This window comes from Schistocerca nitens, chromosome 6 (assembly GCF_023898315.1).
Source record: "Schistocerca nitens isolate TAMUIC-IGC-003100 chromosome 6, iqSchNite1.1, whole genome shotgun sequence".
NCBI lineage: Eukaryota > Metazoa > Arthropoda > Insecta > Orthoptera > Acrididae > Schistocerca > Schistocerca nitens.
The window spans coordinates 477,444,233-477,732,590 of NC_064619.1; the positions used below are offsets into that span (position 1 = coordinate 477,444,233).

At 41.9% G+C, this 288,358-nt stretch overlaps 2 protein-coding genes across 3 annotated transcripts; one reads left to right on the forward strand and one right to left on the reverse strand.

Moving 5' to 3' along the window:
- The first annotated feature begins 18,078 nt into the window (after nucleotides 1–18,078).
- LOC126262502 (cytoplasmic dynein 1 light intermediate chain 2) lies at nucleotides 18,079–140,924 on the forward strand. Of its 2 annotated transcripts, XM_049959173.1 has the most exons (11): nucleotides 18,079–18,233; nucleotides 18,477–18,550; nucleotides 56,737–56,853; nucleotides 61,075–61,305; nucleotides 72,387–72,556; nucleotides 72,642–72,871; nucleotides 98,163–98,274; nucleotides 98,514–98,708; nucleotides 103,643–103,757; nucleotides 136,378–136,420; nucleotides 138,548–140,924. In XM_049959173.1, exons 1-11 carry the CDS (start codon nucleotides 18,151–18,153, stop codon nucleotides 138,558–138,560), a joined length of 1,383 nt encoding a protein of 460 aa, XP_049815130.1. In that variant the 5' UTR covers nucleotides 18,079–18,150; the 3' UTR covers nucleotides 138,561–140,924. The 2 variants fall into 2 exon arrangements, with proteins under 2 accessions (XP_049815130.1, XP_049815129.1); XM_049959172.1 differs by lacking the exon at nucleotides 136,378–136,420 and having other exon boundaries at nucleotides 18,080–18,233.
- Nucleotides 140,925–168,115: 27,191 nt separating this feature from the next.
- On the reverse strand, nucleotides 168,116–236,736 carry LOC126262494 (39S ribosomal protein L15, mitochondrial). The gene is made up of 5 exons (XM_049959160.1): nucleotides 236,559–236,736; nucleotides 233,539–233,693; nucleotides 201,270–201,435; nucleotides 176,499–176,658; nucleotides 168,116–168,525 (listed from the first exon to the last, which is right to left on the reverse strand). The coding sequence occupies exons 1-5, from the start codon at nucleotides 236,658–236,660 to the stop codon at nucleotides 168,224–168,226; spliced, it is 885 nt and encodes a 294-aa protein (XP_049815117.1). The 5' UTR covers nucleotides 236,661–236,736; the 3' UTR covers nucleotides 168,116–168,223.
- Nucleotides 236,737–288,358: the final 51,622 nt, after the last annotated feature.

Below are 288,358 nucleotides of genomic sequence, written 5' to 3' on the forward strand. Positions count from 1 at the left end.
TGGGCGTGACCCACTGTGGCGCTGTTAAACTGCTGTCAAATGGTGTTATTATTAACGTCCGTGTTCATCAGGTACATTTTAGTGATGTGAGATAAAGTATGTGTTGTGGCTAACCTGTGATGGTTCAATATATATCGCTGGTGTGATTGTCGATTATTTCATGTTTATTTACTCTGTCGTTATCTCGAAAATATTCGTAATTAATTCTGTTTCTTGAGTCTCTGTTTTGTTGAAGTATAATAATGAGTAAAAGTAAAGTTATTAGAAATCCTCTGAAGGCTTTTAAGAAAAGGAGAAATGTTGGAAAGCCAAAGGTATGTGTTATTACTGTAAAAAAATAAAGACGATAACCAAGTGCGTGAACCTAACCTCTCAAGTACACCTGCCCATAGCAGTCAAAGTGGGAAAGAAAATACTTCACAGAAGAAGCTTGGTTCAATGAGTGAAAACTATGAATGTTTTATGGGCTAATCGGATGTGAATGAAATATTTGATATGTTGGTTCTCAAAAGAATTTTTTCAAACTGTGTAAGATGTATTCATTGTAGTGAAGTTGGTCTGGAACTCTCCATAATAAAGCACGTAGGACTTGCTAGTGAAATACAACTGAAATGTGATAAGTGCTCATACATGACCACCTTTTGGAACAGTGTTGCAGTAACTGCAACTGAAGAAAATGGTAGCAAAATCTACGAACACAACATTAGATTTGTTTATTCCTTGCGTTCAGTTGGTAAGGGTGCTACTGCAGGTGCAATTTTCTGTGGCATCATGAATCTTCCAAATCCCCCAACCAAGTTTACGACCTATAATAAATTAATAGGGTCTAAAGTAGAAGATGTCTGTATAGAATCTATGAAGAACTCTGTGGAAGAGGCAGTAATGGAAAATAATGGTAACAGAGATTTGACTGCAGCGTTCGATGGTACCTGGCATAAACGGGGACACACATCTCTTCATGGTGTAGTATCTGCCACCAGTATGTATACAGGGAAAGTTTTAGATGTAGCAGTAATATCAAAGTATTGTAGATGTCCACAAAAATATAAAGGTACACATGAAAATAATTGCAAAGCTAACTATAGTGGCAGTAGTGGAGGAATGGAAGTGGCTGGTGTTGCCAGTATATTCCAGCGTTCTGAGGCGTGTGATGAAGTGCGATATGTTAATTACCTTGCTGACGGTGATTCTAAAAGTTTCAAACATGTTAAAGGACTGAAGCCCTATGGTGATGATGTTGTAATGCAGAAATTTGAGTGTATTGGACACGTACAGAAGCGAATGGGAACAAGACTTCAGCGACTGAAAGCTTCGTACAAAAAACAAAAACTCAGTGATGGTAAAGGGTTGGATGGGAAGGGAAGGTTAACTGACAGTGTAATTGACAAAATACAGAACTATTATGGAATGGCTATTAGGCAAAATACACAAAGTGTCGACGAAATGAAGAAGGCTGTTTGGGCTCTTTATTTTCATACTTCTTCAACCGATGAAAATCCCCAACATAGCTTGTGTTCCAAAGAAGAAGACAGTTGGTGTAAATATAACAAAGGATTGCTAACTGGTGAAGTGTACACTCATAAGCATAGTCTGCCTCATGCAATAATGGAGGTGATAAAACCTATTTTCAGAGACTTACCAGCACCTGAACTGTTGAAAAAGTGTATTCACGGAAAAACTCAAAACCCCAATGAAAGTGTAAATAGTGTTATATGGTCGAGAATCCCCAAGACTGTATTTGTTGGAATTGAAACACTTCACTTTGGTGTGTATGATGCTGTTGCGACTTTCAATGATGGCAACATTGTAAGGTGCAAGATATTTAGAAATATGGGAATGAAGATAGGTTCTAACATGGTACGAGCGATGCTTGCTTTAGACAAGGAACGCCTTCGGGCTGCAGACAAGGCTGTAAAGAGTCTAGAAATACAAGCAAGAGTAAACAGGAGGAGGAACAAGAGGAAGCTGGAGGAGGAGTTTGCAGAGGATGAAGATAATCCATCCTATGGACCTGGAATGCACTAAAAAGTTAATCCAATCTTTGTTGCTCGATTCCCAAAACTTTTATTTTCTCATACTAATTACATGTTTTCTAAGGATCTTCCAAACATATTTGTTTCAAACTTTCAGTAAATGTTACACAGTACCTTCTGCATAATTTAACACAGCCTTTTTCCAAAAAACTGTATATTTTTGAATATATAAATAAAACATTGCAAAAAAATGTTGCGAATTTTCTTTACAATTGAAAAAAAATCATCTTAATAACTGAACTAAAATTTTGTAAAATCCCTGTGTTAAGTTGTAGCCCATATTCCAATAAATAATTTGTAAAAAGTTCAACTTCCAACCTCAAATACTTTGTTTGGAAAGATGTAATTTATAAGCGTTATTTTAACATTGCAAGTATAGGGCGTTCCGGAGCCCCTTAAGAGAGACACACAGGTAACCCAACATTAATTGCTGCTACATTAATGAGAACTCAGACAATGAACACCCAAGATAGAGCAAAGTTAGAAAAGACGAACAGGCGCGCTCTGCTGAGCTCTGATTATCGCCTAGCAAAAATGCCTGCTTTGCCGGTGCTGTGGATGTACATTACCAAGCTGTCTTCTTAGCTGCAAGGACAAGATCTGGCGTACTGGAAGCGATGGCTGGTTGCTTCGACGTCCCGTCGTGGTGATGATAATGTCGCGAATATAGCCCGAAACCAATTGTCCTGGTCTGGTTGTTCCAGACTAAAGACTTCCTATCAATACAAACGCGCCTCTGAGGGAGACGAAGAAGGCTCGCCACACAATCACTGACGGTAGAGTGATTGATTTTCACAAGCGAAGTCACACAGTAACTCCGATAGAGTCAACTTTAGCCAAAACTGCCCAAGACAGACAACATAGGCCACTTGTACGCAGAACGCTCAATTGCCAACTGTACTCGGAAAGTTACGTTGAAGTCGAAACTTCAGCAACTTCGTTAAACAGTTACAATCAAATAAAAGTATATTAGACAGCCAGCGGAAGGAAGGCTGTCCAGAGCAGCATTCCTGCCCCCACAACAGTGGCCGTGGTTAACCGTTCCAATCAGCAACTCGAAAACCGGCGGAAAATTCCACTCTATTGCCAGAGCACTACCATTCCACCAATGGAGATTCTTGGCGCCAATTTCTGCGCCGATTTTGCTACGTCACGTAGCTATGCCCTGAGCAAGTCAATCACAGTTACGATTTTGCAGAAAGCGCGGGAATTTGCCCGCCACAACTGCCTGGGTACACAAGTCATTCCCACGCCTCGCTGGTAGCCCGCCAGAAAGTGTTTTCGCTAAGTTTCTGCGAAGTAACGGAACCTCTAGCCCAGCCGCTACTTCAGGCCCCTCCGAGCGTGTCTGCCGCTATTCTACGTCTGGAAAGCATTCACTCGACTCCCTCACACCCGTCGGCTTAACCCTTTGAAGATCAGCAGTGCCTGCCTGTCACCAGACCACCCGGGTGATGAGAGACGCTGTGTGGGAAGTGCTCTACCAACTGAGCTACCGACGCACGACTCACGCCCAGCACTCACAGCTTAACTTCTGCCAGTATCTCGTCTCCTACCTTCCAAACTTTACAGAAGCTCTCCTGCGAACCATGCAGAACTGCAGAGCGAGCAGACAAGGAAACCAGCGTCTGACAGGTTCCAAACTGCATTGCCCAGTAGTGAGTATTTGGGAGTATGGCTTCACGTTATGCGGTAAATAGGGTATCGTCGATAGTCTCGGCTGTCATGACTTGAATAGGCTACGACACAATGCAGAAATCGATCAAACATGTGGTGTGATAATTGCTGGAGGCTAGATGCTACAGCGCTGGCACATAATGGTGATGTATTGGTCATTGAGCTTTCCTGATTTTTGTGTCCTTTGTGAATGGTATATTTCCCTCCAATAAGCCATGCCATTAATTTCTTGAACACAGAATAAAATATAAAAGCCAGGCTATAGGGCTGCATTGTTAGGTAGGGGAATGGGGTTGGCAGAGTTCAGGAGACCAACAATCCACCACCCTTGGCAGCATAGTAGTGGAGCAAGTAGTGGATGCCTGGTAGTCATCTGATGTAGCATTATGAAAACATCATTATACAATGTTCATTCATTGCTCAGCATACTGCAGTAGTCGAATGGCGCTCAAATGAGACACTGAGACAATTTCCCTCTAGAAGTAAACTGTAGGTGGTCTGCAAAGAGGTGTGGCCGTCAGCAGCATCACACAGATGGTGGAGTTATGATGGCAGCGACATGGCAAGGATGCTGACCACAGCAGTCAGTGGCGGCACACAGTCCAGATTAGAGGCAACTTGGTGCACAGGACAGGGCACACTGAAATGTATTGAATCACACCATGGACCATTGTGGCTGTGTTGTCTCGCAGTAGCAGCAGTGTCGGCAGCGAGGAGTTTACCAGCACAAGTGATGACGACTTAGCAGCTGCATGGTCCCGGGCTTAAACCATGGACCACTAGGGCATGAAGTCAGCAGTGGCTGAGGTTGTCCGACTGCTGGCACACCTGTTAAATCACGCGAAGTCCACCGTATTGGACTCAACATGAACAGCAGGACTGCAGCTGGCAGCGGCAGAGTCTGGAGGTGGTGCCATGTTGGTCCATATAGACTCATAGACATACCGACCATCATAGGTCTCCCTTGGTGCTGGTTATTGGTAAATTGCAATGTCTGTGTCTAGAAACGAGTTATGGTCCATCCTTGTGTTTTACTAATGCATCAGTTCCTATCCTGCAAGCTAAGGCTCAGATATGAAGCGGTAAGGTAACCCATGCCATGGCATCTCTGCCTTTCTGCTCTGTCAATGTTGTTATCTCTGGTACCTCCTCTTGGCCTTAGCATGTGGTAACCTCTTGACACCTCAGAGACAATAATTGCCATATTAAAAGATAGCCCCTGATGTTCGGGCTTCAAGCTGGTCATCGTCAACTACATGTCATGGTATTTCAACTGGACACCTGACAGTCGTCGTCAGCTGAGCCATCAATGACTGAAAAGACGTCCTCCATTCTGCAATATATAGCACACTGTAAGTATTTCACGCAAGCGTCAAAATCATGTTGACAGATGGACCATTCAACTCAACAGAGAGCCCTCACTGGTGGCAATGAGAAACTCAACTGTCCACTGTGTTGCCGCTCTCCTCTTTATCCACTTTCTGGTTCTTTGTTTTAACTGATAATGTCCTGTTTCCCTGAGCATTGTCTTTAAGTGGACGAGATCTTTATGCAAACTATCTGCATCTGAGACTGTGTGATCTCTCTGTACAGGTGATTTAAGCACACTCACAGTTCACGACACATTATAAATTCACTTTGATATGTGTGGGCTTACAACTAAATGAATGCCCGATCATTCTTTTGTCTAACCAAAACATCCAGGAAAGGCAGACAACCATCTTTCTCTAATTTCTTAGTAAACTGAATGTTCTTACGAATAGAGATGAACTGATGTAAAAGCTCCATTCATTTATCTCCTCCATGAGGCCACACTATGGACATACCGTCCACATACCTGCAAAATACTTTTGGTTTAAGGATTACTAGCTCAAGTGCTCCCTCCTCAAAGTCTTCCATTGAAAGGTTGGCTACCAGGGGATAGTGGTAGTTATCTATGGTGACACCGTCAGACTGCTCAAAATATTCATGATCGAACATAAAATAGGTTGAGGGAAGAGCATGCCATAATAAAGCGGTGATGTACACCTGAAACATTACCTATTAAAAAAAAGATACTATATCAGAGCTGACTAAACTGTCCAAACCATTTAGATGGAGATCCCCCAGTCTGTTAATAAAATCGGTCGAGTTTCGCATATGATGTGATCATTTGCCCACCAGTGGGCTCAGCAAAGAAGCGAGGTGTTTGCAAAACTCGTGTTTGGGGGCACCACTCTTGGCTTTAAAGGTTCATGAACTTTAGGAAGGCCATGGTTTTGTTACAGCAGTTTTCGCCTCGGGGTATAGCTGATTGACTTTTCACTGTCAACTTCATGGACAAAAATTAACACCACATTCAATATGTTTAATGAGTAGCGTTAAAGAAGCTGTAAAGCGCCTTATTTTGGGTGCTGCATGAGAAATAAGCAGGGAAACCTGCCGTGCTCCCTTAAAAGCTCATCCACAACGCAATAACTTAACCTCCAGCACTACCAAATCTTCGAAAAGATCGTGACATAGTAATAGTGAAGGCTGATAAAGGTAATTCAACAGTATTATTACCTCCTATCATTACCTCCACGTGTGTATGTTAAGAAAATGTGTGGTCTACTAAGCGATTCTACATATAGGAAGATTGATTATGATTCTACAGGATGTGTGCAACGGAAGTCTTCTGGACTCTCTAATTTCTCCTCAGTAACTCTAGGGACCATCAAGCCATTAAGAACACATGGTTACATACCACCAAGCCTGCATGGCCTTCCTAATCTTCATAAACAGGATCTACCTTTATGACCAACAGTAAGCAATATTGGTGCCCCCACATACGTTTTAGCCAAACTTGTTGTATCTTTGCTCAGACTACTGGTGTGCAAATGCTCACATCGCTTACAAAATGTGGCTGATTTTATCAACAGACTGGGGCTTCTCCATTTAAATAGTTTGGATAGTTTAGTCAACTGTGATGTAATATCTGTATCTAGAGCGGTCCCTCTTACAGTTTGTGTGTCACTAATTTGTAAAACATTTCAGATGGACATCGCTACTTTGTTTCAGCACACTCTTCCCTCAACCTATTTTATGTTTAACCATAAATATTTTGAGCAGACTTTGGCTCCCTGGTACCAGCTTTTCTATGGAAGACTGATGAAGGAGCACCTGAATCAGCAGCCCTTAAGCCAAATGTATTTTAGAGGTATGTGGACGATATATTTATAGTGTGGCCTCATGAGGAAGATAAATTAATGGAGCTTTAACATGTAACGTTACATTTATGTAGGCTAGTTTTTTGACCTCTTAGAATTGGTACGAGGTGAGGTGAATTGGTTGGTGCAGCTGAATGCTAGCAAGCAGCACCAGAACTCAGAGCATGCTGTGGTCAGGTTCATCTTGAATAATAACTTCTTGGCTGCTCTTGTAAGTAATTTATATTGCAAGCAGTTTCGTTACACCGAAGCCACATCATAAGGCTAGATCTGTTAAATTATAAAAAGCGTTCATTGCCATTGTGGTGCATCACAGTTAGAATCAACTGTCAGAAATAGAGCAAATTACTTACATGTTAAATCATGCTATTAAGCTTGTGACCTACATGGGACCACCTTGTACATGAATAAATGAAGCAATTAGTGATTCATCAGGAAAGCAGAAAGCGCGAATCCATGATTCCTCAAAAGTGCTTAAGAATTTTTTAAAAATTGTAAGAATCGTCAATAAATATCAATCCAACCTAATGTGACATAAAATCAATAATGGGCTGGAGCACCCGTCAGAAATTGAAATCGCCTACCATGAATCTGGAAAGGATGACAATAAGCCATATATAGCCAGTTAACCATTAGATCAATGGTCACAATCCATCCAGAGTGTCCAGAAATTAATAAAAAATGTAAGAAGTATCAACATAAACCTGGTTGGTAATAAAAACAATATAAAACCGATAACTGAAAGGGAAATTTGCATGCTGATGAAAATGACATACTAAGACACAGCAGACTGCAATGCATGGAGATGCAAGAGAGAGAGAGTACCCAGCTACGGACGGAGCGAGAAGTCATGTAAGTCGTGAAAACTGGAGCTGCAAATGTTCTGTGGGGCAATATGACCCAGTAGTATTCAGGTGGATTGAGTATATTCATAGACAAAAAGTATTAGAGTCTGTCCTGAACGACAAATTAAACATAATAGAACAACTGCAGTCGACAAAGAACATTGAGCAGAAATTAATACAATTTGTCATATGTTAATTAGGGGCCCAATGAAAATAATAGTGGCAAAAATCACATATAAATTATTATTTGAGGCATGTAGAGAACGCTTTTACTAATTTAACAGATCTAACATGATAATGTGGCTTCCAGTCTATGACACAGATCATTAAATAAATTAATTACAAGAGCAGACAAGTGGTTATTATTCAGGATTTCTACTTATGACTATAGTTGTCCCTCATACAAGATAGTGTGTGCATTATGATTGTTCCAGTAATGGTATGCATAAGATGGAATGTTGTACCTGCTCTGTCACAGGTCATGCCATTGACTATTATTTACTATTTTGTAATTTCAGCCTAACCCTTCTCTTCATCAGAATTATCATATTCACTCTAGATGTTCATGGTGGTAAAGCCACTTGGGGAAAAGCAATTCACAGCAGTCTCTCTCGCCCTCTCGAAAGGCTGATCGTTCATGGTTAACTACAACATCAAACGCTATGTTGTTGCAGTATAGTTTCACTTATAAACCATCTACCATAAAACTTAATAACAGTGCAACATAATCTCACAACAGTAAGACTACGACAAAACTTTCATATATTTTACCCTGAAACTGTTTCTATAGCCCACATAATTCGATATCTGCTGATGTGATCTGAGTGGGTAAGGCACTCCATATACATTCTGCTCGTCTGTTTCCATTTCTTACCCTCTCTTTTTAGTTTTGACTTTCCCTGTAAGTAATAAAACTGCGCTTGTGCTCAATTTCTAATGTACCCCAAAAGGACTTAATGTGTACTGCACGAAAATGGAAGTTCTCATCAGTAACTGTAATTTCACATTCACATTCACATTCATGGATGATATCATTTCTGTGACTTGATGTGGTCCTTGCTACTGTATAAGACTTTTTTTTCGTTTTGCCTTATGGTGTGTAGGGGCTCACCAACATAAGCCACTGACCAATTTTATACTTACGTAGCTTAACAACATATCATGTTGTTTGTTCATTCCGCTCAAACACGTCTGTATTTACTTTCTTTATTTGATTCCACATGTTCCACAATATCTCAGCAAACTTCTTCCTTGACTCCTCATTTTTCTCAACTTCAGGCTTAAGTACTTCGAAAGGTGATGACATCTTCCTACCATATACTATCTCACAAGGTGAGAGCCCAATACTGTTGTGCATTTCTACACAACTATAGCATATAGCAGATAAATGTCCCAGTCGTCATGATGAAGATTCCCACAATAACTTAACATTTTGCCAATCGTATAATGAATGTGTTCTGTTCTTCCATTCAATAGAGAGTGTAAGGGACTAGTTCTTCATTCCTGGATTCGCAAAAGATGCTGCAGCTACTTAAGCAGCTTAGACATTAAGTAGGTGCCCATAATTATAATGTTTGGAACACCATTCACTATTACCTGTACCACTGTACTTGCTTGTTGATTTGGAATTGCAACCACTACACTGTAACCTGAAAAATGGACCTGATGCTCAACATGTACTGGTTAGCCACTGGTGCTGTGTCGAATGGAGCGAGAATGTCCATATCCACAATTCAAATAGCTTGGATGCCTCTGATAGTCTTTGCAGCAGTATTCGTTGATGACTGAGAACGATTAGTTGTGTTCATGATATCCAGTTCTTTACATAATGGTCAATGTCTGTCCTCCTCACCCTCCATCACTATTGTTCAGCTATTCGATGATCAGTAGTCCTTCACCATCTATGACCTGCTAGTATGTGATCATGCACTTCCTTCAGCACTTTGTCGCTCATAGCTGCTAGTACCACTATGCAGAGCTTGAACTTTTACATCCTATACAGTAGCCATTCATGCATAGCAAACTGAAGCTGTGTCCTAAATAATTAGCTGTTTGTGTCAACAGTCTGTGTGTCTTGCCACTGTGTAGGGTTTCTACAAGTACTTGTATAACCCCAATCTTTCTGCTTAACCCATAGAATTGCTACTATGTTTCCTGCCAGGTTTGTATAATAACTTGTAATCAGTTTCACTTACTTTTAAAGTCCAACGACTTAATCTGCTCAAATGATCCTTCAGGCCTAATAACTATTTTAATGCCACATGCTCTATTATGACTTTCAATTTCCTACCATACAGGTAACAGAAAAAATAGGTAACACCATATATGACACTCAACATCTCTTTCGTTGTGGATGAGTTATTCCATTTGGCTTTATTTAACTGTCTACGATGTTCGTTGCCATTCAGATCCTAACTTAGACTACGTCCTATCGCCTGATTGCTTGCTTCACAGGATAGGATAAATTCTTTCTCATAATTTAGAAATATTGTTAGCATCTCATTCAGCTCTTCGAATACAGTTTGGCAGTTAGTTCTCCAATGGAATTTTCCAACTTTTTAAACAAATGAATTAATGGTCTAGCGACATAGCCCTAAAATGACTGCAGTTGCTTCGCAGTTTGTGGCAGTAAGAAATCATCGATAACAAATACCAACTTCGGGTCAGTTTTTCCGCCACCTTTGCCAATGACGCGACATAGACAGTTTACCCCTTTGGACGCAAAGTGACACTTTTCAATACTTGATGTTAAGTGTACTAAATGCAACCTCTAAAATGCTTCCTCCAACTGTTGGGTGTGCTCCTTCAGATCTTTAAAAATCACTGTAATATTGTCTAAATAGAGCATACACTGACGGAGTATAACTTCTCCTAGTAAGTTCTGGAACATGGGTGGCACATTCCTAATCCCATATGGAATCTGTCAATATGGGTGGTGTCCCCATGACATGATTAATGCAGCTTTTGGCCGGTCTTATGGAACCACTTCCAACTGGTGATACCCATCATGGAGAAGTAATTGCATTGACTCAGGTTGTCCAGCGTTTCATTATATTTGGTGTAGGACTTGCGACCATCACCATTCTTGCATTCAGATACTGGTAATCACAACAGAACATATACATCTTCATCCTGTCTAATTACTTTTTGAGTATGTTGACAATGGGTGCTCCCCATGGACTATCAGTCTCCCCAATATCGCCAATATTCAACTGTTGATTGATGAATTTCTCCATTACAGGTTGCAAGTGCTGAGGTATTCCGTATAGCTTCTTGTAGACAGGGGGTTATCTCCTTTTGGGATCTTATGTCATATTTCAGGTGTCCCTGGTAATTGTCCTCTTAGACTGACCAACTGCACAAATGGTATTAATAGAACTTCCATAGCTGACCTATCTTTCCCTTTTAAATGTTGTACTTTTTCTCATAACGCAGGTGCATTGAGGTTTGCTTGCAGCAAAGGTCTCCACTCGACCTACTTACTCCTTAACTGGTCAGGCTACAGTCGTTGTAGAACCTTGGCCTCCCTTGTCATCTGACTCTCTGTCCATTGCTTTTCTCCTCGAATTCTTGACTCCCACTGCTTTGAGATCCTCCTACATATCTTCAAACCACCTCTACATCATACTGATGTACACAGAATCACTCCATGGATCCAGTGTGGATGAGACATCTCACTGCAGCAGCAGCATCTGCCCTCTTGAGCAGCAGTGGGCAGCAAGGAGTTTACATGCACAAGTGATGGCAGCTAGGTAGCTCCCTGGTCCTGGGCTCAAACCATAGACCACCAGAGCAGGAGGCTGAGATTGGTTGAGGCTAGCCCCAGCTATCTGAGCAATTGGATGGTACTAAGTGCACAGCACTGGACTCAGCACTAATAGCAGGCTCGCAGCTACCAGCAGCAGAGTCCAGCAATGATGACTTGTTGATTCATTTAAACTGACAGACCATTAGAGGTTCCCCCTCAGAGCTGGTGGCTGGAGACTGTAATGCCACTCTCTAGAAATGAGAAGTATTTCTAGGGGCTGGGTTCATCCTTGGTCCGCCAAAGCATCGGCAGGGCCACTTTACGGCATAGGCGACGCAGGCCAAAGCTTTGAGCACGAAGCTGTCAGAAGCGCCAGAGGTGCACAACTGTACAGTTTCTACATAGGATGCATCACAATTAGTTACAGCCGCTTGGGGCTCTAAAGTGGGTGGTGTTCAAGAGGCGCCCAAATGCAAGATTTGTACACAGTGCATACCACAATTAATAGCGAAAACTGATATGGGCGAATGTGTATGACATAGATTATGGGGAGGGGGGGAGGAGGAAGGTGGGCACCAAATGATATTTCACTTGTGTGTGGAAATATGTCCTCAAACCAGCCATGAGAATCACTTCCTACCCTGTAAGTCACAATAGAGCCTTATCCTGGAAGTAAAACAATCGGGTCACCTTTGCCACACCAACTTTGCCTTTCTGCTGCCTGAATGCTATTACACCTCTGGTCTCTCCACCTGAGCAAAGCATATGGTAACCTCCTTGATGCCTTCAGGATTGTACTTACAACATCAGCAATTAGCTCCTGTTGTACCTTCGCCTGACCAGCCCAGGTTGACCCACTTCCACAGCTTCTTGCATTAGCTGTGGGCAGTGTCTCATTAATGTTACCCAGCCATCCCAAGTAAATTAATTTTGGCGTAACAAAGATTTAGCTTATTGTAGTATAGGAAACTGATGTCATCTGCTTCGACCAATTCAAAAAAAAAATATTTTAGTTGTTTGCACTGAAACGAAGCTGTCCCTGTCAAAGCTTGTTTTACTAGCTAAGTCTGTCGGCATCTAGAACCTATTATGGTTGCTGGAAACGTTGTAAATCTTTCTCACATAATAACAACAGCCTCTAACAACATTTTGTTAATTTGTGCATTACACATGTTATATCTACATAAGAATCGATCGACCTTAGAATTGTTTTGTAAGACATTTATTCTGTAGATGGTTTCAATTTTCTTAAATTTTCCAATGAACTGCAGCCTGGCACCTGCTTCTGTAAAATTCTTTTGTCTGATTGTTTCATGTTTGGTCCATCTGGACGGTTATTTACAGGCTTTTTATGGCTGTTTCCAGTGATTTTTCACCCGTAGTGTAACCGAACATTAACGGTTCTCTTTTTTGCTGGTTTAAATGCAATATGTTACATTTATTAAAGTTCAATGTTAATTTCCCGTCTCTACACCAGACATAGATCCTCTACAAGACTTCCTGCAATTCGCTATAGCCCTCCAACATTACAACTTCCCTATAGGCAACAGCGTCTTCTGCAAAAAGCCTCGTGAAGCTACCGAAATTATCTATTCTAGATCATTTACATGCTTTGTAAATGGTAATGGCTCTATAACAATCCCTTGGAGTACTCTCAGAGTTATAACACAGCATTGAGATATTCCTGCAGTCACTTTTAGAGCTGTCTATTTTCTTCTGTTAAGACGAATATGTTGAGTTCTGTCTTGTAGGAAGTTCTGAATCAAGTTACCAATCTATTTGAATACTCGATAAAGCCATATTTTGCTTACTAAGCTACAATGCAGCTGTATTGAGTGCCTTCCGGAAATCGAGGCCCAGGACATTGCCCTGACCGCCATTATTCATGTTGCTTTGGATTTCATGAACGAACAGCAAGATTTGTGTTTAAGGAAACCATGTTGATTTTTATAGAGAAGATTTTTATTCTCGAGAAACACTGTAACACATGAGCACAGAAATTGTTCCCTAACTCTACAACAAACTGACAGCAGCCCTACAGGCATGCAGTAATGCTCAACTGTCCAGCAAGCTTACTTGAAAAGGAAAATGACTTGCGATATCTGCCGACTGCTTCATATCCGTCATTGTTCCAGAAACCTATGATACAGGGCGGCTAGATGGGGAGCCAGTTCTTTCACATTGCCTCAGTAGACTCTCACAGGTATCTCGTCTAGTCCAGATGGATTCCCACTATTGAGCGATTTTAGTTAATTTTCTGTTGCATTATTACTTATTTAAATATCCACCATATCGGTATACTTGCGATGTTTAGAGGAAAGAACCACATTTCGATCTTCTACAGTGCAAGAAGTTCAGAATACCATATTAAGTATTTCAGCCTGTTCTCTGACATCTTTAGTTTCGGTGAAACTATTATCATTGAGTAGCTGAAGAAATGATTTCCATCGATTTCCTATCTTTACATGAAATCTTCTAAGGATTTTTAGTCACATCAGTTTGAAAAAATTTACTTTAGAATTTAGTGAATGCTTCTAACTTTGCTCTCTGTAAGCTCATTTTAACTTCCATTCAACTTTTGTTTGTCTACTAGACTTGAACTTAAAAATAGATTATGAAGCTCTCATTATGTACATAGTAGCATTCTAATATAGCAGTTGTACAGCAGTGCATGTTTACCATTTCACAGAACCTGACTTGGCTCATTGTAGTTTCAGCCACCTTTCTCTTTCTAATACTTTGTGGTTATTATTACTTTAAATAACTGATACTAATACTGTGACCTTTCCTTGAATGCTCCTGCGATCTAGTAACTCCACATTAATATTTAACGTTTGTATCTGCAAGAGTAAAAGTTCTCCTCTGATGGTTTCTGGCTTATCTATCTTTGTTTTTGTCAGGCAGTTCTTCTTTGACAATAAGGAGAGGTTCATGTAAGCTAAAGAAACCCTACGTACTCTCCTAACCAAATAACTACTTCCTGTGTGCTATGAACGTCTGATCTATTGAGGGCGCACTACAATTCCTCATCTAAGATCAGAGGTCGAGAAATTCGCATCTGAGGTCGATATAGAATCATCTGAGCCTCAAGTTTAGACTTTCCACTTGGTCGAAATCAAAGGACCATGATCGTTTCTGGGTACTGCAACCCATGTGTATTATGTGATACTACACTACTGGCCATTAAAATTGCTACACCAAGAAGAAATGCAGATGATAAACGGGTAATCATTGGACAGATATATTATACTAGAACTGACATGTGATTACATTTTCAAGCAATTTGGGTGCATAGGTCCTGAGAAATCAGTTTTCAGAATAACCACCTCTGGCCTTAATAACGGCCTTGATACGCCTGGGCATTAAGTCAAACAGAGCTTGGATGACGTGTACAGGTACAGCTGCCCATGCAGCTTCAACACGATACCACAATTCACCAAGAGTAGTGACTGGGGTATGGTGACGAGCCAGTTGCTCCGCCACCATTGACCAGTCGTTTTAAGTCGGTGAGATCTGGAGAATGTGCTGGCCAGGGCATCAGTCGAACATTTTCTGTATCCAGAAAGTCCGTACAGGACCTGCCACATGCGGTCGTGCATTATCCTGCTGAAATGTAGGGTTTCACAAGGATTGAATGAAGGGTAGAGCCACAGGTCATAACATATCTGAAATGTAACATCCACTGTTCGAAGTGCCGTCAGTGTGAACAAGAGGTGGCCGAGACGTGTGACCAATGGCACCCCATAGCATCACGCCAGGTGATACGCCAGTATGGAGATGACGAATACACATTTCCAATGTGCGTTCACGCGATGTCGCCAAACATGGATGCAACCATCGTGATGATGTAAACAGAACCTGGATTCATCCGAAAAAATGACGTTTTGCCATTCGTGCACCCAGGTTCGTCGTTGAGTACACCATCTCAGGCGCTCCTGTCTGTGATGCAGCGTCAAGGGTAACCGCAGCCATGGTCTCTGAGCCGATAGTCCATGCTGCTGAAAACGTCGAACTGTTCGTGCAGATGGTTGTTGTCTTGCAAACGTCCCCATCTGTTGTCTCAGGGATCGAGACGTGGCTGCATGATCCGTTACAGCCATGCGGATAAGATGCCTGTTATCTCGACTGCTAATGATACGAGGGCGTTGGGATCCAGCATGGCGTTCCGTAGTACCCTCCTGAACCCACCGATTCCATATTCCGCTAACAGTCATTGGATCTCGACCAACGCGAGCAGCAGTGTCGCGATAAGATAAACCGCAATCGCGATAGACTACAATCCGACCTTTATCAAAGTCGGAAACGTGATGGTACGCATTTCTCCTCCTTACACGAGGCATCACAACAGCGTTTCATCAGGAAACGCCGGTCAACTGCTGTTTGTGTATGAGAAATCGGTTGGAAACTTTCCTCATATCAGCACGTTTTAGGTGTCACCACCGGCGCCAACCTTGTGTGAATGCACTGAAACGCTATGCACATCACAGCATATTCTTCCTGTCAGTTAAATTTGCGTCTGTAGCACGTCATCTTCGTTTTGTAGCAATTTTAATGGTCAGTAGTGTAGTACTATCTAGAGACTTCAATATGCCATAGTTATTTGTGTGTGTGTGTATGTCGTTTTTTCGAATATCTGTTAGTTATTTATTTTCTGAACACTTTAGTTTGTGTCATCTCTCAGATTAATATCCAACATGTGCAGTAACGTATTTTTAAATGCAATTTTTTGATATATATGTTGGTTATATATTTCGTGAACCCCATAGTATGTATCTGCTCTCAGATTAAAAGCCGATTCACGCTACACATCAACGAAGTGGAATGGAACATCAGGTTTCATCATCGTTAAATGCTGGGAAATTCACACTAGACAGAACATCAGAATGACGTCAATTCGCTTAGCCCAGTACCTAACATTGAAAGTAAGCTATGAAATACAATCAGTGATACTAAAAGTCTGAGACCTGTATCAAAATCAAGAAACTAGCTAAGGTGACATACATTAATAGCCCAATCAAAATTAATAATGATTGTGCTTGGTTAGTTTTGTATGGTAAGTTGTTAAGAAGTGAAACATTTCAAAACATCGACATTTACATGCTACAAAAATATATGACTACAAAAACATGAAACAATTTTTGTAAGGCAATAGATAGACCCTGTTTACCTTATCAACTGTATTTTCCACCTACATAGCAGATAACGCCAGAAACAACTGTATTTTTTACATTAGATTTACCTTATCCATAGTGTTTTCCACCTACATAGCAGATAACGCCAGAAACAACTGTATTTTTTACATTAGAGCCGAATTTTTCAAAAATAAAGTTTATTCTATGAAAACTACTTCATCAGTATGTGTTGTTATTTATAATCAGGCTAGGCGTTGGCTCTGTTCATTTATTAAGAAACCTAAATCATTTTTCGGTTTCTGATATCTCACTTCTCTGTTGGAAGAACATTCAGATAGCCGAGTCATGAAACGTTTGCAAAGTGTCGTGAAAACAAAGCAAAATAATAAAATAAAAACTAACAAGACGAAAAAGCATGAAATCCGATATTTGTCTCCAATGTCAGCATCAGTACTTCCCTCGTGAGAAACACTGACCATGATGTCCGGTTCCCTTGTGTACATTTACACCCTGTGTGAATACTGCCATTTGAAATGCGTTATGGAATGTTTTGACATTTCGCACCATCTCCTCCCATTCAATCAAGTGTGAATCGACCTTTATTTGCATTATGTGATGCTATACAGTACCTCTTAAATGTTATCATTACAGCAGTCCCTATCATTAACCATCATACCACCCACTCTGATTCGTCTAAGAACATGATGTACTTTCTGTCTCAAGGACCAATAAAAATAGTATATTTAAAATAATATGTTATTCACAATGATTTGCAATACATAGCATTTTACAACACTTAATGTTACCTATTATATAATGATTTCCAATAGGAGAGTTTAAAAATTCAATTTGGTGACATACAATTACCATTGATTGTTCAGGTGTGAGGTAAGTTCGCTTTTTCTTGATATGCTTTATAAAATTTGTCATTAACAAGGGGAAAAAGTCTTTAGCTCACTGTTTACTCATGTATTCTGCCAGACTGTAGAATTCTTTTTTCTATTAAAACGTTTTTAGGGTTACAAGAAAAATCTTGTCATGTCCGTATTGTAAAACGACCTTTGCACAAAAAATTATTGATAATGACATTTTACGAAGTTCAGCTCTCAGCCAGTTACTTTCTTTGTTTAGAGGATCAACATCAACATTTGAAAATGAGAAATAGTACATTTTATCATCCTGCGATGTTTCCATTTCTGTTTTTGATATTTGGTCTCCCAAGACAGTAATTGCTGATGACATCATTAGCTTTTTTGTCATAATTACGTAGGCCACGAATTCGCGTTATCGCTTCCCATTTTTGTCCAATATTTTCTTTCTAGATTTCGTTCCGACACAGATTTATTTAATCAGTGATCCAAATATCGTACATTCAGTTCCAGTACTCAGCAGAAACTGTAGATCGGCAGTTATTCTCACCTTTTGTAGCATGTGACTCAGCTCCGCTTTTGTTGCTGGTCACGTAACAGGGAGTGGGAGAAGTGTCGTTGCTGCCAGTGTACTGTCAAAGTATCTTTGCTGTCAATCATGGCGCCGATTGGTGAGAGTGTTGAAGTGAATGGGTTTATCGTCAAAAAGAAGGAAGAAACTGACAGTGAAGAGAACTTATGGTATATAGGTTTCATTACGTATTTGTACATCCCTACGGTTCAGATTTTCGCATAAACTGTTGTTGTGTGTATCGCGTGGTGTTCTTCTGCTGCAAGCTGACAATTAACCTTGTTGATTAGTATAACATACACAAATCAATTCCAAATTTCTTCCCAGCAGCACGCAGACGGTTTATACGTGTATTTATTTGATGATACTTGAAAAGGAATGTTTGTTCTAAGTGTATATTACTGTGCTTGTAGGTCTGCGATACTAGCCGAAGTTCAAACGAGAGGAAACACCAAACTCCCCTCCTGTAAATCAGTTTTGGTACTTGGTAAGTTTCATGGCAACGTTTTGGCTTTGTTTATATACTGTGTTTGGCATATACCATTGAACACGTTTGTTAGTTACATAGTGAAGCATTGTGAACCACTTGTCAAGAACTACAGAGCCCAATAAGACACCTACATGTTTGACATGTTGGATTTATGGTTATTCACGTTAGGGATGAGAGTCGTGTACTGTAACTTCCTACTGTAGATAGTGTTTGAAAGAAGTAAACATGGTTGTCAGTGACATCGTTGTGCAGCTCTGAATTGCGTTGGTAAATTACGATGTGTGTTTATTGATGCAATCACATTTCGTTGTAGATGACAGTATTTGATGGGAGGTCTTGATTGATTCATGTGACATGATCTTGGAGTTTGATGGCATTATGCCATAATAGGGAAAATTGGATTTGAACAGTTATCCATAAAACTTTATATTTTGAAATACACATTGTATAAAGTAGGGGGATTTATATTGCCAGAAGTTAACAGGTAGTATCACTATAATATTTCCTGGAGCAGTGTTGCAGGTATTAACTATCAGCTCAAGTTCAGGTAAATAATCTATTAGCTTAAGTTCTTATCTAACTATAGCTTTCAGCATGACTACTTCCAGCACTTTTATTTGTGTATTTAGTGTGTTTCTTTGTTTCTATTATGAGGTTCTATCACGTTTTTTGAATGGATCAAACTTTTAGATTATCGGAGACAAAAACTGCAGAACTGCTTATGAAGTGTACATAAGTAATAGCACTAAATACACATGAAATTTGTAATTTGTCAAGGGGACTTGGGACACACACACACACCCACACACACACACACACCATATTAAAATAACAAAGTTGTATGGTATTTTATTAAACTTTTAGGGTATTTTGTGTGTGACTATGCTGTTCAGCTATTGTTAATGATCATAAACTTACATAACATATTCATGAGTTAGTCAGTAGTCAGAAATAAGTTATACATCATAGGAATGATTGTTTCTTATGTTGATAATCAAAACGTTAAGAAAATTTAAGTGTGAAATGGGTGGCAAACAGTGTTATAATTTACAACAACAATGGAAATTAACGGATGAAATAATATGTAAAATAAAGGAAAGGCAAACACTTGCCTGTAGCTGACCGATCTGTGATGCACAGAAACACTTGACGGAATACAATATTTACACTATCTTTTGAGCTGTTGCTCCTTCTTTAGCAAAAGTTTACACATACACCCAAATGCTCATACTGGTGGCCACAGTGAGAGCGACTGTTGATTATTGATAGCAGTTGCCAGGGTAGGTGGAGGTGGAGATGGGGTAGAGAAGGATATGTGAGGGGTAGGTGGTAATGGGATGGTGTGAAGCAGGTCTTTCAATAGACGAATCAGCGGCTGCACAACAAGATGAGGAGAGTTCACAGGGCAGAGCATGTAGATTGTGGGAAGGGGGGTGGGGTGGAAAGAGATGGGAGGATAGGAGAGAAGGATGGAGATAGGGAGGGAAGAGAGGAAGGGATAGGAGGACACAGTACACAATCTGAATGTGGAAGGAGGGTATGGGGACAGATTAGAGAAGGGAAAAGGAAAGGTGAAGAAACGGCAAACAGATCAGTTGAGGTTTAGGCTAGGAGGATTGAAAGAGTGCAAGGCATGCTGGAGCAACAATTCCAACCTGCTTAGTTGAGAGAGACTTTGCTTAAATGGAGTATCCAAAAGCAGCTGTTGAAGCCATTAGTGTTTGGTAAGCAACATGTTCAGCAAATAGTCAGGCTTGCATTTTTCCACAGTTTGGTGGTGACCATTCATGTGAATAGATAGTTACGTGTCATGCCCACATAGTGCTGCACAGTAATTGCAGCATAGCTTATATGTCACATGGCTGCTTTCACATGTGACCCTGCATTTTATAGGGTACAAAATGCATGTGACTATACTGCAGTTGGTGTTGGTCAGGGGGTGTATGAGACACGTCTTGCACCTGGATCAGTCATAATAGAATGATCCATGGAGTGCAGAATTGGGAGCAGGATTGGAATAGGGATGAACAAGGATATTCTATATGTTGGGTAAATGGTAGAACAGTACTTTGGGTTATGCGGGGGACTTTGGGTAGAATCTCTCTTACCTCACAGCATAAGACATAATCAAAGCCTAAGTGAAGGATATGGTTGAGCTTTTCAAGGCTAGGGTGCTAGTGTGTGATTAAAGTAGTGCTGTTTGATGGCTGCTTTACTGTTGTCAGAGGAGGAGATTGTATCGGAGACCTGTTTGGATGAGCTGGATAGGATAGTGTTTCCCAGTAAAGGCTCTGGTCAGGTTATCAGTGTATTTCTACAACTCTTGCTGTGAAGTGATTTTGAGATTAGATATTGAGGTTATGGAGGAAAGAGCAAAGGTTGGTCCTGCCATGAGCTGAAAATGTCATCAATGAATCTGAACCAGACAAGGGTTGTTTAGGTGTTGACTGGATAGGTAGGATTCCTCCTGATGGCCCATAACTAAATTGGTGTAGGATGATGCCACACAAGTATTTGTTTATTGATTTGGCATTTGAAAGTGAAATAATTGAGTCAGGATTGGTTGGCTAGGAGGAGCAGGAAAGAGGTGGTGGACTTCGTAGTAGAAGGACACTGGGAAAGGTATTATCTCATAGCCATGTTTGCATATAAGGACATCAGATCCACAGTGGACAACAAGGAATGTGGGAGTAATGGGACAGGAACTGTGGAAAGGCATTGAAGGAAGTTAGTGTTGTCTTGAATGCAGGGTGGGAGATTACGGGCAGTAGTTAGGAGCTGTTGGTCAACAAAGGCAGAGTTTCATTCTGTGAGAGCATTGTGTCCAGCTGCAACAGGGTGACTGGTAGGTAGACTTATGGGGTTGGGCCTGGGGAGTAGGTAAAAGGTAGGATTGGATGGGGGGAATTGTTAGTGGGATGAAAGAAATGGATTCAGATCTCTGTTTTGGAATGGAGCTGAGGCCTTGAGCTGCTGGAGGTCCTGTTGGCTTCTGAGATGGCATGACTGGCTGTAAGGTTTTTATGCAGATGTGTTGGAAAGTTCATGGAGACTCTCAGCCACATTGTCACTACAGCTTGTAGCCATTGTGATTGAGCTTTTATCTATGGGAACAGTAAAGTTGGGGTTGGTTTTTGGTTTGTGGATAGATCTGTGTTCCATAGGACTGATGTGGGACCCAGCAGAGAGAGATTTAGGGAAAGTAAGTGAGGCCAGGTTAGAAGGTAGGAATTCCTGAAAGGTTACCATGTCAAAAATTCTCTTCCTTACAGCCTCACCACCCATGGCTGCCTTATCAGCAGTGGAAAGCAGACACTGTCAAAATATACTGTAACCTTACCAAAACCTTTATTGGGAGACAGTAGCATATCCAGCTCATCCACAGACTTCCTGTGCCATCTCTTCCTCCTGATGCCAGTAAACCAGTTAATCAGCCACTACCATTGTTTCTCTGATCACACACTATCACCCTAGCCTTAAAGAGCCCAACCACTTCTTTCACCAGGGCTTTGGATACTCCCTTCCAGCACTAGTTTCTCTGAAAAGCACAGTCATGAATTCTGCCTCTAGCATAACCTGTGCTCTCACAACAAGTCTCCTGGTCAAACCCTCTGATAGGAGCTTTTCCACTTCCTGTTAATTTTTCCTGTTGTATTCTGTCCCCACCCTCCTTCATCCAGATTGTCTGCTTCCCCTCCCAGTCCCCTAACCTCCGCATGTGGGAATCTCTCTCTCTCTCTCTCTCTCTCTCTCTCTCTCTCTCTCTCTCTCTCTCTCTCTACTCTTCTTACCCCAGTTTTCACCCCACTCCCTTTGTCTTCCCACCCTTTCTTCTTCCCCATTTCTCCTTTCCTCCCATCCCTTCTTTTCCATCCGCAGTAGTCTGTCTGTCTATCTCTTATATGCTCTACTCTCTGAACTTCTTTTGTCTTGTTGTGCAGCCACTGATTCATCTGTCAAAAGACCTTGCTCTCCCCTTCCTGTTCCTCTCTCCTTGCCTCATGCATCCTTCCCTACCCCTCCACCCCCTTCCTCTATCTGCTCAGGCAACTGCTATTGATTATTGATGGTCAGTCTTGCCTCGGCCAGCATTTGGGTGTTTTATTGTGTGTACTTTTGGAATAGAAAGAGAGTGAGCTCGAATGCTAGTGAAAATACTGTATTCTGTTTAGTGTTTGTATGTGCCCCAAAGTTTTTAGTTTACTATTTCTGGTGCATTTGTTCACACTTTAACATTATTGCATCAATTTAAAGAGTGCCACATTCTAACCTAGAGATAGTTATACCCATGTCCACCACCTGCCTGTCTTAGGCTGCATCAAAATATATCCAGCTAATCTCAACTCTTCTGCCCACTACTTTGCCCCCACACCCTAAAGCAAGGGCTCAGAAAAATTATCCTTTTAAGAAGGGCGGGATGATCTGAAGAGGGGTCTGTTTATCCAACAATAATATCACTAAATAGTACCCATAGTGATCATTGTGGAGGTGCCACAGCCAAACTATCTTTACAGTTAGTGTCGGCTAGAGGTTGCTGTTAGCTAGACCTACTTACTGCCAAGCCCATTTCCCCAGCTTCTTACCTTATGTGGCGTTGAATGTAGTAGTAGACTCTCGTTCATGGGTACCTGACTAAACAGTGCCTTATTACTGGGTGACTAAACCTAAGTGTACGAGATGGCCGGATTCATCTCTCTGAAACTTGAGTCTTTGTGTCTGGTTTTCACGAGTTCAATCCTGCTAGGCCAAAGGATGTACATTAAGAGCTCGGGTGGCAAGCCAGTGGAAGATTGATTCGTGGAAGGAATGTATAAAAGGTCTATACAAGGGAAATAAACAAAAAGTCAAGGGAAGAGGAAATAGATGAAGATGAAATGGTTGATGTGATACTGTCAGAGAAGAATTTGAAAGATCCAAAGTAAAGATCCTTGCAATAAACGAAATTCACTTAGATTTATCGAGATTGTTGGGAGAGCCAGCCATGAGTAAATTATTCCACCTAATGTGTGAGATACTAGACTGGTGAAATACTCTTCGACTTTAAGAACAATGTAATAATCACAATTCCATGGTGGGCATGTAAATATTACTGAATCACAAGTGTAAGTAATTGTTGCAATATTCTCATTTGAATTATATACAGAACAGTGGCAAAAGTGGTAGATTACCTGGAGTAAAGTCAGTTTGGGTTCCAGAGAAATGTAGGTAAACTTAAGATCAATATTGACCCTATAACTTATCTTAGAAGGTAGGTGGAAGAAAGATAAAATTGTGTATATAAAGCATTTCCAGACTTAGCGAAAGCTTTTGGTGATGTTGACTAGAATATACCCTTCAAAATTCTGAATGTAGCAGGGATAAAATAAAAGTAATGAAAGGTTATCTAAAATTTCTCAGAAAGCGAATTGCTGTTACAAGAGGCAAAGGACATGAAAGGGAGCAGTAGGTTAGAAGGGAGTGAGACAAGATTTGTAGTATCCCCTCATGATATTCAAACTATACACTGAGCAACCAGTAAAGGAATCAAAGGAAAATTTGTAGAAGGAATTAAAATTCAGAGAGAAGCTAAAATATAAAACTTTGTTTGCCGATGGCACTGTAATTCTGAGAGATGGCAAAGGTGTTGAAAGATCAGTTGACTGGAATAGATAGTCTTCCCTTTGCAATAGTATCATCCTCCAATCCTTAAGTCAGGCCAAAATGCAATCTATGCTGGCAGCCATAAACCGATCAGCATGAACTGCTTGAAGGGATAGTTGCCTGCAGATTATGCTGGGCTCTCAAATATTGGGGACTTGTGTCGCTCTATGTGGTTTTTGGGAGCAACAAACCATAATTGACTGTGTGGTTAGATTGGAAACTGCAATCCAACAGGTTTTTTTTTCTAAGTACCAACACTCATTGCAGCCCTTTTTGACCTACATAAGAAGTATAACACTGCTAGGCACTATCACATTTTACTGATCCGCCAGTACTGATGGTTTCAATGCTCTCTACTGACTTATTCAGCAGTTTTCATCCTTCCAGTTTCCCAGGTTAGAGTTGGTACTTCATTCAGCTCCCCATGGGTCCAAGAGAACAGTGTACTACAGAGCTCTCCTTGCGGAGTGTCACACACTCCCTCATCGCCATCAATGGACTAATGACCTTTGTGGGGCGGCTGGTCACTGCTGTATATTGATGTTTTTTTACATATGATACAGTTCTCACTCAGAAGCCTTGACCAAATCCCAGGTACAAGTGGCAGTCCAAAGAGACATTGTTTGGACCATCTCCCGTGGTTTCCAGTTCTCTCCTGCCAAGATGCGGTTGTGCATTTCTGTCGTCTTGTCACACTCCATCCTGACTCAGAACTCTACTTGGCCACCTAGCACTTGGATGTTGCCACATTCCAATGTTTTTGACCTTCTCTTTCATAAAGAGCTTACTTTGCTGCCCCATATTCATAAGTAAAGGCTTCTTCGGGGTGTGGATCGTGCTACTCTTCTGTTTTTATGGCATCCTTATTTTGTCCTGACTGGACAGTGGTTGCCAAGTTTATGGCTCTGTGACCCAATCAATCATCATAGTGCTTAACCTATCTCTGGCACCTTCTGGACTAGTCCCATAGACAAGTCACCTTGCTGAAGTGGAAATCTTTCCTCTTCAGCTCCAACGGTGCCAGCTGTTGCTCATTTATGCAGTCACCATCCAACAGTTCCATCATCATGCAGCTTATTACGTTCTTTTTGCTTTCAAGGGACATTGTTCCCTGACTCCTGCTCTCGGATGGAATTACCATTTGGAAAGCACCTGTCAGCTCTCTGCCAGGACGTCCACCTAACCTTAGCATGTACTGCTCTTGTTTTCCTGCACCCCTTGCAGAGAATGAAATGGCTGATCATTTGGCTAAAGAATTGATTATTTGCACCAAATCCGCTTTGACAATTGCAGGTGCCGATTTGCGGGTGCAAATAAGGACTTTGTTCACTTGGAGATGGAGCAACATGTGACAGTCGAAGATTTGCTGCATGATGCTCCTCCTTCCTTTCCTCCTGGAAAGAATGTACCCTCCTAGCTGCTTTCACATCGCCCATTCTAGATTAACCCATAGTTTTATTTTATGTTACAAGACACCCCTGCATTGTGGTTGTCAAGCTGTACATGCATTAGCTCATATCTTAGTGGAATGCTACCTCCTCCTGGATTTCCATGCTAAGCATGGCCTTCTGAAGTCCTTGCCTAATATTGGCTGACAATTTATGTGCAATTGAACTGACTGTCTGGGTTTTTTTTCCCCCCGCTGTGAAAAGGGTGTTTATTCTCAGCTATAATGTTTTACTCTAGCTGTGGGGTTGTTTGGGTTGGGCATCTCCCACTACATGGTGGGAAGTGAGTCAGTTTCTTTCCTCAGTGCATATTTGTCCTGGTTTTGAAAAGATACTCACAGGGTACTGTCATAGCTGGGGTACATATTTCCAGAACCAGTTAGTATAGTTTTGGCTACAGCAATTTCCTGGTTTACCAGCAGGTTAAGGAATTGCTGTTTCTAGACAAATATGCCTCAGATAAATATTTGTCTATTTCAATAATCATTACATATGACTTCCTTGGAAAAGAGAACACTCTCCAGACAATTGTTAATATTTTATGCACAACCGCAAAGGAATATAACCTGTTTAAATCTTCAAGGAAAACAGAAGCTATGTCTTTCAGTGGCCAGAAGCCAATTCCCAGCAAAATAATACTAAATTCTCATAAAATTGAAAACATAAACTCATTCACCTCTGGAAAAGTATCACGTCATTCATGATGGACGTAAAAAAAAAAAAAAAAAAAAAAAAAAAAAAAAAAAAAAAAAAAAAAAAAAAAAAGGAGAAAGATTTAATTACATTGACAGGAAAACACATAGAACCTTCAGAAGTAAAGTAAGAAAGAAATGTACCCAAATTCTACAAAATGAAGTCAGAATCAGCTATGACATTTGGAAATAAGTCTGGACTGAAAAAAAGAAGAAATGAATAAAGAACACAAGCATCTGCTCATTTAAGTTTTTCACTCCCTGTTCTTTCCTGATGACAACATTCATCTTCCTGTTAGAGAGTATGGCAAAATGCAGACTTCATCATCCAATTGCTGAATGTGCTGCATGCCACAACCAGATACCTTCAGCAACTGTTACACTATGTGAGCCATTTGGATACTCCCTTCCAGCCCTAGCTTCTCTGAACTGCACAGCTGGGAATTCTCTCTAGCATAACCTGTGCTCTCGCAATTCTCCAGGCCGAACCCTCTGCTAACCTGTTTCTCACCTCCTGTTAATGTTTCTCCGCTGTCTTCTATCCTCACCACTCCTACACCCAGATTGTGTACCGCTTCTCCTGCCAGTCTTCCTCCCTCACCACCTCATGTGGGAGGATGTAACATGTAAATGCGTAATATACGCAGATAAAAGATGATGTACATATTGGTCCACTCCATTTACTTCTATGTAAATTATTTCGCATCTCTGACATCAGTATTAGGGTGTTGGGTGCATTTGAAAGTAACTGTTTTATGTTTTTCTTGATTAATGTGAAAAATGCGGTCTTCTGTGAAAAATTAAACTACATTAAATTAAACTACATTAAATTTCCTATAAAACGTTTCTATTCATTTTTTCTCTAGGACTAATAGTTTGCACAGACAGGGCAAGAGAATATTGAAAATCCTGCATGACATACGCTTGGTGTAGGTAAGGTAATTCTTGTATGCCATTTGAGATTGTTTTCTGACTTGACAGATCCCAAGTGTCCTACATCAAATTGCTTCTTCTTGACTTCTCTACTCCATTATCATTTACATCAGTAGAGGGTGCCAAGTGTTTTCTGCGTTAAAGCAATGTTCTGAAGAACTTACCTTTTTTTCATGACTGAGAAAAACTGCACACATTAGTAAGATATTCGAATCCGTATATGCAGGACCTATAGAACATTTTTTGCAGCTTTGGAGATGTTTCCTTGAGCGTTAGACTTGGGCATAGAACCTGCCATATAATCTTCACTCTAAAGCTCCATTTTTTCAAGTTATTGATTACTCAATATTGCTCTCTGAAGCAGTTTAGGAGCACATCACCTCTCTCTACTCTCAACCCTGCCTTCTTTGCCAGTTGCCTCTTTATTTCCCTCTTTTACTGTGTGTTAATTGCTTTTCAGTCTCCCTCACCTCTTCTGGCCACAAACAATTTTCCATTGTAGCAGTAATACTGCGTTAAGTAGTGGGTACCCTTTTATGCCACAACTACAACGGATTGGGAGTAGGGTAGCTGTGGGTGGGACAGCTTCCTTAACATTCAGAGGTTGGGGGTCACCTATGTGCTGCTTTATTTACCTCTCTCTCATACTGTTTTTATTATTTATAGTCCAATTGGTGTCCAATAAATTTTTGGCATTCTCACTTTTACAGATCTAGCAAGGTGACACAGTGGTTAGCACACTGGACTTGTATTCAGGAGGACAACAGTTCAAATGTGGGTCCGGCCATCCGGCTTTAGGTTACCCATGATATCCCTAAATCACTCCACGCAAATGCCGGGATGGTTCCTTTGAAATGGCATGGACAATTTCCTTCTAGTCAGCTCTGACCTACATAATGGTCTGCTCCATATACTTCTCCGTAAATTATTTCTCATCTGACATCAATCTTGCTCTCAATTGCTCTGAATTGCCTCAACTTTACTGCTCCTACACACTCATCATCATAACAGGTTCCTGGCAATCACCACGAACTCCACATGATCTACCCCTGGACTGAGGGACTGATAAAGCTCTTTAGTCCCCTAATTCAACCAACTGACAAGGGTATTGCCTTTTTGTGCATGCGAGGGAAGATCGGAAAATAGAACACAATAATTTTTTGCTGCCCTTGTGTTGCAGCTGGAATGTTGAAATTTCATGACGATATATTTTGTAGTATGCACTACAGAGGTTATTTTGTTTTCGTATGCATATCTAGTGAGAGAAGCGTGAACTATGAAACAAAAATGGTACATATGCTACTGTCGTCAACTTGTGAAGAGCAGCAAAGTGTAGTTAGATATTTGTGGGCCAAATGGCATAAAAAGAGTGAAATTCACAAGGACATACGTGGCATGTACGAGGGTGGCTGTATGGTCCATAGCAATGTTTCCAGGTGATGTGCATTCGTCAAAGAGGACCATGTGATCCTTAGTGATTTGCCACCCTCCAGGTGGCTGTAGCAGCTGCAAGCCCACAGAACGTTGGAGCCATTGTGGCAACAATTTTGAACAACCAGCATGTGCAACTGTGAATCTTGTCTCAGCAGTTCAGTATTTCCAATGGTGCAGTGTAAGATATTGTTCATGACATTCTGAAATTTTGTAAAGTTAATGCTCGTTGGGTGCCTAAGAACCTGACAGAGAACCACAAGGGCCAGCAAATGATGACAAGCTTGGCTCACTTAATGCATTACACATTAGAAGGGTGTGACTTTCTGAAAGGAATTGCCATCAGTGATGAGTCGTGGGTGTACCAATAAACGCCCGTAATGAGCAGACCTCTATGAATTGGAAAGATGCTGGTTCCCCAGTACGAAAAAAAAAGCAAAGTGACTCAGTCTGCTTTTGACAGTAGTCTGGACTTGCATGGTGCGTTATTAGTGACAAACACAGCAACAGTAATGCTTATGTGTCAAACTTTATTGTGACAACGCTCACCCTCATGTTGCTGCTCCTGTTAGTGAGAAAATGGACAAATTTGTCTGGGAGATGCCCAAGCATCCACCATACATACGGGCTTTGCACTTCAGAGTTTCATCAGTTTGGTCCCAAGAAGAAATTTGTGTCCTACCAATGCTTTGCAACAGATGTTGAAGTAAAATCAGCAGTATGCATATGGATGTACTCCAACCAAACGGACCTCTACAAACAGGGCATATCGAAACTGGTACCATGTTGGGAGAAATGTCTTGAGAATATTGATGACTATGTAGAAAAGTAGGTGAAAGATGTAAGTTCATTTGTTATTTTTTTGTATTGTCACCTATTAAACTTTATTGGGCGTTACTTACCAATATTCCCTTTTTCACTCCCTGTTGTCTTATGGAATTATCTCCTGGGGCAGTGCATCAAAAGTGTATAGCATTTGTTAAGCAGAAGCAAGCAGGAAAAATCTTTAATAAAGTCGATAAGTGTACCTATTTCACAGGCCTTTTTAAAGGCCTTGGAATTCTCATTCACTTCCCAGTATATACACTATTGGATCAAAAGTACTCAAACGACTCCCCTACGTAGTGAGGAACTGACCGCTGGATATTGTGAGTGCCGGACCTGCCAGTTTAAAAGGAGGGGGAGTATTGTGTTGTCCGTGGAGAAGCACTAACAGCTGGCTAGCTTGGTGAGGAGAACTGAGCGACTTCGAATGTGGACTAATCATTGGATGTCACCCGAGTAACGAGTCCATCGGGGACTTTTCAATCATTCAAGAACTGCCCACTCGACTGTCTGTGATACAGTTGTGAAGTGGAAACATTATGGATTAACCACAGCTAAACGAAGACCAGGCAGACCTCATGAACTTATGGACAGGCTCTGTCAAGCATTGTGGTTGTAAAAAAAATAGCATGAAAGCAGCACAAGGAATCACTCTTGAGTTCAAAAGTACTACCAGCAGTCCACCTAGCACAGTGGGTGAGCGTAAGGAGTTAAAAGGAATTGGATAATTGGATACAGTTGTCTAACAGATCCTCGGGGGGGGGGGGGGGTCACCAACTCTTTCGTGGATACGTGCGTGGTGAGCACGGGGCCCCGAGCTAGTGCAGTTCTCCTTCCTTTCCGGGCTGCCCTATCCCCCTTCCCCATCCCTCCTCGTCCCAAATCCTCCCCCCCCCCCACCTCCCCTTCCCCATCCCTCTTCTTGGGAGTAGTGTATTGAGCCTTCGTCTGCAGACGGACGTTTTAAAACTCCAGGATCCTGTTTCCTTTGTTTTTCTCCATCCTCATGCTTACTTCCTCTATTGGTCTTTCCCTACGTTCACTCTTCTTGCTTTCATGCCCTTACTTCTCTCTCTGCCTCATTCTCCTTGTCCTATTCTCCTTGTCTTCTTTTCCGTGTCTTATTCTGTGCTTCGGCGTTTGAGATTCTTTCTTCTATCCCTCTCTCTCTTTCCTCTCTTCTTTCCTCCCTGTACGTGTCTGAAGGCCGACCCACGTGTTAGCAAGCGTAGCCGGTGATGGGGTAACATGTAATTCCCCGCCCTGGGTAGACAAGTAAGGCACGCACGTACCCCCTGGTAAATGCCAGGCCCAGGGAGCCAGGGAGGGGTGATTGCCTGAGCTGTTACCTTCTGAACGTGCCAATTGGTCCCTCCGTCTGTTTCTCGGGAGGTGTGACCTGAGGTGTGAACAATCACCTAAGGCGGGAGTGCTCTCTGAGAGGGCCCCCACAAGGAAGACGCTGGCAATCATGGGGGATTGGTCCGCAATGGATTTCTCTTCTTCTTCCCTGTCTTCTGACCAAAAAAGAAAGCTAGATGACACTCCTGTTCCGAAAAGTCTACCACCTGCACCGAAGTTTCTTCTTGTCACAAGATCTGACGGTCACGATTTCTCAACAGTCAACCCTTTCGTCATTCAGAAGGGTGTAGATGTGGTTGCAGGACCTGTGAAATCTTGTACTCAGTTGTGCAACGGTACCTTGCTGTTGGAGACAGAGAGCGCCTTACAGGCCCAAAAATTACTTCGAGCCACACTCTTACACACATTTCCTGTATGGGTGGAGGCCCACTGCACCTTGAATTCATCACGTGGCTTGGTGTATACCAGGTCACTCGACGGACTAACTGATGAGGAGATTCTGTCTTTCCCCTCTGATCAGGGAGTGACGGCCGTCCATCGGCTTGTGAAAAGGGTCGACACGGACCTCATACCCACCCGAGCCATATTCCTGACATTCGACAATGTGCAATTGCCTTCACGAATTAAAGCAGGCTATGAGATCATTTCTGTTCGGCCGTATGTACCCAGCCCTACAAGGTGTTACCAATGTCAGCGGTTTAACCATACACGGTAGTCTTGTTCAAGTGCAGCTAAATGCGTTACCTGTGGCAGGGACGTCCATGAGAGTGACTGTCCACCTCCGTCCCCTCGTTGCAACTGTATGGGTGACCATGCTGCCTCCTCTCGTGACTGCCCGTCCACAAAGATGAGAAAAGTATACAGGAAATTAGAATGAAAGAGAAGGTGTGGACCTCGGCTGCTCGCAAGTTATTCAATAGCAGAAAGCTCACTGTGCTCCCGGCAGGTAAATACAGTACCGTTCTCGCCTCTCCTCAGCCTACCAGAGAGGTAGCTACACAAACATGCATACCCCTGCAGGTCAGGGTAAAAATAAGCTCGAGGTATTCCTACCTGTTGTAAGAGGCGACTAAAAGGAGTCCCTCCCCCTCAAGGGGGTAGTTTGCACCTGCACCCGGAGACGGTCGGTTCAACGACTTACATTTGTGGTCATTTTGGTTTTTCGCTTATTCTGGTTTCTTCCTTCCTTTGTTTGTTTCCTTTCTTTGTCCTTCTCCCTCTCTCACTGTCTTCCTTACTTCTTATGTTGCCTTCTTCTCCTTGCCTTCTTGTCCACCCTATGGTCTCCTCCTCGGCGTTTGAGACAGTCTGTCCTTTCTCTCCCTTTCTTTCCTATTCTTCTTTCCTCCCTGTGCGTGCCTGAAGGGCGACTCACGCGTTCGCACGCATAGCTGGTGACGGGGTAAAGCGTAATTCCCTGCCCTGGGTAGACAAGGAGGGCCCGTGCGTACCCCCTGGTAAAGGCCAGGCCCGGGGAGGGGTGATTGCCTGAGCTTAAACCTTCTGACCATGCCGATTGGTCCCTCCGTCCGTTTCTCGGGAGGTGTAAACAATCACCTAAGGCGGGAGCGCCCTCTGAGAGGGTCCCCACAAGGAAGGAGCGCGCCATCGGAGACACTGGCAATCATGGGGGATTCACCCGCAGTGGATTTTTCTTCTTCTTCTTCTTCTTCTTCTCTCTCAACTTCTGCCCAAAAACGGAGGCTTGACCAGCCATCAGTGACAAAAGTACTACCGCCTGCCCAAAGTTCCTCGTAGTTTCTAGATCTGAGGACGGAAAGGATTTTTCATCTGTCAACCCTTTCGTTATTCAGAAGGGCGTAGACCCCTAGCCGGACCTGTCAAGTCTTGTACCAGGATGCGTAACGGTACCTTGTTGTTGGAAACTGAGAGTGCCTTTCAGGCACAAAAACTCCTTCGGGCCACACTCCTGTACACATTCCCTGTCCGGGTGGAGGCTCACCACACTTCGAATTCGTCACATGATGTGGTATCTACTAGATCACTCGACAAATTGACTGACGAGGAGATTCAGTCTTTTGTTGCTGAATAGGGCATGACGGCTGTCCATAGGGTTATGAAAAAGGTCGACAATGACCTTGTACCGACCCGGACACTTTTCTTGACCTTTGATAGTGTTCAGCTGCCGTTGCACATCAAAGTGGGCTATGAGGTTATTTCTGTTCGCCCCTATGTCCCGACACCTACGCGCTGTTACCAGTGTCAGCATTTTAACCACACCCGCCAGTCTTGTTCTAATGCGGCTAAATGCGTCACTTGTGGCAAGGATGCCCATGAGGGTGACTGTCCACCTCCGTCTCTTCGTTGCGTGAACTGTCAGGTGACCATGCAGCGTCCTCTCGCGACTGTCCCATCTACAAGGATGAACGCTGTATACAGGAAATTCAGGTCAAAGAGAAAGTGTCCACCTCGGCAGCTCGCAAGGTTTTTGCTAGTAGGAAGCCCACGCTGCTTCCAGCGGGGAAATATAGTACCGTCCTCCCCTCTCCTCGGCCTACCAGGGAGGTATCGACGCAGACATGCGATCTGACCTTAAGCACTACGGTCGTCTGTTCAGCCGGTGCTAAGATCACCCGGTCAACGTCTCCTCTTCCTCCCGTCACCCCTAAGACACAAGCACCTTCATCAGCTTCTGCCAAGACTAAGACCCAGAAGTCAGATGCACGAGCCTTCAAGAAGGAACCGTCCCGTGAAGACATCTTACGTAGCCCAAACTCCCAGCCATTGACCAGTACTTCAACTAAAAGACCTTCCAAGAAGGCTCATAGGGAGAAAAGTTCTCTGCCACGGTGCGTTTCTTCTCCTGCGCCACACAGCGGTTGCCGTCCCAGGCCATCATCCGTTTCGCCTGGCCGGAGCGCTGGTAGCCGAATATTTGGCCGTCCACTGGTGGAGGAAGCTCCCCCTCCCGACCATCTTAACATGGTGGCCGACGAACCTATTGAAAAAATGGACGATTACTCTCCGCTTATTGATAGCGGCAGCAGTGCTGGCTCGAAGCCAGGCCCTCAGCGGCCTTCAAGGTGACCCCTTCTTGCTTCTCCTTTTCTTTTTCTTCTCACGATGGCACTTCTTCCTTGGAATATTCGTGGCATTTGCTCCAACCCAGAGGACTTAAAGTTGCTGCTACGCTTGCACTGTCCACTTGTAGTAGCTCTCCAGGAAATGAAGCTACGCCCATGCGATCGTATTTACTTGGCACACTATACCTCAGTGTGTTTTAAAGTACCCCCTGTGGCAGGTATTCCGGCTCGTGGAGGGGTTATGGTGCTGGTCCGGGATGATATCTGCTACGATCCCATCACATTGCCCACCGATCTGCAGGCAGTTGCCGTCGGAATTACTCTCCCCACTTTCACATTTTCCGTATGTACTGTTTACACTCCATCGTCGTCTGCCGTTACTAGGGCAGACATGATGCAAATTATTGCTCAGCTACCTGCACCATTTTTGTTGACTAGAGAATTCAATGCCCACCATCCCCTTTGGGGCTCTCCAGCATCCTGCCCGAGAGGCTCCCTGTTAGCAGACCTTTTCAACCACCTCAATCTTGTCTGCCTCAATACTGGCGCCCCTACTTTTCTTTCGGACACAACTCACACCTATTCCCATTTAGACCTCTCTATATGTACTACCCAACTTGCACGTCGGTTTGAGTGGTACGCTCTTTCTGATACGTATTCGAGCGACCACTTCCCTTGTGTTATCCATCTCCTGCATCATACCCCATCTCCATGCTCAACTAGTTGGAACATCTCCAAAGCAGACTGGGTGCTCTTCTCTTCCAGGGTGACATTTCAGGATCAAAACTTTGCAAGCTGCGATAGTCAGGTCGCACACCTCACGGAAGTCATTCTCACTGCTGCTGAATATTCCATCCCTCATACTACTTCTTCTCCACATCCTGTACCGGTCCCCTGGTGGACCGCAGCATGTATAGACACTGTACATGCTTGTCGATGTGCTTTACACACCTTTAAACGCCACCCTACGATGGCGAATTGTATTAATTATAAACAATTAAGTGCACAGTGTTGTCGTGTTATTAAAGAAACCAAGAAAGCCAGCTGGGCTGCTTTCACAAGCTCCTTCAACAGTTTTACTCCTTCTTCTAGTGCCTGGCTATCTGGCACTAAGGTCCACTCACTAGTTTCTGGCTTGACGATCGCGAATGGCGTCCTTGTGGCCCCTGAGGATTCTCCAATGCCTTCGGCTGATTTTTTGCAGAAGTTTCGAGCTCCACTCAGTACCACCCTGCCTTTCTCCCCCGAAAACAGGCAGAGGTGGTGAGGCCACCTAACTTCTGCTCCTCGAATCATGAAAGTTATAATGGCTCATTCACCATGCGGGAACTTGAAAGTGCACTTGCCCGGTCACGGTCCTTGGCTCCGGGGCCTGATTCTATTCATCTGCGGGTAAAGGTTTTCTTCTTCGTACTTATAATTGCATCTGGATTGACGGTCATGTTCCCACATACTGGCGCGAATCTATTGTTGTCCCGATTCCCAAGCTGGGGAAGGACAAGCACTTGCCTTCCAGTTATCGACCCATTTCCCTTATCAGCTGTGTCTATATGGTGATGGAACAAATGTTTAACTCTCATTTGGTTTGGCTGCTTGAATCTCGACGCCTACTTTTCAATGTACAATGTGGATTTCGTAGGCGCCGCTCTGCTGTTGACCATCTGGTTACCTTGTCGACCTTCATTATGAATAACTTCTTGCGGAAGTGCCAAACAGTGGCTGTGTTCTTTGATTTAGAGAGGGCTTATGACACCTGTTGGAGATGTGTGGAGACCAGCAAAGTTTCCTGTCAAATGTAAGACCCTAAAAACTTTGTTGTCTCCACGAATGGGAGAGCAACGGGACCGAGATGTAAGGAGGGTGGAAGAAACTGTTTGTAATGCCAGAAGTTCATATAGACCGTTTTCTCACCAGTAAAATGGAAACCTTTAGCGACACTCCAGGAATATAGACAGTCTAGACAATACTGAAGACAGCGCTCCGGGGGTGCCCCAGGGTTCCGTTTTGAGTGTGGCCCTTTTTGCCATAGCTGTCAATCTCATAATGGATTGCCTTCGAGCTGACGTTTCAGGCTCCCTTTTTGTGGATGACTTTACGATCTACTGTAGCGCTCAGAGAACATGTCTCCTGGAGCGCTGTCTTCAGTGTTGTCTAGACTGTCTATATTCCTGGAGTGTCGCTAATGGTTTCCGTTTCTCTGGTGAGAAAACGGTCTGTATGAACTTCTGGCATTACAAACAGTTTCTTCCACCATCCTTACATCTCAGACCCGTTGCTCTCCCATTCGTGGAGACAACAATTTTTAGGTCTTACATTTGACAGGAAACTTTGCTGGTCTCCACATGTGTCTTACTTGGCTGCTCATTGTATCTGTTCCCTAAATGTCCTCTGGTGTTCTCAGCAGTACGTTATGGGGAGCAGATCGAATGGTCCTGCTTTATTTATATCGGTCCATTGTCCGATCAAAGCTGGATTATGGGAGCTTTGTCTACTCTTGTGCCCGGCCGTCCATCTTACGCCGTCTAAACACTATCCACCATTGGGGGGTTATGTCTGGCGACTGGAGCATTCTACACCAGCCCTGTTGAGAGTCTGTATGCCGAAGCTGCCGAATTACCGGTAAACCACCGTCGTGATATGTTGCTTTGTCGGTACGCCTGCCGACTGATGTCAATGCCCGACCACCTGTCGTATTTCTCCTTCTTCGACAACTCTCTCGAGCGCCAATACGGGTTGTATGTCTCTGCCCTGTTACCTCCTGGAGTTCGCTTTCATTGCCTGCTTCAGCAACTTGATTTTACCCTCCCTACGACTTTTCGAGTGGGCGAGAGCCCGATGCCACCTTGGCTCGAGGCTCAGGTTCGCGTTCACCTTGGACTCGGCTTGCTCCCAAAGGAGAGGACCGCGATTTCGATATACCGCTCGAGGTTTGTCAAACTTCGTTTGAGGCTCGCAATAACGTCTTTATTTACACAGATGGCTCCAAGACTACTGCTGGCGTCGAATGTGCCTTTGTCGTTGGGGATGATACCTTTCAATACAGGCTCCTTGACCAGTGTTCAAGCTTTACAGCTGAGCTTTATGCTCTCTATCAGGCTGTTCAGTATATCCGCCGCCATCGTCATTCTCCCTATGTTATCTGCTCTGATTCTTTGAGCGCCATTCAGTCTCAGTGACCCATATTCGGACCACCCTCTCGTTCAACGAATTCAACGGTCCCTTCAGTCGCTAGCTGCTACCAGCGCTCGTGTCCAATTTTTGTTGTTTCCTGGCCACATTGGTGTGCCTGGAAACGAAGCTGCTGATGCTGCGGCCAAGGCTGCTGTCCTCCTGCCTCGGACAGCTTCCTTTTGTGTCCCATCCATTGATGTTAGTGGGGTTCTTTGTTGGCGCGTTTCATCATTGTGGTATGAGGCTTGATCCTCTCTCCATGAAAATAAGCTTGGGGCCATCAAACCGATCCTGACAGCTTGGACAACCTCCTCACGCCCTTCCCGGCGAGAGGTCATTTTGGCCAGGTTGCGGATTGGGCATTGCCGATTGAACCACTGCTACCTGTTGTCCGGTGACCCCACCCCGCAGTGCTCCTGTGGTCATCCGTTGACGGTGTGCCATATTTTATTGTCCTGTCCCTTTATTCACTCGCGTTGTCCTGTGTCTGCTGTCTACCTTACAGGAACTTTTAGCTGATGACGCTCGATCAGCTGCTCGTATCCTTAGTTTTATTACATTGACGGACTTGTCCAAAAAGATCTAGGCCCTAACTCTTTTATTTTGTTTATCTGCGTCTTTTTAAGTACTTTCTGGTGTTGCCCCCTTGGCGTTTTTCTACACTATTAGTGCAGTAATGTTTGTGACTGGGCGCTAATGACCTTAGTAGTTGAGTGCCCTAAACGAGAGAGAGAGAGAGAGAGAGAGAGAGAGAGAGAGAGAGAGAGAGAGAGAGAATGCCATTGGTGGTGGATGATTGGCAATGTTTGATTTGGAGTGATGAATCACACTTTACACTGTGGCAATCTGATGGAAAGGTTGGGTTTGCAACTGCCGGGAGAACATGACCTACCATCATGTGTCGTGTCAGCAATGAAGGATGGTGGATGTGGTGTTAAAGTATACTGTGTTTTTCATGGTTGGGGTGTGGTTAAGAAAATTCTAAATTTGGCAGGATATAAACACATTTTACAGCGGTGTGAACTGCTTGCAGTAGAGCAACAATTTGTAGACAGTGATAGTTTGTAAAGGGTTTCTATCTGATTTCTGATGATGCGCCTTAGATTCTCGAGCTTGTAGAAGTTTTTTGTGGATAACACCCAACTTGGAGGACCAGGATTTGATATCAGGGTTTATTCCACTAGGAGGGTTGGCTTCACCGCATCTATAGAGACCCTTCTTCCCTTCTCTGGAGGTAATAGGGACTGAGATTAAGAGTCTAGGTAAATGAGATCATCCATGGATGTCTGATGACCTTAAGATGTTGATTACGGAAAAGAAAAATCTCCACAAAAAATGGTTATCAACTAAATCACTACAGGACAGGCAAAACTACCAGACAACAAATTATGAATTAAGAAACAAAATTAAATTAGAAAAGAACAAGATGTGGAAACAACAATGTATTGAAATTTAGAGTCTAATAGGTGGGTCAGAAACAACAGAAATGTGGAGGACAATTACCAATATGAAGAAAACACAAGTAAACAAATCAGTAGACAACCTAATTCCCTTAAAGGGATGGGAAAAGCACTATGCAGACCTTTTAAATGAATATAGGCCATATTGTACATAAGGGAATGAAGAGAAGATGGAAGTAACTGATCGAAATATATACATTACGATACAGAAGTGAATTGTGCATTAATTAAAATGAAGAATGGCTGATCACTTGGTCTAGGAAACATTCCTGTTGAATTATTGAAGGCTGGAGGAAGATATCTGAAGAAACGAATAACCTGCCTGATGAAAAACAGTTGTAAAAGGATTGAAGTTCCCTCAGGATGGAAGAAGTCATATATGGTTTCTAGTTTCAAGAAGTGGAATAGAGAAGACACAAACTGCTATAGAAGCATTAGTGTCAACTGTACAATAAGCCACTTATTTGGAAAGATAATGTTTGAAAAAATTAGATAAAATGTTGGCCACCGCATTGTGGAAGACCAGAGCGGGTTTAGGCATAACAGATTATGTACAGATAACCTATTTGTTGTTGTTGTTGTTGTTGTTGTTGTTGTCTTCAGTCTTGAGACTGATTTGATACAGCTCTCCATGCTACTCTATCGTATGCAAGCTTCATCATCTCCCAGTACCTACTGCAGCCTACATCCTTCTGAATCTGCTTAGTGTATTCATCTCTTGGTCTCACTCTACGATTTTTACCCTCCACGCTGCCCTCCAATACTAAATTGGTGATGCCTCGATGTCTCTGAATATGTCCTACCAACCGATCCCTTCTTCTAGTTAAGTTGTGCCACAAGCTCCTCTTCCCCTCAATTCTATTCAATACCTCCTCATTAGTTATGTGATCTACCCATCTAATCTTCAGCATTCTTCTGTACCACCACATTTCGAAACCTTCTATTCTCTTCTTGTCTAAACTACATATTGTCCATGTTTCACTTCCATACATGGCTACACTCCATACAAATACTTTCAGAAACGACTTCCTGACACTTAAATCTATATTCGATGTTAACAAATTTCCCTTCTTCAGAAACGCTTTCCTTGCCATTGCCAGTCTACATTTTATATCCTCTCTACTTCGACCATCATAAGTTATTTTGCTCCCCAAATAGCAAAACTCCTTTACTACTTTTAAGTGTCTCATTTCCTAATCTAATACCCTCAACATCACCCGACTTAATTCTACTACATTCCATTATCTTCGTTTTGCTTTTGTTGATGTTCATCTTATATACTCCTCTCAAGACACCATCCATTCCGTTCAACTGCTCTTCCAAGTCCTTTGCTGTCTCTGACAGAATTACAATGTCATCGGCGAACCTCAAAGTTTTTATTTCTTCTCCCTGGATTTTAATACCTACTCCAAATTTTTCTTTTGTTTCCTTTACTGGTTGCTCAATATACAGATTGAATGACATCGGGGAGAGGCTACAACCCTGTGTCACACCCTTCCCAACCACTGCTTCCCTTTCATGTTCCTCGACTCTTATAACTGCTATCTGGTTTCTGTACAAATTGTAAATAGCTTTTCGCTCCCTGTATTTTACCCCTGTCACCTTCAGAATTTGAAAGAGAGTATTCCAGTCAACATTGTCAAAAGCTTTCTCTAAGTCTACAAATGCTAGAAACGTAGGTTTGCCTTTCCTTAATCTAGCTTCTGTTCCAATATTTCTACGGAATCCAAACTGACTTTCCTCGAGGTCGGCTTCTACTAGTTTTTCCATTCGTCTGTAAAGAATTCACATTAGTATTTTGCAGCTGTGACTTACTAAACTGATAGTTCGGTAATTTTTACATCTGTGAGCACCTGCTTTCTTTGGGATTGGAATTATTATATTCTTCTTGAAGTCTGAGGGTATTTCGCCTGTCTCATACATCTTGCTCACCAGATGATAGTTTTGTTAGTGCTAGCTCTGTCAAGGCTAACAGCAGTTGTAATGGAATGTTGTCTACTCCCAGGGCCTTGTTTTGATTTAGGTCTTTCAGTGCTCTGTCAAACTCTTCACGCAGTATCGTATCTCCCATTTCATCTTCACCTACATCCTCTTCCATTTCCAGGATATTGTCCTCAAGTACATCGCCATTGTATAGACCCTCTATATACTCCTTCCACCTTTCTGCTTTCCCTTCTTTGCTTAGAACTGGGTTTCCATTTGAGCTCTTGATATTCATACAAGTGGTTCTCTTTTCTGCAAAGGTCTCTTTAATTTTCCTGTAGGCAGTATCAATCTTACCCCTAGTGAGATAAGCCTCTACGTCCTTACATTTGTCCTCTAGCCATTGCTGCTTAGCCATTTTGCACTTCCTGTCGAGCTCATTTTTGAGATGTTTGTATTCGTTTTTGACTGCTTCATTCACTGCATTTTTATATTTTCTCCTTTCATCAATTAAATTCAATATTTCTTCTGTTACCCAAGGATTTCTACTAGCCCTAGTCTTTTTAAGTACTAGATCCTCTGCTGCCTTCACTACTTCATCTTTCAAAGCTACCCATTCTTCTTCTACTGTATTTCTTTCCCCCATTCCTATCAATTGTTCCCTTATGCTCTCCCTAAACTCTGTACAACCTCTGGCTCTTTCAGTTTATCCAGATCCTATCTCCTTAAATTCCCACCTTTTTGCAGTTTCTTCAGTTTTAATCTACAGTTCATAACCAATAGATTGTGGTCAGAGTCCACAAATGCCCCCTAGAAATGTCTTAAAATTTAAAACCTGGTTCCTAAATCCCTGTCTTACCATTATATAATCTATCTGAAACATGTCAGTATCTCCAGGGTTCTTCCATGTATACAACCTTCTTTCATGATTCTTGAACCAAGTGTTAGTTATGAATAAGTTGTGCTCTGTGCAAAATTCTACCAGGCGGCTTCCTATTTCATTTCTTAGCCCCAATCCATATTCACATACTACGTTTCCTTCTCTACCTTTTCCTACTACCGAATTCCAGTCACCCATGACTATTAAATTTTCATCTCCCTTCACTATCTGAATAATTCCTTTTATTTCATCATACATTTCTTCAATTTCTTCATCACCTGCAGAGCTAGTTGGCATATAAACTGTTACTACTGTAGTACGCGTGGGCTTCGTGTCTATTTTGGCCACAATAATGTGTTCATTATGTTGTTTGTAGTAGCTTACCTGCACTCCTATTTTTTTATTCATTATTAAACCGACTCCTGCATTACCCCTATTTGATTTTGTATTTATAACCCTGTATTCACCTGACCAAAAGTCTTGTTCCTCCTTCCAGCGAACTTCACTAATTCCTACTGTATCTAACTTTAACCTATCCATTTCCCTTTTTAAATTTTCTAACCTACCTGCTTGATTAAGGGATCTGACATTCCACGCTCTGATCCGTAAAACGCCAGTTTTCTTTCTCCTGATAACGACGTCCTCTTGAGTAGTTCCTGCCTGGAGATCCAAATGGGGGACTATTTTACCCCCGGAATATTTTACCCAAAAGGACGCCATTATCATTTAACTATACAGTAAAGCTGCATGCCCTCGGAAAAAATTACAGCTGTATTTTCCCCTTGCTGTCAGCCGTTCGCAGTACCTGCACCCCCCCCCAGGGGATCCACAACTCTTTTGTGGATACGTGCGTAGCGAGCACGGGACCCCGAGCTGATGTGGCCTTCCTTCCTTTCCGGGCTGCATACCTTCCCTTTCCGCATCCTTCCCCATCCCCCATCTTCGCCCCCCCCCCCCCCCCCCCCCCCCTCACCTCTGGCTCCTTCCTTCCTTTTCTCCCCCTCTGGGGGAATGGTTTGTGCCTACGTCCGGAGACGGACGCTTGTAAATGTACCACATTCTTCGCCTTCCTTACTTGTAAGTTTTCGTCCCTCCTTTGTCCTTCTCTTTTCCTTACCTCTTCTCTCTACCCTTTTCTCCGCTGCGGCGTTTGAGACCTCTTCTTTCCTTTCCCTTTCCCTTTCTCTTTCTTCCTCCCTGTGCGTGTCTGAAGGCCGACCCACGCACTTCCATGCGTAGCCGGTGACGGGGTAACGCGTAATTCCCCGCCCCAAGTAGACAGGTAGGACACGTACGTACCCCCTGGTAACGGCCAGGCCCAGGGAGGGGTGATTACCCGAGCTGATACCTTCCGAAAGTGCCGATTGGTCCCTCCGTCCGTTTGTCGGGAGGTGTGACCTGAGGTGTGAACAATCACCTAAGGCGGGAGTGCCCTCAGAGAGGGCCCCCGCAAGGGAGGAGCGCGCCATCGGAGACGCCGGTAATCATGGGGGATTCTTCCGCAATGGTTTCCTCATCTTCCACTATGTCTGCTCACAAGTGTAAGTTCACTGAGTCTCAACCACAGTCAGTTCTTCCATCGTTGCCACAGTTCCTTGTTGTTTCTCGGTCTGACGAAGGTCACGACTTCTCCACAGTCAACCCCTTCATTATTCAGAAAGGTGTCGACGCAATTGCAGGTCCTGTATAGTCTTGTTCCAGATTACGGAATGGCACCCTGTTGTTAGAAACACACAGTGCCCTCCAGGCACAAAAATTGCTGCGTACCTCACTACTACACACTTTCCCTGTCCGGGTGGAACCGCACCGTACCTTAAATTCCTCGCGTGGAGTCGTTTATACACGCTCCCTCGATGGACTGTCTGACGAAGAAATTCAGCACTACCTGTCAGACCAGGGCGTAACGGCTGTTCATAGGGTTATAAAAAGGGTTGACACGAAGATCATTCCAACCCGCACTGTCTTTTTGACGTTTGACAAAGTGCAACTCCCATCGAAAATCAAAGCAGGCTATGAGATAATTTCCGTTCGTCCTTACGTCCCAAACCCTACGCGTTGCTATCAGTGCCAGCGCTTCAATCACACCAGCCAGTCCTGTTCTAATCCGGCCAAATGTGTTACGTGTGGCAGGGATGCCCATGAGGGTGCTTGTCCACCTCCATCCCCTCGCTGCATCAACTGTATGGGTGACCACGCTGCTTCCTCTAGAGATTGCCCAGTTTTTAAGGACGAAAAGCTCATCCAGGAAATAAGAGTGAAGGAAAAGGTGTCGACCTTTGCTGCTCGGAAATTATTCGCCAGTCGACAGCCCACCGAGCCTCAGACAGGCAAATACAGCACTGTCCTTGCTTCTCCTCGGCCAACAAAGGAGGCGGCCACACAGACTTGTGACCTCACCTTTAGTGCCACGGTCGTCCGATCGGCCAGCGCAAAGATCGCCCGTTCAACTTCACCACTTTCGCCTGCCCACTCTTTGGCTCACCCTTCGTCGGGTTCTGCTAAATCTCGAGCCCAAAAGTCAGACACCAAGTCTTCGAAGAAAGAGCATACTCGTGAAGAGTTTTTACGTACGGCAACTTCACCACCATCGGTTCCTCCTTCCTCTAAACCTCATACTTCCAAGAAGGCTACAAAGAAACCCAGTTCCTCTCCTTCTCCGCCAAGGCGTGTCCCATCCACAGCGCCACCTGGCGGAAATCGCCCGCGGCCGTCTTCTGTGTCGCCGAGGCGCACTGCTGGTGGCCGGTCAACCGGCCGATCGCTGGTGGCAGGAGCTGCTCCTGACCAACCTATGGATCAGGATTTTCTGCCTTCGGCTGAATGCCATTCCATGCTGTCGGTCGCAAGCTCTGAGCAGTCGTTGAGTTGACAGCACCCTTGGTCACATTCCTCCATTTTCTGTTCACCCTATGTCCATTATCCACTGGAATATCCGCGGCATTCGAGCCAATCGGGATGAATTGTCGATCCTCTTACGATCCTACTCGCCGGTCATCTTCTGTCTTCAGGAAACAAAGCTGCGTCCTAATGACCGCTTTGTTCTCCCTCATTTTCAGTCCGTCCGATATGACCTCCCCTCTGTGGAAGGCACTCCAGCCCATGGAGGACTCATGATTCTTCTCCATGATACTCTCCATTATCATCCAATCCCCTTAGACAGTTCCTTCCAAGCTGTCGCCGTCCGTCTTTCCCTTTCTGGATACACGTTCTCTCTTTGTACTGTATACATTCCATCATCCACACCGATGGCACGAGCTGATCTCCTTCATCTTCTTGGTCAGCTTCCACCCCCCTATTTGCTGGTTGGGGACTTCAATGCCCACCACCCGCTTTGGGGATCTCCACATCCTTGTCCACGTGGCTCCCTATTGCTAGACGTCTTCCACCAAGCGGATCTAGTTTGCCTCAACACTGGGGTCCCCACGTTTTTGTCTGCCTCCACGACAAATTTATCTCATTTGGACCTTGCGATCGGTACTGTTCCGCTTGCTCGGCGCTTCGAATGGTTCGCCCTTGATGATACACACTCGAGTGACCACTTTCCATGTGTCCTTAGGCTGCAGCCTCAACTGCCATATATGCGCCCGCGACGCTGGAAGTTTGCCCAAGCCGATTGGACACTTTTTTCGTCTCTAGCGACATTCGATGACCGTCGCTTTCCCAGCGTCGACGATGAGGTCACACATTTTACCGACGTTATTCTTACAGCTGCGGAACGTTCAATACCACGCACCTCCGAATTGCCCCGGCGCCCCCCAGTTCCTTGGTGGACCGAGGCATGCCGTGACGCAATCCGTGAGCGGCGACGTGCTCTTCGCATTTTCCGTCACCATCCTACTTTGGCAAACTGTATCCGCTATAAGCAACTCCGTGCGCGATGCCGTCGCGTTATCCGCGATAGCAAGAAGGCAAGCTGGCAATTCTTTATTAGCTCCTTTAACACCTTCACTCCCTCCTCGGAAGTTTGGAGTCGGCTTCGACGGTTCTCAGGCGCGCCTAGTTTCTCCCCGGTCTGTGGGCTCACTGTCGCGCATGATACCTTAGTGGACCCCGTCGCAATTTCTAACTCATTGGGTCAGCACTTTGCTGAGATTTCGAGCTCTTCACATTACCCGCCGGCGTTTCTCCCGAAGAAACGTGCAGCGGAAGTGCGACCTCTTGCTTTCTCCTCTCAAAATCGCGAAAGCTACAATACTGTTTTCTCCATGCGGGAACTCCAACATGCCCTCTCTTCTTCTCGCTCCTCCGCCCCTGGATCGGATGGTATCCATGTCCAAATGTTGCTGCATTTATCAACCCATAGTCTGCGTTACCTCCTTCGCCTTTATAATCGAATTTGGACCGACAGTACCTTTCCCAGGCGATGGCGGGAAGCTATCGTCGTTCCCATTCCGAAACCTGGAAAGGACAAACATCTCCCCTCTAGCTATCGCCCCATTTCTCTCACGAGTAGTGTCTGTAAGATTTTGGAGCGTATGGTGAATTACCGTTTAGCTTGGTGGCTTGGTGGCTGGAATCACGCAGCCTTTTAACACCTGCCCAATGCGGATTCCGAAAGCATCGCTCTGCAGTTGACCATCTTGTTGCTCTCTCCACTTATATGATGAACAATTTTCTCCGGAAACGCCAAACGGTAGCAATATTTTTTGATCTGGAGAGAGCATACGATACCTGTTGGAGGACAGGCATCCTCCGCACACTGTTCTCTTGGGGCTTTCGAGGCCGGCTGCCCCTTTTTCTTCGCGAATTTATGGCAGAGCGAACATTTAGGGTGCGGGTGAACACTACTCTCTCCCGTACTTTCTCTCAAGAAAACGGGGTACCCCAGGGCTCCGTGCTGAGTGTTGTACTGTTTGCCATCGCTATAAATCCAATTATGGATTGTCTCCTTCCTGACGTCTCGGGCTCCCTCTTTGTGGACGATTTTGCGATCTACTACAGCTCTCAACGGACCAGCCTTCTTGAACGCCGTCTTCAAGGATGTCTCGATCGCCTCCACTCTTGGAGCCTCGAAACCGGCTTCCGTTTTTCTCCCAGTAAGACCGTTTGTATTAATTTTTGGCGACGTAAGGAGTTTCTTCCGCCCTCCTTACATCTAGGTCCTGTCAACCTTCCGTTTTCAGACGTCACTAAATTCTTGGGTCTTATGTTTGACAGAAAACTGTGCTGGTCCTCCCACGTTTCCTATCTTTCGGCTCGCTGTCTGCGAACGCTCAACACCCTCCGTGCCCTGAATGGTACCTCCTGGGGAGCGGACCGAGTGGTCCTTCTCCGCCTCTGTCGCGCCTTAGTGCGCTCGAAATTGGACTATGGAAGCATAGTCTACTCCTCTGCTCGGCCGTCTATTCTTCGGCGTCTCGACTCTATCCACCACCGTGGATTACGTTTAGCGTCTGGAGCTTTTTACACTAGCCCTGTGGAAAGCCTTTATGCTGAGACTGCTGAACCTCTGCTGTCCAATCGGCGAGCGGTCCTTCTGAGCCGTTATGCTAGCCATCTGTCTTCCATGCCTGCTAATCCAGCCCATGACCCTTTTTTCGACGCCTCCTTTGATGTAGGGTATGCAGGCCGCTCCTCCTCCCTACTACCCCCGGGAGTCCGCTTCCGTCAACTGCTCCATTCTCTTTCCTTCCACTTTCCTAAAACCTTCTTGACAACTTGGGGTACAGCACCGCCTTGGCTCCGTCCCCGGATCTGTCTGCTCCGTGATCTTTGTCAATTTCCCAAGGAAGGTACACCTTCACTTGTTTATCGTCGGGCATTTGCTGCTCTATGTGCACAAATGACGGACGCCACCTTTATTTACACCGACGGCTCGAAAACATCGTTGGGTGTAGGGAGTGCCTATATTGTTGGCGACGCCCCAAATCACTTTCAGCTTCCCGACCAGTGTTCGGTTTATACTGCGGAGCTTTTCGCTGTTCTCCAGGCTGTCCACTACATCCGCCGCCATCAGTGTATACAGTACGTAATCTGCTCGGATTCTCTCAGCTCTCTCCTCAGTCTCCAAGCTCTTTATCCTGTGCACCCTCTGGTCCACCGGATTCAGGACTGTCTGCGCTCGCTCCACCTGGGGGGCGTCTCGGTGGCGTTCCTCTGGCTCCCGGGACACGCTGGTATCTGTGGGAATGAGGCGGCCGATATAGCGGCCAAGGCTGCGGTCTCTCTTCCTCGGCCAGCTATTCAGTCGCTTCCCTTCACCGATCTACAGAGCGGTTTATGTCGCAAAGTTGCTCATTTATGGCTTGAACATTGGTGAACACTTCCCGGAAATAAATTGCGGGAAGTGAAAGCCCTTCCTTGCGCTTGGACCTCTTCCTCCCGAACGCGTCGTCGGGAGGAGGTGATTTTAGCTAGACTCCGGATAGGGCACTGTCTTTTTAGCCATCGACATCTTTTAAGCGGCGATCCTCCCCCACTCTGTCCCCACTGCTCTCAGCTGTGGACGGTAAGACACCTTTTAATTGAATGCCCCTATTTTAATCCGTTACGCTCCCGTCTCCAGCTATCGCCTGATCTATCGTCGATTTTAGCAGATGACACGCGCTCAGCCGACCGCATTCTCCAGTTTATTAGTGACAGTGAAATGACGTCAGTCATTTGAAGTTTTATCGGGGACCATCAACCCCTCTCTGTAGTGGACTTTTAAGCCTTGTTTCTGCTTTTAGTGTCTCCAATTATTTGAGTTTCGTTCCCATTTTTGCTGTTTTCCATTTTCAGTTTTTATTATTTCCTCAGTCACGGACCGGGCGCTAATGACCATAGCAGTTTTGCGCCCTAAAACCACAAAAAAAAAAAAAAAAAAAAAAAAGTGCCTGCACAGCAAGGCTGTTTTGGTTAGTGTTAAAAGGCCAGATCAGTCAATCATCCAGACTGTTGCCCCTGCAACTACTGAAAAGGCTGCTGCCCCTCTTCAGGAACCACACGTTTGTCTGGCCTCTCAACAGATACCTCTCCATTGTGGTTGCACCTATCTGTGGTTGCACCTATCTGTATCGCTGAGGCACGCAAGCCTGCCCACCAATGGAAAGGTCCATGGTTCTTGGGGAGAAGATAACCTATTTATTTTACACCAACTAATGGAGAAATTTGTAGCATTAGAGGAGGAGCTACACGTTGCCTTTGTGGATTTAACAAAAGCTTACAATACAGTCCCTAGATCTAAGCTGTGGGAAGCTATGAAATATATAGGTATGGACGATCACCTTTTTCAAATTATTTTTGAAATGTACAGAGATAATGTGGCACAGATTAAACGATGTTCAGAGTTATCAGAACCTATTAATGTCATTAAAGGTTTGCAGCAAGGTTGCAGTATGTCAGTCACCATGTTCAATTTATATGTACGAGGGTCACTCCAAAAGAAATGCACACTATTTTTGTAAAAATACAGTTTTCATTCTGCATGTGTGAAAGTTTTACAGCGTGTAGATACATCCTTCCCACTTGTTTTCAAACTTAGTTCAACCTGTTCCTGTGAGTGGCACTGTCACAGCACGTCTTGAAGATGGCTGCTACACTTGAAGTTCGTCAGAAGTAACGTGCTGTCATAGAATTCCTGTGCTGTCAAAACGAGACAGTGGGAAACGTCCACAAGAGGTTGAAAAATGTGTATGGAGATGCTGCTGTCGATCGCAGTACAGATGGTTGGTGGGCAAGCAGGTTATGTGATGAAAGCGGGCAGGGCAATATTGAGGATTGTCCACACAGCGGCAGGCCTCGTACTGCACGCACTCCAGACAACGTGCAGAGAGTTAACGAATTGGTGACTGCTGACAGACGCATCACAGTAAACGAATTGTCACGCTATGTTGGGATATAGGGGAAGGAAGCGTCTGCAGGATACTGAAAGTGTTGGCATTAAAGAAACAAGAACAACGGTATGCAGTGAACTTTTGGAACAGTATGAGAATTGTGGAGATGATTTTCTTGGAAGAATTGTGACAGGTGATGAAACATGGCTTCATGATTTTTCACCAGAGACGAAGAGGCAATCAGTGGAGTGACAACATGCAAATTCACTCAAGAAAACAAAATTAAAAACCACACCTGCTGGAAAAGTTATGGCTACGGTGTTTTTAGATTCCGAAGGACTCTTGCTTGTGGACATCATGCCAAGTGGAACCACCATAAATTCTGATGAAAGTGTGACGACTCTGAAGAAACTTCAAGCTTGACTGAATCGTGTTCGACCACATCGGCAAAAGCAGGATGTTTAGCTGTTGCACGACAATGCACGGCCACATATCAGTCAAAAAACCATGGAAGCGATCACAAAACTCGGATGGACAAAACTGAAACACGTGCCTTACAGTCCTGACCTGGCTCCATGTGACTCATCTCGTTGGGGAAACTGAAAGACTCTCTTCGTGGAACAAGGTTTGAGGATGATGACTCCCTTGTGCATGCTGCCAAACAGTGGCTCCAACAGGTTGGTCCAGAATTTTACCGTGAGGGTATACAGGCGCTGGTTCCAAGATGTCTTAAGGCAGTTGAGAGGGATGTAAATTATGTGGAGAAATGAAAATATTGTTCCTAAAGGGTGTATCTACACACTGTAAAACATTCATACATGTAGAATAAAAGATGGATTTAAAAAAAAAAAAATAGTGTGCATTTCTTGTGGAGTGGCTCTCCGAAATTCGAAGAACAGCTGCAGAGGAATGGGAATCACTGTCAACAATGTACAGATATTTTCATTAAGTTTTGCCGATGATAAAGCTATTATAGCACAAGATGATTATGACCTTGAGTTCATGATGCAACAATATCAGGAACTGCAAATGAGTCTAAACAAAAACAGAGAATTTGGTGGTGAATAGTGATGCTAAATTTGAAGTACACATCAATGACTAAGCAGTTATGAGACAGGTAGATAAATTTAAATATTTTGGGGTACGTATTGATAAAAATGGATTGGGCCATACAGAATTCAGCAAAGCAGAAAAGTGTTAGGGTGTATGAATTCTTTTTGGTGGGATAAGAATATTTCCAACAGCAATAAGAAAAGAGTAGGTAAGATAATGCAGAATATCAAGAATTGAAAGAAAAACTGATGATGAAGTAAGAGCTAGAATGACGGCAAATAATACAGTGATAGAATTGAAGGAAAATCATTAAAATGGTACTGACATATGATGAGAATGCCAGATCATCGGTGGGCAAAGATGATTTATGAATGGAAACCACCCGGCAGACATAATCATGGAAGACCACGACGTTCTTGGACAGACCACATAAATGGAGTAATGGAACATCGCAGCATCGACAAGGATGATGCGCTGGATAAAGAGGCTTGGTGGTGGATAACAGGAATGCAACAAGATGTTATTAATTAATCTTTGTATTGATTAATCCTGTAGGGATGATGATGATGATGATGATGATGATGATAGTTTGTATCAACATGATATTGTACCTTGCCATAAAGCATCATCTATGAGGTGGTGGCTTGATGACATTAACATTCCTGAAATGGACTGGTCTAGTTGGAGTCCTGACATGAAACTAATGAACACCTGTGGGATGAGTTAGAATGTCTACTTCGCTTCAAACCCAAATTTCGAATATTACTACCTTCTTTGGCTTCAGATCTTGAGGAAGAATGGATTGCATTCCTCCACAGATATTCAGACAACTGAAACTTCCTAGCAGATTAAAACTCTGTGACAGATTGGGACTCGATCCTGAGACTTGTGCCTTTCATGTGGAAGTGCTCTACTAACTGAGCTACCTGAGTGCGCCTTACAAGCAGTTATCACAGGTGTATTTCCACCATTACCTAATCTCCTACCTTACAAACTTCACAGAAGTCCTTCCTGCGAAACTTGCAGGTCTAGAATTCCTCTCTTTCAGGAGTGCTAGTCTCACAAGTTTCTCCGTGAGAACTTCTGTGGAGTTAGGAAGGTAGGAGATAAGTTACTGGTAGAATTAGAGCTCTGAGGAAATGTCATAAGTCATGCTCAGATAGCTTAGTTGGTAGAGTGTGTACTCCACTGCAGAGTGAACATTCATTTTGGATTCAGACATATCTTTGAAAGTGTCTGCGGCAGAATTAAATCCGTCTTAAAGGAGATGGATGCAACACCCCTCTATTAATGTGTACCAGTAGGTACCTGGATACTTCCGATCAGATAGTGTATAATCATTAATGGTTTTTGTTGATGATAACAATGTTTCAGCTGAACTGTGATGTACATAATGACAATACTAGAAACAAAATTAATATCCCTGCATACTTTGCCTTCTCCTCCAGGGTTCAGAAAGGAGTTACATACTCTGGATGGTGAGATGTTCATTTAACAAGTTCCCATCAAACCTAATGCAAGAAATGGGAATTACAATAAATTCATATGAAAATAAATTGAAAGTATACCTCATTAGCAACTATTTCTACTAATAATGTGAAAGGGACTGGAACATTGTCACCTTCCTGGCAAGTAGAACCGTTTGTAATAAAGTTGTATGACAAATAATAATGTGTTATAAATAGGACACAGTATTTGTAGATGCCAAAATGTTTCCTTTGACAAATACCTTTACAATCAAGTGAATATTAAGCTAGCAATAACAGATAAACAGTAGCTATATAATATATTAGTCAACCACAATATTATAGTACCTGGGAGATAGGACTTATTGTGAGTTTTTATCATGATATTTCATGAAGAAATGTGAAACACTTGATAATATATGCACAACTGTCTTGATATCATTCACAGTGTGATTTGTTTTCCTTAGTCACTGCTGAACTTGTTTACTGTAGTGTCATTGCGTGTTTCCTTTAACAGCCATGTGAGGCCAAGTGCAGTACATGATCAAATAATACTAGCAAAACCACCAGTGCTTTATAATTGCTAAATATGTGTGGGAGTCGGATATACTTACTGATCTCCTTCTTAATCTCTCTTCCATCTCCTCTCCCCTCTCTTTGTGTATCATCTCCTCCTCCTCCTCCTCCTCCTCCTCCCTATCGTCTCTTCTCTCTCTCTCTCTCTCTCTCTCTCTCTCTCTCTCTCTCTCTCTCTCCACATAATCCTCACTCCTCTATTTTCCATTTCCTCCTCCCCTCTCTCTATGTTCAGTTCTCCCTCCTCCTTCCATTTCCTTTTCACCCCTGTGACTGACTTTGAGCCTTGTTCATTATTATAGACAACAAAGCCTTGATTGGGAATTGACATGACTTGAAGTAAATGGGTAAATCGGTCGAGGTCATTGGTATGTGGGGTATTAGAGACCCCTCCTGCTGTCGGATCTGTGAGGATATTAGCTTCAGTGATACTGTTTCTCGTAGTTTAAATCTGCAAGATGATAAATTACAAATTCAGACAATTCAGATTCCATAGTAGTATTGTTTTTAAAATCACATAAGACATAAATACAGCTTTCCTGATTTCTGTTAAATCAGACTGTGAGGAAGAAAACAAGAGACGTCTTAATTTTTTGTTTTTATAAAGGGGAACAATTTGTCTAATGGTTTAAATCCTCTACTACCTGTATCATAGTTACAACTGACTGAGAAAAGTATGTGAAACCCCACATTTTCACATTACGTTTTGAAATATGGATAATTATATTCCACGATAATTATTATATATAAAATGACTGTGTAAAAGTAGTCCTTTTTTCACTGAAACTACAAAAGTGAATAAAAAACAGTGTAAAACAACATAATATATAATTGTATTTAAAAGCAAAGATGATGTGACTTACCAAATGAAAGTGCTGGCAGGTCGACAGACACACAAACGAACACAAACATACACACAAAATTCAAGCTTTCGCAACAAACTGTTGCCTCATCAGGAAAGAGGGAAGGAGAGGGAAAGACGAAAGGATGTGGGTTTTAAGGGAGAGGGTAAGGAGTCATTCCAATCCCGGGAGCGGAAAGACTTACCTTAGGGGGAAAAAAGGACAGGTATACACTCGCGCGCACACACACACATGTCCATCCACACATATACAGACACAAGCAGACATATTTGACATATTTGAAATATGTCTGCTTGTGTCTGTATATGTGTGGATGGACATGTGTGTGTGTGTGTGTGTGTGTGTGTGTGTGTGTGTGTGTGTGCGCGCGCGCGCGAGTGTATACCTGTCCTTTTTTCCCCCTAAGGTAAGTCTTTCCGCTCCCGGGATTGGAATGACTCCTTACCCTCTCCCTTAAAACCCACATCCTTTCGTCTTTCCCTCTCCTTCCCTCTTTCCTGATGAGGCAACAGTTTGTTGCGAAAGCTTGAATTTTGTGTGTATGTTTGTGTTCATTTGTGTGTCTGTCGACCTGCCAGCACTTTCATTTGGTAAGTCACATCATCTTTGTTTTTAGATATATTTTTCCTACGTGGAATGTTTCCCTCTATTATAACCATATCATTAATAATATATAATTGAACAGACGCACGTTACAATTTAGGTGTTTGATTTTTTAAGTTGCTACTCTGGGACCTGTTTTTTCAATTGACAGGAGAAATTTTAGAAACCACTTAAACGGTGTGGAAATGTTTTGTTTCTCATGCAGTGAAAAAATATGTTCATCCTTGACTGACTGACACTTATTTTTGTCTAGCTAGTGTTCTCAGTGTAAGATTATCCCCATCCATGTAAGTGGCTGCCTATCATAGAACTTGTCTTAGGCAACCTAAAAGATGTCACACACACACACACACACACACACACACACACACACACAGGTTTAGCACCCCACTGCTTTGCTCATATGGCCTGCAGAAATTTTGTTCTTTTTACTTGATTGAATTTTTATGTTGTTCACAAATTGCAACACCTGCAAAGCTTTTTACGCTAATTACTGCCATGTAAGCATGGTCTTTTCCAAATGTGCTTCCGACCAAAAAGCGATTTTGGAAGCAGAAGTCCAAAGTTTTGGTAACCATGCCTTTTGTATTCTTGTGGAGATACTTCTATAGCAACTTCCATCCCTTAACAAATATTTCTTTACATCTAACGGAGAAGTGAAATACCAGTTTTCATAAATTTAGCTTTAACATTTTTTTTTAGGTAACAAAATATTTTCTTAAAAATTTTCATCCCCTATTGCACTCCCTTAGGGGTTGAATTTCCAGAAACACTGAAATACACAATTTTTAAAAAAAATTCTAACTGAGAAGTCAAATACCATTTGTCATAGATGTAGCATTAAAAATCCCTTAGTAGTTTTTCAGTAATTATTTGTTTTCAGAAAAACTTTCACCCCTTTTTTTTTACCCACCTTACTGGTTGAGTTTCTAAAAAATGCTTAAACACATATTTATTTTCCGATTGAGAAACGAAATTCCAGTATTTGTAGTTCTAGCTTCAAAATTTCCTTAATAGAGACATTGTATGTATTGTATTGTATGTTAACTGGGGACCTAGAAACAACGGAGAGGCTCTGTCCCTGTCCCTGCCGCAGCCGCAGTGGTCCACAACTCCACGGCGAGTACCGCAGTCCCCTTCACCTCTCCGCTGCCCCACACCGAACCCAGGGTTATTGTTCGGTTCGGCCCCCGGTGGACTCCCCAGGGAACCTCTCACACCAGATGAGTGTAACCCCCATGTTTGCATGGTAGAGTAATGGTGGTGTACATGTACGTGGAGAACTTGTTTGCGCAGGAATCGCTGACATAGTGTAACTGAGGCAGAATAAGGGGAACCATCCTGCATTCGCCGAGGCAGATGGAAAACCACCTAAAAACCATCCACAGACTGGCCGGTTCATCGGACCTCGACACACATCCGCCGGGCGGATTCGTGCCAGGGACCAGGCGTTCCTTCCTGCCCGGAAAGTCGTGCGTTAGACTGCACGGCCAACCGGGCGGGCTAATAGAGACATACTGTCAAAATGCCTTTCATCCCCTATTTCAGCCCCTTAGGAGTGGAATTTCAAACAATCCCTTCTTAAACAGTACCTACAGTATAAGAGCCACGCCCTCTCCAGTTTCTGTCCTTGGGAATTTGGGTTGGGCGGTCATGAGTCAGTGAATTAGTCTGACCCTATTTCAGTCCCATAGGTGTTGAATTCCCAAAAACAGTGAAACATGTATTTTTTTCATCTCGAACAGATGCCAAACACCAATTTACAAAGATTTATCTCCCTAGTTCACCTCGTTAATGATCCAATTTCCCAAAACACTGAAACGCATATTTTTTAATTTGTAACTTCATAGATGTAGAATTAGAAATATTTTAGTAGTTTTTTAATAATGATACATTTTCAAAAAAGGTTTCACCTCCTTAGGGTTAAATTTCAAAAAGTGCTGAAACATGTATTGCTTTATTTCTGACCGAGAAACCAAATACTAATTTTTGTATGTCTGACTTTAAAATTGCCTTAATAGTGACATATTTCAAAAAAACTCTTCATCCCGTATTTCACCCCCTTAGGGCTGGAATTTTGAAAAATCTCTTCTTAAACGATGCCTACAGTATAAGATCTGTACCTCACCAAATTTTAAGTTTCTATCCGTAGCGGTTTGGGCTTGGTGATTGGTCAGTCAGGACATTACCCTTTTATACATAGATGCATATGCACATAAGATGTTAATATCGTTGATTCCCTTCAACAAATTAATTTTTGTCACACAAATACATCAACAATTCAGAGATTTTTCCCATTGTCACTTATATGTGACCATCTCTTGTAAGTATGACGTAATGCTTATGTAATTAACTGACAGTAATTATGTGTCGGGCCAAGACTTGTACCCAGAATCTTCCCTTTTGCTGGCAATTATTTTACTGACTGAGCTATCAAGCATGAATTGAAACAATCCTCATGGCCTCAGTACTGCCAGTACCTCGCTCCTTACTTCCCATACTTTCCAGAAGTTCTCCTGCATATCTTATGGCACTAGCACTTCTGAAAGAGAGAATGTCTTAGGCAGTGGCTTTGCCACAACCTATGGGATTGTTTCCAGAATGAATCTTGTGTTCTTTTATGGAGGGTGTGCTGTTTTCCAATTTCCAGGAAGACTAAAACTGTGCGCTGATCTCAGATTCGATCCTAGAACCTTACCTTTTGCTGGCAGTTCTCATAGAAACTGAGCTTGCCATCTTTTTCAGCTAGTCTTTTTAATGTTAACTCGTTTATCTACATTAGCAGGCACCAGTTAGTTTATATGGTGATGTAAATACTGATCTGTATTTAGTCTGTTGTCTAACAATATACATTTATAATCAAATTGCTTAAACCCCTCTGTGTTAATGTTGGAATTGATTTGCTCAAAAATCTAGTCTCCAGTAATCTTGTTAGTGGTCAGGTACTGATATTGAGTGCAGAATTCAGCTTTAAGCCAGCAAAAATACATGCTGAGTTTTGTGTTTTCCTAGTGACACACTATTAATTAATTAATTAATTAATTAATTATTTTTTCCAGGTGACAATGAATCTGGTAAGACAACACTGATAGCAAAACTTCAAGGAGTTGAGGATCCAAAGAAGGGCTCTGGTTTAGAATATGCTTATATTGATGTGAGAGATGAATACAGAGATGGTAATTATAAAAGTTTATATATATGCACGAGTTTACCTTTATAACTATATCATGCTAAATTTGGTCAAGATTCGGAATGCAAATTTCCCATCCTTAAGAGGCTTGCACTTCTCCAGTAATTTGCACAAAGCTTCTTATGGGTAGCATGTGTAATGGAGACATGTTGGACAACTCAAGTAAACAAACATGTTCACTGACTGGCTGACACACATTGTTTCACTTATATCAATAAGACTGCACTGTTTTGATAATGATTCTTAGGGACGATGTTTTTGTAACATTATGGTTATTTTGCACAGCAGAACAAAATGAATTGTTTCAAGCTTTAAATGATTACAATAACATTAGTTTTGTGTTACAGTTAATACAAGCAAATTTTTATTGATAGCATATTATGTGGAATCCAGGTGGTTGGATTGGAGTAATTCCCCCATTAAAAATACCATGAGTAAGCTTCACAAGCCAATAGTCTTAAGCCGTCAGTACACGGACCATGCTGTCGAACGTAAGTGTTAAGCGTGTAGAGTTCAGCGTGCTGCTGAACGCTATGAAACTGTGCGACTCGTGCACCTGCTGAACGCTCAGAAACAATGACTCGTGCACACAGTACATGGGCCCCATTGTGGTATATGCGATCACAGCGCACGCCAGTTGCAGTTGTCAGCTGTACCTGGCTCACAAATCACACTATTTACGAAATGGGCAAACTTAAAATTCCCATATGAGCTCTATTAAAATGTACTTTCCTGGCTTGTCCATACTCGCATCAGCTTGCTCTGTCTGTAAATAAAAACAATGTCCATAAAAATGTTATAAGGCAAAAAGTAAAGTACCATGTCTGCTCAATGAGGACATTGGTTTATTCCATTGCAAATAGTGCGATGAAAGTTTCAATAATTATCCACGCAGGGTAATCATTATTTCATCATTCTCATTTTTTAATGAAATCCTAGGGTCATTCTTACTTGATCTCTGTTCCTACTCAGTAGAAGAATCTCTACATGTGAATTACAAAATTAAAAAAAAGGGCAAACTATCTTACTGCAAGTAGTGCAAGGTGTCCTGTCGATCAAGCCAATCGAACAAACTCGCCCCTCAAAAATAGCGTCCTAATATTTACTCTAACATCGAATATTATAATATATACTTATATAACTAATAAGAAAGTATCAAAACCTAGAAAAAAGTGGAGCTTTGAAGAAAAAAAATTTTGTCTGCAGTGGGACTTGACCCATTAACTTCCCTCCATCTTGCTTCAAAACTGTGATGCTATTCGTTGTGCTACCGTGACATTGGTCAATGTTCAGCCGCACGTTGAGAATATCTGACATGCTAAATATTGCTCTGCATGTTCAGCAAGACTTCCCAACATGCTATTCCACGCTACGACATCAGAAACTCTGCACACTCAATGCTCAGCGTTCGATAGCATGGTCCATGTGCCGACGGCTTAAGAGATGAGCTGTGACAGTGTACTGATCTGTAATGGCGATATGGGTCACACTATAAACACATGCATTGTGGACTGTGAGCTGTCCTTGGTCAGCATACTAAATTTATGTTGACAAAATATGATCAGTTTGACGGATCCATATAATTTAAAAAAGCCTATGTTTTAGTGAGGCAACCACTTTACCACTAAGAGAAAAATCAGAGGAGATATCAAGATAACAAAGTAGCTGACCAAAATGAAGCGGAGTTAGGCTGCTGGCTCTCACTGTCTTGGTTGTGAGTTATGACAGGTTGGCAGTCTGCTTGTGGAACAACTGCACCTTGCACTGTAAGCATGAAGCTGGAGGCAACTGAAACCCTGGCTGATAAAGCATCACAGTAACGATGGCGTCTTCCACCAGATTCATCAATGACAACAGTGAAAATTAACATACTCCTAGCAATAAGCATTTGACATCCCTCCCCTTTTGACCCTGTCATTCACTAAACAAACAGTATGTCAAGAGGCCCAGTCCTTTCCAACAGGAGGGATAGGGTCCCAGTGATATATAATATGAAGCAGTAACCATAAATTACAAGTAGTTAAGCTGAAGAAGGCTGCCTGCAGTAATAGCTGTTTGGCCATCCAGATTTAGGTTTATTATGCTTTTGCTGTGGGATGGTTCCTTTCAAAGGGGCACAGCCAAATTGCATCTCCCTTCTTTATTTCTCAGTGTGTGCAGTGTCTGCTTACTGTTCACACCACCACCTCTATCTCGACACTCTTAACTATATTAAATTTGCCTTATTTTAAAGCATGGCTGTAAACAGCAGCTGTAAAACGATAATCTTGGAAAAGATGAAAAAATCAGCCAGCCATTTGTGCAACACAGGTATATTGGAACCCTTGATGTAGGTTTCAATAAATAATTTTACAGTTTTCATGAGGGGGTGCAACATATTGGTTACAAAAGGTTCAAGTAAAAAAATAATGAATGTAGATAAAATAATAGAAGCAAATGGTACACACTTATTTGTTACATCCTGCGTTGAAAAGGTCATTAAAATAAAGCTGTTTGGCTCTTGTCAAGTAAAAATTCCCCTCAAAAACAATACAACTAAAAATCATGGCCATCAGATGACATCAGTGTGAGCTTCATGGATAAAACTTCTCAACCGCCGAATGTACAAGGCTCTGAAGTTAAGGTAACTTCTGTATGGAGAGCACTGAAAATTTTGTTATCAATCTCAGAATTGGTCTAGACAGTATGAAAATGGAAGAATCTCTTAAAAGTTTGGATAGCATATGAATGCAGTAACACCATACAAAAAGAAGTCCCTAATAAGGATAGTATAGGTACTAAAGAGCATAAGGTAATTAATAACATTAATTGCAAAATGAAAAACAGTAAAGTATTAATAACAGTCAAATAAAAGGAATTCAGATCCAACCTTTAATCAAAAGAGAATTGTTTAAGTAATACTTAAAAAAAGGGAAATTTCAAAAGAAATGGGTAGTGAATATGGATCTCAAGCCTTCTCTTTGGAGAAGCCAGTTTAAGATCCACAAGAACAGACATCCAACCTACCAGACACTGAATAGTAAAGGTAGCACTCGTAACAAGTTAGCTAGGATGATGGATGATGATGTGTCCAAAGCAACTAAACTACTGCGTCATCAGTCTGTTAGCTAGGCATTTACACACAAAAATTAAAGAATCCTTTACTTTTTTCCTTTTTATTTGCAAGTAGGTTAGATTTGATACACAAATTGGAAATTCTAAAATGCACCTCTCACACACTCTGAAAGTAGTTTTCACCCACTAAGCAATTAACCTCGCTGTGTTTATGCTACTATCCCCTGAAAGAGTACAGAAATAAATTAACCAAAACAATTGTAATAATGGCTATGAGCCACTTTGACAACCAGGGCCCAATTAATTAAAGGGCTAAAAAATTGTCAGTGCTTAGTAGTAATAAAAGGAAGGAAAACGGGGAAAACAAAAAGTTTAGCTATTTTGGGTAATATTTCATACAGGTTCAGCCTCCACTTTAATTAAAAAATATGGCTGTAAGGTTACATTTTCTACCAATAATAGTCCGAAGAAAAAAATCTAGTGCACACGCTTGGCGTAAAAGATCCTTTTACCTACTCAAGTGTTTACAAAATGTTGTGCAACAATTGTCAGATGTTGGATAACCTGGAAAGGCAGGCGATCAAAGTGAGACATCGAGAGCACTTGCTGGGCAGGGAGGTGCTAACATATATAATTCCACCTACACAGAGCATTTGTTAAATTCTGAACATTCTCCAAGAAAACTAGAAGAAACGGTAATCTTGCATAAACAAGGGAAAGGTTATAAATTAGATTTGTTGGAGGAAATTAAGGTTTTTCAACATTTAGCTAAGTTTTATCGTAAATGAGCAGCTGCAACTGAATACTGCACCATCTTCTGAAACATCAAGAGACCACATCTGCAGTAGATGCACCTAGCTATACTCAGTTGATACGTAGTGAAATCTCATTTCTCGAGACAGTGATGCTTAGGCTTGTATCATTCTGATCTCTTAAATTAGCAAAACCTAGATCAATAGTTCTAACAAGCCTGTCATGCAACTGGTTGACTGATTTCACTCCCCCGCCCAGAGTGCCTTATTTTGGTGTTCAAAGAGAGCACTAAGTTACAGGATTAATATGTAATATTAATCAAAATACAGCAGCTCATTTTTTAAAATTTGTTTGTAATGTGTAGTATTGTAATCATCCTTATTGTAAAAATTTGTTTCAGACCACACACGTTTGAGTGTATGGGTCCTGGACGGTGACCCAGCCCACTCTCACCTCCTCAGATTTGCGCTGTCGGAAGAGAGCTTCCCACATACGTTAGTCATGTTTGTTGCTGCCATGACTACCCCTTGGGGTATTCTGGAACAGCTGCAGACATGGGCATCTGTACTGCAGGACCACATTGACAAACTGAAGCTCAAAAGGGATGAACTACAAGAGTACAGGCTTAAATGTATGCTACTGAAACAGTCACTTTTATATTTTAAATATATATTAGAGTCTTTGAACAGTTTTTCATTAGAGAATGATGCTTTAATTTTGATAGTTGGTTTGAGTTGGCAATGTTGCAAGCATAAAAGTCGAAGTAAACAATAGTAATAGACTTGTTGATATCTTCATCACATTAATAGTATCTTTGGTATCATCATCATACGGGTTTTTATTGTCTTCCAGTATTTTCTGTAGCTTTTATAGTGAGGCAGCAGGAAGAATTAGCTCTACAGTATAACTGCAGATGTATCAGAGAGAAATGACGATTGATTATATATGTACTCAAATTCAAATGAAAATGTTGCGAGCTGTAAAATTTGAATGTGACAGTTTCTGTTTGTGCCATTACTTTCCTCTATTGTCACAGGTAGCTAGGAGTTACAGAAAATGTATTGGGGGGGGGGGGGGGGGGGGACAGAAATATGTAAACACAAAAAACAAAACGCATTACTGTGCCTAATGAGGTGTGAGAGAACTGTTGGCATTCAAAAGAGCTTCCAGTCATCTCAGAATGGATAAATACAGATCCTGTATGGTTTTCAAGGGAATCTTATAACATTCTTCCTGGAAAATAATGGCAAGCGCAGGTAACAATAATGGATGTGGACAGCAATCATGTACCCTTCTGTCAAAAGTAGACCACAGAGGCTCAGTAATGTGATGTGGTGACTGTGGCTGGTGAAATGCAACAATTCATCCTCGAGCGCTTAAACCAAGTCCTCTATGATGCAAGCTGTGTGAACAGGGGCCCTGTCCTCTTGGAACACAGCATCACCATTCAGGAACAAACATTGTTCCATCACAGGGACATGATTAGCCAAAAATGTCATGTAATCCTTGACAGTAATGCAGCCTGAGTAACCATGGAGCCTCTGAAATACCATGATATGGTTGCCCAATTCATCACTAAACCCCCACCATGTTTCACTTATGTGATGTAAAATTGGCCAGGATTTGGAAACAGTGTGAAACGAGACTCATCCAACCAAATGACATCTTCCATTGCTCCTTAGTCTGATTGTATGGCACATTTTCCTTTTAAGGGCATTTGCGTCACTGATGTGTGGTTTCGGAATTCCATCTTGCTCTACAGTTCTCAGCTTCTGGAGCTCCCTAGATGTTTTCTTGGTGCTGATAGGGTTTGCAAGTGCAACATTCAGCTCTGCAGTGACTTTTATACACATCATCATCTTATTTTTCGTCACAATCCTCTTCAGTGACCGCCTGTCACCATCACTCAACAGGCACTTTCGTCCACATTGAGGCTTAGTGGATGATGTTTTTCTGTTTTCCTAGTATGTGGTATAAATATTCAATATGGTGTCTCTTGAAAAGCAAAACACTTTGGCTGTCTTGGTTATGGAAGCACCCTCAATATGAGCATAAACAATTTGCTCATGTTCAAATTCACTTAACTCCAACATAATGGACTTGCAACCACACAGAACATTGTTCTGACCATGACGTGACACTTGCAATGTATTGAGGACTGGGTACCATTTGTTATCAAATACAACAGCAAGAGCTGCAGGCTTAGATAGCATCTATGTGTATGTACAACCATGCATTTCTCGCAGTGTTTCCGTATTTTTTCACCAACCCTTGTATGTTGTGCTCTAAAGTTGTAATTAATCTAATAATAATTCCTGCTAGGATAACTGCGAAAAGTGTTAATAAACAGTTCATTGCTTTTGACTAGATGCTTTTAAGAAAGAAATATGTCCAAAGAAGTTGCTTCAGTCGTGTAAGAATTGGCACTCCAGCCTTCAGAGTGACACCATATTGAATGGCAAGCACCAGGATGGAAGCCAAATGGCATTCATTTATTTACTGCATAACTTCCCGGTTAACTCAACTGAATCTTGAAATGCTTATGAATATTGATAAAGATGAATGATTAATCATATTTAGTTCTCTGCTGAACATCTTTACTTTTGTAATCTACACGTGAAATTTCAGAACGTTAAAGAATCAGTAATGTTATGAGAAGGAAATTTGCTACTCACCATATAGGGGAGGTGCTGAATCACAGATAGCCACAACGAAAAGACTCTCACAATCATAGCTTTCAGCCGTTAAAGCTTTCCTCAACAATAGACAGACATATGCATGGCTGCGCGCGTGCACCCCCCGCCCCCTTCCCCACACACACACACACACACATAACACATGCGCAAACGCAACTCCCACACACGACTGCAGTCTCAGGCAACTGAAACCACATTCCAGCCTGGATTTCCCATTGTTTAATCAGTAATGTTAATCACTTGTTGGAAGTGTAACTTGAATGGCCTCTAGTGTATTGCCATTGAAAATTCTCTTTAATAAACATCAGGACTACTGATGAATATTTTGGAAGTTGTGTTTGGATGGTAAGCGTTTTCATTTCCTTAGTGATGAATCTAATTTAGTACTCAGTCTGGTGGAAATTTATTAAAAATAACATTGCTGCCTGATACATGTTAAGTCTACGTTATATGTACCATCACATAATCACAAACAAAGCTGTATTTCACAAAGTTTGAAACAAGTGTTTTCCACTTAGCATTAGAAACAGCTTGAAAACTTAGACGCAGAAAATGCGAGTAGTTTTCTGTGTGAGAATTGCTAACAAAAATTGTAGGAATTGTTAGAAGAAACTTGTTTCCCTTGGAACAAAAATCTTACTAAAGACTAGAATTCTTCCCAGCTTTGCTACAAACATTTCATCTATATCTACATCTACATCGATACTCCACAATCCACCTTATGATGGGTGGCGGAGGGTTCCCTGTACAGAATTAGTCATTTTCTTTCCTATTCCACTCGCAAATAGAACGAGAGAAAAAGGACTGTCTATATGCGTACATATGAGCCCTGATTCCTTGTATTTTGTATTGGTGGTCCGTACGCGCAATGTATTTTGATGACTAGAATCATTCTGCAGTCAGCTTCAGATGCTGGTTGGCTAAATTTTCTCAATTGTTTTTCTTGAAAATAATATCACCTTCACTCCAGGGATTCCCATTTGAATTCCTAAAACATTTCCATAACATTTGTGCGTTGTTCAAACCTACCAGCAACAAATCTAGCAGCCCGCCCATGAATTGCTTCAATGTCTTCCTTTAATTCTACCTGGTATGGATCCCAAACACTTGAGCAGTACTCAAGAAAAGGTCGCACTACCATCCTACATGCAGTCTCCTTTCCCAGAATTCTGCCTATACACTGAAGTCGACCATTCACCTTTCTTACTACAATCTTCACGTGTCTGTTCCATCTCTTGTCACTTTGCAACATTATACTCACAAGGGAAGTCCACGACGTTTGGAACGTGGATTTACTGTAAACTTCGTACACTCATAGTACTCCATGAGGACAACAAAATGTGTAAGCAGTAGGGTGTACTTCTCAAGCGTTACTGAGAAAATCGCCAGATAATTTCGGTCGTCAAATATATATTTGTGCGTGGCCGTTTTAACCATGTAGCAGCTGCAGCCTTGTGGTGACGGCACAGTAGCTCAGCCTGTATGGTCAGAGCATTAGCTTCCCTTTCTAGTAAAAAAACTGAGTGAACGGATGAACAAACAAACTGAACGGGTGTCATCGGATGTCTGCCCTGAACAAATTCACAATATAGAACAAAATGTTATTTTTTTAAGTGGTTGGCGTTCGAAGGCGCTGGATCAAGTTCCGTTCGTCAGTTTTTTTTTTTTTTTTGTTTTTTTTCCCCAACACAGTCATTTTTATTATTATTTATATTATAATTGATAAAATGGGAATATGTGTAATCGGATGAACTTATATTAAATTTACAATGTTGTTTGGCAGTCTACTAATTTTTATTATCACAAATAATATAATATTCATAACTATCGACTAGTAAACGACCAAACGCATAAAGTGATACTGAATATGTATGCTTGTCCGTGTCTTCAAAACTCCCTGTATTTAATCGAAAGAGAACAAGAAATTGCTTCTCGGAAGACGCTATTAAAACACACTCGATACTGCATAACCAATTATCAGCGCCAATTTTCAGGGAAATACTGCATTATACATGGTTTGCTTCCAAACTATCGACTGAAAGAGAGGTTTTTGAAAATGTTAACAAGGTTTGTTTTTCCACAGAAACCGTCAAAAGACCTTGCGTATGCAGAAACATAGCATTTATCCAATGCAGCTTGTGCACCCTGTCAAATGCTTTCCGGAAATCTAGAAATATGGAATCTGCCTGTTGCCCTTCATCCATGGTTTGCAGTGTTGGTTGTGAGAGGAGGACAAGCAGAGTTTCATACTAGTGATGCTTTCTAAAACCGTGCTGGTTTGTTGACATAATTTTCTCAGTCTCAAAAAGTTTATTATATTTGAACTGAGAATATGTTCAAGAATTCTGCAGCAGTCTGATATTAGGGGCATTGGTCTGTAATTTTGTGGGTCGGCTGTTTCTGCCTCTGACAGTTCTATGACAAGTGTCTTTAAATGTATGGACTGCTCATGTATTAAAATCGAATGTTGGTGTACATAGTTTTGATGTCTTAACATCATATTACATGACCTGTGCTGGAAAGATTTAGTAGGTATTGGTAAGGTTTATTAAACATGTTATTAAACATCTTATAACATTGCATTCTCTCATCTGTTCAGCTGATTATGTATGTTGGAGTCTAAATAATTGGTAAATTATTACAGTAGAAAAAATTGTCCTTTAGGATTATGGTGATTATATGCAGCCAATCAGTTCAGTTCCACGTTATTATTGTCTGATTAATACACTACTGGCCATTAAAATTGCTACACCAAGAAGAAATGCAGATGATAAACGGGTATTCATTGGACAAATATATTATACTAGAATTGACATGTGATTACATTTTCATGCAATTTGGGTGCATAGATCCTGAGAAATAAGTACCTAAAACAACCATCTCTGGCCGTAATAACGGCTTTGATAAGCCTGGGCATTGAGTCAAACAGAGCTTGGATGACGTGTACAGGTACAACTGCCCATGCAGCTTCAACACGATACCACAGTTCATCAAGAGTAGTGACTGGCATATTGTGACGAGCCAGTTGCTCGGCCACCAATGACCAGACGTTTTCAATTGGTGAGAGATCTGGAGAATGTGCTGGCCAGAGCATCAGTCGAACATTTTCTGTATCCAGAAAGGCCCGTACAGAACCTGCAACATGCGGTCGTGCATTATCCTGCTGAAATGTAGGGTTTCAAGGGATCGAATGAAGGGTAGAGCCACAGGTCATAACACACATGAAATGTAACATCCACAATTCCAAGTGCCGTCAGTGCGAGCAAGAGGTGACTGAGACGTGTAACTAATGGCACCACATACCATCACACTGGGTGATACGTCGGTATGGCGATGACGAATACACTCTTCCAATGTGCGTTCACCATGATGTCGCCAAACACAGATGCGACCATCATGATGCTGTAAACAGAACTTGGATCGTCCGAAAAAATGGCGTTTTGCCATTCGTGCAGCCAGGTTCGTCGTTGAGTACACCATCGCAGGCGCTCCTGTCTGTGATGCAGCGTCAAGGGTAACCGCAGCCATGGTCTCCGAGCTGATAGTCCATGCTGCTGCAAATGTCATCGAACTGTTCCTGCAGATGGTTATTCTACATCTACATCTACATTTATACTCCGCAAGCCACCCAACGGTGTGTGGCGGAGGGCACTTTACGTGCCACTGTCATTACCTCCCTTTCCTGTTCCAGTTGCGTATGGTTCGCGAGAAGAACGACTGTCTGAAAGCCTCCGTGCGCGCTCTAATCTCTCTAATTTTACATTCGTGATCTCCTCGGGAGGTATAAGTAGGGGGAAGCAATATATTCGATAGCTCATTCAGAAACGCACCCTCTCGAAACCTGGCGAGCAAGCTACACCGCGATGCAGAGCGCCTCTCTTGCAGAGTCTGCCACTTGAGTTTGCTAAACATCTCCGTAACGCTATCACGGTTACCAAATAACCCTGTGACGAAATGCGCCGCTCTTCTTTGGATCTTCTCTATCTCCTCCGTCAACCTGATCTGGTACGGAACCCACACTGATGAGCAATACTCAAGTATAGGTCGAACGAGTGTTTTGTAAGCCACCTCCGTTGTTGATGGACTACATTTTCTAAGCACTCTCCCAATGAATCTCAACCTGGTACCTGCCTTACCAACAATTAACTTTATACGATCATTCCACTTCAAATCGTTCCGCACGCATACTCCCTGATATTTTACAGAAGTAACTGCTACCAGTGTTTGTTCCGATATCATATAATCATACAATAAAGGATCCTTCTTTCTATGTATTTGCAATACATTACATTTGTCTATGTTAAGGGACAGTTGCCACTCCCTGCACCAAGTGCCTATCTGCTGCAGATCTTCCTGCATTTCGCTACAATTTTCTAATGCTGCAACTTCTCTGTATACTACAGCATCATCCGCGAAAAGCCGCATGGAACTTCCAACACTATCTGCTAGGTCATTTATATATATTGTGAAAAGCAATGGTCCCATAACACTCCCCTGTGGCACGCCAGAGGTTACTTTAACGTCTGTAGACGTCTCTCCATTGATAACAACATGCTGTGTTCTGTTTGCTAAAAGCTCTTCAATCCAGCCACACAGCTGGTCTGATATTCCGTAGGCTCTTACTTTATCAGGCGACAGTGCAGAACTGTATCGAACTCCTTCCGGAAGTCAAGAAAAATAGCAACTACCTGGGAGCCTGTATCTAATATTTTCTGGGTCTCATGAACAAATAAAGCGAGTTGGGTCTCACACGATCGCTGTTTCCGGAATCCATGTTGATTCCTACATAGTAGATTCTGGGTTTCCAGAAACGACATGATACGCGAGCAAAAAACATGTTCTAAAATTCTACAACAGATCGAAGTCAGAGATATAGGTCTATAGTTTTGCGCATCTGCTCGACGACCCTTCTTGAAGACTGGGACTACCTGTGCTCTTTTCCAATCATTTGGAACCCTCCGTTCCTCTAGAGACTTGCGGTACACGGCTGTTAGAAGGGGTTGTCTTGCAAACGTCCCCATATGTTGACTCAGGGATCGAGACGTGGCTGCATGATCCGTTACAGCCATGTGGATAAGATACCTGTCATCTTGACTGGTAGTGATACGAGGCCATTGGGATCCAGCATGGTGTTCCGTATTACCCTCTTGAACGCACCGATCCCATATTCTGCTAACAGTCATTGGATCTCGACCAACGTGAGCAGCAATGTCGCGATACGATAAACCACAGTCGCAATAGGCTACAATCCGACCTTTATCAAAGTCGGAAACATGATGGTACGCATTTCTCCTCCTTACACGAGGCATCACAACATTTCACCAGGCAACGCCGGTCAACTGCAGTTTGTGTATGAGAAATCGGCTGGAAACTTTCCTCATGTCAGCACGTTGTAGGTGTCGCCACTGGCGCCAACCTAGTGTGAATGCTCTGAAAAGCTAATCATTTGCATATCACAGCATCTTCTTCCTGTCGGTTAAATTGTGTGTCTGTAGCACGTCATCTTCGTGGTGTAGCAATTTTAATGGCCAGTAGTGTATTACGTATTTTATGCTCCACGCTTTGGACCAAATTTCCTCTGATTAGATCTCTCAACATTGCTCCGACTGTCCACTGCTTACATTGTGACAGAACAGAGCATCATTTCACTAGCAGTATCAAATAGGATTATGTGTAATACATGTGTGCTCCATTACTGACATTGTGTGTGATAGCCAATTTGTGTATTTTTGTTGCTCGTATTGATGCAGTTATGTTGTATTGAAAAATGAAATTAGAAGGGCAGACCCAAAGCTCAGGGTCCAAACACAACAAAAAAGCTGAACAAGGAATTTTGCTTGAGGGTCAGTCACATTTGTGTGTAAACGTGCAGGAATACTTTGACATGTAAATGGAAGGAACCCTTCTTACCATTCTCCAAAGTAATCATACCATCAACAGTGGAATGGCCATGTGTTTTATTAGCAAGGAAAATCGTGAAGGAAGGCAGGGCACTTGTCGTGATAAATCAGATAAGAAATGTTTGAAAGTGCATAACAAAACTGGGACCTATCATACTAGGCATGAGTTGTAGAAAGCATCTTGCTTTAATAATGTACTTAACACATTGAATGAGTGTAAACCTTTTAAAGAGTAATGCATCATTGCAGCTTGTTCTCAAGTCTGTTTTAAATACAAAATTATTGCAGGCGATTGATGAAGCAAGCAGGTGATGGTGATGCAGATTTTACAAGTGATGGCAGACATTAACTCAAAACATAGTTTGAATTGGTGAAATGTGTTTGTTGGCAGTCATACCATTACAGAAGGTTGGATAGATGTGACCTATCTTCTCCCCCCACCCCCCCATCACCACCCCCCAGCCCCCCACCCCCCCCCACCCCCCCTACCCCCCACCACCAACCCCTCCCCGTTCCTTTTTGCAAAGTGGTAGAGTATTCTCTGTCTGACACATCAAAAGGACATCGGAGTATTGTGAGGAAATATATCATGTCACATTCTTAACCCTCCTACTACAGAGATTTTTTTCATCTCTCTGAACACCACTGGGGTATATAGACCCTAGTTAACACTGGATATGAAACCAAACAAAACATCATTGGATACAATTGACTCAGAGAGAATAAATCACATTTTGGAAAAAAAAGCTTTTAAAAAAAGGGGAGCTATGATTTTATAATGTTATGTTGACCCCTGTGGTACTAGTAAGGGTGGAACAGCAGCTGATCTGAGAAACACTAACAGTGGTACAAAAATAAACAGAAAATAATGTTTTCATTGTTGCAGTTGTTACATAGAACAGCCGTTCAACACATCATTTATCATTCTATTTTCATAAATGTTACATTCAAGAAACACACAATTTAAGGTGGGATCATATTGAACCCAGCAGTGCTCAGTGCAAAAACCATGAATAAATTTTATATTGAGGTTGTAAATATAAAAATGAACAAACATAATTGGATACAATTGATTCAGAGTGAGAAAGTCATATATTTTGAAAACAAGGAAGGTATATACACTATGTGATCAGAAGTATCTGGACATCCCCAAAAACATACGTTTTTCATATTAGGTGCATTGTGCTGCAACCTACTGCCAGGTACTCCCTATCAGCAATCTGTCATTAAGCTACGTGACAGAGCAAACGGGGCACTCAGCAGATCTCCGAACGTGGTCAGGTGATTGGGTGTCACTTGTGTCGTATGTCAGTATGCGAGATTTCCACACTCCTAAACATCCATAGGTCCACTGTTACAATGTGATAGTGAAGTGGAAATGCGAAGGGACATGTACAGCTCAAAAGCGTACAGCCCCCCATTTGTCGAATGACAGAGACCACTGACAGTTGAAGAGCTTTGTAATGTGTAGTATGCAGACATCTATCCAGACCATCACCCAGGAATTCCATACTGCATCAGGATCCACTGCAAGTACTATGACGGTTAGATGGGAGGTAAGAAAACTTGGATTTTATAGTCGAGCAGCTGCTCATAAGCCACACATCACAGCAGTAAATGCCAAACGATGTCTCACTTGGTGTCAGGAGTGTAAACACTGGACGACTGAACAGTGGAAAACATTGTGTGGAATGACTAATCACAGTACACAGTTTGGCGATCCGATGGCAGGGTGTGGGTATGGCGAATGCCCAGTGAAAGTCCTCTGCCAGCGTGTGTAGTGCCAACAGTAAAACTGGTGGTGTTATGATGGAGAGGCTTGCACCATTTGTTGCTTTGCGTGGCACTATCACAGCACAGGCTTACATTGATGTTTTAAGCACCTTCTTGCTTCCCACTGTTGAAGAGCAATTCGGGGATGGCGATTGCATCTTTTAACACAATTGAACACCTTTTCATAATGCACGGCCTGTGGCAGAGTGGTTGCACAACAGTAACATCCATGTAATGGCCTGGCCTGCACGAAGTCTGGACGTGAACCCTATAGAACACCTTTGGGATGTTTTGGAATGCCAACTTTGTTCCAGCCCTCATCGACCTACATCATTATCTCTCCTCAATGCAACACTCTGTGAAGAGTGGGCTGCCATTTCCCGAGAAACCTTCCAGCACCTGATTGAACATATGCCTGCGAGAGTGGAAGCTGTCATCAGGGCTAAGGGTAGACCAACACCATATTGAATTCCAGCATTACTGATGGAGGGCGCCATGAACTTGTAAGTCATTTTCAGCCAGGTGTCCAGATACTTTTGATCACATAGTGTCTATCCAGTGTGCTTATGGGGCCGTATTGACCCCAGTGGCACTTGGAGGGTTAAATTGGTTTGAAAATTCTTTGCCTCCAGGTTTAGAAAATCTGTTAGTAATTGTTCTTAATAATGTTTCATATCACCATGTTACAAAGAATAAGGTTATAGTACTGTAGCACTGGCTGGACATTGCTGACACCAGTTTTCTCTAATGTGCAACACAGTTCGGGTTATGTTTGGGCAAGTGTTGAAATTAATTGCTACAAAACACATTGTGTGCCTGTTATTCTTTCATTGGCAATGTAAAATCAACTGCCAACCCACTGCACCTGTGTTGCCCATAGCTGCACAACCGGTGACAGCTGATGTGACATTGCCATAGTGCCATGTGACAAATGTCAAATAACAAGTAGATTTAATTAGAGTGTAGATAGTGATGATCAGTTCTATGGTGAAAGGAACTTTGACTGACCCTAATAACTGTCTGGGTTACTAGTGATTCGCAAACCACATTTGACTGCAACAAACTCTTCCTCTTATGGGATTGTGCATTCAGAATGATTTATCACCTGACTGCTTGTTATCAGCTTTTTTTTCCATGAAAAGGTATTAAGTACAGATGCTGTATAATTATATTCTGGTTTTCATTAACTTCTTGTCTAACAGAAGACACACAGCATGCAATTCCTGAATATGAGCATGAAAATGTCTGAATAATTAAAAATGTATTAAGATCTGAATTTTGCTGTATTGTTTCAGACAGATCTGTGGTTCGTTGTAACTCTGTCCTTCAATATGTAATTTCAGATGTGAAGAAGTGGCAGGATTATATGGAACCTGGTGACGAGCTCGAACAAGGGTCCCCAATGAAACGAACTTCTCGAAATCTGGAGGAAGACGCAAATGATATATTACCCTTGGGTGAAGGAGTCCTCACCCGGAATCTTGGTTTAGATGTTGTAGTTGTTATTACAAAGGTAAAAGAATGCATTTCTTCCTGCTTAATATTTTTAATTGAAGCCTGTATTTTTATAGCGATTGGAACTTTCCATTTTCCTGCAGACGGATTATATGACTACACTAGAAAAAGATTTTGATTACCGGGATGAGCACTTTGATTTTATGCAGCAGTGGATCCGACGGTTTTGTCTGCAGCATGGTGCAGCTCTATTTTACACATCAGCTAAAGAAGATAAAAATTGTGATTTGCTTTATAAATATCTCACACACAGAATTTATGGATTTCCATTTCGCACTCCAGCTCTTGTTGTGGAGAAAGATGCAGTATTAATGTAAGTACCAATGAAACCATTTATATGAGGGTGTGTTGAAAAATAATGCCTCCAAATTTTTTGTGTGAAAACTTGTAAGGCTTTTCAAATAAAACAATGTTGTTAACGTTCTACATCTTTGTTCTTCATATCTACATATTTCTCAATGTAGCTACCCTGGCGACAGATGCATTTCTCCCATTGAAAGACCAGTTTGCTGATACTGTCACTGTAGAATATTTGACTTTGTTCATGGAGCCACTACTTCACCTCTGCTTTCAGCACATCATCACTATCAAAGTGAAGTCCTTGAAGGTGGTCTTATAAGTTTTGGAAACCGATGTAAATCAGATGGGGCCAAGTTGGGGCTGGGGCCAAGTTGGGGCTTTGAGGATGATCAGTGACAATGAAATCAGGGCGCCACATTGTTAACAATGTCACAGTACTTGTATGCGGTTTTGCATTCTCACGGTGGTGATGTTCCATGTGTGTTTGGACAAACTCTTTGAATCTGTGTGATCATTTTTCTCACCCACTGACATACACCATCATGTTACATATTACAACTTGGAGTCTTCCAGTAGCAGAGGGTTGCGCTTTACGTCAACGAAGCAGGAAATTAACCAAGTAATATGCACGACATGTAATACCTCAACCATTATTGAAAATAAAATAAAATATGTGGAAGCATTACTTTTCACTGCGCCCTCCTATGTTATTGTCAGTCCTTATTGAAGCTGAATGCCATGTTTTCATTCTGAATTATATATAGGCACAAAACAAATACTGCTGTTGATATTGTTACTTTGAAAACATTTATGTGCAGCATTTGTGGATTATTATTAGATTTTAATGCATACATGTACGGAATAATTGTGGACATCTACTCAAAGATAGAATACACCTCAAATATGTTCTGATTGGTAATATTGGGCAGGGATTGAAAAGAACGTAAAAGTTTCGAGCAAACAGTAATAGCAGTGTGGCAGAGAATGTTGAACTAAGTAAAACTATTCATAAATATCTTTGAGAGTGTGTGAGAAGTTACAATGAAAATTATGTAAGAGAAACAATGGAAAAAAGAAAAAGCAGCAATTAGTATAGGGTAGACATAACATTTCATTGTACAAGGATAATTACAGTCATTGAAAGCTTCAGTGAGATCCTCAGTATATTTCTAGAGGGACTGCTAGTCACTGCAGATGCAACAACCACAGTTGGCTAGGCTGTACGGACAGGTCTTCTTGGTATGGAATGGGTGGCAGCTGTCAAAGTGGAGGTATTGCTGGTGGTTAGTAGGTTTGATATGGACAGAGGTACTGATGTAGCCATTTCGAGTTGGAGATCAACATCTAAGAAGGTGGCTTCTTGGGTTGAGTAGGACCAGGTGAAGCAAATGGAGGAGAAGTTGTTCAGGTTCTGGAGGAATGTGAATAGGGTGTCCTCACCTTCAATCCATATCACAAAGATGTAATCAATGAATCTGAACCAGGCGAGGGGTTTAGGATTCTAGGTTTTTAGGAAAGATTCTTCTATATGGCCCATTAATAGGTTGGCACAGGATGGTACCATGTGGGTACCCATAGCCGTACCTGGATCTGTTCATAGGTGATGCCTTCAAAGGAGAAGTAATTATGGGTGAGGATATAGTTGGTCATGGGGACTAGGAAGGAGGGTATTGGTTTCGAATCCATCGGGCTTTGGGAAACGTAGTGGCCAATAGCAGAGGTACTGATGTAGCCATTTCGAGTTGGAGATCAACATCTAAGAAGGTGGCTTCTTGGGTTGAGTAGGACATGGGCATTAGGAATATTAGTGTACAGGGAGGTGGCATGAATAATGACGAGCAGGGCACCGTGTGGTAAAATGATAGGAATGGTGGAGTGTCAATGGAGGAAACGGTTGGTATCTTTTATATAGGAGAGGAGGGTAGGTTCCGGGTAATGGGTTAAACGAGATCAGAGTGTCTCTCTGTGAGGCACAGTAACCGGACACAATGAGGTTCCCTAACCACCCAGGACGCTACTTGTGGTTGTTGCATCTGCAGTGACAAGCAGTCCCTCTAGAAATATACCGAGGGTCTCACTGTAACTTTCATTGACCTTCATTATCCTCCCGACCTTGTACAAAAACAAATTTCCTGTGCCTTATCTTTCCAGTCTACCACAACCTTCCGAAGTTCCACATCTGGCCACAGAGGAGCATTCTCCTCGTAACTCAGTACCACCCAGGACTGGAGCAACTGAATTACATTCTCCGCCAGGGTTTCGATTACCTCTCGCCATACCCTGAAGTGAGAAATGACCTGCTTACTATCCTTCTCACCCCTCCCACAGTAATATTCCACCGTCCACAGAACCTACACAAGATACTCATCCATTCTTACACTCCCCTGCTCCCAATCCCCTACCTCGGGTCTCATGACACTGTAATAGATCTAGATGCAAGACCTGTCCCACACATCCTCCCACCACCATCTACTCTAGTCCGGTCACTAACATCACCTATCCCATCCCCCCCAGGGGGTCCACAACTCTTTTGTGGATACGTGCGTAGCGAGCACGGGACCCTGAGCTAATGTGGCCTTCCTTCCTTTCCGGGCTGCATACCTTCCCTCTCCACATCCTTCCCCATCCCCCATCTTCGCCCCCCCCCTCTCTTCTCTGGCTCTTTCCTTCCCTTTCTCCCCGTCTGGGAGTATGGTATGTGCCTACGTCCGGAGATGGACGCTTGAAACAGTAACAAATTCTTTGCTTTCTCCGCTTGCAAGTCTTCGTCCTTCTTCTGTCCTTCTCTTTTCCTTACCTCTTCTCTTTGCCCTTTTCTCTTCTGCGGCGTTTGAGACCCCTCTTCTTTCCTTTCCCTTTCTCTTTTTTCCTCCCTGTGTGTGACTGAAGGCCGACCCACGCATTTCTATGCGTAGCCGGTGACGGGGTAACGCGTAATTCCCCGCCCCGGGTAGACAGGTAGGACACGTACGTATCCCCTGGTAACGGCCCTGCCCAGGGAGGGGTGATTACCCGAGCTGATACCTTCCGAAAGTGCCGATTGGTCCCTCCATCCGTTTGTCGGGAGGTGTGACCTGAGGTGTGAACAATCACCTAAGGCGGGAGTGCCCTCAGAGAGGGCCCCCTCAAGGGAGGAGCGTGCCATTGGAGACGCCGGTAATCATGGGGGATTCTTCCGCAATGGTTTCCTCACCCTCCACTATGTCCGCTCACAAGTGTAAGTTCACTGAGTCTCAGCCACAGACAGTTCTTCCATCGTTGCCACTGTTCCTTGTTGTTTCTCGGTCTGACGAAGGTCACGACTTCTCCACGGTCAACCCTTTAATTATTCAGAAAGGTGTCGACGCAATTGCAGGTCCTGTAAAGTCTTGTTCCAGATTATGGAATGGCACCTTATTGTTAGAAACAGTCAGTGCCCTTCAGGCACAAAAATTGCTGCGTACTTCACTGCTCCACACCTTCCCTGCCCGGATTGAAGCGCACCGCACTTTAAATTCCTCACGTGGAGTCGTTTATACACGCTCCCTCGACAGATTGTCTGACGAGGAAATTCAGCACTACTTGTCTGACCAGGGTGTAACAGCTGTTCATAGAGTTATGAAAAGGGTTGACACGAACATCATTCCAACCCGCACTATCTTCTTGACATTTGACAAAGTTCAACTCCCATCGAAAATCAAAGCAGGCTATGAGATAATTTCCGTTCGCCCTTACATCCCAAACCCTACGCGTTGCTATCGGTGTCGGCGGTTCAATCACACCAGCCAGTCCTGTTCCAGTCCGGCCAGATGTGTTACGTGTGGCAAGGATGCCCATGAGGGTGCTTGTCCACCTCCATCCCCTCGCTGCATCAACTGTATGGGTGACCACGCTGTTTCCTCTCGAGATTGCCCCATTTTTAAAGACGAAAAGCTCATCCAGGAAATCAGAGTGAAGGAAAAGGTGCCGACCTTTGCTACTCGAAAATTACACTGTTTGACATGGGTTCTATTTCTGATATTAAAGTATGTGCTTCTAGACCATATTACCGTGGGAAATTCAAATATGTAAAGAAAATATCGTTGTCAGGGATACTTTTTATGTAATATCTATATATATGTATATTCACAATTCATGGCAAACACAGAGACGTTATAGAGAAATACGGGTATGTTGCCGCATCCAGTAGTGATAGGACGTGACAATTTCTTGTGCAGCAGCAGGTGGGAAGAATCAGACATCATTAGGTTATCCCCCGCCACACCTATGTCATTAAGACCACCTGAAACATCTCATTAACTCGAACGGCGACAGCCGGTCGCTGCCTCGGCAGTAAAGCTTCACGCCTCCTAGGGGCAGGTGCATCGAGTTTACAACAGTGGTGTTAGCCGCAATTTGTGTGTCTTAACGAGTGGGTGTTTTGGCTGACAAGTAACTGTCTGTCATATTTCTGAGCACGGTTGAATTTCTTAGTTCCTGTGTGTAAACTGATTGAGCCTGGTGCTGAAGGTAAAACAACTGCTTGTTTTTACACAGCAGCGTTCCTCTAGTTCCCTACTATTAATTTAATACAGGTGTATTACCAAAGTGGTATTTTTAAATTTGTAGAAATGCCACATCGTCGTGGATGTCGATATGAGCCAGACAACTTCTGTTACATCTGTGGGAAGTTCACTTTTGCCAGAAATAGGAAGAAAATTTCTTCAGTCATAAAGAAAGCAGACAAACATTACTTTGGAGTAGCGGTAGGAGACAAAGATAAAGAATGGGCACCACATTTCTGTTGTGCTACATGTTACTGCAAACTAATTCAGTGGTGGAAAGGTAAAGAGAATGTGGCATTGTTTGCTGTTCCCATGGTGTGGAGGGAGCCTAAGGACCATGTTACTGATTATTTCTGTCTAACAAAAATTCAGGGTTTTACAAACAAAAAGTCGAAGAGGCACATTGTTTATCCAGATGTGCCTTCAGCGAGAATGCCAGCGCAGCATTCCGACAACCTTCCAGTACCTTCAAGAGCTCGAGGTCAAATTCCGAGTGACAGTAAAATAAGTAGTACTGAAGAAATCACAGATGATTCTTTATATCACTGCACAAGTGAGTCATCACCACATTTATTAACACAGGCAGATTTAAATGATTTAGTATGTGATCTAGGACTAAGTAAACAAAAGGCACAGCTGCTTGGTTCAAGATTACAAGAGTATAATCTACTGCACCAAAGTACTAAAATCAGTGTGTTCAGGCACAGAGAACATTCCTTTATTTCTTATTTTTCAACTGATGAAGCACTGACATTTTGCAATGACGTTGCTGGCCTGATGAAAGTGCTGAACTTCACTTATATTTCACAGGAGTGGAGACTTTTCATAGATGCATCGAAAACAAGTCTGAAGGGTGTTTTGCTCCATAACGGAAATAAAATACCCTCTGTTCCAGTAGCTTACGCTAGTTTGACAAAAGAGAATTACGAATTCATACAAAGGATGCTAAATTCATTAAAATACAATGAACACAAATGGAAAATATGTGCAGATTTCAAGGTAATTGCTATGGCACTTGGAATGCAACAAGACTACACAAAGTACGTCTGTTTTCTTTGCGAGTGGGATAGTCGAGACCGAAATTCACACTACATGAAAAAGAAATGGTCTAGGCGAAGACGGAAAGTTGGCGAAAAAAATGTACAACGTGAAAGTCTGGTAGCTCCTGAATATATACTACTTCCGCCGCTTCACATCAAACTTGGCCTGATGAAACAATTCGTGAAGGCCATGGATCCAACAGGCTGTGGGTTTGCATATCTAGCTACCAAATTCCCCCGTCTTTCAGCTGCAAAAATAAAGGAAGGTGTATTTGTGGGCCCACAAATCAGGGAGCTGCAGAAAGGTGCAAATTTCGAAGCATGTTTAACTGATAAAGTAAAAACCGCATGGGACTGTTTCAAGATGGTGTCGGAAAACATCCTCGGAAGGAGAAGAGCTACTAACTACAAAGCAATGGTGAAGGATATGATCAAATCATATCAGGATTTGGGGTGCAATATATCTTTGAAGGTACATACGATGGACTCTCATCTGGACTACTTCACAGATAGTTGTAGTGACGTATCAGATGAACATGGGGAAAGATTCCATAAAGATATTTCTACCATAGAAAGGCGCTATGAAGGGAAGTGGGTACCTTCTATGTTAGCAGATTATTGCTGGACTATCATTCGAGAGAAGAAAGATTCACAATACAAGAGAAAAAATTGATGTGCATTACAAGGCAGTGGCTCATTGTTTGTCAATTTTCTGTAATTTCTCATGTCAAATAAATTCTTCAAAGTGTATACACAAAGGTTACTGTGTTATATGTTAGATCCCACCCTCCATTAATGTGATGAACTTATAACATCATAAAGATGTGCATTTGTTTATCGAATTTCACCTCACGTTTGCTGCCCTACATCAGAATCTGAAAAGAGAAATAAAATTGCGATTACTCGTAAACTATCCCTGACAGAAAGAAACCAAAAACAGTTTTCAATTCAGCATTCAAAATACAACTAGGATCACAATATTTTTTATCAGAAATAGAAAAAAAGGTTTTTTTTGTAGAACAGTGTTATTCGCCAGTCGACAGCCCGCCGTGCCTCAGACAGGAAAATACAGCACTGTCCTTGCTTCTCCTCGGCCAACAAAGGAGGCGGCCACGCAGACTTGCGACCTCACCTTTAGTACCACGGTCGTCAGATCGGCCAGCGCAAAGATCGCCCGTTCAACCTCACCACTTTCGCCTGCCCACTCTATGGCTCACCCTTCATCGGGTTCTGCTAAATCTCGAGCCCAAAAGTCAGACACCAAGACTTCGAAAAAAGAGCATACTCGTGAAGATGTTTTACGTACCCCAACTTCACAACCATCGGTGCCTCCTTCATCTAAACATCATATTTCCAAGAAGGCTAATAAGAAGCCCAGTTTATATTCTTCTCCACCAAGGCGTGTCCCATCTACAGCACCACCTGGTGGAAATCGCCCTCGGCCATCTTCTGTGTCGCCGAGGCGCACTGCTGGCGGCCGATCAACCGGCCGATCGCTGGTGGCAGGAGCTGCTCCTGAACAACCTATGGATCAGGATCTTCTGCCTTCGGCTGAATGCCATTCCATGCTGTCGGTCGCAAGCTCTGAGCAGTCGTTGAGTTGACGGCAACCTTGGTCACATTCCTCCATTTTCTGTTTACCCTATGTCCATTATCCACTGGATATCCGTGGTATTCGAGCCAATCAGGATGAATTGTCGATCCTCTTACGATCCTACTCGCCGGTCATCTTCTGTCTTCAGGAAACAAAGCTGCGTCCCCATGACCGCTTTGTTCTCCCCCATTTACAGTCCGTCCGGTTTGATCTCCCCTCTGTTGAAGGCACTCCAGCCCATGGTGGACTCATGATTCTTCTCCATGATACTCTCCATTATCATCCAATCCCCTTAGACAGTTCCTTCCAAGCTGTCGCCGTCCGTCTTTCCCTTTCTGGATACACGTTCTCTCTTTGTACTGTATACATTCCATCATCCACACCGATGGCACGAGCTGATCTCCTTCATCTTCTTGGTCAGCTTCCACCCCCCTATTTGCTGGTTGGGGACTTCAATGCCCACCACCCGCTTTGGGGATCTCCACATCCTTGTCCACGTGGCTCCCTATTGCTAGACGTCTTCCACCAAGCGGATCTAGTTTGCCTCAACACTGGGGTCCCCACGTTTTTGTCTGCCTCCACGACAAATTTATCTCATTTGGACCTTGCGATCGGTACTGTTTCGCTTGCTCGGCGCTTCGAATGGTTCGCCCTTGATGATACACACTCGAGTGACCACTTTCCATGTGTCCTTAGGCTGCAGCCTCAACTGCCATATATGCGCCCGCGACGCTGGAAGTTTGCCCAAGCCGATTGGACACTTTTTTCGTCTCTAGCGACATTCGATGACCGTCGCTTTCCCAGCGTCGACGATGAGGTCACACATTTTACCGACGTTATTCTTACAGCTGCGGAACGTTCAATACCACGCACCTCCGAATTGCCCCGGCACCCCCCAGTTCCTTGGTGGAACGAGGCATGCCGTGATGCAATACATTCCCCCTGCGGGTCCGGGGTTAGAATAGGCCCGAGGTATTCCTGCGTGTCGTAAGAGGCGACTAAAAGGAGTCCATCCCCCTCAAGGGGGTAGTTAGCGCCTGCGTCCGGAGACGGACGGTTATTTGTGGTCTTTTTGGTTTTTCACTTCTCGTTTCTTCCTTCCTTTGGTTGTTTCCTTTCTTTGTTCTTCTCCATCTCACTGTCTTCCTTACTCTTTCCCTTGCCTTCTTCTCCTTGGCTTCTTCTCCTTGGCTTCTTCTCCTTGGCTTCTTCTCCTTGGCTTCTTCTCCTTGGCTTCTTCTCCTTGGCTTCTTCTCCTTGGCTTCTTCTCCTTGGCTTCTTCTCCTTGGCTTCTTCTCCTTGGCTTCTTCTCCTTGGCTTCTTCTCCTTGGCTTCTTCTCCTTGCCGATTGGTCCCTCCGTCTGTTTCTCGGGAGGTGTGACCTGAGGTGTAAACATTCACCTAAGGCGGGAGTGCCCTCTGAGAGGGTCCCCATAAGGAAGGAGCGCGCCATCGGAGACGCTGGCAATCATGGGGGATTCCTCTGCAATGGATTTCTCTTCTTCTCTCTCGACTTCTGCCCACAAACGGAAACATGGCCAGCCACCAGTGACAAAGGTACTACAGCCTGCCCCACAGTTCCTCGTCGTTTCTCGATCTGAGGACAGAAAGGATTTCTCCTCTGTCAACCCTTTCGTTATCCAGAAGGGCGTAGATGCCATAGCCGGATCTGTCAAGTCGTGTACCAGGTTGCGTAATGGTACCTTGTTACTAGAAACTGAGAACGCCTTTCAGGCACAGAAACTGATTCGAGCCACACTCCTGTACACGTTCCCTGTCCGGGTGGAGGATCACCGAACTTGGAATTCGTCTCGTGGTGTGGTCTATACTAGATCCCTCGACGGATTGACTGACGAGGAGATTCAGTCTTTCCTCGCTGAGCAGGGCGTGACGGCTGTCCATAGGGTCATGAAAAAGGTCGACAATGACCATGTACCGACCTGGACACTTTTCTTGACCTTTGATAGTGTTCAGCTGCCATCGCGCATCAAAGTGGGCTACGAGGTTATTTCTGTTCGCCCCTATGTCCCGACACCTACGCGCTGCTACCAGTGTCAGCGTTTTAATCACAATCGCCAATCTTGTTCCAATGCGGCTAAATGTGTCACTTGTGGCAGGGATGCCCATGAGGGTGACTGCCCACCTCCGTCTCCTCGTTGTGTGAACTGTCAGGGTGACCATGCAGCGTCCTCCCGCGACTGTCCCATCTATAAGGAAGAACGCTGTATCCAAGAAATTCGGGTCAAAGAGAAAGTGTCCACCTCGGCTGCTCGCAAGCTTTTTGCTAGTAGGAAGCCCACGCTGCTCCCAGCGGGGAAATACAGTACTGTCCTCGCCTCTCCTCGGACTACCAGGAAGGTGGCAACCCAGACATGCGATCTGACCTTCAGCGCCGCGGTCGTCCATTCGGCCAGTGCTAAGATCGCGCGGTCGACGTCCCCTCTTCCTCCCATCACCCCACAGACACAAGCCCCTTCATCAGCTTCTGCTAAGACGAAGACCCAGAAGTCAGATGCACGGGCCTTCAAGAAGGAACCATCCCGTGCAGACTTCCTACGTACCTCGACCTCCCAGCCATCGACCAGTACTTCCACCAAACGACCTTCCAAGAAGGCTCATAGGAAGCACAGTTCTCCTTCTCTGCCACGGCGCATTTCTTCTCCTGCGCCAACCAGTGGTTGCCGCCCCAGGCCGTCATCCGTTTCGCCTGGCCGCACCGCTGGTAGCCGAACATCTGGCCGTTCACCGACCATCTTACCAAGACGGCCGATGAACCTATAGAACCAATGGACGATGACTGTCCGCCTACTGATAGTGGCGGCAGTGCTTGCTCAAAGCCAGGCCCTCAGCGGCCTTCTAGGTGACCCCTTCTTTCATCTTTCTTTTCTTCTTACGATGGCACTTATTCACTGGAATATTCGCAGCATTCGCTCCAACCGAGAGGACTTGAAGTTGCTGCTCCACTTGCACCGTCCGCTCGTCGTAGCCCTCCAGGAAACGAAGCTACGCCCTTGCGATCAAATTGCCTTGGCACACTACACCTCTGTGCGTTTTGACCTACCCCCTGTGGTAGGTATTCCAGCTCATGGAGGGGTTATGTTGCTGGTCCGGGATGATATTTACTACGATCCCATCACATTGCACACCGGCCTGCAGGCAGTTGCCATCCGAATTACTCTCCCCACTTTCACATTTTCCATTTGTACCGTTTACACTCCATCGTCTGCCGTTACCAGGGCGGACATGATGCAACTTATTGCTCAGCTACCTGCACCATTTTTGTTAACTGGAGACTTCAATGCCCTCCATCCTCATTGGGGCTCTCCAGCATCCTGCCCGAGGGGCTCCCTGTTAGCAGACCTTTTCAACCAGCTCAATCTTGTCTGCCTCAATACTGGCGCCCCTACTCTTCTTTCAGACACATCTCACACCTATTCCCATTTAGACCTCTCTATATGTACTACCCAACTTGCACGCCGGTTTGAGTGGTATGCACTTTCTGATACATATTCGAGCGACCACTTCCCGTGTGTTATCCATCTCCTGCAGCATACCCCATCTCCATGCTCAACTAGTTGGAACATCTCCAAAGCAGACTGGGTGCTCTTCTCTTCCAGGGTGACATTTCAGGATCAAAACTTTGCAAGCTGCGATAGTCAGGTCGCACACCTCACGGAAGTCATTCTCACTGCTGCTGAATATTCCATCCCTCACCCTACTTCCTCTCCACGTCGCGTACCGGTCCCCTGGTGGACCGCAGCTTGTAGAGCCGCTTTACGTGCTTGTCAACGTGCTTTACGCACCTTTAAACGCCACCCTACAGTGGCAAATTGTATCACTTATAAACGATTACGTGCACAGTGTCGTCGTATTATTAAAGAAAGCAAGAAAGCCAGCTGGGCTGCTTTCACAAGCACCTTCAACAGTTTTACTCCTTCTGTTGTCTGGGGTAGCCTGCGCCGGCTATCTGGCACTGAGGTCCACTCACCAGTTTCTGGCTTGACGGTCGCGAATGACGTCCTTGTGGCCCCTGAGGATGTCTCCAATGCCTTCGGCCGCTTTTTTGCAGAGGTTTCGAGCTCCGCGCTCATTACCACCCTGCCTTCCTCCCCCGCAAACAGGCAGAGGAGGCTAGGCCACCTAACTTCCGCTCCTCAAATCGTTAAAGTTATAATGCCCCATTCACCATGCGGGAACTCAAAAACGCACTTGCCCGGTCATGGTCCTCCGCTCCAGGGCCTGATTCAATTCATATTCAGATGCTGAAGAACCTTTCTCCTGCGGGTAAAGGTTTTCTTCTTCGTACTTACAATCGCATCTGGATTGAGGGACATGTTCCCGCATCCTGCCGCGAGTCTATTGTTGTCCCGATTCCTAAGCCGGGGAAGGACAAGCACTTGCCTTCCAGTTATCGACCCATCTCGCTTACCAGCTGTGTCTGTAAAGTGATGGAGCGAATGGTTAACTCTCGTTTGGTTTGGCTGCTCGAGTCTCGACGCCTACTTACCAATGTACAATGTGGATTTCGTAGGCGCCGCTCTGCTGTTGACCATCTGGTTACCTTGTCGACCTTCATTATGAATAACTTATTGCGGAAGCGCCCGACCGCGGCTGTGTTCTTTGATTTGGAGAAGGCTTACGACACCTGTTGGAGGGCGGGCATTCTCCGCACCATGCATACATGGGGCCTTCGCGGTCGCCTCCCTCTTTTTATTCGTTCCTTTTTAATGGATCGACAGTTAAGGGTACATGTGCAGTTCTGTCCTGTCAGACACCTTTCGCCAGGAGAATGGGGTGCCACAGGGCTCAGTTTTGAGCGTCGCTCTCTTCGCCATAGTGATCAATCCCATAATAGATTGCCTCCCAGCTGATGTATCAGGCTCCCTTTTCGTGGACGATTTTACCATCTATTGCAGCGCGCAGCGTACATGTTTCCTGGAGCGCTGTCTTCAGCGTTCTCTTGACCGTCTTTACTCCTGGAGTGTTGCCAATGGCTTCCGTTTTTCTGACGAGAAGACGGTCTGTATTAACTTCTGGCGCTACAAAGAGTTTCTCCCACCGTCCTTACGACTCGGTCCCGTTGGTCTCCCATTCGTGGAGACAACAAAATTTTTAGGTCTTACATTTGACAGGAAACTTAGCTGGTCTCCACGTGTGTCATATTTGGCTGCCCGTTGTACCCGTTCTCTCAATGTCCTCCGTGTTCTCAGTGGTATGTCGTGGGGAGCGGATTGAACTGTCCTACTTCGTCTATATCGGTCGATCGTCCGCTCCAAGCTGGATTATGGGAGCTTCGTATACTCCTCTGCACGGCCATCCATCTTACACCGCCTCAACTCCATACAACATCGAGGTTTATGACTTGCGATCAGAGCGTTTTATACTAGTCCCGTCGAGAGTCTTCATGCTGGCGCGGGTGAATTGCCACTCACCTACCGGCGCGATATACTGCTTTGTCGGTATGCCTGTCTGCTACTGTCAATGCCCGACCACCCGTCTTATCGTTCCTTTTTTGACGACTCTCTCGACCGTCAATACGGGTTGTATGTCTCTGCCCTGCTACCCCCTGGAGTTCGCTTTCGTCGCCTCCTTCAACACCTTAATTTTTCACTCCCTGCAACCTTTTGAGTGGGCGAGAGCCACACGCCACCTTGGCTCCAGGCTCAGGTTCGCGTTCACCTTGACCTCAGCTCGCTCCCAAAGGAGGTTACCCCCGGTTCGGTCTACCACTCCCGTTTTGTCGAACTTCGTTCGAAGTTCATTAATATGACCTTCATTTATACAGATGGCTCAAAGACCAATGACGGGGGACGAGTGTTCCTTTGTCGGGGCACAAAGTTTCAAATACCGGCTCCATGGCCATTGTTCGGTCTTCACAGCTGAGCTCTTTGCCCTCTACCAGGCTGTTCTTTACATCTGCCGCCACCGACATTCTGCTTATGTCATCTGCTCCGATTCCCTGAGCGCCATCCAGAGCCTCAGTGATCCGTATCCGGTTCACCCTTTCGTGCACTGGATCCAACGCTCTCTTCAGCAGCTGGTGGACGTCGGTTCTCCGGTTAGCTTTATGTGGGTTCCTGGCCATGTCGGTATCCCTGGGAACGAAGCTGCAGATGCCGCGGCCAAGGCTGCGGTCCTCCAGCCTCGGACAGCTTCTTGTTGTGTCCCTTCGTCAGATTGTAGCAGGGTAATTTGTCGGCGCATTTTATCGCTGTGGCATGCCGATTGGGCTGCACTTATGGACAACAAGCTTCGGGCCTTGAAACCTCTTCCCGCGGCTTGGACGTCCTCCTCCCGCCCTTCTCGGCGGGAGGAGGTTGTTTTGGCCCAGTTACGAAGTGGACACTGCCGGTTCAGCCATCGCCATCTGCTGACGGCTGCGCCGCCACCGGCGCCGTTCTGCCCATGTGGGCAATTGCTGACGGTCCGTCACATTTTAACGTCCTGTCCGGATTTTAACACACTGCGTCTTGATCTTGGCCTGCCATGTACTCTAGATGCCATTTTAGCGGATGACCCACGAGCAGCTGCTCGCGTTCTTCGTTTTATCAACTTGACAAATCTCTCTAAGGACATTTGATTTTGCTGTTTTTTTTAATCCTATGCCTGTCGGTCTGTCTTTTATCGTGTTTTCCCTTTTAGTTGCTGTTTTAAACTTGTGCCTCGCGGTGCATTCTTAACGTAGTCTGGGCGCTAATGACCATTGAAGTTGTGCGCCCTAAAAAAAAAAAAAAGATGCCATACATGAGCGGCGACGTGCTCTTCGCGTTTTCCACCACCATCCTACTTTGGCCAACTGTATCCGCTATAAGCAGTTCCGTGCGTGATGCCGTCGCGTCATCCGCGATAGCAAGAAGGCGAGCTGGAAATTCTTTACTAGCTCATTTAACAACTTCACTCCCTCCTCGGAAGTTTGTAGTCGAATTCGACGGTTATCTGGCGCGCCTAGTTTCTCCCCGGTCTCTGGGCTCACTGTCACGCGTGATACGTTACTGGACCCCGTCGCAATTTCTAACTCCTTGGGTAAACACTTTGCTGAGATTTCGAGCTCTTCAAATTACCCGCCAGCGTTTCTCCCGAAGAAATGTGCAGCGGAAGTGCAACCTCTTGCTTTCTTCTCTCAAAATTGCGAAAGCTATAATACTGTTTTCTCCATGCGGGAACTCCAACATGCACTCTTCTTCTCGCTCCTCCGCCCCAGGACCGGATGGTATCCACATCCAAATGTTGCTGCATTTATCAACCCATAGTCTGTGTTACCTCCTTCGCATTTATAATCGAATTTGGACCGACAGTACTTTTCACAGACGATGGCGGGAAGCTATCGTCGTTCCTGTTCCGAAACCTGGAAAGGACAAACATCTCCCCTCTAGCTATCGCCCCATTTCTCTCACGAGTAGTGTATGTAAGGTTTTGGAGCATATGGTGAATTGCCGTTTAGCTTGGTGGCTCGAGTCCCGCAGTCTTTTAACACCGGCCCAATGCGGTTTCCGAAAGCATCGTTCTGCAGTTGACCATCTTGTTGCTCTCTCCACCTATATCATGAACAGTTTTCTCTGGAAACGCCAAACAGTAGCAACATTTTTTGATCTGGAGAGAGCATACGATACCTGTTGGAGGACAGGCATCCTCCGCACACTGTTCTCTTGGGGCTTTCGAGGTCGGCTGCCACTATTTCTTCGCGAATTTATGGCAGAGTGCACATTTAGAGTGCGGGTGAAAACTACTCTCTCCCGTACTTTCTCCCAAGAAAACGGGGTACCCCAGGGCTCCGTGCTAAGTGTTGTACTGTTTGCCATTGCCATAAATCCAATTATGGGCTGTCTCCTTCCCGATGTCTCAGGCTCCCTCTTTGTGGACGATTTTGCGATCTACTACAGCTCTCAACGGACCAGCCTTCTTGAACGACGTCTTCAAGGCTGTCTCGATCGCATCCACTCTCGGAGCATCGAAACAGGCTTCCGCTTTTCTCCCAGTAAGACCATTTGTGTTAATTTTTGGCGTCGTATGGAGTTTCCTCCACCCTCTTTACATCTAGGACCTGTCAAACTTCCATTTTCGGACGTCGCTAAATTCTTGGGTCTTATGTTTGACAGAAAACTGTGCTGGTCCTCCCACGTTTCCTATCTTTCGGCTCGCTGTCTGCGATCCCTCAACACCCTCCGTTTCCTGAATGGTACCTCCTGGGAGCGGACCGAGTGGTCCTTCTCCGCCTCTTATCGCGCCTTAGTGCGCTCGAAATTGGATTATGGAAGCATAGTCTACTCCTCTGCTCGGCCGTCTATTCTTCGTCGTCTCGACTCTATCCACCACCATGGATTACGTTTAGTGTCTGGAGCTTTTTACACCAGCCCTGTGGAAAGCCTTTATGCTGAGACTGCTGAACCTCCCCTGTCCAATCGGCGAGCAGTCCTTCTGAGTCATTATGCTAGCCATCTGTCTTCCATGCCAGCTAATCCAGCCCGTGACATTTTTTTCGATGCCTCCTTTGATGTAGGGTATGCAGGCCACCCCTCCTCCCTACTACCACTGGGAGTCCGCTTCCGTCAACTGCTCCATTCTCTTTGCTTTCGCTTCCCTCAAACCTTCTTGACAACTTGGGGTACAGCACCGCCTTGGCTCCGTCCCCGGATCTGCCTGCTCCATAACCTTTGTCAATTTCCCAAGGATGGTACCCCTTCACTTGTTTATCGTCGGGCATTTGCTGCTCTATGTGCACAAATGAAGGAAGCCACATTTATTTACACTGATGGCTCGAAAACATCGTTAGGTGTAGGGAGTGCCTATATTGTTGGCGACACCCCAAATCAATTTCGGCTTCCCGACCAGTGTTCGGTTTATACTGCGGAGCTTTACGCTGTTCTCCAGGCTGTCCACTACATCCGCCGCCATCAGCGGATACAGTATGTTATCTGTTCAGATTCTCTCAGCTCTCTCCTCAGTCTCCAAGCTCTTTACCCTGTCCACCCTCTGGTCCACCGGATTCAGGACTGTCTGCACTTGCTCCACCTGGGGGGCGTCTCGGTGGCGTTCCTCTGGCTCGCGGGACACATTGGTATCTGTGGAAATGAGGCGGCTGATATAGCGGCCAAAGCTGCAGTCTCTCTTCTTCGGCCAGTTATTCAATCGATTCCCTTCGCCGATCTAAGGAGCGTTTTATGTCGTCGTGTTGTTCTTTTATGGCACGCACATTGGTCGACACTTCCCCATAATAAATTGCGGGACGTGAAAGCTCTTCCTTGTGCTTGGACCTCTTCCTCCCGAATGCGTCTTCGGGAGGAGGTAATTTTAACTAGGCTCCGGATAGGGCACTGTCTTTTTAGCCATCGACATCTTTTACGCGGCAATCCTCCCCCACTCTGTCCCCACTGTTCTCAGCTGTGGACGGTAAGACACCTTTTAATTGAGTGCCCCTATTTTACTCCGTTATGCACCCGTCTACAGCTGTCGCCTGATATATCGTCAATTTTAGCGGATGACACGTGCTCGGCCGATCGCGTTCTCGAGTTTATTAGTGCCAGTGAAATGACGTCAGTCATTTGAAGCTTTTTTTGGGGACAACCAACCCCTTTCTGTAGTGGATTTTTAAGCCTTCCTTCTGCTTTTAGTTTCTCCAATTTTTTGAGTTTAGTTCCCATTTCTGCTGGTTTCCATTTTCGGTTTTTATTGTTTCCTAAGTCACGGAGCGGGTGCTAAAATACCATAGCAGTTTTGCGCCCTAAAAAAAAACCTATCCCATCAAAGGCAGGGCTACCTGTGAAACCAGTCATGTGGTCTACAAGCTTAGCTGCAACCACTGTGCTGCATTCTATGTAGGCATGACAACCAACAAGATGTCTGTCTGCATGTATGGCCACAAACAAACTGTGGCCAAGAAACAAGTGTACCATCCTGTTGTTGAACACGCTGCCAAACATGATATCCTTCATTTCAATGACTGCTTCACAGCTTGTGCCATATAGATCCTTCCCACCAACACCAGCTTTTCTGAATTGCGCAGGTGGGAACTTTTCCTGCAATACATCCTGTTCCTGTAACACTCCTGGCCTCCAACTTAGTCACTGTCCTCACTCATCCAGCCCCTGCCCTGTTCTCATTATACTACTACACAGCAGTCAATCCACCACCACACCCAGTCTTTTTATTTCTCTCCTTTTCCGATATCCCCCATGTCTCCCCTGTCCCCTGTCTAACCTGCAGCACTTCACTGTATGCCACCTCCACCATAATATCCCTCCCCCTTTCTGCCTGGCTGCCTCCTTACCCCCACTCAGTCGCCACTCCCATCATGCACTGGTGCTGCTGCTGGCAATGTGGTTTCAGTTGCTGAGACTGCAGTGTGTGTGTGTGTGTGTGTGTGTGTGTGTGTGTGTGTGTGTGTGTGTGTCCAATACTGTAACATACACATATTTACCCAAGTGTAAGACAACCATGGTTATAAGACGACCTTTCTTTCCCCCCTCAGTGGGCCTCTTGAGAAAAATTTATTTTTAACATAATCTGATTAATCAAAATTACAAACTGTTTCATTGACATAAAGTACCTGCCTAAAAAATTAACATTATAATTATTCTAAATTTGTCATTTATTACCTAATTTTGGATAATACAAGGATAAATAATTTAAGTGAAAAGAAATGGATTACATTAATTTGTGGTCCACGTTTGTTTTCTACATTTGTCACTTACCCTGTCATCCGTGGCATCACTATTTTAATCTTCATACTAATAGCACAGCTGTGAAATTTATATCTTTGTTGTCATAAATATTTGTTTCTTCTGAATATGTCATGAGTTTTGAGGTTGTTTTCTTGTGAGACCTGAGAACACAGCTGTTTTTATCTAAATACATATTGGATTTCGCTTCTATACTGACTTGAAAATGTTAAGTCTCTAGCTTCCAAGCACATCATTTGCCTGCCGCTCTCTCATTGGCTGCGTAGAATCAGCAGCCGACGCACCCCATCGTACATCACGGTGAATGTTGACAACATTGCAGACACAGAAGTACGCCACTGGCCCCTATCAAGACTTTTATTGTCTCCTGCGGAAATGAATACTGTTGTTCGGTATTTATCCAATTTTAAAGTCAGTTCAATTCAAACTACAAATGGATTCAGGCCAGCTTCAGTTTATACATGGTAGATGTTCCTAAAATGCCAAAGTACGTGGTATAGATTCCCACGGTTGGCAATGTGACTTAGTTTGCTACCCACGAACTACTACTCTCCCTGCAGTCAACTTGTTCTCAGCCAAGCTGTTATCACTGTACCGCCTTCAGCCTTTCCGTAGTATTGTGAAAAATCTTCTAGTGTGCAAGTCGTATGTAACAACAGCAACTAATACATAAATAAAAGATCACAGTCACTATTCAGTCAATTTCTCAACCTCGCTCATTGTACCATTTACTGATCCCTATTCATACTATTTCCATGACCGGTTGTGCCACTGTAATTTATTCTTGTAGCAGCTATTATATTTTAATGATTTATTTCATTTGTCACTATTTCATTCTGGATTAATTTTCCTTCTTGTTCCATCTGAATGTCACCACTATGTTCTAAAGTTTATTAAAAGCTGGTAATGTTTTTACCGGTATTCTAATATGCAAGCAGTGACTGAATTTCTCATTTGCAACCCTTTTAGTCAAATCATTGCAGTCTCTCATAATCATATGAAATATTTATTTGAGTTCAGAATCAAGTAATGTTTTTTGAGGGACAGCATTCTGCTTTTGAATGTTACCTTCACTTAAAAAGCAGCATTATTGTGTAAATGGTTTCCACACATGTATGAGAACTTTTATTGCAAACCTGTTCAAATACAATAAGAGTTTGTAAGATAACAGAATTTAGTGATTTATCCTGTATGAGGGTGTGGGTTGGTATTCCATATGCGGATGATATGGTGTTATTGGCAGAGAGTGAACAAAACTATAAATTGAATACTAAAAGAATTAAATAAGACGTGTGAGGAATTCGGAATGAGAATTCGTAAGAAAAAGACGAAATGTATAGTGATAAGTGCAATAAATGTAAGAATGGCTATAAAGTTAGGACAGGAAGATATAGAGCAAGTGCTTTCAAATATCTGGGAAGCATAATTACTTAAGGCATGAAGTGTTATAAAGAGGTGGAAACATGGACAGCCATTGGCAAGAAGGCATTTAATAAGAGGAGGCAATTCTATGTGGGTGCGTGGACAAGGACCTGAGGAAGAGATTGGTGAAGTTTTATACACTGGTCAGCCAGAATATTACCACCAACTACCAAACAGCCACTTTGTTCACCTTTGGCATGAATGACAGCGGCGATGTGTCGTGGCATAGAAGCAATGGAGCTTTGGTAGGTCGCTGGATGGAGTTGGCACCACATCTGCATACACAAGTCACCTAATTCTTGTAAATTCTGGGGAGGGGGGGGGGGGGGCGATGAGCTCTGGCGCCATGTTCAGTCACATCCCAGGTGTGTTAGATTGGGTTCAAATCTGGCAAGTTGGGGGACCAGCACATCACTTGAAACTTGCCACTGTGTCCCTTGAACCACTTCCATATTACACTCCTGGCCTTGTGACATGACACATGAATACTCCCCAGAGCATGTTGGAGTCATCAGCTTGTTCCTGTCCCTGGTGTCAAGGAGCTATTCTCCTAGAAGATGACAGCTTTGCATCCTCCCTTCAGTATGATGGAGGAGGTATTGGGTTCATCAGACCATGCAATACTCTGTCACTGTGCCAGTGTCCAGTGGCGATGGCTATCTGCCCATTTCAGTCGTAGTCGCCAATGTTGTTGGGTTAACATTGGCACATACATGGGTTGTCTGTTGCAGAGGCCCATCATTAGGAGTGTTCAGTGCACTGTGTATTCAGACACACATGTACTCTGCCCACCACTAAAGTATGATGTTAATTCTGCCACAGTTTGCCACATGTCCGATTTTTACCAGTCTGCCCAGCGTGTGACGTCAGACGTGTGTAACAAGGAGTGGCCGCCTTACCCCACGATGTCTGGACATAGTTTCAGTTTGGTTTCGCCATGTGTTGAAGACACTCACTAAAACACTCCTCAAACACATGACAAATCGTGCAGTTTTTGAAATGCTGTGCTGAGCCTCAGGGCCATCACAATCTGCCCTCGGTCAAACTCGAATAGACAGCACGGCTCCCCACCACACACACACACACACACACACACACACACACACAGAGCATGCTCACTGATACTATATGCCTCACGCATGCGTCTGATTGGTAGTCATTCTTCACCAGGTGATGCTGCCATCGTGTGGATGGGTTTGTGCAAGTAGTTGGTCTGTGGTCATAATGTTCTGCCTGGTCCGTGTATGGAGTGTGGAATTATATGGAGCTGAGACATGGACACCGAGGAAAGAGGAAGAAAGAATAGAAGCATTTGAGATGTGGATTTGGATGTCAGAAGGGATAAGATGGGTAGAGAGGACGAAGAGAGAGCAATTTTGAAGATAATCAGAAAGAGGAAACACAATTGTCTTGGGCATTAGATGAGAAGAGAGTTTTTACTGATTGGTCCTGTGGTTGGACCAGTGAATGACAGAAGAAGATGCAGAAGATACCAGATGCTGTGGGAATATAAGGTTAGGTAGCAAATTACAGGAGTACATGGAGAGCTACATATGAATTAACAAAATCAGCAAATCAGAAACACCTTATGTCCAGTACCACAAATGTTTCAAAAGAAGCAAAAGTGTGATTATCAGAAGAACCAACAATTGAAAGTTGCTGAGAAATATCCCACATTTTCTACTGGTATGTTATTCTAGACCCAAAAGGTATATATATATATTTGGGGAAAATGTCCTTCCCCTTTTGGTTTGTTTATTTTCTGTTTTTTAGTCTTGTTTCCTTTATAATATTACAGTTAAGTTTGGTGTGAATGCCTTTCCTTATCTTTCTAGGTGGTTCTACATGAGTCATATTAGAAATGCCTTAGCAATGCAAAAGTAATCGTTAAACAATGTAATAATGTGATAAAAACTGATTATAATATTAATTGCACTACAGTCATATAACATTTATGTATATTATTGGCTGTCAGTCCATTAAGTAGACACAAAATATTTGTTTCAATCAGTGTCACTACCATCAAAGATACATAATCTGCCATTCTCATTTTGCAAAAAATGTGGACATCAGAGATTTCTGATTTTCTCAGTTCATATGAATACCTGCCCTAGGGCATTACAGTACTGGTGATGATTTGTGAACTCCAGAAAGGCCCTCAGATTGGTGATTAAAGGGAATTGCAGAATGAATAGAAGACTAACTTTAAAGCTTTTCAGTAGCTACCAACTATAGATAGCAAACAACAGTTTTTCATGTACCTAACATGTCAGAATTAAGGCCATTTCCAAACTCACTCTTTATAGTTCACCAATGGACAACGCCTTGTGTCACTTCTGGTTTCATAGTTTCAAGCATTTGAAAGAATGTTGTCTGCTTTAATCCTGGGGACAAACTTAAAACAGTCGATAACAAGCAGAAAGTCTTCCTGGAGTGTGCAAACATAAGTTAATGAAAATGACATTCTGGAGGTAATGCCAGTTAAGATTTTATCGAGGCATTTGTAGTATGAAGAAAGGGTTAGCAAATAATTGTCCTTCACAAGAAAGAGGAGAAAGACATAAACTAGATACATTCAAAGGTCTCAAAGTATGAAGAACAGGTAGAAATATAACAAGTAGACAGATTCCTGTGAAGACACTGTCCTTGGTCAGTGGGAAGGTAGGAATCTGTCAGACATGAGTTCTCTGCTGCACCAAGGGGTGACTTTGATGTTTCTGGGCACTAAATTTCTCATACTCACGATAAGTGATTATACTTTTTAGCTCTGATACATTTTGAAGCTACTGTTGCTCTTATTAATCAAGCAACTATATAGTAACAAAGTTAAAGATAGAATTATACTGCTCAGATCAGCAGGAAATTGGACGATTGGCTGTAGAACCACTTGCTGTTTCATTTGTTTACGTTTAAAATGGTTATCTGATTAACATTGCGATTGCAGTGTACCACCTGTGATACATTAGGCAAATTAATACATAATTTTGATACTACATTAAATGCTATGAGCACAGGATATTTAATCTGTGGATGCTAAGATGCAGTGTGGAGCAGGTATCTTCTCACTGCATTTGTCTTAAAATCCTGCACTTTAGCTTTCCTGTGTACACATCTGATCCTCTTGTATAAAAGAAAGAGTTTTTTGTTGATTCGTTATGAGGTAATGAGCATAATTGTATAAAAACTTGTAGGAGGTTTTGGTATTACCTCCAATAAAATGAATATTGACACACATTTAGGTTACTTCTGTTGGTATGTTGTTTTGTGTGTTAGGGCCCGTAGCTTATTTGCAACATTGAAGCAGTAACTAGGGAACTATTCAAAAGAACAGTAACAGAACTGTCGGGAGTTGGACTATTCATTGTAGCTGTGGATTGTGACATGAGAACCAGAAATTTGAGAGCATGGGAACAACTAGGGTTGCACACAGATAGAATGCATGTCGCAAACTCTGCAGAACATGACAGGATAGTTCGGAAATTCTGTAATGTACTAATTTTGAGAATTGCATAAGAAACCATTTACAACACGCAGGACTTATTTTGTCAAATGTCATAACTGTGAAAAAGAAGTTAATAAAAGATCTGCTGGAGCATGATGAGAGTGATCTTCCAGCTATGTTTCTTATTGCAGAGGAACAGTTGAATATTACTGGATGCACACCCCAAAGTGTGAGAGTGACATCGCAGTTATATTCGGATTGCAGTACGCAAGCTGTGTAACATATGCTGAAGAAAATGTGAAGTAATTTTGTGTAACTAGTAAGCAATATGCTTAACTGGAGATAGTATGAAGATGAGAAGACTTTCCTGAGAAACCACATATGATCTGAACCTGAAAAACAAAGAGAATGTTGTAAAGTTTGTTCGGCAGTGATTGTATGAAAAAGAGCAGATCTAGCATTTTGGAAAGTATTCTTGAAGTCCGTGAACTGTCATTGTCACATTAGCAGTATAAGAAATACAGGAGAGTCCCATAAATTGACTGCTAGATTGAACCAAGACTGTCTACAGAATAACTTACTAATATTTCTGAATTCATTATAGATTCAGTACTGATTACAGGGTCAGATTCACTTTTTTTGGAGATAATGAAAATAGTTGTTATGCCATTTTTTGACACAGATCTGATGTTGAAGCAATGCCCTCTTACTGTGATGATCGTAAGCACGGTAAGCACGTACTTATGGAACCTCAGTAATATACTATTAATAATTACAAAACAGGTCACTTGTAATGTTAACAAAGCATAGATTCATAACAAAATGAGATTTACTTAAAATCTTTGCTTATGTTTCTTTAAGACAATTAACAAATTGATTCATCCCATTATCTCCAACATTGCTAGAATTTACAACAGCATTGGGAATTTGTGTCTCAGTTAAATATTTTTTGTGAAGGTGCAGTGTTTGGTTTCTGTATCTAGAGGCAGACCAAACAGATCCTTTTTCAAAGATCCCACTTGTAATTCTTAGTGAGGAAATATTATGTACACGTCCTTTGCATTACAAGCATTAATTTTATCCATTCATTTGCACTGAGATTCTGACATGTGCTTAACCATAACTTTTTCGTGAACCATGAAACGTAACATCCCAAGTGTATTGAGCAATGGCACAACTACACTTGTTCTTATTTATTTCATAAGCAAATCATTTTGACTAGAAAAATAGCAATGACAACACAAACTACAGCACTACCCACACACAAAACTAATACTACTTAGAGACTACAGCTAATGACAATGTCCAATCTGCCACTCTCTCTGCCGAGAGTTCACAGCAGACAGCCCTGGCTAATGCAGTTTCATGGGGTGCTGGAGTATATCACCCTGTGAGGTTCCTACCTTCAGTGTACAGCAAGATACTAAATTTAGCAACACCACCATCAGAAAATTATATTTTAATAAGTTAAAGGAATGGGTTGGATCTGGATATGTATACAGCACAGTGGACCATTTGTAAATCATGAATGAAATTGTGGAATAGAGCAAGCAGTATCAATAGTCTATATCTGAGATTCACAGAAAGCTTTTGACTCAGATTCACAAAATGCGTTCAGACAGCTTTTGAAATTGGAGGTATTGATTTAACCTATTTTAATATAGTGAAGATGTCTATACCAATTCAAAAGTTTCAATTTACTTCTTTCAAGATAGAGGAGGAGCCAGGTACAGAAATGACATATTACCAAAACTATTATTTGCTTAAAAGGAAATTCTCAGAACTTTAAATTGGGAAAACAAAGACGAAAACATGTAATGGAGCAAGTCTGAACCACATTTGTTTCATTGTTGACATTGTAACATCCACATAAACTTAAGCAAGTGGGAGAATTTAATAGGCAAAATTTGGAGCAGACCTGGAAATAAAGTATAATAAGACTAAAATAATGTACAGTGACCATATTGAATAGAAAATTGTACAAATTAATCATGAAGTGATTGAACCAGTTTAGGTTTGTATTGACAGTGGTTTAAGACAATGACAGATTGATAACAAAATAAGTAGTTGGTAAACTAGATAGGATTTTCAGACACATGTATTCAGATAGAAATTGCAGCAAAATGCTTTACAGTCTTTCAGTATGGTTTATGTAGCTAGCTTCTAATCATTACAATCCCAGCGATTAGCCGCTTGCAGTCCAGAAAATTTATTCCTGTGATTGCTCACCACTTGGTGATACCCCAGCAGGGGCAGGATAGTGGGCTATGTCAAAAGATTATAAAGAGATAAGTTGTAGATTCCACCAAAGTAAAATGCTACTATGCAACAGGCGGTATTCAGTATCTAAAACATATAAGGTTTTTTTGATAAATAGAAAAAAATACCATTGCAAGTAAAATGGACAGCATAAGTTATGATGCAACACTTTGGAATCATGTTTCTGCAATAATAAGTAAGTTTCCTTCAAACACTCAAACTGTTATAAACTAAAAGATTGTGCTAGACATAATTAGTTTCTTCCTTGCTTACAAACAGCACTATTATTTGTAGTTTGATGGCAGTTGCTGTATAATTATTAATTTCAAATTTTTGTTTTCCACATAGACCTTCAGGTTGGGACAACATGAAAAAAATAAGTATTCTTTACGAAAACATGCAGAGCATGAAACCTGATGATTATTACCGAGATGTTATTGTGCAACCAGTTATTAGAAAGGTATGTTTTATTCGAAGAAAAATAACTCTTCTTGATATCTCTTAGCCAGAAAATCATAAGCTTGCTTTGTGTAAGTATCTCACTGAGAATTAGACATTCAAAGCTTAAGAATACTTCTTGTCCACATTCATTTTTTATTTTATTATACAGATGGAATAATACTTAAAAATTCTAATTCTCTTTACTGTTTTGGTGTTTTGACTTAATATGTTAGCTTACTGTTCCTTAAATTTTTGAAGCCTGTCCAAAGAGAATGCGAAATGCAAGCAGAAGATGAACAGTATTTCTTATCCAAGCAACTCCAGCTTCTGCAGCAAGGTGGACCTGCAAATGCAAGGCAAGAGTCTCCACTTAGGACTGCAGTGCAGAAAACTGGAGACAGAAGAGTTACAGGATCACCTGGTATTCAGGGGCAGTTAGGTTCACCAAAGAAGGTAAATATCTATTTATAAAATTGTTCATATAAAAAAGTGTACTCTCAAAGCAGCAGCAAGGGAACACACACACACACACACACACACACACACACACACACACACACACACACAAATGATTCAAGTTTTACAAGCTTTTGGGGTCAATGGCTCCTTCGTCTGGTGGAAGAGTTGAAGGGGAAGGAGGGGGGGGGGTGAAGGAAATGTATTGAAGAGTTTTAGGGTAAGGAGTACAGTTTGATGCCATCTCCGTCTATACCAATACACACACCCCCACCCCCACCCCCCGCCCTGCCCCACCCATACATGGCCTGTGCTGCTGAACATTTCCTTAGTCAATGTCCGTCTGTCTCCTAGCCTATGATGTCCTTCTTGCTCACCTTAATCAACTTTATACTTACCAACAATTACTTCACCTTTGAAAGGAAGACATACTAACAGACCAGGGGTATGGTCATGGGAACCAGGATGGCACCTTCCTATGTCAGCCTTTTCACGGGTCACTTGGAGGAGGTGGGTATCCATAATTCTTCAGCCTCCGGTTTGGTTTAGATACATTGATGACATCTTTGCTGTATGGTCTCATGGTAAGGCTGGCCTGCTAAAATTCCTGGAATCTCTAAATACCTTCTCCCAATTAAATTTCACCTGGTCCTATTCTGAATCCCATGCCACTTTCCTTGCTGTTGATCTCGTCCTCACTGAAGGCCAGCTACACATTTGTCCCCATCAAATCCACTAACAAACAACAGTACTTAAATTTTGACAATTGCCATCATTTCCATGTCAGCCTCCCATATAGCCTTGGCATTTGAGGCAAACATCTCTGTTCAGATGCAGACACTTTACAAAATTACACCACCACTCTCACATCAGCCTTCACTGGATATTGTCCCAACAGCCTAATTCAAAAGAGAACTTCGGAGCACACCACTTGTCACCCCGTATTATCCTGGTCTTGAATGTGTCACTCAGCTACTTTGACAAGGCCATGACTTCCTAAAATCATACCCTGAAATGAGATCCATTCTGTTTGAGATTTTGCCTTGCCCATCACACCTAGAATAGCTTTTCGTTGCTGCCCAATCTCTGCAATATCAGACCTTATGTTCCTTCTGCACCCATCTCCCTACCCTGTAGCTCCTACCCTGTAGCTCCTACCCCTGTGACCATCCCCAGTCGAAGATTTGCACTATACACCCTCCTACCACCACCTATTACAGCCCTGTAAGTGGCAAAACATTTACTATCAAAGGGAGAGGAACCTGTGAAACGACACGTCATATACCAGCTGTTACGCAAAAGCTGCTCATCCTTTTATATCGGTGTGACTAACAGCCAGTTATCAGTCAGGATGAATGGGCATAGGCAAAGGGTGTATACAGGCAACAAACAATATCCTGTTGCAGAAAATGCTGTACAGCATGACAGTCATGACCTCGGTGCCTGTTTCACCACAAACGTCATCTTCCTATGTAGGTCGGTGTCAACAAAATATTTTCGCATTCAGAGGAGAAAGTTGGTGATTGGAATTCACTCCATTTTAGGTTCTTGCATCTTTCATTTTCTAACTTGCCTATGTTTCACCACCCCTGTCCCACTTCTATTACATACAATGCATTTAGCTTTTTAGTCTTATTAACTTGTGCTCAATGTTTTAGTAGTAATCTCTGTCTTACATATTACACTATCTTCCACCTTTAAGCTCTGGGTTTTCAGATCTCATCCGGCCAACAATCAGTCTTTCCTTCTCATCCCATCCGGCAAGTTTCCTCTGGCCCGAGATACTGGGTGACTTTTCTAAACTGTGCCCCTCTCCCTAAACCTATCCAGTCCTTTCCTTTCACCCCTCTTCCTTCCCCTTCAACGCTTCCAATGGTTCTGAAAGCTTGTAAAAGTTAAATCCTTTTGTGTGTGTGTTCCCCTGCTGCTGCTTGGTGAGTAGATTAAAAAATCTATCAATTTACATTTTATTATCAATAATTGGTTATTTTCATTGTTACATAAAATTGTTCAGATTTATTAGTGTGAAGTATGAGAACTATTTATGATAAGAATTGATGTTCTTATACCAAGGGAAATTTAATGTAGGCCTACAAATGTAGGCACATGCACTTCAAGCTGAAAATTGTTTTAACATCTGGAACCACACTGTCTGTTTCTTATACTAGTAGTGTTGAACTTTGTTTTAAAAAACATTGACCCAAAAGTAACTGGAATCGTAATGCTGCAACTCATGTACTTGTAGTAGCAGGTTGCGCGACCAGAGGGTTGTAGTAGGAGCTCTGGTGAGTCATTCTGCCACACGGCATCACCCAACAGTGAGAAGTGTGGTTTATTTGGCAGTTCTTTGAGTGTGCATTCAGTGCAGATGTGACACGAGGAAATGGCTAGTTCTTACAAACAATGTGCAGCAGTGATGTTTTGTTTCTTGCTCGGCAAGAACGCAGCAGAAACTGTTGCGATGATTCAGACAGCCTACAAAGACCATGCTCTCAGTAAAACGCAAGTGGAAGAGTGGTTCTCTCGGTTTAAAAAGGGAGAAACGGTGGTTGAAGATGAGCCCCGTTCTGGTTGAACTTAAACTGCTCGAAGCAAAGACAACATCGACAAAATCAGTGATCTCATCAGTGAAGATTGACGCAGGACAATCGCCCAACTCGAGAACTTGTCTGGGTTGTCCTGGAGCTCAATTCAGCGCATCTTGACCATCGATATGGGGTTGCGAAGAGTGGCAGCAAAATTCGTGCCGAAGCTTCTTACTGGAGATCAAAGGGATCGTCGCGTTCAAGCCTGTTTCGAAATGAAGGACTTGTTCAAAGATGATCCACATTTTTAAAAAAAAATCATTACAGGTGATGAGTCGTGGTGCTATGGGTACGATCCAGAAAGTAAACAACAGTCATCACAATGGAAGTCACCTGGCTCACCTCGACCGAAAAAAGCCTGACAAGTGAAATCAAATGTGAAAACGATGTTGATCCTGTTTTTTGACATCAAAGGGATTGTACACTCTGAATTTGTCCCTGAAAACCAGTCAGTAAACCAACAATTCTATTTGGAGGTTATGAAACAGCTTTGCAGAAGTTTGTCGCGGAAACCTCTGGCTTTGTGGGATTTTGGCGTGTGGTTTCTGCATCACGACAACGCTCTCGCGCACACGGCTCTCAGCGTTTGCCAGTAATTGGCCTCAACGAACACGACTACCTTGACCCACATGCCCTATTCACTGGATTTAGCACCCTCGGACTTCTTCCTATTCCTGAGGATGAAGAGAGACTTGAGAGGGAAGCGTTTTGTGGAGGTGGAAGACGTAAAACTCAATGTCATGAAAGTGCTGGCAGGTATCAAAGAGGATGAATTTAAAAGTGCTTCGAACACTGGAATGAACATTTGGACAAGTGTATTAATGCTAATGGAGAGTACTTCGAAGGAGATTAAGGTTGTATTTGTAAACAATAAAGTATATGCTTTCTAGAAAGAAATTCCGGTTATTTTTGGGTCCCCCCTCGTATCTGAGCAATTCGTGTAGACACACTCATCAAAATCTATTTTTTTCCCCCCTACAAATTTGAATTTCAGTGTATAAAAGGCCAATTTCATGATAACTATACTGTTACCCAAACCTTCAAATCTCACTTGACAAATTAGAGAGCTGTTGTATATTTAGCTTCTTCTTTCTGAAAGCCTGATGCGCAGTGTAATATGCCACTGAAAAAGTAATCATTGAATCAGTACTTAAAGTACACATGAACATCAGAGTGAAAGCCGTTGTAACTTGGTTTTGCATATGATTGAAAAGAGAAAATCAAGGAATATGTAAAGAATGAAGACGGATAGAGTAAAGAAGAATTTGCACACACACAGATTGTGTAGGTAATGAGTCCAAAATAAATGGTTCTCAACAGTAGTTTCTTTAGTGACCTTATCATTGATGGGAATGAAACCATGATTGTCCTTCCATCCTTCCTACATGATAGATACAACTGCATAGTATTTACAGGAGGTACAGGTGATCGTCATATCAAAGATGTGAATTAAAAGCTGGAAGAAAGTGCGGACCCAATTACAGTGGACTAAACACACCCACCCCCAACCATAGGTCTCGTGCACCTTTTGGAAGTACATGTGCGATGAGAATACGGTCCCAACGCATTGCAGTACTCCCTCCTTTCCTGTGCTGTTATCCCACTCTTTCTTATCTGACTTGGTCTGTAGGACAGCTTCACTGCTGACAGTCTTCGCTTATTACTGAACACTGATTATGATTGCTTATTCTGCTTAGTCATGCTTTCTGCCCCTTGTTCATTTCAGTCAATTCAGATTTGGTCTCCACTTATGGGTCTGTCTTCCATTCTCTCAAAATTTTACAGTAGTTTGGGCTGTGCAGGGAATGGCACCCAATGTGGCACATTTTGCACACACTGGTCAGTATTCTCTGAAGTACCTCTTGAGTGGACCAGATTAGGTGCCCAAAGCATAACACAGTAGCCAGTCCATTGTGGGGATGGGAGATGTCACACCCATACATCCGTAGCCTCTGGCGACATGTGGATGACACTCTTAGCCTCAGAGCTGAAAACTGAAAGCCGTTTACCACATACTTCACCTCGGTGATAGATGACAGTCCTTATGACAACCTTTCCTACATCACAGCTTAATGTGTGGGAAGCACTACTTGCTCCTAAAACAGTAGAACATATTTCGGCCTCACTTTTGGTAAAATTGATGATGTTGCTGGTAACATGCAATCTAAAATGCTTAACATTATTTACAGTTTATAACCTGCAGTATTTTGAGCTACATTGTTAAGTCTGTAATTTGTGTGTGTGTGTGTGTGTGTGTGTGTGTGTGTGTGTGTGTGTGTGTGTGTGTGTGTATTGCTGTTGCTGTTGTTGTTGTTGCTAATCCATATTCCAATTTCTTATCTTCAGATTGACAGCACAAAACCAAGTGTGACAGGCAGTGGGGAAGGAGTTTTAGCTAACTTCTTCAATTCACTGCTGTACAAGAAGACAGGTGGTGGGCCACAGACACCAAAAACACCAGGTATTTATTCCATTCTCCCCCCCCCCTCCCTCTCTCTCTCTCTCTCTCTCTCTCTCTCTCTCTCTCTCTCTCTCTCTCTCTCAAAGCCCTGCTCTGCCTCCCTTATTGCTTTTGGATCTGGAAGGTCTAATTTTTTTAAGTAAACTTATCTTAATACATGTATTGCATCATATGGCTAGTGCGTGTAGTCTTGCTTTGTGTCTTTGTATAATTGGTAACGTTCAATTAAACCTTACAATTTGTTTGTTACATTACAGCATATGACCAACTATTTTTATATGGACCAATTTTTAATGTCTTTGTGTTAGTTTTTTCACAAATCCTCGTTGTTAAGTTGTCTGTGTAGTTCTGTTGTTTAATTAGTTATAAGAATTTTATTTGGCAGGTAAAAAATTTACAGAGTACTGAAAGACCTAAGTCGAAACAAGGCCCTGGGAGTAGACAACCTTCCATTAGAACTGCTGTTAGCCTTGACAGAGCTAGCCCTAACAAAACTCTACCATCTGGTGAGCAAGATGTATGAGACAAGTGAAATACCCTCAGACTTCAAGAAGAAGATAATGATTAGAATTCCAAAGAAAGCAGGTGTTGACAGGTGTGAAAATTACCGAACTATCAGTTTAATAAGTCACGGCTGTAAAATGTTAACACTTAATTCCTTACAGACGAATGGAAAAACTGGTAGAAGCCGACCATGGGGAAGATCAGTTTGGATTCCGTAGAAATGTTGAAACTTGTTTGGCAATACTGACCCTACAACTTAGAATATAGATTAAGGAAAGGCAAACCTGTGCTTCTAGCATTTGTAAACTTAGAGTTTTTGACAGTTTTGACTGGAAAACTCTTTCAAATTCTGAAGGTGGGTAGGGTCAAATACAGGGAGCGAAAGGCTATTTACAATTTGTACAGAAATCAGTAGCAGCTATAAGAGCCAAGGGGAATAAAAGGGAAGCAGTGGTTGGGAAGGGAGTGAGACAGGGTTGTAGCCTATCCCCAATGTTATTCAATCTATATATTGAGCAAGCAGTAAAGGGAACAAAAGAAAAATTTGGAGTACGAATTAAAATCCATGAAGAAATAAAAACTTTGAGGTTTGCCAGTGCCATTGTAATTCTGTCAGTCACACCAAGGACCTGGAAGAGCCGTTGTAGGGAATGGACAGTGTCTTGAAAGGAGGCTGTAAGATGAACATCAACAAAAGCAAAACAGGATGATAGAATGTAGGTGAATTAAATCAGGTGATGCTGAGGGAATTAGATTAGGAAATGATACACATAAAGTAGTAGATGAGTTTTGCTTTTTGGGGAGCAAAATAACTGATGATGGTCGAAGTAGAGAGAATATAAAATGTAGACTGGCGATGGCAAGGAAAGCGTTTGAGGACGAGAAATTTGTTGGCATTGAGTATAGATTTAAATGTCAGGAAGCCTTTTCTGAAAGTATTTGTATGGAGTGTAGCCTTCGAAATGTGGTGCTGCAGAAGAATGCTGAAGATCAGATGGATGGGTAGAGCACATAACTAATTAGGAGGTACTGAATCATACTGGGGAGACGAGGCATTTGTGGCACAACTTGACTAGAAGGATGGATTGGTTGGTAGGACATGTTCTGAGGCATCAAGGGACCACCAATTTAGTGTTGGAGGGCAGCGTGGAGGGTAAAAATCGTAGAGGGAGACTGAAAGATGAATACACTAAGCAGATTCAGAAGGATGTAGGTTGCAGTAGTTACTTGGAGATGAAGTTTGCACAGGCCTGCCACTGTGGCCGAGCGGTTCTAGGCGCTTCAGTCCAGAACCGTGCTGCTGCTACAGTCGCAGCTTCGAATCCTGCCATTGGCATGGATGTGTGTGATGTCCTTAGGTTAGTTAGGTTTAAGCAGTCTAGGGGACTGATGACCTCAGATGTTAAGTCTCATAGTGCTCAGAGCCAAGCTTGCACATGATAGAGTAGCATGGAGAGCTGCATCAAACCAGTCTCAGAACTGAAAATCACAACTACTACTTCAAGACTGTTTACTAACTTGTCTCACTTCACGCTATCTTTTCAGGTAAATAAAGAACACTGGTAGAATGCAGTCTAACTTATTATACAGTAACTTACTAATGACCTCAGGTGGTATATTGGTTAAGACATTGGAATGATACTTAGAAACTGGTCTAAAATGTGTGAACTATTGCAATTGACCCCGTCCTTCATTTGTGTCACTTCATGCAAATTCCAGAATGGTTCCCTTAGTAAGACCGCAGTGCACATACTTAGATATCTTTATCCAAATGAGAGAATGACCTTCATTTAATGACCTTTAGGTTGGCCCAATGTTTAACTTCCAACAATCCTCCTCCTCCTCTAAAAATGTGCAGCGATCTATGCTTCTCTCCTTTTCCCTTCTGCCCCATCAGCTCAGCCTCCTGTTGCTGCACTTACCATCCCACTATGCACTGGAGTGACAAGTCGTGGGGTAGCTCCTAATGTTATCGGACATCCTTTTGCCCTGTATAGTGCAGTAATTCGACATGGCATGGACTCAACAAGTTGTTGGAAGTTCCCTGCAGAAATATTGAGCCATACTGCCTCTATAGCCATCCATAATTGCAAAAGTGATGCTGGTGACAGATTTTGTGCATGAACTGACCTCTTGATTATGTCCCATAAATGTTCGATGGGATTCATGTTGGGTGACTGTTAGCCAAATTATTCTCTCAAATCGTCCAGAATGTTCTTCAAACCAGTCGCAAACAATTGTAGTCCGGTGACTCCCGCATTGTCATCCGTAAAAATTCCATTGTTGTTTGGGAACAAGAAGTCCACAAACAGCTGAAAATGGTCTCAAAGTAGTTTATTTGCACCAGAGGTCCCAGTCCATCCCATGTAAACACAGTCCACACCATTATGGGGCCGCCACCCACTTGCACAGTGCCTTCTTGAAAACTTGGGTCCATGGCTTCCTGGGGTCTGTGCCATACTTGAATCCTACCACCATCCCTAACTGACTGAATTAGTACTCATGTGACCAGATCAGTTTTCCAGTGGCCTAGGGTCCAACATGGTAGGAGCTCAGGAGAGCCACTCATGTTGATCACCTGCTGCCATAATCTGTTAATGCCAGATTTTGCCACACTATCTTAAAGGATACATTCGTCAAATGCCCCACATTGATTTCTGTGGTTATTTCATGCATTGTTGCTTGTCTGTTAGCTCTGACAACTCTGTGTAAAGGCTGCTGCTCTTGGTCTTTAAGTGAAGGCTGTGATGAGAGGTAATACCATAAATTTGGAATCTCTGCCAACTCTTGACACTGTGGATCTCGGAATATTGAATTCCTTAACAATTTCTGAAATGGAATGTCCCATGTGTCTAGCTCCAACTGCTCTTCTGTGTTCAAAGTCTGTCAAGTTCCATCGTGCAGCCATAATCTTGTCTGAAACCTTTTCACATGAACTACCTGAGCACAAATGACAGCTATGCCAGTGAACTGCCCTTTTACGCCTTGTGTAGGCGATACTACCACCATCTATGTATTTGCATATTGCTATATCACAACTTTGGTCACCTAAGTGTATTGTCCCTGCCACATCCCTTCACAGCCCCACAGGCAGCACTACGATGTCTTCCGCCACACCTGTCCTAATATCCCTCCCCTCTCCTACACCTCTTATGTGATGACCTTGTCATTGGAACTGCTATTCTCCTTACTATGGGCCCTTTCTGCTGCCAGCCAATGCCGTAGTGGCCCAAAGACATTGCAGCAGGTATTCAGAATTGTCAAAGGGCCCTTAAATGTCTCAAGTGACATCCTTCAGAAGATGCTCGTCACTTTTAAGCAGCTATATAATTAAATGCAGTAAGGAGAAGTGCTGGAAGCACTGTATCTCCTCTTCGAGAATGCCTCTTCATCCCAAGTACGATTCAGCCTTCTCAGTCTGCCAGTCCGCTAAATATCAACAACTGTACCAAGTCTCCTCCTCCATGGTGGTATATCTGCTGATGTGTAGGTTCTTGCAGAAAGCCTCATGATCTACTTTGCGACAGAATCAGCATCGTCTTCTTATCTGGCTACTTACAGAATGCTTAAAAGACAAATTCAGGGCATGCCCCTATTGTCAATTTATGTAACAAACCTTTCACTGACTGGTAACTGCTTGAGGCTCTTGTTGTATCATGACACAGCCTCAGGCTGTGATTAAATTCATAACCACATGACTCAACACCTGAATGTTATTGAGACACTCCTTGTCAGGACTTTCAGCTGTATTTGACCTGAAAGTATTTTCCCTTTTGTGATGGTGAGGTAATATGATCATCCCACTCCTTGCTTTCTTGTTTTAATCTCTTCTACCTGTTTATTGTGTCTCTCTATGATTTTCTTGTCCTCTGTCGTTCCTTGTAGTGTTTGTTGCCTTTCTGTCATTTTGTGGTTTTCCTTCCTCTCCATTTTGTGTTATAAGCCTCATTAGTTTTATTCTCACCCTTGTGGCATTATTTTAATCGGAACAAGGGACCAATGACCTAGCAGTTTTGTCCCTTCTTCTCCTCTTTTAAACCAACCACCTAACCACTCCTTAAACTAGGTAAAAACCGATCATCTATCTACAGATACTCACCAGTTAGCCTTACCAACATGCTCTGCTAAATGCTTGTGAAAGGATTGCTGAGATTGTTAGGCTGTCACATGAAGCTAGTATTTAGCTGGCAAATATGGGGTAGCCATGTTAGCTTTTTATCAAAGAAGAATCCTGAAAAGCTGGCAATTCGGCTGGCTTCTCAGATAACAGGGTCTATAGTTTCACTATCAGCGTGACTTCCAGGAGGAATGATAGACAAACAATTATCTGGTTATGTTGGAAACAGCAGTCCAACATGCCTTTTTCTAAATGCCAACATCTCATCCCAGACTTTTTGATCTGCATAACATGTACCACACTCCAGAATGAGATTTTCACTCTGCAGCGGAGTGTGCACTGATATGAAACTTCCTGGCATATTAAAACTGTGTGCCCGACCGAGACTCGAACTCGGGTCTGAGTTCGAGTCTCGGTCAGGCACACAGTTTTAATCTGCCAGGAAGTTTCATGTACCACACTGTTTGGTGTCATCAAATTTTACTTACCCTGTGTGGCTGTGGCTTTCAAGGATTCCTTTATATTCTTCACTTTGTATCCAAGTGGTTCTCTTCGGTTAGAGGTGGTATGTCTCTCAGCTAACAACAAGTCTAAGAGAATGGCATCCCACAGGGCTCAGTGATGACTGTATAACAGTCTTCCTCATCTCTGTCTGCCCAGCGACATCCCCCTCCCCCAAAAAATGACAACTTTTGCGTTTTTCTTGTGTTATAGTTTCCAGTCTCTATTCTTGGTTGAATGCCAGCTCCGAGGAGCCATACTGCTTGAACCCTTTCCCATGGCTTCCAGTTCTTTCCCACCAAAATGCAAGTCAGACATTTGTCATCATGGTATGGTCCGTCCTGACCCAGGATTGTAATTGGGTACCCAGTTCTTGGACATTGTTGCACAGCCCTGATTTTTTTAGGATTCTTCTTTGATATAAAAGCTAACATGGCTACCCCATATTTGTCAGCTAAATACTAGCTGCATGTGCTAGCCTAACACTCTCAGCTTTCTTGCCTACACCTATTAGTGTGTGCATCACACTATTCTACTCCAAATTTACCAGGCCCAGGTCTTGTACCAGCTGCACTATGCTTGCCGGGTTTATGGCTCAGCAGCACCTTCAGCTTTGAAATTATTGGACTCAATCCATCTTCCTGGAGTAAGAGTGGCCACTGGTCTATTCTGGACTAGTCTTGTAGACAGTCTCCTTGCAAATGTGGGTATCTTCCCCCTTCATTTCCAACAGTGTCAACTCTTGCTCACTTACGCAATCACTATTCAACAGTTTCCTAATCATCCAATGTCTTTTTGCATACAAGAAGAACCAGCCCTCTGACATCTGCCCTCAGATGGGGGTTACCAGTTAGAGTGCACCTCGCGACTCTGCCACGACCTCTGCCTTTCTGTTGTGACTCGCCGATCTTTCAAAGTGCCGCTGCGCAGTTACGCGCGTCCTCTACATGCGGCGCTGTCTGCCAGCCATGCGCCCGACAAGGAACTTAGGCAACGTGCCCTTCAGTTGGCAAATCCGACTCTCGAAGTCCTATCCATCGCTCAGTCTATTGAAATTTCTCGTGCCGCTGGAGCACAAATAGAGGCATGGGGTGACGTCGGGGAAATACAACCTCTGTGCGCTGTTGACGATGCGTGTGGTGTGTCCCCACCGGCTGACGTGGCTGCAGTACGCTCCCAAGCGCAGCCTCGGCCTAACCGTTAACAAACCTCTAAGACACTGCAGCAAAACCCACGGCAACTTCCTTCATGTCTGTGGTGTTTTACGAAACATTCACGAGAGGATTGTCCACAACGTTGGGCCGTGTGTCACAAATGCAAAAAAAAAAGTCATATGTCATCAATTTGCAAATCCGACTGCATACATGATGTTCATGAACGTGACGCTCATTCTGATTCTGTGTTTTCTGTCAATTGTACTTCTTCCCTTTCAGGGAAGTCATTCCTCACTGTCCAAATACTTGGTCGAGATGTCCCCTCTCTGTGAACTCGTATGTCAGTGGCACACCCAAGTGGAATTCATTCAGAATCTTTGATTGGTATACCACAGATATATCAAGTGAATCTTGCAAGGTAATTCCTGGAAGTAACTAAACTATCACAGTGCCACTAGGTATGTTCCACTAAGTTTTCATGACCCTATCATAGTCGTGGCAGTAGATTATATTTCGAGAGGCAGTGTCTTTCTTTAGCTAACAATTTAGGAGTGCATCTGGACATCAGTGATGCAGTGGTTTAATTGCTTTTCCTTCGGTGTCATGAGGAGTATTCTATTATTTACAGTGAGGGAGAAGAATGGGAAGTTCCACATACCACTGCAGTAGTATGAAAGAAATTAACATAATTCACTGAGCTACAGATCTATTTCATTGACAACAGCATGTAGCAGGACATGTGAACAAACAATTCGTTCCAACATTACGAAATACACCAAAATATATTGCCTGTTGACATCAAACCAGCATGGGTTTGTAGAGCATCACTCTTTTGTGACACAGCTGGAACTTTATTTGCATGATGTACTGTGTACAGGGGCTCTCAAACTGGCTCTGTATTTGTAGATTTCCAAAAAGGATTTTGATATAATTCCTCATAAGCAGCTTTGCTATGGCATCCCATCAGTTTCTGCACACTATGATCTTTCATACATGAAATCGAATCCAGTCGCTCAACTGAGGCAATAGTCTGTAGGATAGCAATGTGGTTGGAAGCCACTTTTGAGGAATGATAATATTAGCCTCATTGTGACCCTATAAATATGGAATCAATTTGAGAGCCCCTGTACACAGTACATTATGCAAATAAAGTAATTGCCAGCTGTGTCTTACAAGAATGATGCTTTCCAAATCCATGCTGGTTTGCTGTCAGTAGGTTTGGGGTATTTCATAACGTTGGAACAAATTACTTGTACACACGTCCTGCTACGTGTCGGTCAATTAAATGGATCTGTAACTCAGTGAAAGCCAGTGCATCATTGATGCACAAGGTGCACTCCTAAATTGTTAGCTCACTCAATAGACTGCCTCTAGAAATATAATCATCCTGCTGCGACTGTGATAGGGTCATGAAAACATAGTGGGACATGCCTAGTGTCACTGTGGTAAGTTTTGTTACTTTATGGAATGACAGAATTACCTTGCAAGATTCGCTTGACATATCCGTGGTACACCAGTCAAAGATTCTGAATAAATTCTACTTGGGTGTGTCATCGACTTATCAAATATGTGTTTACAGACAGGGCAGGTTACTTTCATGCAGCAACTACAACTAATCTCGTTGTCTACATTGTGAATTATCTGTAACAGGCATCACAATGGCAATGAGGAGGCAATGAATGTTGCAGTTCGTCACTTGCTCCATGAAACTGTAAAGAGTAAGAGGCAGTAGATCTCAGTTCCAAACTGGCATGACAAAAACATTTTACCTCCTTTGTGACAAAGCTACAAACAGCTATATTGAACTCAGAATGACATCTTTAGAAATTTTGTGGACTTAAGTCGCCTTGCTATGTTCAGTAACCAGTAGATCTAGAGGTCAGAAACATAAAATACTGTGGAAATGCTACTAAAAATACACAAATCTGTTAATGAAATCGTATCACTGAATATTCCGTTAAACTGTTTCATTCAGCAACTACCCTCACAGTTACTGTCATATTTACATTGTAGCCTTGTAAAGCTACTTGTGTATGAAGGAAGACTTTGTTTAATTAAGATAGCCATTTGCAGTATGGTATTATGATGAGACACCATTGCGTGAGTATAGTACATATTAATAGCGTTTCCCATTAGGTTGTGGAACAAAATAGACACAGATATCAGAAAAATTGTCAACAATATATTCCACCTCATTATCAAAAACCATCTGATGGTAAGCATGTATTTTTTCAATCCCATTCATGTAGAGTGACTTGCTGTTTCAGAGTTAAGCCATCTTTAAAGTGCAGTTGCCAAAACAAAAGAAACAAAAACAAGAAAAAGAAAACAAAACAAAGTTTCTTGAGGGCTGATAAATTAGAGGTGAGAAAGGTAAACACATGCTGGTGCCATATTTGAAGACGTGCGGTAGGCGTGTTTGCCAATCAAGCTCCTTAGTGCTGTCTTCCAGCTGGCATTTGTTGCTCTGCGACTGCAAGGCGTCTCTTCTGTTGGCAACAAATATCAGCTGCAAGGACACATCCTTGTGAAGCAGTTCATAATGCAAAACACTTTTGTACCACAAGATATATCTCAATAACAATACATTTTGTGAAAGAATGAGATTTTCACTCTGCAGCGGAGTGTGCGCTGATATGAAACTTCCTGGCAGATTAAAACTGTGTGCCCGACCGAGACTCGAACTCGGGACCTTTGCCTTTCGCGGGCAAGTGCTCTACCACTGAGCTACCTAAGCACGACTCACACCCGGTCCTCACAGCCTTACCTCTGCCAGTATCTTGTCTCCTACCTTCCAAACTTTACAGAAGCTCTCCTGCGAACCTTGCAGAACTAGCACTCCTGAAAGAAAGGATACAGCGGAGACATGGCTTAGCCACAGCCTGGGGGATGTTTTTAATACATGCATGAAAGTTACCTAATACAGAAGAATACAGTCACAATTTGAGAACAAAGACGTTCGCGCACAGCGTACAAAAATGGCTATCCAACTCGCCTCACTTCTTGCTAATATTTACAGATTTTGAAGCAGTTCCAGTGATATCCGCTAGAGGGCAGCACCAACTAGGCTGCTGAATGGTGTCCCCAAATGTAGCCACTGCCCTTTTGCCACAAAATGAGAAAATTGTAGGTGGTTTCAAATGGAACCACTTCCCCTGAAAGGGTTAAACATGTCCATTCACTACTGACTGGAACAGAGTTGAGTTAGTTTTGGCTGTAGATTCTCTGAAAGAGGGTAATAGGAAAAATGACCTTGAAGTATTACTCGGTTCTTTCAATTTGACACCCGTTATTGATTTTCCTACTCAGGTTGTAAAGGATAGCAGCTCACTGGTAGATAACTTCTTTATAGACCAAGATAAGTTTAACCAGATAAATGCTCAGCCTGTTGAGAACGGTCTTTTTGATCATGGTGCACAGCTAGTTACAATATATGTCATAGCTCCATTCAGCAATACTAAACAGTCCTCCAAAGTAGTACGTTCAGTCAACGATTTAACAATTGCAAATTTCAGGGAAAGCCTGCAGCAGTTAGACTGGGATGAGGTGTACCGTGAACTGATGCCAATTTAAAATATAATTTATTTCATGACATTTTTGTAAATGCATTTGAAAATTGCTTCCCCAAGAAAATAGTTAAATATACTCGTAAGAAACCTTGTAACAAACCATGGCTTACTAAGGGTATAAAAATATCTTGTAACCGGAAAAGGGAAATGTTTCTGACAGTAAGAAAGAGTAGTGACCCAGAAAGTATCAAACATTATAAAAACTACTGTGTTATATTAAGAAAAGTTATTAAAAAATCCAGAAGTATGTGTATCATGTCTGAAATCAGCAACTCTGATAATGAAATTAAAACAATTTGGAATATTATTAAAAGAGAAACAGGTCAACCAAGAGCACAGGAAGACAGTATTATCATCAAATTGAATGAAAACTTTACGAACAAAAAGTCAGAAGTTGAAAATATTTTTAATAATCATTTTCTAAATGTTGTGGATATAGTAGGATCCAGGTGTTCATTAGAAGATGCTAGGCTGTTAATGGAAGAGGCCATACCTATGCAATTTGATACAATTGAAATCTCACCCACTTCTCCCTCTGAAATTAGGAAAATAATAAACTTGCTTAAAAGCAAAAACTCACATGGAATTGATGGCGTTTCCAGCAAAATACTAAAAGCTTGTTCTCAACAGATAAGTAAGATTCTCAGCCACCTGTGTAATAGCTCTCTGGAACAGGGCATTGTCCCTGATAGACTGAAATATGCTATTGTTATACCTTTGCATAAAAAGGGGGATAGATCTGATGTCAACAATTACCGTCCAATCTCCCTTCTAACAGCTTTATCCAAAATTTTTGAGAAAGTAATGTATTCAAGAGTAGCTTCACATATCTGTAATAATGAAGTACTAACAAAATGCCAGTTTGGTTTCCAGAAAGGTTTTTCAACAGAAAATGCCATATATGCTTTCACCAATCAAATTTTGAATGATCTGAATAACCTAACACCACCCATTGGGATTTTTTGTGATCTCTCAAAGGCTTTTGATTATGTAAATCATGAAATTCTGCTAGACAAGCTCAAGTATTGTGGCATGAGTGGGACAGTGCACAAATGGTTTAATTCGTACCTAACTGGAAGAGTGCAGAAAGTTGAAATAAGTAGTTCTCATAAGATGCAAAGATCAGCACATTCCTCAAACTGGGGAACTATCAAGAATGGGGTTCCACAAGGGTCAGTCTTGGGTCCTTTGTTGTTCTTAATATATATTAATGACTTGCCATTCTATATTCATGAAGAGGCAAAGTTAGTTCTCTTTCTTTGCTGATGATACAAGTATAGTAATCACACCTGACAAACAAGAATTAACTGATGAAATTGTCAGTACTGTCTTTCAGAAAATTACTAAGTGGTTCCTTGTAAACGGACTCTCACTGAATTCTGATAAGACACAGTACATACAGTTCCGTACAGTGAATGGTATGATGCCATTAATAAATATAGACCTTAATCAGAAGCATATAGCTAAGGTAGAATATTCCAGATTTTTAGGTGTGTCCATTGATGAGAGATTAAATTGGAAGAAACACATTGATGATCTGCTGAAACGTTTGAGTTCAGCTACTTATGTTATAAGGGTCATTGCAAATTTTGTTGATAAACATCTTAGTAAATTAGCTTACTACACCTATTTTCATTCATTGCTTTCATATGGCATCATATTTTGGGGTAATTCATCACTGAGGGATAAAGTATTTATTGCACAAAAGCGTGTAATCAGAATAATAGCTGGAGTCCACCCAAGATCATCCTGCAGACATTTATTAAAGGATCTAGGGATATTCACAGTAGCTTCTCAGTATATATACTCTCTTATGAAATTTGTTATTAACAACCAAACCCAATTCAAAAGTAATAGCAGTGTGCATAACTACAATATTAGGAGAAAAGATGATCTTCACGATTCAAGATTAAATCTAACTTTGGCACAGAAAGGGGTGAATTATACTGGCACTAAAGTCTTTGGTCACTTACCAAATAGTATCAAAAGTCTGACAGATAACCAACAAGTATTTAAGAAGAAATTAAAAGAATTTCTGAATGACAACTCCTTCTACTCCATAGAGGAATTTTTAGATATAAATTAAGGGAAAAAAAGTTGTTGTATTAAGTATGTTGTTAAATTAACTTAATTATGTCATGTATTGGAAAATTTGACTCATTCCACATCATTACGAAATATCGTATTCATGATACACGGAACTAGTATTAATCTAATCTAATCTAATCTAATCTAATCTAATCTGTCAGAGGTGGAAGTCACTGCTTCGCAGAAAGACACTCTAGTAAGCTTGCTTACCCTAGTAGTGTTCATGAACTAATTGTCATATAAGGCTATAGGACCTTCATGTGTTACCTTCATGTGTTGTTTTAAGTTCCCTTGAGATTTTGAAAATATTGGCACTGGACTGAAATTAGAGCTCAGATTCCAATTTTTCTCTAGATTTGAACCCTTTGAGATGATACTTTCCCATCACTTCATTGTTTCCTCGTGGTGATAACTCCTCAAAGTGAGAATGAACAGTGTGATCCTAATTACTAGTGAAAGAGAATTTGATAGTTGACACCTCTTCATATAGGGTCAATGATTGCACTATGTGCAGGGTTGGAGTCCCAGGCAGTGCATAGCTACTCATTGCGTTACCTCTAACTGAGCATGTGCATATCTCGATACTGATGAAGAAACAATAAATATTTCATGTGTATATGTAGCTAATAGACAATAGTGAATGATGCTGAACTTGAATCCTTGCAAAGCAGAAATCATTTGTATCATTGTTTAAGGTTCCAGTAACAGCCTATCAGTGAATGTACTTTATGTTCAAATAACTTAAGGGTTAGCTTCCGGGTGACGTCGTCGGACACCGCCGATATTTCGACAGGAGCACACCCTGCCATTCTCAAGGCACAAATGCAAGGAAGAAAAAATGTGCAAGCAAATTTAATACCTCGGTTCATAGAGGAGAAACAAGGAAGATACCACACACAGAACAAGTGTCAACACAACCAAAGATAACCAACATCAGAAATATCGATGGTTACTATTAATCAACAGGTGAGGTAGCACTAATTTTGTCCCTCCGTTTTTTGAGGAGAGACAGAGCCGGATTCCAAGCAGCATTTAAACAAAATCCACCATCTCTGTTAATAAGGTTGCTTGATAGTCTGATTTCAACAGCTTCCTTAATAACACTGTCCCAGTAGTTTATATCTAAAAACAAAGATGATGTGACTTACCAAACGAAAGCGCTGGCAGGTCGATAGACACACAAACATACACACAAAATACTAGCTTTCTCAACCAACGGTTGCTTCGTCAGGCAAGAGGGAAGGAGACGGAAAGACGAAAGGATGTGGGTTTTAAGGGAGAGGGTAAGGAGTCATTTCAATTCCGAGAGCGGAAAGACTTACCTTAGGGGGGGGGGGGGGGGGGGAAAGGACAGGTAGACACACACACACACACACACACACACACACACACACACACACACACACACACAAGCAGACATTTGTAAAGGCAAAGAGTTTGGGCACAGATGTCAGTCGAGGCGTAAGTGCAGAGGCAAAGATGTTGTTGAATGACACGTGAGGTATGAGTGGCGGCAACTTGAAATTAGCGGAGATTGAGGCCTGGTGGATAACGGGAAGAGAGGATATATTGAAGAGCAAGTTCCCATCTCCGGAGTTCGGATAGGTTGGTGTTAGTGGGAAGTATCCGGATAACCCAGATGGTGTAACACTGTGCCAAGATGTGCTGGCTGTGCACCAAGGCATGTTTAGCCACAGGGTGATCCTCATTACCAACAAACACAGTCTGCCTGTGTCCATTCATGCGAATGGACAGTTTGTTGCTGGTCATTCCCACATAGAATGCGTCACAGTGTAGGCAGGTCAGTTGGTAAATCACGTGGGTGCTTTCACACGTGGCTCTGCCTTTGATCGTGTACACCTTCCGGGTTACAGGACTGGAGTAGGTGGTGGAAACCATCCTTGTAACCATTGATGCCACTTCCTTATACACAAATATTCCGCACGTCCAGGGCCTCACTGCGATGGAGCACTTCCTTTCATGCCGATCACCTGCCACCCTACCTAAAACCTCTCTCCTCATTGCCTTAGCCAGCTTCATCCTGACCCACAACTTCTTCACTTTTGAAGGCCAGACATACCAACAATTAAAGGGAACAGCCATGGGTACCAGGATGGCCCCCTCGTACGCCAACCTATTCATGGGTCGCTTAGAGGAAGCTTTCTTGGTTACCCAGGCCTGCCAACCCAAAGTTTGGTACAGATTTATTGACAATATCTTCATGATCTGGACTCACAGTGAAGAACAACTCCAGAATTTCCTCTCCAGCCTCAACTCCTTTGGTTCCATCAGATTCAGCTGGTCCTACTCCAAATCCCATGCCACTTTCCTTGACGTTGACCTCCATCTGTCCAATGGCCAGCTTCACACATCCGTCCACATCAAACCCACCAACAAGCAACAGTACCTCCATTATGACAGCTGCCACCCATTCCACATTAAACGGTCCCATCCCTACAGCCTAGATCTTCGTGGCAAACGAATCTGCTCCAGTCCGGGATCCCTGAACCATTACACCAACAACCTGACAACAGCTTTCGCAACCCGCAACTACCCTCCCGACCTGGTACAGAAGCAAATAACCAGAGCCACTTCCTCATCCCCTCAAACCCAGAACCTCCCTCAGAACAACCCCAAAAGTGCCCCACTTGTGACAGGATAATTTCCGGTACTGGATCAGACTCTGAATGTGGCTCTCCAGCAGGGATACGACTTCCTCAGATCCTGCCCTGAAATGAGATCCATCCTTCATGAAATCCTCCCCACTCCACCAAGAGTCTTTCCGCCGTCCACCTAACCTTCGTAACCTGTTAGTTCATCCCTATGAAATCCCCAAACCACCTTCCCTACCCTCTGGCTCCTACCCTTGTAACCGCCCCCGGTGTAAAACCTGTCCCATGCACCCTCCCACCACCACCTACTCCAGTCCTGTAACCCGGAAGGTGTACACGATCAAAGGCAGAGCCACCTGTGAAAGCATCCACGTGATTTAGCAACTGACCTGCCTACACTGTGACGCATTCTATGTGGGAATGACCAGCAACAAACTGTCCATTCGCATGAATGGACACAGGCAGACAGTGTTTGTTGGTAATGAGGATCACCCTGTGGCTAAACATGCCTTGGTGCACGGCCAGCACATCTTGGCACAGTGTTACACCGTCCGGGTTATCTGGATACTTCCCACTAACACCAACCTATCCGAACTCCGGAGATGGGAACTTGCTCTTCAATATATCCTCTCTTCCCGTTATCCACCAGGCCTCAATCTCCGCTAATTTCAAGTTGCCGCCACTCATACCTCACGTGTCATTCAACAACATCTTTGCCTCTGCACTTCCGCCTTGACTGACATCTCTGCCCAAACTCTTTCCCTTTACAAATGTCTGCTTGTGTCTGTGTATGTGTGGATGGATGTATGTGTGTGTGTGTGTGTGTGTGTGTGTGTGTGTGTGTACCTGTCCTTTTTCTCTCCCTAAGGTAAGTCTTTCTGCTCCCGGGATTGGAATGACTCCTTACCCTCTCCCTTAAAACCCACATCCTTTCGTCTTTCCGTCTCCTTCCCTCTTGCCTGACGAAGCAACCGTTGGTTGCGAAAGCTAGAATTTTGTGTGAATGTTTGTGTTTGTTTGTGTGTCTATCGACCTGCCAGCGCTTTCGTTTGGTAAGCCTCATCATCTTTGTTTTTAGATATATTTTTCCCACGTGGAATGTTTCCCTCTATTATATTCATATCCCAATAGTTTGACGCGCAAGCCAGAATCTCCGTGTTGTTGTATTCCATAGGATGACCAGTGTCAAGGCAATGTTCTTCAATAGCGGATTTGCTGGGCTGTAGTAAGCGTGTGTGACGCTTATGTTCAATACACCGGTCTTCCACAGTCCTGATTGTCTGACCAATATATGACATGCCACAACTGCAAGGAATAAGATAGACCCCAGCCTTACGCAAACCAAGATCATCTTTTACGGACGCCAACAGGGCCTTAGTCTTTGAAGGTGGTCGAAAAACACATTTCACATCATATTTCCGTAAAATATGGCCAATCCTGTTGGAAATGCTTCCTGCGTAAGGCAAAAAGGCCGTAGATACAGGTGCCACTTTGTTGCTATCGTCACTCACCCGTTGCACAGAAGGCTGATGGTGCAACGCACGTTTGATCTGCCTCTCACTATAATCATTCTGACGAAAGGTGACTTCGAGATGTGCTAGCTCAGCCGCCAAACTTTCAGGGTCTGAGATAACGTGGGCCCTGTGAACCAAGGTGCGAAGTACTCTTTCACGCTGAGCTGGATGGTGACAACTATCAGCTCGCAGATAAGTCATTATTAGTTCTATCGAACAGGCTGTTTATGAACTACCTTCCGAGGCTGCGGAAGAGGTTAGGAGGGAAGCTTGTCGTGTGTTGAATGGGGCCCGTCCACCCAAGTGTAACATTACAGCAGCTGAGGCGGCTGCTTTACGTTCACTTAAAATGGATCCTGATATTGTTATTTTACCTGCGGACAAGGGTAACGCCACCGTTTTGTTGAACAAGCACGCTTACATTCAAAAGATGCAGTATCTACTTCCTGATTCGGTGTATCGCAAAATCGATGCTGACCCTACTAAGAGTGTTGAGAGAGAGACAAATAGCCTCCTGAAGAAAAGTTCTTTGTCACAGGAGACTATCAAGAGTCTTAATTCTTACTGTGCTGTACCACCTAGATTAAACGGCCTCCCTAAGGTCCATAAAAAGGCTGTCCCGTTTAGGCCTATTGTTTCTAATATTGGTGCTCCAACATATCGTGTAGCTAAACATCTTGCTAGTTTGTTGAGCCCACTAGTAGGTAGGTGTGAACACCACATTAAGAACTCTGCAGATTTCTTATGTCGATTGCAGGGATTGAGCTTGAATGACTCTGATATTTCAGTCATTTTTGATGTGGTTTCTCTTCTCACTCGCTTTCCTCTCTCTGATTCATTGCAGATAATTGAGGTTAAGTTTGGTGTCGAATTTACAAATTTGTTTCGACATGTGCTGACTTCCACTTACTTTTTATTCAATGGTCAGTACTACGAAAAGACTGATGGAGTTGCAATGGGAAGCCCGTTGTCACCTATTGTGGCCAATTTGTTTATGGAGGACTTTGAGGAACGTGCATTGGAGTCAGCGACCTTGAAACCTGCGTGGTTTTTCAGATATGTAGATGATACTTTTGTTGTGTGGTCTCATGGTATTGAGAATTTAAATCGGTTTTTGGGACATCTGAATTCAATCCACCCGAATATTCAGTTCACTATGGAGGTGGAAAAGAATGGATGCCTTCCCTTCCTTGATGTGTTAGTCAAAAGGAAGACTGATGGTACGTTGGGACATCCTGTTTATAGGAAGCCCACCCACACTGACTTGTATCTGCGAGCTGATAGTTGTCACCATCCAACTCAGCGTGAAAGAGTACTTCGCACCTTGGTTCACAGGGCCCATGTTATCTCAGACCCTGAAAGTTTGGCGGCTGAGCTAGCACATCTCGAAGTCACCTTTCGTCAGAATGATTATAGTGAGAGGCAGATCAAACGTGCGTTGCACCATCAGCCTTCTGTGCAACGGGTGAGTGACGATAGCAACGAAGTGGCACCTGTATCTACGGCCTTTTTGCCTTACGCAGGAAGCATTTCCAACAGGATTGGCCATATTTTACGGAAATATGATGTGAAATGTGTTTTTCGACCACCTTCAAAGACTAAGGCCCTGTTGGCGTCCGTAAAAGATGATCTTGGTTTGCGTAAGGCTGGGGTCTATCTTATTCCTTGCAGTTGTGGCATGTCATATATTGGTCAGACAATCAGGACTGTGGAAGACCGGTGTGTGTATTGAACATAAGCGTCACACACGCTTACAACAGCCGAGCAAATCCGCTATTGCAGAACATTGCCTTGACACTGGTCATGCTATGGAATACAACAACACGGAGATTCTGGTTTGCACATCATACTATTGGGATAGTGTTATTAAGGAAGCTGTTGATATCAGACTATCAAGCAACCTTATTAACAGAGATGGTGGATTTCGTTTAAATGCTGCTTGGAATCCGGCTCTCTCTCTTCTAAAAAAACTGAGGGACAAAATTAGTGCTACCTCACCTGTTGATTAATAGTAACCATTGATATTTATGATGATGGTTATCTTTGGTTGTGTTGACACTTGTTCTGTGTGTGGTATCTTCCTTGTTTCTCCTCCTTGCATTTGTGCCTTGAGAATGGCAGGGTGTGCTCCTGTCGAAATATCGGCAGGTGTCCAACGTCACCCGGCAGCAAACCCGTAAGTTATTTGAACATTCGATTCGCCGGGAAAAGTTAGTCTCACAATCTACTTAATATCTGACACATATACCTTTTGTGGTTACTTCTCAGGGTTAATAAAGTTTCATGGTGTTCCCTGTGCAGTGATAAACGTACCGTTATTTATTTACATGTTCGGACATTTGACCTTGTAAGTTGGTACTGATGAAAACTTAAGTATTTTACATCTCTTTATGCCTAGTCGAGTGTTGATCAGACATGCAAGTTTCGTTTGGTTAACAGTGGGTTCAAATTCAGATCAGAAGAAAAGCTCATGTCATTTAATGGGTGTGATGGGACTTGTGCAGCTTCACTTATTGTAATGAAGATTAATTTAAGTGTTGAGGACTGTCTAATCTCTAATATCGTGTTTTATGATATTTGTTGTATGACGGTATTGGTTTACATCGAGACTGTGACTGCCATAATGAGTATTCCCCCCTGCGGGTCCGGGGATTAGAATAGGCCCGAGGTATTCCTGCCTGTCGTAAGAGGCGACTAAAAGGAGTCCATCCCCCTCACGGGGGTAGTTAGCGCCTGCGTCCGGAGACGGACGGTTTCACGACCTATAATCGTGGTCTTTTTGGTTTTTCCTTCTCGTTTCTTCCTTCCTTTTGTTGGTTCCTTTCTTTGCTCTTCTCCACTTCACTGTCTTCCTTACTTTTTCCCTTGACTTCTCCTTGCCTTCTTCTCCTTGCCTTCTCCTTGCCTCCTTCTCCTTGCTTTCTCATTGCCTTCTTCTCCTTGCCTTCTCTGGTCTCCGCCTCGGCGTTTGAGACAGTCTGTCCTCTTTCTCCCTCTCTCTTCTTTTTCCTCTTCTTCCTTCCTCCCTGTGCGTGTCTGAAGGCCGACCCACGCGTTCGCACGCGTAGCCGGTGACGGGGTAACGCGTAAGACCCCGCCCTGGGTAGACATGTAAGGCACGCGCGTACCCCCTGGTAAAGGCCAGGCCCGGGGAGGGGTGATTGCCTGAGCTGATACCTTCTGACCATGCCGATTGGTCCCTCCGTCTGTTTCTCGGGAGGTGTGACCTGAGGTGTAAACATTCACCTAAGGCGGGAGTGCCCTCTGAGAGGGTCCCCACAAGGAAGGAGCGCGCCATCGGAGACGCTGGCAATCATGGGGAATTCCTCCGCAATGGATTCTACTAAATCGCTTTCGACTTCGACCCACAAACGGAAACGTGACCAGCCAACAGTGACAAAAATACTACCGCCTGCCCCACAGTTCCTCGTAGTTTCTCGATCTGAGGACGGAAAGGATTTTTCCTCTGTCAACCCTTTCGTTATCCAGAAGGGCGTAGATGCCATAGCCGGATCTGTCAAATCTTGTACCAGGTTGCGTAACGGTACCTTATTACTAGAAACTGAGAGTGCCTTTCAGGCACAAAAACTGCTTCGGGCCACACTCTTGTACACGTTCCCTGTCCGGGTGGAGGCCCACCGCACCTTGAATTCGTCTCGTGGTGTAGTCTATAGTAGCTCTCTCGACGGATTGACTGACGAGGAGCTTCAATCTTTCCTCGCTGAGCAGGGCGTGACGGCTGTCCATCGGGTCATGAAAAAGGTCAACAATGACCTTGTACCGACCCGGACACTTTTCTTAACCTTCGATAGTGTTAAGCTGCCATCGCGCATCAAGGCGGGCTACGAGGTTATTTCTGTTCGCCCCTATGTCCCGACGCCTACGCGCTGCTACCAGTGTCAGCGTTTCAATCACACTCGACAGTCTTGTTCCAATGCGGCTAAATGTGTCACTTGTGGCAGGGATGCCCATGAGGGTGACTGTCCACCTCCGTCTCCTCGTTGTGTGAACTGTCAGGGTGACCATGCCGCATCCTCCCGCGACTGTCCTGTCTATAAGGAAGAACGCTGTATCCAGGAAATTCGAGTCAAAGAGAAAGTGTCCACCTCGGCTGCTCGCAAGCTATTGGCTAGTAGGAAGCCCACGCTGCTCCCAGCGGGGAAATACAGCACTGTCCTCGCCTCTCCTCGGACTACCCGGGAGGTAGCAACCCAGACATGCGATCTGACCTTCAGCACCACGGTCGTCCGTTCGGCCAGTGCTAAGATCGCGCGGTCGACGTCTCCTCTTCGTCCCATCACCCCACAGACACCAGCCCCTTCATCAGCTTCTGCTAAGACGAAGACCCAGAAGTCAGATGCACGGGCCTTCAAGAAGGAACCGTCCCGTGCAGACTTCCTACGTACCTCGACCTCCCAGCCTTCGTCCGGTACTTCCACCAAACGACCATCCAAGAAGGCTAATAGGAAGCACAGTTCTCCTTCTCCGCCACGGCGCATTTCTTCTCCTGCGCCACCCAGCGGTTGCCGCCCCAGGCCGTCATCCCTTTCGCCTGGCCGCACCGCTGGTAGCCGAACATCTGGCCGTTCACCGGCGGAGGAAGCTCCCCCTCCCGGCCATCTTCCCAAGATGGCCGATGAACCTATAGAACCAATGGACGATGACTGTCCGCCTACTGATAGCGGCGGCAGTGCTCGCTCGAAGCCAGGCCCTCAGCGGCCTTCGAGGTGACCCCTTCTCTCATCTTCCTTTTCTTCCGATGGCACTTATTAACTGGAATATTCGCAGCGTTCGCTCCAACCGAGAGGACTTGAAGTTGCTGCTCCGCTCGCATCGTCCGCTCGTCGTAGCCCTCCAGGAAACGAAGCTACGCCCATGCGATCAAATTGCCTTGGCACACTACACCTCTGTGCGTTTTGACCTACCCCCTGTGGTAGGTATCCCAGCTCATGGAGGGGTTATGTTGCTGGTCCGGGATGATATTTACTGCGATCCCATCACTTGCACACCGGCCTGCAGGCAGTTGCCATCCGCATTACTCTCCCCACTTTTACGTTTTCCTTTTGTACCGTTTACGCTCCATCGTCATCTGCCGTTACCAGGGCAGACATGACGCAACTTGTTGCTCAGCTACCTGCACCATTTTTGTTAACTGGAGACTTCAATGCCCACCATCCTCTTTGGGGCTCTCCAGCATCCTGCCCGAGGGGCTCCTTGTTAGCAGACCTTTTCAACCAGCTCAATCTTGTCTGCCTCAATACTGGCGCCCCTACTTTTCTTTCGGACACCTCTCATACCTATTCCCATTTAGACCTCTCTATATGTACTCCCCAACTTGCACGCCGGTTTGAGTGGTATGCCCTTGCTGATACATATTCGAGCGACCACTTCCCGTGTATTATCCATCTCCTGCAGCATACTCCCTCTCCGTGCTCCTCTCGTTGGACCATCTCCAAGGCAGACTGGGGGCTCTTCTCTTCCAGGGCGACCTTTCAGGATCAAACCTTCACAAGCTGCGATCGTCAGGTCGCACACCTCACGGAAGTCATTCTCGCTGCTGCTGAATATTCCATCCCTCACCCTACCTCTTCTCCACGTCGCGTACCGGTCCCCTGGTGGACCGCAGCATGTAGGGACGCTATACGTGCTCGTCGACGTGCTTTACGCACCTTTCAACGCCACCCTACAGTGGCGAATTGTATTAATTATAAACGATTACGTGCTCAGTGTCGTCGTATTATTAAAGAAAGCAAGAAAGCCAGCTGGGCTGCTTTCACCAGCACCTTCAACAGTTCTACTCCTTCTTCTGTTGTCTGGGGTAGCCTGCGCCGGCTATCTGGCACTAAGGTCCACTCCCCAGTTTCTGGCTTGAAGGTCGCGAATGAAGTCCTTGTGGCCCCTGAGGCTGTCTCCAATGCCTTCGGCCGCTTTTTCGCCGAGGTTTCGCGCTCCGCTCATTACCACCCTGCCTTCCTCCCCCGCAAACAGGCAGAGGAGGCGAGGCCACCTAACTTCCGCTCCTCGAATCGTGAAGGTTATAATGCCCCATTCACCATGCGGGAACTGGAAAACGCACTTGGCCGATCACAGTCCTCCGCTCCAGGGCCTGATTCTATTCATATCCAGATGCTGAAGAACCTTTCTCCTGCGGGTAAAGGTTTTCTTCTTCGTACTTACAATCGCATCTGGATTGAGGGACATGTTCCCGCATGCTGGCGCGAGTCTATTGTTGTCCCGATTCCTAAGCCGGGGAAGGACAAGCACTTGCCTTCCAGTTATCGACCTATCTCGCTTACCAGCTGTGTCTGTAAAGTGATGGAGCGAATGGTTAACTCTCGATTGGTTTGGCTGCTCGAGTCTCGACGCCTACTTACCAATGTACAATGTGGATTTCGTAGGCGCCGCTCTGCTGTCGACCATCTGGTTACCTTGTCGACCTTCATCATGAATAACTTCTTGCGGAAGCGCCCGACCGCGGCTGTGTTCTTTGATTTGGAGAAGGCTTACGACACCTGTTGGAGGGCGGGCATTCTCCGCACCATGCATACGTGGGGCTTTCGCGGTCGCCTCCCTCTTTTTATTCGTTCCTTTTTAATGGATCACCAGTTTCGGGTACGTGTGGGTTCTGTCCTGTCCGACACCTTTCGCCAGGAGAATGGGGTGCCACAGGGCTCAGTTTTGAGCGTCGCTCTCTTCGCCATCGCGATCAATCCAATAATGGATTGCCTCCCAGCTGATGTATCAGGCTCCCTTTTCGTGGACGATTTTACCATCTATTGCAGCGCGCAGTGTCCACGTGTCTTGGAGCGCTGTCTTCAGCGTTCTCTTGACCGTCTTTACTCCTGGAGTGTCGCCAATGGCTTCCGTTTTTCTGCCGAGAAGACGGTCTGTATTAACTTCTGGCGCTACAAAGAGTTTCTCCCACCGTCCTTACGACTCGGTCCCGTTGCTCTCCCACTCGTGGAGACAATCAAATTTTTAGGCCTTACCTTTGACAGGAAACTTAGCTGGTCTCCACATGTGTCATATTTGGCCGCCCGTTGTACCCGTTCTTTAAATGTCCTCCGTGTTCTCAGTGGTATGTCGTGGGGAGCGGATCGAACCGTCCTACTTCGTCTATATCGGTCGCTCGTCCGCTCCAAGCTGGATTATGGGAGCTTCGTATACTCCTCTGCACGGCCATCCATCTTATGCCGCCTCAACTCCATACAACATCGGGGTTTACGACTTGCGATCGGAGCATTTTATACCAGTCCCGTAGAGAGTCTTCATGCTGACGCTGGCGAATTGCCACTCACCTACCGGCGCGATATACTGCTTTGTCGGTATGCCTGTCGGCTACTGTCAATGCCCGACCATCCTTCTTATCGTTCCTTTTTTGACGACTCTCTTGACCTTCAATACGGGTTGTATGTCTCTGCCTTGCTACCCCCTGGAGTTCGCTTTCGTCGCCTCCTTCAACACCTTCATTTTTCACTCCCTGCAACCTTTCGAGTGGGCGAGAGCCGCACGCCACCTTGGCTCCAGGCTCAGGTCCGCGTTCACCTCGACCTCAGCTCGCTCCCAAAAGAGGTCACCCCCGGTTCGGTCTACCGCTCCCGTTTTTTGGAACTTCGTTCGAAGTTCAACAACATGACTTTCATTTATACAGATGGCTCTAAGACCAATGACGGGGTCGGGTGTTCCTTTATTGTCGGGGCACAAAGTTTCCAATACCGGCTCCACGGCCATTGTTCGGTCTTCACGGCTGAGCTCTTTGCCCTCTACCAGGCTGTTCTGTACATCTGCCGCCACCGACATTCTGCTTATGTCATCTGCTCAGATTCCCTGAGCGCCATCCAGAGCCTCAGTGATCCGTACCCGGTTCACCCTTTCGTACACCGGATCCAACGCTCTCTTCAGCAGCTGGTGGACGTCGGTACGCCGGTTAGCTTTATGTGGGTTCCTGGCCATGTCGGTATCCCTGGGAACGAAGCTGCAGATGCCGCGGCCAAGGCTGCGGTCCTCCAGCCTCGGACAGCTTCTTGTTGTGTCCCTTCGTCCGATTTTAGCAGGGTCATTTGTCGGCGCGTTGTGTCGCTGTGGCATGCCGATTGGGCTGCACTTACCGACAACAAGCTTCGGGCCTTAAAACCTCTTCCCGTGGCTTGGACGTCCTCCTCACGCCCTTCTCGGCGGGAGGAGGTCGTTTTAGCAAGGTTAAGAATTGGACACTGCCGGTTCAGCCATCGCCATTTGCTGACGGCTGCGCCGGCGCCGTTCTGCCCATGTGGGCACTTGCTGACAGTTCGTCACATTTTAATGTCCTGTCCCGATCTTAAAACACTGCGCCTCGATCTTAACCTGCCTACTACTTTAGATGCCATTTTAGCTGATGACCCACGAGCAGCTGCTCGTGTTCTTTGTTTTATCAATTTGACAAACCTCGCTAAGGCCATTTGATGATGTTTTTTAATCCTATGCCTGTCAGTCTGTCTTTTATTGTGTTTTCCCTTTTAGTTGTTGTTGTCAACTTGTGCCTCGCGGTGCATTCTTAGAGTAGTCAGGGCGCTAATGACCATTGAAGTTGTGCGCCCGAAAACCACAAAAAAAAAAAAAAAAAAAAAATAATGAGTATTGTTCCCCGGTAGTCTCTTCTGGTGCCCATTGTGTGTGTCGTCAAATGACTGTACTGGGGAGGGTTTAGAGGACTTACAACAAAGCTATGCTATGTTTATTGTGTACGGTCAGGTGCAGCCTACACATTGGAATTCAGGGGTGGGCCAATTTTTGTTCTGTTAAGTGTAAACACTCAAGGGCTAAGTTTTCTATGAAAATGAATATGTCTTTAGGTTTACAAAGTATAATAATTCCTAAGTGCTTACACTAAACTTAAGACACTCTCAATAATCTGCCACTTCCACTAATCCGGCACCCATATGTTCAAGGTATGGCTGGATTAGCAAGATTCTAGTGTAGGCTCAATAAACAAAAAGGCAGTGAAGATAAAAATTAATGTAAACCATTTCTTTTTGTTTATTTTATTTGTCCTTGTATTATCAAAACATAGACAGTCAATAAATGGCTTAAGTCTAGAATAGGTGGAATGTTAACTTTTTAAGCAAATACCTTAAGTCAATAAAAGTTTGTAATTTTGATAGTCAGAATTCATTAAAAAATAAATTTTTCTCAAGGAGCCTCTTAAGGACAATGGGGGGAGAGGGGGGTTGCCTTATATTCAGTATTGACTTACACTCGGGTAAATGCGATATTCAATCCAGGGTGAATGGTGGATAGTGGTGGATTTGTGTACCTCTTTGTGGAAAAATTCCTTCGCAGCCGTATGAGATTTGATAGCTTCTCTAACCTAATGTGGTGGTCTCATATGTTGAGCCTACGGCCGGTTTTCCTGCTAAGTCTGGAAAATCACGGAGGATTGGTATTTTCATCATTGGAAGTTCCTGCCTTAGGCAGATAATGAAGCATCTCGGCGAAATAGCAGACAGATTTGGCAGGAAGACAGTAGGCAGTCCATATTTTTCTCAAGTCTTTTCGCTGTACAGGAGAAACAAACTTTGCTGATTGCTCTTGAACATACTGAGTGCGAAGAGCTACAAATCGTGGCTCATATTGGCACTTCTGATCTATACTTGAATTCCAAAGTCATTATCTGTTGTTTTAAACAGGTGGTTGAATTGAAGAAGATAGAAGACAGGGTGGAGGCATGGCTAACTATTTGCAGCATTGGACCCAGAATTCACTGCAGTCCTAAGGTTTGTGAGTGCGCAGCAGGTTTAACCCGGACAGTCTCTGGTGCAGAATCCTTGACATCTGGTATCGAGTGGGGAATTTTATGGACCTGCTCAGTAGCCCAAATGTGCCCTACATAAAGCTTGTGGCTACTGCAGTTGTCAAATAAGTGTTATTCAGTTGTCCAATTTTAGGTTGGAGGCACATTAATTACAGAGTAAAACTTATGTCCTTGCAGATCAGAAAGTGAGAATTTCAGTGTCCAATTAGTAAATTGCAAATGCATCCATGGTAATATTTCATAATTAGTTTCCATTTTTATAAATAACACTGTCCATGTAGTGGCACCAAAAGAAAGTTGACTGAAACCATAAGTCAATAGCAGAAAACAATTTAGATTGCAATTTACACTATAAGGATAAAATATTTAGTGCTGTAAAGCACTTGATAATATCTACTGGAATCATTACAAATTCCCAATGTAACCTATAACCCAGATGAAGGTAAGCATCAAAAGTGAGTGAAACGTCGTAATCAGATGCCCCTATAGGTCACCTGCCTCATAATGTGTAGTGACTGAACACTTCACATAAAACTTGTGAATATTGCAGACACTTTTCCTTATTGTGCTATTGTAACAGGAGATTTCAGTTTGCCGGCTGTAGAATGAGAGAGTCACATGAGTAAAAGTGGTGCCAGGGATGGATTCTTGAGGGATTCTGAATGTCTCTTTTTAAAATTACTTTGAGCAGTTAGATAACCAACTCATGAGGGTGACAATGTAGGTCTCATTGTAATTAACAGACCCAGACTTTTCAGAATGGTTGGCATAGGTGAGGGAGTCAGTTACTGTGTGTTTTAGTGTGACTGACAACAGATTAAAAGGAATGTCAAGAAAGGTAGAGAGATCTTTTTGCTTAGCAAGCGTGACAATAAAGAAATTGCAAGAATATTTGAGCAGTCAACATGATCACATTTGACTTTGGGAATACATTTGACTTTGGGAATACATTTGACTTTGGGAATACATTTGACTTTGGGAATACATTTGACTTTGGGAATACATTTGACTTTGGGAATACATTTGACTTTGGGAATACATTTGACTTTGGGAATACATTTGACTTTGGGAATACATTTGACTTTGGGAATACATTTGACTTTGGGAATACATTTGACTTTGGGAATACATTTGACTTTGGGAATACATTTGACTTTGGGAATACATTTGACTTTGGGAATACATTTGACTTTGGGAATACATTTGACTTTGGGAATACATTTGACTTTGGGAATACATTTGACTTTGGGAATACATTTGACTTTGGGAATACATTTGACTTTGGGAATACATTTGACTTTGGGAATACATTTGACTTTGGGAATACATTTGACTTTGGGAATACATTTGACTTTGGGAATACATTTGACTTTGGGAATACATTTGACTTTGGGAATACATTTGACTTTGGAGATGGATGGAAAAAATGAAAAAGCGTTGTACAATGTTCTTTTGTATGTGCCAAGCAGGGTTGTGAGGGATGAGAGATAAACACTATCGTTCAATAACTCACTCCCTTTGTGTTGTTGGTCGCTGGTGTAGCTAAAGGTACCAAGCTACTTGATAAGTGCAACGCGTTCCTGTCTCCATGAGTGCTCACTGGCCAATGTTACATGATTACAGGCCTATATCACAGACATCAGTTGCTTGTAGAAGTATGAAACATGCTTTATCCGTAAATATTATGTTCAGTTTGGAGAACAAAAATCTAATCTGTAGCAATCAAGATGGATTCTGCAGAGGCATGATGAAACTCGGCTTGCTCTTTTCATCCATGAAAACAGGTATACCATAGACTGTGGCACCAAGAATTTTTCTATGTTCCTTGTCTTCCGCTAGCAGGTGCAGTTTAAGGCCCAAGTGACGCAAGCTGCCACTTAGGTTGCCAAACTGAGAGGGGAACCCCAAATGTGAGGTTTCTATACAGGACATAACACAATTAGTGGTGTCTGTCTGGGGCACCAAGCTGAGAGGGGCACCAGGGGTGACTAAGTGCAAGATTTGTACATAGTGTGTATCACAGTTAGTAACAAAAACTAACACGAGTGAAAGTGTATGTGAGGAGATGGGGCAGGTGCAAAAATGGAAGAATGTTCTCAAACTGGCCCTGTCCACAAGGCATCTGATAGTTTCCCATGGTTCCTAGTGAGTAACATAATAATGTGTGATAAGTATCAGACCAGAATTATGAATGGGTTGAGAACTTTTCCAATAGGCAGAACTTATTGGGGTAAATTAGATACAAAAGTAACTTTGTGAGTACTTTTAGTGGCTGTTACAGGGTCTGTTAATGTTCACATTGCATATAAATGACCTGTTGGAAAATGCCAGAGGCAATGCGGGCTGTTCGTGAATATGGTTTTGTGTATAGGAAAGTTGCCATGGAATGTGAAAATTCTGGAAGACCTACAGAGAACAACATTGTGTCCAGCAACTAGCAGTTTACCCTTAAAATCTATTAATGTAACATGGTTGTTAAAGAAACAGCACCTCATAACTACTATATAAATGCAATAGTGCACTCAGCCACATCACATAGTTGTTGCTTGTTAAATATTTATATATTGGAAGATAGTCAGTCACGGCTTCTGTTGTTGGAAACGGACAGCATATGGTCCCCATTCATCTTTACAGGACTGCTTTAATGTGATAGTCCAATGCAACTCCAATGGACATTACTGCCGTGTACCAGAACTGAAGCAGTTAATGCCCTCTTGTTCTGTGGTCTGTGTTGCTATCTGAGATAGTTACTGAATGAAGCCATTCAACATATGGTTGCCAAATGTAGAATGACTTCAGTCAGTCATTACACTAATGCTGCAGGCAAAGTCCTCATCAGCATTCTTTGTGATAACAATTATATGCTGGTGATAATGTCACTTCGTTGTTTCCATCCAACAGATCACTTGCCACATTCAGCTTTCTGATGGGTGAGCCAGGATTTGTATACTTCTGCCACCACCTTTGTCCCCCTCTCCGTCAGATTGTAATGACGAGGTTGTCAGAGATGTCTGATGGCCTACTCCTTGAGAACATATGCCAGGTGTGAGCAAGCTCCATAGTCTACTAGGGTGCCAAAGATCAAAAACTATTACAGTTCTCCTTTCTGGTGATATATCTAATGATACCTCAACTCTTGCTGAGCATCCCATGACATATGTTGTGACAGTGTTTTATACTCTTCTTACTCGACTATGTTTCTGGGGATAAAAGAAGAGTTGAAAACATCCTCCTTTCCTGTACCCCCTGTAACATGAAATTATATAATGAACCTTTTATATACAGGGAACTGCTTCAGGTTCACAATTCATCACATAGTAAGTCCCCAGACTTTTTTTTATTCATTATCAGAAGAGCCATCATCTGAATCTGACTCACTCATGCACTCATATTTGGCTAGAAAGTGCTTTCCCTTCTGCAATGGAGGGAGTATTATGTACCACTCCTTAAACCAGGTGGATGTCTAGCAGCTAACCAGTGACTGTCATCAATGTGCTTTGCATACCACATGAAATGTTGGTAGCCCAAAAATTGTGCTTTGTTCTTGAATTAGGAGATTTCTTGTCTACCTCTCAGTGTGGTTTCCAGCAGGATTTTCCTAAACACCACATTTCATTCCAATATTTTTTTTTTTTTTTTTTTTTTTTACATACATAATGCATACTACATCATTTGACGCCATCATGTTTCACATACTCTTTGTGACTGATGCTTTTGGGGATCTCTACCAATTTTTACTTGTCACTGTCAGTTTTTATCCCTCAGATTGTGTCAGATCACAATTGCACAGCTGCCCCTGAGTCCAAGAGTGTCAAGGGACTGAGTTGCACCCACTCACCTACTGACCTGGCTATTTATGTCACCTTATTTTATTGTTACAGATTTCATATACTCCTGACTAGAAGGAATTACTTATACTGTTATGGCCAAGTGAGGCCCCCCACCAGCTGCTCTGTGGCCTGTGGGCCGAACTGACCATTATACTTTTATCTTCTATGCAGTTTTTTTCCTCATTGCTGTCGTCACTATTGCATTCTGTCTCACGGTTTTACCTCTTATGTGTACTATATCAGTTTGATAAAATTTCTGGCTGATGTCATTAACTTCAGGCGAGCTATCCTCTCTGCTAAGCAATTTAGTGCAAATTGCATAGTAGACATGTAGATGGCCCATACTGGTCAGTCCTATAACCCTCACCTCAACCAATCATGACTGTTGTTGAGTACTATTCTTCAGTGTGAGACCCTAACAGAAGAGAGAGTAAATAAAACGAAGGGTGGCATATTTCATCACAGGTTCATTTGGTATGCTTGAATGTATTGGAGATCCTCTTCAGATTCCAGTGGCAGATGTTATAGTATGCACCAAGTAGAGGCTTACCTTTTGAATTCAATGTACATTCAAGGAAGTATCGGGCAACCTATTGCTTCCTTCCTCATGAATCTTGTGAAATGACTGATAAGAAAAAGAATATCTAGATCCCATGAACCACTGTCGAATGGATCACGAAAAGAGAGAAATGATGATGGTTGAGCAAAACCTCCACTACATCTGTAAGGTTCCTTGTAGAAGTAGATGCAGATTTAGGTAGATAATGTGAACAGTTTCTTTAAACTGACCTCATTTGGCAGTGCCCTGGCCAAGAGAGTGATATGAAATTTCCCAAAAGCATTATTTGACAAACTTACTTCAGGCAATGGTATCACAGTAAGCACTACAAAGAATAATAAAAATGAATAAAACAAAAGTATTCTGCAACTACAAGAAGTTAAAACCAGTGTAGTTACAGCATACAATAAATCTTCCAACAGCAGTATATGCAATCCAGAATTGCAGTGGTGGTGGTGGTGGTTAAGGTTTGACAACAGAGGGTGACTGCTATGGCCTGGAGGCCCAAGAGATTTGCTGAAAGCATAGTGTGCTTACTGTACCATCTTACCCCACTACTTTTTTCAGAGTTATTAGTCCTAAAGTAATTTGGTACGGGATAGATTTTGCATGATCAGTCTTGATTGTATCAGATGAAACTTCCATGTTTCAAATTAATGATAAAGAATTTCACTATAAATGAGATGTATTTTTAAAATTCTTTAATGTAAATTTGTAGTTGTGCAGAGTTATTCCTCAAATGTACTATATTGAAATGAAGTGGCAGAATTAATTAGAATTTTATCAAATTTTGACATCATTTCATTCATATTTCGAACAGTTTTTGTGAATTTCTTTGAATAATTTCAGCCAAAAATAAAGTTAGGTTATGATGTCTCCTGAAGGTTGTGAGTATAGTTCTCCAGTTGTGTGCAGTGTAGCCATTCTGATTTTCCAGAATGAGATTTTCACTCTGCAGTACCTCATCTCCTACCTTCCAGACGTCACAGAAGCCCTCCTGTGAACCTTTCAGAACTAGCATTCCTGGAAGAAAGGATATTAAGGAGACATGGCTTAGCCACAGCCTGGGGGATGTTTCCAGAATGAGATTTTTCACTCTGCAGCGGAGTGTGCGCTGATATGAAACTTCCTGGCAGTTTAAAACTGTGTGCTGGACCGAGACTCGAACTTGGGACCCAGGCTATGGCTAAGCCATGTCTCCGAAATATCCTTTCTTCCAGGAGTGCTAGTTCTGCAAAGTTTGCAGGAGAGCTTCTGTGAAGTTTGGAAGGTAGGAGACGAGGTACTGATGGAATTAAAGCTGTGAGGACGGGGCGTGAGTCATGCTTGGGTAACTCAGTTGGTAGAGCACTTGCCCGCGAAAGGCAAAGGTCCCGAGTTCGAGTCTTGGTCCGGCACACAGTTTTAATCTGCCAGGAAGTTTCATATTTAGGAGCTAATTGCCAAATAGTGGAATTAAAACTTTCATCCACGATTTGTGTATGGCCACCTAAACATCTCTCCAGTAATTCGTCCCTTGATAAATCTTCATATATTGGAGGAATTTCAATCTTCATATATTGGAGGAATTTCAATCTTCATATATTGGAGGAATTTCAATCTTCATATATTGGAGGAATTTCAATCTTCATATATTGGAGGAATTTCAATCTTCATATATTGGAGGAATTTCAATCTTCATATATTGGAGGAATTTCAATCTTCATATATTGGAGGAATTTCAATCTTCATATATTGGAGGAATTTCAATCTTCATATATTGGAGGAATTTCAATCTTCATATATTGGAGGAATTTCACTCTTCATATATTGGAGGAATTTCAATCGTCATATATTGGAGGAATTTCAATCGTCATATATTGGAGGAATTTCAACCTTCATATATTGGAAGAATTTCCTTCTGTACTCAGTGTGTACTTGGTTCTGTGCTCATAAGCTATAAAAGGTTTTTAAAAAAAGTGGCCTAGCAGAGCAATGTGATGCACTGCTTCTTATCGGCGAGGGTAGGATCCACAAGCCCAACCACTGCACGTGTGGTGAGGTACGTCATCTGGTGATGTCACATATTCAACACTTGTCATCCAGTTTTGGGGTATTTCCCAAGCATTTGCAGCCTGATGTATCTTATACTAAATTACTTGTCTCTGCATCTATGTCACTTTGGGGTTTTAGACATTAATAAGAATCATCCTGTATTTAACAAGTTATTCATTTTTTTCAGCATAGCAAATATGGAAATAAATTGAGAATGGCATAAAACAACTTGAAATAAACCCTCCTGCCACCCTCTCCCTTCTTTGCTGCTAGAAGTTAGCTGTTTTAAAACATTGATAACATGACTGTGTCATAAATAGATAGAAAGACATTTCTGTTTTCCCACAGATACTGACAATCAGCAACTTACACAGCTTCAGCAAGCAAACATGTAAGTGAAAGTAAAGTTTCATCTCCCATTTGGCTTGCTTACATTAGTATTTTGGTATTATATGAGAGACTGACATTAACCTTGTGATTTTGGTAAAGACATTCGTGCCAGATTTTTTTTTTTTTTTTTTTTTTCTTTTTAACTGTCGTAAGGCTATCATGTAGAAGAGAGGTGAAAATATTCTATGGAGCTAGTTTCCAAAGTTGTACTGGAATTGGCAACTGTTATAAGTATTGAAGGACTTGATCATTTTGTTCATGGTTTCATTGGGTCCCAGTATTCTATTCACATATGAAAATATTATTGCAGCATTATTCCTGACACGTTTTCAGTTCAGTGTCAGTGTAGGTTTGGCTTTGAAAGATATGATGAATTAAAACTGTTAGTTTGTTGAGTTAGAAACTGCAAAATATGATGGTAGAACATTATAGTAAATTTTACCGTGTTGATAAACTGTGTACTGAATTGGGATTTGTTCCTGGATCGTGGTCTTTTGAGTGGAGTTCTCTTACTCCACTTGTGCCATTCATGTATTCCTGCTGGCCCATCTCAAAGCTTTATTCTATCAGCAACTTCTCCTGCTTCACCAGAAGTTCTCCTGCATGTCTTTATAGATTTGCACCCCCTAAGGAAAGGCTATGACAGTGACTGGCATACCCACGTCTGAAGGGTTTGTGCCATAAAATGTAGAGTACACTGCAACATTATGAAAGTGAACCTTCTTCATTTAGCTATTAGAGAAATTTAGGATTATTTTGAGGGGTGTTCAGTAAGTAATGCAGCATATCTTTTTCTGAAAGCAGGTTGCTTTTATCAGGATTCCAGTACACCCTATTATTCCTCAGTCTTTTGGATACAAAACCCTCTTTTTCAACATAATCTCCATTTGGTGCGACGGCCTTACACACCCTTATTGGCAGCACTTGTATGCCCACGTTACCACTGTACTGGTTGACATCGGAACCAACGTCTTGCTGTATCAATAACCTTCCGATCATCCGTGTATCGCTTCCTGTGGAGTGCATTCTCCATTGGGTCAAACAGATGGATATCAGAAGGTGAGAGTTCTAGGCTGTAGGGTGGATGAAGATGAACTGTCCATTGAACTTTAGTGAGCTTCTCTCAGGTGTGCAGACTTACTTGAGGCATTGAATTGTCATGGAAAAGGAGAAGTTCGTTTGCGCTTTTGTGGTGATGAACACGCTGAAGTCATTTCCTCTATGTCCTAAGGGAAGCACAATACAATTAAGAATTGATCATTGCCTGTGAGGGAGGACATCAAACAGAATAACCCCTTCAGAGTTCCTGAAGGCCGTCGCTATGACTATACTGGTTAAGGGTGAGTCTTTGAACATTCTGTCCAGAGGAGGGGTGGTATGGTGCCAGTCCATGGATTGCCATTTTGTTTCCAGTTCGAACTGATGATGTTCAACAAAAAATTGTTATGAGCCCCGTAACACACAAGCAATTCTTCACAGATAGTCTGATCTTGCTCTTTATTGTCTTCTGTTAGGCAGTGAGGAACCCAGTGGGCTGCACCTTTGAGTACCCCAACTGGTGGAGTAGTGTGTCAATGCTACCAACAGAGATGTTCAGTTGAGCAGTGAAGTGTTTCATTGTGAACCGCTGATCACCTCAAATGAGTGTGTCCGCATCTTCCTACATTGCAAGAGTCACAGCCGTGTGTGGCCAGCTGGCACGCAGGAGATTGGACAGGTTTGCATGACCTTGTGATGACAACAGATGCCTCACCCAATAACTCACTATGTCTTTGTTCATTGCCAGGTCACAGTATATATTTTGCTAGTGCCTATGAATATCTGTGATGTTCGGGTTTTCTGCCAAAAGAAATTCAATGATAGCGCTCTGCTTGTATTGCACCTCCATTACAGTCGCTATTTTGTAGGCTGCATGTCATGCTGCCGCCTATCAAAACTTCATGAAACTGTTATGGCTGAAGCAGGAACATTCCACAATGTCCCTCTAACGAATTGACTGAGGATAAAAATGTTGCATTATTTATTGAATGCCTCTTGTAGCATATGTAATAAAGTTGTCATGCCAGTATTTATTTTTGTGTTCTGGTTCTGCATAATAACTGATTGCACTGACCATTTTCTCCCATAGATCTTCCAAGTGAAAGACCTCATACATCTGTAGATAAAGCAGTGATGCGATCAGATGCAGCAGCTGAATTGGATCGGTTAACTCGCAGTAAGAAGTTAGCATCACCAGACCAAAATTCTACAGACTGTTGAGACAAGTGCTAGCATCAGATGATGGATCTTAATCTACACAGTGAAACAGGGCTTATGCACAGAGTCATGATGAAGAATGTGATCATTTAACTGCTATATTGAAATATTTCTTCGTAATTGAAGAGATAACTCATTTGCTGTAAGTAGTTTGTTACTGATTATGTTCTTCGGTTCACTGTGATACTCGATCGTAGCCTGTGATAAGACATGAAGGAATGTAAAGTGGTTTTTATGATGGACTTGCCTAAGTTGCAACCATCATATTGAGCTATATGACAGGAAGCGCAGTTTATTTTGTTTTGATTATTGCACTTGAGCAGCTTTAAAAGGTTCGTAACATTCTCTTTGTGAACATTAATTTATTTTTTGTATAATGTCGCTGTGCTTGTCATGAAACACTACCAGTTTACTAATTCAACTATGTAAATAGCAATCCATTTGAAAATTATGAAAATGATACGTACATATATATATATATTTATTAATGGAAGTGAATCTTCCCAAACAAGACAGCAAATATTTAAAACTAAGTGACTGTGTGTGTGTGTGTGTGTGTGTGTGTGTGTGTGTGTGTGTGTGTGTAGAGGGGGGGAGAGAGTGCAGGAAGATTGTGCAAACATGCCATTACAGTGATGTATAGTTTGGTAATTTGTATATTTATTCAATAACATCCCTTTAAGCCATTCCCTAAACCAAATTGTACATTGCTCTACTGTTAGAACATCAGAAAGTGCAATCCTGTTCAGTATAAAATTACTATTGAGAAACTGACTCTACAGAATGTTTGGTGGTCTCTTTCGTATGTTCAAAAGGACCTTCAAAATGTTAAAGTGAAGGATCCGATAACATCAGGTGCCATCCAAAGTATGATGATAAACTGCATGACAGGGTACAAATTTTCTCATATGTGGAGAATAGCAGCAACCCAACATCTGTTTAATCTTGCTTTCAGTTATGAAACTTAGAATATTTGTTGCAACAATTTTGCGTTGTTTACGCTCCTTGAAATTTATGCAAGTTAATGCATTCCAAAAGATTGTTTGTCCTGTGCTGCCTATGTAACTGGTGCCTGATGTCTCTTTGATATATCAGTTTGTAATGGATGTGCAATACTGTCTTCGTTTGTAATTAAATTTTTAAAAATGCATATAAAAATTGAGGGCACTGTGAGGCAGCTTCGTTAAGTAAATGTAATTCAATAATCTGTAAAACGTATAAAATTTTGCTTCATTAATTTTGCGTATGAACTGCAGTGGAGTTCATTGGACTGCATTAAGATGTGGTTTCTGCAATAAATACTCTCTTTGAGATTATTAGACACAGTTTCATCAGTATTTTTTAATCTCTTTTATCTTCTGAGCGTACGCACAAGTGTTTTTTCTTCTTTTTGATTAATTTGTGTTTATTAGAATAGATTCACATGGTTTCCACAGTGTTGATTTGTTTGTGACAGCTGACAGGTTTTCTTATTACCTTTTTGTACAACTATCAACTCTATATCAGTAAAAAGGAAATGTATAATTTCTACCATTAAACTGATATTACAAATACCACCATTCCATATGAGATGATGATGATGATGATAGTAATATGCCTGTGTTTCTAAGCAAAATCTTTAAAATCCCTTTATTTGTTGATTTCTCTAGTATGCACCAATCTTTGTGAAGTACTGACCCACTGCAGTTTGTACAATTTTTGAAAAAGTCTAACACAATCATATTTTCCTAGATGTTTGTACAGTGTAGCAACAGTTTAACTGCAGAGCATTGTCTTTAATATGTTCTTATGGGAATGGAATATTTTAATTGCACATTTAATTTTAAACAATAAATATATCAGTAGTACTTACATCTGATAAAGGATCTTGTAACATCCAGTTTTTTGAACAGAAATCAGCCCTTGTTGGCCTAAGAGGGTGAAACTCTACAGTCAGTTTAACTATGAATATGCTTCCTGTATTTGGATATCTGTACAAGTCAGCACACATGCAAAGACTGTTTTGCACATAGCATTAGTAATTTTTATATTTATGTAATATCTGTCAAGGATTTGGCTTTAAATGTCATTTCATAAAAACATACCAGAAAGTAAAAAGAAAAAATAGCAAAGGAGAGGAGACAACAGGCCGAATATTTGCAAGTGCGTAAAAAGATGCACAGATGTATACATTTGGAAGTTCAGGATTTACAGTCTAAAAATTGGAAAGTGATGTAGCACTGACAAAATAAAAGCTTTGTAATACAAAATGTGTGTTTAACATTGATAATAGGTGTCCAATTTGGAATAAGTACTGTGTTTTATATGCACAGCCGCATGTTTGCTTCGGTAAGAATAAGATTAACAGTAATTTGCAACTAGTTTCGTAAAGCTCATGAAATTGCCATCATGTTTATGCCAGTTAGTATTTTAGGAAATTTTGAAGTCGTAGGTCTATCAAGTTCTTAATGTTATAAGGTAATTGCAGGAACACAACTCATCAAAGAGGTGTACTTGGAGAGGGTGGAAAATATGAACATGTGGATTGTCACTCCTACTAAAATAGTGTAACATAAGAAACAAAGTATAGTATCTATGGTAATGAAAATTTTGGGCAGAATGTATATAATTTAGTAGTAAAAATAACCGTGCACAGATTAGTAGTGTGTGTGTGTGGGGGGGGGGGGGGGGGGAGAAGGAGGAGAGTACTCTAGGAAATCCATACTGCCAAACTCCGTTGAGAGGTGTAAGATACGTACCATTTCTGCAATTTGAGCTGGATAGGAAAAATGAGGTTGTGAGGAATATTTTGCATGTTGAGGTGTCTGCAAGCTGAAGAAACCCTTACAGGTAAGTACATAATCTTTTTATGGGCTGCATCTTGGAAGAAGCATTCTTAAACTTCCAGAAGATGCACATCTCCACCCCCATTTTGTAAAACATTCATTGACAAAACATTTGGGGTCTGGACTTAAGGCGAAGAAAGATTCAATGTCTTTGCCCAACTGAAATCCTCTTGGTGCATTTTGAGATCCCAAGCCATGTTCCTTGTTGGGAACTTTGAAGTACTCCTCTGATATTATATTAAAATAGCCTATCACAAGGGAGGTGAGTAACATTATTGTGCTGTATGAATGAGCTGACCAGTACTTCTCCAATCTCATAGTATTAAATACACTGAATTGTGAAAATGTTACCAAAACATTAAGTTACCATACTTATTTTTAGTTAAAATTCTAATACTGAGGTCACAACATGTAATACTTAATTGTCACAGTTTAATGGGGAAAAATAGTGGAAATTGACACAGAATTGGTGAACAGTACTGACTTGAAGGTTTCAGAAGGTCACCTCTTGAAGGTTAAGTCCTGGGCAGCAAGTGTCTCGTAATTCATTAGTTTCACAGATGGATTTTCATCTGATAAGGCTATTGTGCAATACAGCTAAAAATACAATGGAATTCAAGGATAGTATGGTTGAAACTGGTATACAACAACTTATTCACATAAATTATGACAGTAAAATGAATAGTCAGCTATCCAGTTTGGAGATAATGCTGATTTTAACCAGTTAGTGGTTTAGTCTTGGGGAAGTACTGCAAAAACTGAAGTGAAGTGATAAGAGAGAAAAAAAAGCAATGTCCCACTTCACTGAAGTTCTTCTAATACAATTTTGAAACCTACTATAAAACCATTAATGAATAAGTCATCATTATTATTAAAAACATTAATACTTTCTTAATGCAGTTTCCATCAGTACTCTGAATATACACTGAAGTGCCAAAGAAGCTGGTATCGGCATGCATATTCTAATACAGAGATATGTAAACAGGCAGAATATGATGGTGCAGTCAGCAAGCAATGCCTGTATAAGACAAGAGTCTGGCACAGTTGTTACACTGGTTACTGCTGCTACAATGGCAGTTCATCAAGATTTAAGTGCATTTGAACTTGGTTTTATAGTCGGTGCATGAGCGATGGGACCAGCATCTCTGAGGTAGCGATGAAGTGGGGATATTCCCGTACAACAATTTCACAAGTGTACTGTGAATATCAGGAATCCGGTAAAACATTGAATCACTGACATCGCTGCAGCCGGAAAAAGATCGTGCGAGAGTGGGACCAATGACAACTGAAGAGAATCGTTCGATGACGAAGTGCATCCTTCCATAAGTTGCTGCAGATTTCAGTGCTGAGCCATTAACCAGTGTCAATGTGTGAACCATTCAATGAAACATCATCAGTATGGGCTTTTGGAGCAAGGCCCACTAGTGTACCCGTGATGACTGCAAGCTTTATTCCTCACTTGGGCCTGTCAACACCAACATTTGACTGTTGATGACTGGAGACATGTTGTCTGGTCGGACGAGTCTTGTTTCAAATTGCAACGAACGGACAGATGTGTATGGGTACGGAGACAATCTCAGGAATTTGTGGACCCTGCATGTCAGCAGTGTACTGTTCAAGCTGGTGGAGGCTCTGTGATGGTGTGGGTGTGTGTCCACTTGGAGTGATATGGGAGTCCCGATATGTCTAGATACAACTCTGACAGGTGACATACGTAAGCAAACCATTCCACAGTTTTATTCCCCTTTTAAGATACTTGCTGTTGCCAATTGCTTCCTGGTGACTGCTAGCATCTTATTTTTATGTACGGATATTTCAAAATTGAATGCAGCTGTTAACTACAAATTATAGACTGACTTTTGGAAATCCTGTTTCAGTTACTTGATAGACTGTAAAGACTAAGTTCATCTTTTGTTGCTTCTGTTATAGTTCAGAGAAGACCTTGCTTTCTAGTTATGAATAACATTATCTATAAATAATGTAGGTTGAAAAGGAGAACTTTGTCTGACACCTTGATATCAAGTTAATTGCAATCTTTTTTGCACTTTTACCTCCACTTTTATGTTAGTTTCTAGATAAAGGCTTTTAATTGTGGGTGGACAGGGTCCCTTTTCTCTTTTATAATGCCAGGATGATTCCTCTGAAAGAGCACGGCCTATTTCCTTCCGTATCTGTTCTTAATCTGAGCTTGTGCACCATCGATAATGGCGATGAGACATTGAAAAGTAATCTTCCTCACTTCTACAATCAACTTGTCAAAGGATTTAACAAAATCAATGAAGGCTGTAAAAGTAAGTTTGTTGAATTATCCGTTTTTCAATTGTCATTCTAAATGTATCTAAATCATATAAACCCATGTTGGCCATTGAATAGTTTGTGTGATATAATATTTAGTCTTGTTGTTAATACGAGGATGAGTCAAATGAAAACCTTAAATATTTTTTTTAAATATTGTGCAGAAGTGCTACAAAGCCATATCACTTTTCAACATAATCTCCCCCATGCTCAATGCAAGTCCTCCAGCACTTACAAAGTGCATAAATTCTGTTAGAAAAAACTCTTTTGGTAGTCCGCGCAACCAATGCATGGCGAACATCATCATCAGAACGGAACTTCTTTCCTCCCACCGCGTCTTTGAGTGGTCCAAACATATGGAAATAAATTTGGGGCAAGGTCTGGTGAGTATGGTGGGTGAGGAAGACACTCAAAATGCAGGTCTGTGATTGTTGCAACTGTTGTACAGGCAGTGTGGGGCCTTGCATTGTCATGTTGCAAAAGGACACATGCTGACAGCAATCCATGTCGCTTTGATTTGATTGCAGGTCGCAGATTATTTTTTAGGAAATCTATGTATGATGCACTGGTGACAGTGGTCCCTCTAGGCATGTAATGCTCCAAAATGACGCCTTTTTCGTCCCAAAAGTGAGTCAGCGTAACCTTCCCTGCTGATGGTTCTGTTTGAAACTTCTTTGGTTTTGGTGATGAAGAATGGCCCCATTCCTTGCTCCCTCTCTTCGTTTCTGGTTGGTTGAAGTTAACCCAGGTTTCATCTCCAGTAACGATTCTTGCAAGGAAGCCATCACCTTCTCGTTCAAAGCCCTGAAGGATTTCTTCACAAGCATCAACATGTCGTTCTCTCATTTCAGGAGTCAGCTGCCGTGGCACTCATCTTGCAGACACTTTGTAAAACTGGAGCACATTATGCGCAATGTGGTGTGGTGACCCATGACTAATCTGTAAACATGCTGCAATGTCATTGTGTCACTCGGCAGTTTTCCCTTCGCTATGGCTTCAACTGCTGCAATGTTCTGTGGAGTCATAACTCGTTGTGCCTGACCTGGACGAGGAGCATCTTCCACTGAAGTCACACCATTTGCGAACTTCTTACTCCATTCATAAACTTGCTGCTGTGAAAAGCATGCATCACTGTACTGAACCTTTATTCGTCGATGACTTTCACACCTTCACTACGCAAAAACCGAATAACAGAACGCTGGTCATCCCTGCAGCAAGTCGCAAGTGGGGTGGCCATTTTTATATTGATACTGTGACGGTGTGTGCGCGTCTGCACTATGCTGCCACCTACAGGCCATTCTGCACGCTGTTTGTAGCACGCTTACCAAATTACAGGATAACAGCACAAAATTTCGATTTGTTATTACAAATTTAAGGTTTTCATTTGACTCACACTGATATATTGGCAAATATTTTGTAAGCTGACTCATGAAAGCTGATACTTTGGTTATATATATATATATATTATATATATATATATATATATATATATATATATATATATATATATATATATATATATATGATAGAGGGAAACATTCCACGTGGGAAAAATATATCTAAAAACAAAGATGATGAGACTCACCAAACAAAAGCGCTGGCAGGTCGATAGACACACAAACATACACACAAAATTCGAGCTTTCGCAACAAACAGTTGCTTCATCAGGAAAGACGAAAGGATGTGGGTTTTAAGGGAGAGGGTAAGGAGTCATTCCAATTCCGGGAGCGGAAAGACTTACCTTAGGGGGAAAAAAGGACAGGTATACACTCGCGCGCACACACATCCATCCACACATACACAGACACAAGCAGACATTTGTAAAGGCAAAGAGTTTGGGCAGAGATGTCAGTCGAGGCGGAAGTAAAGAGGCAAAGATTTTGTTGAAAGACAGATAAGGTACGAGTGGCGGCAAGTTGAAATTAGCGGAGGTTGAGGCCTGGCGGATAACGAGAAGAGAGGATATACTGAAGGGCAAGTTCCCATCTCTGGAGTTCTGACAGGTTGGTGCTAGTGGGAAGTATCCAGATAACCCGGACGGTGTAGCACTGTGCCAAGATGTGCTGGCCGTGCACCAAGGCATGTTTAGCCACAGGGTGATCCTCATTACCAACAAACACTGTCTGCCTGTGTCCATTCATGCGAATGGACAGTTTGTTGCTGGTCATTCCCACATAGAAAGCTTCACAGTGTAGGCAGGTCAGTTGGTAAATCACATGGGTGCTTTCACAGGTGGCTCTGCCTTTGATCGTGTACACCTTCCGGGTTACAGGACTGGAGTAGGTGGTGGTGGGAGGGTGCATGGGACAGGTTTTACACCAGGGGAGGTTACAAGGATAGGAGCCAGAGGGTAGGGAAGGTGGTTTGGGGATTTCATAGGGATGAACTAACAGGTTACGAAGGTTAGGTGGACGGCGGAAAGACACTCTTGGTGGAGTGGGGAGGATTTCATGAAGGATGGATCTCATTTCAGGGCAGGATCTGAGGAAGTCGTATCCCTGCTGGAGAGCCACATTCAGAGTCTGATTCAGTCCCCGAAAGTATCCTGTCACAAGTGGGGCACTTTTGGGGTTGTTCTGAGGGAGATTCTGGGTTTGAAGGGATGAGGAAGTGGCTCTGGTTATTTGCTTCTGTACCAGGTCGGGAGGGTAGTTGCGGGATGCGAAAGCTGTTGTCAGGTTGTTGGTGTAATGGTTCAGGGATTCCGGACTGGAGCAGATTCGTTTGCCACGAAGACCTAGGCTGTAGGGAAGGGACCGTTTGATGTGGAATGGGTGGCAGCTGTCATAATGGAGATACTGTTGCTTGTTGGTGGGTTTGATGTGGACGGACGTGTGAAGCTGGCCATTGGAAAGATGGAGGTCAACGTCAAGGAAAGTGGCATGGGATTTAGAGTAGGACCAGGTGAATCTGATGGAACCAAAGCAGTTGAGGTTGGAAAGGCAATTCTGGAGTTGTTCTTCACTGTGAGTCCAGATCATGAAGATGTCATCAATAAATCTGTTCCAAACTTTGGGTTTGCAGGCATGGGTAACCAAGAAGGCTTCCTCTAAGCGACCCATGAAAAGGTTGGCGTACGAGGGGGCCTATCCTGGTAGCCATGGCTGTTCCCTTTAATTGTTGGTATGTCTGGCCTTCAAAAGTGAAGAAGTTGTGGGTCAGGATGAAGCTGGCTAAGGTAATGAGGAAAGAGGTTTTAGGTAGGGTGGCAGGTGATCGGCATGAAAGGAAGTGCTCCATCACAGCGAGGCCCTGGACGTGCAGGATATTTGTGTATAAGGAAGTGGCATCAATGGTTACAAGGATGGTTTCCGGGGGTAACAGACTGGGTAAGGATTCCAGGCGTTCGAGAAAGTGGTTGGTGTCTTTGATGAAGGATGGGAGACTGCATGTAATGAGTTGAAGGTGTTGATCTACGTAGGGGCTTGGTAACCAGCTACAATGGGGTGTCGCGATTGGGTTTGTGAATTTTAGGAAGAAGGTAGGGATGCGGGGTGTCGGTGGGTCAGGAGGTTGATGGAGTCAGGTGAAAGGTTTTGTAGGGGGCCTATGGTTCTGAGGATTCCTTGAAGCTCCGCCTGGACATGAGGAATGGGATTACCTTGGCAAACTTTGTATGTGGTGTTGTCTGAAAGCTGACGCAGTCCCTCAGCCACATACTCCCGACGATCAAGTACCACTGTCGTGGGACCCTTGTCCGCCGGAAGAATGACGATGGAACGGTCAGCCTTCAGATCTCGGATAGCTTGGGCTTCAGCAGTGGTGATGTTGGGAGTAGGATTAAGGTTTTTTATGAAGGATTGAGAGGCTAGGCTGGAAGTCAGAAATTCCTGGAAGGTTTGGAGGGGGTGATTTTGAGGAAGAGGAGGTGGGTCCCACTGTGACGGAGGACGGAACTGTTCCAGGCAGGGTTCAATTTGGATAGTGTCTTGGGGAGTTGGATCATTAGGAGTAGGATTAGGATCATTTTTCTTAGTGGCAAAGTGATATTTCCAGCAGAGAGTACGAGTGTAGGACAGTAAATCTTTGACGAGGGCTGTTTGGTTGAATCTGGGAGTGGGGCTGAAGGTGAGGCTTTTGGATGGGAGAGAGGTTTGGAGGAAAGGTTAGCTACTGAATTAGGGTGTTGTGGTTCCAGATTGTGTTGATTGGAATTTTGAGGTTTTGGAGGGAGTGGAGCTGGAAGTGGGAGATTGAGTAGATGGGAGAGACTGGGTTTGTGTGCAATGAGAGGAGGTTGAGGTTTGCTGGAAAGGTTGTGAAGGGTGAGTGAGTTGCCTTGCCTTTCCGGAGGTGGGAAACCAGGAGAATGGATAGCTGCTGGCAGTACGCCCTTGGGTGTTTTTAGGCTACTGGTTACAGATGACATACTGCAGCTCGTAGTTGATGAAATGAACGTTAACACACGCAATATATTTGCGAGTGAAAATACGAAAGAGGGCTCTAGGATTAGTAATTGGAAACCTGTAAATATAGGAGAAATACTAATCTTTCTGGGTATCTTATTACATACAGATAATGTGAAATATGCCCGATTACAAGATTACTGGAAGATAGACACGCTGTTCAAAAATAGAGAATAGCGATGAATATGGGCAGAGACAGATATTTGCTCACTGTATGCTCCCTGCATTTTGTTAAAAAATCCAAAGTCAGGGGACCTGAAACCAGATGATAGACTATATAATACTAAATTATTTCAACAACAGACTGTGTCACGTATTATCCAGGTAGGGATCTATCTATATATGAATGAATGATTCTTTGAAGGCGACGATTGTCATTTAGACAATAGACAATAGATAAAGAACAAATGGAATAAATGTGGCATCAAATTGTACATGCTAAATAATCCAGAGGGTTTCGTAAATAAATGCGCTCTAACAAATAGTCTCAAAACCACTGCCAATTATCAAATATAATACTTGTATGTCTGGGACCAATAGGCAAGACCTAATGTATTATTTATGTGAACGAAAGACTATCCGCTGGCCAAAGAAACTATTCTTCCATGTAATTGATATGCTAATGTTAAATTCACATTACGTATTTAATAAATACTCAGGGCATAAAGTGACGTATGATTATAAAATAAAATAATAAAGGGAATACTTCCACCAATGAACGTAACAAAAGGTGTGTGTAATAAATATCGTAAAGACACACGTTTTGCAAAGCGGGACACAACTGAAGGGAAGATGCAAGTTACGAGGAAGCAATGTACAACGTGTGCAGGTAGGGGCAAGCGTACAGATGCACCATATGTGTGCATAACATCCGTAATGTAAAGGGAGGTCGTATCTTTAGAGGATGATCTATTCATGTTTGTATTTGTTTTATTTGATAGCCAAGTAAAATGTTGTTACATTGATTGCTCAGAATGTGAGGTTTCTGTACAGTATGTGGACTTATTTGTGATTTGCTATAAAAACATCTCTACCCCTTGTAAACTTGTTATATGGGATTGGGTTTCCATTGCACCACATTGCAGATGAGTCCTGTTTCTTTTTCTCCGTTTGATAAGAATAAAATATTTATTGAAAATACAACAAAGAAGATTGTTTACTCTATAAGCCCCTTGCAAGCAGCATCAAGCAGTCAGCCAATTGAAATGGTTTCCGTACAGTAACATAAAATGTCTATCTTGACTATAGTCTGATCTTTGCCTCCCTTCATAATGGGCCGGCCCTCAACCTAGGGTTTGAGTGACTTGTTCTCATTACCAACTTGTCTCTAGTAAGTACTTATATTCTGCCTCTTAGTAATTATATCAAATTTTTCAGTAGCCTGTACGGAAATTGTCATTCTGTACATTTTTATTCAGTATGTACTGCATGTTTGGATCCCATTATTGCACTGTGTAAAATATTGTAGTCAGTAGTGTGATCAATGGCACACTTATTCTAGAGGAATATCTTGATTTTTACGGGAAAAATTCTGGAGTAGACTGTTGAATTCAGGGATGCCTCTGTGCTTCCTCATTCAACATGGAAAAATCTGCTCAGTGCACGATTGTACATCTTAACTGTTATTGGCATAATTAAATGATTGTTGTCACTGTTCACATGATTGTGATGTGAAGAAATATGTTAAAGTGCTCATGTTATTTGTGCAACATATTTTAAAAGTGATTCAAGAATTAAAGCTGGGAAAAAATATTTAATATCTATTTTTGATTGGAACTTTCCAGTCATGTGAGAAAGAGGATATTCACAAGCAAGGTAGCCCAGTGGTTTAGACACTGGACTTGTATCTTAGAGGATGGCCATTCAAATATACATCTGGTCGTACAGATGTTTTCCATGATTTCCCTAAGTCAGCTTAAGCTGTATACTAGGATGGTGCTTTTGAAAGGTATGATTTATTTCCTTCACCAATCCAAGCTCGTGCTCCATTTTAATGACCTTCCCACTGATGAGAGGTTAAACTGAAATCACCCTTTACTTTTTCTGAAAATTCTTTGAGAACTGCAATTTTGAACAAATAAGAATTAGGGAAGCCAGAATAGTACTATGAAACTTTCTCTTGCATGCAAATTGCAGATAACATAATTCGATGGCAGCACTTCTGTTTGCAGCAAAGATGTATGGAGAAAAGTCCAATGGAGGTAAGGTGTTACACTGAATCACACAGGTTGGTGGCTATAGTGTACTTTTCAGCAACAGAATCAACATACTAATTGTGAAAGGATATTTATTTTTATACACTCTGCATAGATATGCAGTGCAAAACACCTGGAGTCATAATGGCTGCAAGAGAAGCAAATGAAATGGGGTAGGAGGTGGATTGCTTTGTGTTGAAAGATAAGTCCTTTCGTTTTCACAACTCTTATTTCATTGCTTAGCAAATAAAAACATTACCTTACATTGGAGTGGTCCCTCAGCTAAAGTGGAATTTCTCATAATTGTGAAATACAAGACCAGCATTTTTACGTCAAGAATTTAAGAATGTGATTTTATGTATCAAAAACTGGAATATCAAAATGTAAAATACTATACCTGGGTAACACACTGTGATTAGATAAATTAGAAGACAGCTTCTGCCAAGTATCTATTTTCCACTTAGTAACCCTTTGCGTGCCAGCAATGACCTTGTTACATGCTGTCTTTAGCAGTAGTCAGTCACCTGATCCATTAGCATCTACCTCCCAAGGAGTGCCTTTCATTCAGCCCTCTACCCAGTGCTAAGTTACTAAGGGGCCTGCCTAACCCTATACAGAATAGTTCTGAAGAGCAGAATAGTACTCTTATCACTATAGTTCCATCATATCTAGGATTAATGAAATGTAGTGACTATAAAGAAACATCAATTTCTGATTTAGAAGCTCCTCTCTGAATTGGTTGCTATATTTGCTAAACCACTGCTGTTGGAAAATTGCTTTTTCATTAATCAGCAGTTTTCTCTATTTTAGTATGTTATGTAAGTGTACTGACTCAAGAAATAAATGTTAATAGTTACACAGAAGGTTTTAAAAAGGGTACTCTTTGACAGAGTGCAAATTATACTGGTTACTAACTTTAGTGTGTGTGTGTGTGTGTGTGTGGTACAAAGTGTCCTGTTAAGTCATCGAGTGGAAGAGAGAGACCACATTGGCATTTCCTAAGGGTTTCAAATGACTTCTGCACTGTAGACAGATGCCTGTTAGCAATTCAGTTTTCTTGCCAAATGCTGGCTATGATGCTAATTCTTTTTTAAACTATCTTACGAAATGAACACTCGATAAATTGAAATGACTAATATTGTCAATGCTTACACAATTGCCAAATATAAGATAGAAGTGTCAGGGATCAGTTATGGGAACAGTACATCCTGCTAAAGTCCGAAAGGTGTGTGAATACTTATTTGTACACAAAAAATACAACATTGGAAACAGGTAATTACATGTATGAGGGTGGTCAAATGAACAGATATGGAAAAAAAGGTAAACACACAATAATTTCAAAAGTAATAGTTATAACTTAATACATTTACCCCACTGTGACAAAGCAGTCAGCATCTTAATGGAAAAAATACATGTGGTTACCCATGGAACCATGATTGCACCCAGGCATGCACCTCTTCATCCGAAGCAAATGGACAGTCATGAACATCTTTCGTCGGTGTTCCAAAAATATGGAAATCCTTTGGGGGAGAGACTGACTGTACGGAGGATGTGTAAGGGCTTCCCTGCGAAACTTCTGCAGTGTACTTGAAACAACTTTGGCAACATGTGGGCAGGTGTTTTGTTGGCAGGTTGTTTCAACTACATGGCAGAAGTTTTGTTGGGAAGCTCTTACACAGCCTCCATATACTCTCAACCTCTCCCTGTATGATATCCATATTTTTGGAGCTTTGAAGAAAGATATTTGTAGCTGTTGATTTGTTTCAGATGAAGAGGTGCATGTGGGGTACTGCCATTGTCCTGTAGTCAACCCCAGACATTTTTCTAGGAAGGCACTGACTGTCCTGTCTGACAATGGGATAAATGTACTAAGTTATGGTGATTTATTTTGAAATAATAAAAGTTTACTTACTTTTCTTCTATCTGTCTTGTTTTCATTTTTTGTCCCTTATAAATTGTTTAACATAGTTCCCCTTATGTGTTCTTGTTTCTTAGGTCGTCGCCGCCCCCCCCCCCCCCCCCCCTCATGTGAAACATACTCAGTGTGAGTTCATAAGTTTAGTAATTCAGCTGGATAAAAGTTCAAAATAAGAAACTCTAAATGTTCAAATACTGTTTACCTGTGCGTTTTCCATCCTTCTTCTTTTTACAGGCTGTGTTTTTAAAGTTTAGCATGCTACTTGTATTTGTCTGTCTGGTAAATTGGGTCTATGACATTGTCTAGGTTACATGTTTTGCATACATATCTGGTTTTCTTTTGCGCAAATCGTGCACCAATGAGGTTTTTTTAAAAAAAAAAAAATCTCCAGTAAGAAGTCAGAGCTTCTTTCTCGCTCAGATTTTCTCCCTGCTGCTGCGTAAGCTCTTAAAGAGTTCTCTTACTAGAAGGGCAGTAGATGAAACCCCTGCATTTTGCCCTGTTACCACCTAACATATAGTATGAAATTAAAACATAAAAGTCCAGAATATCAAAATTAACTTAATGTGCCATTTCAGTGTCTTACTCTAATGTTAATCAATAGATTTCATTTCCTTTTCGATGTCAAGCAGGTTTGTTGCGCTGCAGACAGTCAACATCTACATTTCACGTGAACTGACAAACTGTATTTCTTTTTGGTAGTTTCTGCTGTGCAGTTTTGATATGTTACATCACACAAATAATATCTCATATGGTTGCTTTTTGTGATTGTGAAGCCAGAGAAATGCATCTAGATTTGGATACCACGTGTCAGAATAAATTGCGTGAAAGTTAAATAATATCCAACAAATATATGCTTAGGTGTAAAGCTTATAGCATGGGTAACGTTCACTGCAGGATGCATTATGAACTTTACTGACAGGTGTCCTAATAGTGAATGAACTCTATCCTTCAGTACAGGTAGAGTTGTAACTGAAGTGAAGCATTCTCAATATAAATACAAAATGCAGTCAGAACATAACGAAATGTTCAAAAGTTTGGATAAAGTGACACTGCCCAAGGAGATATATTATGATTATTATTTTACAAGCGCGCGCGCGCACACACACACACACTTTTTTCACAACGTTGTGCATTTTTCTTTTATGTCTTACTGCTGTGATAAAGAATTCAGTGGTTCTAACATATTCGTTGTAGTGCACGAGTGAAATTGGTTTTGTTTACTATAGATATCATCAGGCCTATTATTAAAATCGTGAGAAATGGCTGTTACCTACTGTGAACATCATAAAATGCATGTACAAATGAGAAAGAAAAATCACTTTAGTTAAATAGAATATCATACAAAAGCATGTTCCTTTCCCCACGAATTTCACATCAGTGTTGTGGTACAGGGCAAATAGTGGTTTCAATTGCTGAAGAATGTAGTTCAGGACTTTGCTTAGAAATTCTGTAGAAGAGACATTAAAAAAAATTTTGATACCCAAAACTGTCTCCTCACTGCTGATCACAATATGTCTAGAATTTTTGTCTCTGTGATAAGTCATTTTCTTAAAAATAAATAGATCACTCCACCTTTATGGAGAAAAATAACAAAGAGAACAACACCCTTATGCCAATTTTATAGAACAGCCAAAAACGAAACTCAAATTTTGACAGACACACTGCCTGCCTGCAATATAATGGCATATCGTTTGGAATAGCTAGTGCACCGGATATATTCCAAAGATAGCTGGAGAATTTAAGCAGGGGGCAGTCCAAGAATGGTAAATTATTAGGATGACATCCTCTTTGCAAGTACAGAGCCGCAGATCTAACGAAGGATCTTTAACAATGCAGACAAGTCTGAATTTCGAATATCTGGTTTTGCTTTAGGGCGAAAAAACAAGTGGGGCATTAAACACCCAAGTCAAAATTATAGAACACAAAGACAGAGAGGAGTTCAAAAGAGCCTATACATCAGTCCCAATAGAAGACAGCTAAAAGCGGGCACGTGGAAAGGACTAAAAACGACACCATACAGAAACGGTAGTCCAAAACTAAATGGCCTTTGCCATATTGCTTTGGTAGATAGAAAGTAAAATGTGGTCGGCAGCCTGCACATGATTTGCCAAAACGGCTGATAACTCAGATGGCAAACCCAAGCAGGAATGTAAACGGTTAAAAAATGGGCATTCCATCAGGAATTGGTGGACAGTTAAAACTTGGACACAATGTGTAAAAAGTGGTGGAGTAGCACCACTTATCAAATGACAATGGCTAAAAAGGCAGTACTCAATACGCAGCCTAGTTAAAATGACCTCCTCCCGGTGGGAGGTCAGAGAGTAGATTGTCCAAGCTGCTGGGAGAGGCTTAATAATCCTCAGCTTATTCCCATGAAGGGAGGACCAATGGTGATGCCAAACAGACACTACCTCCTGACACGGGCAACACAGAGATAACTGGAGGGAATATAGGAACTAGTGGGCTGAGGTACAATGACGGCAGCAGCCTCATTTTGTGGTAGACCGACATGACCAGGAATCCACAGAAACATCACACTGGCTCCATTAAGAGTATGCAAGTGACAGTTTTCCTGGACCTGCTGCACTAAGGGATGGGCAGTGTACAGCGTACATGGACTTAGAAGGGCGCTGAGTGAGTCTGAGCAGAGGAAACAATTGAAAAGGCTGTGTCGCCGGATGTACTCCGTGGCCTGATACAGGGAGAAGAGCTCGGCTGTAAATACTGAGCAGTGTGCAGGAAACCGATATCGAAAGACATGGTTGCCAATGACGAAGGCAAACCCAACACCGCGGGCAGTCCGAGAGCCGTCAGTGTGTACAAAAGGTACTATCACAAAGCTCCATACAAAGGTTGTGAAACTGAAGACGATAGACCAAGGCTGGAGTAGTGTCTTCAGGAAGCGAATGAAGGCCAAGGTTAACATGGGATGCTTCATGAAGCCAAGTTGGTGAAGGGTTCACACCCACCAAGAAAATTACAGGTAGTGTGAATTTAAGCCGCTGTAGCAAGTGCCGAAAGCAGACTCAAGGAGGTGAAAGAGAAGAGGGACACACCCCATACTGGCACTCATCGAAGGAGGCGGCATAGGATGGGTGGCCACGCATGGCAGACAAGTGGCATGCATACCTGCTGAGGAGAAAGTCATGGCAGTATGACATTGGTAAGACAGCAGCTTCAGCATACAGACTCTCAACCGGGCTAATGGAAAAGGCACCAGTGGCCAAACGGATGCCACGATGGTGGATAGTGTTGAGACGGTGTAAGAGGGATGGACATGCAGATGCATAAACAAAGTACCCATATTGTTTCGAACGGACAAGGGAGCAGTACAAAAGGAGGAGCATGGTTCAATCGGCAGCCCAGGAGATACCACTGAGGAAACACAGGACACTGAGGAACCGCCTACAGCAGGCTGTCAGGTAAGACACAGGGGAGGACCAAGAGAGTTTCCTATCGAGTATGAGCCCCCAATTTCGTAGTTTCAATGAATGGAGGGACAAGAGGCCCAAGATGTAAAGATGGTGGAGAAACCAATTGCGTTGCCAGAAATTCATTCAGAAGGTTTTGTCAGTGAAAAAGCAAAAGCCATGGTCGATGATGCTCCAGGAGGAAAGACGATCAAGACATCACTGAAGGTGTCACTCAGTGAGACAGGTATGTGGAGAACTGCAATAGATGGCAAAATCGTCAACAAAAAGGGAGCCAGAGATGCCCAGTTGGCAACAGGCCATTATATGGTTAATGGCGATAGCAAAGAGGATGACACTCAGGGCAGAACCCTGAGGCACACTATATTCCTGGGTAAAGGAGTCCGACAAGGCAAAACCTACACGCACCTTGAAAACTTGGTCTTTTAAAAATGTCTCACGGAAACGGGGCAGGCAGCCATGGAATACCCATGTGTAAAGAGTATGGAGGACACCAGTTCTCCAACAGGTGTCTTAGTTGTTCTCCAAATTGAAACACAGGCCACAGTCTAGGATTTCCGCAGAAAACCATTCATGACATGGGTGGACAAAGTAACGAGGTGGTCAACTGCAGAACGCCATGCTCAAAATCTACACTGTGCATTCGTCAGTAAATTGCGAGACTTGAGCCACTGTACAAGCCGGGCACGTATCATACATTCCATCACTTTGCAAACGCAGCTGGTGAGAGAGATGGGGTGGTAGCTAGAAGGAAGGTTTTTGTCTTTACTGGGTATGGGTATGACAGTGGTTTTATGCCAGCATCCGGGAAATGTGCCCTCTGTCCAGATGCAGTTGTACATGTTAAGCAGAAAATGCTTGCCCACAAGAGAAAGGTACTGCAACATCTGAATGTGGTTGGCGTCTGGCCCTGGGGCGGAGGATTGGGATGAACTGAGAGCATGATCAAGCTCCCTCATAGTGAAGGTGGCATTTATAGCACTCACGATTTGGAGAAGAGAAGGTTATCGCCTGAGCTGCCTCCACCCGTTTGCAGTGGAGGAAGGCAGGGTGATGGTGGAAAGAGCTCAAAACTTCCACAAAATGGCGGGCCCAAGGTGTTGGAGATAGCAATAGGGTCCACCATGACATCGTCAGCTACTGTCTGGCCAGGAATTTGGGAATGGATCTTGGTCCCACAGAGCCGTTGGAGGTTGGCCCACATGACAGCGGAAGGTGTGGAACTGTTAAAAGAACTAGTGAATGAAATCCAGGTAGATCTTTTGCTATCCCAAAGAATGCGACGACACTTTGCACGCAGTTCGTCATCGTAGGATGATGGTAAAAAACACGGATAGCAAGTCTCCCAGTTTGGGAATTAAGTCATGGCATGCCTCAGTCCACCATGGGACTGGGGCACGACATGATAAAGAGGAAGTGTGAAGAATGGAATGTTCTACAGCAGTACGGAAAACGTTGTGAGGTATTCCACCTGGTCATCACAGCTGGGGAAATCTTTGCCTACGAAGGTCGCCAGGGAGAAGTAAAGTTGCCACTCAGCCTTGGTAAGCTGCCATTTGGGCATAGGGTAGGAGTCAGCAAATGGATAACACACGGGAAATGGTTGCTCGAGTAGGAGTCAGAAAGGCGTGCGAGGAATTTGAAAGGAAAGTGGGTGTTCCAGTGTTAAGGCAGAAGATGTTTAGTTGGTTATGAAGGTCAGCCAAGAGCGCACCTCTCTGACAGGTCGTGAGAGAACCCCAAAGGGGATGATGTGCATTGAAACCACAGAGCAGCAAAAATGGGGGAGGTAGCCCAATAAGCTGAAGGAAGTCTACCCTGGTGACATCAAATGACAGAGGGACATAAATGGTACAGACGGAAAAAGTCAGGTGGGGAAGGAAAAGGCAAACTGAAAGAGCATGAAATGGATAGTCAGGGAGATGGGTTGACTACGAATATCATCCTGTATGAGCAGCAGGACACCCCCATGAGATGGAATGCCAACCTGAGGGGGCAGGTCAAAATGAATTGGTAAGAAATGTGAAAGCTCAAAGCAGTCATGAGGGCACAATTTCATTTTCTGAAGGCAGAGTACAAGGGGGCGCTGTGATGCTAAAAGCAGCTATAAATCCTCTTTGCGGGAACGAAGGCTGTGAATGTTCCATTGGAGGAGAGTCATGATGAAGAGATGTAGGGTTGTCACCTCGACGGCTGCTGAGTGACAGCCTGTGCAGAGTCGCTACTACACATCACAGAAGCAGGAGTATTCTGCTCCATGGGGTCCACAGAAGCAGTGGCTTGCTTGTGTGGTCAGTTTGTGGACTCCCAACACTGAGAAACGGTTGGTGCGCACCGGCGATACGGAGGCTGGCAGGGTAAAGTGTCACGTGGATCTCCGAGTTGGCAAATGAGAAGACCGTTTGCCTTTGGTCGACTTCTTCAAGCCTCGCCGGTTAGAGGAAGACTCGGGTGTCATTTGGCTGGAGGGACAGAGTAAGTCTTCACGGGAGTACTACTCCTGTCCTTTCCGGCCTACCGGTTGTGTAGCTTGAGGCGAGAGTTTGACGGCTTGTTGTGCAGCTGGACAGAGGGATGGAAGTGCTACCTTGACACTAGGCAATTTCACAACCTCAGAGCTGAATTGGAGGTCACATGTCTGCGTGGCCATGTCCTTCGTGGAGTGAGGGTTAACAAGAACCGAACTATAGGCTGTTCATGAAGTTCGGGAACACTTTCAATTATTTATCGTACAAGAACTAAACATTGTACAGGTGTCGTACATACTGCATTTTGAGGAGTAACTCTTAAAGTTGTGGTTTTTTTTTTTATTTACAAACATTCAATATGCGAACCATGACTTACCCAGCAGACGTCAATACGATAATAGAATTCCTGCTATATCTGTCCCAGCATGGCATCGTCGACTGTGGTAGTAGCTTCCCATATTCTCTCCTGGAGCTCTGCTAGATTACTCAGTGGAGGCGGTACATACATCAGATCTTTAATGTGTCCCCACAGAAAGAAGTCACACAGAGTGAGATCTGGTGATCAGGGAGGCCATTGAGGCCATTTCATGATACAGCTGTCCACTTCTGTGGCACGGCCGATACATCGATGTTTGCAACTAGCGCGCTGACTATCGGCAAATTACCAAACTCCTCTGTGGCGATATAAATGGGGGGGGGGGGGGGGGGGGAGAGAGAAAACACTTTTAGGGTTTCTCTTCAAAATGACATATGTATGACATCTTTACAATGTTTGGTCCATGTGCAATAAATAATTGAAAGTGTTCCCGGATTTTATGTATTCCCTGTACAAATGCCAGGTGGGAGAACACAAGGTTTGTGACTAGCCAGTAACTTGCGAGAGACTGGGTAAGGCACTTTTTCCTTTATCTGGATATCTTGGACAGCCCACTCATCAAGATACACAGGACAATCCCGAGAGGTGGTGGCATGGCCACCAAGGCAGTTGATACAATGAGAAGAAAGAGGCGCATCCCTACCACAGATTACACATTTGGTTGGCTGTCGGCAAGACTTTCTAATGTGAGTCGAATGTATGGCCGGACTGTAATAATTTCATACCCTACCTTGATCTTGGACGGAATCATCACTATCAAACGCGAGAAAAAGAGTGCAGGTGGGCACTAAGGAGGAACCTACCTTTTTCATTACACAATGGACACCCCAGTCCGAGAGGTAAGATTGGATTTCAGCTGTGGTTAAACCGTTCTGCAGCCTGGTGTAAATTACACTACAGGAAGAATTCAAAGTTCTATGGGCCTCGACACAAACAGGGTAGCCATGGAGAAGCAAAGCAGCAAGCAGTTGTTGAGCCTGAGAATCAGAATTAGTCTCCAAAATCAAAGTGCCATGTTGGAAATGGGAGCAGGATTTCACGGGACTGGCAACTGCATCAACACCTTTCTGAATAATAAATGGATTTACCGTGGCAAAGGACTGACTGCCTTCAGTAGCTGAGACCACGAGGAACTCTGGTGCAGTGGGAAAGGTCTTTGAATCATTAGCCTCATTATGTTTACATTTCATAGACATTGATTGGGAAGATAATTGACTCATTGTGAGAAAGTCCCCCACGATTGCCAACATCTCCGAAGGTGCGCTCCTTCCAACTAGGGACCCCCTTCACAAGGGGTTGCACCTGCCTTAGGTGATTGTTCACACCTCAGGTGACAGAGGAACCAATTGACTGTTTGGCAAGGTTGCAGCTCAGGCAATCACCCCTCCCTGGGCCTGAACTGTACCAGGGGGTAAATGCGAACCCTACCTGTCGACCTGGGGCTGGGAATTACGCATTACCCAGTCACAAGTCACACATGTGGGCTGGCTTCCAGGAGCACACAGGGAGGAGGAAGAAAGAGGAACCTTAAAGGCCGAAGTGGAGGAATAAGAGGCGAAGGGGAAAAGGGAGCAAAAAACAAAGATGAGACATAACTCTTCAGGCTTTACCAGTGATCTAATATCATCTTGGGTTGGCGGGTGTTCTGCCGGATATCAGCATTGTTCCTGTATGATATTTCGGTAACGTAGCTCATAACCTTCATCACGTGTGACCTAAGACTGCTCCTCGAGTGGACCTGGTCCAGTATTTATGTCTGTGGCCTTCCCACTCCACCAGCGGTTGCAGACGTTCCCTCTGCAGTCCACACCCATTCACCGCGAACTGCCGGAGTGCTGGCATTCCGTTTTCCATCGGCTGCGGTACTGGATGTTCCCTCTGCTGTTTGCGCCTGTCGGACCCACTCTCGGACGTTCCATCTTTGGTCCGGAGAGCCTGGCAATCTATCTGGGGATCGTTTTCTGTATCCACACCTTCAGTTCTTCTATTCATGGAGTGCTGCAGCTGTCCGTGTTGCTCCCTTACATTGGCCAGATGACAAGAACAGTAGACATCAGGTGAAAGGAACATCAAAGGCACACCCGATTAAGACAGGTGTTGCTGAACACTGATGGAACCAAGATACTAGCACAGACACACAGATTTTGGGACAGTGTTATAAGGGAATTTACAGAGATAAAAGTAACTGACAATCTCATGAACCATGAGATGGGGTACCAGCTAAGCAGAGCCTGGCTTCCTGTTCTGGAATTGTTAAATGAGCAACAGTGACAGCTGCAACACCCCATGAATAGAACTGAAGGCGTGAATATAGAAAATGATCCCCAGACAGATTGCCAGGCTCTCCGGACCGCAGATGGAACATCCGGCAGCGGGTCCGAAGGGTGCGGACTGCAAAGGGAATGCCCGAAAACGGAACGGTGACGCTCCAGAAAATTGCAGTGAGTGGGAGAGGACCGCAGGGAGAACGCCTGGCAACCCAGACAGAACCCTGAACACACCAGGCCGAATATGGAACACCCAGGAGTGGATCTGGTGGGCGTGGACAGTAGAGGGAACGCCCAGTACCGTAGTGGACAGAAAACGGAATGGCAGCGCTCCAGCAGGTCACAGCGAGCGGATGTGAACCACAGAGGGAACGCCTGCAACTGCCGGTGGAGGGGGAAGGCCACAGACATAAGTATTGAACCATGTCCACTTGAGGAGCAGTCTCTGGTCGCGCCTGATGAAGGTTACAAGCTACGTCACTGAAATACCGTGCAAGAACGGCACTGATATCCGGCAGAACACCCACAATCCAAGATGTAAAAGGTGAGACTGTTCTTATGTCAGTGACAGACAATGCAGAACATTCCTAATAACATCCCAGACATGTTCCCCAAAGGAGAGGAAAAAATAGCAAGAGGATAGACATGCAACACGGAAGGGGAAAACTGCTGCAAAGCTGGGGCCCTGTGGTAGCTAAGCACGAACTCTCCAAAGAGTGGCAAGCCCCCTGGGTGGAAATCAAGTATGTTTGACACATATTTAGTGCCTCAGGAATTTGCCCGACCCCAAAGTATATGGACACCATTTAAAAGTTGCCAAAATCCAGTGATAGGTCACAACTTAAATCAGTACTGAATCAATTGAACTATTACCGTCAGCTTATCACGAGCGGTAGTGCTCTCTGAACCCTTCCATCACCTGCTTCGCAAAAATGTACCCTGGAAATGGGAATCTGCATGTGGCAAGGCATTTCAGGACTTGAAATGGGCACTGTTACAACCAGTCTGCCTTATGGTATATAATCCCAAACATTGCCACAAGCTGGTGGCTGGCACATCTGACTGGTGTGAGTACAGCTCTCTTCCAGATAATAGGGTTGAATGCCCCATCGCATTTACATCAAAGGCATTAGATTCAACTAAGCACAAGCACAACCACAGCCAAATTAAAAAGGAGGCCCTTGCAATCATTTTTGGAATAAAGTTACGTATGGGTGGGAATTCATCCTCGTTACAGACATAAACCACTGTTACCCTTACGAAAGACTTCAGCAACCATACCAAACAAAATGGCAAGGTGCCTACAAAGGAGGGCCATGTTCCTCTCTACCTACACATTCTGGTCTTACGTTAAATCAGTAAGTGGCTCAAAACAGCATATCCAGACACTCCGGGATGATGATTGCATTGAAACAGAGGATGACACGCGTAAAGCTGAAATACTAAACACCTTTTTCCAAAGCTGTTTCACAGAGGAAGACCGCACTGCAGTTCCTTCTCTAAATCCTCGCACAAACAAAAAAATGGCTGACATCGAAATAAGTGTCCAAGGAATAGAAAAGCAACTGGAATCACTCAACAGAGGAAAGTCCACTGGACCTGACGGGACACCAATTCGATTCTACACAGAGTACGCGAAAGAACTTGCCCCCCCTTCTAACGGCTGTGTACCACAAGTCTCTAGAGGAACGGAAGGTTCCAAATGATTGGAAAAGAGCACAGGTAGTCCCAGTCTTCAAGAAGGGTCGTCGAGCAGATGCGCAAAACTATAGACCTATATCTCTGACGTCGATCTGTTGTAGAATTTTAGAACATGTTTTTTGCTCGAGTATCATGTCGTTTTTGGAAACCCAGAATCTACTATGTAGGAATCAACATGGATTCCGGAAACAGCGATCGTGTGAGACCCAACTCTCTTTATTTATTCACGAGACCCAGAAAATATTAGATACAGGCTCCCAGGTAGATGCTATTTTTCTTGACTTCCGGAAGGCGTTTGATACAGTTCCGCACTGTCGCCTGATAAACAAAGTAAGAGCCTACGGAATATCAGACCAGCTGTGTGGCTGGATTGAAGAGTTTTTAGCAAACAGAACACAGCATGTTGTTATCAATGGAGACACATCTACAGACGTTAAAGTAACCTCTGGCGTGCCACAGGGGAGTGTTATGGGACCATTGCTTTTCACAATATATATAAATGACCTAGTAGATAGTGTCGGAAGTTCCATGCGGCTTTTCGCAGATGATGCTGTAGTATACAGAGAAGTTGCAGCATTAGAAAATTGTAGCGAAATGCAGGAAGATCTGCAGCGGATAGGCACCTGTCCCTTAACATAGACAAATGTAATGTATTGTGAATACATAGAAAGAAGGATCCTTTATTGTATGATTATATGATAGCGGAACAAACACTGGTAGCAGTTACTTCTGTAAAATATCTGGGAGTATGCGTGCGGAACGATTTGAAGTGGAATGATCATATAAAATTAATTGTTGGTAAGGCAGGTACCAGGTTCAGATTCATTGGGAGAGTGCTTAGAAAATGTAGTCCATCAACAAAGGAGGTGGCTTACAAAACACTCGTTCGACCTATACTTGACTATTGCTCATCAGTGTGGGATACGTACCAGATCAGGTTGACGGAGGAGATAGAGAAGATCCAAAGAAGAGCGGCTCGTTTCGTCAATGTTTAATAAACTCAAGTGGCAGACTCTGCAAGAGAGGCGCTCTGCATCGCGGTGTAGCTTGCTCACCAGGTTTCGAGAGGGTGCGTTTCTGGATGAGGTATCGAATATATTGCTTCCCCCTACTTGTACCTCCGAGGAGATCACAAATGTAAAATTAGAGAGATTAGAGCGCGCACGGAGGCCTTCAGCCAGTCGTTCTTCCCGCGAACAGGAAAGGGAGGTAATGACAGTGGCACGTAAAGTGCCCTCCGCCACACACCGTTGGGTGGCTTGCGGAGTATAAATGTAGATGTAGATGATATCCAGTTCCAATCTACAATGCAGCACGCCAATGCTGAGTTGTTATCTCTGTTGCCTGTAAGTCAAGACCCTGAGTTTTATGCTGACCCAGCAGTGTGCTTCCAGACAAATGCAGCTGTGGACAACCTCCCACTGGATGCATCCCACACCGCACAACTTTGGACCTGCTACTGTGAGGCCTACATCAAGCACATCAGTGGAGGCTAGCCAGTGAATAAAAAGACCTTACAACAAACAGATATACAAGCATTCTAGGTACGCCACCATGAGCTGTCCATGAGACAAGGCCTCATCCTCACGCAGGGTGATAACAGCCAGACCAGGGCCCTCATTCCCACTGTGCTTCGGCAGCAATGGGCCCTTAGATCTGCAACACCAAGGAGATTGGGGTGTGATGCTCACAAAGCGATTCACAAGACATCACTTCTACTGGTGTGTTATGGACTGATACCACAGCTAGTTCCCAAACGTACAACTTGTCAAAGTAAGCAAGCTGCTCCACCCCAATGGTATTTCCCTTGGCGAGTGATCTCCACCCCATGGTCCCACATCAACTTTGATTTTGTTGGTCCATTCCAAGGGGCTACATGGCTCGTAGTGGTAGATGCTGGCACAGAATTTCCATCTGTAACATGAACGACCTGCGTGTCATCTGCATATACAATCAAAGCACTGACAGATTTTAGCCCTTGAAGGGCTGCCTGAGTCAGTCGTCACCGACAATGGTCCTCAGTTCACTTAAGCCAAATTCCATGCCTTTTTCAAATCTAATCACATTTCTTAGGTCCACACTGCACCATTCCACCCAGCTTCCAATGGGTTAGTGGAAAGATTTCTCTGTACTTTTAAAACACAACTGGCAAAGCTGTCAGCATCACCCCCTAGAGGAGGCAGTAATCCTGTTCTTCGCCTCATATCTTAGTACATCCCAAAATGAGACCACCTTGTGGAAAAATTCCATGGCCACACTCACACCTCCAAGCTTGCAATCCTTCATCCCTTGTTGTAGGAAATACACCTCAAACCTATCAGGCATGACAGACACACTCTCAAAGACCCCATGTAACCCTTAAGTTGGTTCATAGTATCCTACCACAATGATGGTATCACTTCTTGGAAGGAACTCAACAAGCACTAAATGACACAAATATTTGTCAGCAGTGGCTGTCTTGAATGGCAGCTTGTTTCTACAGAGAGAGCACACAAGTTTGTTTCCCATTATGACAAGTGTCTGAACAATGATAGCAGCTATGTAGGAACACACACTGAAGAGCCAAAGAAACTAGTACACCTGCCTGATATCGTGTAGGGCCCCATGAGTGCAGAAGTGCCGCAACATGATGTGGCATGGCCTCAACTAATGCCTGAAGTAGTGCTGGAGGGAACTGACACCAAGAATGCTGTAGGGCTGTCCATTAATCCATACAAGTACGAGAAGGTGGAGATCTTTTCTGAACAGCACATTGCAAGGCATCCCAGATGTGTTCAATAATGTTCATGTGTCTGGGGAGTTTGGTGGCCAGCAGAAGTGTTTAAACTTAGAGAAGAGTTCCTAGAGCCATTCTGAAGCAATTCTAGATGTGTTGGGTGTCTCATTATCCTACAGGAATTGCCCACATCTGTCAGAATGCACAATTGACATGAATGGATGCAGGTGATCAGACAGGATGCGTACGTACATGTCGCCCATCAGAGTCGTATCTAGATGTATCAAGGGTCCCGTATCACTACAACTGCACATGCCCCACGCCATTACAGAGCCTCCACCGGCTTTAGCAGTCCCCTGCTGACATGCAGGGTCCATGGATTTATGAGGCTGTCTCCATTTCCATACACATCAATCCCTTCAATACAATTTGAAACAAGAATTGTCTGACCAGGCAACATGTTTGCAGTCATGAACAGTCCAATGTCTGTTGATGGCCCATGCATGGTGTAAAGCTTTGTGTCGTGCAGTCATGAAGGGTACACAAGTGGGCCTTTGGATCTGAAAGTCCCTATTGATGTTGTTTCGCTGAATGGTTCACACAATGAGACTTGTTGATAGCCCAGCATTGAAATCTGCAGCAAATTTGTGGAAGGGTCACTTCTGTCACATTGAACGATTCTCCTCAGTGTCACTGGTCCTGTTGTTGCTGGGCATTTTTTCAGCTGCAGCAATGTCAGAGATTTGATGTTTTACCAGATTCCTGATTTACAAAGTACACTTGTGAAATGGTCATACAGGAAAATCCCCAATTCATCGCTACCTTTGAGATGCTGTGTCCCATCACTCATATGCTTAACACCACACTCAAACTCACTTAAATCTTTATAACATACAATTGTAGCAGCAGTAACCGATCTAATAACTGCGCGAGACATTTGTTGTCTTACATAGGCGTTGCATACTGCAGTGCCGTATTCTGCCTGTTTACATACCTCTTTATTTGAACATGCCTGCCTATACCAGTTTCTTTGGCACTTCAGGGTGGCTTAAGAAATATTCTTTTTTTATAAAAATAAATTCTGTTTGGAAAACAATATTTTTATGCATTTTTTTCCAAAATGGTACTTACTTTCTGGCCATGCCTCATATTTATTGCCCATTGTAAATGTACAGCTACATTTGTATTCAACAAGCCATCTCCGGTACCATCCTTTCCTGTATTGTTCCATTTTCAAATGGTGGACAGGACGAAAAAAGCTTATACACAAGGATGTGGAAAGTCATGGAATAGCGATATACACATATATAGATGGCAGTAGTACCATTTGCACAAGGTATAAAAGGGTAGTGGTGTTGGTGGAGCTGTCATTCGTACTCAGGTGATTCAAATGAAAAGGTTTCTGAAGTGATAATGGCTGGAAGATGGGGATTAACATACTCTGGATGTGTAATTGTGGTTGGAGTTAGAGGTATGGGGCATTCCATTTTGAAAATCGTTACAGAACTCAATATGCTAAGACCCACAGTGTGAAGAATGTGCTAAGAATACCAAAGTTCATGCATTACCTCTCACTATGGACAATGCAGTGGATGACGGACTTTACTTAATGTCCGGGAACAGTGGCATTTGAGAAGACTTGTCAGTGCTAACAGACAAGCAACATTGTGTGAAATAAATGCAGAAATCAATGTGGGATGCATGAAAAAAATTCCACTGCAACACTAAGGTGAAATGTGACACCAATGGGTTATGGTAGCAGACAATCGATGAGAGTACCTTTGCTAACAGCGTGACATTGCAAGCAGTGCCTTTCTAGGGGTCGTGACTGTATCAGTTCGAGCCTAGATAATTGGAAATCTACAGCCTGGTCAGGTGAGTCCAAATATCAGCTTCTGGTAAGAGCTGATGGTAGGGTACGAGTGTGGTGCAGACGCCATGAAGCCATTGTGCCAAGTTGTCAACAAGGCACTGTGTGAGCTGCTGGTCACTCCATAATGGTGTGAGATGATGTGTTTACATGGAATGCACTGGGCCCTTGGTCTAATTGAACTGATCATTGACTGGAAGTGGTTACGTTCAGCTACTTTGAGACCATTTGCAGCCATTCGCGGACTTCCTGTTACCAAAAATGTCAGCGGGTAACAATTGTTCGCGATTAATTTGAAGAAGATTTTGGACAATTCGAGTGAATGATCTGGCCACCCAGACATGAGTCCCATCGAATATTTATGGGATATAATTGATAAGTCAGTTTGTGCACAGAAACCTGCACTGGCAACACTTTTGCAATTATGGCTGGCTAGTCCATGCCACATCAAGTTGCTGCACTATGGCAGGCAAAAGGAGTTCCAACATATTAGGAGGTATCCCACGACATTTGCAACCTCATACCACATGTAAACTCAATTTCTCTGGCTTATTGATGACCATATGTGTCAGGAAGGAATATGTAGAGGTTGCGTAAGCTACTGCATTTGTTTCCCAAATTGGTCACAATGGAACCTGAATGGAAGGTATGTCATTATTCCCACAAATACATCAAAGGCTGCAGCTATTTTTAACAGGTGTGCAAATGACCATCCCAGTTTTGCCAACCTGTTTGGAACCATCATATATGCACAGTGTGTCCGTGTACATAGCCCAGTTAGTATTAAGCAACTGATAGATTTTCAGTCCATTTTCCACATTTGTGACAGCACAGCTAACTTTTGTAAATACTAGAGTATCCTGTCGATAGAAAGAATGAGGCAAAAATAGTAATGTGTGTGCAGAGCTACAACGGTAATGTTGGCTCAGAGCAGAATACACTGTGATAATACAGCATGGGACACATTAGCATGGGAAGTAACAAGTTATATTTTATTACAATAATAGTTTCATCAATTATTTACACAGTGACCTCCCACATAACATGAAATCAACATTTGATGTTTCCCATCATAAACTATGATTTATAGAATTCCTTCAGCTGTTCATCCGTTGGTTTCAAAATTACTTTATCTGGAAGGTTCACTACCCATCCTGGCTCTAACCCAAAGAATATCTGCCGAGGATCTTTCCGCATACAGAACATTGAATACAATGGGTCATTTTCAATTTCTGGAAGCTTGTAACCATATTTTTGTGCCAGCACAAATCTTTCCCATGAAACTTTTTCTGGATCTGCCAAGTAACCCCTCTTAGCTGGGTCAGTATAATATTCAATTGCATCAGCAGGTGGCAACATCCTTCGTGGTATGGGTTCACCTGTAAATACAAAAACAAACAATATTATATGATGTACTTACTATTATGATTGTTTACATACGGGAAATTTGAGGGAACTGCACGCCTGGCACCGTGTCCCTAGCCTGATGACAAAACTTCCATACTAAATCTGTGGCAGCCAGTGTGTTAAATGATGAGAGAAAATGATTGTCCAGTACTTATGTTTGGTAGGCCAAATTCCCAGTGTTACTGATAGAAACATTTATAACAGAAAACAGTAACTTAGTGTTAGAGCTTGTATGTTCTTTTTCCAGGGAGGAAAGAATGGGAAGTTGGGTGGTCACTTAAGGGGTAGGACGTCAAACGGGCCAACGTGGAGCAGGAGAGGCACCACAGGACATTTTAATTTCCACTGTCTATACTTTTAGAAATAAATTCATAAAACTTTGTCAGCATGACCAGGAAGGATTCAGAATTCACACTCATAGCAGTGGAAGTTCGAAAACATAACTAAGTAATTTTTTTTACATGTGAAATTTCATCATTTTTTTTTCCACTTACTAATGGCAGCATTTGTTGCTATAGGTACGCTTTTCTTCATAAGTAAGAGAGATGGTTCAATGAATTTTGCACAGCATACAAACCATACTTACAGGTGTATGAAACTCTACAATTTATTTAATTTATGAAAAACGAATGATCTGTTGTATTTTAAACTTCATGTTTAGAAAATACACAAATTTTGTAGTCAATTACCTCAATTTTTTACCAAAGTTTTTAATAGATTTGGATGAAATTTCCCACGTAAAAAAAATTATTTTGTTATGTTTTCGAACTTCCATTGCAATGAGTGTGAATCCTGATTCCTTCCTGGTGATGCTGACAAAGTTTTATGAATTTATTTGTAAAAGTATAGACACTGGAAATTAAAATGTCCTGTGATGCCTCTCCTGCTCCAAGTCAGTCCTACCCCCCTTAACCCAATGCTGAGTGGGGACGTACCCTGTCTCAGTGACTACCCACTCCTTCCTAATTTCCCCAACCTGAAGAAGAAAGTTCCCAACACCGAATTTTTCTATCAGCAGTGTTTTTTTTTTATATTTTCTCTATAAATGAGTTTATTTTAAGTCTCTAACAAGAGTTGGCATAAAGTTTATGATGGTTCAGGCTACTGCTGCAAATACTACTAACAAGCTCCCATCAACATTTTAAACTTGATGCTATTACTTACTCCCAGGTAGATTCTTAAAAATACAGCCTCATATGGTCCTTTCACTCAGTGGAGACTTTACACCTGTTGCACTAGAATCTTACCATGATGAGCTGCTGTGTCCAAATGGTCCACTGCAAATTAATCTAAATATGAGGAGATTGATGGTTTCTAAAATCAATGTTCTAGTCCACACTGAAGTATTTAAGCTTAACTTGTGTTTGTTCTTACATCAAATATATGTCAGTTACAGCAGCATTGCTAGCCAATGGTAAAGCCCTCAATGTACTATACTGATTAATTACCACCAATCATGATTCATAGTCCTACGAATAGCTCTAGCTCTGTGCTCCAATTAAAATTCCATTGTGACCGACATTTTAATGAGGTAATTGGTGCGCACCGAGCATCTGTTTCTCAGGATCCAGGTCTTCGCTATGCTGCCACAAGCCTTGTTAGGTGATGTGGCCTGCATGTTTCAGGAGGGGGCAGGTGAAGCAGGAGGCTAGGGTGGAGAGCACCAAATACGGTGATTTTCGCAGATTCTATTGTGTCACTATAAAAATATTTTTATGCAAATAAGGCAAAACTATATCTACTCCAAGATGTTAGTACTATGGTAAACGTTTTACTTTCTGCGCAAACATACTGAAAAAGAACAATGTTATTTCGCAATTTTTATCAAGCGATCAACAAAACTATTTGGTTAAAAACTCCGATTCTTTTGCATCTTATAGTCAAACACCATAGCCTAGCTTTAGCTGTCACATCTATTATGTTTTGAAATTAAGCAGTTCATTCCGGGAGCTTGTAGTGAAAAATGTGATCACTTGATTCTTTACATTCACAGGATTTTAGGTCATATTTTACAACACACGAATGGCAGCTATCATACCAAAATTGTTTTTAAGAGAGGAAAGAAAGCCATATCTCATTACAATGTGGAATAAATATGATTCCCAATTCAGAATAAATTGGACATGCTTTCCAGTTTCAATACTTGCCTCACAACCAAGGAAAATCTCAGAAATATGGGACTGGAACAGTTCTAATACTACGTATGCATGTTATGTATGTAGTCACAGTGTGTCACTTTGCGCCAAGCTGATGATGTCCCTACGTGGTATGCTGATTTCATTTATTCTATAGTTCATTCTAAGAAGGTTAAATGAAATGAAATTGATTGTGTGAAGCATTAGCATAAGACTAAAGCACTGGACTGGTAATGAAAAGGTTGTATGTTCTAATACACATTCAAACTTTCTTATAATAATTTGTTATTTTTGTCTAAGGAATATATGACCTCATAGTAATGCTATCACACAATTAATGGCTATCACTAGTTAATATTGATCAAAATTTATATAAATGGTTATCCTATGAAATATATTTGCAAATTGCAAATGTGATTGTACAACAGCTACATGATTTACTAACAACATATGAGAATTTGTGCCACATGGTGACTCTGAACCAGATTTCCTGACTGTTGCAAGTGGTCGCCTTAACCAGATCGGCTATCTCAGCATGCTTCCATATGGAGACATATAAAGGGTTTGCATTGGTTCTAGAACTGTGCTTTGATAGCCAGTGTGGTTAAGACAACCACTTATTATAAGCAGGGAATCCAGGTTTGAGTCCTGCTCTAGCACAAATTTTCATATGTTACTAGTCTAGTGTATAGCTGTTGTATAATGTATTCACAATATGTGAATACATTTCATAATTTAATATAGCTGTCAATCTCCAGTATTGTCTGTTTCCTTGGACATGTAGGCATGTCTCAAGGTTTCATCAAACTATACGAACACTGTAAAATACAGACACTGCACTACTGTAAATCATTATTCTTTGGTTTTAGTTGGTCAATGTACTTCACTGCAATGGGGATTTGCCTCAGTGCATATGAATCATTCTGTAGCTGATATCAATGTAAAATATATTTAATTTTAGAGCAAAATCATCAACTTAGCAGGGTACCCTAGGCATGTAGTCTTTGGGAAGCAGATCAGAATTGTTAATAGGAATTTAATGTGACATATTTCTGCTGTTAAAATATATTAGCTGCATAAAATTGTCAAAAATTTCACAACAAATAGGCTGATAGAATAATCCCGGAAAAGAAAGAGAAACAGCATTTTGTTTAAGAGTCAGTTGGATGCAGAATATTACAGGCACAGATATAAGGCTATGGTTATGTGATTGGTTTTTGCAGTAAGATTCTGCTAGGAAGAGATCCTCTAAAAAACAAAAGAAAAAAAAGAAAGAAAAAACATGTCGCTACGAATCCAGCTTTGCTCTACATTCAAAACCTATATTGGTTTATAGCAGTTCTACTGTGTAGTGCTGCGAACTAGATTATGTAACTATTTCTTTTTATTCCCAATATTTAAATGTCAAAGACAGAAAGGGGTAAGACATCTGACAATGCATGCTATGTGAGCCATGTATTTACATGGTCAGGGCACTGCACTGAAGGGGCAGGCTCGTGAATACTGCAATAATGTTAGGGAATCCTCCAAATAAGAGAAAGATAATGGTGGGACCCCTGCTACCTCTCACTAAAGTGACAAGACAGAACTGCAGACCCATTAAAAGGCCACAAAATACTGTTGTGAGAATAGCAAGGGAAAAAGCATGCAGCAGAAGAAAGTGAAGTAGGATCAAGTCATTTAAGCGCTCTAGGAAATACGAGAGAGAATTTGAGAACCGTGTGATGAATTTCAATTATCATCAAGGTGACACAGTTTGACATCACATTTAAAATTGCTATTCAAGAAAGGAAGACTGTCTTAGAAGAAATGGAACTTTTCGGAGGCAACAAATTGTCACCAAGTAATGTAATGCATGGCTTAAGTTTCAAATTAAAAAAAAAATTAATGGAAGAAAGGTCATAATGGAGGAAGGTGATACTGTAGTACAGCAGTGTTGATTTATGAGGAAAATATCAAAAGGAAACTTTGAAGATTTTGTTTGGCTTGACAAAGCTTGGGTAAATGCAAACCATTCAATGAGTATATGTTGCACACATGATTCAGTAATGGCACCATGCCATAGCCGATCAATAAAGGTAGAAGACTGATCTTTCACCATGCACAGACATCAGGGGTATGATGTTTAGATTGAAGAAAACCTCTCAGTTCCACAAGGAAACGAAGAGACATTTCAACAGTTGTTTAAAGAGTGCCTTCTGAAAAACTCGAGCAAGCCTTCCGTAATAGTGATGGACAAAGCTTTGTATTATTCAACTATTCTAAATATACAGTAGCTTCCAGAAAGCATGACTATCAAGTGACTACAATCAAAAAACACTGCCATACCAGGCAACTAAAGAAACAGAAAATTATTGGATATCATGGCTCAGAATAAACCATGTTTAGATCTAAATGTGATGGATGAACTTGAAAAAATTAAGGCTATTTAGTTTTCAGACTGTCACCACACCTCTGCCAACTTCCGTTCCATTGAACTCATACAGGCTCAATTTAAGGTCATGTGACAAGTAAAAAAAATGTTGCCCCTATGTTAGTAGAAGTAGAAAGAGTGGCGAAGTACGTTATAAAACAAACTTTGTCATCATATTGGCATAACACTGTACGACACATGAAGAATGGAAGCTTGGAAGTATGAATGTGTAAGGAAAAAGAACATTGAACAACTTATTTCATTAATTTATGAAAGCAAATTCTAGTGACCACACAGACTATAGTGGAAATATTTCAAATATAAGTGGAATTTATCTTTTAGTGATATAGCATATTACCAATTTTACATAATATCTATACAAACAAGCAGCCTACAAATGCTGAGACGAGACAGTCTACATAGGCCAATGGTACTGTCATGTTCACCCAAGGTATATCATTTGAGGAAATGGAATGGAAACTGATGCAGACTCTCTAATACTGAGCAGTCTACAACAGAGTAAATTTCCTCGAACGAAATCCCTGTAACTCAGGGGCTTCATCCCACTTCAGAAACAAATATGCAATTGGAAGCAAGATCAAGAGTTGAACCATGATAACTTGTCAAAGTATTTGGTAACCAACTTGACAGGACTCCGACATTTTGGAAGCATTGTCACAAACAGTTAATGGAAAAGTATGTGTGAGAAATAATATCATCCAAAGACTCATCAGCACAAAATAGGGAGCTCAACCTAATTTTCTGAGAACACTATGTTTCCCTGCAACAGAGTATGCAACACCTTTTTGGTACAACCCAGCACATTCCAAATTTGTTGACATGGCCATTAATGAGACAGCATGTATAGTGGGTGGCAGCCTAAAACCAATGCTAGTCCAACAAAGTTGCCCCATTATAGATAGCATAGCTACACTGACAATCAGAAGGCAAGATGCAGCTGAGTCCAAAAGGAGGGGGCAGCCTGATGATCACAGGCACCCAATATATGGCTACCAAATACAAAATAGCCAACTGAACTCCCAGAAAAGTTTTGTGCAAATGACCAACTCTTTGATGAGCTGCCCGATTTATGGCAAGAAAATTTATTGGTTGGTTGGGTGGGTGGAGAAGGGACCAAACTATGTGATCATCAGTCCCTCCGACCTCAGATTAACTAAAACCAATAAAATCCCACATTTAAAGAGGGAACTACAATATCCATAAAATGATAAACTATTGACAGGGAAGGAAGGAAGGAGAAGGACAGAATAAGAGGTGAGGGAAAGAAAGTGACTAATGACAGGGGCATGAAGGAAGAAGCACAGGAGACAAGAGAGATAGTCAAGACATAACAGACCCCATAAGGAAAGGAGTGGGAAGGCAGAGGGCCGGGGCAAACCACCAAGCCCAGTTGAAGCCAATCTAGTCGGGGCGAAGGGGGGAGCAAGAGGACTTGCCATGCCCTCCACTCACTGATAAGATGAAAGGTCCCTCCCTTAAATAAAGCGATAAAAAGCCCCATCACGAATAAAACGTGCCATTGAGGCACTGTCAGTCAACACCAGGGGTAGCAAGTCTGGAAAGCTAGAAGTCCCGCAGGGTGGCTAAGTTGGGGCAGTCCAATAAGATACGAGCCACAGTCAACATCGATCCACGACAGAGAGGGGGATCCTCACAACAGAGGAGATACCGTGAGTCAACCCAGTATGGCAGATGAAGAGCCGGCACAGGACAACAGAGGCCTTACGACAGGCCCAGAAGGAGGACCGCCACGGAGTTGTAGAAACCTTAATCACCCTGAGCTTGTTTGGTGAACAAAGTGTGTGCCATTCTGCATCCCAAAGGCCAAAAACCTGACGACGTAATGCCGAGTGAAGGAAGTAGGTAACTTAGCCAGTCATCAGCAAGTTCATTGCCAAGAATACCAACATGGCCTGGGGTCCAAATGAAAACCACTGAGCATCCACGTTGAGTGAGGAGAGAATGGGAGTCCTGGATAGCGATGACCAACGGATGGCGAGTGAAGCACTGGCTGATAGTGTGCAAACCGCTCAATGAGTCACTACAGATAGTGAAGGATAGACCTGAGCAGGAGCAGATATGGTCCAGTGTGCTCAAGATGGCTACCAATTCTGCAGTAAAAACACTACAGCCATCAGGCAAGGAACAAAGTTCTGGGCGTCGCGCATAGGTGTAAGCAAAAACAGTGCGGCAAGAAACCATGGAGCCATCAGTATTAATCACTTCTGAACCCTGGAATGAACTGAGGAGACAGTAGAAAAAAGGCAGGGTGATATCCATGTCTGGATAAAGGAGACCATAATTAGGGTGCTTTGGGGTGCAGCGAATGCAGAGCACATAAGATATCAGCTGGTGTTGGCACAAAACTCACAGTGGTGGAATCCCTGCCTCTGCGAGAAGGCTTAAGACAGGGCTAGTCCAGAAGGCACCGGTCGCAAGTCAGACCCCACAGTGGTGGATGGGGGTCTAGGACCTGCAGCGTCGAAGATGACGCAGAACCGTAGACAGGACTTCCATAGCCTAAATGAGACTGGACCAATGCTTCATACAACTGGTGCAAGTAAAGCTGTAAGGGCTGCTCATGAGTCTTACATGGACAGTGCAGTTAATAAGAGCATTGCCCAAGGATGGCAATGTTCTGGGTTTGAGTTACAAATCCGGTGCACTCTTTGAATCCGATATGAAGTTTAAAAACAGCACACATATTGCTACAGACTGAAAGGTACATATTGCTGCAGTGCTGTTGGAGTCTTAGTAGTATCTATATCTGGTACAAATCGGACCTATTGTCATGCTGCCTTTAGTTTCTCAAAATTCTGCTTTTGCATGAAAAATCTGAGTTGCCATCGATGGAGAATACAACTTACTGCACTATGAAGGCAGAACTTCATTCTATGAAATCAGATATGTAGGTATTATCAGTGGCAACCTATTCCAACTTGGCAATCGCTCCTTTCATTGCTATTTGTTTTGCATGAGAGTGTGGGACTAACCTTCAAACCAGAAGTCAGTCTACAAGTTAATTTACAAGAGAAAAACAATGAAACAAAAGCAGGATGTGTAAATGTGTGATTCTGAGAGAGAAAAAGTATCGGAACCCTGGTTTTTTTATATTCTATTCATTGTTTCAATTACATGTATAAAAAGTATCTTGAGTCTGCACTGTAAGTTACTTTGTTTGCTCTCGGCTTCACCCTATTCACTGATCATTTCCAGTGAGTGAAATACTGCCTTCAAAAGTTCAGTGTTTGAAGACTTCGTTTTTTAACACTGTTACACAATGGGCTGCAACATCATCAGTACAGACACCGTTAACCCTTGTGCACCCCCACTCACTACATCTATCACAACTTTAGAGATATAGAGTCACAGATACCTTTCATAAAGAATTTTTCCGGGTTTATTGCTGCCCACAAACTGTGTGTATCATAAAATGCTGTTGTGATCACACCTCCATTTCTTTCAATAGCTGCAATCACAGGTTCTGTTGTCCATTGAACTTCTATGTTTACTTTAGCTTTAAATATATCAGCTCCCTGAAAATATACAAATTAAAAACAAATTACTTTTTAAGCACACAAAAAATAGCTTTATTATTAATGTGCTAAATACTAAATCTAAGTTTTAAAATTTAAATTTATCATCTGATCACAACTAATCGCACAATGGACCTACTTACAAATTACTCTGAAAATCAAAAACACTAACACATACATAGGAAAAACTCATAGAAAACTTAACTCTGAATGGATGAACAACAACTTGAACCATCACCCTCCTACATATGAGTTCTACATTTATAAAAATAATGAGACAATTAACTCCATTGAAATGCTTAAAGCAAGCATTATAAAATCTTGAGCACACAAGAAAATACATTACAGAGTCTCCTTAGTAATTATAGTCATAAGCAATTGATAAGCTAACTGCTGTAGTGGAGAGAGACCACACACTGTCACAGTGAAAGGAATGGTTCGATATGTCACATATTTGGGATGTTGTCAAACCTTTTTCTGCCTTTTGGCAAGATAGTCAAGTGCAGATTGTGAAAAACCCTTCAAATCAACACATCTAACCATGAGTGCCTGATACACAGAATACTCCAGTTTCAGTTGCACTATCAGTGGGATTCTCATATGCTAGCATGTACACTTCAATTTGTGGAAAACATCTGCCACCACCACCAGAGAGCCACACGAATCAACTGCCATGAGCAATAACATGCTCATGATGTAGCCACTGTCAAGGATTATAATAGCAGACAAATGTGCAAGAGAAAAAAATAACTCATCTATTTCATATAGACAACAACTATCTGTGAGTAGCATCACCACACAGAAACATAGTCCCCATACATGTGATACATTGAAGTTCCCTCCTCCTGGCACAGTTCATAATTTCCAAGCTGAGGAAAGATCTCTAAAAAGTTTGCTGACTGTGTCTCTTATCGTTTTCATAATCAACTACTGCACAACACTATAAGCTAACTCCAAGAAGAGATCTATACATAGCATATTTAGTCGCCACTGTCACGTTTCTTTCACTTTATCACAAGAAACTGTACTAAAAATCATGCATATTGGAGTTTGAGGTGTAAGTTAGGAATTGCATGCTTGATGTTATTTAAGTTTTCAGTTCTAAAATTGAGAAGTTTTAAGTTTTTCATGTTTGTTCAACCCACAGTGTTTACGAGATCGTGATACAGAACAGTAATGTTCCATGACGTCACATGTGCTTTGCATTGATTGGCTGCCAGCTGGAAATCAAGCAGCCCCCCGCCAAGTTGATTTAAGTATTTGCAAAGCTAACAAGCTGCATTTGTTGGTTTTCATATTTATACTTATGTATTATGAAAATATTCAGTTAACGTGATACACTGCATTACAGATCACTCCAAAATTTGTCATTTTTGGTATTGGATTGTCATTGTTGTTGATGTATAGAACAGGTTGGAGTGCACTACTTCTCCCTAAGGCCATGTTCCAAATTTTTTCCCTAATAAATTGCACACCTATTCATGTTATGCTGTTTTCAGATTCATAGTATGCAACAGTTAGACAAGAAAACACTCTACCACAATACATCAACAAAAATAAACTTGCTATAACACACTTTATCCCATAAAAGCCTTCAGAAGGCAAGCAAATTTTAGCAACAAAAGGTAACAGGACATATTTTATGAGCTTATTTCTTTTAATTATTTTTGAAACTCTCGATAGGTAGTGCCACTTTTGTTGCCATATTCTAATGCACTCTAGCAACACATTTACAAACTTGCATGCCTTTCTTACAGCAAATGGAACTGCCAATGCCAGAAACAAGAAATTATATTCAACACTATCAAAAAATTAATATTAAATGTTGATTAACGATACATCACAACATAATAAAGATATAGAAACACATGGGATTCAATAGCAAAGCTTCAGCTGTTCTGTCAATCCCCTTTCACTGTAAGCTGTGGAATGCGAAAATCAGGTGGAGGTTGGTGGAACACCTTTAGGCTGAATGAACAGGAGCCTTTGGGAGTCCCATAGATGCTGTTCTCCATAGAAGGCATGTCCCAAACTACTACTACATGGAGCAAACCAGCATTTCCAGGTACAACCTTAAGACTAACTACTACCTATTCAAAAAAAATCACTCAGTCTCAACAGTTTCAAAACACACCGACTGTCATTATTTAAATCTGTGTGGGAAACACTTTAAATGCATATATTTTGGGGTGGCTCCACCTCAGAGCCTTTAACTCGAACCGCACCTGCTTCCTCCATATATATAAATCTGCACACCACACATCACAGATATCAGCATGAGTACAGGAATACCAGAAAAAGATTTTCTGGGTTGGTATATGTTAGTACAGATTGAACACAGGTATAGGTATGTCGAAATCCACACAAGATGCTACATCTTGCTTAGCTACAAAGCCCCATTCTATCCCGAGGGCACCTGACCTGCGCATTAGAGACGCCATCAAGTTAAATGTGCAAGTCTTTGGCCAGCTCAGACTGATTTCAGTGGGTTATGACAGCAATTGTGGATGAGGGTGGCTCCCAATACTTCTGGTGTTTCATGGGGTTCTCACCAAGATACTGCCATACTCATCAGGGCAAAATGGGATGCTACATACTTCCTGGCAGACGTGCTTAATTCAATTGCGCATAAGAGTATAATTTGATTTGCTCTTCTGCTTCAGAATTGTGCACTAGTTGTACTTTTTTTTTCTCTTATCACCAAATAAGGCAATGGTAGTCACAGCAATAGACTCAATAATGAGACGCTGCACTCAAATTCTGTTCTGTAGTAATTTGTCTGTAAAAATGGAGGGTATTTTAGAGACAACAAATACAGTTGTCCCCAAATAATCTAGTCTGTGCTAAGAGGTTTGAAATTTTGAGAATGCCTCTCATTTAGAAGAGTAAGAAAGAGAAAAGTTCCATAATTCATGTCAAGATAATAACTTCTTGGATACTGCAAATGGAAATTTCCAGAGAAATGAAGCAAAATAACAGTTTTAAAAAAGCCAGCTACCAGATGTTCACATGGCAATGACTCCATTCACATGGATCTGCCCTGTCACATGGATTTAGAAATAAGGCAAACAAAAATGGACTATAAAAAACTATGGGTGGAAAAACTGAAGACTACATTCAGCATATGTAACAGTAATAATGGCTGAAACATTTAGAACAAACAAAAATTGAATCTGCAGCTGCAACAGAAATTAACGCACTATGGAAGGTGCAGACAGGAGTGTCTCATTCTGATCCCACATGTGCGAATGTACAGCAATATGCAAATATTCTATGTAACTGCAGTTCCAATATATTATCCTCATTACTCAGACTTCTTATCACTAAGCTGCTCTGAACATGTTAATGTGGAAATAAATGTCTCGTTCTATCTGCTATCCACATACCCGGTGAACCCGACGAGATGGCACTACAACGCAACATGCCGTTTCAGCGTCACATTGTAACACGAATGTCTGTCACTTTTGCACAAGCTGTGCATGTTCTCTCATGAAAATGTACAATTCACTAGTCACCACAGAACCAGCTGCAAGCAGCACAATTAATACAGTTACAATTAAACCATTCTGGCAACACAATGTTGTGTTACAGTTCACGCAACTTTGAGGCCAGTTCGTCCTTGTGCAGATATCAGCAGACAATATGAAATATAGGTATGTGGTTGCAGCCCTTGTGGAGGACTAGCCACAGAAGTACAGGATATTCTAGTTGCCCTGCCAGACACTGATCTATGAGGCGAGTTTTTTAAGTACCGTTTTGAAATTAAAAAAAAAAAAAAAGACGTTCTAAAATATCTTAGTAAAACTCTTTGCCTTTACAAATGTCTGTCTGTGTGTGTGTGTGTGTGTGTACCTGTCCTTTTTTCCCCCCTAAGGTAAGTCTTTCCGCTCCCAGGATTTGAATGACTCCTTACCCTCTCCCTTAAAACCCACATCCTTTCGTCTTTCCCTCTCCTTCCCTCTTTCCTGATGAAGCAACCATTGGTTGCGAGAGCTTGAATTTTGTGTGTATGTTTGTGTGTCTATCAACCTGCCAGCGCTTTTCATCTTTGTTTTTAGATATATTTTTCCCACGTGGAATGTTTCCCTCTATTATATTCAATAATTTCCATCAATATTGAGGCACTTGTCATAACGTTGTACCAGTTTTTGAATACCCTCCTCATAGAAGTCTGCCGCATGACTTGTTAACCATTGCATCACCTCTGTTTTGACTTTGTCATTGTCTTGAAGACGCTGACTGCACAGGTGTTTCTTCAGGTGCAAGAACGGATGGTAGTCACTGGGCGCAAGATCGGGGCTGTACAGAGGATGACCTGGAGTTTCCCATCGAAAAGATGTGATCAACTACCGAAGGACGCCCACTCCATTGTTCATCATGCACATTTGTGTCGCCATCTTTAAATGCTCTCACCCACTTTCTTACCATTCCATCATTCATAATGTTTTCTCTGTAAACTGCACAGATCTCACGATGAATATTGATCGCTTTTAGGCATTTAGTACTAAGAAATCTTATAACAGCCCGTACTTCACAGTCAGCGGGACTCACTATTACCAGAGGTATCGTGAACACTCAGTACACAACATAAACAAGGAAGAATCAGACTGTAATGGCGTCAGTGCATAGACAACAGATGTAGGTACCCAGTGCGCATGTGCAGAATGCCGACCGCAGTGCTGCGGCCGCGGTGTGGCAAAACAGTACTCACTTAAAAAACAAGCCTTGTACAGGCATCAATCAAGAACTCACTGATGACACATCTGTCACAATCACAGACAAAGTGAATAAAGAAGCTTTTGCGGACTGAGGAGCTCAGCAATCACATCCCGTCACAACTTTTCGCTGTCTGCACACATTGGTAAGCAACACAGAGAGCAATGATGTGCTGTGCAATATTTGGTATCACGATTACCCTCAGACACTGAAAAAAAAATTCTGATGGTGTGCGTGGACGATCTAAATGCATTAGCTCAGACACTGGACAGGATCGTCAACAAATATCCTGCAACAAACGTATCAACACTGACACCATGACAAAAGAATGTGCCTGTAGTGGCACTAGCATTGCTACAGTCACAATTAGTGGAACTTACCATACAAGTAGCCATATTACAAATTATGCACACCTATCAGCAACTGCACCACCAGTTGTGACGAAGTCGCAGCCTCTCACCATCAGCACCAAGTATTTTCCGATATCACACAATTTTCAGCAGCAATGACACGTGAATGTACACCACTGTGCACATGGAAACCATTGCAGCAACAACTACTTCTACCAGCAGTATATGCCGACTTTTTGTCATAGTCCACAACACAAAGTTACAATACCTAGTGGAGATGGGGGCAGAAGCATCAGACTAGGGCAACTTGTCCACCATGCTGGAGCTGCAATTACTCATCTGTTTGCGGATAATGGCTAAGATTAAAACATTCGGTTGGGTTACATTGTTGCTTAACCTCTGACAACAGTGTATATTTGAGAGGCAGTCCACAGTAGCTGATTCATCACACCCTATGATAGGAACCAATTTCTTATCCTTTGATTTGATACCTAACCTATTATTCCAGCAGCTGATCAATTCAATTACAAACCTAAATATTCCAGAGAAGGCATGTTGTGTCGCCCGGAAGATCGTACGTACTGTCGCAGGAAATATGCAGCACACAAGATTACTGAATGGCTTTCTTGGAATCACGCAACAATCATCTACTCTCCACCATTTAAACACACAATGGTGCATCATGTTTTACCATTCCAGCCCCACCATCTCATGCTTGCCCTAAACATCTGACATCAGAGTAGTTGAAAGTTGTGAAGCAGGAATTCTGTAGCATACTGCCACACGTCATTTGCAGCTTTCTGTATAGCAGCTGGGTGGCTACAATCCATGTGGTACCTAAGAAGAAGACTGGATGGCATCCATGTGGTGATTATTGTCCTCTCAATGTGAGGAGCATCCTGGTTTGGTATCCATGCCACACATAGAAGAATTTTCTTCCAGTGTTCATGGTAAGACTATTTTCAACCACTGATCTTGTCCAGGCATACTTTTATATCCCTGTTGCTACAGAAAATATTCACAAAACAGCAGCGACAACATAGTTCAGCCTATTTGAGTTCACTAGGATGCAACACAGCACAAACATTCCAATATTTCATGGATGAGATCACTAGGGACTTAGACTTCTGTTGTGTCTATATAGATGACATACTGGAGATGCCTGCATCAGAAGAATAAAATTTTCAGTATCTGGCGCAGTTATTTTATAGCAAACGCACAAAAGGCTAGGTAATTAATCCTTCAAAGTGTACTTTTAAAGTGAGAGAGGTGCAATTTCTTGGTTGCATGGGAGACGAGCATGGTATTCGACTGCCACAGGATAAGGTAGGAGCCATAAGCAAATACCCTCACCCTGTTACAATCAGATAGGTAAGCTGTTTTCTAGGTGTCATAAATTTTTATCAAACATTCATATACAATCATGCATTGATAACTGCCCTCCTGAATGAACTACTTAGAGGTGCTCCAAAGCCAAATGCCAAGGTGTATTGGACAACAGAGGTGGATGACACTCTTCAAGCTGTGAAAGCATTAACTGCAGAGGCTGTGCATTTGGCACAAGCTCCACTAGCGCTTATGGTTGATGCTTCATCTACCACTGTTGGTGCTGTACTGTAACAGCAGGTTGAGCATTTTTGGCAGACCACTGTGTTCTTTTGTTGTCACCTTCACAGCAGTGTTGGACAACATATGATTGCGAACTATATGCCACTGTCAAGAAGTTCAGGCATTCATTAGAGGGTCGACTGTTCACTATTTATACAGATTACAAGCTGCTAACTTATGTTTTCACTATAAAACCGGAGAAAGCATTGTTGAGGCAGCTATGCCATCTAGATTACATTAGCCAATTCACTACCTGCATTGTCTATTACAAGGGAAGTTTAATGTGTCAGCAGATGCTCTCTTGCATGTAGAAGTTGTGAATGCTACAGCAGGCATTATTGATCCTGATGCCTTCACACAGGCCAATAACATAACGAGGAGTTATGTGATTTACTGAAACAACCGGGAGGACTGAAGCTGCACTGTGTCGTGATGCCTGAAGTAAATGTAAAATTATATTGTGATCTGTTAGGAGTGAAAGCACATCCATTTGTGACAACAATTTTGAACACAAGCAACTGCATCGATACACAATCTGGCACATCCAGAAGTATGAGGTAATCTTAGATTCGCAAAGCAAAGCTTTGTCCTGGAATGCAAGCAGATTGCAAAACTTTTGTCAAACAATGCACAGAGTGTCAGAGCAACAAGATAACACATGTCAGACCACCTTTAGGCACATTTCTACCACCTAATCAACATTGCAAATGTGTGCACGCTGATACTGTAGGCCCACTCACAGTCTCCAATGGCTATAGTTATTGTCTCATGGTTGTGGATTGATTCCCCGTCAAAGACATCACAGCTGCAACCATAATAGAAACATTATTTCATGGTAGGATTCCCTGATTCAACGGTGACAACTTTAGGCTTACTTTTCCAAAGCATTCAAAAGCTATCTGACGTCTACGGTACCAGAATTAGTATACGGGCAAACATTACATCTGACAAGATAATTCATGCCCAGCATCAGTCTTTGCCATCAGATTAACGGAGCACAGAAACCACCTTATGTAAACGGCACCCAGAAGTCAGTTTGGGAGACATTCATTTGTGTTCACAGCTCTTGATAACTGCACACCAATTTTCTGATGTAGTGATGCAGTATGCAAGTCATTCAACCACCATCTGATGGACCGTATCTGGAGACAAGCAGAAGCAACAACACATTCCAAATTAGAATCAATGGTCTGCCTACTACCATTGCACTAGACCAACTCAAGCCTGCATTTTTCGATGCACTGCACATTGCAAACATCACAGGATCCACACAAGCAAAAGATGAGAATGCAGTGCCAGAAAATATGCCAGAGCACCAGTCACCACAAGACAATGGATGCCAGGCAACTAGATGAAGAAAATGAGGCCAAAGATTGGTACATTACATCCATTGGAATTGGAACCACTGACTCCACTACCATAACACCAGGTTTCAAGAAAGCAGTGGTGGTGCATGTTCAAAGATACACAAAGTTTATACCATTAGCACTGTGGAGGGGATGTCATGTATTGCTCATTCTGCCTGCGCAAGTGCACAGTGATGCGTAAACATTCCAAGAAATTGCAGTTCCAATGTATTACCCTAGTTATTCTTTGACTTGAGAGTTCTGGATTATTCCATGCTTCTCAACACCCTGACTCTTGTCCTCTCATACTTGTAAGCTGTCTTGTACATGTTATATGTGGAAATAAGTTCTTGGTTCTATCTGGTAAGCTCATAGCAAACTGTATTACAAGATTAATGTTGACAATTTTTGTTTCAGGGCATGCAGTGATATGGTTATCACCAACCTTGCAGAATTTGAACTAAATGCACAGTGAGAGGCACATAAAAAGGGTGGGAGATGAAAAAGGGGAGGAGATGACTGTTGTAGTAACACTGTTCACGTTTACGTCGCACTTCACTTAGCGTAGACCGGGACTGTGTCCTAGGCATGCCCGATGTTAACTGACTGGGCACGGCCTGTGCTGCCGGAGTTGTTGTCGTCGTTGTTGTTGTTGTTGTTGTTGTTGTTGTTGTTGTCGTCATGCCGGCAGAGGTCGCATCCGAATTCTCGCGTGCCCTCTGGTGGACGGGACTCTACTTGCGGCAACTACCGTCCGTGATGCGCCGTGCCAATGTGTGCCTCCCGCGATCTTTCTGGTGGCTACTACACTCCTCCTTCGGGGGGTGAACCCACTGTGATCCACTGCGTCGGAAGGTGGAGAGTCGGGCAGGAGCGATGACCTCCACATCCATTGGATGGCCGGAGTCGAGGGGATCTGCCAACCCTAGAGCCGGAACCTTCGAATACGGCTGGAAGTGACCCACACGAAGAGGCCCCCGTCGTCCCACAACCGGAGCCTGGGACAGAACGGGCGACAAGCTGTCGGACTCCGGATCCTGTTCCACCCCGGGAGGGGCAAGACCCAGTGGCGGGGACGAAGGGGAAGGGACGACCCCAGGTGCACCAACCTCCTGAGAAACCGGGCCTGCTAGGAAGGGCTGGCTCTCGCTGGGGCATCACGAACGATGGCGATGCCGGTGCTGGAGCTACTGGAGGATGCCAAGGCGGAGAACCATTGCAGTGAGGCAGAGGCACAGCGGGGAGAGGAGGCAATGTCCCCTGTGAAACCAACACAGGTGCCGGCAATGGGGAAGCCGGTGTCCGAGAGCGCGGAGGGTGGGTGCCCGAACGTGGACGTAGCTGATTTTGGTTACGACGTACCACCCGGTCCCCCGCCTGCAAGGTATAGAGCCGGCGGCCATTTCGGCGCAGGACCACCGCTGGTATCCAACGTGGATTGCGACCAAACCCACGGGCCCAGACCGACATACCCAGTGGAAAGCCAGCTATTCCGTTTTGTGAAGACTGGCGAGGACCAGGCCGGAGGAGGTGCAGCAGAGTCCTAGGTTGACGCGCATGGAGGAGCTCTGCGGGGCTGCGTTCTCCCATTGGTGTGGTCCGGTATGCCGTCAAGAAAAACGTCAATGCTTCCTCCGCAGGAAATTCGTGCACATACTTTTCCATCTGCATCTTAAATGAGCGCACCATGTGCTCGGCTTCCCCATTCGATTGTGGATGGAAGGGGGGAGAGCAAACGTGCCGAATACCGAAGCGCCTACAAAAATCCTGGAAGGTCTGCGAAATAAACTGCGGTCCATTGTCCGAGACCAGGGTGATTGGCAGACCTTCCACAGAAAAGATTTTTGCTAGTGCCTGGATTGCAACTTCTGAAGTGGTTGAGGAGCAGCGAACCACATATGGGAATCGGGAATAAGCATCAATGACAATGAGCCAAAAACCGTTGAGAAACGGGCCCGCAAAATCGATGTGAACACGTTCCCATGCTTGGGTTGCCGGCGGCCATGAAGAGAACGCTGCCCTGGGAGATGCTTGTTGGCTCGCACACTGGGAACAGGCGGCCACCAAGTGCTCAATTTCTCTGTCAATACCGGGCCAGTACACATGTCTGCGAGCCAAGGTTTTAGTACGGGAAAAACCCCAGTGCCCCGCATGTAATAACGTGAGGACCTCCCGTCGTAAACTTGCAGGAACAACCACGCGAGGAGCTGTATCATCGGTAGCCAGAAGGAGAACGCCTTCCAAGACCGAGAGGCGGTCCCGTAGAAGAAAATAATTACGAAGAGGGTCCGAGGTCCAGCCCGGAGGGCGGGATGACCACCCCTGCAGAATGAGGCGAACTACTTGCCGGAGAACCGGGTCAGCTGCCGTTTCCCTGGCGACTCGAGAACTAGTGATCGGGAAGCCATCAACCGCTTGGTGGGACGCCACATCCAAATGAAAACACATAATCTCCTCTCGATCGAACGTAGGATCCGGGCCCACCAGAAGACGGGAAAGAGCGTCGGCGTTGGCATGCTGTCCTGTAGGGCGAAAATGAATGTCAGAATGGTACTTAGAGAGGAACAAGGCCCAGCGCTGTAGTCTGTGGGCCGCCCTATCCGGAATCTGAGAGGCGGGGCCAAATAACGATATTAACGGCTTATGGTCAGTGATTAACTCAAACTTCGTGCCATACAAGAAAGGGTGAAACTTGGTAACAGCGTAGACAATGAGCAAAGCCTCTTTTTCCACCTGGGAGTAATGGGCCTGCGCGGGACTAAACGTTTTAGACGCAAACGCCAGTGGTTGCTCGGAACCATCTGCGTTGCGATGGGCCAGGACCGCCCCCACCCCATACTGCGAAGCATCTGTAGCCAGGACCAACGGCTTATGGGGATCAAAAGTAGCCAAACAAGGGGCTGACGTGAGGAGGCCCTTCAACGAGATGAACGCTCGCTCACATGCAGGCGACCAATCAAAAGGAACACCCTTGTGCAGAAGGCAGTACAGGGGGTGGGCTATAGTGGAAGCCCTGGGTATGAACCGGTGGTAATAGGCTATCTTACCTAAAAAAGCTTGTAACTCTTTCAGCGAAGCGGGCCGAGGAAGGTTGACGATACCTTGGACCAAACTTCCTAGTGGCTGGATACCGTGCCGAGAGATGGTGTAGCCCACATACTCAATGGATGGTTGAAAGAAGGTTGACTTATGCAGGTTGCAACGCAAGCCCACAGACCTGAATTTGAGAAAGAGGGTGGGAAGGTTGTGCAAGTGTTCCTTCGTGCTGCGGCCTGTGACAATTGTGTCATCCAGGTAATTAATACAATGAGGAATTGTCGACGTGACATGCTCAAGATAACGCTGGAATATCCCCGGGGCACTGGATATTCCAAATGCCAACCGCTGGTATTGGTAAAGGCCAAACGGGGTATTGATGACCGCCAACCGTTTGGAGTCCTCATCAAGTGGTATCTGATGATAAGCCTCCGACAGATCGATTTTCGAAAAATATTGGCCTCCTGCCATGGAGGAGAACAATTCATCAGCACGAGGCAAAGGATAGGTTTTCACCACCAATTGGGAATTAATGGTGGCCTTGAAATCGCCACAAAGACGTAATTTTCCCGAGGGCTTCCTTACAATCACGAGGGGCAAAGCCCACTCACTGGAAGAAATGGGAAGAACGACCCCTAGGGCTGTCAGCCGGTCTAGCTCTTCCTTTACCCGAGGGCAGAGAGCCAAGGGGATCTGCCTCGTGCGTAGAAAACGCGGGCGAGCCGACGCCTTCAACGTTAAGTGAGCTTCAAAATCTGAAAGACGCCCCAGGCCCTCCTCAAAAATATCTGGAAAGTCGGAGATCAAAGATTCCAATGATTGATAGGGAACGTCTTCGGAGACCAACTGTATGGTGTCAGCGATAGAAAAACCGAAAGCATGAAAGGCATCCAGGCCAAAAAGGTTAGCTGAGCTCGCATCACTGACAACAATAAAAGTAATAGGCCGAGTGACTGATTTGTAAGTCACGTCGGTAGTGAATTGACCCAGTAGGGGAATGAACTGTTTACCATAACCGCGTAGACGCCGGTAAACTGGCGCCAACGGGGGCGATCCAAGGTTGGAATAAGTTTGTGCATTCAACAACGAAACTGCCGTGCCTGTATCGACTTGCAGTTGTAACCGGCGCGACCGAACAGACACCTCGATAAAGAGTTTGCGTGCCGATGTGTCGGGAGCCTGGCCTGATGAAACTTCCTGAATGTCAACGTCCATGTCCTCTGTACCTGCTTCCTTCGATTCTTTTGAGGCTGAGCGGCAAACTTTAGCAATGTGACCTTTTCTATTACATTTGCGACGAACGGCCCAACGCTGGGGGCACTCTGACCGATCATGATGTATATAGCACGACGCACAGGACGGCATCAGGGGCCGGCGATCGGAATTCTGTTTACGCGCCGTGCGGGAGCGGCCGTAACGGCTGGATTGTACTGCTCGTACGTCGTCCACCCCTGACACAGTGGACGCGGCCGCGTCGCCCTGAACCGCCACGACGTCGCACCACGCTTCCAGCTGTTCACCTGCTGCGTGAGAGACTTCATACGATTGAGCAATGGACAGGACTTCCTCGAGGGAAGGGTTTTCTAACTGCAAGGCCCGTTGCCGGACCTCCCTATCAGGGGCCGAACGAACAATGACGTCGCGTACCATAACGTGTGCGTACGACTCTCGCGACTGCTCCGTGACAAAGTCACACTTGCGACTAAGACCGTGCAGGGTAGCGGCCCACGCCCGGTAAGACTGATGGGGCTGTTTCTTGCATTGATAGAACTCGACCCTAGCCACCACAACATGCGTGCAGCGGCGATAATATGAAGACAGCAAGGAACACAATGCGTCAAAAGACAAGGACGAGGGTTCCTGCAACGGCGCTAGCTGCCGCAAAACTTGATACAGCGAGGGAGAGATCCAAGACAAGAAGAGAGCACGACATACCTCCGCATCGGCAACATGAAACACCTGGAAATGCTGCCGAAGGCGATGTTCATATGCGTCCCAATCCTCCGCCGTCTCGTCATACGGGGGAAAGGGAGGAGGGAATGGCGCCGGAGCAGACGGCGTGGAGAGCAACGCCGGAAGCACTTGTTTCATGGTGGCCATGAGTTCCGTCTGCTGCGCAACCAAAACTCACACCAAATCCTCCATGCTGTGGAGAAGCTGCGTAACTGGAACAACGACGCAACACGCGAAAGAACGACCCTACTCGTCGCCAATTGTGTAGTAACACTGTTCACGTTTACGTCGCACTTCACTTAGCGTAGACCGGGACTGTGTCCTAGGCATGCCCGATGTTAACTGACTGGGCACGGCCCGTGCTGCCGAAGTTGTTGTTGTCATGCCGGCAGAGGTCGCGTCCGAATTCTCGCGTGCCCTCTGGTGGACGGGACTCTACTTGCGGCAACTACCGTCTGTGATGCACCGTGCCAATGTGCGCCTCCCGCGATCTTTCTGGTGGCTACTACAACTGTCCTGTCATCTCCTCCCCATTACTACCTGGGCTTGTATGATCCATTCTAGGTTTCAGGACAGGGATCATTATTGCTTCCCTCCAATGATCAGGGTATTGTCCCTCAGACCAGATTCTTTTAATGAGCACAGGGAGGTACTACTACAACTCAATGCAATGTAGCAACAGGTCATAGTGCACTTTGGCTCTGGTGTTGTACTGCAAACCATAGGTAGTGCATGCCCTAACTCCTCCACACAATAGGAGCAGTTATATTCCTTCAATGACAGCTGGAGCTAAAGTCCAACTGTGCCCTCTCAGCTAATTTCAATCTGCTTTGGAAGGTTGGATCTTAACTGCTATTGGGTGTAATTTCTTCAAAGTATTTCATCACTGTCTGAACTACAGACTCTGGTATAATGCTTAGAGCACCATTATCCTTTATGTCCACTGCATTGCACACATTATGCCTTTCCATTGATCAGTCTCTCAGACACCCATAGCTTTGTTGGTGATATGAAATAGTTCATAGGTTGTCAAATTTCTTGTCGTAACTATTTTTGGTCTCTCTGATAATGAGCCAAGCTTTTGCCAGAGCAATGTGAAAGGCTGCAAGATTGTCATCAGATGGATAACATTGGAACTTTCACAGTGCTGCTCCCCTGTTACTGACCCTGGAATAGGCCATCTGCCAAGTTTAATGGAGTACTTCAGGATAGAAACATCTGCAGCCCTGTGGATGACGGTAGTTGTACGTTCTATCATTTCCTGCTTGTGTAGTATTTAAGTCTGAATACAGCCAAGTGCTGTAGAAGTGTCAATTTGGCTTTGTTTAACATCCATTTAGATGGCTTGTTAGATGGTGTTGCTTCACCTGGCTGGTGGATCCGCAGGGGAAAATGGTCACTAGGGTGCAAATCATCTTCCATTTCCCACAGGGATTATTAGCTAGCACAGGATAGCAGATATCACTTACCACGAGGAAACTCTCCATTAATTGTGCAAGAGCAAACAGTCAAATTCTTGGCCTGGAACACAGGCAGCATTGACATCAATTAAGCTTTGTTTCACACTGGTAAATGTTGTGCAAAGATGAATTCAAACAGTCATCTTGATATGTTGATTAGTTTTGTTTGTATGGATTTTCAGAATCGTTGTGTGTGTTTCTTTCAAATGGATTCAATGGGATACTGCACTTTACTGTTGACAAAAATTATTCCAGAGCCTTATGCCAAAGCTTTATAAGAAGTTTATAACTTCATTTTCAATAACTATGACACAGATAGCTCACTTCAAATGCAGTTATACTTCTCTCAAAAATGATTTATAGGAGGAAGTCCCAAAACTGTAACCATCCATGAAAACATTGAGGAAAGTGTCCAATATCATATTGGACAAGGTAGAATGTAAAGGTGATTGTACTAACTGACACTGAAGGCATATCAGAAGGATGAAGATGGTCACTCTGCATGACAAATCAACTTTGAGAAAGCTTTGTGCAAGCTGATTACCACATCAGTTGAATGCTGACCACATAGACATTTGACAAATTTCTTGGCAATTTTTTGAGATACACAATAAAATTATAATTTATTCTGTAAGTTGGTTTGTAACTCTGGATCAGATTTGGGTTAACCACTTCACCAAAAGCAAAACAGCAATAAAAACATTGCAGGAAACTCAATGGCCCTGTACCAGAGGAGATGAAGTTGATTTCTTCTCAACAGTTATGGCCAATATTTTGTATCTCCTGTGTATCAGAAGGGTAAAAGAACAGATCTGCAAAATTGCAGACCAATATGCTTAACATTGGTGTTGCAGAATCCTAGAGCATATTCAGAGTTCAAATAAAATTAATTTCCTAGAGGCTGAAAGGACAAATCAGCACAGCTTTAGAAAGTGTTGCTCATGTGAAACCTGGCTTGCTCTATTCCTTCACAATATATTGCGAACTATGGACAAAGAGCAGACAGACCGATTGCAGACTTCCAGATTTCCGAAAAGTATTCAACACAGTACCCCACTGCACAAGGGTAACATCAGGAATGCTTCAGGGAAGTGTGATAGGACTGCTGCTGATTTCTATATACATAAATGAAGTGGCAGACAGAGTGGGCAGCACTCTACGGTTTTTTGCTGCTGATACTGTGATATACAGGAAGGTGTTAAAGATAAGTGACTGTAGATTGATACAAGATGACCTAGACAAAATTTCTAGTTTATGTGATGAATGGCACTTGGCTCTTAATGTAGAAAAATTTAAGTTAATGCAGATGAGTAGGAAAAACAAACCCATAATGTTCAGGTACAGCATTAGTAGTGTCCTGCTTGATGCAGTCGTGTCGTTTAAATATCTGGGCTTAATGCTGTGAGGCAATATGAAATGGAACGAGCATGCAAATATTATGCTAGGGAAGGCAAATGGCCGATTTTGGTTTATTGTGAGAATTTAGTAGAGTGTTGTTCATCTGGTGAGGAGACTGCATATAGAACAGTAGTGCAACCTCTTCTTGAGTACTGCTTAGGTGTCTGGGATCCGCACCAGAAAGCATTGAAAGAAGACATCGACACAATTCAGGAGCAAGCTGCTAGATTTGTTACTGGTAGATTCAATTAGCATGTAAACATTACGGACATGCTTTGGGAGCGCAAGTGGGAATCCCTGGAGGGAAGAAGACATTCATTTTGAAGAACATTACCGAGAAAGTTTATAGAACCGGCATATAAAGCTGACTTCAGAACAATCCTACTGCAACTGACACACATTTTGCATAGGGACCACAAAGATAAAAGAAATTAGGGCTAATACGTAGGCATACAAACAGTCATTTTTCCCTTGCTCAATCTGCGAGTGGAACAATCTGCGAGTGGAACAATCTGCGAGTGGAACAATCTGCGAGTGGAACAATCTGCGAGTGGAACAATCTGCGAGTGGAACAATCTGCGAGTGGAACAATCTGCGAGTGGAACAATCTGCGAGTGGAACAATCTGCGAGTGGAACAATCTGCGAGTGGAACAATCTGCGAGTGGAACAATCTGCGAGTGGAACAATCTGCGAGTGGAACAATCTGCGAGTGGAACAATCTGCGAGTGGAACAATCTGCGAGTGGAACAATCTGCGAGTGGAACAATCTGCGAGTGGAACAATCTGCGAGTGGAACAATCTGCGAGTGGAACAATCTGCGAGTGGAACAATCTGCGAGTGGAACAAGAAAGGAAATGACTAGTTACAGTACAGGGTACCCTCCGCCATGCACCGTATGGTGCCTTGCAGAGTATGGATGTAGATGTACATGTAGATGAATACAATATGTAATCTTCTGACTGACTGCCCTGTAAAGATTAAAATCATGCCTGAAAAATACTGCCAAAGTCTCCTGAATCAACTTTGTGGAAGAATGAATAAACCTGGACTCTAAATGGAAAAAAAATAGGACAACATCTGCCCATAAACATGCTTCTACAACAGGAAACCTTAGGTATTTGCTGTATGAATTGGTGAAACATCTGTATTAGACAACTGATATGGCCATCTCTGCTATCCAGAATTCCTATTTCTACATAAATTTATGGCTTGGGAAGTTTGGCAGCTCTAGATGAATACATTGTAGACCTAGAAACAAACTTCATGGGTGGAATCTAGCCACTAGACAAATTTTGGACAAAGTGCATGGATATAAAATGTAAACATGCATAATAATAAGAGCATTTTTGGTCTAAATCAGAGTACTTAACCATCAGCTTGAGAAAATTTCACGTTGAAGTTTTTAATAATGAGAGGAGAAGCATGTAAAGTAGTCACAGCCACTGACGTAACAGCTTTAATATCAAGCAGAGAATGGGACAAAAGCAGAGTAACAACTAGAAATAAAATTGTTAAAGAATGATAACTTATCTGTGAGACAGTTCAGTGTAACATTCAATTACTTTGCTGTCAACTCAGGAAAGCAGTTACAGGGTGTATACACGGACAAGAAAAAAAAATTCTTGAATTTTTCCCAGATCTCGCAGTTAAAAATACGCTTTTTCCAGAGTGAAAGTAACTTTTTTCCATGTTAAATGAAATATATTTACCCTCAGAGCTGTAAAACTTATCAATCGCTTGAATGCTACAGGTTTTATACATCTGTGTAGAGCTACCTGGCATTTTCGGAAGTGAAACCCAGCAAAAAAACAATATGTTTTGGAAAGATCTTTGATGCACAGCAATACGCACACTGCATACTTTTGTATTACAGACATATAAATACAAAATCCACCAAATACAGCACAGTAGATTCTGAAATACTGCAAAATTGTGTTGTCATAGCTTATGTCACATGATCTCACCAGCAAATGACAGTGGATAATCAGAGCATAGAACGTGATGTAGTCAGCTCATAGCAACATCACTGTTAAGTAGCATGAACACACAAAAGGACAAGACATGTGATGTAGTCAGCCAATAGCAACATCGTTGTTAAGTAATGTCAACAAACGATCAGGAAATGTTAATGGTTTAAATTAATATAATACAGTATAGATAAAAGAAAAGCTAAGTTTTCACATACAATATTGTTAAATTGTTAAATCTGAGCTCAAGAGGGTAATCAATAAGCCAAAAATTGATTATTTTAGGACACTCCTCAGAGACATTCACTGGACTGATGTTTACAGTGCTCATGGTATGAATGAAAAATATAACACTTTTGCTAATAAAGTGCTTACCTTATTCGAACTTAATATGGACATCAACGCAAATATATTACAAGGAAAAGATAGTCATATCAGATAGCAAAATAAAGACAATATGGGATATAGTGAAGGAGGAGACCGGTAGAACCAGACATGGAGAGGAACAAATAGCACTAAGAGTAACCGATATTTTGGTGACATGTGTATAGTGTTGCAGAACTTTTCAACAAACATTTTATAACTGTTCCTGAAAAGATGAGGTTGTCAGGTTCAGTAAATGCTGCTATGGAATACCTCAGACCAGACATTTCAAGTAACTTCCATAATACGAATTTGATCCTCACTACCCCAGCACAAATAATGTCCATCATAAAATCTTTAAAATCAAAAACATCTAGTGGGTATGATGGAATATCAACAAAGTTAATTGAAGAATATGATTCTGAGCTAAGTAACATATTAAGCTATCTGTTTAACACTCTAAGCGCCAAGCCCGTAAAATTTACGGGCCTGGGATCGCGCGAAAATCACCAAGCCCGTAAAATTTACGGGCCGCTACATTTAATTTCATTCAAAACACTGCAACGTTATTTCTACGGGTTTGGCCAGCGCTATACGTTTTTCAGATGTTTATTAACAAAATGCGTCCATAGATGTCACGGCAGCGCTGTAATTCATGTTAAAACTTATCTTTGCGTTCTCAGTCTGTATATCATTCAGTTGTTTGTCATCATGTTTCGGCGCGGTTTATCAGACGCAGAAATTGCGGATTTGATCAATCATAGCGACACTCTGGATAATGTAGAGAGTGATTCAGACGATTCTGAATGCAATGGTGTGTTTGAAGGTACGTATTTCCGAATTTTCCACGTAATTGTGCAGTACGCACATATCTGTTGAACATGTGTAAACGATGTATGTAGTTACACATAATGTGATATTCTTTTTAGAAGACGAGATTGATGACAGTTTGTCTTCAGATGAAGACGAGAATGATGTTGAAGGTGTTGCTTCAAATCCAGCAGCTGTGCCGTATCCGAAAGACAGTGAGTGGACTGCAGTTGACACCTACCGACCTCTGCCTGTCAACACGACACCCAGGCAGATACTAGTGGATATTGATGAGTCGAGTTCTGTACTGGATTGCAGTAAAGTGTTCCTTACTGACAGTGACGTAAATGAACTCAAGAGACAGACAAATTTGTATGCATCACAGACAATACAGAAGAAAAGAAGAGGAAATAATCTGAAGCCCCATTCAGTTTTGAGTTCGTGGAAGCCAGTGACTATAAGTGAGATGAGGCGTTTCTTGGGTATTATTTTCCACATGTGTGTTTCGAAAAAGCCAAAAATTGCGGACCATTGGAGCACTAATCCTGTTCTTAGTTGTAACTTTTGTCCCCATGTCATGAGCCGTTTGCGTTTCACTCAGATACTGTCATGCTTGCATCTTGTTGACAATTCAAATCAGAAAAAACCAGGCGAAGATGGATTTCATCCACTTTACAAAGTTTTGCCATATTATAATAATTTGAAGGAGCGATGTATCCAGGCATATCGTCCCTCAGAAAAAGTGACAATTGATGAAGGAATTTGCCCATTTCGAGGTCGTGTGAGTTTCCGTGTTTACATGCAAAATAAGCCTCATAAGTATGGACTGAAAGTATATGCTGTTGCTGAAGCCAGTAGTGGCTATGTTGTAAATTTTGAAGTTTATGCTGGTAAGCATATTGTTGACAATTCTTCGTCTGCGGTTATTTTGCGATTGTTGTCTGACAGCAGCTTGCTGAACAAAGGCCACACTGTGTATTTAGATCGATTTTATTCCAGTCCAGAGCTATTTCAGCAACTGGCAGAGAAAGGCACTGGAGCTGTTGGTACTGTGAACAAATCCAGGAAAGGATTGCCTAAAGATTTAGTATCTGCTAAGCTGAAAAAGGGCGAAATGTCTTTTCGGCGTAAAGATAATGTATTGGCAATGAAGTGGAAAGATAAGAGAGATGTGTATACATTGTCTACAAGGCATCAAGCAACATTTGGTACGCATACTAAGAGAAATGGGTCTGTAGTATTGAAACCACTTCAGGTACTTGATTACAACCTCAATAAAATTGGAGTGGATATTGGAGACCAACGCCTGCAGTACAATCCGTTCCAGCACAGAACTGTGAAATGGTGGCGAAAATTATATTTCCATTTGCTGCTTATGGGAGTATCAAATGCATTTTGGCTGTACAATGCAGTGCACAGGAAGAATATTACAATAACAGACTTTATAACAGTGCTTGCAGTTCAGCTTGTTGAAGACGACACACTTGAATTCATTCCAAGAAATGAAGGAACTGTAGGTCGGCTAACAAAGAGACATTTTTTGCAGCACATACCTGCAACTACTAAGAAGTATGCTGCTCGTGTGTGTCACGTGTGCAGTTCCAGGAGCAAGAAACAGAGTGGCAAGGCTTCTCGCAAAGAGACACGATACGAATGTGAACAGTGTGGCGTTGCACTCTGCCTGGAACCTTGCTTTAAAATTTTCCACACTAAAAAACAATATGATTCTGTGTGAAATTTATATGTAATACTGTATACTATCAGAAACATGTAATGTAGTGCCACAATTTTGGTTAAAAATAAATCACAATTGTATTCCCTTATTCGTATGACTTTTTCTAAATTCTTAAAACATCTAAGTGATTTCTATAACTGTACCTTAAAGCTGTGCATTGTAAAGTAGTTTCTTTCACTCAGAATTAAAGTAGAAATGTGCAGCTTCAAGATGGTACCAAATTTGCCACAATCCAAACAGTAGATTTGATGCAGTAATTTTTTTAATATTGGTAAAATTGCCCGGTTTCTAGGGACGGGTGCATAAAATAGGCCTGGTACAGAGAGTGTTAACCAGTCGTTTATCAGTGAAATATTTCCTGAATGGTTGAAATATGCTGAAGTTAAGCCACTGTTTAAGAAGGGAGATAAAGAAATAGCAGCAAATTTCCTTCCAATTTCACTGTTGCCAGCATTCTCAAAAATTTTAGAAAAAGTAATGTACAATCAGCTTTATAACCATCTTATCTCAAACAACATACTGTCAAAGTCACAGTTTGGATTTCTACAGGGTTCTGATATTGAGAAGGCTATCTACACTTACAGTGAAAATGTGCTTAATTCATTAGACAAAAAATTGCAGGCAACTGGTATATTTTGTGATCTGTCAAAGGCATTTGACTGTGTAAATCACAATATCCTTTTAAGTAAACTAGAATATTATAGTGTAACGGGAAATGCTGCAAAATGGTTCAAATCTTATATCTCTGGCAGGAAACAAAGGGTGTTATTAGGAAAGAGACATGTATCAAGCTATCAGGCATCATCCAACTGGGAACTAATTACATGTGGGGTACCACAAGGTTCCATTTTGGGCCCCTTACTCTTTCTTGTGCATATCAATGACCTTTCATCAATAACATTACCAGATGCCAAGTTCATTTTGTTTGCCGTTGACACAAACATTACAATAAATAGCAAATCAAGTGTAGTCTTAGAAAGATCAGCTAATAAAAAATTTGTGGACATTAATAACTGGTTCCTAGCCAATTCTTTGTCACTAAACGTTGAAAAAACACACTACATGCAGTTTAGAATTTGTAAGGGGTGTCCCACGAGTACACGCCTAACATATGATGACAAGCAGATAGAAGAAGTGGACAGTGTTAAATTCTTGGGATTACAGCTTGATAATAAATTCAACTGGGAGGAGCACACCACAGAACTGCTGAAGTGTCTTACCAAATCTCTATTTGCAATGCGAATTGCGTCAGACATAGGGGATATACAAATGAAAAAGCTGGCATACTATGCTTACTTTTATTCCATAATGTCATATGGGATTATTTTTTGGGGTAATTCATCGAGCCAAGCTAAAGTTTTCTGGGCACAAAAATGTGCAGTAAGAGTTATATGTGGTGTGAACTCAAGAACATCCTGCAGAAGCCTGTTTAGGGAACTAGGGATACTAACTACTGTTTCCCAATATATTTATTCCTTAATGAAATTTGTCATTAAAAATATATCACTTTTTCAAACCAACAGCTCAATTCATGGAATCAATACTAGAAATAAGAATAATCTTCACAAGGATTCAAAGTCACTTAGTCTTGTACAAAAAGGTGTGCTTTATTCAGGAGCACACATTTTCAATAACTTTCCAGCAGCCATAAAAAGCTTAATAACCTACTCCATTGATGAATTTCTCAGTAAAACCAACTGATTTATTTGTGTGTGTGTGTGTGTGTGTGTGTGTGTGTGTGTGTGTGTGTGTAAAAAGTACAATATAACTTCTGCACAATTTTAGTGCAGTAATGTGTTCATTGTAAATAAGTATTATAGTAGTTGCATTACATGTTTATTACCTTATAAATAAATAAATAAATAAATAAACTTTTTTATTTTAAATTCAGTGCATTAGTATTTGTAAAATGACTGTTTCATATAGTGTTCATTAAAAAATGAGGATCATTCCACTTGGGACCTGTGGAATGGTACATTATATTATTTGTTTTAGTTGTAAATATTTGTCATGTATTGCTTTTCTGACATACTCTACATCCTGGAGGACCACCTCACTACGGATGAATTGGAATGAAAGTCAATCTAATCTAATCTAATCAGTCTTTTTTAGCATATGCTATTCTTTAAGATCAAACACAAATGTGCCAGAAAGTTTTAAATACTGGTATAAATTGCTGGTCTTCTGGGCCTGAAATTTTTCTAAGTTGCTAGCCCTGAAAGTGTTTAGTTTTGAATGAGAGTGAAATGTTCAACAATTTAAGAAATTCATCTCTGACTACTATATGTAATATAATTCATCTTGCATAAAAGGAAATTTACTTCAAAGGTAATACTTCTCAAACCACCATTCGTAATATTTTCCCATGACCTGTCAGAAATGTAAACAGTTGTAACATCATGCTCATCGAAAGCAGTTTGTTGCTACAAAGTATTGTATAGTCTTCTTTCTAAAGCCTTGGATAAATTTTGCTGTTGGCAGACACTTGTGTGTATACTGTGTTCTCTTGTTGTAAATGTTGCATCTTCTTTGGAACTAAAACTTTATTTTAGTTTTATTCTCTTGTTTATGTTTTACTGCTGCTGTAGCGGGCTTACGTAGAATTTCTTGTTAGAATATCAGTTCTTACCACTCAAAATTTCAAAACTTTATCTGAAAACTAAAACAATGAAAAATTACCAGAATTAAAAAAAAATTCTGGGTTTTCCACACATGAAAAAAATTCCTGCATTTTTCTCGGAAGTCCTAGGAACACTATCCTTAGTTATCAACATAAAGTATGGTTTGAACATCACAGGAATCTACTAGGCATGAAGCTGAAGTAGTTCTGCCATTCTCAATTGTGAACCAGTTGATCCAGATAGTTATGGAGGACCTAATGTTAACATTGAATCAAAAGCAACAGAGCCATTTTGTATTTGTCACATGCACAAAATTTTGTGAAAGTGACACATTATTTAGGCAAGATAAAATATACATATCACATGTGAGTCTAATATTATATTTGTACTTTTCCCAGTTTTCGAGTATGTCATGCTTTCACACTGTAGGTCATATTCCATTCTGGCTGTGTCAGTCAATTCACATGCTGAAGCAAGCCAGAAGTACACTGCTTTCTATTCCAGTTTCCAGCTGGATCACACTTTCAACTTATTTAAGGTTAACCAAAAACAATTTTATTTCATTATGCTCAAAACATTTGATTACTCTCTGGTAGTCCCTATAACTTCAAACACACTTTTTTCATAGTCACTTTGATTTAACTGAACTTCTGTTTGGTTGCAATGTTAAAAGCTTTTTTTGAACTTTAGATGCATCGATGTTCCCATAGCAGCGTCCTCTTTCAGTAAACTATAATGCATTTTTACCATGATTCGCTATACTGGCTGATAAATACTCGTCAAGCAAGTGTGGGATGATAGGATTTTGGCATTGAAATGGAATGTTATGTATTAATTACACACAATATCTGTGACTGACTTTTGATCAGATTCAATTGCATACAAGATGTCAGGATTAATATTCACCTACACATTTAAAATTATCTTGCATGAAACTTTATTTCTGTTCCCAGCAGTAAATGCATGATCTGTCTGTAGTAAGTAAACTGAAAATGTTCTCCTGTGGTCAGAAAAATCTGTGTGCAGTATTCTCAAAATATGTTTTAAAGTGGCCCGCTATTTAAATAGTTAACACACACATCTGGCTACTGTTTTAATTCTATCTATGATAATATTATGTAGATTATTTAGAAATTGGAAATTTAATAAATAATTGGTAAGTATGTTGGAAACTTTTTTTTTTTTCAAGTGCTCTACACAAATAGTGTTAGCTGAAAGAAAGAGTTTTCATACTTAGCTCCTCTCACCTCATCTGTTAACTGAAAGCCATAGTGATGCTGATCTGGGACAATAGAAAACAGCCCAGTATTGCAAATAGCAGTCAGATCAATTGGTTGAGAGCTATCAAGACGATCAGTGTCTAACAGTCTCTGAAGCTGCAGCAAAGATAATGGTGGATACTGTCTTCTTAAACTGCAACAAGCATCATACACTAAATGTGAAATTCCATCTTATGTGTGCAGAATAGAAAAATATACACAGTTTTAAATTAGTCAGTGCACAAAAATAACTGAGAAAATAAAAATGCAATACTTGCTCCTGTTATCCCACATATCATGTCTGCCTTACTGACAGTTCTGCTTGCTGTACATTGTAAAATTAATGCAAACTATGAAATAATAGTTGCAAAAACCTTTGTCATTTTTATGTATGTTGATTGAATATTGTTATGCAACACATAACTGTACTGTAATTTCTTAACTACATAATAATTACAATCACACAGACCATAGTGATATGAAAATTCTCTAATACATCCTGTATCTTCACTGTTGTAGTAACACTGTTCACGTTTACGTCACAATTCACTTAGCGTAGACCAGGACTGTGTCCTAGGCATGCCCGATGTTAACTGACTGGGCACGGCCCGTGCTGCCGGAGTTGTTGTTGTTGTCATGCCGGCAGAGGTTGCGTCCGAATTCTCGCGTGCCCTCTGGTGGACGGGACTCTACTTGCGGCAACTACCGTCCGTGATGCGCCGTGCCAATGTGCGCCTCCCGCGATCTTTCTGGTGGCTACTACACTCCTCCTTCAGGGGGTGAACCCACTGTGATGCACTGCGTCGGAAGGTGGAGCGCGGGCAGGGGCGATGACCTCCACATCCATTGGATGGCCAGAGTCGAGGGGATCTGCCAACCCTCGAGCCGGAACCTTCGAATACGGCTGGAAGTGACCCACACGAAGAGGCCCCCGTCATCCCACAACCGGAGCCTGGGACAGAACGGGCGACAAGCTGTCTGACTCCGGATCCTGTTCCACCCCGGGAGGGGCAAGACCCAGTGGCGGGGACGAAGGGGAAGGGACGACCCCAGGTGAACCAACCTCCTGAGAAACCGGGCCTGCTAGGGGGGCCGGCTCTCGCTGGGGCATCTCGAACGATGGCGATGCCGGTGCTGGAGCTACTGGAGGCTGCCAAGGCGGAGAACCATTGCAGTGTGGCAGAGGCGCAGCGGGGAGAGGAGGCAACGTCCCCTGTGAAACTAACACAGGTGCCGGCAATGGGGAAGCCGGTGTCCGAGAGGGCGGAGGGTGGGTGCCCGAACGTGGACGTAGCTGATTTTGGTGATGACGTACCACCCAGTCCCCCCGCCTGCAAGGTATAGAGCCGGCGGCCATTTCGGTGCAGGACCACTGCTGGTATCCAACGTGGATTGCGACCAAACCCACGGGCCCAGACCGACATACCCAGTGGAAAGCCAGCTACTCCGTTTTGTGAAGACTGGCGAGGACCAGGCTGGAGGAGGTGCAGCAGAGTCCTAGGTTGACGCCCATGGAGGAGCTCTGCGGGGCTGTGTTCTCCCATTGGTGTGGTCTGGTATGCCGTCAAAAAAAACGTCAATGCTTCCTCCGCAGGAAATTCGTGCACATACTTTTTCATCTGCGCCTTAAATGTGCGCACCATGCGCTCGGCTTCCCCATTCGATTGTGGATGGAAGGGGGGAGAGCAAACGTGCCGAATACCGAAGCGCCTACAAAAATCCTGGAAGGTCTGCGAAATAAACTGCAGTCCATTGTCCGAGACCAGGGTGATTGGCAGACCTTCCACAGAAAAGATTTTTGCTAGTGCCTGGATTGCAACTTCTGAAGTGGTTGAGGAGCAGCGAACCACATATGGGAATCGGGAATAAGCATCAATGACAATGAGCCAAAAACCGTTGAGAAACGGGCCCGCAAAATCGATGTGAACACGTTCCCATGCTCGGGTTGCCGGCGGCCATGAAGAGAACGCTGCCCTGGGAGATGCTTGTTGGCTCGCACACTGGGAACAGGCGGCCACCAAGTGCTCAATTTCTCTGTCAATACCGGGCCAGTACACATGTCTGCGAGCCAAGGTTTTAGTACGGGAAACACCCCAGTGCCCCGCATGTAATAACGTGAGGACCTCCCGTCGTAAACTTGCAGGAACAACCACGCGAGGAGCTGTATCATCGGTAGCCAGAAGGAGAACGCCTTCCAAGACCGAGAGGCGGTCCCGTAGAAGAAAATAATTACGAAGAGGGTCCGAGGCCCGTTCCGGAGGGCGGGATGACCACCCCTGCTGAAGGAGGCGAACTACTTGCCAGAGAACCGGGTCAGCTGCCGTTTCCCTGGCGACTCGAGAACTAGTGATCGGGAAGCCATCAACCGCTTGGTGGGACGCCACATCCAAATGAAAACACATAATCTCCTCTCGATCGAACATAGGATCCGGGCCCACCGGAAGACGAGAAAGAGCGTCGGCGTTGGCATGCTGTCCTGTAGGGCGAAAATGAATGTCATATGGTACTTAGAGAGGAACAAGGCCCAGCGCTGTAGTCTGTGGGCCACCCTATCCGGAATCTGAGAGGCGGGGCCAAATAACGATATTAACAGCTTATGGCCAGTGATTAACTCAAACTTCGTGCCATACAAGAAAGGGTGAAACTTGGTAACAGCGTACACAATGGCCAAAGCCTCTTTTTCCACCTGGGAGTAATAGGCCTGCGCGGGACTAAGCATTTTAGACGCAAACGCCAGTGGTTGCTCGGAACCATCTGCGTTGCGATGGGCCAGGACCGCCCCCACCCCATACTGCAAAGCATCTGTAGCCAGGACCAACGGCTTATGGGGATCAAAAGTAGCCAAACAAGGGGCTGACGTGAGGAGGCCCTTCAACGAGGTGAACGCTCGCTCACATGTAGGCGACCAATCAGAAGGAACACCCTTGTGCAGAAGGCAGTACAGGGGGTGGGCTATAGTGGAAGCCCTGTGTATGAACCGGTGGTAATAGGCTATCTTGCCTAAAAAAGCTTGTACTCTTTCAGCGAAGCAGGCCGAGGAAGGTTGACGATACCTTGGACCAAACTTCCTAGTGGCTGGATACCGTGCCGAGAGATGGTGTAGCCCACATACTCAATGGATGTTTGAAAGAAGGTTGACTTATGCAGGTTGCAACGCAAGCCCACAGACCTGAATTTGAGAAAGAGGGTGCGAAGGTTGTGCAAGTGTTCCTTCGTGCTGCGGCCTGTGACAATTATGTCATCCAGGTAATTAATACAATGAGGAATTGTTGACATGACATGCTCAAGATAACGCTGGAATATCCCCGGGGCACTGGATATTCCGAAGGCCAACCGCTGGTATTGGTAAAGGCCAAACGGGGTATTGACGACCGCCAACCGTTTGGAGTCCTCATCAAGTGGTATCTGATGATAAGCCTCCGACAGATCGATTTTCGAAAAATATTGGCCTCCTGCCACGGAGGAGAACAATTCATCAGCAAGAGGCAAAGGATAGGTGTCCACCACCAATTGGGAATTAATGGTGGCCTTGAAATCGCCACAAAGACGTAATTTTCCCGAGGGCTTCCTTACAATCACGAGGGGCGAAGCCCACTCACTGGAAGAAATGGGAAGAACGACCCCTAGGGCTGTCAGCCGGTCTAGCTCTTCCTTTACCTGAGGGCGGAGAGCCAAGGGGATCTGCCTCGCGCGTAGAAAACGCGGACGAGCCGACGCCTTCAACGTTAAGTGAGCTTCAAAATCTGAAAGACGCCCCAGGCCCTCCTCAAAAATATCTGGAAAGTCGGAGATCAAAGATTCCAATGATTGATAGGGAACGTCTTCGGAGACCAACTGTATGGTGTCAGCGATAGAAAAACCGAAAGCTTGAAAGGCATCCAGGCCAAAAAGGTTAGCTGAGCTTGCATCACTGACAACAATAAAAGTAATAGGCCGAGTGACTGATTTGTAAGTCACGTCGGTAGTGAATTGACCCAGTAGGGGAATGAACTGTTTACCATAACCGCGTGGACGCCGGTAAACTGGCGCCAACGGGGGCGATCCCAGGTCGGAATAAGTTTGTGCATTCAACAACGAAACTACCGCGCCCGTATCGACTTGCAGTTGTAACCGGCGCGACCGAACAGACACCTCGATAAAGAGTTTGCGTGCCGAAGCGTCGGGAGCCTGGCCCGATGAAACTTCCTGAATGTCAACGTCCATGTCCTCTGTACCTGCTTCCTTCAATTCTTTTGAGGCTGTGCGGCAAACTTTAGCAATGTGACCTTTTCTATTACATTTGCGACGAACGGCCCAATGCTGGGGGCACTCTGACCGATCATGATGTATATAGCACGACGCACAGGACGGCAACAGGGGCCGGCGGCCGGAATTCTGTTTACGCGCCGTGCAGGAGCGGCCGTAATGGCCGGATTGTACCGCTCGCACGTCGTCCACCCCTGACACAGAGGACGCGGCCGCGCCGCCCTGAACCGCCACGACGTCGCACCACGCTTCCAGCTGTTGACCTGCTGCGTGAGAGACTTCATACGATTGAGCAATGGACAGGACTTCCTCGAGGGAAGGGTTTTCTAACTGCAAGGCCCGTTGCCGGACCTCCCTATCAGGGGCCGAACGAACAATGACGTCATGTACCATAACGTGTGCGTACGACTCTCGCGACTGCTCCGTGACAAAATCACACTTGCGACTAAGACCGTGCAGGGTAGCGGCCCACGCCCGGTAAGACTAATGGGGCTGTTTCTTGCATTGATAGAACTCTACCCTAGCCGCCACAACATGCGTCCGGCGGCGATAATATGAAGACAGCAAGGAACACAATGGGTCAAAAGACAAGGACGAGGGTTCCTGCAACGGCGCTAGCTGCCGCAAAACTTGATACAGCGAGGGAGAGATCCAAGACAAGAAGAGAGCACGACATACCTCCGCATCGGCAACATGAAACACCTGGAAATGCTGCCGAAGGCGATGTTCATATGCGTCCCAATCCTCCGCTGTCTCGTCATACGGGGGAAAGGGAGGAGGGAACGGCGCCGGAGCAGACGGCGTGGAGAGCAACGCTGGAAGCACTTGTTTCATGGTGGCCATGAGTTCCGTCTGCTGCGCAACCAAAACTCGCACCAAATCCTCCATGCCGTGGAGAAGCTGCGAAACCGGAGCAACGACGCAACACGCGAAAGAACGACCCTACTCATCGCCAATTGTGTAGTAACACTGTTCACGTTTACGTCGCACTTCACTTAGTGTAGACCGGGACTGTGTCCTAGGCATGCCCGATGTTAACTGACTGGGCACGGCCCGTGCTGCCGGAGTTGTTGTTGTTGTTGTTGTTGTTGTTGTTGTTGTTGTCATGCCAGCAGAGGTCGCGTCCGAATTCTCGCGTGCCCTCTGGTGGACGGGACTCTACTTGCGGCAACTACCGTCCGTGACGCGCCGTGCCAATGTGCGCCTCCCGCGATCTTTCTGGTGGCTACTACAACTGTCTTCTGATATTGGTAAAATGTTTACCTCGGTGGCTCCAATTAGTTTTTAATACGTGGGGCAAACAAATGAAAATGAGTCAGATGGAAAACATTAAGTAAGCAGTTGATTATTTCACAAGTAATCGTCGTAACTGCTAGTATATTTATACCACTGTGAGCAAGACAGGCAATGTCCTCTTGGCAAAATGTTTGCCGCTGTACCCAGGTGTGCACATCTTCATCCAAAGTAAATCAATGGTCACAAATGTCTTTCTTCAAGGCTCTGAAAATATGGAAATCACATATGGAGAGATTGGGACTGTGTGGAGGATGTGTAGGGGCTCCACAGTCAAACGACTGCAACATACTCTAAACATCCTTAACAACATGTGGGCACACCTGGGTACAATCATGGACTGATGTCGCATTACAAAGCATTAACATATACTGAAAGATTGTCATATACCTAAAGTCATCGTACAAGCTAATACGAATACATAAAACATTACTTAGTTTTATGCAACATGCCTGTGGTGTTTTGATGCCATTTGTTAACTACCCATATGGTGCACAAAGAATCCTTAGGGTTCTAAGTTTACCAAGTACTAAACTTAATTGCAATCATCATGTAAAACAATGGAAAACTGTCAAGTTATATGATGGAAAGCCTGAGACTTTGTACATCAAAAGGGGACTTTTAATTATGCATACTGAATTCAGTATCATTGTTTACACTTGCCACGTGTGAAATGAAAATTATGATAAAAGGGTGAAAGAGGCCCATCTGGCTCAGGTTGAAAGCACCTGTTCATGTTTTTACAGTATTTGCAATTTAAAATTTGGGTCTTTTTAAAGCTCTGCCTTAAGAAACACACAATTAGTTCTTGTTATTTACCCAGGCATATTTTGATGACTAAGTATCATCTTGTGTGGTTCAAATTAATTTCTGTAAAATATAATACTAAGTTCAAAAAAAGTATTTCAAAAATACTAAAATTTCTTCATGACTACTTTGCAGATGATACTGGAATGTCTTCTTGGTGTTTATTTCCCTAATGGTGATTTTATGAATAGGCTATTGAAACAGTTCAGTAGCCACAGTCAATCTGTAACTTCTGTATCTTGCCAAGTTTCTTTCTTCTATTACTTTTTCTCGCTGTCTCTATGTGATATCAGTGATGTAAGGCTCCTGCTGTTCAGTACCCTTGAAACATGACACAGCTTCTCCCCTGCAAACTTCAATTAATTGCATCAAAGATGCTAAAAGAGAATTTTCTTGTTCCAGTGAAATGACACACTCAGACAAGTTGAACTCTTATTATTTTCTATAATGTAGAACTAACTTCTCTTAATGTATCAACTATCCCATGTGTTACATTCTGGCAAGATGTTGTCATACATATGTCTCACACAAGACTCAGAACAATAGTACAATAAAATCTGATCATCAATCCTGCAATGATTTCATTGGCGTTATGGAGGTCACATGTGCTTCATGCCCTTCCCTTGCCACCCCATGGAGAAAAAACTCCACTCAGCAGGTAGAAGCACCAGTCCATGGGCTGCATCACCAATGGCACAGGATTGGTACAATTCCAATCTGTACAAACCACCAAAAAAATTCCTGAACGTAGGGTGCTTCCTACTTACTAACTTTCTTAACCCAAGAACATCTTTCATCGGCCAATGGATATCAAGGATGTGGAAAATCTCACTCTTTGAAAGACATGTTATACCTCAATATGCTCTCAAAATGATAAAAAAGGGCATAAAGAAACCAATCCGTAAAAATGCAGTTTCGCTAGCAACGCATTTTTCAGATGAAGAATCCAAACAAAAACACTTGTAGTTATTAGGCCTAAAATTAATAAACATCCCTGAACTCACTATTATACTTTCATAAATAAATTTAAGCCTAAGAAGATGACAAACAGGCATTGAAATGTGTCAGGGTAAATAAAATGAACTATATTGTGTTTTACATAGGCAGAGTACAAGAAGACCTAAGTTAAAAATTGCAAATACAAAAGAAACCTCAGCAGGAGCTTCCAGCGTAAGCAAGATGATTCTCTCAAAGCCATGCCAACATTTCCCTCAAAGTTTTACAAAAACTCAAGGATGTAACAGTACAGTTACGCAAAACTCTCCTCTATATTAAGTTTAACTAACTCTGTCTGAGTAATAATAGAATTCATGGTTTTGTAAAAGTCAATGTAAACAGCAGGTCATCTGCAGCACAAGTAGCCAAAAGAAAAACAAATCATTTCGTTACAAGAAGAAATTCTTATATGCTGAAAAAACAGTAGCTCTATGTTCAGTTATATAGAACACATTTTGAATTAGCTAATCTCATAAAGACGTCTGCCCATTTTAATGACATCGCAAAAAAAAAAAAATCAAGCGACACACAGAAACACTAATGAAAAAGAAGGAAGAAACACAAAACAAAAAACTGAATCACATTACGAAATCAAACAAAATAATGAATAAAGAAGACAGAATAGTTGCCCAACACAAGTACCATGGCAGACATGTCAATTTAAGTGACACAGAATTAACAAAGCAAGAAAGACAATTACTCAAAAAGGAGATCAAACATAACAAACAAACACAAACACATCACACAGGAAATAGAAAACCTGGCCACAGAAACAAAACACAATAAAACAAGAAGTTGGAAAAATCAGAATTTAGTGCCAACTTTAACAAGGGAGCTGGAGAAGAAGAGACGGGAATAAAACCCACATTAACAGAAAAACAAAAACAAAACAAAACATAACCAGAAAACTAAACAAAAACTACAAGAACATAAAGCAGTCATCACCAAGGCAGGTAAAGGGAATACACGAGTCCTTGCGAGAGAGAGGCAGAATAAATCAACACAACAAAAGAATTCATAGAAGAGAACATCATTAAATTAATCAGTGGTCCCACCACAAGGTACCAAAGAAACATACAAAAAATTCTAAAAACTCTCAAGAGTTTCCATTATAAAAGCTCAAGCTAAATGTAAGACGCAAAAGAATCCTAAATAGTCTGCCAAAAATACATAAACACAACAGTCCAATTACACCACTAATTAACTGGTTGGTTGGTTGGTTGGTTGGGGAAGGAGACCAGACAGCGAGGTCATCGGTCTCATCGGATTAAGGAAGGACGGGGAAGGAAGTCGGCCATGCCCTTTCACAGTAACCATCCCGGCATTTGCCTGGAGCGATTTAGGGAAATCACGAAAAACCTAAATCAGGATGGCCAGACGCGGGATTGAACCGTCGTCCTCCCGAATGCGAGTCCAGTGTGCTAGCCACTGCGCCACCTCGCTCGGTACTAATTAACTCAAAAAACTGCACCATCCTACCATTTTGCTAGACACATATATATATATATATATATATATATAGTACTACTGAAATTATAAACTTTCACACACAGGAACCTACAAAACACCAGTGGATTGATAGAAAATATAAAAGAAATAAATATACCATCAAGTGGAAACCTCGAATCTTAACATTACATCCATGCACACAACAAATGTGCCAGTAGGAGAAACAATATGCATTATTAAAGAACGACTGCTGAAATAAGGCAATACAACACATGCAGACATTGATGAAATTGAAGCCATCCCAAAGATTATAACTGAACAGAACTGTTTCACTTTCTATCTACAAAAATAGATTTGCCCATCAACTGCCTACTTGCAAACATATTTCTCAGCCACATTGAAAATATAAGATAATACACACGTACTGTTACGTGGATGACATCATTTGCTTAACAGATGAAATAGACACCTCAATGAAACAATTACAAGTGACAAACACAGTTCACCCTAAAATAAATCTCGTCACTGAGACAGAAGCAGGCACGAAAATTAATTTCTTAGACATTACTATACACAGAATCAACAACAAACATGCTTTTGGAATATTCATGAGACCTACAGTGACAAGTACAACCATTCACAATTATTCCTATCACCCCCAAGCACACAAATTTGCAAGTTTCAGACGCGTGCTACACAGGCTCAACAGAACTCCACTGGACAAACTCAGCTACACACATGACCTACATAATACACCAGACAGGAGGGGGAATGGGTTCAGTACACAAATAATGAACAAACCAAACAACAAAATAAACAAGCAAACTAAAAACGAACAAACTGAACAAATTACCAGCCACAACAAAGAGCAAGGGACACAAATGCTTGACAAACTCAGGGAATCAGGAACACCTTACAAAGAACACAGAATTCCGCATACATATAAGCAACAAAAATGCTCACAGGGTGGAAAACATTCTAAAGAAACAAAAGACTACAAATATCATTCCACAAGAACAACACAGTACAGAAAAATCTAAACATTAAGAACACCTCCACAAACAAACTCTCCAAAACTGGAATATTATCAGTTAAGCTGTAGTTCACGCCAATCTGTCTACATAGGCCACACATGCAGAAATTTTAAAACTAGATATTCTGAACACATAAATGCCTTAAAAGGTGACAATACAACTAATTTTACTTATCTCATACAAGAAAACAACCACCAAACAATATTGAAACTGATAAGATCCTCAGAGAAAGCAACAGTCTCTATAAAAACACACAATATAAGAGAACTACCACAGACAAAAAAAACAATGAAACACAGAAGGAAAGTCTTAAATGTTCACGAAACATCCAAAATTAGTGTCAGACTAAAGGTAAACAAAATGATTAACAAGTGAGCAGCACAAATAAAATAGCTTCTTTCAATAACTATGGAGAAATAAATATCTGTGCAGGTTACATTTCGTGAAAGATGTGTGTAGGAAAAAGGCGAGACTGAAATTTTATGAAATAATGGCGACAAATCAGTGTACACAATAGCAATACAATATTCACCAGACACACACAACAGGACAGAAAATGGAAGTATGCTAACATATAATTGATTGGTGCACAAGTTCGTAGCAATTTTCGATAAGTTTAATAAACATGACTTTAGTCATCTGTAATATACTCTCCTTCACTATTTACAACAGTGTGCCCAAGTCGGGGTAACTTTTTGATTCTGCGACTGTAGAAATCGCGTGGTTTTCAGGCGAAGAACTCGTCGAGTCATGTTCGGAGTGCATTTTCATCCGTAACAGAAGTTTCTCAAAGGCTGTTTGATAGAGAGAGGACAAGGTGAAAATCTGAGGGTACAAGATCAGGTGAAAAAAAATTGGGTGCGGAATGACTTCCCACCAAACTCCTGTATAGTGTCTGTTAGTCTAGCAGAATCCTGGTGCGCATTTTTGTGGAGTAGCATCACTTCACACAGTCTTCCTGGTCGTTGTTCTTGGACTGTGTCTGCAAGACATCTCAGTTGACAATAAATGTCAGCAGTGATGGTGATACCTTGGGGAAGCAATTCATAATACACTACACCATCGCTGTTCCATCAGATGCATAACATTATCGTTTGTGGATGCACACAGGCCTTTGTACAAGGAGTTGCTGCTATGTTCGGGCTCAAACATTCTTTTCTTTACTTTATGTTGGATAATGACACCATTTCTCATCACAAATAACAATAGAGGACAAATGTTTCGTGTTGTTCACAAGCCAATTTATGATGAGAAAGCAGGGATGCACATATGGCCACCGCCAATTTTTGTGATTTTGGCTTAGAGCATACGGTACTCATACATCCAGTTTTTGAAGCTTTCTCCATTGCATGCAAATGTCACAATTGTGGAATGATCATGGTTTATCACATTTGCCAGTTCTCAAGTACCCTGATCACTGTTGATTAATGTGTTTAAACTATCTTCACCAAACCCAGTAGGTCTTCCTGTACATGGAGAGTCACTAATATCAAAACGATCGTCTGTGAAATGAGAAAACAGTTTTCTCACCATCCTATGTCCAATGACATTATCTTCATACATGGTGCAAGTGTTTCTGGCTGCCTCCGCTGCTGTCACGCCTCTACTGATCTCAAACAGAAAAATGTGTCAGGAATGTTACAATTTCTCCACTTGGCAATCCATTTTCTAGCATCCATAGCTCCACTCACTATCTCAAAATTACAATACGTAAACTCAAATAGGAACAGTGAACTACAAATGAAAAATGACAATTGATAAATAAACCCACATCAACTGCACTACCAACATCTAAAACAAAAATGTTACGAACTTGTGCACCATCTTAATATAAAGCTACCCAGGAAAAGTATTTCAAAAATAAACAAAATTTCTTTGTGACTGCTTTGTAGATGACATACTATCAAAATGACAAAAAAAGACATGAAGAAGCCTTTTCAGTTGAGCAACATAAATAAAATAATCATGTTACAGTTTTTAGGCCTGAAGTTGACAAATGAGCATGAACTTTGCATTATATTTTACACAAAGAAATTTGATCCAGAACCAATGACATGTAGGTGTCAAAATAAATCTGGGTAGATAAAAAGAACAAAAATGTTAATGTGTAAGGCCGAGTTTAATAAAAAAAACCAACTGTACAAAAATGGCATGCACAAACAAGTTTGAACAAGAAATATCTTCAGAGACTAATTTTTTGCAGTTTTGTGTAATAAAAGGAACTCCATGTTCTTATTTGTATTGTGTGGGGCTTAATGGTCACACCTAAGGAAAATTGTGAACTTTTCTGATACAGCAGAAAATGAATACCATAGTGCGCAACACTACAATCAATATTGTAAATAACTTGTACTGATTAATTCTGCATAATGTCAAGTGTATATTCTTTATTATGAAATGTCTGATCTATGAAGTGGAAAGGTAGTGTGACATGTTTACTCTTTGCAAGTTAAGTTCTTTGTATTATTTGGAGGGAAGTGGCATTTAATTATGTATATTTGTGTTGACTTCTTAATATGTTTAAATAATGAGATTTTTAAAAATTTGTTTGCTGGCAACTATGTAATAACTGGTTCATACAAAGGGACTTTGTAATGTATAAAGAGAAACCCAACGTAGTTCCCCTCTGCAACGGAAGTGAGTTGGCGTGCTAGGAAAAGGTGGATATGGCACTCAGTCTGGGCGGCAAGTGAGAAAGCACAGTAGTCAGTCGGCAACCAGTACCCAATGAGTGAACAGTGCAGGTGCCGAGCAAGGCTTACAGTACTGCAACTGAGATGGAAAGGCCTCGGATTTAATACACGGCTGTAAAATGGTGCTCTCGATTTGGGGAAAGCTCTAAAAATGATATTAACAACACCAAGAAGAAGTAAAGAGAGCTAATTATTGCCAATGGAAAGACCACCTAGCTGCCACATGCTCGCCACCACGATTGCGCAACCACTTTGTCACACATACGAAAGGTCAGAACTGTATTACTGTATGAACCAGTAATGTTGTGTTTGGTTCTGAGAAAATATAATCCTAATATTCAAAATGTGTTTGAACAATGTGTCTATCTTATGCACTTATTCAAGTAGGATCCTCTCTTTTAAGTGACGAAATCCGAGAGTGTCCTTTGCATAAAAAGCATTAACAGTTTCACAGTGCATTTTATTGATGTGTGGCAAAGTTATGTCAGTACTCTTAATGTGCGGGCTAAAATTTACTTTTTTTTCCAACATATAAAAGACATTATTTATGTTTGAGTATTTCGAAAATTAACTAGAAAATGAACTTTAATATTAGTTTAGGAAAGATTATTACTTGGAAAACAAAAGTGTTCTAATGTTTGTTGCTTTAAAGTAGTTTTCAAAACTTCACAAGAGGTACCATAACACTTTGTCTTTTTACTGGAGATTATCTCTTATTTGTAGAGGTTATTGTCAGGGAAAGAGAGTTAAATTAGTACAAACTTAATGATCTCAGATGAAAGAGAAAACCAATGCTACCTTAATGCTTCATAATTCTGGAAGTGTGTATAGTTTTGTTGCTACAATGAAAGGGATAGTTTGTGGGACCATATTTCTTTTCTATCATAACAAAACAGGATAAATCAGATTAGTAGGTTTCTAGCTAATGATTCTTGAAATGATTACTGAGAAGCAAAAGTAGAAAGTTTGTATACTGTGTCTCCTTATTGCTTTTGTGTAGTAAATGTGTGTATTAATTGTACTCTATTATTATCATGTGTTATCTGGTCCTGTGTGGGTTGTGAAGAGCAAGTTTACGCTATATTAGTTAAAGGAAAAAGTAATGATTAAAGTAAATAAGAAAAAGGGCTCATTTGCAAATCTTGTTAATGCTTAACTGCTAAAGTGACAACTGGTGCTGACCACTGTGTAATTTGTCCATCTGGGTGTGTTCACTGCAATTCACAGAAAACAATTTAATGAAAGTTCGTTTTGAATTAGTAAAATTAGGTTCTTTATAAGTAATGTCTTTACATTATTATGCCTAATTAGGCTGGCGACTGTATAACTATTTCGTTAACGGTAATTGGTTACTGCTACTTTTTTCAAAATTATTTTCTTTCTTTTTTGTTTTTAGGGCGCAAAACTGCTATGGTCATTAGCGCCCAGCCCATGACTTAGGAAACAGTAAAAAACCGAAATTGAAAACCAGCAGCAATGGGAACAAAGTCATAAAATTGGAGAAACTAAAAGCAGAAGGAATGCTTAAAAATCCACTACAGAAAGGGGTTGGTTGTCCCCAAAAAAGGCTTCAAATGACTGACGTCATTTCACTGTCACTAATAAACTGGAGAACGCGGTCGGCTGAGCGCGTGTCATCTGCTAAAATCGACGATAGATCAGGCGATAGCTGTAGACGGGAGCGTAACGGATTAAAATAGGGGCATTCAATTAAAAGGTGTCTTACCGTCCACAGCTGAGAGCAGTGGGGACAGAGTGGGGGAGGATCGCCGCTTAAAAGATGTCGATGGCTAAAAAGACAGTGCCCTATCCGGAGTCTGGCTAAAATTACCTCCTCCCGACGACGCGTTCGGGAGGAAGAGGTCCAAGCGCAAGGAAGGGCTTTCACTTCCCGCAATTTATTATGGGGAAGTGTTGACCAATGCGCATGCCATAAATGAGCAACTTTTCGACATAAACCGCTCCGTAGATCGGTAAAGGGAAGCGACTGAATAGCTGGCCGAGGAAGAGAGACTGCAGCCTTGGCCGCTATATCGGCCGCCTCATTCCCACAGATACCAGGGTAAAGAGCTTGGAGACTGAGGAGAGAGCTGAGAGAATCTGAGCAGATAACGTACTGTATCCGCCGATGGCGGCGGATGTAGTGGACAGCCTGGACAACAGCGTAAAGCTCCGCAGTAGACACCGAACACTGGTCGGGAAGCCGAAATTGATTTGGGGTGTCGCCAACAATATAGGCACTCCCTACACCTAACGATGTTTTCGAGCCGTCGGTGTAAATAAATGTGGCGTCCGTCATTTGTGCACATAGAGCAGCAAATGCCCGACGATAAACAAGTGTAGGGGTACCATCCTTGGGAAATCGACAAAGGTCACGGAGAAGGCAGATCCGGGGACGGAGCCAAGGCGGTGCTGTACCCCAAGTTGTCAAGAAGGTTTTAGGAAAGCGGAAGGAAAGAGAATGGAGCAGTTGACGGAAGCGGACTCCCGGGGGTAGTAGGGAGGAGGAGCGGCCTGCATACCCTACATCAAAGTAGGCGTCGAAAAAAAGGTCATGGGCCGGATTAGCAGGCATGGAAGATAGATGGCTAGCGTAACGACTTAGAAGGACTGCTCGCCGATTGGACAGCGGAGGTTCAGCAGTCTCAGCATAAAGGCTTTCCACAGGGCTAGTGTAAAAAGCTCCAGACACTAAACGTAATCCACGGTGGTGGATAGAGTCGAGACGCCGAAGAATAGACGGCCGAGCAGAGGAGTAGACTATGCTTCCATAATCCAATTTCGAGCGCACTAAGGCGCGATAGAGGCGGAGAAGGACCACTCGGTCCGCTCCCCAGGAGGTACCATTCAGGACACGGAGGGTGTTAACCGATCGCAGACAGCGAGCCGAAAGATAGGAAACATGGGAGGACCAGCACAGTTTTCTGTCAAACATAAGACCCAAGAATTTAGCGACGTCTGAAAACGGAAGGTTGACAGGTCCTAGATGTAAGGAGGGCGGAAGAAACTCCTTACGTCGCCAAAAATTAACACAAACGGTCTTACTGGGAGAGAAACGGAAGCCTGTTTCGATGCTCCAAGAGTGGAGGCGATCGAGACATCCTTGAAGACGTCGTTCAAGAAGGCTGGTCCGTTGAGAGCTGTAGTAGATCGCAAAATCATCCACAAAGAGGGAGCCCGACACATCAGGAAGGAGACAATCCATAATTGGATTTATAGCGATGGCAAACAGTACAACACTCAGCACGGAGCCCTGGGGTACCCCGTTTTCTTGGGAGAAAGTGCGGGAGAGGGTAGTGTTCACCCGCACCCTAAATGTGCGCTCTGCCATAAATTCGCGAAGAAAAAGGGGCAGCCGGCCTCGAAAGCCCCAAGAGAACAGTGTGCGGAGGATGCCTGTCCTCCAACAGGTATCGTATGCTCTCTCCAGATCAAAAATATTGCTACTGTTTGGCGTTTCCGGAGAAAATTGTTCATGACATAAGTGGAGAGAGCAACAAGATGGTCAACTGCAGAACGACGCTTTCGGAATCCGCATTGGGCAGGTGTTAAAAGACTGCGGGATTCCAGCCACCACGCTAAATGGTAATTCACCATACGCTCCAAAACCTTATAGACACTACTCGTGAGAGAAATGGGGCGATAGCTAGAGGGGAGATGTTTGTCCTTTCCAGGTTTCGGAACAGGAACGACGATAGCTTCCCGCCATCGTCTGGGAAAAGTACTGTCGGTCCAAATTCGATTATAAAGGCGAAGGAGGTAACGCAGACTATGGGTTGATAAATGCAGCAACATTTGGATGTGGATACCATCCGGTCCTGGGGCGGAGGAGCGAGAAGAAGAGAGTGCATGTTGGAGTTCCCGCAAGGAGAAAAAAGTATTGTAGCTTTCGCGATTTTGAGAGGAGAAAGCAAGATGTCGCACTTCCGCTGCACGTTTCTTCGGGAGAAACGCTGGCGGGTAATTTGAAGAGCTCGAAATCTCGGCAAAGTGCTGACCCAATGAGTTAGAAATTGCGACGGGGTCCACTAATGTGTCATGCGCGACAGTGAGCCCAGAGACCGGGGAGAAACTAGGCGCGCCTGAGAACCGTCGAAGCCGACTCCAAACTTCCGAGGAGGGAGTGAAGGTGTTAAATGAGCTAATAAAGAATTTCCAGCTTGCATTCTTGCTATCGCGGATGACACGACGGCATCGTGCTCGGAGCTGCTTATAGCGGATACAGTTGGCCAAAGTAGGATGGTGGCGGAAAACGCGGAGAGCACGTCGCCGCTCACGTAGTGCATCACGGCATGCCTCGTTCCACCAAGGAACTGGGGGGCGCCGGGGTAATTCGGGGGTGCGTGGTATTGAATGTTCCGCAGCTGCAAGAATAACGTCGGTAATATGTGTGACCTCATCGTCGACGCTGGGAAAGGGACGGTTATCGAATGTCGCTAGAGACGAAAAAAGTGTCCAATCGGCTTGGGCAAACTTCCAGCGTCGCGGGCGCATATATGGCTTTTGAGGCTGCAGTCTAAGGACACATGGAAAGTGGTCACTCGAGTGTGTATCATCAAGGGCGAACCATTCGAAGCGCCGAGCTAGCGAAACAGTACCGACCGCAAGGTCCAAATGAGATAAATTTGTCGTGGAGGCAGACAAAAATGTAGGGACCCCAGTGTTGAGGCAAACTAGATCTGCTTGGTGGAAGACGTCTAGCAATAGTGAGCCACGTGGACAAGGATGTGGAGATCCCCAAAGCGGGTGGTGGGCATTGAAGTCCCCAACCATCAAATATGGGGATGGAAGCTGACCAAGAAGATGAAGGAGATCAGCTCGTGCCATTGGTGTGGACGATGGAATGTAGACAGTACATAGAGAGAAAGTGTATCCGGAAAGGGAAAGACGGACGGCGACAGCTTGGAAGGAAGTGTTTAAATGGATTGGGTGATAATGGAGAGTTTCATGGAGAAGAATCATGAGTCCTCCATGTGCTGGAGTGCCTTCAACAGAGGGGAGATCATATCGGACGGACTGAAAATGAGGGAGAACAAAGCGGTCGTGGGGACGCAGCTTTGTTTCCTGAAGACAGAAGATGACCGGCGAGTAGGATTGTAAGAGGATCGACAATTCATCCCGATTAGCTCAAATACCGCGGATATTCCAGTGGATAATGGACATAGGGTGAACAGAAAATGGAGGAATGTGACCAAGGTTGCTATCAACTCAACGACTGCTCTGAGCTTGCGACCGACAGCATGGAATGGCATTCAGCCGAAGGCAGAAGATCCTGATCCATAGGTTGGTCAGGAGCAGCTCCTGCCACCAGCGACCGGCCGGTTGATCGGCCGCCAGCAGTGCGCCTCGGCGACACAGAAGACGGCCGAGGGCGACTTCCGCCAGGTGGTGCTGTAGATGGGACACGCCTTGGCGGAGAAGGAGAGGAACTGGGTTTCTTTGTAGCCTTCTTGGAAGTATGATGTTTAGAGGAAGGAGGAACCGATGGTTGGGAAGTTGCCGTACGTGAAAACTCTTCACGAGTATGCTCTTTTTTCGAAGACTTGGCGTCTGACTTTTGGGCTCGAGATTTAGCAGAACCCGACGAAGGGTGAGCCATAGAGTGGGCAGGCGAAAGTGGTGAAGTTGAACGGGCGATCTTTGCGCTGGCCGATCTGACAACCGTGGTACTAAAGGTGAGGTCGCAAGTCTGCGTGGCCGCCTCCTTTGTTGGCCGATGAGAAGCAAGGACAGCGCTGTATTTTCCTTTCTGAGGCACGGTGGGCTGTCGACTGGCGAATAATTTTCGAGCAGCAAAGGTCGACACCTTTTCCTTCACTCTTATTTCCTGGATGAGTTTTTCGTCCTTAAAAACAGGGCAGTCTCGAGAGGAAGCAGCGTGGTCACCCATACAGTTGATGCAGCGAGGGGATGGAGGTGGACAAGCACCCTCATGGGCATCCTTGCCAGACGTAACACATTTGGCCGGATTGGAACAGGACTGGCTGGTGTGATTGAACCGCTGGCATCGATAGCAACGCGTAGGGTTTGGGACGTAAGGGCGAATGGAAATTATCTCATAGCCGGCTTTGATTTTCGATGGGAGTTGAACTTTGTCAAATGTCAAGAAGACAGTGCGGGTTGGAATGATGTTCGTGTCAACCCTTTTCATAACTCTATGAACAGCCGTTACACCCTGGTCAGACAGGTAATGCTGAATTTCTTCGTCAGACAATCCATCGAGGGAGCGTGTATAAACGACTCCACGCGAGGAATTTAAGGTACGGTGCGGTTCCACCCAGACAGGGAAGGTGTGGAGCAGAGAAGTACGCAGCAATTTTTGTGCCTGGAGGGCACTGTGTGTTTCTAACAACAGGGTGCCATTCCGTAATCTGGAACAAGACTTTACAGGACCTGCAATTGCGTCGACACCTTTCTGAATAATGAAAGGGTTGACCGTGGAGAAGTTGTGACCTTCGTCAGACCGAGAAACAACAAGGAACTGTGGCAACGATGGAAGAACCGTCTGTGGCTGAGACTCAGTGAACTTACGTTTGTGAGCAGACATAGTTGAAGGTGAGGAAACCATTGCGGAAGAATCCCCCATGATTACCGGCGTCTCCGATGGCGCGCTCCTCCCTTGTGGGGGCCCTCACTGAGGGCACACCCGCCTTAGGTGATTGTTCACACCTCAGGTCACACCTCCCGACAACGGACGGAGGGACCAATCGGCACTTTCGGAAGGTATCAGCTCGGGTAATCACCCCTCCCTGGGCCTGGCCGTTACCAGGGGGTACGTACGTGTCCTACCTGTCTACCCGGGGCGGGGAATTACGCGTTACCCCGTCACCGGCTACGCATGGAAGTGCGTGGGTCGGCCTTCAGACACGCACAGGGAGGAAAAAAGAGAAAGGGAAAGGAAAGAAGAGAGGTCTCAAACGCCGCAGCGGAGAAAAGGTTAGAGAGAAGAGGTAAGGAAAAGAGAAGGACAAGGAAGGATGAAGACTTACAAGCAAGGAAGGCGAAGAATGTAGTATATTTACAAGCGTCCGTCTCCGGACGTAGGCACAAACCAGAACCCCAGAAGGGGAGAAAGGGAAAGAAAGAGCCAGAGGTGAGGGGAGGGGGGGGGGGGCGAAGATGGGGGATGGGGAAGGATGCGGAAAGGGAAGGTATGCAGCCCGGAAAGGAAGGAAGGCCACATCAGCTCGGGGTCCCGTGCTCGCTACGCACGTATCCACAAAAGAGTTGTGGATCCCCTGGGGGGTATTTTCTTTCTGTTATCTACCTACAGCTATTCTTACGAAATTAAGGTTTGATACCAATTTTCCGTTAGGCAAACTCAGTCAATTCTCTAAACTCCTCTCAGAGGGTAACATTTACTGCAAGTATAGGCCATATTTGGCAAATTTACTGCTGCAGTAGTGTTATACGTGGCTGCCTTGTGACAGAAATAAACATTGTCGTCACTAGGTTAAACTGTATGTTGGTATAACAAGCGGAGCAGTAGTGTTATAAGTGGTCTTCAGAACTTTTTCTGAATTTTAGGTGCTTCAATGGGCGGCTTTAAATTAATACTTGTAGTAAATTTTCCACTCAGACAAGTGGAATAAATATTACATTGGTAACTTGAGAATTATTTAAAAGTTTTAAGTAAGGTGATGCTGAAATTTAAGGTAACTGTGATTACAGAAGGATTTGAATTTGTTTGTGAGCTCAAAAGAACTGAAGAGAGAATAAGTAGTAAGAAAAAAATACAAGGCCATCTTATATTCACAGATTTAACTACTGCTGCCCAGGTTAATATTTTTGTGTTGTTTAATGGAGTATATAGGGTTGTCTTCCATTCACAAATGAAACTTTGGCTATGGAGGTCACATACAGATTCAGAAATGCAGGGCTGGCCAAACAATACAGGTTCAAGACTTCCCGATACACCAAAGCGCACAATACGGTACTGACATTGCTTGAACAATCAGGTGACATTTGAGCTACATGAGAAGCTATGAAATAGCCATGTTTTGTTTAAAATTTGACAATTTGTGAAACAGAGGAGGAAATAGCACTAAATTCTATCATCTTACAAACTCTTTTTGTATTTGAACAGGTTTGCAATAAAAGTGCTTGTACTTATGTGGATACCGTGTACAAATATTAATGTTGCTTTTTAAGTAAAGGTAACATTCAAAAGCCAAAATGTCATCTTTCAAAAAACATTACTAGATTCTGAACCCAGAACAATATTTTATTTGTGGAAGACTAATGATTTACCAAGTGGGTTGCAAATTAGAAATTCAGACACTGTTAATACATTGGAATACCAGCTACATGTTCTACCAGTGATAGTGTTACGGTGCTGCGGGCACACTTAGAATTTGTCCCAGTGCATGAACCTTCAAGTAAAAGCAAGCGTCAGCGGGCCAGCGCTGCAGCCATGGCGACATCAAAGGGACTGTAGCAGAAGTGCTGGAACCCTCTGCCTCTCATTGCCTTGACACTTCGAGACATTACAACACTGCGGCTATATAAAGCCCATCCTGCTGTCACAAGCATTCAGTGTGGATAGTTTCGTTCATTGCATGCTGCTGAAGTGTTTAGTGTTCCGACTTTAGTGTCTAGTGGACTATTTTATATGACTATATTTTATTTGTTTACTTTAGTCTCTAAGTGTATTGTAAATTAAGTTCACAATCGATAAATTTATTATCAAAAACGTGCGCTTGTAAAATGCTGATACTGCAAGTCAACCTGCAACAATTATTGTGTCATCAATTGCTTTGTCTTCAGGCGAGAACTGTTCACAGCCAAAACATTGACAATCCAGTAAGGGAAGATCATTTCAGAAGTCTTGGTTGATCAAATATACATGGCTAGAATATGAAGCATCTACCGAAAAAGTTTTTTTGCAAAACCTGCAAAGAGGCAGATGCTAAAAATCTATTACAATTTTCTTCAAAAAAAGAAGATGCATTTACTTCTGTAGGGTTTTCTAACTGGAAAAAGGCTTTGGAAAAATTCAATCTTCATGAAAATACGTTTACGCATGAAGAAGATGTTCTGAAACTAAATTCTATCACTAACCAAAGTGTGGCCTCCCAATTGAATGAACAGTTAGATAGTGATATGAAGAAAGGCAGTTTAGCTCTTGTGGCAATGTTTACTACTGTGCAATTTCTATGCCGACAAGGACTAGCAATTAGAAGGCACTAAGATGTAAACTCAAATTTCTTTCAGTTGTTGGAACTCCGAAAGAATGACATACCTGAGTTTAAAGATCGGTTAGGCCATTCTGGTATAAGTGGACGTCCCATAATGTTCAAAACGAGATCATTGATCTACTAGGAGAGTGTGTTGAGAAAGGTACTGGCTTCAGTCAAGAGGACCGAACATTTTTCCTATTATGGTTGACAAGACAAGTGATTCGATTCACGAACAAGTGACTTTTGTATTTGTACTGTTGATGATTCCTTAATCATCAACAAAGACTTTATTGGTTTATACGAGACTCCCAACACTGAATCACAAACTCTGTTTAGTATTTTAAAAGACTTTTTGCTCATCTTCATTTGTCAATTAATAAGTTAAGAGGACTGTGCTATGATGGTGCCTCGAATATGAGAGGTAAGTTCAAAGGACTAAAAAAGGTTAGTTTTGGATATACAACCAAAATCATGTTATGTGCACTACACTGCTCACAGTTTAGACTCGGCAGTTGTAGACAGTCTCCGCCATCTTATGTCTGTGAGGGATATTATGGCTTTAGCCAAGGACTTAATAATCACCGTAAGTGTCTCGAACAAAATGATGGGACTTATCAGAAGCATAGGCTGTGAGAGCACCAACGACCAAGCTAGTCTACGACCCCTTTGCCCGACTCGATGGACTATGCGAGCTTCTGGTATCTTGAGAATAGTGAAGAACTTTGAAGAACTTCTAGAGTTTTTTTGAAACATTTTCTGCAGAGGATAAAACAGAGGCAGGTTACAAATGTGCAGGCTACCTTGAGTCAATGTTATAATTCAAGACTTATTTCTTTTTACATCTTTATTGCCATGTAATGAACCCAATAGAGGATGTCACTGAAAAAATTCAATGCCCTCATCTAAGTGTTGCTGATATGGAAAAAATATATGAGGGCTTGATTTGTATATTGAATGGAAGACATGATAGTTCTGAACACTTTTTGGAACTGTGTTTACAAGAAAAACCTTCATAAGTTGATGATCCTTTGCTTCCTCGGAATTGAAGTATACCAAAGAAGTAAGAAAACAACAAAGCCAGCTCACCGCACACTTTCAAAACCCCAAAGGAATAGTACAAAGTTATTTACATTGAAGTTTGTAAAATGGTGCAATCTTGCATTACTGAGCAGTTTGCTTCAACTGGACTCACACAGGTCATTGCAGTAGAACAAGAGTGCTTGTTTTTAGTAAACAGAGGTGAAACAAATTTGGAAAAAAAATCAACTGAGTTTTTCAAAAATGACCTAGACATTGAGAGACTGCACTTACACTTTAATATATTAGCCGATATCGCTAATAAAAATACAACTGGTCTTAAAAAGATGTGTGATGTAAGAAAGTACATTACACAAGAGCCAGCAGCTAGAGAAATATTATGTGAAGTAGTGAAGTGCATTAAGCTTCTCCAAGTGGTTCCAGTCATGAGAGCAACAGCTGAATGGTCATTTAGTGCCCTTAGATGTCTGAAGTCGTATCTCTGATCAACAATGGAACAGAAGCGACTGAACAACTTGGCTGTTCTTCCTACCCACCAAGATTTTTTTGGATGAATTGGGGGGTCATTCCATGTCGAGTCACCCAGGCCTTGACACCAACCATGTCAGATTCTGATAAAACGTGGTACAATTACTTCTTTTATCATCCTGAAAGCACTTGTAAAATTTTTTTGCTCTATCTCTTATAGTTTTCTTTTTATAAATTTTTAAAGTTTTTAGATTTGGCATTGTTTCAGCAGTCGGAAATCTTAACTTAAATGTGTCCTCATAACTAAAAAAATTTGTATATTAAAGAATACTCAAGATATCAGTATGAAATTTTGGAATAAGTTTGTGTATTATATCTAAATGTTAAAAAAAAATTACCATAAAACTGCAATATCTAGAGTCTCAGACCTGATAGAAAGCTCAAATTTGTTTTAAAATACTCTTAATTGTATAGGCTATTAGATAAAAGAAAAATTATGTTGGCTTTTTAACCTGTTTAATAGTTATCTAATTTTTAAAATAATATTAATTATATTTTAAAAATAAAATGTACCAAGTGACTTAGACACCGAAAATAAGTTTTTGTCTTCTTGGAGTAACAATATATGCTTGGATTTTGTTTTGCTACTCCTGTGTTTTGAAGTAAAAAATTATTACAGTGTTAAATAGTGCTTGGATAGTATTTTATTAAGTTTATTCGAACTTTCAGTAAGTACTGTTACTTAGTTTACAGAGATTCTTTTCCAATATCCTATAAAAGTAACCAGAACAGTAATCAGACCAAAAGTGAAATCAGTATGTCAGATATTCAAACCTGTAGTGTAGGGTTATTTAAAAAATCTGACTGTTTCCAAACAACCTACACACCTTCAAAAAAGTTACAGCCGGTATCTGAATTGAGTGAGGAAGAAAAAGATTTGATCCACTTACGATCTGGAATTAATCTGTGTGAATTTAAGAATATATGTTCACACCACAGCTACTACTTTTTAAATGTTTTTGAAAAGTATCAAACAACATGTGTAGACCCACTAAAAAAACACAAAAAGCCCATCAAAAAATCGTTGAGAAGTGTAGGCTTGGATCTTTCTAAACAATTACTGACAAAAAATATTAGCATAAAACCTGGACAAAAGCTTTGCTCAACATGCCGTAACTTTTGTGAGGAAAAATTAAGAGTTGAAGTCAATGAAAGTGAAACAGATGATGAAATCATGGTTGAATTAGAATCATTGGAATCCAGAAATGAATCCCTCGTACAAACAAACATTGCTCTTCATAATTTAGGTGTAACACCGATAAAGCTTCATGGCTTGTCAGAACAAAGTAAAGGGTCTTGTTTTAAAAGGAAGGTTAGCAGTATTGAAAAGACTGCAAAAAAGGCGGTTTCAAAAGCATTAAAATATGATGCACCAAGTTCTGATGATGACGAAGAAGATAACAGTGTGGTTGAGAAAGCAAAGGATTTTGATGTAATGAAATCTCTTATGAAAGAGAAGATTTCATCTGTTGGGAGGTCTAGAAAAATCCAGATTCTGGCCTTGGCTCCAGATTCTTGGAGTCGAAATAAAGTGATGAAAGAATTTAATGTAAGAAGTGAGTACATGGTGCGACAAGCTAGAAAGCTAAAATCTGAAAAGGGTATTTTGGAAACTCCTGGTCCAAAAAAAGGTAAAACTCTTTCTGAAAATACAGTAAGACTTGTAACAGATTTTTATGAAAAGGACGAAAGTTCCAGAGTGCTACCTGGAACAAAAGACAAAGTAAGAGTTCAAAAAAAAATGTGTACATGCAAAAAAGACTCATTTTGTGTAACTTGAGAGAACTCTATTATTCTTTCAAATGGGAGAATCCCGAGGTAGAAGTAGGATTTTCAAAATTTTGTTTCTTGATACCTAAATGGTGTATCCTTGCTGGTGCTGCAGGCACACACACTGTACGTGTGTGCAGTATCCACCAGAATGTTAAACTATTACTGGATGCTGTGAAAATTGAAGAATCTTATAAAGACCTAATTAAGATGCTTGTGTGCAACACGGAAAACCAAAACTGCATGCTACATCATTGCGACAGCTGTCCTGCAAATACTGCACTAACTGAGTACTTAACTGAAAAACTAAGTGAAGATTATGATTTAGAAGAAGAAATTTTAATCAGTCAGTGGGTTAATACAGACAGGGCAGAAATGATCAAACGGTCTATCAGTGTTGAAGACTACATTTCTTTATTGGTTAGGTCACTGGAAAAGCTCACCCCGCACTCGTTTATAGCAAAATCCCAATCAGCAGCCTTTAAAAGATTGAAAGAAGACCCACCACCCAAAACAGCAATTATTGTGATGGATTTCAGTGAAAATTATTCCTTTGTTATACAAAATGAGATCCAAAGTTACCACTGGAATAGAGGTGGTTGTACTCTACACCCAGTTGGAGTTTTTCTAAGAAATGAGGAAAACAATGTTTTTGTTTCCAACCACTGTTTTATTAGTGATGACCAAGAACATCACACTGGTTTTGTTAACTTTGTACAAAAAGAAATTACAAAGTGGCTGTCATTACATCATACTGACATTGACTCAGCTCACTACTTTACAGATGGTTGTGCTGGGCAGTACAAAAATAGAAACAGTTTTAAAAATTTGACTGAACACTTCAGAGACTTTTATGTGAAGGCCCAACACTCTTTTTTTGCAACAAGTCATGGGAAGTCAATTTGTGATGTCCTAGGAGGAACTATTAAAAGAATTTTAAGGAAAGTGAGTCTACAGCTTTCAGACGAAGAACAAATAATGACAGCAATCGATGTGTACAAGTTTTGTGAAAAAAATATTGAAAACATTCATTTTCACTTTATTGACAAAAAAGAAGCTGATTTGCTACGGTTAAAACTAGAAAAATGTTTTTCAGCAATCCGAACAATTCCTGGAACAAGAAGTTTTCGTAACTTCAAACCACTTCCAACAAACAACCTTGAAATTATAAGGACTACTGATAGTGTAAAACCCTCCTTAGTCTTTTCTTTCCATTCTTCTTCTGATTGGGTTCGTGTTGAACCATCCATAAATAGCTATGTGGCTACAAATTATGATGGTAACTGGTACTTTGGACTGGTAAAAACAATATTCAATGATTAAGAAGATGCAGATATTCTATTTCTACATCCTTCAGGACCAGCTGCATCATTTTATTGGCCTGAAAGAGAAGATTCTTGCACAATGTCTTTGGAGCCCATAGTCTGTGTAGTAGACGCACCTCAAATCAAGCGGCACTGGAAGAATGTATTACTTCAAAAAAGACTTTATCCAAAAAACTGAAAGCTCTTGGATGAAGTGGAAAAACAGTTTGAATCAGCATTAATGTTTATTAAAAAGACAAAATTACTCAAAAAATTCAATGTTTCAAGCAATCAGTTGGGTTGTACATAAGAGTCGTACGTACACTATCTTTGTACATAATTCTAATGTAATCTACTATAATTAATAAACATGTTAAAAAGCCATCATTATTTTTGTTTTATCAAGTAGCCTATATGTTTAAGAGTAAATTAAAACAAATTTGAGTATTCTATCAGGTCTGAGACTCTAGATATTGCAATTCTTATAAAACAAAACATCCGTTAAAAAAAAAAAAAAATTTTTTTTCATAGAAAATATTAATATATTTTAATAGTATCATTTTTACCTTCAAATATGTATAATAAATAAACTTGCTGCAAAAATTCATGATGTTATCTAAAAAGAGTTTTTAAGATAAGCAATTTTAAAGTTTTGAATACAAATTAAATTTACCATTTCCGAAGGCTCGGAAAATGCAAAACATAAAAACTTTAAAAATTTATAAAAAAAAACTATAAGAGATTGAGCAAAACAAATTTGCAGGTGTTGTCAGGATGGTATTAGAACCATTTGAGTCAAATTTCATGAAAATCTAAGGAGGTGGGTGTAAAATTTATTTTTTATTGGGTGATTTGATGCGGAATGACCCTTGGATATCCGACCAGTCATCAACGACTTCACGTTCAGTAATCCAGTCAGACAGTTGACATTTGCACCTTTAGACACTCAAGACCTAATAATGGAATTTAAAGAAATATTAAAAATCTTTATAAAATAGAGAATTAAATACATACATAATGTTAAATTTTCAGTTTCAAAATATTAGTACTAGTCTAGTACTATATTACTATAGCACTGTTAGTTATTTTCAAATAATCAAATATTTTTAGGGTGTAGTACTAGTCTAGTACTGTATTACTATAGCACTGTTAATTATTTTCAAATATTTAAATATTTTTAGGGTGTAAGACCCAATTAAAATCTGCTATTTACGTACTTTTTTACTGAAAGTATTAGGCATACTGTACTAACTTTGTTAACGGTATTAAAGCATTAACTTTGAGATATTGTTTTTATTTAATGAACCCTGAGCCTTATTCAAAGTAAGCTTATTAATCAAATTGCTATTACTGTGCGACAGCAATATTTTATGTTTTATTCTTTTAATGGTAGTTTAGGATTTATTTAAATATAATTTTAGTCTTTTCAGAGCTTTAGATTCATCACTCTGTAATAGTCTATAAGCATGATTATTACAGTAAATTAAATTAGCTTTTTACAAAAATACCATGTGTGTTTATGTTCTGTTGCTTTTCCAAAGCCAAAAAATGTGTCAGGTCTGTCGAGTTTCCCGGAGTGTCAAGTTATCGAGAATCGTTTTTGGGGTTCTAATGTTGATTGTATGACTAAAATGATTTAAAAAACTTTAAAACTCACTATTTTTTCATCTAAAATTTAGAAAATTTCTCGAGGCAAGACCCCAGTATGGGCCCTGTCAATATTTTTTGTAAGTTGGCGCCCCCGCCACGGCCCGTCATTGAGACTATACCAACAGACGTCAGTATATTGCAGGAAGAGCAAAAGTTTGAAAATTGGACTGAATCGTGACTGCATTCTTTTATTTCTCAATTAGTTGCTGTTGTCAACCATTTCCTTTAATTTATTTTATTTCTCTTTGTATTATTAAAATGTAGATAATCAATAAAAAATGTAGATAATGTAAATAATCAATAATCTGCTACACACTCTGAGATCCCAAAGATTGGCAGTAGCTGCAAGTGGCTCAGTCTTTCAATTTATACAGAAAAATACCAATAAAAAGTAGAGAACAATGGAAGCATGGTGAGCTTGCACAGGATATTCTATTTGTTTTTGCTTTCTTCTAGATGTGTGTGTGAAGACTGGGAAAAGAAAATTTACTTTCACTGAAACTCAGAGTAGAGTTTCCTTTCTTGAAACCAAAATGTCTACGAATGCAGAATGTACTTCATGTTATTCAGTTTTCTCCAGTGAACAAGAAGAGCATGCTGAAATAACAACACATTAAGAAAAAACAGCACTTGGTGGCAGTTTTTGCGAGAACTTCCAGTAGTATAACTTCCTTTGTAAGTATGAAACAACTACAAACTGAGCAAGATAAGCACATAAATGCTGAAGAAGGGCTGACTGTTTCATACTGCAAACCACAACCACTTATTCCGTTCAATGTGCTGCACAGCTCTTATTATCAGAGAACTCTCTGAAACGAAATTCATACATTCCAGGACAAAGTAAAAGTCAATTTTACTGGATGCTTTATTGCCATATGCAATGCATGAAGTGCAATCAGAACTTAAAGACACTAAGTACATGTCTGTGATGGCTGATGCGTCAGATCACAAAAGTTTACAACTACTAGTCCCAATTGTAGTCACATGTTTCACCCCCACAGAAGATATTCAGCACAAAATAATCTATTTCCAGAACAATGGTGGAGAAACAATAGAATTATTAGCTATTTATGCCCTGGGCTTCTTAAGAAAGGATAATGTAATTGAGAAGATTGTTGCATTTTTTGTAGATAACTGTAACACTAATTTTGGTGGGTACAAGAGGGCTGGGACAAACACTGTTTATTCCAAAATGAACAATATGTTCAAAATGAACATTCAAGGCATTGGTAGTACAGACCATTTGGTACACAGAAATCATTTTGTGATTTGTTTGCTACTAAATACAAGCAGGTTCTGGGCAATAAAAAAAATTTAAAAAATAATTTAAAAAAAATAAAAAAAAACTAGATGGTTGTCACTTCTCCAAGGAGCTACAACACTTACTGTTAGTTATGAACCTCTGTAGTCTTGTTACATGTCTCAGGACAAGTGTCCTCCATTGCTGACATTTTTTTGGGAACCCACAGTCATTTCTTTGGCTTCATTTCATGCAAAGCCAACTTAAAATGTTTTCAAATTCAATCCAAAAGTTGCAAATAACCAAAATTTCTGCTACTGAATCACCTGAGGAACTATAATTGCTTTAAAAAAAGAAGAAGAAGAAGAAAAGAAAAAGAAGAAAAAACAAGAAATGCAGTAAGTTACGAACGTCAGCTGTATCTTCAGTGTTACTTAAGGAAATGGTGGTGGTTTCACTCAATTAACTATTACAAATTTATTTTATGACACTTTTGTTAGCTATTTAGGAAAGTGATTTTCTCCACATAAGCCTCCAAAATCATTTCATTGTATAACATTGAAAAATTCTGTATCCTGGAATGGGGTCTTAAAAAGTCTGGAAAACTCTTTAAGACAATATATTCTGGCGAATGAAGATGAATTATTTGATAAATTAAAACTGTTCGAGAAAACCTGAAGAATGGGGGAAAAATAATGTGGATACTGATAAGAGATGACTTCATGTATTCCACAAACTTAAAAATGTAGGCATTTCATGTATAAATAGAGAGGCACTTTTGAGTTTTGCTCTTGCAAAACAGGTACAAATGCTGTTATGGAAAAAGTCTTTTCAATTGTTAATTCCCTTTGGATTGATGAAAAAATTGTCCTACTACTGAAACTATTGGAACAACTGCAAGTGTCAAGTATCGTTTTTCGACACATTAGTCTAACCGCCTATTAAACACTCCAAAACTCTTCCAAGATACCAGATCTTTTGATAAGGACAAAGTTAATAGTGGTTTTTTTTTTTTTTTTTTTTTTTTTTTTTTTAATTCTGGCAGAATGTATGGAAAAAATTGACATATTAGAATATGATTCAGTGTCATGTATGTTTTTAAGTATGTTATTAAAATAAATTATCTGCATGTGTAAATGTTAGTTTTCATTTGTCTTATTAAAGCAGCACTGACTTCTATGAAGTATATTTTATTTGTAAGTAGAGTCCTGTTTTATCCCATTTTTCCCATTTCTGTTTATCGGTAATGTCTCCTTTTTTAAATAAAAAATCTGGCCACCCTACAACAGGGGAAGATACAAAATGTATTTCTACGTGAACAAAAGAGATTTTTTTATGGCATAGCGATTCTTACAGAAGAGAAATTTGGGTCGACTGCACACGCTAATAGTGATGGAAAATGAGAAAGGTCTGATAGGAAAGGCAGATGAAATGGGGCAATGAGTGTGTGAAGGGACAAAGGTAGACATTATTGTTGCCTCAGTAGATATTTCATTAACTGCCTTTTGAAGCTGGAAATGTTCAAAAGTGGCATTCCTGCTATTGAAAAGGACTTTGACAAAGCAGCTAAGTGATGGTAGCAAAAGACATGATTTTGCTCTGATGGGAACAAGTGTTTCTGCTATGTTCTTCAGACGAGAGAATTAAGGTCAAGGAGAGGTGTGAGAGAGAGAGCGTACACTAATAAGGCAGTTAAGAAGATAGGGTATGGAAATCTCTGCATTTGTCTGCACATATCCAGGATAGCTGCACGTAAGTTAGTTAAATATGAGCAAAGAGTCAAATGTCATAGATATATCAAATTCCGGCATTCATTACCAGTTCCAGGTGTCGCGAACTTTCCTAGCAAACAACTTTCAGGATAACATCACTGTAGTCAACAATCTTAAGAATCAGTATTTATGCAAGTTTCTTTTCCAGGTCAAAAGGGAAGAGCTTTTTACATTTTTGTAGGGCATAGAAAGACGCTGGTGCCTTCTTGCAAATAATTTGTAATAAAAATGGAAACAAAACTAAGTTAATACAGTATTCACAAAATAAATTTAAAAAATTATATTCCTTGCTCATCAATTTCTTACATGCAAAGACATTTTCAGTGCCATTGGATAACAGGAACTGGAGGAATTATTGATAAAAAATGAACTACTAAAACACACTTGCAAACATGAGAAGTTAACAGAATCTTATAAAATCATGATGGGTTGCAATGAAATTTCATCAAATGAAACAAAGGCTCAGATCCAAACAGCTGAAAAAATCAATGTCAATTTTAGGTGACTGCAGGACAGATGTTTCAATGAGGTCATAGCCTGTCTGTATCCAAATAAGTTTGTTCACTCACCCTTAGGACTTCTGTGGCCAGATGTTCAATATGACAAAGTTTTATGGATCGATATTCTATAAAACAGTACACTTAGGAGATAGACAGATTTTTGAATATTCTGTCAACAGCTTTGACTAGTGGCGTAATGATGTCACATTTTGGTACATATGTTCACTGTTTCATTGTTAGCTGGTGAAGGTAATGCTTGTGAAAGCAAAAGAACCTAGTTCTGGACAGACTGATCTGTAGATTAGCCCAATGTCTTTGTTATAGTGAAAGGTGACAGTTTGGTTGAGTTGACAATGCCAATAAATGTGAAAGTAAAAAAGGTGGTTGTGATGGAGTGACATGTATCTTAGCCTGTTTGAAAAAATTGCCACTTACGTCATGTTATAGCCACCATGTTCTTTACATTGTTTGTCGTCACATTTCCTATGCCACTGGTCAAAGCCAATGACTTATGAAATATTCTTCTTTAGCCCATAAAGTTGATGTTTTACGTTATATAAATGATTGCAATAAACCATAAATCAGTCACAAAATGCATACTATGGCATGAGCAAATTAATCAATGTGAGACATCCGCTACAAGTGGAATCCAAATTAAAACTAACTGTAACTCTGGTGCACTCAAAACAATTTAAATTGATCAAAAGAGTGCAGAAAATTATGTGCCATATTAAAGTTTTTTACTTCATCTATACTTACTGATGACCCTTGTAATAAGGCTCATAGCCAAATCGCAGGTAAAAAGGATTGTTACCAGTTTCATAGCCCAGTCGCATAAAATTCTGTCTCTGACCAGAGCCTTTGTTTCCAGCTCCATGTTTATCTCCTCCATGTTGTGCCCTGCCTCTCTTAGTCTGAAAACAAAACACACTAGCAGTGACATTTACCCCTCTAAACAAACCCAATGTTTTATGTGTACTGAATAAGTGAAGCTAACGTGTACCATGGTAAGGAGTCTACACAATAAGATGTACCTCTTAGGCTATTATGATTTATTTTTCACCACAGGTCATTATCAAGTAATATACTGTTAACAGACATAAAATAACTAGTTAATGACTACAGTCATCCAGAGTAAATAATAGGTGATGATGAAATTCTCTGACAAGGTCCCAAAAAGCAAAAACTATATGAGCAGAACATAATATTTACTTCGGTGTCAATACCATGTAACTGATGTTACACAAATTAATTAATTCATTGTACAATCACTTGAGTGAAATACTTGTGTGTGCACTTTTCAATCTTATTATAAGAATAAAAGACTGTCATAATAGTCTACATTTAAAATAAAGAAAATATGTATAGTATGATTCAATCTGTAGTGTGATGTGTCTGGTTTGACACTTCCCAGCAGGTTCAAACTCTGTTCCGAACTGGGAATCAAACATTATACCTTGCCTTCCAAAGGCAATACTCATACAGACTGATGAACCCAGGTCTGAGTCACAACAACCCTCACAACTTAAATTCTACCGATTACACTTCTCACTGAATGAGGTGGTGCAGTCGTTATCACACTGGACTTGCATTCAGGAGGACGATGATTCAAGCCGATGTCGAGCCATCCTGATTTAGGATTTCCACGATTTACCTAAATCGCTTCAGGCAAATGCCAGGATAGTTCCTTAGAAAGGGCATGGGCGACTTCCTTGCCCATCCTTCCCTAATCTGATGGAACCGATGAGCTTGCTGTTTGTTCTCCCCTGCAAAATCAAGCAACCAACCATTATCTTACTCCTACTTTCCAAACTTCACAGAAGCTCTACTTGCTTACACTGTGAGACTAGCTTTCCTAGAAGAAACAATATCACCAAGAAATGTCTTAGTCACAGAGTAAGGGTTCAAGTCATGCTTGAATAGCTCAATCGGTACAGCATTGCCCACAAAAGGCTATGGTCCATGTTTGAGTCCCGAACCAGCGCACAGTACGCATCTGCCAGTCAATTTCAAAGGTAATATGGCATTTACTAGTGGTAGTAGATTGATAATAAGGTATTTAAAATATCTTGTAAACAGAAAAGAGAAGTGGGGGCCTACATACAATTGGCAGAACTAGTCGAGTTCTGATATTAGCTGTACATCATACAAAAATGATTGCAACTTGTTAAGGAAAGGTAGTAAAACACCCAGATACCAATACTGCACTATGTACACCATGACAAAATAATGCCAGTAACAGACCTAAAAATGTATGGAATTAGGGAAACATGAGGCCCGGCAGTCAGATAAAGTACAAGACCCTAACAAAGTTGAAGAGAATGATTAAACTGTGACTGATTATTCACAAGTACCTACTGAATATTTTTAATACGGCTCAATGGAAGAACCGAGGTGGTATATTGTTCTCCGGAATGATTACTTGATTGATAGGGCCATTTATTACTCATCATATATCACAAGCCTTAAATACAGAAATTTAGCCAGTTAGGCCTAGAATGTTCTGTTATCGATACAACGTATCTGACTGTGAAAAATCAGAAGTCTCTATGAAAATAAATAAATTTTACGGAATTTGTATTATAAACAATAGAACTGAATTTGACTAAAATCCATCACCATTTCTGGGAGGGGATAAAATTAATTCAGCACTGTATGAAAAGTATGTTAATCATGTGTAAAACATTAACATGCATCACTGAGTATGGTACAAAAACGCAAAAATTTTTGGCCATGCACATACCCACAAAAATTGTTTAAAACATGTATTAATCCAGGAATCATTTCAAAGTGATAAAGGATTTGCCATCATAATATGATGAAAATCAATACCTCAAAATATACACACACATAGAATATACAAGTACGTTTCTATGAGGATGGGGCAGGTGGTGAACTGTGGTCTTAGTGAATGAACCACCCTAGCATTTGCCTGAAATGGTTTATGAAAACCATGGCAAACCTAAATCAGGATGGTCAAACAGAACTAATCAACTAATCCCATCCTCCCAAATATGTCAACATCTTACTACTGTCACTGCCACATTCGGCTGGTCTCTGTTGTACAATGTTATTTTGATAACACACCGTATGTACCTGATAACTTATAATGTAAAACAAACATAGTAGGCCTAATGTGTTTTTCAAATAGCAACTTTTTGTCACTTCTTATTTGACACTTTTGGAAACATGCATCATCTTAAAATATAACAAATGTAAGCAGGCTAAATCTGTAAATTGACTTTTACACTATTTTGATACAAATCAAGCATATTATTCATTCAAGTTGCCGATACATAATTATGTGATAAATTTTTCCAAAAGACAAGTTTTGCTGTATGGATCTAACTATGCATAGTGAAAGTTATTCAGTGGATGCTTCTCGAATTTTTCGAAGTTTATTTTTTTAAAAAGAACACGCGTAAAAAATGGTGTGCAAACATAGAAATTAGTCTAGGTTACAAAAAGTGGTCACATAAACCTTTATTTTTCATTTACATTAGTCGCCTTCGCCAACTCTCAACCAATTTATGACCTTTCGACCTAATCCAGCGGTCGGGGAGTGCTACGGACGACTGTCACCACAGCCAAGAATTACGTCGTGGAGGGGAGAGGGGGGGGGGGGGCGAGTTGGCACTGTCACACTACATTTCCTAAGAAAACTTATTTCGATTTATCTGTGAACGCTGTAATACTTCCGAAGTTTATAATAGTTCGTAGCACTACCATATATAAAATATTGTTGTGCATTATCTGGATATCAATACAAAGTGTTTTACCTTCTTACGAGATCCTGGATTATTGCGAATATTTGCTAGTGTCACCCGCGGGAGAGATCGTAGTAGCTCTGCTGCCTTACTTAGCTTTTCACCGGCTCCCATTTTTCCTGCTTTAATTCTTTATTTACAAAACATTCTGAGTTCCAAAGTATTTCTTTCCACACACGCGGCTGCTTCCAAACAGTGATCTCTGATTTCGAGAAAGAACACCTCCTATACCACAGTCTAACATAGACTGTGTCCTATACTTGCCTCCTTCGAAGGAGCTGAATTTTTCAGTCAATAAAATGTTATTTAATGAAAATTGCTTTATCGGTTTATGTTCTTATTTACAGAATGAAGGCATCAGCTATGTACTGTTACTGTAAAACCTAAATCATTTTCACTTTCAGATACCTGGCTTCGGTTATGAAAGCACACTTATAGGCAAAAAATGTCCAAGCCATCATGGAAAATTTGCAAGTTTTCACGAAAATAAATCAAAATGATAGAAATAAAGATTAAGAAACCTCAAAAGCACAAAATATACTACCATAACAAGAATGAGAAAACTCCCGTTTTAAAATACGCACTCAGCAGAGACAATGAGCTCTGACTTGTGTGTTTTACAGGAGCCCATGGTATGGACAATTGTTTCGTGTAGTCGTCGTTGGCTACTCTTCTAGGTGAGGAAGGACGTGCTCTTCAAAGTCGAGAGTGAGGTGCATATGTGGAACAGCACAGTTTACCCGCTTCTTGTGAACGTACTTGTTTTTCACAGCCGTTGTTGTAGTTGTACGAAAATGGTATGTAATGTCATAATCACACAAGGAACTGACGATGGCACCCTCTTCGCATTTTGTGTGTGTACTGTGAAGCTGGAGATTAGACAGCATTCCTGTTTTCAAACTTATTTTATATCCAAACTGTACATTTCTGGGCACAAGCTCCTTGTCGAAAATTTATCTTCTGTGTCCCTCCATAACCTCTAGAAGCCCCTAATAAGATTTCTGAACCACTCTGTGTATGTAGAGAGACATACGGTATTAAGAGGACTTTGATGTTCAAGGTTAATAATTTGCTATGAGGATTGTGATAGTTGGCAGATTTTGATTAGCTGGACTTAGTTCAGTGATGGCAGTATATCTCAGCAGCCACGCAAAATGAAAATCAAACATCATCATCAATGTTCTGATCTCTCCTGATTGTGTGCATGTATTGCAAGCAGTCATTGCTGTTGAGATACGAATAAGCAGCGTAGCACTATCTTCTTACACAGTGATCACCACTTTTCATTATTAATAACTTCTTTGTAAGAATGTGTAAACACAACAGTATTGTACACTAGCAATAGAAGGAACAAGGTTGTGCTGTTACAAATAAACTAGGAAACTTGGCAATGTTTTGCAATTGCTGAATATGTGTGCGAATTGGATATACATTCTAAACTCCTTCTCCCCCCCTCTCTCTCTGTCCATCTCCTCCTCCCCACTTTATTTGAAGACCTCCACCTCCTCCTCCTCCTTCTCTCCGCCTAGCAACACCTCCCCATCTCTCTTCCCATCTACTTCCCCTCTCTCTCTCCATCTCCTTCTCCACACCTCTCTCTGTCAATCCTCCTCCTTCTCCTGTGTCCATTTCCTTCTTTCACACTGTCCATCTCCCCTGACTCACTACCTGTTCTTCAGCTTAGTTTACTGTTATTGCAAATTCAAATTCTGTAAGAGTACTCTAATCCCAATACAATAAGTCCTAAATATAACTTTCCTGTTTTCTATAAAGTGGAGCTGTGAGGAAGACAACAAAACACGTATGGGTACAATTTTTCTTTAAAAATATATCCAGTGAGGAAGAATATATATGGGAGCAACAGTTTATCTAATGGCTAAAATGCCCCTCTCTAATAGTATCTTTCTTGCAGTCAGTTAAATAGAAAAGATATTTAATAATAACGATTTTCCTATCTATATTACATTTATATTTATATATCACATGTGTTAAAAATTTATAACTCGAGTCTGTCTGAATGTTCATTAGAGAATTGTGTCCAATTTTAGGTAAATAGTTCAAGGACGTATCAAGAATTTTCGTAACAAAGTGCCCTCATTATATATATATATATATATATATATATATATATATATATAGAGAGAGAGAGAGAGAGAGAGAGAGAGAGAGAGAGAGAGAGAGAGGGAGGGAGAGAGAGAGATTAAATATGTAGCTTATATCTATCTGACATTATTAGAGTATCATATAAAAATGTGAAGTGTATATATATATATATATATATATATATATATATATATATATATATATACACTCCTGGAAATTGAAATAAGAACACCGTGAATTCATTGTCCCAGGAAGGGGAAACTTTATTGACACATTCCTGGGGTCAGATACATCACATGATCACACTGACAGAACCACAGGCACATAGACACAGGCAACAGAGCATGCACAATGTCGGCACTAGTACAGTGTATATCCACCTTTCGCAGCAATGCAGGCTGCTATTCTCCCATGGAGACGATCGTAGAGATGCTGGATGTAGTCCTGTGGAACGGCTTGCCATGCCATTTCCACCTGGCGCCTCAGTTGGACCAGCGTTCGTGCTGGACGTGCAGACCGCGCGAGATGACGCTTCATCCAGTCCCAAACATGCTCAATGGGGGACAGATCCGCAGATCTTGCTGGCCAGGTTAGTTGACTTACACCTTCTAGAGCACATTGGGTGGCACGGGATACATGCAGACGTGCATTGTCCTGTTGGAACAGCAAGTTCCCTTGCCGGTCTAGGAATGGTAGAACGATGGGTTCCATGACGGTTTGGATGTACCGTGCACTATTCAGTGTCCCCTCGACGATCACCAGTGGTGTACGGCCAGTGTAGGAGATCGCTCCCCACACCATGATGCCGGGTGTTGGCCCTGTGTGCCTCGGTCATATGCAGTCCTGATTGTGGCGCTCACCTGCACGGCGCCAAACATGCATACGACCATCATTGGCACCAAGGCAGAAGCGACTCTCATCGCTGAAGACGACACGTCTCCATTCGTCCCTCCATTCACGCCTGTCGCGACACCACTGGAGGCGGGCTGCACGATGTTGGGGCGTGAGCGGAAGACGGCCTAACGGTGTGCGGGACCGTAGCCCAGCTTCATGGAGACGGTTGCGAATGGTCCTCGCCGATACCCCAGGAGCAACAGTGTCCCTAATTTGCTGGGAAGTGGCGGTGCGGTCCCCTACGGCACTGCGTAGGATCCTACGGTCTTGGCGTGCATCCGTGCGTCGCTGCGGTCCGGTCCCAGGTCGACGGGCACGTGCACCTTCCGCTGACCACTGCCGACAACGTCGATGTACTGTGGAGACCTCACGCCCCACGTGTTGAGCAATTCGGCGGTACGTCCACCCGGCCTCCCACATGCCCACTATACGCCCTCGCTCAAAGTCCGTCAACTGCACATGCGGTTCACGTCCACGCTGTCGCGGCATGCTACCAGTGTTAAAGACTGCGATGGAGCTCCGTATGCCACGGCAAACTGGCTGACACTGACGGCGGCGGTGCACAAATGCTGCGCAGCTAGCGCCATTCGACGGCCAACACCGCGGTTCCTGGTGTGTCCGCTGTGCCGTGCGTGTGATCATTGCTTGTACAGCCCTCTCACAGTGTCCGGAGCAAGTACGGTGGGTCTGACACACCGGTGTCAATGTGTTCTTTTTTCCATTTCCAGAAGTGTATATATATATATATATATATATATATATATAGAGAGAGAGAGAGAGAGAGAGAGAGATTAAATATGTAGCTTATATCTATCTGACATTATTAGAGTATCATATAAAAATTTGAAGTATCAGTGAAGAGCTTTTCGAGATTTTTAGTAACTACAATGGATTTTATGCATTACATATATATATATATATTTATATAATATGTCCGATTGAAAAATATATAGCCTACATCCAACCAAGGTTTATTATAGCATTGTGCAAAATTTTTAAGTGACTGCTCAAGAATTTTACAAGACTTTTGGTACCAAAGCTTCCCTTAGATATTTAATGTATATTTATATATATTACAAAATTATACCAATGTCCATAAAATGTTCATAGGAGTATTGTATAAAAATCTGAATTAAATTGGCCAAGAAGTTTCCGAGATTGTTGGTAACAACTCTTCCCCTTTACATATTCTACCGTATCTTCCTTCGCCGTCGGCGTTGTCGTTGTTACCGTGAGACACTGTTATACCAAGATGAAAGGCGCGTCGATCTTAGAGCATGAGACATGATGACCTTAAGCCATTGACAACACACAACGGTCACGGTAGCACCTGATTCCAGAATAGCTGCAGTAGTTAAGATCTACGAACTATTCCCTGTTGACCAGGTCCCCAAAACTTAACTCGTAACGAGATCCCTTCAAAGCAAATTGTCATAACGATCGTCTATAAAGGCTTCGTACAACGAGATGAAATGTTACGGTTTATGGAATAATAACAGATACGACCAAACTGTCTTGTCTCTTCTGCTTTATTTAACATAACTTCGTTCACAGTTTCATTTCGCATTCACCACTCATTCACCGAAACCCTTTTATGAACAGTTTTGGTTGCTTAACACCAACAGTCAATGATAATGATACAGCTTTTCTCCTTTTTATAAATTGAAGCCCACTCTCCGTGATATAATTAAAAAAAAACGGTCTCAATACCGCGTCCCTCGTGAGATGCGAATAGGCTTATCCCGGAATTGACCGCCCTGTAGGTGTACTCAATTTAATGACCACACTTCGCTGTCCGCTCTTTCGCGTAACTGAATGTCCATTTGTTAGTCTGATTGTACACTGTAGCTATTTAAAATTCGCCCCTATATTTTTCACAACGCACAATTAGCACTTCGTTACTTGTTTTTTTTCTAAGAGTAAACGGAAAAAAAAGACGACGTATCATCGGCTTAGTTGACATAAAGCAAAACACCTTAATATGCCCAATTTCAGCTCTTCTTATAGGATCGGCTACCTTACTCATTAATTTACTACATATTATTTCCAATAACACTAAACAGGTATCGCCGTTATATTTTAATTGTATTCAAAAGCATGTTGCTACTGTTATGACCAACCAAATCGTCATAAATCGCGCGGTGTGCGTTTTTAATGATAACTTTACGCTATTCAATTTCCGTTACAGCTATCTTGACTCGTTACACGGCCCCCCCAGATGTCTTGAAGAGGATTCCAGACAGAACAGGCATTTTTTTTTTTTTTTGGTACAGTGACAGGAGAGGGAATTTGTTTCGGCGAATACACTCACTCTCAGATTCACTCAACAAGTCAGTACATACATTCTGCAATATTTAAGTTGAGTTAATGGGCCTAGACAAAATGCCCTTAACTAAATTCCACATTTGTTTATAGGTTGTCTATGAAACACTTCGCACTAATCACTTCATATTCACACCACATTTTTTTTCTTGGATGAAGCCCTCAGTTCTTCAACCGACTGTGCAAGGCAGGGATCACAGCCGGGTTCGACGATTGGCATCCTAGGCCAAAACCCTTATTAGGCCACTTGTTTAACCGGAGAGGATTTGGTCCTTTCCTTTTCCTCTTAATTCCAATTTTAAATCATCCATCCTCGCTGTTCGGTGAGAGGATAAATCGTATTTCAGCGTCGACATTGTTGCTGATACCAAGAAGGTATCTCATGGAAATCGTCGGTACATTCTTTAATTTTGTTTGTAAGTTAGTATAAGTACGTATTTATCCACTGGTGCTTTTATTTAGTCCACTGAGTGTAGTCTTGGTATCATTCAGTGTTTCTTGAATCTATATTTTGCTCATTATTGATAATACTTCTTCAGGTCTACGTGAGGGAACAAGCCTTTAATTACATCAGTATCACAATCTGCCAGGAGGTAGCTCCCTTCATGAGGTATTTTCATTATTTTGTATGGACCTGTATATAAATATTGCCATTTCTTATTCAGTCTTTTCCTGGTTGATGCTTTTGGGTGATTTCACAATAAAATTTCTTCCCCTACATCATATGTGACTACTTTCTTCACATTTTTATCAAAACGGGTTTTTCTCAATTGTGCTTGATGCTTCAGGTTTTCGTAGACCTTCTTCACCATATCTTCTTTCTTGGTAATCTTTTGTTCTATCGCAGGTAATTTCTTCATCCATTCTGGCACAATACTTTCACAAAATACTATTTGGTTAGGTGAATAACCTGTCGATAAGTGTGGTAAGTCATTATACACTTTCTCAAATTCATAAATACAATCGATCCATTTATAATGTTGTTTGGGTATGTATGTCCATAAAAATCGGTTCAACTCTCGGAAGATTCTCTCAACCGGATTTCCACAAGGGTAAAATCTTGAGATGTAAATGTGCTGGATTCCTTGATCTTTCATAGTGTCTCTCCATACTTTGCTTGTATAATAAGCAGCGTTGTCTGTCAAGACCATTATAGGTTTGCCAAGCTCAGTTATATAGTTGTTGATAAATTTGCGTAACATGGGTCGAACGTGGAGATTTTTCAAAGGATATAATTTCACATATTTTGAAAAGAGATCATAGAAAGCCAATACATATTTGAACCGTCCACGTGTCATGGGACATGGCCCACAGACATCACATGACACCAACATTAAAGGTTGTTGTGGGATGATAGGATGTAATTCTATCTTCCGACAATAGTTTATGGGTTTCGCCTTCTGACATATTTTGCACTTCTTAAGAATATTTGTAGCTATACGTCCCAAATTTGGATGATAGCAGTATTGTGCTTTTTTGGCTGTACATTTAGCGGCACCAAACTGACCCCAATTCAAGTGAGTGTACCTTACTAGTGATTCTAAATATTTATTTGGAACACAAACTTTCCAAACATCTTCTTCATCCTTCCTCCGATACAATATTCCGGATTTTAATTGATACTGTTCTTGAGAGTGACTTAGCGTTTTGCTTTCAACAGCATGTCTAATGGCTTTCCACAACTTATCATCTTCTTGCAGTTGTGGAAGACTTCGACATAGCTGTGAAATCTGCCTCTCACAATATTGCCTTGATAAATTCATGACTTTAAAGTCAATAGTCCGTTCTTCACACTCGTCGTCATTCTTTCTTTTCGGAAGTCTTGAAAGAGCATCGGCTATGATGTTGTCTTTCCCTCTGATGTATTTGAGCGTAATATCATATTCTTGCAGTAGCAAGGCCCACCGGGTTAAACATGAATGGAACATCCTTCCTGTTAAAATAAAAGATAAAGCTTTGTGGTCGCTGAATACAATGATCTTCTTTCCATATACAAAATAGCGAAACTTTCTAAGGGACCAGACCACGGCCAGTACTTCCAATTCAGTAGTACAATATGCACGTTCACAGCTAGAGAGTGTTCTGCTGGCAAACCCAATTATTTTGGTTGTACTGATATCTTCTGGATTGTCCATCTGGAAAAGAGTGGCACCCAATCCTGTTTCAGAAGCATCCACAGCAATATAAAAATCTTGATCAAGTCTCGGATGATGTAACAGTGGAGCATTAGTCAAAGCATTGCGGATGTTATCAAAAGCTTGCGTGCATTCGGAATTCCACTCCCACATGACATTTTTTCTTAACAGCTGTAACAAACAGTCTTGGCTTCCTAACTGATTGGGTAAAAATCGTCGAAAAAATGAAACTAAGCCGATAAATGACTTTAATTCCGTCCTATTTTTTGGGTAAGCACATCTGTTAATCGCATCCATCTTTTTAGGATTTGGTTTTATCCCTTCAGGAGTGATTATATGTCCAAGAAATTTCAATTGGTTATGAGCAAACTTGGATTTGCTCAAATTTACAGTAACTCCGTATTCCAAAAATTTCGCAAAAACTTTTCTTAATAAGTCCAAAAGTTCCTCCCAAGTTTCAGAAGCAATTAGAAAATCATCCACATATAAAGTAACTTCATTCAAAAGGTTTCTGCCCAGTACGGTATCTAATGCCGATATAAAAACACCACCGCTTATTTTCAACCCAAATGGCATGACGGTAAACTGGTAACTTCGGCCCAGAAAAACGAATGCAGTATATTTTCTAGATTCTTTCGATATTCTAGTTTGCCAATATGAACTACGCATATCCAAAGAAGTTAAGAAGCGGGCACCATAAAACTTTTGTACTAACTCTTCTAGGTTCTCCGGTCGCGTTTGTACAGGTATAATGATCTTATTGATCTCTCTGGCATCCAACACCAATCTGATGTCACCATTGGGTTTAATTACCGCCACAAGAGGGTTACAATATTCAGAATCTGAGGGCTCAATAATACCCCATTCTAACATTTTATTGATTTCCTTGCTGACTACTTCTTTCTTTGTCCATGGGATAGAATAGGAAGTACGACAAAAGGGTTTATGTGCATACGTCTTTATATGGTATTCAAAGTCTTTTATTATACCCAGACGTTTACTAAAAATTGACTGATATGCTTCCAACAAGTAGTACAGTTCATCCCTTTGGATAACAGATAAATATTCTGATTCTAACACCTTTTCCTGCAATGACATTTTATCCATCATTTCTTCAGAACATTCAATAAGGCATATATCATACACATTTTCATCATCAATACTGACATATTTTACCATTAGATTCATACACAACTGATTTGGAATTACTCGGCCCTTTCTCAGGTTGGCTGTCAAAACATTACCATTGGAATTAAATATACATTCACTTTTCTCTAAATTAATGATTGCACCGGTCTCACATAAAAAATCCAAGCCCCAGAGACATGGTACTGTCATTTTAGGAACAACCAGGAATGTACTTTCTATTTGAGCCCCCCGTATTGTAACGTCGACACGTACCTGTTTCACAACTTTTTGTATTTTTGCGCTGAACGCGCCAGACACGGTACATCCTGTGATAGGAAAAGTGGGCATTTTTACCCCTCGGCTTATCTGTTTTAAACAGTCCAGTGTCATGACACTAATAGTTGCTCCAGTATCAATTAATATTTCAACATCAACATTATTTATACTTGTTGGAATTATTGCCTGTAAAATTTGTCCACATTTATTAGAAACTTCAGGTTTTTCTTCAATTAATTCATTCCTTATATCCTGATCATTATTGTACCTTAATACTCTCAGTTCAAATTGATGCCTGCCTTCCTTCTCCTTTCCAGTCATCCTAGGAAAGCATTTGGTGACTGGTATTAGTTTAATCTATCTCGTTGAGTCATCAGTGGGGGTTCATGAACTTCCACAAACCGTACAGTATGATCCGAGTTATGGTATTCACCCCGTCGCACATTGGAGGCTCCTTCGCCCATTGATATAACTCCTTGTGCTGGAGGAGGACTCGAGGCATTTGTTCCACCCTGCCGATGAACATTATGCTTCGAATTATCTTCCCAAGGTCGAATACAATTGGGTTCATCACTTGGGTATCTGTTACTCTTATTAATATCACTACTATGCACATTCGCGTTACCATATCGAGGTTTACCTCTAGCACAGTAAGTATCTCTTCTATATTTATTATAATCATTGTTTTTATTGGAACTATAGGATGAAGATTGTCCACGCTCCCGTGATGCGGGTTTGACCTGGTTTTCGGTATTATTATTATCATACGTTAAATTATTATTATAATTATTCGTATTACTATGATTGTGAGTCGACATTTGATTACTACTCATTTGTCTTGCGTCTTCCATAATCATATCTATAGAGTCAATCACCGACAAGAACTGTTCTACATCGTGGTCAGGAACGTTTATTAACTTTTCACGTATATTTATGGGCAACCTTCCCTTCAAAATTCTGATCACTTCCTTGTGAGAAATTGGATCACTCCAATAACGTGTGTTATTTATGTACTTTTCAAAATATTGCCTTAAAGTACTCCTTTTACTGTTAAAATACTCAGGTTGGTAAACCTCTTTTCTTAATTTCTCTTGTTTACTCGACGACCAGTATTTAGCCAAAAAAAGTTGTTCAAACTCAGCGCAAGTATGGCAACTTTCACTTACTTCGGCGGCCCATAATGCGGCTTCTCCGGTAATTTTGGATACTATAAATTGAAGTCGGTCGTGTTCTGACCAGCTACGTGGAAATATTCTTTTGAAATTATTGATAAAGATTTTCGGATGCAGGTTGTTCTTTTCAGTGGAGAATGTTGGGAATTGTCTACTTTTAAAAATGCTGTTCTCCACCTTTAAAGAAGACAAGTATCCTCGCTGACCAAAAGAATCATCATCTTTACCAACCGAATCATCAACTTCCCAATGCAAATTTTCACCACAATTGTACTTCGTATTATCACATGTTCGGTTGTTTTTCGACCTATTCTCCGAACATTCGTCCTCTGTCAACAAATTTGGTGATGACTTTCGTTCTAACTCCGCCAATTTATGATTGGTTTCCTTTTGCCATTTAGGTAACTCATCAACTATTTTCTCTTTTATTTTCTGAATTTCGCTAGTGAAGAGCTTAATTAATTCATCATTTCTACTTAGGTGCTCATTGATATTTTCATTTGGCTGGGATCCAATAGTAGTCTTAACCTTGTCTACAATTTCATTTCCTTTTATTTCTATCCATTCAGATAGATCTTCGTCAAGTCTTTTAGTTTGATCTACTAAATACTTGTCAATCCCTTTACGAGCATCGGACTCAAACTCGACTATTTGTTTCGAAAGCTCTTCTATCTGTGCGCTAGCATTGAAACAGCTGCTTTCACACTTAACCATCCTATTGGACAGGCCATCATAACTCTTCGAAACTACCTCATATTTCTTTTCTACGTCATGAAGTTTTCCCATTAAATTATTGTATTGCCTTTCTAAGGTGTTAGAAAACTCTACATCTAGTTCTCCAAATTTCACATTTAACTGAGTCTCCCAGTCTGCCTTTAATTCTTTCTTAGTATTTTCCAGTTTATAATCAAAGGCGTTCAGTTTGCTTTCCAAAGAATCCATTTTAACTTCTAATGAACCAAATTTGGCCTCAAATTTTTCATTTAACTTTTGATTGTCCTCTTTTAATTGCGTATTATCTTTTTCTAGTGAACCAAGTCTTCCATTCATTACACCCATTTGAGTATTTATTGATACCAGCATATCAAACATTTTTTGATTAATATTTCCAATTTGAGGATCAACTTGCTGATCTACTTCAGAAACCTCAAGATCTTTATGTTCTCCCATGCTGCTTACCTTACTTATCGTTGTATTCGAATCTCCTAACGGCTCTAAATCAATAACTGTATTACTATCTGTACATGTCTCCTGTCCCAGATTGAGCTCATGGGATGCATCATCCCTATCCTCTTCACTTTCCTCTCTCTCTCTACTCATTACTCTACTCAACTGCACATTATCATGTATTCTTTTCGTTCGTTTTGACATGATTATTCACTACCAAGACATACTTATTTTCAATATGTATTTATATATATTTATCTACCGAAATCACAAGTCTCAACTTCCTTTTTTTTATAATTATACAGTTATTTTAATCATACCTGGTAGTATCGCTCACTTTTAGCGATTATTGTAGAATACCTCTTTTATTGGACAGACTCACTGGCTGCTACAATATTTTCCAACTCTAGGGTTCGTGAATCCGGATGACACTCGACTCGATGCAGCAATCCTCCTTGATCGAGCCCCACATTGGGCGCCACTTCTACCGTATCTTCCTTCGCCGTCGGCGTTGTCGTTGTTACCGTGAGACACCGTTATACCAAGATGAAAGGCGCGTCGATCTTAGAGCATGAGACATGATGACCTTAAGCCATTGACAACACACAACGGTCACGGTAGCACCTGATTCCAGAATAGCTGCAGTAGTTAAGATCTACGAACTATTCCCTGTTGACCAGGTCCCCAAAACTTAGCTCGTAACGAGATCCCTTCAAAGCAAATTGTCATAACGATCGTCTATAAAGGCTTCGTACAACGAGATGAAATGTTATGGTTTATGGAATAATAACAGATACGACCAAACTGTCTTGTCTCTTCTGCTTTATTTAACATAACTTCGTTCACAGTTTCATTTCGCATTCACCACTCATTCACCGAAACCCTTTTATGAACAGTTTTGGTTGCTTAACACCAACAGTCAATGATAATGATACAGCTTTTCTCCTTTTTATAAATTGAAGCCCACTCTCCGTGATATAATTAAAAAAAACGGTCTCAATACCGTGTCCCTCGTGAGATGCGAATAGACTTATCCCGGAATTGACCGCCCTGTAGGTGTACTCAATTTAATGACCACACTTCGCTGTCCGCTCTTTCGCGTAACTGAATGTCCATTTGTTAGTCTGATTATACACTGTAGCTATTTAAAATTCGCCCCTATATTTTTCACAACGCACAATTAGCACTTCGTTACTTGTTTTTTTTTCTAAGAGTAAACGGAAAAAAAGACGCCGTATCATCGGCTTAGTCGACATAAAGCAAAACACCTTAATATGCCCAATTTCAGCTCTTCTTATAGGATCGGCTACCTTACTCATTAATTTACTACATATTATTTCCAATAACACTAAACAGGTATCGCCGTTATATTTTAATTGTATTCAAAAGCATGTTACTACTGTTATGACCAACCAAATCGTCATAAATCGCGCGGCATGCGTTTTTAAAGATAACTTTATGCTATTCAATTTCCGTTACAGCTATCTTGACTCGTAATGTTACAATATTATATACATATATTTATATACATCATACATAAAAATATAGGTTAGGTCTGTCTCAATGATAATTAGACTATTGTGTAAAAATTTGAATTAAATTGTTAAGAATTTCTCGTGATTTTTAGTAATAGTGTCTCATCTTTATATATATATATATATATATGCTAGGTCTGTATCAATGTTCATTATAGCACCTTGTAAAATTCTGATAACAATGTTTCCTCTTCATATATATATATATATATATATATGAATAGCCTATGCCTGTCCAATTATTTACTGGTGTGTCATGTAAAAATGTTAAGTAAATTGATAAGAACTATTCGAGATTTTTGCCAACAACATTTCTCCTTTATAAATATCTTCTTCTTCTTAAAATCATGTAATTGGCAAATTGCCTGTTACGGTACTTCAGTTCTTTCCTTATATCTTCATTTTTTATCATATCTTGTACATCATTTCACTCTACTCAGAAATCTGATTTCTTAAGCCTGTATTCTACTTGCACCTTGTTGTTATCCATGCTTTAGTTTCACAAGTAAGGAAGTAAATTTAGATAATCTTTGCTCCATGGCATGGTTATATTCGTAAGCAATGTTGCATATTAGGTATTTAAAATGTTTTACTTGATCCAATATTTCATTATTCAAGACTATTCAAGATCTTACTGGTAGTCTATCCTGAAATGCCATCACATTAGTTTTATCTACCGACAATGTTAGGCTGTAATTTGAGGCTACCTGCTGAAACTTATAGACTCCTATCTTCATTCTCTGTAATCAGAGTTAGGTCGTGTGCATATAAAATTACGTTTAGTCTAGTGACATGATCTAAAATAACTCCAGATTCTTACTAGCACTTATGAGGTGAGATGGATAACCTCCTTCAGCCCTGATATTCCATAGCATTTCTCTACTCACTTTATCGAATGCTTTCTCAAAATCCACGAAAGGAAGGAGGCTTTCACTATTAAATTCTTGTCTCTTTTCTATAACTTGTTGCAGTATAAAAACATTGTAAATAGTTGACCATCGTTTACTAAAACCTGATTATTCTTCAGATATTACCTTTTCCATGATATTTTTAGGTCTTGCATTCAGGATTTTGGCACATAATTTATACACTGAATACAGGAGGCTAGCACCTTGATAGTCACTACATTTATTTTTACTGTCCCTTTCTGGTACCTTCTTATTTCTCTAACACTGATTAAATGTGTGAAGATGTCTTAGATGTAGGAACATACCACCACATTTCCACAGTTCCATATTAATACCATCTGAAAAAGTGGCTTTCCTATTTTTTGTAGCTTCTGTCAGTTCTCACACATCAGTAACGTCAAGGTGTTTTGAATCTTTCACTCAAAGCATCATCACACCACAATTTAAAAAAAGTATACATTCATTTTCTCCAGTATTATTGACACGTTTATGATCATTTTCCTGCTTGTTGAGTGATTGTATTACTTTACAAGCGATAGTTTATCTGCCATGCAAATAATGCTCTATATTGCAAATAAAGCATGAGAATGATCCTGCGTGCACTTTCCGAGCTAGATATTTCGTATTATTTCTCTTCCCTTTATATTCATTATACTTCTCGTTACTGGGATTAGTTAGGTCCTGAAAGCTTCTTGTTTCTTTTTAATTGCTGTTTCAATCTCTAGTGTCCAAATCGTTGGTCCTCTATGTTCCCTGTATCTATTTTTCTTCCCCAGAAATTCGTCTTTGATATGGCTGTTTTTAAGTTTTTCGATTCTTCTAAGTCTTCTAATGTTTCAAAATTTCCTAATGCTTTTGTCATCCACTTTTGATATGATCTCTTATGCTACAATCTTCTAAAAGGTAAACTTTAAGAACTTGTTTTTCTCCATTTTGCCGAAATGTCAACTAATAGCACCAACAAGAAGTGATCTGATCCAATGTCCATTCATTGATAACTCCTGGTATCTACAACCAGTCCAGGAAATCCCTCATTTATTATTACATAATCTGTAATAGATCTATATCCTCTTGCTGCCCATGTAAATTTGGGTATTTTTTTCTAAAGAAACTTTGGGTAATTCTTAAATGCAGCAAAATCTTTGAGAATTATTCCATTTTCATTTCTTACATTTTCTCTGAATGTGCCTATTATTTTTGTATTCCAGCACTGAGATCTCTCATAAGTATAATCTTTATATATATGTAGCTTCAGTCTATCCAAATGTTCATTACAGTATCATGTAAAAGTCTGAAGTAATTTACTGAAGTACTTCACGTGATTTTTAGTAACAATGTTGGGCAATGACTTGCCTTTATATAGTAGTATAAATAAAAAAACAGATTGGCCTTGTATTAAGAAGAGTGTAAGGTCTAGTTCCCATACAGCCAACATGATTTTTGTTTTCAGTGCTTTCAAGGTTCCAGTTGGGTGATTCCTACTGTATGGGTCAATTCACTGAATGGGATGAAAAATCAAAATTGCCTTTCAAATTACAGCATTCATTCACTGAATGGAATGAAAAATCAATATTGCTTTTCAAATGACAGCATTCAAACAGGCCATCAATGGAGCAGGAGATCAACTTCACGTTTATATTCATGGATGGAAGGATTTGTTGTCTGCTAACATCTGAACTTAATCTGTTCTTCATGTGTTCACTCATATTAGAGGAGTGGATTTTGTGTCTGATTAGTCATTATTACATATTTCGCTTTGTCCTCCTGAAACATTGCAATGGTTCAATGATGTGTTTTTCCTATGAATTTTCTTAGAGAGACTAGGACAGATATCTGAAAGCGAAAAATAATTTATGTTGTATAACCAGGCAGGGACTACTCAAGAGGACGTCGTTATCAGGAGAAAGAAAACTGGAGTTCTATGGATTGGAGCGTGGAATGTCAGATCCCTTAATCGTGCAGGTAGTTTAGAAAATTTAAAAAGGGAAATGGATAGGTTAAAGTTAGATATAGTGGGAGTTCGCTGGCAGGAGGAACAAGACTTTTGGTCAGGCGAATACAGGGTTATAAATACAAAGTCAATTAGGGGTAATGCAAGAGTAGGTTTAATAATGAATAAAAAAATAGGAATGCAGGTAAGCTACTACAAACAGCATAGTGAACGCATTATTGTGGCCAAGATAGACATGAAGCCCACGCCTACTACAGTAGTACAAGTTTATATGCCAACTAGCTCTGCAGATGACAAAGAAATTGAAGAAATGTATGATGAACTAAAAGAAATTATTCAGATAGTGAAGGGAGAAGAAAATTTAATAGTCATGGGTGACTGGAATTCGGTAGTAGGAAAAGGGAGAGAAAGAAACGTAGTAGGTGAATATGGATTGGGGGTAAGAAATGAAAGAGGAAGCCGCCTGGTAGAATTTTGCACAGAGCACAACTTAATCATAGCTAACACTTGGTTCAAGAATCATAAAAGAAGGCTGTATACATGGAAGAACCCCGGAGACACTAAAAGGTTTCAGATAGATTATATAATGGTAAGACAGAGATTTAGGAACCAGGTTTTAAAGTGTAAGACATTTCCAGGGGCAGATGTGGACTCTGACCACAATCTATTAGTTATGAACTGTAGATTAAAACTGAAGAAACTGCAAAAAGGTGGGAATTTAAGGAGATGGGACCTGGATAAACTGACAAAACCAGAGGTTGTACAGAGTTTCAGGGAGAGTGCAAGGGAACAAATAGCAGGAATGGGGGAAAGAAATACAGTAGAAGAAGAATGGGTAGCTTTGAGGGATGAAGTAGTGAAGGCAGCAGAGGATCAAGTAGGTAAAAAGACGAGGGCTAGTAGAAATCCTTGGGTAACAGAAGAAATATTGAATTTAATTGATGTACGAAGAAAATATAAAAATGCGGTAAATGAAGCAGGCAAAAAGGAATACAAACGTCTCAAAATGAGATCGACAGGAAGTGCAAAATGGCTAAGCAGGGATGGCTAGAGGATAAATGTTAGTATGTAGTGGCTTATCTCACTAGGGGTAAGATAGATACTGCCTACAGGAAAATTAAAGAGACCTTTGGAGAAGAGAGAACCACTTGTATGAATATCAAGAGCTCAGATGGAAACCCAGTTCTAAGCAAAGAAGGGAAAGCAGAAAGGTGGAAGGAATATATAGAGGGTCTATACAAGGGCGATGTACTTGAGGACAATATTATGGAAATGGAAGAGGATGTAGATGAAGATGAAATGGGAGATACTGCGTGACGAGTTTGACAGAGCACTGAAAGACCTGAGTCGAAACAAGGCCCCGGGAGTAGACAACATTCCATTAGAACTACTGATGGCCTTGGGAGAGCCAGTCCTGACAAAACTCTACCATAAGGTGAGCAAGGTGTATGAGACAGGCGAAATACCCTCAGACTTCAAGAAGAATATAATAATTCCAATCCCAAAGAAAGCAGGTGTTGACAGATGTGAAAATTACCGAACTATCAGTTTAATAAGTCACAGCTGCAAAATACTAACGTGAATTCTTTACAGATGAATGGAAAAACTGGTAGAAGCGGACCTCGGGGAAGATCAGTTTGGATTCCGTAGAAATGTTGGAACACGTGAGGCAATACTAACCTTACGACTTATCTTAGAAGAAAGATTAAGAAAAGGCAAACCTACGTTTCTAGCATTTGTAGACTTAGAGAAAGCTTTTGACAATGTTAACTGGAATACTCTCTTTCAAATTCTGAAGGTGGCAGGGGTAAAATACAGGGAGCGAAAGGATATTTACAATTTGTACAGAAACCAGATGGCAGTTGTAAGAGTCAAGGGGCATGAAAGGGAAGCAGTGGTTGGGAAAGGAGTGAGACAGGGTTGTAGCCTCTCCCCGATGTTATTCAATCTGTATATTGAGCAAGCAGTAAAGGAAACAAAAGAAAAATTCGGAGTAGGCATTAAAATTCATGGAGAAGAAGTAAAAACTTTGAGTTTGGCCGATGACATTGTAATTCTGTCAGAGACAGCAAAGGACTTGGAAGAGCAGTTGAATGGAATGGATAGTGTCTCGAAGGGAGGATATAAGATGAACATCAACAAAAGCAAAACGAGGATAATGGAATGTAGTCGAATTAAGTCGGGTGATGCTGAGGGAATTAGATTAGGAAATGAGACACTTAAAGTAGTAAAGGAGTTTTGCTATTTGGGGAGCAAAATAACTGATGATGGTCAAAGTAGAGAGGATATAAAATGTAAACTGGCAATGGCAAGGAAAGCGTTTCTGAAGAATGGAAATTTGTTAACATCCAGTATAGATTTAAGTGTCAGGAAGTCATTTCTGAAAGTATTTGTATGGATTGTAGCCAAGTATGGAAGTGAAACATGGACGATAAATAGTTTAGACAAGAAGAGAATAGAAGCTTTCGAAATGTGGTGGTACAGAAGAATGCTGAAGATTAGATGGGTAGATCACATAACTAATGAGGAGGTGTTGAATAGGATTGGGGAGAAGGGACGTTTGTGGCCCAACTTGACTAGAAGAAGGGATCGGTTGGTAGGACATGTTCTGAGGCATCAAAGGATCACCAATTTACTATTGGAGGGCAGTGTGGAGGGTAAAAATTGTAGAGGGAGACCAAGAGATGACTACACCAAGCAGATTCAGAAGGATGTAGGTTGCAGTAGGTACTGGGAGATGAAGCAGCTTGCACAGGATAGAGTAGCATGGAGAGCTGCATCAAACCAGTCTCAGGACTGAAGATCACAACAACAACAATATCTGGAAAAACTAAAAGCTCACTCTGGGCTCAAATAACAACATAAATTGATGTAACAGTTTTAATGAAATACCTTTTCTGTAACATTAAAAACACAGAAAAAGCTCAGCAATTTTTAGTGTTATTTGATACTTTGAAAGAATAAAAAACACAATAGATAAGGCAAAAAGTTCCCACGTATTGCCTATTAGCAATTGTTTGATGTGTTCGTTCCTATGGATTGTCTCTAGCTAATAAATTCGAGTATTTTGAAATGTTTGCATAACACTTTTCCTATAACTACATTATCACCCCTTACCATACAAGTTTTGTAAAGAACATCCATTAGTTGCTTTAGGTATTAATATCTTTGTCATCGCTAATTTAGTAATTATGATACTATATTCTTATGACTTGTATCATATATAGAATCTCTTAACCTCAGTTTAGCCATTCAGTAGTAGGCAAAGTGACATTATGTTCAAATTCTATGTAATGTGAACACACCATCCTTTGATGGTGATGTCCCATAGCATTCCATTTTGTTGATGTCCATTGTCAATCTACATGAAGGATAAAGTAGATCTATCCCAGCGACCTCACTCATTGCTGATTTACTTCTTCCTGTAAGCATAGAAATTGAGTAACAGGAGAAGGAGGTTGGTATAGAAAGAGTACGAGTGCAGTCGTTAATTTAAGAGCATTTGGTAAGAGTCACAAGATGATCATAGTTGCGGATCACAGGATACTTCAATATTGATTCAGTACTGGAATCAGATTTTGTGGTAGTGCACGAAAGACAAAGGGAACCATGAGTTAGGCACACTGAGTAGAGTTGGGAAAAATCGACCAGCTAAAATTGATAACGTTATTTTAGCTCTGAGTAACAAGCGTTTTTCGGCATTTGTTACTCTCAATTGTTACAGGTTTTTCCATTTTTACTGATAACCGAGTAAAAAACGGGCATATTAGTTTGCCATTGCAGCTGTACTGCATCCTCCATTGTGCAGCAATGAACAAGTATGAAAATAATACACTTAAATGAATCAGCTCAACAGCAAGCAGTGCAGGAATTAAAGGTTTGCCATCAGAAGGACACATCACAGAAGGGACAGCACACTGTATTGGATTTACATTTGAAAATATGAAAACATATATTATCTCGCTGAGTATTAAGTTAGTTCCTCTAAGAAAAATGAAATCACTGTACTTGCTGATTGATGAGTGTATCAAGCCATGGGTGCTGATGAAATTACCATTTCTCTATAAGCAGACTGACCATGAAACTCTTACTTAAATTTACACCTTTAATAGTGGTAACAAAACTGTCTCGGGCTTTGTATTTAAAGATGCAGGTTCTAATCGGAATACAACGCTCAAACAGCAAGATTCTGTCTGAAATAAGTATGATTGCTTCTGAATAACGTATGTTGCCCTTCCTGACACGTCGTCTCTAAAATGGAATATACACAGCATGAATACATATATTTGCGATCTGTATGTGGCTACATTAACAGTAGACATGTTTGATAAACATGCCAAGTTATTATTTAGAACAACATAAAGTAGAAGATTTGCCAGTTATTCATACCTACATGTGTTTTGTGAAGCCAGACAAATGAGAGTGATAATGGGAAGAACTTCTTCTCTCAAGAAACTTCTACAATTCAACAACTGACTATGCCTGTTTACAATTATTGAATCGTATATTCCCTTTTTTATTTATGTTTGGATGCATATGTATGTTATTATAACAGTATGGATACGCAAAAATGAATGTCACAATGTTTTATTTCTTACACTTGATTGTCCCTCTGACTCCTGGAAGTTATGCTTATACATGACCTCATTTCCAGACTTCAGCCAAGAGTAACTAATTAAATGAGACTTGTACAGTTGAAGCAGTATATATTTACTTCTTGCTGTGCACCTGTTTCATAAACTGACAAGTTATCACTTTGGAGCATATGTTTGATCATTTAATTGACACATTAGGGATAATATGTAATTTCTTTACATTTATCTACATCTCGATAAAATTTGCTTTTAATGTGTTGACTCTTTTTGGCGCAGTACCAAGGAAAACAGACCATAAAACTGTAGAATGAACGCTCAGACTCCCAGAATTACATTGATTTTTTTTTACAAAATGTCTCTGATAACAGACATGTTTACCTACAATAATAATACAATAAAATGTTTCTTTCCTTGCTACTTGAGTATTGAACCTCCTGCTCATTAGATATGCAGAGTCAGAAGTCTTTGATCTTTTTTTCGTTATAACAATAACTACCATTGTTTGAATGATCATTGTAAATTTATATTTACTTATTTCATGACTAAGGAGTTGGTATATTCTTGAAATGTGTTTCGTATTATAACGAAATAGTTCAGGTTTAATGTTACATTTAATAACATGGATTAATGTACTTACAATGTTCAGTTCAGTTTTTAGGTAAATATTCTTTTACAAATAGTACTTTATAGTCGGTAGGAAAAAAGTATCATTCAGTATCAGTGTATGTGGTGAGGCGTCGTTGTGATGCATTGTTGTTCGTTTACTCGTGAGTAATTACGTTCTGGGCTGCTGCGAGAAAGTCACAGTTCAGCTCAGGTGACAGAGTGAACATGAAACATTCATACAACAGTATCAGTTTTCTCCAAAACATAGCTGTTTCCACTATGGAAAGAATCTAATATCATTTATAAATCGCTTTCATAGTTCACAACATTTTAAAATATTTGGCATTAGGTGATTTTATTACACATTTGTTACCAAAAGGAACAGTATTATGCAGTATCTTTATTCATACAAGGTGTCATGTCCGTTGTTAGTTTGTGTCCAAGCTCGTTGAATTCATAAGCACAAGAACTATTTAAAGGCGTCCTTGCATGGTAGTTTCTTTTTTAATTGCCTTCGTGTTGAGCATTGTTAACCCCTTTGTTGAGAGTGTACGCCATAAGTCTAGTTTCACATATATGTGTCACAATACTTCGTAGGGTTCAAAGTACTGTCATTAAAAGTGCATCACTATTATTCGAAGAGTTCATCTGTTGCAGAATCTGCAGTTGGATTAACTTCATATATCACAGCTCATGATTCACCAAAGGTAAGTGGACATTATACTGATTTGTATCCTTCACCATTCTTTGCACTGAAATACAAACCACCATTAGTCATTAGCATGCAATAGAGCGTTTGTGGTTTTCCCTTCATGTAGTAACACAGTCACTCCACTCACACTCGGAGTTCAGTTGTGACATAGTTTCCTCTTTATACTGAACCATTTGTGTTAATTTTAAAATGTCGTCAGGCAAATCTTGTTTTATTACTATCACCCATGGATCAGAGTTCTTTGCATTTTATTTACAACAGTTTTTAAATGTTTTAATATTTTGTGATAAAACAAAAGTTTAACATTAACATCTACATCCAGAATTGTAATCATTACAGCCACACTCTGTTATACATGACTGACGGCCTGATACATACAGACTACCAACTTCGCATTTTGTTTATTTTCAGTTTGTGATTTGAGTGATTTACAATAGTTTTCAAATGTTTTAATATTTTGTGATAAAACCAAAGTTTTACATTAACATTTACATCCAGAATTAGAATCTTTACAGCCACACTCCTTCATACGTGACTGATGGCCTGATACATACTAACTTACAACTTCACATTTTCTTTATGTTTAGCTTGTTATTTGTATGATTACATATATAGACTTCTTACAGATTCCTTTTGCTTTGAGTAGGACATTTTTAGCTAGTCTCACAAACGGTAAATCATTTACCTCCGCGAAAATAGTGTTCTAGAATAACGAGATACTTGAATATGCACCAAAAATATCTCCCAATAACACAAACATGCCATATGCTACTTGGTCTAAGTCAGTCAGTCTTAAAGACTAGAGGAAAGCTATTATAGCCCATCTGTGTATGGTTTTGTTTATTATTATCTTGAAAGTCGTTCACGAAAGTCCATTACCTAAATTTTTCTCTTATCCTATAGAGGTACAAAGACTATTTACAAGTTACTACTTTTACACACATCTTTTGGTTCTCAGTTGCTTCATAGTAAAGATAATTTTGCCTTTTGATATTTCAGTTTTCTTGACAACTTACAGTTGCTAGCTCAGAGATACTAAATAGAGTCATAATTTTATTACTATTATTGTTTTCGTATATGTTGGAGATAAACATATTATTGCAATATTGATCGTTATACACACACACAGACACACACACACACACACACACACACACACACACACACACACACACACACACACATATATATATATATATAACAAGAAACTTACATCATTTTGATTAAGATTTGTTGTGGTTATCAGTATAGTTTACCTGGATACGTATGTTCCTCAAACACTTACATACTAAACATGCATATTTATGTAGGAAATAGACATAAAAAATTCATGGAAATAAAATGTTTCTTACACTACAACAAGTTATTCACAGATTTCTCAGAGTCAGTTTGTGTGAATAACTGTCCTTGTTCACTACTGATTTGTGCTATCAGTTGCTTGGTACAGTACCACAGACTTATTACAACTTAATATTGTACATGTTCAACTTTTGTGGTCCAGTCCTCCTCAGTTGCGCGTAATACTACGGTATATTGATAATTTTCACTTATGGACCGTCTGACAGCAACTGAATAAAACACAATTTTAGTGCCATACGCGTTTCGCCTTTATTTTCTGCAAGGCATCATCAGTGGCAGGTTGCGTAGACAGTTTCTTACATATTACGCTCCTGTTGCATTTTTGGTGTTGTTCTTCTTCCTATGAGCGCCAATTTTCTGTTTTTTCCGCATTCCACAGCACTAAGCACTGAGCGCTTGTTTTAATCAAAAGCGCTCAGTGCTTAGTGCTGTGGAATGCGGAAAAAACAGAAAATTGGCGCTCATAGGAAGAAGAACAACACCAAAAATGCAACAGGAGCGTAATATGTAAGAAACTGTCTACGCAACCTGCCACTGATGATGCCTTGCAGAAAATAAAGGCGAAACGCGTATGGCACTAAAATTGTGTTTTATTCAGTTGCTGTCAGACGGTCCATAAGTGAAAATTATCAATATACCGTAGTAATATTGTACATGTCCTTAATACTTTTATATCTGTTCATATTTTAAAGAATCGTTACATACTTCAGACAGTAGAAGAATTCATATCCACTATTACTACTAGTTTACAGTAACATGTATATGACTTTATATATATAGCTAATTATTTACACAAAATAAAATGTTACTGTTATTGCATGTACTTTTTTAAATCTTTGTGTGGGTACTGCCCTTTTATTTTGGCTGTATGTGGATAGGCTACCAAGTAACACCCCCATGTGGGATTCTCAATATCTCAAATGGACATGTGAACATTAGCTGGCACTTTTTATTTCTGTTTAATCATAATTAAGATTTTGGGTGTGTCCTTAGAAACGCCATATCTCCTATGATGCGCTATCCATGAATATTTTTCTATTGTTTATTGTATGCTTCCTTTCGTTTATGTGCACTTTCCATTAAAGAAATCATCACCTCACAAACCTTCTTGTCCCATTAGTCATATTCTCACTGTACTTGTGATAAAGGATTCGACCATTCATTTTTTCTAGTTTGGTTAAGATTAGCTCTGAAGGTGAATATGAATTGGATATGTGCAGAAGGCTGTATAATTTCTTCAAGAATAGTTAAACATTCGATCTACTAAGTTTGCTTGTTTGCAGCATAAGTGCATACCAATCTATTAAATCTGTAAAACATCCTTTTAGAAGGATTTCCTTGAGGATGAAAGTGATATATAAATATTGATTTTATTCCATATTCACACAAGAAAACTTTATAAAAACTTATAAAACTGTGAAACTTTTCCTGAGTTCTTCTGTTTTAATGTCTGCTCGATTTGACGTCATTAGCATTTTGATCTTGTAAATTTCCTATGTTGAGGCACATCCCAAAATAACATTGTCTGTGTTTATATCTTTGGTCAAATAAACCTTAAAATTCGAGTCCTGTTCCATGCCTTCTGAAAATTTGGGTACTGTTTCTGGTAATGTGGGAAGAGCGTCTAGTATAATGTTGTCTTTTCTCTTGATATGTAGAATGTCAAAACACTGTTATTGTAGAGATAAAGTCCATCATGCAAGATGTGGCTGCAGTGATTTACAATTAAGTAGGAAGCCGAATGCCTTGTGTTAATACTATAATTTCACATATTTACCATGTATATAATATTGGAACTTCTTAAAATACCATATCATAACTAAAGCTTGAGTTTTGTTGCTGAATTGTCTCACATTCCATTAATACTCGACTCGCAGAACCAATCATGCACACTTGAGTTGTTCCATTATTATCAGTTACTTGAGACAGTCACATGTCCAATCCACAATAGGATGCATCAATAGTAATATAGAAATCTTTGCTCTTATCCAGGTTGTGCAGTATTTTAGCATGAACTGCAGCATCTTTAATTTTAGAAAATGCTGCTTGACTTTTTTTGTCCTGCATTATGTGGTGTTTTTCTTTAATAATTACAACAGATTTTCGTTACTGAATAGAATAACAGAATGAGGTAATATGACACCAAAAAATCAATTTCTCTCTTCCAAATTCGGATTTTTCTAAATCAAGAGTTACTCCTCAGTGGAAAAATTTGTTCAACACATTCTCTGTGGTGTACAGGTGTTCCCCCATGTACACATAGCAATGAGCAAATTTCCCACATTAGCAGTTCAGGAATCAACACGGTATCCAAGGCTGTAATAAAACCTCCCACACTCACATTAAGTTCAAAAGAAAAAAAATACGGAATTGATATCTTCAACCTCTGAATAAAAATGCAGTGTACTTCTTAGAACTTTCTGTTAATAAAATCTTCCAATAGGAAGCATGGAGATCGATGCTCATCAGGTATCGTACTCCATGGAAACATATGGAAATGTTCTTCTAAAATTTCTGGTCCTGTCGTTACTGGCAGGATTATTTTATTAATCTGATGTGAGTCCAGCACTAGACCTACTTGTCGATTTGGTTTCCCTATTGCTAACAGCGGATTACTATAGCGACAGTGATGGTTCTATTATCCTCCATAAACATTTTCGTTGTTTCCCTTTTTAGAGCCTCATGCCACAGAATGTTTTATGTTGAGTCACAGAAGATCTCATGTGGCATCACTTACATATTATACTGGTATCACTTGATTATTTCAGGTTCTTCCGAAAATATATATATTTACTAAATAAATTATTAGCTCTACTTAATGTGATGCTTTGAGACATTGTGACTGTGGTACCTTACCCCTAATGCGATTCTTGTTTGTTTTCATGTTGGTACTGTTATCTTTACATGATTCCAGTTCATCCTTTCACTGAGGCCATATTTCGTGAACATACAGTAATTTCTTATGTATTAACTTTATCCTTTTCCCTTGACAATATCTGCCACATCGTATTCTCATCCTTAACAGTTCTTTTTTTTTCTACAACTCAATAATCGGACATATATGAAAAGATACACAACTAGGAGTGCGCCATTTTTTTTCCTGTCTGGGAGTGAAGAACTTAATGTCACTCTTAGTTCATCAACGATATTGATAACTAGGTTTCGGCCTGATGGGTACTTGACAGGATTCTGTAAGTTGTCAGAATGATCACAGCTTCAGACCTACAAAGTAGCTGTATTATCACAACAAGAACTATAGTTCCAGTGCCAAAAAGGGTCATAGTTTTATTCAGAAAAGCATGGTTGATTCATTTTATAAGTTTATTAAGAAGAAAATAGATTGCATTGTTTACATATGAAGATATATTTTAGATGTAAAAGTTCAGATCACTATGAATGGGTATGGAACAGAAAGACTGTACACTATGCACTGTAAATTCTTTTCACGTTTCGCAGATCAATGACACATACAAATAAAATCCTTTGGGGCGTTTGGGATTAAAAATATACTATGATACAAAATTAAACCAAAATTGCAGAAGAAATGGCAAGTTACTTTCTACAGAATTATTGCTCCTTTTTTTCTTCAGAGAAGTGTCATTAGTGGTGTGATTTGAGTAACACCTACACTTCTGTTACTGCTATGTTAAAACTTGAAACACAGCAGAATTTACAGAGATTCACCTCAGTAACATTCTATTACAGAAGTTGCCAAAAACTAATTCCGATATCTCTTACCTGTTTTGAGATACAACAGATTCTATAAATGTTCTCTCTCACAGTCTTGTTTGAGCATTGAGCATGTGTCTGGAAATGAGTCACTACATACCATTCATTTTCTTGAGATTGGAGATGGATATATGTTTCCTACATGTAGTATGCAGCAATTTATGATTTAATTTGTACCAAAGATGATCTGATAGTGAGCCCCTTTTTTAGCTATTCGAATTTCTTGGAGTGATTTACTTAATTTCTAAATGTCAATATAACTATGATTTTAATGAAATGATAACATGTTCATGAGGAAGTTGATGAATGAGGCAATAAGGTGTGAGAATGGTTTCTTTAAAATTGTTTGAAGAATAATTCAGAGTAGCTAGCCAGCACATGCTGCCATTCGTGCAGTGTAGTGATTCTGCCACCTATCATGCCAAATGTGAGTTTTGGCTGGCGAGCTAGCTGTTCCACTCCCTACTATTCAACAAGTCAAGTCCACCTCTTAGTAAACTTAACAAATCCTACTATGTTTGAGAAGTACTTAATGTCAATTCAATGGGACAAATGGAAGGAAACGAAAAATATTCATCTCTTATGACACATCAACAATATGGTCATTATAAATGGAAAAATGGAAAGTCCCCTACTCACATATTAACTGAAATGCTGTGGGATAAGCCCCAAGTGCATTTGTGATAATGATCTAATTAAAGAGACTTATTACTGCCTCCATCCAGTAGTTGGTGAGCTGGGCAAATGCAATTGATCTGACTTAGTATTCCCCTTGATCATTTCTGAACATGGGTATACATGTTAAACACCATTCTCCCTCCTTACGAGAATAATTTTAACATGTATCTGATAATGTTATGGAAGCAACGTACTAGTATAGGCAAAAGATGCATTCTCAAATGAATAGTGCAAAAACGGGCCTTCGGATTTAGTATCATGTTCCCAGCAACAGATCAGTGTCGACATCATTTTACACCTACACTCCATTCAAAACAACGAAGGAAGATGAAATTTAATCTAGGACACGAGTGAACTGTCTGCTGCAAACCTGTAAGTTTTCACGATTTTTTGTCCTAAGTCTGGTGAACTTTATTTTACTTAAAGCCGAACTCCATCACCACGAACTATTCGTGTGTGTACGCAAGTGTAATATTTATAGGACTCCCAAAACAGGAAACGTAAGCCCTCTATACTACAAAAATGGGGGTGGGGCGGGTAACATTTCCCACCATAAAGATATTCCAGGTGCAACACACATGGTGGAATTATTTGCACCCATATCTCCTAGTACATCTGTAGGGAACTTGCTTACATCTTATCTTGTCAAGATGACTTATTGTCGTCATACCATAGTTTCTTCTTCACTGGCAATGGACTCTAAGATTTGTGCCGCGAACAGTGCATAACATATTAGGAACTGAAAAATCTTATCGCAACTAAAAAGTAGAACTGCGAAGTAATGGCATGCCACTTGATTTTCTTTTGTTCATAGAATCATAAAGTCAAGAAAATAATTCTGAGAACCAATCTGCTATCATTGTTTACAGAAAACTTTCTAGATACTGTTATTTTTTGAGTACCATAAGAAGTCATAAATAATAATTCACAAATCTAAAGACCAGGATGAGATCACACTTGTACGTTTTCAGATTCAACTTTTAACAAATTATTGTGCTTTGACGAGAAACCACCATTCACACGCCAAATCTCGTACTACCTCTTAAGAAATCGATCATAAACTACTATGCTTGATTGCAAGATCAACATGAGATTGCACATATATGTCATCTAAGTCAGTTTCTAAAAAAACTGTTCCCTTTTACGCGTGGTCACACTACATACTCGGATGCATGTGTTCCTTCTTCAGAAACTGATTTATCTTAACAGTTTGATGCATGCTTGCACAGGACACAGTTGTGATTGGTTTATCTTCCCCACTAACAATCATCAATAATAACTTAAGTTTGTAATTGGTTTCTGAGTATGAATTGAGAGTTATTGAAACTATTGTGAACAAGTTAACAATGTATATAACGTCAGCAACACGATTGGAGATGTATATTAGCATTCATCTAAATAATGAAGCATACGCTTCCCTGTGCCATGCCTCGTTGCTGAATTCCTGCTGTCTCTATACATTCCATGATCATACAGCTACTATTCACTGTAACATTCCAATGCTCTGAAACCCTCTGTTACAGCATGCAACAGGTATGCATCTTGCTGGTTTAAAGTAGTGTGAATCTTTCTGTACTGTATATTAATACGTAACAACAAACTGTAATAATACATAGGCAGACATGCGATGTAAACGCCACATATCTCTGAACAAAAATATTTTTAAGATGTTCTGATTTGTTATAATTTAGAGAACTTAAAAGATAAAGAAAGCTCCATCCCTACTGGAGCCTTATCTGCACTTTTACATAATATTTACTTTACTGCTTTATTGATTTTTTAATATTTCAAGTAAGTTTTAAATTCTACACTGCTTGTCCCTACAATCAGAATACAATTACATGTACACATCACTACTCAAATGAAGAACCTGGCTCTTCTAATACAGCATTACAATGAACTGCGAATTTTTTTTATTTTTATATACCTCACAATAACAAATTTCTTCATCAGTAATCACAACACAGGCATGTTCTGTCCATTTATTTGGTTTCTTTGGCTACCTGTGGAGTAATCCATTGATCCTCAGGTCGCTTGTGTCATCCAGCTATTGCTGGCTGGCATCCTTCTTCTCAAACGTTTTGATACATGCAACACGCATTAAATAATACGAACATTAGGCACATACAGTATCACAGTCTTACTGAAAAATCAAAATTAGAAGAGTATTTACTGCATAAATAGTTAATAGCCGAAACACAATAACTTGAGTGTTAATTATACCGTATCCACTTTCATTCTACAAGCAACTAGATGCCTAATTCGTAAACATTAAATAACCTCTTATGACTCGCCCAACACCAGATGGTGGTGCATCATATGTATACGGTTATGTCAAACGTCAATGTAATGACCTGGCTGCAACGGGTGTGCCTGGCAGTTCATCACCATGCTCTACATTAGTCACATCTCCAGAACTTCTATTACATGCTCAGCTGATTTAACAGTCCATGCACTGTGCTCCCATTCTATAAAATCTTTCTCACTTTAAACATATAATGTATACACAAGATTCATATTCAAAGGCACCCCATTTAGCAATATAACCTCCAACAGTGTCAGCCATTATCGATTGCAATCTGTAGATCCTGGACGTCAGCTGCGCTCTTGTGCCGCGTCTTCCGGTTTTAAATGTTTACGAGGCGGACGACTGTGGAACGGACAGTAACTAGGGACAAGGAGGAAGAAGTCAGTTGGGGGAAAAGTTCTGTTTGCATGCGCCAGTGGTCGGTCTCTTGACTGATTTGTTCTGAGGGAACTGTCGCAACGGGGACAACATTGATTATGATTACCTGATTTTGGTGCACAGAAAGGGCACCTCTTTCCTGTTATCGAACCGAGACATTCGAAGGCGTTAGCGGGCTCTGTTGTTACTGCCCTGCCCTATGTGATTCTTCTCTTACTAGTGAATTTGTACTTTCCAGGAAGTTTGGATCCGCTGTCAGTGTGGTCCATATCGCTTATAGAAACTGTTTCAGTCTGCCCACCTTGGTGTTCTCTGAGTGCCCTGTGTTGCTTTCCTGAGAGATACTGATATAGCCAGATCTACATCTAAATCTACATCTACATGGATAGTCTTCAAATCACATTTAAGTGCCTGGCAGAGAGTTTATCAAACCACGTTCACAGTTCTCTATTATTCCAATCTCGTATAGTGCGCAGAAAGAACAAACACCTATATCTTTCCATACGAGCTCTGATTTACCTCATATTATCATGGTGATCGTTCCTCCCAACGTAGGTCAGCGACGACAAAATATTTTCACTTTCGGACTAGAAAGTTGATGATTCGAATTTCGTGAGAAGATTCCTCCCCAACGAAAAACGCCTTTGTTTTAACGTTGCCCATCCCAAATCCTGTATCATTTCAGTGACACTCTCTCCCCTATTACGCAATAATACAAAACGTGTTGCCCTTCTTTGAACTTTTTCGATGTACTCTGTCAATCCTGTCTGGAAAGGATTCCAGTATTTTAAAAGAGTATAGACAAGCGTAGTGTAGGCAATCTCCTTAATGGATCTGTTACATTTTCTAAGCATCCTGCCAATAAAACGCAGTCTTTGGTTAGCCTTCCCCACAAAATTTTATATGTATTTCTTCCAATTTAAGTTGTTTGTGTGGTGTCCTGCCCACTCGTCTCTTATAGGGTGCCTAAAGGTTGCTGCCTTCTTGGATAGCTATACAACAATTCAAACAAATCAAATTAATGGTTTTTATTACAATAAAGTACAGGGTAATTATAATTAAAGTTAAACTTTCAAACCGCTGTAGAAATAACACCGCTGGACAGAATGGCGACAAATTGGCAACAGAATACTATCTGAGAAAGGGGAAAACGCATGACAGAAGAAAAATACACAGTTACAAAATGTAATAATAGATGGCGCTGTAATCATCAATTTTAATAGTGGTCGACTACAAATAACAAATGAATCATAACAATGCCTAAGGTGTTCGTCTGACGTTAAACAGATTGTACTACTCAGTGTTCTTGGGTGTACCCTTGTTAGTGACGTACACCCATCCACCACAGCAAGGTCATATCACATCAGATGGGAAAAATCGGTTTTTAGTTGTCCTGAGGCCAAAAACCGCACAAAAAGCATGAATCACATCGGTTTTCAATTGTCCTAAGGCCAAAAACCACAGTAAACAGAATCAATCAAAATCAACGGGTTATTAATTTCCGTGTGACTGGCGCAAAAAATGTTCATTATGCCGTCCACTGTTTTTTGCAACAAGTTGAAATCGAGAAACAGCATGTTCCACAACTGATCGAAGTTTTTCTGGGGTCACGTTCAGAATGTATTGTGCAATGCGTGCCTTCAATGCAGCTAAGTTTGCAAGCGGAACACTGAACACAGCATCTTTCAGATGGCCTCACAGCCAGACGTCACATGGATTAAGATCAGGTGATCGGGATGGCCAGTCTGTAGGGCAATTCTGATAATTCTAGCATTTCCGAAATAGCGCTTCAGCAGCTGCTTAACTGGATTTTCAATGTCCGGAGGTGCGCCATCTTGCATAAAAATGATCCCATCCACACTGATGGAGAGTTGGAATGACGTGCTGTTGGAGATCTGGAATGACGTGATTGGGCAGAAGACACTCATAGTGCTTACCAGTGACGGTACAGATAACAGGACCGGAAGCAACTGTCTCTTCAAAAAAATATGGCCATTTGATAAATGATGCCATAAACCCGCACCACACAGAGACCTTTTCAGGATGAAGTGCTAATAGTTGATTTGCATGTGGATTTTCCTTTGCCCATAATCGACAAATCTGTGTATTGACATATCCTGTCAGATGGAAATGGGATTCGTCTGTCCATAAAATCTTCCATGGCCAATCATTGTCCACTTCCCTGTGAGCGAATTCTCTGTTGGTGGCAGGTCAACAGGAAGCAACTCGTGTACATGAGTAATTTTGAATGGATAGCAAAGTAGGGTGTTTCATAGGATTTTACGCACTGTGCTCACAGGTATCCCAAATGATCGGGCAATTATCAGTGCACTAAACGTTTGCACACCACCACTCGTCTCCTCCTGCATTGCTGTGGCCACTGCTTCTACTGACGTTGAATCGATTCGTTTCCTCCCTCTACAATGTTGCACACCAAAAGAACCCGTCTCTTCGAATTTCTGAATCATTTTCTCCAGACCATAGGCAGACATCTGACCAAAGCCTTTTTTCAAACCCTTCAGTGTCCAGAACTTCTGCAGAACGACGTGTGAACAGTCATCATTCTTGTAATACAGCTTTATGAGCAGAGCGCGATCCTGCATTGAGACAGTCATGGCGAACGTCGCAGACGCGAAAAGAGGAAAAGCCGTGTACCCGGCGTGTTTATACCAACTTAAATGGGTCGTGCACATGGCAAGTGTTTTCATTTACGTATTCTGACACATACAGCGCCATCTATTGATCAATTTTGACGCTATTTTTTTCTTCTGCCAGCCTTTTCCCCCTTGTCCGATAATATTCTGTAGCAATTTGACGTCATTCTGACCAGTGGTGTTATTTCTACCGAGTTTTGAATGTTTAACTTTAATTATAATCAATTTGTAAATTGACAATACTTAACTTTGGGTCGTAAGCAATGGGCGACATGCACATTATCAATGTCCTTCCACGTATACAATTTTCATACAAGCAATGAATATAATTCACAAGTCTCAGTATAACAGTTAGGATGACGACTCTTCTAATGCGCTCTTCTAGTCCGGGTCTACTAGTGTCTGTCTTCTATTGGTCGCTCGAGGCTGGCAGGAGCGTCGCTTATATTGTCTTCAAATAGAGACCGCTCCTGTCGTGGTGCGGTCGTAGTCAGCGTACTATTGGCTGATGACGTCGTCTCACAGCCTTCTCTGCAGTTACGTTCTTGATCCTCATGCCAGCGCTTGTCGTTACTCCGCAACATTCCTCCCCCCCCCCTCCCCCCAAAGCGACGGACCGTCAAGCGACGGACCGTCGTCGTATAGGTAGTGCGACAACGGCGGGGGAGGCAAGAGTGCGGGCGCATCGCTGGACCGGAAGCTGCGGCTGCAGGGGAAAGATGCGTAAGCAATTGGCCTGTCTTTATCACCAATTCTGTGCGAAAGCACTGCACCGATTCCATAAGAGGATGCGTCAATTTGCAATACAACTGGTTTGTCAGGATCAAAGTGAACCAAGCATCGATCACTAAGCAATGAATCTTTAAGTTTTTGAAAAGCTGCTTGGCACTCATTAGTCCAAACAAAGGGAACATTCTTGCGACACAAGCGATGCAATGGAGCCCCCATTTGTGCAGTATTCGGTATGAACCGAATATTTTCCCTAAGACTGACTGCAATTCTGTGACACTGCGAGGAACTGGCAAACCTCGTACGGCTAACAAAATCTCTGAAGGATGTTAAAGAACTTCAGCTGACTAATAACCCAAAATATGCTCCATTAGCTGAGAAAGGAGATGCATATGTTGATCGTCAAACAGCACCTTACATCTGCCCTGTTATTCGTCTTGAGACAAATGGTAAATTCAGATTTGTTTTCCTGTGGAATTGTGGATGTGTGTTCCCTGAAAGAGCTTTGAAGTTAGTGAAAACACAAACACGTCACAAGTGTCAGAAGCAGTTTGCTGCCGCTGATGTTGTCCTTAATCCAGCAGAGAAAGATATGCCCCTAATAAATGAAAAGCTGGAGAAGAGGCATGCAACAGTTAAAGCTGGAAAGAAACTTCATCCAGAGGCAAAGAAGATGCCAGAAACAGCTACGTCAAGCACTTCAGATGAGAAAAATACTGAAGAAAAACAAGTACGCTGTAACTGAAACGTTACTGGATAAAGCAAACGCTCCAGAAAGCGCTAAACATGTAAAATTCTATCTTCATCGCCATTGTGTTGTCCTGCCCACTCGTCTCTTATAGGATGACTAAAGGATGCTACTTTCTCGGATAGCTATACAACAACTCAAGCAAATAACATTAATGGTTTTTTTTACAATAAAGTACATTGATAATACTTAACTTTTGGTGGCAAGCAATGGGCGACATGCAAGTAATCAGTGTCCTTCCACGTTTACAGTTTTGATACAAGCAATTAATATAAGGCACAAGTCTCAGTATAACACTTAGGATGATGGCTCCTCTAGTCCTCTCTTCATCTACATCTACATCTACATCTACATTTATACTCCGCAAGCCACCCAACCGTGTGTGGTGGAGGGCACTTTACGTGCCACTGTCATTACCTCCCTTTCCTGTTCCAGTCGCGTATGGTTCGCGGGACGAACGACTGTCTGAAAGCCTCCGTGCGCGCTCGAATCTGTCTAATTTTACATTCGTGATCTCCTCGGGAGGTATAAGTAGGGGGAAGCAATATATTCGATACCTCATCCAGAAACTCACCCTCTCGAAACCTGGCGAGCAAGCTACACCGCGATACAGAGCGCTTCTCTTGCAGAGTCTGCCACTTGAGTTTGCTAAACATCTCCGTAACGCTATCACGGTTACCAAATAACCCTGTGACGAAACGCGCCGCTCTTCTTTGGATCTTCTCTATCTCCTCCGTCAACCCGATCTGGTACGGATCCCACATGATGAGCAATACACAAGAATAGGTTTTTTGTAACCCACCTCCTTTGTTGATGGACTACATTTTCTAAGGACTCTCCGAATGAATCTCAACCTGGTACCCGCCTTACCAACAATTAATTTTATATGATCATTCCACTTCAAATCGTTCTGTACACATACTCCCAGATATTTTACAGAAGTAACTGCTACCAGTGTTTGTTCCGCTATCATATAATCATACAATAGAGGATCCTTCTTTCTATGTATTCGCAATACATTACATTTGTCTATGTTAAGGGACAGTTGCCACTCCCTGCACCAAGTGCCTATCCGCTGCAGATCTTCCTGCATTTTGCTACAATTTTCTAATGCTGTAACTTCTCTGTATACTACAGCATCATCCGCGAAAAGCCGCATGGAACTTCCGACACTATCTACTAGGTCATTTATATACACTCCTGGAAATGGAAAAAAGAACACATTGACACCGGTGTGTCAGACCCACCATACTTGCTCCGGACACTGCGAGAGGGCTGTACAAGCAATGATCACACGCACGGCACAGCGGACACACCAGGAACCGCGGTGTTGGCCGTCGAATGGCGCTAGCTGCGCAGCATTTGTGCACCGCCGCCGTCAGTGTCAGCCAGTTTGCCGTGGCATACGGAGCTCCATCGCAGTCTTTAACACTGGTAGCATGCCGCGACAGCGTGGACGTGAACCGTATGTGCAGTTGACGGACTTTGAGCGAGGGCGTATAGTGGGCATGCGGGAGGCCGGGTGGACGTACCGCCGAATTGCTCAACACGTGGGGCGTGAGGTCTCCACAGTACATCGATGTTGTCGCCAGTGGTCGGCGGAAGGTGCACGTGCCCGTCGACCTGGGACCGGACCGCAGCGACGTACGGATGCACGCCAAGACCGTAGGATCCTACGCAGTGCCGTAGGGGACCGCACCGCCACTTCCCAGCAAATTAGGGACACTGTTGCTCCTGGGGTATCGGCGAGGACCATTCGCAACCGTCTCCATGAAGCTGGGCTACGGTCCCGCACACCGTTAGGCCGTCTTCCGCTCACGCCCCAACATCGTGCAGCCCGCCTCCAGTGGTGTCGCGACAGGCGTGAATGGAGGGACGAATGGAGACGTGTCGTCTTCAGCGATGAGAGTCGCTTCTGCCTTGGTGCCAATGATGGTCGTATGCGTGTTTGGCGCCGTGCAGGTGAGCGCCACAATCAGGACTGCATACGACCGAGGCACACAGGGCCAACACCCGGCATCATGGTGTGGGGAGCGATCTCCTACACTGGCCGTACACCACTGGTGATCGTCGAGGGGACACTGAATAGTGCATGGTACATCCAAACTGTCATCGAACCCATCGTTCTACCATTCCTAGACCGGCAAGGGAACTTGCTGTTCCAACAGGACAATGCACGTCCGCATGTATCCCGTGCCACCCAACGTGCTCTAGAAGGTGTAAGTCAACTACCCTGTCCAGCAAGATCTCCGGATCTGTCCCCCATTGAGCATGTTTGGGACTGGATGAAGCGTCGTCTCACGCGGTCTGCACGTCCAGCACGAACACTGGTCCAACTGAGGCACCAGGTGGAAATGGCATGGCAAGCCGTTCCACAGGACTACATCCAGCATCTCTACGATCGTCTCCATGGGAGAATAGCAGCCTGCATTGCTGCGAAAGGTGGATATACACTGTACTAGTGCCGACATTGTGCATGCTCTGTTGCCTGTGTCTATGTGCCTGTGGTTCTGTCAGTGTGATCATGTGATGTATCTGACCCCAGGAATGTGTCAATAAAGTTTCCCCTTCCTGGGACAATGAATTCACGGTGTTCTTATTTCAATTTCCAGGAGTGTATATTGTGAAAAGCAACTGTACCATAACACTCCCCTGTGACACGCCAGAGGTTACTTTAACGTCTGTAGACGTCTCTCCGTTGATAACAACATGCTGTGTTCTGTTTGCTAAAAAATCTTCAATCCAGCCACACAGCTGGTCTGATATTCCGTAGGCTCTTACTTTGTTTATCAGGCGACAGTGCGGAACTGTATCGAACGCCTTCCGGAAGTCAAGAAAAATAGCATCTACCTGGGAGCCTGTATCTAATATTTTCTGGGTCTCATGAACAAATAATGAGAGGTGGGTCTCACACGATCGCTGTTTCCGGAATCCATGTTGATTCCTACAGAGTAGATACTGGGTTTCCAAAAACGAAATGATACTCTAGCAAAAAACATGTTCTAAAATTCTACAACAGATCGACGTCAGAGATATAGGTCTATAGTTTTGCGCATATGCTCGACGACCCTTCTTGAAGACTGGGACTACCTGTGCTCTTTTCCAATCATTTGGAACCTTCCGTTCCTCTAGAGACTTGCGGTACACGGCTGTTAAAAGGGGGGCAAGTTCTTTCGCGTACTCTGTGTAGAATCGAATTGGTATCCCGTCAGGTCCAGTAGACTTTCCTCTGTTGAGTGATTCCAGTTGGTTTTCTATTCCTTGGACACTTATTTCGATGGAAAAAGGTGTTTAGTATTTCAGCTTTAAGCGCGTCATCCTCTGTTTCAATGCCATCATCATCCCAGAGTGCCTGGATATGCTGTTTCGAGCCACTTACTGATTTAACGTAAGACCAGAACTTCCTAGGATTTTCTGTCAAATCGGTACATAGAATTTTACTTTCGAATTCACTGAACGCTTCACGCATAGCCCTCCTTACACTAACTTTGACATCGTTTAGCTTCTGTTTGTCTGAGAGGTTTTGGCTGCGTTTAAACTTGGAGTGAAGCTCTCTTTGCTTTCGCAGTAGTTTCCTAACTTTGTTGTTGAACCACGGTGGGTTTTTCCCGTCCCTCACTGTTTTATTCGGTACGTACCTGTCTAAAACGCATTTTACGATTGCCTTGAACGTTTTCCATAAACACTCAACATTGTTAGTGTCGGAACAGAAATTTTCGTTTTGATCTGTTAGGTAGTCTGAAATCTGCCTTCTATTACTCTTGCAAAACAGGTAAACCTTCCTCCCTTTTTCTTATATTCCTATTAACTTCCATATTCAGGGATGCTGCAACGGCCTTATGATCACTCATTCCCTGTTCTGCACTTACATAGTCGAAACGTTTGGGTCTGTTTGTTATCAGTAGGTCCAAGATGTTATATCCACGAGTCGGTTCTCTGTTTAATTGCTCGAGGTAATTTTCGGATAGTGCACTCACAAGGGAACCTCCCCATCGCACCCCCCTCAGATTTAGTTATAACTTGGCACAGTGGATAGGCCTTGATAAACTGAACACAGATCGATTGAGAAAACAGGAAGAAGTTGTGAGGAACTATGAAAAAAAGAAGCAAAATATACCAACTGAGTAGTCCATGGGCCACATAGGCAACATTCAGGAGAATGTGAGCTTAGGAGCGCCGTGGTCCTGTGGTAGCGTGAGCAGTTGCAGAAGGAGAGGTCCTTGGTTCAAGCCTTCCCACGACTGAAAGTTTTACTTTCTTTATTTTTGCATAGTTATTATCTGTCCGTTCGTTCATTGACGTTTCTGTTCACTGTGATAAGTTTAGTGTCTGTGTTTTGCGACCGCATCGCAAAACCGTGCGACTAGTAGACGAAAGGACGTGCCTCTCCAATCGGAACCGAAAACATTTGATCGCAAGGTCATAGGTCAACCGATTCCTCCACAGGAAAACACATCTGATATATTCTATACGACACTGGTGACGGCATGTGCGTCACATGACAGGAATATGTTGTCGACCCACTTAACTTGTACACTTGGCGAATGGGTAAAAAGATTCTTCTACCTTGCCCGATTTAGGTTTTCTTGTGGATGTGATAATCACTCCCAAAAAAGTGATGAAAACATAAGAGTTTGTCACACAAACTGAAAATAAAAAATTAAAGTTTTCACTCGATGGAAGATTTGAACCAAGGACCTTCCGTTCCGCAGCTGCTCACGTTACCACGAGACCACGGCACTCCTGCAGTCCCAGTGTCCCTGATGTTGCCTATCTTGGCATGAACTACTCAGTCTGTATATTTTGCTTATTTTTTCACAGTTCCACACAACTTCTTCCTGTTTTCTCAATTGATCTGTGTTCAGTTTTTCAAGGCCTATCCACTGTGCCAACTTATAACTAAATCTGAGGGGGGTGCGATGGGGAGGTTCCCTTGTCAGTATAACGTCACTCGATGCTCTGTCCCTACCACCCGACCTAAACATCTGAGTGTCCCAGTCTATATCTGGTAAAATGAAATCTCCACCTAAGACTATAACATGCTGAGGAAATTTATGTGAAATGTATTCCAGATTTTCTCTCAGTTGTTCTGCTGAGTCAGGAGGTCGGTAAAAGACGCCAATTATTAACCTAGCTCGGTTGTTGAGTGTAACCTCCACCCATAATAATTCACAAGAAGTATCCACTTCCGCTTCACTACAGGATAAACTGCTACTAACAGCGACAAACACGCCACCACCGGTTGCACGTAATCTATCCTTTCTAAACACCGCCGTGTGTGCCTTTGTAAAAATTTCGGCAGAATTTATCTCTGGCTTCAGCCAGCTTCCTGTACCTATAACGATTTCAGTTTCGGTGCTTTCTATCAGCGCTTGTAGTTCCGGTACTTTACCAATGCAGCTTCGACAGTTTACAATTACAATACCGATTGCTGCTTGGTCCCCGCATGTCCTGACTTTGCCCCATACCCTTTGAGGCTGTTGCCCTTTCTGTACTTGCCCGAGGCCATCTAACCTAAAAAACCGCTCAGTCCACTCCACACAACCCCTGCTACCCGTGTAGCCGCTTGCTGCGTGTAGTGGACTCCTGACCTATCCAGCGGAACCCGAAACCCCACCACCCTATGGCGCAAGTCGAGGAATCTGCAGCCCACACGGTCGCAGAACCGTCTCAGCCTCTGATTCAGGCCTTCCACTCGGCTCTGTAGCAAAGGTCCGCAGTCAGTCCTGTTTTCTAGTCTAGGTCTTCTACTGTCCATCTTCTACTGGCCGCTCGAGGGTGGCAGGAGGGGCACTTATATTCCCTTCGGACAGAGGACGCACCTGTTGTGGTGTGGTCCTAGCGTAATATTGGCTGACGTCTCACAGTCTTCTCTGCGAATTCGTTCTTGATCCTCGTGCCGGCGCTTGTCGTTACGTCGGAACAGTTCGTAATTGTAATACCTACGTATTTAGTTGAATTAAAGTTCTTTAGATTTGACTGATTTATAGTGTAACCGAAGTTTAAGGAATTCCTTTTAGCTCTCACGCGGATGACCTCACATTTTCCATTATTTGGGGTCAATTGCCAATGTTTGCACCATACAGATATCTTTTCTAAATCGTTTTGCAATTTGTATTGATCTTTTGACAGCGCCATCTGCAAACAACCTAAGACGGCTGCTCAAATTGTCTCCCAAACCGTTTATGTAGATAAGGAACAGCAAAGGGCTATAACACTACCTTCAGGAACGCCAGAAATCACTTCTGTTATATTCGATGACTTTCCGTCAGTTACTACGAACTGTGACCTCTCTGACAGGAAATCACGAATCCAGTCACATACCTGACATGATTTTCCATAAGCTTGCAATTTCAGTAAAAGCCCTTTTTGTGGTACAGTGTCAAAAGCCTTCCGGAAATCCAGAAATACAGAATCGCTCTGAAATCCCTTGTCAATAGCACTCAACACTTGACGCGAATAAAGAGCTCTTTGTGTAACACATGGACGATGCTTTCTAAAACCATGTTAACTCTGTGCCAATAGACCGTTTTCTTCGAGGTAATTAATAATGTTCGAACACAATATAAGTTCCAAAATACTGCTGCATATCGACGTTAATGATATGGGCTTGTAATTAAGTGGATTACTCCTATTACCTTTCTTGAATATTGGTGTGACCTGTGCAACTTTCCAGTCTTTGGGTACGGATCTTTCGTCGAGTGAACGGTTGTATATGATTGTTAAGTATAGAGCTAATACATCAGCATACTCTGAAAGAAATCTAACTGGTACACAGTCTGGACCAGAAGACTTGCTTTTATTAAGGATTTTAGTTGCGTCACTACTCAGAGGATATTTACTTCCACGTTACTCATGTTGGCAGCTGTTCTTGATTCGAATTTTGGAATATTTACTTCGTCTTCCTTTGTGAAGGCATTTCGGAAGGCTGTATTTAGTAACTCTGCTTTGGCGGCACTGTCTTCGATTGTATCTCCATTGCTGTCGCGCAGAAAAGGCATTGATTGTGTCTTGCCATTAGCATACTTCACATACGACCAGAATCTCTTTGGATTTTCTGCTAGGTTTCGAGGTAAAGTTTTGTTTTGGAAACTATTACAAGCATCTCACATTAAAGTCCGCGCTAAATTTCGAGCTTCTGTAAAAGATCGCAAATCTTGGTGATTTTGCGTCTTTTTAAATTTGGCATGTGTTTTTCGTTGTTTCTGCAACAGTGTTCTGACCCGTATTGTGTACCAAGGAGGATCAGCTCCGTCGTATGTTAATTTATTTGGTATAAATCTCCCATTTGCTGCCGATGCTATTTCTTTGAATTCAAGCCACATCTAATCTACACTTAAATTGTCAATTTGGAAGGATTGTAGATTGTCTCTCAGGAAGGCGTCAAGTGAATTTTTATCGGCTTTTTTGAAGGGGTATATTTTTCCTTTATTTTTGGAAGATTTGGGGGTTACAATATTCAATCTCCCTACGACAAACCTGTGTTCACTAAGCTATGTATCCGTTTTGATACTCGTTATTAGCTTAGATTATTTGTTGCTAAGAGATCAAGTACGTTTTCACAACTCTTTGCTATTCGCGTAGGCTCATGAAGTAACTGCTCGAAATAATTTTTGGAGAATGCGTTTAGCACAATTTCGGATGATGTTTTATGTGTACATCCCGAATTAAACATGTATTTTCGCCAACATATCGAGGGTAAATTGAAGTCACCACCAACTATAATCGTGTGAGTTAGGTACGTGTTTGAAATCAAATTCAAGTTTTCTTTGAAACTTTCAGGAATTGTATTATGTGAATTGGGAGGTCGGTAAAAGGATCCAATTTTTTTTTTCAGTAACAAACGCGCCACCGCCAACCCTGTTTAGCATATCCTTTTGGAACACTGTTAGGTTCCTCGCAAAAATGTCGGATGAGCTTCTCTCCGGCTTTAGCCAGCTTTCAGTTCTTATAAAGATTTGAGCATCAGTGCTTACTATTAGCGCTTGGAGCTATGGTACTTTCCCAACACATCTACGACAATTTACAACTGTTATACAGATGATTCCTGAATCTACATTCTTCCTGCGTTCGGCCTGCACCCTTTGCGACTGTGCCCTTTTTGTATTTTCCTGAGACCCCCTAACCTAAAAAACCGTCCAATCCACGCTACACAGCCCTTGCTACGCGTGTAGCCGCCTCCTGCGTATAGTGGAACCCATAACCCAACCACGCTATGCGGCAAGTCGAGGAATCTGCAGCCTACACGATCGCAGAACTGTCTGAGCCTCTGATTCAGATCCTCCACTCGGCTCTGTGCCAGAGGTCCGCAATAGGTCCTGCCGACTATGCTGCAAATGGTCAGCTTTCATATTGCAAGCAAGGCTGGCAGCCTTTACCACTTCTGTTAGCCTCTCGAAACCAGAGAGATTCGCTTCTGATCCAAAGCGACACACATCATTGGTACCAACGTGAGTCACCACCTGCTGTTGGCTGTACCATGTGCTCTTCATGGCATCCGGAAGGACCTGTTCCATGTCTGGACTGACTCCACCTGGTATGCACAAGGAGTGCACATTGGTTTCCTTCCCCTTCTTGGCAGCTGGGTCCCTAAGGGGCCCATAATGAGCCTAACATTGGAGCTCCCAACTATCAATAATCCCACCCTCTGTGATTGCCCAGATATTGCAAGCTGAGAGGTTTCCTCAGAAACAGATGTGGTATTCCTGCTGTGGCCGCCAGTATTTTACCTTGCTACAATCTCGCCTTGATGCAGCTTGATACACGTGAAGTAGTGTATGGTACAAAAGTGGTGTGATGTACAAGTAGAAGATGGTACAGTATGTACCATTCCCGTGGGAGAGTCCGCCACTTGTACAAAACTATAATAGTACAGAACTCTAATAGCATATTTTAAATACGACAGTATGCCATCTTAGGCACTGTATAACATTAAAACACGTGATAATGGCAACTTAAAGCCGAAATCTTGATCGTGTAAATGTAACACTGCAAATAAAAAAACTGTCTAATGGCGGTACTGACTTTAAAGGTTGCTTCTGATTGGTCGGCACATTCGGGTATTAGGCGCCGAAACACCTAACCTCTCTTATTAATTACTTATATATTTTTCATTGTATTACACCCAGTTTTCAGTATGACAACCTCTCATACTTACCCTACAAGTCTAGCGTTTTTGTTTATTAAATATCACTAGTTTTGATAAACATAAAAGTAATAATATTACAATTGGAGTGCTTCGGGTATCTTCGTGCTGCTTTGGTGCGCTAGTAACTCTGTTTTGGGTGTTCTCCAGAGCCAGACGTATATCTCTGTTTCGGACGGACATGTCGTACTCTATATCGGAAGTTGTCAGAAAAGTTACCGTATTATTAAGAAAGCTATGTCGAGTGTTGTAGAAGACAGTGTAAAAAGTGATGTTTTAAAATATAAACAAACAGGATACATTAATGAGAGGTGTCGCCAGCCACCATTGTCTGTACTACAGATCTTTCCCTCTGTAGATACAGAGACTAACCTGGGCAAGAAGCATCCCACAAAAAAAAGCACAAACACAAGTTCAAGTTAGAGATGACAGCATAGCAGCCTCCGCCGAAGAAATTCCCACGACCGACGATCTGTCTTCTGCTCTGGGGACACAACTTTAGAAGACGACAGGTTGGTGGAAAGATCGGTTAGGGACTCTTATTCAATCTCTACAGATCTCTCCAGCTTCTAGATCTGACTCCCAACGCAACAACGTATAATTTATACAGGACAAGCGACGACATCTAGCTCTATTAGTATGCCTGTCATGCTACCAGAGGGCTGTAAAATTTTCTGTGTTGGCACCCTTAGGTGTTGTAAGGCGAGATTCCTTACCTAGTTTGCGGAGCCTGCTTGGGTCTGTAGGCCGTCTTGTGCTGACATCATCTTGACACATTATGCTTATTTCACGAGAGCCCTGCTGTTGCCTAATGGATGATCTGCTCTTTCTGCAGTCTGTGCATGCAGTTGGCCTGGCCTGACAAGCGTCATCGCACTGGCGGCACGATATTACTGGCCGCCATTTGGAGTTCGCCATTGTTGTTACCTTGTGTAAAGTTGCTCCACAGCATGGTAACTGCTGTTTAAGTGTTTTCTTCACTGGTTAGCGTGAGCCTAAATCTTTCCAGAGTTCGCGTATTTTTTGCCTTTTGGCTTGGATCACTTTTAGTGCTGTGCCCTTTTTGTATCAAGTTTTCCCTAGTCAGACAGACCATTTGCTGGTCCTTGTATTTCCTTAAATTTGTTTGCTCTCTCACAGAAACGTGTAAAATATTGGTTTGTAACTTGATACCATCCTGTTAATTCAGGACAGATAAATTTGTTTAAACCTTTTTATTAAGTTTGTGCTAGTCGTTGTTATGTTTGACTTTTAGAAACCTTGCTTTAAATTTATCAGGTCTCTTAAAGGACCAGGCTAAATTTTGGTCTGTAATTTAAAATCATTCTGTTAGCTTGGACATCTGAATTTGTTTACACGTTTTACTTGTTGCTAAATTTGTGCTAGTCGTTGCATTTAACCTTCAAAATTTTGTTCTGTAATTTAAAACCATTCAGATAGCCTGCGACATTTAAATTTGTTTAAACGATTTACCTGTTACTTAATCTGTGCTAGTTCTTGTTGCATTTGACCTTCAAAAATTTTCTTTTAAACTTGTTAGGTCTCTTAAATATCGTGTTTAATCTTGGGTCTGTAATTTACAACCATTTTGTTAGCCTGGGGCATTTAAGGTATCATATTTGTTTAAACAATTTGCTGTCGTTTGTTAAATTGGTCAAGCCATTGTGCTCTGTTGAATTAAAAGCATTCCACTCATTGTCTTAAGAACTCCTGATTTCTAAGATATTATTTAATTGTTGTTTTACTATTGCTGCTTTTTTAAAAGAAGTTTAATAAATATGAATCACTCACAAATAACGAATGATGTCGTAATGTCGGACCTAGTCCTTCCAGGAATTAACCTTACACATTTAATATTCAAACAATTGCTAACTTCTATTACCTATGGATTTCCATGTTGACAGAGATCGTCATTTGAAATGGCTACAGGCCTGTACCTCAAAGCAACAAGTATAGCTGTCCCAAATAATATGTATTTCAGAAAAAAAGATTTGGTGTTTTCTAATTTCCACAAAATATTTTTTGTTTTTTTTTCAGTAGTTTCATCAATGCTTGTTTTTCATCAGAGCCTATTATCTAGTATATTTTATTATTAATCATATCATTAACATTTTTGTTTCACCCAGTAAAGTTACATTTTTTCCCCAAATCTTAAAGTCACTATTCTGGTTTATCATGCCACAAGCAGTATTATCTTTCTCACTATTCTATTTACTTGTGGACACCTCGTCCTTGTTACCTACATTTGTCATTATTCTCTCAGTACAACAATTAACTTCATTTTCCATAAATTCGACATTAATGTTACTCTGTTTGCTTTCTTCCAACTCATTTTTGAACGTATTTCATCTTTCTTTCTCCTTTAAACAACTCAGTTCTCATATTTTCTTTTACGATATTTATGTCTAACTTTACTCCATAATTCTGAACTTTACTCCTTCCCGTACGTTAATTTCATCACCAATAACCGATCCTGACATTTAATGTTAAGTATTAATTCGTAATCTGAATTATCTATGTTCCTATAAATCAACAAATTTTTCTATTCTGTCAATTCAGAGATCATTTCAGTTTTAATTTCCTTCCATATGTCTCCGAAGTAATTGATTTACTGACCAAGCTGCTCATTGGCTTTATCAGTCTTATTGCTAGTTAGCTCATTGTTCAGTTTCATCATTTTGATTTTGATTGTTCTTCTTACGAAAATTCTCACTGTGCCGCCGATTTTCTTTTGACATCTGTCTTGTTTCAAGCAATAAGCTTCGAAGACTAATACTTGGTGGGGTTCCAATACTAATCTCACTACTTAATATTCTGCTGATTCAACGTGACTTATACATCCCATCCCCTATTTACTTCAACAATGTCGTCATATGCTACATTATCAACATGATTCATTAAAAACTTGCTCCACATTTACCTCAACAGTGACGTCGTATACTACATTATGAGATTCATCCAATCTTAATATTGTCCTCATAACTAGCAGCATCCACTTGAATGATGATCTTCTCACCCATATTACCATTAACAGACCTGATCTTACCTTATCTGCTATGGCAATAACTCACAAAAGACAAAATTATAGCCCTAAAATTGCAAGATGACTTCCCTTAGAACTATGATGAAAGTTCTTTTATGAAGTAAGTTCACCTACTGCAAATGTGCATTGACGCCTTCTGGTGTGACACATGACAATTTGCGGCGAACCAGGACTCAAACTCGGATTTTCTGCTTGTCACAAGCACTTTGGCTATCCTTGCAGGGCTCCAGCACTGATCCAGACTTCCATAAGTCAAGTAGTGACAATCCTTATGCTCGCACAATTCGTGATTCCTCAGGAGGTAGACGAATATGATATCACATTTTAGCCCATCAAGACATAGATGCATCACTATTGTTTACAATGTATGTATTTATAGAGTGACTGCATATTCACAATATAATATCCTTCAGGCCTGAATGCATAACTGAGGGAACAGACACTGCCATTGACATGTACAGCTGTGTTAAACATTATGAAATAAGTTCACAGACTTTGAGGTGACAAAAGTGATGGGATAGCGACATGCACATATACAGGTGGCTGTGGGACAGCATACACAACATATAAAAGGGCAGTGCATTGACGGAGCTGTCATTTGTAATCAGGCAATTCATGTGAAGTGAAGTGATCTTGGCCACACGATGGGAATTAACAGACTTCGAATGCGGAGTGGTAGTTGGAGCTAGATGCATGGGACGATCCATTTCGTAAATCATTAGACTGTTCACTATTCTGCAATACACAGTGTCAAGAGTGTGCCAAGAATACCACTTTAGGCATTACCTCTCACCACAGACAAAGCATTGGCTGATGGACCCCACGTAACGACCGAGAACAGCGAAGTTTGCATAGAGTTGTCAGTGCTGACAGGCAAGTAACACTGTGTAAAATAACCACAAAAATAAATGTTGGATGTACGATGAATGTATCTATTAGGACACTGCGACGAAATTTGCTGTCAATGGGCTATAGAGGCGGACGACCAACGGGAGTGCCTTTGGTAAGAACACATCGCCTGCAGCGCTTCTCCTGGGTACGTGAAAATATTGATTGGGTCCTAGACGACTGGGAAACCAGGGCCTGGTCATATGAGTCCCGATTTCGTTTGGTAAGAGATGATGGTTGGGGTCGAGTGTGGCACAGATCCCATTCAGCCATGGACCAAAGTCGTCAATAAGGCACTGTGCAAGCTGGTGATGGCTCTATAATGGTGTGAGCTGTGTTTATGTGGAATGGACTGGATCATCTGGTCCAACTAAACCGATCATTGACGAGAAATGGTTATGTTTGGCTACTTGGAGACCATTTGCAGCCATTCATGGACGTCATGTTCCCAAACACCTGTGGATGAGTCACTGGACCACAATAGTTCGCAGTTGGTTTGAAGAACATTCTAGACAGTTCGAGCGAATGATATGGCCACTCAGATCGCCCGACATGATTTCCATCAAACATTTATGTGACATAATCGTAATGTCGGATCGCGCACGAAATCCTGCACAGGCAACACTTTAGCAATATGAACAGCTATAGAGGCAGCATGTCTCATGCCATGCCGAGCTGCTGCACTAGGCTGAGCAAAAGAACGTCCAACACGGTATTAGGAGGTATTACATGACTTTTGTAACCCCAGTATATTGCATACACGCAGTGACCTCACCTGTTTGTAACACATGAAAATTTGTGTCAGACTGGGACTCAAACCCAGATTTCCCACTTGTTGTGAACGGTCGCCTTAACAGCTTCGCCTGTCTGAGCACGCCTCTGGGACTGATCCAGTCTTCCATGTGTCACTTAGTCAGAACCCCTATGCTTGCACAATTCGCGACTCTCGCCAAGGAGACAAATATTATATCGGCAGTTTATCTTTTCAAGGGAAGGATACATCATTGGTGTTTACAATGTCTGTCTTTATACAGTGTCTGCATCTTGACAGTCATATCCTTCACACAATATCCTTAACACTGATAGTTCCTTTCTTTAACGAATATGTAGAAGAACTTACATTAACCTCTGCAAAGTGCTGTGCTCTCAAGCTGTTGAACCCACATGCTTCAAATCAACTAATCGCTATCTAGTAACTGTCTTTCAAAGCTCAGCCTAAATTTCTACTGCACAACATTCATCATCTCAGAATATTTTCTGACATGTCGACTACATGCTGTTTACTGACTCTTTCCCCATTTATTGACGCCAAGTGTAATGTTTACACGATTGCTCAAATAAAAGCTTCCTTCCTCTACAATTAATCAGTGTTCAAAAATTGTCTTTTAAAGTTCACCTGCAGTCTCCACTACACAATATTCATTCTTCGACAACATTTCCTGTCACACCGACTAGGAACCATTTACTGGCCGTTTCCACACCTAGGCATGCCAAGTGTAATACATCCTCTTAAAATTAGCCGCTGTTTAACGAATTTTTCCCCATTCAAAGCTTGTCGAGTGTAATATTTATGAGGGTATGAAAAGTGTAAGTTGTAATCCTCATACACTGCATGGTGGGTTCCTGAATGTAACATTTTCCACCAAAATATACGCCACGAGCAACATACATGGCGGATTTCTGAATGTAACGTCTACGCCCACTTCTACTAGCACAAGAGGAACGAAGTGGCAAATGGGAAAATTTCAACCCAACTAAAAATTTGAAATGCGAAATAATCGGATGTCATTCGATTTTCTTTTATTCATAGAATCACAAAATCACGAAAACGACTTCGAGAGCCACTCTCCTAATTAATGTTCACAGATAAATTTCTCAAACGACGTAAGAAGTCATAAGTAATATTTCACAAGAACTTAAGATCTAAACGAGATCACAATTGTACGTTTTCTGAGGCAACAAATTGTTCCATCCTTGAACGAAATCGCATTTCACACACAAATCATATGTTGCCTCTTTAGAATCTGATTGTAGATTCTTCACGTGACCATATGATTAACATGAGATTGCACATGTATGCCATCTGAGGCAGTTTCCAACTAAATGTTCCCTCTGACACGAGGTGTGTTGTCTCTTTGGAAACTGATGGTAAACTCCTCCTGCGATAGCTTTATGGTTTGGCGCCACCTGCCCAGGGCACGCTTGTGATTAGTTTATCTTGTGCACCAGTGATTATCAGTAGTAACTGAAATTCGCAGTCAGTTTCTGAAAATGAATTGAGAGTTATTGAGAATATTGTTAACAAGCTATCAGCACAGGTAACTTAGCAACATGGTTGGAGATGTATATTGAAATTCAAGCAGTAAATCTAAATAGTGAACGATATGCTTCTTTGCGCCAAGACTTGTAGTTGAATTTCTGCTGTCTCTATCGATTCCAACATGATATGGCTTCAGCTCACTCCAACATTCTCACACTCAGGTCACAGAGCAAGCTGTGAGTTGCACATTTAATTTTATTGTGCAAAAATGACTCTACAAATTATCCTCTGTAATTTATTAATCGTGTTGCATTGGTTACAACATGTAAATGTTCTGTGAAGTACATACGTTTAAATTTTTCTCCATAAAGAACTAATCACACTCATTTCAAGAAGATGAAAGTACAGTTTTTATTGAACAGCGTTGATACTGGGATCTGACAAGACCAAGAAGGACTCAAGAATCTATGGAGAATGGCAATGGGCGTGAAACTAGAAGCTCCTATTAAGTTAACAGGTGAGAAACAAAGAGAGGAGACGAAAATAAATATGGTGGGCCAGTTCTCAGACAGTGTGTGTGACTTATGGCGTCATCGATGACGTCTTCAGTGAGTTATGGAATTTCCCCACCCCATCCGACAAAGGCAAATTTTGCCATTTTATACAAATGACAGGAATTCAAATTTTGGAGGGAAGTCAAAATTTTTGTGGAAATTTCAAAAAAATAGTCCAGTTGTGCTTGTGATTCCTACGCAAGTTGGGCTGTTATGCTAAGCAAATAATTGGTGGGAAATTCAAAATGGTGCAGTCATGCTTGTTGGCTTGGAACACTTTTACAGAGAATATGGGACTTGGAATACTAGACAGTCTGTGTGATGTCAGAATACAAGATGGTGATGCACAATAGCGGACTGGGATAAAATACTGCCGACACAAGATGGCCAGCCTGGAATCTGGTGCAGTCTTCACAATGCAAGACTTTGAGTACTGGTGTGGTCTTGCTATAACATCAGAATACGGTGGTAGATGGCCAAGATGGAATACTGCAGGAGGAAAACCAAGACTCTGAATGTTGTGATAGGCTTTATGATGTCAGAGTTTTGTGTGCACATCCAAGCCTGTCTGCTGACATGTTTTTCCTCAAAGGTACTATTCTCTTCTCTGCACTTTGACACCACACTGGGATGGTGGGAAGAAGGGTCCACCCTATTCCTCTCTCATGCCCCTCTCCACAACTTCCTGCACTGAAATACACTGCAACTCCATAAGATCTTCGGGGGTCAGTTCCTGGCTGTGATCTTCCACGCTTCTTGTCCCATGCTCTTGACCTAAGACACAATCTCGTTGACTACAGGCTTCAAAGGTACTGTCTCAAACACCTCAGAGTCGCATTTGACAATGTACTCTGGCCAAAGCTTTTTCCAAGCAGAAGTGAAAGTTCTCTTGGTAACCCCTTCCCACGCTTCTCCGATCATCTTCATGCCGGCAATGGTGTTGCAGTGATTTTTCCAAAACTCTCTGAGAGTTAGACTGATAGCTTCAGTCAGCTCAAAGCAATGTTTGAAAAGTGATTTAGTGTAGAGCAAGTTAGAAATAATCTGATGGTCCATAGGCTGGAGTAATGGAGTGGTGTTGGGAGCCAGAAACTGGATCTCCATGAATTGAATTTCTTGAAGGAGGTGGTCTTGTAGTCCTGGAGAATGGGCAGGAGCGTTGTCTATAACAAGCAAGACGTGGTGTGGCAGATTCACCTCAAGCAGATATTTCCTATCTCTGACGGATCAAACAGTTCATTGATCCAATCACAAAAAAGATCATGTGTCACCCAAGCCTTGTTGTAGGAGCTGCATATCACATTTAACCTGCTCTTCTGGAGTTCCAACTTCTTGAAGGATCATGTAGTTTCTCAATGGTAAACAACCAGCAGTTTAATTTTCAAATCGCCTATTGCACTGGTACAGAGATAGTGTGAGACCGTCTTTCATTGGCTTGTGACCAGGCAATGCATTTTCCACTGATGTTATACAGGTACGCTTCGATATCTTTTTCCAGAACAGACCCGTCTTGTTGCGGCAGATAATCCTCACAATCTATGAGCATCTTGAAGTTTCTGATGAAGTTCTCTGCTGCCTTTTTGTCAGAGCTGGCAGTTTCGCAGTTCCTCACAATGCTGTGGATGCCGTTTCTTCTATTAAACTTCTCGAACCACCCACGGCTTCCCTTAAACACTTCTTCGGCCACTGATGATCCTTGCATCTTCTCAACGAGATCCGCGAAAATCATTCTCGCATTCTCACAAAGGATGTTCTCGTTAATAGTATTGCCTTGCAGTTGCTTTCCATTTATCCGCATAAGGAGCAAACTTTCGATATCGTCCAGAATAGGAAAC

What these genes read in the sequence shown, in the direction of transcription:
- LOC126262502 (XM_049959172.1), top strand. Translation starts at nt 18,151, where the DNA reads ATGGCGCCGATTGGTGAGAGTGTTGAAGTGAATGGGTTTATCGTCAAA. An exon ending in TTGTAGTTGTTATTACAAAG is followed by an intron (nt 72,557 to 72,641) that starts GTAAAAGAATGC and finishes ATTTTCCTGCAG; the next exon opens with ACGGATTATATGACTACACT. An exon ending in AGTTAGGTTCACCAAAGAAG is followed by an intron (nt 98,709 to 103,642) that starts GTAAATATCTAT and finishes TCTTATCTTCAG; the next exon opens with ATTGACAGCACAAAACCAAG.
- LOC126262494 (XM_049959160.1), bottom strand. Translation starts at nt 236,660, where the DNA reads ATGGGAGCCGGTGAAAAGCTAAGTAAGGCAGCAGAGCTACTACGATCT. An exon ending in CCTTATTACAAGGGTCATCA is followed by an intron (nt 201,436 to 233,538) that starts GTAAGTATAGAT and finishes TGCTTGTTGCAG; the next exon opens with TTTAAGAAGACAGTATCCAC. An exon ending in GCTTTCAGTTAACAGATGAG is followed by an intron (nt 176,659 to 201,269) that starts GTGAGAGGAGCT and finishes GTATATTTTCAG; the next exon opens with GGAGCTGATATATTTAAAGC.